General features: G+C 36.2%; 23 protein-coding genes, 2 long non-coding RNA genes, 3 other non-coding genes and 1 pseudogene across 44 annotated transcripts; 13 read left to right on the plus strand and 16 right to left on the minus strand.

The window, feature by feature from the left end:
- Nucleotides 1–653: 653 nt before the first annotated feature.
- LOC126703867 (uncharacterized) lies at nt 654–8,911 on the plus strand (annotated as a pseudogene).
- Nucleotides 8,912–16,175: 7,264 nt separating this feature from the next.
- LOC126715197 (pectinesterase 31) lies at nt 16,176–21,067 on the plus strand. Its single transcript, XM_050415688.1, has 6 exons — nt 16,176–16,505; nt 16,610–16,714; nt 17,467–17,544; nt 18,148–18,335; nt 19,983–20,156; nt 20,534–21,067. Exons 1-6 carry the CDS (start codon nt 16,260–16,262, stop codon nt 20,694–20,696), a joined length of 954 nt encoding a protein of 317 aa, XP_050271645.1. The 5' UTR covers nt 16,176–16,259; the 3' UTR covers nt 20,697–21,067.
- Nucleotides 21,068–38,195: 17,128 nt separating this feature from the next.
- LOC126715198 (uncharacterized) lies at nt 38,196–40,388 on the plus strand. Its single transcript, XM_050415689.1, has 5 exons — nt 38,196–38,759; nt 38,895–38,981; nt 39,411–39,560; nt 39,655–39,849; nt 40,075–40,388. The coding sequence occupies exons 1-5, from the start codon at nt 38,523–38,525 to the stop codon at nt 40,174–40,176; spliced, it is 771 nt and encodes a 256-aa protein (XP_050271646.1). The 5' UTR covers nt 38,196–38,522; the 3' UTR covers nt 40,177–40,388.
- Nucleotides 40,389–40,603: 215 nt separating this feature from the next.
- Nucleotides 40,604–40,676, minus strand: TRNAA-UGC (transfer RNA alanine (anticodon UGC)). Its single transcript has one exon. It is a non-coding gene; the product is annotated as a tRNA-Ala (tRNA).
- Nucleotides 40,677–51,789: 11,113 nt separating this feature from the next.
- Nucleotides 51,790–51,862, minus strand: TRNAA-UGC (transfer RNA alanine (anticodon UGC)). The gene has a single exon. It is a non-coding gene; the product is annotated as a tRNA-Ala (tRNA).
- A 2,068-nt stretch (nt 51,863–53,930) lies between these two features.
- On the plus strand, nt 53,931–59,439 carry LOC126715201 (uncharacterized). Of its 4 annotated transcripts, none has more exons than XM_050415700.1 (5): nt 53,931–54,240; nt 54,359–54,436; nt 58,083–58,232; nt 58,482–58,679; nt 59,149–59,439. In XM_050415700.1, the coding sequence occupies exons 1-5, from the start codon at nt 54,019–54,021 to the stop codon at nt 59,248–59,250; spliced, it is 750 nt and encodes a 249-aa protein (XP_050271657.1). In that variant the 5' UTR covers nt 53,931–54,018; the 3' UTR covers nt 59,251–59,439. The 4 variants fall into 4 exon arrangements, with proteins under 4 accessions (XP_050271657.1, XP_050271658.1, XP_050271655.1 ...); XM_050415701.1 differs by having other exon boundaries at nt 54,362–54,436; XM_050415698.1 differs by having other exon boundaries at nt 53,932–54,240; nt 54,359–54,445.
- Nucleotides 59,440–60,064: 625 nt separating this feature from the next.
- On the plus strand, nt 60,065–61,934 carry LOC126703872 (uncharacterized). Its single transcript, XM_050402935.1, has 3 exons — nt 60,065–60,199; nt 61,480–61,633; nt 61,728–61,934. Exons 1-3 carry the CDS (start codon nt 60,065–60,067, stop codon nt 61,931–61,933), a joined length of 495 nt encoding a protein of 164 aa, XP_050258892.1. The 3' UTR covers nt 61,934.
- Nucleotides 61,935–63,753: 1,819 nt separating this feature from the next.
- Nucleotides 63,754–65,384, minus strand: LOC126703882 (uncharacterized). Its single transcript, XM_050402945.1, has 4 exons — nt 65,169–65,384; nt 65,007–65,105; nt 64,559–64,913; nt 63,754–63,953 (listed from the first exon to the last, which is right to left on the minus strand). Exons 1-4 carry the CDS (start codon nt 65,382–65,384, stop codon nt 63,754–63,756), a joined length of 870 nt encoding a protein of 289 aa, XP_050258902.1.
- Nucleotides 65,385–71,347: 5,963 nt separating this feature from the next.
- On the minus strand, nt 71,348–72,160 carry LOC126703901 (uncharacterized). Its single transcript, XM_050402958.1, has one exon. The coding sequence runs from the start codon at nt 72,158–72,160 to the stop codon at nt 71,348–71,350; it is 813 nt and encodes a 270-aa protein (XP_050258915.1).
- A 1,739-nt stretch (nt 72,161–73,899) lies between these two features.
- TRNAA-UGC (transfer RNA alanine (anticodon UGC)) lies at nt 73,900–73,972 on the minus strand. The gene has a single exon. It is a non-coding gene; the product is annotated as a tRNA-Ala (tRNA).
- A 1,536-nt stretch (nt 73,973–75,508) lies between these two features.
- On the plus strand, nt 75,509–80,726 carry LOC126715200 (uncharacterized). 7 transcript variants are annotated; one of them, XM_050415691.1, is made up of 6 exons: nt 75,509–75,652; nt 75,746–76,007; nt 76,139–76,225; nt 79,304–79,453; nt 79,722–79,919; nt 80,414–80,726. In XM_050415691.1, the coding sequence occupies exons 2-6, from the start codon at nt 75,786–75,788 to the stop codon at nt 80,513–80,515; spliced, it is 759 nt and encodes a 252-aa protein (XP_050271648.1). In that variant the 5' UTR covers nt 75,509–75,652; nt 75,746–75,785; the 3' UTR covers nt 80,516–80,726. The 7 variants fall into 7 exon arrangements, with proteins under 7 accessions (XP_050271648.1, XP_050271653.1, XP_050271650.1 ...); XM_050415696.1 differs by having other exon boundaries at nt 75,746–75,891; nt 76,142–76,225; XM_050415693.1 differs by lacking the exon at nt 75,509–75,652 and having other exon boundaries at nt 75,670–76,007; nt 76,139–76,216.
- A 1,663-nt stretch (nt 80,727–82,389) lies between these two features.
- Nucleotides 82,390–84,708, minus strand: LOC126715202 (pentatricopeptide repeat-containing protein At5g15340, mitochondrial). The gene has a single exon (XM_050415702.1). It carries the CDS (start codon nt 84,459–84,461, stop codon nt 82,572–82,574), a length of 1,890 nt encoding a protein of 629 aa, XP_050271659.1. The 5' UTR covers nt 84,462–84,708; the 3' UTR covers nt 82,390–82,571.
- Nucleotides 84,709–85,951: 1,243 nt separating this feature from the next.
- LOC126715203 (vesicle transport v-SNARE 13) lies at nt 85,952–91,410 on the minus strand. 2 transcript variants are annotated; one of them, XM_050415704.1, is made up of 6 exons: nt 91,254–91,410; nt 90,993–91,108; nt 87,650–87,708; nt 87,372–87,560; nt 86,800–86,970; nt 85,952–86,407 (listed from the first exon to the last, which is right to left on the minus strand). In XM_050415704.1, the coding sequence occupies exons 2-6, from the start codon at nt 91,084–91,086 to the stop codon at nt 86,258–86,260; spliced, it is 663 nt and encodes a 220-aa protein (XP_050271661.1). In that variant the 5' UTR covers nt 91,087–91,108; nt 91,254–91,410; the 3' UTR covers nt 85,952–86,257. The 2 variants fall into 2 exon arrangements, with proteins under 2 accessions (XP_050271661.1, XP_050271660.1); XM_050415703.1 differs by having other exon boundaries at nt 91,224–91,389.
- Nucleotides 91,411–92,571: 1,161 nt separating this feature from the next.
- Nucleotides 92,572–99,019, minus strand: LOC126715205 (ARF guanine-nucleotide exchange factor GNOM-like). Its single transcript, XM_050415705.1, has 3 exons — nt 98,735–99,019; nt 97,011–97,824; nt 92,572–96,681 (listed from the first exon to the last, which is right to left on the minus strand). The coding sequence occupies exons 2-3, from the start codon at nt 97,743–97,745 to the stop codon at nt 93,025–93,027; spliced, it is 4,392 nt and encodes a 1,463-aa protein (XP_050271662.1). The 5' UTR covers nt 97,746–97,824; nt 98,735–99,019; the 3' UTR covers nt 92,572–93,024.
- A 4,982-nt stretch (nt 99,020–104,001) lies between these two features.
- LOC126703914 (uncharacterized mitochondrial protein AtMg00310-like) lies at nt 104,002–104,619 on the plus strand. The gene has a single exon (XM_050402968.1). It carries the CDS (start codon nt 104,002–104,004, stop codon nt 104,617–104,619), a length of 618 nt encoding a protein of 205 aa, XP_050258925.1.
- A 21,309-nt stretch (nt 104,620–125,928) lies between these two features.
- On the minus strand, nt 125,929–130,649 carry LOC126703927 (uncharacterized). The gene is made up of 5 exons (XM_050402980.1): nt 130,523–130,649; nt 128,606–128,899; nt 128,076–128,266; nt 126,240–127,778; nt 125,929–126,018 (listed from the first exon to the last, which is right to left on the minus strand). Exons 1-5 carry the CDS (start codon nt 130,647–130,649, stop codon nt 125,929–125,931), a joined length of 2,241 nt encoding a protein of 746 aa, XP_050258937.1.
- A 1,789-nt stretch (nt 130,650–132,438) lies between these two features.
- LOC126715206 (CSC1-like protein HYP1) lies at nt 132,439–147,169 on the plus strand. 2 transcript variants are annotated; one of them, XM_050415707.1, is made up of 11 exons: nt 132,439–132,639; nt 133,641–133,966; nt 135,639–135,791; nt 136,956–137,019; nt 137,132–137,341; nt 139,182–139,370; nt 141,107–141,405; nt 141,548–141,824; nt 142,772–143,050; nt 144,344–144,577; nt 146,684–147,169. In XM_050415707.1, exons 2-11 carry the CDS (start codon nt 133,686–133,688, stop codon nt 146,834–146,836), a joined length of 2,139 nt encoding a protein of 712 aa, XP_050271664.1. In that variant the 5' UTR covers nt 132,439–132,639; nt 133,641–133,685; the 3' UTR covers nt 146,837–147,169. The 2 variants fall into 2 exon arrangements, with proteins under 2 accessions (XP_050271664.1, XP_050271663.1); XM_050415706.1 differs by having other exon boundaries at nt 132,440–132,639; nt 133,587–133,966.
- Nucleotides 147,170–154,789: 7,620 nt separating this feature from the next.
- Nucleotides 154,790–157,592, minus strand: LOC126703935 (uncharacterized). Its single transcript, XM_050402989.1, has 4 exons — nt 157,390–157,592; nt 156,223–157,327; nt 155,918–156,051; nt 154,790–155,237 (listed from the first exon to the last, which is right to left on the minus strand). The coding sequence occupies exons 1-4, from the start codon at nt 157,590–157,592 to the stop codon at nt 154,790–154,792; spliced, it is 1,890 nt and encodes a 629-aa protein (XP_050258946.1).
- A 4,353-nt stretch (nt 157,593–161,945) lies between these two features.
- On the plus strand, nt 161,946–169,255 carry LOC126715208 (uncharacterized). Its single transcript, XR_007651823.1, has 3 exons — nt 161,946–162,036; nt 162,656–162,717; nt 168,902–169,255. It is a non-coding gene; the product is annotated as an uncharacterized LOC126715208 (long non-coding RNA).
- A 2,849-nt stretch (nt 169,256–172,104) lies between these two features.
- Nucleotides 172,105–173,785, plus strand: LOC126715207 (ethylene-responsive transcription factor ERN1-like). The gene has a single exon (XM_050415709.1). The coding sequence runs from the start codon at nt 172,422–172,424 to the stop codon at nt 173,634–173,636; it is 1,215 nt and encodes a 404-aa protein (XP_050271666.1). The 5' UTR covers nt 172,105–172,421; the 3' UTR covers nt 173,637–173,785.
- A 1,196-nt stretch (nt 173,786–174,981) lies between these two features.
- On the minus strand, nt 174,982–181,685 carry LOC126715209 (SNF1-related protein kinase catalytic subunit alpha KIN10). Of its 2 annotated transcripts, none has more exons than XM_050415711.1 (11): nt 181,561–181,685; nt 179,212–179,404; nt 178,673–178,857; nt 178,405–178,587; nt 178,170–178,301; nt 177,367–177,552; nt 176,957–177,046; nt 176,798–176,881; nt 176,339–176,479; nt 175,675–175,917; nt 174,982–175,464 (listed from the first exon to the last, which is right to left on the minus strand). In XM_050415711.1, exons 2-11 carry the CDS (start codon nt 179,399–179,401, stop codon nt 175,351–175,353), a joined length of 1,548 nt encoding a protein of 515 aa, XP_050271668.1. In that variant the 5' UTR covers nt 179,402–179,404; nt 181,561–181,685; the 3' UTR covers nt 174,982–175,350. The 2 variants fall into 2 exon arrangements, with proteins under 2 accessions (XP_050271668.1, XP_050271667.1); XM_050415710.1 differs by having other exon boundaries at nt 181,452–181,652.
- Nucleotides 181,686–184,302: 2,617 nt separating this feature from the next.
- On the minus strand, nt 184,303–189,678 carry LOC126715211 (uncharacterized). Of its 4 annotated transcripts, none has more exons than XM_050415714.1 (4): nt 189,513–189,632; nt 185,843–185,917; nt 185,418–185,740; nt 184,303–184,537 (listed from the first exon to the last, which is right to left on the minus strand). In XM_050415714.1, exons 3-4 carry the CDS (start codon nt 185,692–185,694, stop codon nt 184,458–184,460), a joined length of 357 nt encoding a protein of 118 aa, XP_050271671.1. In that variant the 5' UTR covers nt 185,695–185,740; nt 185,843–185,917; nt 189,513–189,632; the 3' UTR covers nt 184,303–184,457. The 4 variants fall into 4 exon arrangements, with proteins under 4 accessions (XP_050271671.1, XP_050271672.1, XP_050271670.1 ...); XM_050415715.1 differs by lacking the exon at nt 185,843–185,917 and adding an exon at nt 186,183–186,257; XM_050415713.1 differs by lacking the exon at nt 185,843–185,917 and adding an exon at nt 186,183–186,254 and having other exon boundaries at nt 189,513–189,617.
- Nucleotides 189,679–191,294: 1,616 nt separating this feature from the next.
- Nucleotides 191,295–193,672, plus strand: LOC126715212 (uncharacterized). The gene is made up of 2 exons (XM_050415717.1): nt 191,295–192,222; nt 192,347–193,672. Exons 1-2 carry the CDS (start codon nt 191,295–191,297, stop codon nt 192,382–192,384), a joined length of 966 nt encoding a protein of 321 aa, XP_050271674.1. The 3' UTR covers nt 192,385–193,672.
- A 9,578-nt stretch (nt 193,673–203,250) lies between these two features.
- LOC126715213 (uncharacterized) lies at nt 203,251–211,212 on the plus strand. Its single transcript, XM_050415718.1, has 10 exons — nt 203,251–203,599; nt 205,058–205,453; nt 206,314–206,397; nt 206,831–207,274; nt 207,561–207,696; nt 207,815–207,977; nt 208,143–208,271; nt 209,649–209,843; nt 210,405–210,527; nt 210,807–211,212. The coding sequence occupies exons 2-10, from the start codon at nt 205,171–205,173 to the stop codon at nt 210,918–210,920; spliced, it is 1,671 nt and encodes a 556-aa protein (XP_050271675.1). The 5' UTR covers nt 203,251–203,599; nt 205,058–205,170; the 3' UTR covers nt 210,921–211,212.
- A 914-nt stretch (nt 211,213–212,126) lies between these two features.
- LOC126715214 (FBD-associated F-box protein At5g60610-like) lies at nt 212,127–218,022 on the minus strand. 2 transcript variants are annotated; one of them, XR_007651824.1, is made up of 3 exons: nt 216,776–218,022; nt 214,195–214,281; nt 212,552–212,697 (listed from the first exon to the last, which is right to left on the minus strand). XR_007651824.1 is itself a non-coding variant. In XM_050415719.1 (2 exons), exons 1-2 carry the CDS (start codon nt 217,751–217,753, stop codon nt 212,254–212,256), a joined length of 1,422 nt encoding a protein of 473 aa, XP_050271676.1. In that variant the 5' UTR covers nt 217,754–218,017; the 3' UTR covers nt 212,127–212,253. The 2 variants fall into 2 exon arrangements, 1 of the variants encoding a protein (XP_050271676.1); XM_050415719.1 differs by lacking the exon at nt 214,195–214,281 and having other exon boundaries at nt 212,127–212,697; nt 216,776–218,017.
- A 4,518-nt stretch (nt 218,023–222,540) lies between these two features.
- LOC126715215 (uncharacterized) lies at nt 222,541–225,617 on the plus strand. Its single transcript, XR_007651825.1, has 3 exons — nt 222,541–223,259; nt 225,344–225,458; nt 225,574–225,617. It is a non-coding gene; the product is annotated as an uncharacterized LOC126715215 (long non-coding RNA).
- Nucleotides 225,618–230,927: 5,310 nt separating this feature from the next.
- LOC126715217 (F-box/FBD/LRR-repeat protein At4g26340-like) lies at nt 230,928–244,949 on the minus strand. Its single transcript, XM_050415726.1, has 3 exons — nt 243,694–244,949; nt 242,392–243,595; nt 230,928–230,956 (listed from the first exon to the last, which is right to left on the minus strand). Exons 1-2 carry the CDS (start codon nt 244,807–244,809, stop codon nt 243,113–243,115), a joined length of 1,599 nt encoding a protein of 532 aa, XP_050271683.1. The 5' UTR covers nt 244,810–244,949; the 3' UTR covers nt 230,928–230,956; nt 242,392–243,112.
- On the minus strand, nt 231,246–233,160 carry LOC126715219 (F-box/LRR-repeat protein At4g14103-like). The gene is made up of 2 exons (XM_050415728.1): nt 231,981–233,160; nt 231,246–231,849 (listed from the first exon to the last, which is right to left on the minus strand). The coding sequence occupies exons 1-2, from the start codon at nt 232,293–232,295 to the stop codon at nt 231,541–231,543; spliced, it is 624 nt and encodes a 207-aa protein (XP_050271685.1). The 5' UTR covers nt 232,296–233,160; the 3' UTR covers nt 231,246–231,540.
- Nucleotides 244,950–248,018: 3,069 nt separating the features above from the next.
- LOC126715218 (F-box/FBD/LRR-repeat protein At4g26340-like) lies at nt 248,019–249,860 on the minus strand. The gene is made up of 2 exons (XM_050415727.1): nt 248,750–249,860; nt 248,019–248,614 (listed from the first exon to the last, which is right to left on the minus strand). The coding sequence occupies exons 1-2, from the start codon at nt 249,698–249,700 to the stop codon at nt 248,156–248,158; spliced, it is 1,410 nt and encodes a 469-aa protein (XP_050271684.1). The 5' UTR covers nt 249,701–249,860; the 3' UTR covers nt 248,019–248,155.
- Nucleotides 249,861–264,370: the final 14,510 nt, after the last annotated feature.

Consider the following 264,370-nt stretch of genomic DNA (forward strand, 5'->3'; position numbering starts at 1 on the left):
CTACTCCCTAGCACAATACCAATCATCACTCACAGCCGCAGTTCAGGCTCTCAACCAAAACCAGAGGAACGCTTCCTTTCAAGTTGTTGGTTACTTGGTTGAAGAGCTTCGTGATGAATCAACATATAAAGCCTTCTGTAAAGACCTTGAGGATGCCAATATCTTTATTGGGTCTTTCATTTTTGTAGAGGAGCTTGCTTTGAAGGTTAAGGATGCTGTGGAGAAAGAAAGGGAAAGACTTGATGCAGTGTTGGTGTTTCGTTCAATGCCTGAGGTAATGAGACTCAACAAGCTGGGGTCTTTCAGTATGTCACAGCTGGGACAGTCAAAGAGCCCCTTTTTCCAGCTCTTTAAGAGAAAGAAGCAGTCTGCTGGGTTTGCAGAGAGTATGTTAACTTAGTTTGAAAGGACTTTGCCTAAGGTTTTGAAATATTTGCCTACTGATAAGGCGCAGGATGCTAGGGTTTATATACTTACTTTGCAGTTTTGGCTAGGAGCCTCACCTGATAACCTGCAAACTTTCTTGAAAATGATTTCTGGGTCTTATGTGCCTGCACTGAAGGGGATCAAGATTGAGTATTCGGACCCGGTTTTATATTTGGATAGTGGGGTTTGTCATCCTTTGGCTCCTTGTATGTATGAGGATGTGAAGGAGTATTTGAATTGGTATGATACTAGAAAAGGATGCTAATGAGAAGCTTAAGGGTCCAAATGCACCAATTGTTGGTCTGATTTTGCAGAGGAGTCACATTGTTACTGGGGATGAGAGTCACTATGTGGCTGTGATTATGGAATTGGAGGCAAAAGGGGCTAAAGTGATTCCAATTTTCGCCGGTGGGCTTGACTTTTCAGGGCCTGTGGAGAGGTATTTGATTGATCCAATCACGAAGAAGCCGTTTGTGCATTCAGTGATATCACTTACTGGTTTTGCACTTGTCGGGGGGCCAGCCAGGCAGGATCATCCCAGGGCTGTTGAGGCACTGAGGAAGGTTGATGTGCCTTATATTGTTGCATTGCCTCTGGTATTTCAGACAACTGAGGAATGGTTGAATAGTACCTTGGGGCTTCACCCAATTCAGGTAGCTTTGCAAGTTGCTCTGCCAGAGCTAGATGGAGGCATGGGGCCCATTGTTTTTGCCGGTCGGGATCCTAGAACAGGCAAGTATATCTTCCTTATCAATTATTTCTATTGTTGTTGGAATTTCATTTTATTGTTATTGCTTATATAGTCTGATTATAGTTAAGTCATCACCTTGGAAATGCTCTCAGGAAAAAACCAAAAGCTTCCTCAGCTTTTTAAATCAAGTGCAGTATTTACTTCTGAAAACAAGTACAGATTCACATATACTTAACCATAAATTACATTTTATTTTAAATGGTTTTATTACACGAGCTGAAGTAGTTTTATTGTTGCCTTGTCTTGTTTCCCATCAAATTCAGTATACTCTATCTCAGATGCCCTCTTTCTTAAGGGTTAATTAACGATGTAATGTGATTGCAGGAAAATCACATGCTCTGCACAAGAGGGTGGAGCAACTTTGTACTAGAGCAATCAGATGGGGTGAATTGAAGAGAAAATCAAACGTATATTTGCATTTGTGCTAAATACTTTTGGCCAATAAATAGTGTTTTCCTAGATGGATTATGGTAACTTTATTATTATTTTCCCTTTTACAATATGATTTGCAAATAATAGAAAACCTAAGTCAGCTTGAAAGAGTTCCAGCCCAGAAAAGCTTCTATGTGTAGTAGTGACTAACAAAGAATCGTTTGGGTTTCAAAATTTTGGTATGCTATAAATTCTGAATTTGTAATATTCAAAAGGAAAGTCCTTTTGTGTGCGTCTGTGTATTCCTGAATTACATTTTCTTTTCACTAAGTCCCATTTCTTTTGATCTTGTTCAAGCTTTCGGGACAGAAGGTATGAATACAAAGGACTTCACAAGGTTTGGAAAGGGAAGTTGTCAGAAGCCAAGGCTAGTGGAAATTCTATAAAAATCCAGGAAGCACAAGGTGGTTGTTGTATTCATCAGCTTTTGGAACAATTGGAATATAGTCAATTTGTGATGATGAGTTACATAGTCTCGTATTGTTTTTGCAGGATATGGTAGTGCTTTATGATTCATTACAACTTGCCCATAAGTGTATACTGAATTCCTTCTATGGTTACGTCATGCGCAACTGAGTTTGGTGATTTCCATTTGGTTTAATGTATTAATTGCATGGAGCCTGTTGTTACAGTGGCTTCTGTGTTTGTGTTATCTCTCAAACATTTATTTCTTCCAGGGGTGCAAGATGGTACTCAATGGAAATGGCTGGAGTAGTTACGTATAGAGGAGCAAAAATAATTCAGAATGCTCGCGTATTGGTTGAAAAAATTGGAAAACCACTTGAATTAGATAGAGATGGTATCTGGTGTGTGCTCCCTGGATCTTTTCCGGGGAACTTTACTTTCAAAACCAAGTACGATTCTGCTCTTCATGCTTTATAAAGTGACATATTGGTGTTTGTTTTTTTTATGTCAACTGTCAAAATCCTCATCAATTATCTGACATTTATTTTAATTATACCACTTGCATGTAGCCAAATTTAAATGCATCATCCAAGGTTTTCTTAAGTGAGCGTGCTGTTCCTGTTGCAATATTTGAAACTGATGCTGGTAAAGTTCTGCCATGGTTTTCTTAAATTTCATTTGCTTCTTGTTTATGTACTAAAGAAAGCATGTACACATTTGAATTCACAGAAATAATGGTTTCTTTTTGTGCGGAGATGGTGCAAGTAATACTCAGATGTGGGCATTCGATCCATTATTGACTGGTCTTATTACAAGCAAAGGCTTAGTTCAGCAATTCAGAAAGTTATTACCATTCCTGCAGCAATGCTTCAGGTTTTGTTGCTTGTTCATTGTTATTTTTTTCCTTTGTATATCTCCCTTTTTCTTTTGTGTGATCTGAAGTAAGATGAGTTGATTATAACAGGTTGCGAATCCCGTCCCTAGAGGGTAGTACATCCTGATTGGCTGCATAAGAAGGTTCGTGAGAAGGAGGACAAGTTTCGAGAACGCAAATTACTTGATATCTTCAGCTCGTTGAACAGGGATGAATTTTTGAAAAAGAATAGTGATGTTGCTGGCGCCAATGGTGTGATGAATGAAGAAATTGTTAAAGACTTGGAGGACTTTGGAAACAACAGCAGAAAATCTGTAAGTGGACCTACGATAGTTTGTGATTCACCTTGTTCTTATGACAACTATTCAAGTTCTAGAAATTGTCATTAGAAATTTGACTGTCATTTGTCATATCTCACAGCCTGCAAACTGGGAGGATAGGGAATATATTGATGATCCTAGTGAGGTTAAACCTGAGGTATTAAAACGAAAAATATTTCTTTCTAACTACTGAAGCCAGGCATTAGTATCTGTATAAATTATGTGCTTCCATTAATGTTTATCTTGGTATTGCAGGGATATGATTCAATTCCAAAAGAAATTCCAGACCCAAAAGCTAAAGAGGTTAGTTGATTGCTTAAGAAGCCATGCATACGCAAAGCCATGTATAATCATTAATGCCTGGCTTTAATGATGTTGGACCCAACACTACTACTAATTGTCATTATTTTTCAGTACACTATATTTCAAAAGGCTGCTTTACGTTCCACTTCTCTCCTCATTTCCCATTTTCCAGTTTGATGTTTAATGCTGCTATTTTGTGATATGGTGCCTATAGAAAAGATAAAAGAAAACGAAAAATATGATAGAAGATGAAAAAATCTCATAATTTAGTTTCCCTGATCAGCCTCATAACTGGGATGATCAAGAGAATGGTGCGTGGAAACCCCCAAAGGTACCTAATCCAGCGTATAAAGGACCATGGAAGCCCAAGGTATGCCAATTGAGCTCAAGAGATACACAAAAATGCTTGAAGCTTGATTCTCCTTTGCAGTTTCTCATGAGCTTGCTTTTTTGAGTTGACAGAAAATTAAGAACCCCAATTATAAAGGAAAATGGAAGACTCCTTGGATTGATAATCCAGGTATTGTGAAGCATACCTATATAATTTTTTTCATTGATTATAAAATATAAAATAATTTGGACCGCAGGTACAAAAATTTGAAGTTGACATTAAGTGGTTTCCTTTTTCCTATGTCCAGAGTTTGAAGATGACCCTGATGTTTATGGGCTTAAGCCAATTAAGTATGTAGGAATTGAGGTTTGGCAGGTAGGACATAAGTCTCAATCTACTATGCTAGATAGACTGATTATTATGTTGCTCTTGTTATGAATAAACTATATGATTAATGGGGTCAAATAATGCAGGTAAAGGGTGGGTCAGTTTACGACAATGTTTTGATCTGTGATGACCCAGATTATGCAACAGAAGTTGTGGAAGAAGTATTTGCAAACAGGGAGGTGTGGCCCTTCTCCTTAAACTTTATTGTTAGATTCTAGATCAATAGCAGTTCCTTATTTGCATATCTTTTCTGTAACTTCAGATTGAAAAAGAGGCCTTTGAGGAAGCAGAGAAAGTGAGAAAAGCACGAGAGGAAGAGGTTCTTAACGATACTTACTGCTGATTGCAATTTCTTTAGTCTTACTTGAATTTCATTCCAAGTGATTGTAAATCTTCAAACATCATGCAGGAAGCTCAAAGAGCAAGACAAGAAGGTGAAAGGAGGAGAAGAGAGCGGGGTTATGATCGACAGTACAGGGATAGATATAAGGACAGATACAGAAGGGTTTGTACAATTGGCATCACTCCTTTTAAATTTTTCATGAATTCATCTGGTTATGATTGGTTGTTTGATGATCACCCTTATGATAAAAGTGATAAAGCCTATCATAGGCTTGGGCCAGCCAATCCTTTAATTTTTTAGGAAATTTTGGTCTTCTGTGATTAATTAATTGATTGTGTTGCATTTTCTGTGTATTTAATGGCTGTTCCCCATCAAAGGCTTCTTTACAGACGTGACAAAACACATTTTTCATATCAAGATTTTATTTTTGTGAAGATGTCATAATAATACAATGAATTTCCTCTGTGGTTGTGTCCAACGAAGATTTTCATTGGAAGCTTTTGGCCTTTTTTCTAAATAATGTTGAATGTACTGCCAATCAGTTGATGGAAACAGTTCTTTATTTTAATGGAATTTTATAATAGGAAACTGATGCAGATTGATGATTGTTTTATTTACAAGTTGACCACATTCCATATAGGGAGAGTTTTAGACAGCTTCCCCCCCCTACCTGGCTCTCTAAAACTCTCCCTATTTTTTGGACTCAAAAGACTTGTATGATTGTTTCAAAGTTTGTCCTAAGTTCAAGGTTTAATTTGTTATGCAGGACCGTCGTGATTACATGGATGATTACCATGTCAGCTTCATTCTTTTCTCTACTTATTTTTATTGCCAAATAGAGGTGGTATTCGTCATGACAAGCATATGTTTTTCTTCTACCGCTGACAGTTCCCAGTAATTTGTTCAACATCCCCAAGTATTCTGAATTATTTTTATTTACAAGTTGACCACATTCCACATAGGTCTATTTTTATTTATTTTTTTCCTCCATGAATATTAATCTCTAGGAAATCCTGAATGTAGTAAGTAAATTCTCTTTTTGGAAGCATCTTATAGCAGACTTACAGTCAAACATATTGGAATCTATTTTGTTTATTATTATTATTTTTTGTTTTTTTTTTCCAGAAGAATCTAATTGCTGAAAAACTTTGTTGCTTTAAGAAATTGCAAGCTTGTTAAGCTGCTTCATAGAATTTATATCTTGAGAGGAAATTTGAAAGAATGTTGGTGTGGAGCAGTTGGCATTGGCAATGTATTAGTGATGAGTGATTTGGAACACACCTTTCTTGTTAAAAAAAAAAAAAAATGTTTTGTGTATAGTTGGGATGAAGAATGAGTATGTGAAAACAAATTTATTACAATGGGTCTATTTTGCCTTTGATGTCATGGCCTGTTGTGTGAACACAAATAGAACACTGATACTCAATAATTTCAGCCATAAATTAGGGAAACAATTATTAATTGCAGTTTTTGTATTTTGTGCAGAAATTTCTACTGAACAAACGTGAAATGGAGTTGTTGAAGTTAGAAAACAAGGTTAGGTTTATCCTTGCAGTTGTGAAGGGAGAGATCATTGTAAGTAATAGGAAGAGAGCTGCTCTGTTTGTTGAGCTGCAAACAAAAGGTTTCACTCCTTTTCCAAAGAAAACTAAAGTTGTTGAGGCAGAAGTTGCTGGTGTAACTGATGATACAGAAGAAACAGAAGTGAAATCTCCTGCTGACAGCAGTAGTAATGGGGTACAGATAAGTGATTATGAGTATCTACTGGCCATGGCAATTGGAAGCTTGACCATTGAGAAGGTTCAGGAGTTATGCGCTGAAAGGGATAAGGTCAATAAGGAGGTTGATGATTTGAGAAAGGAAACTCCAAAGTCCTTTTGGAGGACAGATCTTGATGCTTTGGAGGGGCAACTCGATGTATGACTGAAAAATTAACAATTCCTTGTGATGATTTGTTTATTTTTCTGTCTTTCTATTTGTTGACTGTTTTTAGTTTTATGTCATTTAGGAGCTAGAGAGAAGTGATGTGAGTCAGAGGAGTTAAGAAAGAAAATGAGAGGCAAAGCAAGGGGTGAAGCTGCTATGAAGTCTGCTAGACAAGCACCCAAGAACCCACGGAAGAACAATAATAAGAAGGCAAATAATGCAGAATCTGTTGCAGAAGCTGTCTCGTCATCTGTGGCTGCAAGGGAAATTGGTAAGTGTAAAAAAATATTATGTTTATTATATGGGAATATGATTCTTTTGTTTGATTTTTGGTTTACTTCTGCTTCATTTACCAGAGAAAGCTCCTGAGGCAGCAAAACCCAAAGACAGAGCAGGCTCTAGGAAAGCTCCTGGTAAGGTCTGTTTCTGTTCCTATGTTCTATTTTTCCTTGGAAAGGATGAGCTTAAAGAACGACTTGCTGCCTATAACCTCGATGCATCTCCTGATCAATCAGCCGTTAAATATATATTATTATATTTCATTAGGTTGTGTTATTATGATCTTTACACAACTCAGCTGTAATGTAAGAAAAATTACAGTGGATGATATGGGGATATTGTTTGCAAACCAGTTAATATATGATCTTGTGTGAGAAATTGTGTTTCTGACAATATTCTTCATAAAATCAATTATAAGAGAAGAAAATACTGTAATGTACATAGATAAAAATTTTCCATGTTACAAGCACCAACTAAAATTTCCACTTGAGATTCAGCATCACTAATAATTAGTTTCTTGTGAATTTTTCCATGATCTTTTACCGTGATCATTGGGAATGTGTTGGACTGTTTTTTCTGTAAGTATTCCCACAGTAAATTTCTCTTTCTTTTTATGCCTGACAGCCATGGAGACTGAAGTGCCCAAAGTACCAGCCAAGAAGAAAGAACCTAGCAAAAGGGCTGCTGCTGCACAGAAGAAGAAGCCCTTGGCAACTGTTTCGGAGATATCTGATGATGATGATGATGATTAAACTGGCTTTAATGACATTGATGATGATGATGATGAAGATAGTGAGATAGAAGTTGTAGCTACTCCAGAAGCGAGGAAAAAGGGCGGGGAAAACTGGATGCAAATGCTAAGGCAGTTAAGGCCCCTGCAGCGGCAAAGAAGAGAGGTGCAGCGAATAAGCAGCAGCCTCAGACATTGGCCCAGAAGCTTTTAACTGACATGTTAAAGCCTGCTGAAAATTCCAGGATTTCACTGGAGAAGAAAGTGAGAAAGATGAGGGCATCTCCATTCAACAAGAAAAGTGGTTCTGTGTTGGGAAGGGTTGGTAAGGTAAATGAAGTGACTGAAAATGAAGAAAATTCGGGTTCTGCTTCTACTTCTGCCAGTACTGAAGAAACTATTGAAGTTGCACCAGCAAGAGCAAGACCTCAAAGGGTGAACCAAGTTAGAAAACAAGGTATGTGTTGAGTGACTCTGAAAGTGAACATGCCACTGAGGATTCTGAATTTGATGAAGTGAGTGATGAAAGTGAAAACAAGAAAACAAAAACAAAAAACAAAAATAGCATCACCTCTTTTGCTTGCTAAGCTTAACTTCTTTTTGTGCTTTCAGAAAGAGTATGACAGAATATGATCCGCGTCTTGTGGCTCCAACCTGGTTGTACCTGGCATCAAAAGCAGCAGAAAGCACAGTGCAGGTTGGGCTTCTTGTATTTTACCTTAAAAAATTATGTAATTACTTGATACTAGATTGATTGTATGAATTTCCGCTAAATTCAATTGTTGTCATTCTACATTAGTGTGTGAAGTGCTTACAACATACCTTTCTTGTTTTACAGATGCTGATGAAAAGTATGACTCAATTAACTTGGTAAGCGTCCAATCCCAGCATAGTCAATTTGGTGTGGCTGCTGCCAGCACACATCACCATGCTTCTCAAATTATTTGCTTGCTAATTCCTGTGCTTAATGACCATAAGCCTTTATTATGAACATCGCATTTTTTACCATATAATTAATAAATTGCAATAAAATTTTCGGCAATTTTACCATTATGATTTGGTAGCTTGTAACAAGTGCAGATGCTTATTGATAACCTTTTTTTGATGCTGAGTAGAGATGAAAATGAAAATGAATTGATAACATGTTGGATTACTGTTTTGGTGGAGTTGGTTGTACTTTCTTTTCTTTGACTTTTCTTCTGAAATGGATGCTGCTGTCTTTATGAAAGTTTATTCTTAATAGCACACTAAATAAGTATGGAATGCTTCAATTAAAAATGCAGGTGCTATGGGCCAGGTAGTTGCCCATCAAAGAGGGTCGCAAGGGCTAGAGAATTGATAGACGAAGAAGCAGAACAGTTCCTCATGCCTCGTTTCATTGACCCAGATTCAGAAAGACCTTGGCTTGCCCAAAGAATGGCCTTGAGGATACCATATTCTGCGTAAACTTAATGGAAGGAGACCTGCTTATGCTTCCCAGCAACTAATATAAGAGCTGCATAATACGTTTTATTTTTAAGTCTTTGATTGGTCAAGTTATGAGAGAATAGCATGGTGCCTTTTGATGTATGAACTTCCTCTATAGATTGTTTGGCTTATATTTTGTGAACTTGTCCGATCAACTTGTGTTAAGATTCTTTCAAATAGTGTTTGAAAATTTCCAGACTTCATTTTCAGCAATTCGTGACTGATGGTTTTGTACAAGCAAGATGGTTTATCTAAGTGTTTGAAAAACCAGTTTTAATTTTTAGTCACAAGCAGTGAGCATTTTATAGTTGGGCAATAATAGGTCTCATGTTGACCGCCATGAAGATCAAAACTATAAACACATGGGTTATGACTTTATTTACAAGTGCCAACTTTGGCATCAACTTTAGCGCTCGTTTGATCTGGCATATGTATTTCATGCAAGACCTACAAGGGTTATGACTTTATGTTAAGTCCCATTTGGTCCATTTCGGTCTAATTTGGTTCACTTAGGTCCACTTTGGTTAATTCGGTCCAATTCAGTCTATTTGGTCCTTTTGGTCAATTTCGGTCCAATTCGGTCCACTTACGTCCATTCCGTCCATTTAGGTTCATTCGGTTCACTGCAGTCCAATTCGGTCTATTAGGTTCATTCAGTCTATTTTAGTCCACTTCAATCCTATTCACTTGCCTGTTGATTGTGTATGCTTGGGATTTTTTAAAAAAAAAATTCCCCCAGTGGAAGTCGATCATCTTATAGTCGATTTCAACTTGGGTCCATTTCGGTCTAATTTGGTTCACTTACGTCCACTTTGGTTAATTCGGTCCAATTCAGTCTATTTGGTCCTTTTGGTCTATTTTGGTCCAATTCGGTTCACTTAGGTCCATTCCGTCCATTTAGGTTCATTCGGTTCACTGCAGTCCAATTCGGTCTATTAGGTTCATTCAGTCTATTTTAGTCCACTTCAATCCTATTCACTTGCCTGTTGAATTAGTTCCCAACTGGATTAAAAAAAAAAAAAAAAAATCCCCCAGTGGAAGTCGACTATCTTATAGTCGATTTTCATAGGAAATCGACTCTCAGAGAGTCGATTTCTACTGGGGTTTTTTTGTGTTTTTTTTGTTTTTGGCACCTACTCGTGCAGCAGTAAACCATAATTGGTTTCCCTTCCCCTGCAGCAGTAAACTAGATCCAGAACACATAACATGAGCAGCGATAAACAAGTAGATACAAAGCATATGATACTGGTAAATGGCTCGTACATCATATGCAAACAACTGGATTCAAACAGTTACTATTCATACCCATTATAGGTTCCCTATTAACGGACAAAATACATTCAATACTAGCAACAAAATGCTTCAAAGGAGGGCCCTGTGGTTGAATGTGCTTTAAAGTAGTAGCTACTAATGCCAGCCGTAATATAATTGCTGGCATTAGAGGCAAAAGCTGCACAACGCAACTATAGTAACAAGTACAATAGACAGCAAATAGTTCAATTACAACAACATTCAACAATTACCAAAATAACAACTAATAAATACAACATAGTCCCCATATTTGCCTACCACTTGTCCATACTAAACCATACTGATACAACATACTTTACATAGTCACCAAGCACTTCTCCATACTGATACAACAGACTCTACATAGTCACCTAGCACTTGTCCATACAGAAGATAACCACAAGTCCCACGCACAATGTCACTTAGCAAAATCGAGTTTCCGCTTGCCTGCCAAAAATTAAAATACGGTCATTAGTTTCCAAATGCAAAGAACTATAACAAAATGAAATTCTGAATATATTATATAAAAACAGTGAGGGCACTTGCCTAGTTTATAGCAGTACCACTTGTCGATGCCCCACGGGAATTGGGACAACTTCTACGGTTATGCCCCTCTTGATGACACACTCCGCATCGTTGCCTCGGTTGAGTCTCCCTCAAGTCCGGATCTTCCCTCTGGCTTCCCCGTTCTCGCCGTACCCCATCCATTTCATTCCTTATTCTTGACTTCACAGGACGACCTGTGCCCCGCAACAGCAGTGGGTCAGGCACCCATCGTGGTCCGGAAACGTCCCTCCACTCAGACTCTGACTTTGGTACCACAAAATTATGTGAATATGTGAGAATGGCGTTGTTCAAACTGTAACATGGGTCAATATAGTTGGTCGCATTGAGATGCAGATCTTGAAGAACTTTAATTGCATGTGAACAAGGGATCTTCAAGTTTTGCCACTTTCTGCAACCACATGTTCTAGCAAATATGCGCACTTCATGACTGTGGTTTCCCCCTCCACCTCTATGGTCATTGTATGGGGTAACCACCTGATATACACCCTCTGCATGATTAAAATTCCTCACAGTGTGTCCTGCAATTTTCTGCTCATTTCTGCTATAGATCTCCATTGCATAATCACTCCACAGCTTACCTCGAGAGAGATCAGAAGTAATTTGTTTATGTCGATCGTGGAAATATGCAACAAGTTTGCACCAAGTGAAATGAACCATTGCAGCAATGGGCAAACCGCGGGCACCTTTAAGTACCCCATTAAAGCACTCGGAGATATTGGTTGTCATTGCCCCGTAACGTCTTCCACCATCATGTGACTGGGTCCATTTCTCCACATCCTCACTCACTAGATATGTGTACGGCATATAACGTTCAATCCGCGTATCAGTAGGGTCTACACCCCTCAGTAAATTAATCTCGGCCTCCTTAATGGTTTCCATTATGGACTTAAATTTAGCTTCATTACTCGCATATCCAGCTTTCAAGGCCAATGCCTTTAGAATCGGGTTATCAAAGTGTCTGTTGAAGTTGCTAGCAACATGTCGAAGGCAATATCGATGATATACCTGTTCTCTTCCGTCCTCACGTCTAGGCCACTCTCGAATGGCACATTTAATACCTTTATGTCGGTCAGAAATAATACAAATGCCATCGTTAGGTATGACATGCTCTATGGAAATCCTGAGACACTCTAAAAACCACCCCCAACTAGCCCCTGACTCCTTGTCCACAACAGCGAAGGCGAGAGGCAAAACCTTTTGGTTAGCATCGGTTGCCATTGCAATCATCAATACCCCTTTGTATTTACCATACAGATGAGTCCCGTCAATACTAATCACTGGCCTGCAATATTGGAATGCAGCAATGCATGGAGCGAATGCCCAATATACATAGCGTAGTAACGCAGTACCTTCGTGTGGCCTAGGTATGGTGTGATAGCTATACTGGGTACCTGAGTCCTCATCCAAGTATGCCAACAACAACTTTCGCAACTTTTGGTAAGACTCCTCCCAATCCCCAAATATCTTAGCAATTGCCTTTTGTTTTGCGTCCCATACTTTATAGTAAGAAAGCTCATGATTATACTTAGTACGTATGATCTCCCATAGGTCATCAATACGTGTAGTGTGATTTTTTTGCAATTTTCCCACAATTTCTGATGCAACAAAATGCGAATCCATCATTCTACCATCTCTTTTTAGGCCAAAGGGTATACAAGTGTGTGGACCCACATAAGACGTAACCATCCACATACCATTGAATTTAGTCTTCATGTATGCCCCAACATACCACATGCAGTTGTCATCAACACATGCGGCGCACAATTTCGATTTGGTCGACCTCCGGATTATAAAATTTCTATTATCCTTTGCTGCGTATATTATCAATGCATGCTTCACCGCATCTTTATTTGCAAAAGTCAACCCTTTAGAAAAATGCATCCCATCTTCCCAAGTAGAGACAAATGGTATCTGAAGACGTGAAGGATCAACCATATCTTCCCAAGTATTTGAGTAGAATGACTCAGCAGGAGGTCTGTAGCCAGTGGTCGTATTTCTATTATACTGGACACCAATATCATCATTTGCATCACCTTCATCATGGTCCTCCATATTTTCCTCTTCAAAATTGGGAACGACTTCATGTTCATCCACATCGTTCTCAAAGTCGCCTTGCTCAATCCTCTCTTCGTACTCATCCACAACCTCAACATTTTCACCATCATTCGCAACATGATCTTCGTCTTCGTCTTCCTCCTCTAAATGTGTCTCTTCACGATAGAGGGTTTCACTAGTATTAGCAACATGATCTTGAGATGGGAGCGTATAACCTCCCATCGTTGTTTCTTGTGTAGTATACCCTCCCATCGTATACCCTCCCATTGTAGTGCATCCATCATCTAGGGCTGTAAATTGTAAAGCCGTAGTTGTTTCTTGCACCACCTCAGTAGTGTTATCTGCAGGCGCCTCCAAACTTACATACAACTCAGCAGCATTTACTTGGGGCATTTTCTGGATCCTATTAAACATCATCTTTACATGTTTATCTTCTTTGATCGCCATATACCCATAATTTATCCGTTCATGAAGGACTTCTTGTGGGTAACGATAAATAATCTTGATGTCATACCAAGCAGGATTCAATTTCAATTCGCCCATTATTTTCCTCTTCAAATCATTCAACGTCTTCAACTTACGACGTAACATCATGTAGTAGCATTCGATACCCTCCCCTCTAAATGGGAATCCGTCAATCCCTTCAGGATTGTGAAGGGGTCCACCGAAGTATACATTTATATCAATATTCTTCAAAGATTGTGAACCTATTAGAGAGCCAAGCCAAGGAAATTTATGTTAGTGACATATTTTATCTCTTTCATTTATGTTCGAATTAAAAAACCTTTTCTATCTACTCAAAGTACAAAAATTACAAGGGATCTAAAAGTGTAACAATTGCATATACTCACCCCACATCACATACAAACACACTCAATCATTATAATTTCGTACTCAAACAAATAAAAAAACTAAAAACAAAACTCACCCCCATTACAAATTTTAAACTCAGCTCTAACAAAAATATAAATAAAAATATCATCATTCCAGTGCTATGGAAATTAATGGCATACCCTATTACACTACTATTAATGAAATAACATAGAGCAGGGTTCATCAGACAAAAGAAAAAAAAAAAAAAAAACACTAATGTGAATATGATCATGATCAATCAAATTAGACATATCATCTAATTTGAAAATCAAGGCATTAATATACAGTGAAATATACTAGATGTGATATACAAACTCAAATTTTGACTCTAAATCATAAAAATCATACAATAAAAAATCCGTCATGACAGTAAATTTGTTTCGAATCTGCTAATATGTCATCAGCTTTATGTCATCCATAAAATGGAAAAATGCTAGCTGCTTAATTAGGTGCAACTGGACCGGTGACCCAATTATTTTCATAGCTTTTACTGTATTCAATAATGTCTTTCTCATGGTTGGAATTTCATAAAAGTTGGAGGTTGCACAATTCTTTGAACCTGTTTCTTTTTTCTTTCCTTATGTGTCTATTATTTATATATTTATATAAATAAATAAATATTTAAATATATAGTTGTATAAATATATAAATATAAATATATAATTGTATAGATATATAAATATAAATATATAGTTGTATAAATATATAAATATAAATATATAAATATATATAATTATATATATATATAAATATAAATATATGGTTGTATAAATATACACATATATTTATATTTATATAAATATATAAATATAAATATATAAATATATAAATATATAAATATATAAATATAAATATATAATTATATATAAATATATAAATATTTATATATATATATATAAATATAAATATAAATATAAATATAAATCTATATATTTATATAAATATATATTTATATTTATATTTGCATTTAGTTGTATAAATATATAAATATAAATATATTTATATAAATATTTAAACATATAGTTGTATAAATATAAATATATATACACATATTTAAACAACCAACTAATATACATAAGGAGCCCTGCCTGGGCTTCCACGCCAGTTACTCAAAAAAAATATATATATATATTATGAAACAAATATACATATTTAATACAAACAAATATCTTCTCAGGAAACAAATATAAATATTTAATATAAACAAATATCTTATTAGGAAACAAATATAAATATTTAATACAAACACTTTTTAAAGCAAGCAACACTTTTTAATACAATCAAGAAATGGCATGACAAATTCAATGCAAGCAACACTTTTTAAAGCAGCTATATACACTAAACAACCAACTAGAGAGTGAGGAGGAGACCCTTACTTGACATGAGGATGAGCAAATATACTGCTGAGATTGTATGAGAGTGAGAGGAGCAATGTTTTGCTGCTGATGTATGAGAGTTTATGAGACTTGTATGATGTTTTGTGAGAGTTGTTGAGAGAGGTTCTGTGATAGAAGTTGCTGAAGGTGTGAGAGTTGTGTGAGAGTTTTTTTTTTTCTGACCAATCACCCAAAAAACAAAACACGGATATGACCAATGCCAAAACAGTGCTGCTCAAACTTTGCACATTCAAAATAGACATAAAAATGGGCATGACCAATGCATAGCTGGTCAGATATTCTGCACGCCCAAAGACTTTTTCTTAGCTTTTAGACAAACATTGCACATTCCAAATAAACATAAAAATGGGCATGACATGACCAATGCATAGCTGGTCAGATATTCTGCACGCCCAAAGACTTTTTCTTAGCTTTTAGACAAACATTGCACATTCAAAATAAACATAAAAATGGGCATGACATGACCAATGCATAGCTGGTCAGATATTCTTCACGCCCAAAGATTTTTCTTTATAAGCTTTTAGACAAAACATTGCACATTCAAAATAAAACATAAAAGACATGACCAATGCCTGCCTGGTCAGATATTCTCTGCGCCCAACAGACATGACCAATGCCTGGCTGGTCAGATATTCCATGTGCGTCCAAAAGAGACAAACCAAGAGGCGGGGATTCTGAAAGTGTAAAAATCGACTGTCTGAGACTCGGTTTAACCTTTAGGAAACCGAGTCTCATAGACTCGATTTTTGCGTGGATAACACGTAGAAATCGAGTCTCTGAGACTCGATTTCGACGTGGAGTACACGCGGAAATCGAGTCTCAGACACTCGATTTCCTCGTGTACTCCACGTGGAACTTTCGCATGTTAACCCAGGTAAACCGAGGCTTAGAGGGTCGATTTAGAGGCCTAAATCGACCCTCTAAGGCTCGAGATGTTACAACGACAAATTGTTTGCAAACGGGTCCAACTAACTGAATAGTTAGTTTTTTAATGCTAGTTTCCTACATTTCCCAACTTTGGTGTTCCCTTTATTTATTCTCTCTCCACTCCATTCCATTCCATAATTGTCATTCCCATTACAGAGACATAGAGAGAGAAAACAATGGCGGCCTCTGTGATAATAACGGTGGCACAGGACGGCACAGGTAACTATGTAACGGTGCAAGAGGCAATTGATGCTGTGCCACTAGGCAACAATCGTAGGACAGTGATTCGTGTGGCCCCAGGGATTTACAAGCAACCTGTGTACGTGCCAAAAACCAAGAACTTTATTACTCTGGCTGGTCTTAGACCTGAGGACACTGTTCTCACTTGGCACAACACGGCCACCCAGATCGATCACCACCAGGTTTTTTTTTTTTTTTTTTTTTTTTTTTGGCACTTTGCACTGCTATATCATATATATGTGCTAATACCCCATCTGGGTTTAACTTTTATGTTTGGTTTTTGCAGGGAGCTAGGTTGATTGGGACTGGGACTTTTGGGTGTGGAAGTATTATTGTGGAAGGAGAGGAATTTATTGCTGAGAATATCACTTTTGAAAACTCTGCTCCTCAGGTAATCTTTAATTTTTTGTCAATGTTTAGCATTTCCAAGTTTTCAAATTTATTGTTCTTTTCTTGTTAGTTGTTACTTGGTACTCTAGCTTTGATGAATTTAGATAATGGAAGATCAGCTAAATGTGGTAGAAACTGAGTTTTGGGGTTTTTTAGGTGATAGGTAAGTTGGAATTTTTTGATCAAGGTTTTGGATATAGAAAAGATTGCACCTTTTGTGTTGGCTAAATTGTTTTCAGCACCACAATTTGTTTCTTCCAAATCACCCTGTTTTGGGACTCACAATGTGAAAGAAAATGGTGTGGAAGTAATTTTTAGATGTTGGGTATGTTGGCAATGTTTTTAAAGTCTGGGGTGTTGGATATGCTCAAAATTTATCCTTTTGTATTTGTTAAGTGAATATACTGTGGCCTTGTTTATGTAGCACCCTGTTTTTTTAAGGCTTTGGGTGCATAGTGCGTTTGGCGTAGCAATTAAACTAACTGAAATAGTCTGTGGTTTTCTATCTTAAGGTATTGATTATTTCTTGAATTGTAGTTTAAGGTTATCATTATACATACATACATATACATATAAATATATACATACATACATACATATATATATATATATATATAAGAGTAGTTTGAGCTCATTAGTATTTGAGAATGATAGTATTGTTTTACTATTTATCTCCTGTCAATGCTTGTAACAATTTAATTTCATCATAACCGTTAAAGTTAGAACATCGACTAAACTCTTCCTTTTTGGTAGGGTTCAGGCCAAGCTGTGGCAATTAGAGTAACAGCTGATCGATGTGCCTTCTATAATTGCAGATTTCTTGGGTGGCAGGTATATGCAATGTCATTCTCAATTATGTTTTGTGTTAGTGAATTTATGGAGCATCTTTTAAGGATGTTACATTTCTACTTTACAATTCCTGAACACTTCATCTTGGATCAAAGAATTTCATCAAACAACATAACTAGTTGGTAGATGATAGTAAGAACTTGTATGCTTTCTGGCAACAAATACACACTTCCACTGTAAATAATCAAGAATGTTGTTTGTAGCCTGATCGATGAGAATTATTATTATTATTTTTTTTCAAGTGAAGGAAATTAAATGATTTGGGTGGCTAGTGGGCGGTTGCCTATATCTTGAGGTTTACCCTGGCCCCACCAAAGGTGGGCCAGGGGTTTCACTTCGTCAAAAAAGAAAAAGAAAAAGTGAAGGAAATCAAATGAGTTCTTTGTGCTAGGTTTGGATGGTCACTTTGAAGTCAATATCTATTACTTTGTACCCTGAAATCAAGTGAGGCCCTTGGCCAGCAAACCAGATGTTTATGTGCTGTTTGATTGCTGCAATTCTCTTCTTAATTTCAGTACATTTTAGGGAAGTTATCTGAGGCATGGATATATCTGAAGGGTTCTTTCTTTTATGATTCTGATGCAGGATACTTTGTACCTGCATTATGGAAAACAGTATTTGAGAGATTGCTATATTGAAGGAAGCGTGGATTTCATCTTTGGCAATAGTACTGCTCTCTTGGAGCATTGTCATATCCACTGCAAGTCAGCAGGTTATGTTACTGCCCAAAGCAGGAAATCTTCTCAGGAGACAACTGGTTATGTGTTCTTGAGGTATTTAATTGACTAGTTGTCTTACCATTCCATTTTTGGTAGAACATCCCAAATACTTTGAATTGATGCATTATATTTCAGTCACCACAATATTTTCTTCTAACCTCAAGTGGAGATCTTTAATTAGTATTATGCTGTCTCTTTAGAAGTCATAATCTTAAGTCTTAACTAATACCTATATCATGCAATATTTATACAAATGCGCAAATACTTCATGCGATAGATGTTAATTTTGAGATAACCCAAACTGAAACTCCCCCATGATTGGGCCCTACCATTGGAGCACGGCAGCCCAATAACCCAACCCACCCCATCCCCTCAGCTAGCATGTTGCGTGGCCCAGGTGCCACTCTGCAATCCACCACTCATTTGCATTAAATGTAGAATGACAGTTCCATACTTGATCACCTCGAAAAGGGATTCCACCAACCTGTCCCCTTAGTCATATAACTGGATGGATTGGTGTAAGTTCCTTCCACTTCATGGGGAAGTGGTGCAGACTGTTTAGAGTTAGGACCAGCATCTGGAATGGTTTGGCCAAATCTGACTTGAAGGAATTGGGGTTAGTGTCACCAACCTTGTTAGAAGCTTATAAATACCCCTAGCACCTAGGGAGAAAGGTATGTTCTTAATCTAAAAAGAATTCATTAACTTATCTGCCAGAACTGAAATAGAGACCTTAGATTGTGAATCTGACTTAGGCTTCGGAGGTCACCGATTGATCAGAAATCTAGAAAGTAGGATTGTTTCTTGTTTTTGAGGAGGGTAATAGACCCAACTGCTCATAGTTGCTCTTGGACAGGGATTGTGAGAGTGGTTCCATATGACAATCTCCACTTTTATACCCCCCATATTAACTTGTCACATGAAATGGAATATTTGGATCTTATAGACTCCAACTAAGAGTTATTTCTATAACTAGTTTTGAAGAATAGAGTTAAGTTGCAATAGGTTGACATCTGGCATAAGAGCCTTAAAATTATATTTTGACCTTACAAATTTATTTGTATTATGGAGTTAAGAGAGATGGTCCCAGAAGGGACTAAACGGTGAATAAAGATTAAGTTTTGCCGGGTAGGGTTGAAGTATTGAATTAAAAAATACGATTAATTACATGCTCCTTAATTCTTTTGGATGTTTTGAATGCTCCACATTGATTTAAAATTTTACATTTTGGAAGTTTTCAAACCCATGCGTATCCAGAGCTGTTATTGAGTCACATTGCTAAAGAGTGTCTCTCTTTAAACTGGAGCTGTGCTAAGCTGTTGCATGTTGTATGTAATTTCAAGATTGATTATAATTGCAGTTGCATTAATAGTTGATCTGGTTCTGCCCAAATTTTTATATAATTTTATATTATTTTTCTCTCTCTCTTTTCTACTATTCCAGTTATTCGCTTCTGTAAACTATATATCAAACCAATGCATTACACTTCTGATACAGCCAGATAAATTTATGGCTTTCATGCTTATCCTGGTTACAGTAGCAAATGTGTTTTTTAGAGATGTCATTAAATTAATCATGTCTTGCCAATAAGTTGTCTACGTTTTGTAGTTGTTCCTTTTCCCCTGGCCCTTCTAGTTTTTGGGCCAAAACTTCACCTACTACTATGGGTGTCACCTATGAATATTTTTTATGTTGATGCAGATGTGTGATCACTGGCGTTGGAGGAACTTCATATGCATATCTTGGACGACCATGGGGACCTTTTGGAAGGGTCGTCTATGCATACACATATATGGATGCATGCATAAAGCATGTTGGCTGGGATAACTGGGGCAAAACGGAGAACGAAAGAAGTGCTTGCTTTTATGAATACAGGTACATCACGTTTAGTGCTTCCTCTAACTTTATAGAGCCTACATGTAAAACACATATGATATCATTCACCAACTGAAAACTTCTCTTAAATTGTGAACTTAGTTGATCAAATCCAGCTGTCAGGGGCTTGAGTGAGTTTGGATGATACCATGATGTTATATTAATCTACAACAGATTTGAAATGATAACCTTTTTTTGATGCTGAGTAGAGATGAAAATGAAAATGAATTGATAACATGTTGGATTACTGTTTTGGTTGAGTTGGTTGTATTTTCTTTTCTTTGACTTTTCTTGTGAAATGGATGCTGGTGTCTTTATGAAAGTTTATTCTTAATAGCACACTAAATAAGTATGGAATGCTTCAATTAAAAATGCAGGTGCTATGGGCCAGGTAGTTGCCCATCAAAAAGGGTCGCATGGGCTAGAGAATTGGTAGACGAAGAAGCAGAACAGTTCCTCATGCATTGTTTCATTGACCCAGATTCACAAAGACCTTGGCTTGCCCAGAGAATGGCCTTGAGGATACCATATTCTGCGTAAAGTTAATGGAAGGAGACCTGCTTATGCTTCCCAGCAACTAATATAAGATCTGCATAATACGTTTTATTTTTAAGTCTTTGATTGGTCAAGATATGAGAGAATAGCATGGTGCCTTTTGATGTATGAGCTTCCTCTATAGATTGTTTGGCTTATATTTTGTGAAATTGTCCGATCAGATTGTGTTAAGATTCTTTCAAATAGTGTTTCAAAAGGGACAGTATCATTTTGAGCAATTCGTGACTGATGGTTTTGTAGAAGCAAGATGGTTTCTCCATAATAGGTCTCATGTTGACTGCCATGAAGATCAAAACTATAAACACATGGGTTATGACTTTATGTTAAGTGCCAACTTTGGCATCAACTTTAGCTCTCGTTTGATCTGGCATATGTATTTCATGCAAGACCTACAAGGTATAGTCGCAAGGCAAAAACTTGTTTTACATGGTATTTAGAATCACGTTTTCAAGTTGGTAGGGGTTATTTGAACAACAGTTTTCGTTGTTTAAACAATATAATACATATTTTCACAACACTTTTTCAACCACACGTATTTTCAAAAAACTTAGACAATATTACTAGAACTAAATTACCAAATGGGCCATTGTAAAACAAACACCTTTACAACCACCACCTTAATCGCTACGGCTTTGACGCTAATAACATTTGGACCAAGTGGAACATTCCCTATAAGTCTGGGATGGTAGACAAAGTTTGATCTTTGATGTCTTCTGGCAACTTTAGATTAGCTTTTTTTCTTTATTTGTTCATGTTTAAGCTTCCTTTTATCTAGGTACAAATTGTGATTTTGTCAACTTTCAGTAATAATAATTAAAAAAAAAATAATCTAAAAGCACCTGAATCGTTTAGGAACCAAAAAAGAAAAATTATGTAGTGATAGAAAATCACAATGGCTTTGATAGTACGTTACCAAAGAAACTCTTGCTGTCAACAAAACTACTTTAAACTCGACCAACTGTCGTCTACTCTGCATAGTACTACATTCTCTAGTTTTTATTTTCTTCGAACAAGTGTTTGATCCAAAGCCAAATATGAGTCTTAAAATGGATTTGATTCTACTTAAATATATGTGTGTGTTTCCAGTTTATGCCTAAAGACATGATGGTTATGCATGGTCTTTATGTTTTGTTAGGTAAGTCTGCGTGGTCTATTTTTAACGTGATTGTTACATATTGTGGGATAGTCAATGGGGCATGCATCCATTTTAATCCATATATAATATCTAAAACTGAAGTGTGACATTTATTGCTGCTATGCTTCATTTTGAGCCACATCTGCGTAGCATTTTAGTCAACTTCAGTCCTATTTGGTCCATTTCGGTCTAATTCGGTTCACTTAGGTCCACTTTGGTTAATTCGGTCCAATTCAGTCTATTTGGTCCTTTTGGTCTATTTTGGTCCAATTCGGTCCACTTTGGTCCATTCCGTCCATTTAGGTTTATTCGGTTCACTGCAGTCCAATTTGGTCTATTAGGTCCATTCAGTCTATTTTAGTCCACTTCAATCCTATTCGGTCCACTTAGGTCCATTCAGTCCAATTCAGTTTTGGGCTCAAAGTTTTATTTTATTTTTCTTAATTTTTAGGTTGAAAAGCATGAAATTTTATTCTATTTGTGTCAAACTCTTTAGTTTTAGGTTAAAAAATACAAAAAAAAATAGGTATTGGAAATAAAGATATGGGCCCTAGAAAAGCAATAAAAATAATAAATATTCAAAAAATTACTTGAAAATTAAAATTTCAACAATATAGGTATAATGATTATATTTGGAAAGAAAAAAAAATGCTACAATTCTAAAATTATATAATAATTTAAACTTATTGTAATATGTAACATGAATTCCATAGAATGGGGGTGTACAATTTTTTTAAAATCTTCTTGGATATGTTTAAATTAGTCAACTAACTATAATATATTTATAAAAAAATCACTATAATAACATATTCTCCATTTATATAAGAAAATATTATAATAATCTAAGTTCAAATTTATCGTCATCGCTCTTCCGGTGTAGAGTGTGTATCCAACTCACCAACACAACCCAACCTAACCCACCATAAGTCTATTTGGGTGGTGTCATGTGTAGTGCATAGGATGTGACTTCAAGGCTTTAGGTGGCACATAAGGGTCAGTGGAAGCTTGAAATCTTCAATAATGGGTTGATCTATCAATCTGATTGTGGAGAGCTGAATGTTGGGGTCAATTTGGTGAAGAATGGATCAATGATGGATTATAGCTCAATCTCATCGGTGGAATGTGTGAGGATGGTCTCTCTAGGCACGTCAATGTCTTACACCACTAGAGAGACACTTGGAATGCTAAGGGGCGTAGAGACTAGCGAGACTGAGCAAAACGGCACGTAAATTAAGAGCTAAGGCTATCGAAGGCCACAACAATATAACTCTGATACTATGTTAAAATAAACGAGCAGAGAAAGAACCATAATTTTTTTGAATATATAAAATTTCTATATAATTTTTAATTTTTTACACCATGAGATGCTATACAATTGTGTATAAATAAAGGACAAAATTTAACTACAAAATTGATTGTAATCTTAAACTACAATCTTACTCAATATCTTTTTATTGAATGTGAATTTTAACAAATGCACCATTGGATTACATCTTCTTTTTATATTCTCCATGCTTGTAAAATTTCTAGAAAATTAAAGATCAATAGCTAATTTATCAATAAATTGATTAAATTGCAAGTTTTTGTAGTTTAAAATTATGCATAAAATATTAAGTTTATAGATCATATAGTAAATAATATCTGATTGACACAAAAATTGACATGTGTGTTAAGAACGTAAAGAACATAAAATTCAACAGTTAGATTTTCAAAATATGTAATAATGTCTATTTTATTAAGTAAATTTGTAGCCTTAGGTTACAATCAATATTGTAACTAAACTTTGTCTATAAATAAATACAAAGAGTTGATGTATGAAGATCCCTTAATTAGACTTAAATAAAGAAAAATTAATGTTCATTGAATTTAGTCATAATCAAGGGCTAATCAATCAATTAATATATAAACAAAGAGAACATGAGGTTCTAACAAGTGGCTTATTTCTTGGAATTTTCTATATTTGGATTTACATCTCAATAAAGTTTGTATTTACATCGTAGTATTAGTTCATTGAATTAACTAATGAAGTAAATGCATATATTAATTATATATATTATATAAGAAAATATTTTTATTTACAATTATAATAATTGGTTTAAAATATGACATTCTTCCTTATATGAGAAAATATTTTTATTTATAATAATAATAATTGATTTAGAATGTGTAGTCGTTTTGATAACAATTGACACAAAGCCATAAAAAAATTAATATTTGTGAATTCACTAAAATTAATTATAACCATTTAAATTTCTTAACTTTTTTTAGTGATATTCTATATATAACCAACATTGTAGTTGTAGGGATGACAAACCCAGAAATGTATATTGGGCTGTGAGTCCTGTCCGAGGATATTTGATGGTCCGAGGATAGGTAAACGTTAGCATGGAAGTACGAATTAGTGGATGGAGAAAGGGGACTGGTCATGAGGGTTCAAGAAGGTGGTCCGAGGACAAATGCCTCATCGGCTTTAACGGTGCAGAGGTCAGAAGGATTGGCCTGCCATCAAGAGCAATGTTTCGGGCAGTTCTATTGGTAAGGATAAGCATCAAGAAGGAATAAGATAAGGGGAAGATAAGAAATATCTAAGGGAAAGCTACTACCAACGCATTAAATGTTCTGTAGCTAATTCTCTGGCCACATTAATGTGAAGGTGATGCTTGAACAGTGATATTCAGTCTTACAACTACTCTTAAAAGTTTCAAGAAGGTGTTTTTAGGGGACAGGGGTAAAAGCGAGCCATTTAATTTACAAGTGGAGGGTTAAGATGAAGCACAGGAGGGTAATATAAAGAAGAAAAATCTCATTGCAAGGGGCATTGGGAAATTTGTAGTAAAAAAAAAAAAAAAACACTGTAGCATTAAGGACAATAATTGTAATCAAGTCTAAGAGAAATATATTCAAGAACTACTCTCCTCGAACTTTGTCAAGGAAGAATTTCTTCGTAATGAACTTGTTTTTTTCTTGTTTTTCTTTGCTTTCTTACTATCTTTAGTCCATTGTGAATGTTGTCTAATTCATTAAAGCCTAGTTTTTAGCCCACTCTTTGTATTGGACTCTTTGGGCCTGAATCCATTTACTTTTTGGGCTTAGGATCCAAAACCTGCCATTACAGTAGTATTTATTATATATAATTAAAAAGATTATTAATATGATAAATAAATATATTTTTTATATTAATTATTTAAATATAATGAAATTTTGATGTTAGTTTTCTAAGATTATATGAGAAAAAATTGATTAGAAATAGGAAAAAATTTAGCTAGAAAATTGGTTGTAGCCTTAAGTTACAACCTTACTCAATAAAATAAATATTACTATATATTTTGAAAATCTAATTGTTAAATTGCATGTTCTTTACACTCTTAATACACATGTTAAATTTTGTGTCAATCAGATATTATTTATTATATGATCTATAGCTTATATTTTATGCATAATTTTAAATCACAAAAACTTGAAATTTAAACAATTTATTGATGATATAACTATTGATCTTTAATTTTCTAGAAATTTTGCAAGCATGAAGGATTTAAGAAGAAGATGTAATCCAATGGTGGATTTTTCAAAATTTACTTCCAATAAAAAAATATTGAGTAAAGATGTAGTCTTAAGTTACAACTAATTTTGTAACTAAACTTTGTCCTTAGAAATATAGTATTCTTGTGCAAAATTTACTTTGGCAACAATGGAAACAAGATCCAACAAAAGAAAAAAAAAATTAATAGCACACAATCAAGAATGTAAAAAAAAAATTTATATATATATATAGAGAGAGAGAGAGAGAGAGAGAGAGAGAGATGGGTTCAAGTTAGTGAAGTTACACTTGATGTAATTTTATAAAAGTTACACATTTTATCTGCCATAGTTCTCTAAGTAATCTAATGGTTTGAAAAATACTATCTTACTTAATTAATATAGCATGTACGTCGTATGCCCACTTTTTTTTAGAAATAGAAAGCATAAAATTCCAATGCATTTCAAATATGTTCATGGTTTGACTTGTAGTGCACAATGCAAATCAAAAACTGGCTCAGTTTGATGATTTCATCATTTGGGTTCAATTGAACTCCTTGAAAAATGGAAAACATTCTTGAGTACCTAAAAGAAAAGTGTTTTAATAAATCATTAAGGATGACTCAGAGATGAGAAAAGTTGCACAGATCACTAATATCCATAGAAACATCATGCTGAGTTAAATCAACTAAAAGGGACTAGAAATATCACAAAATCAAAAGAGGATCAATTTCAACTAATAGGTGTCTCAATTTTACATTTCTCAGGAGAATGTGAAAGGGACTCCAATAATTCTATTTGTAACATCTTTAATGGATAGACAAACCCCATCTCTTCAGCCTATAAGAAATAAAGAATTTACATGAATTTACAAAATTGCTTCTACTATTTTGTCTTAGTGGTGCCATATCACTAATCATGTAAGCAAGAAGTAAAATCAATGAAGATGTCTTCACTGCAAGGAATTGTGAGACCACCAATTGGATGATCATACCCAAATTCTTCCTCAGCCTTACTTAGCAATTCTAAAAAAGAAGGCTGGTTCAAGAATGATATAGGAAATATGAAGCGCCTTTTTTCACTCTTTCCAACATATACTGCAATGTTTCCTTTGGAACATCTATAGATGTTGAAGCAACTTGCTTTCCAAATGAGTTTGAAACCAAAATACAGGAAAAAAAAACCATAAATAATTCATGAGGCTCCAAAAAAACCCATAAACCCAGAAAAACCCATCAATAATTTGAAATCCAAATTGGGGAAAAGGGAAAATCATGAAAAACAAACCTTTGGATTGTGGCTCACGGCAGTTCCGATATGTTTACAAGCTCCACACACAGCTTCGGCGACCTCTGTGGCAATGAGTTTTGGTGTGTGCTGTGGTGGAGGTTTGGGCAAGCAAAGGATGGAAGAGGAGGAAGTAGAAGTTTGAGGGCTGTGGGGCGTGATAATTAGGGATTTAAGTGATAAGTACAAAAGATGACATGGCAAGGTTCAATTAGCTGGTGTAAAATTAGTGTTTTACGCCATAGTCTGACCTAATGTATTCTCAATCTTTTAACCCTTGGTAAATAAGGTTATTTAATGGTCTTTTGACCCTCAAAATAAGATAGAGCACTTGTTTTGAGGGTCACAAAGGCTGTCAAAAATTTCATTTTCAACGGTATAAGTTTCGAAAGTTATCAAGGGTCGATTAGACTCTTAAAATAATTTTTCTCGAAGTTTTTTAATACATTTTCAAGGATTTTAACCCTTGAAAAAAGTCAGCTTTGTGTGTGTATATTGATAATAGCTTAATTTTACATATTTATATCATTATTAGAAAGTATTATCATACTTATTTTGAGTTAATTCATGCATTTTATAGTTGATTTTGGAATAATGCTGAATAATCAATTTTGTGCTTAATTGAATTTTAATGCGTGAATTTGTCTTTTGGATAATGAAATTAAATAAGTGGATTTGTGCAAAGAAAAAAAGCTAATGGACTTTAATTTTACAAGGGCCATGATGAAGTCAAAGAAACCCAATTAAATTCAAGTCCAAATGGAGTAAGGAATCAAAGGAAATTTGCACCTAATCCAAGTCCAATTCGGATTAGGATTCCAGCCTGTGCACCAGTTAGTATTTGGAGCATAACTTTCGGCTCCGATGTCCAATCGAGATGATTCAAGTTGGGCTGGAAAGATAACTTAAAGAGCTATAACTTTGTAGTTTACCAAAAGTCCAAATTCTGAAGTTAAGTGGGCCAAAAAATTCGGTTAAGTGAAGCCTAAAAACCTGGGATTTCCTCCAAACGGGAATTCAACTTGTAATAGGATTCCTTGACCTATTTAAAGACTCTTTAGGGCAAAATTCAGAGGGTAGCTGCTGTAGAACATAATTTAGGTTTTCTTAAAGTTTCTTTACAGTTTTTAGAGTTTTATTTGTGTTATGGCTTGCTAGAAGCCTTGCTAAGGCAAGGGGTGAAACCCAACCGTTTATTAGTATGTTCTTAACAATTATTATTGGTTTTAATGCTTATGTTTTTATGTTTTTGATTGTTTTACTCATCTAGAAAAGTGTTTAGTTCTGTATAATCCTTTGATTTATCGTAGACTTCGGGCACGTTAAATGCTTAGTATTCCCTGTGAACTAATTCACTAGTTTTGTTTTGCCTAAAATCAATCAATTGCATGAAACTACCTTAAACAATTAATTCTTGAGTTTTTATTATTAAATCATCCGACTAAGATCATCCTTCATATGAATTTTAGTTTAGTTATAAAATAAATATTGTTAAGACTACCAATAGATGTGTTGTGTGTGGATCTCTAAACCTTAGCACCTTAATATATTGTTATTTTCTCTCAATTTAAATTACCTTTACTAAACTATCAAAAATCTCTTCAATTAAACTTTATTATTTTAGTTTTATTGTCTTGTGGTTTGCTAATCAATTCCCTTTTCCCTGTGGATTCGACCTCGGACTTACCGAGTTATTACTTCACAACAATCCTGCACTTGGAAGCATTATTTAAGTCGCAACAAGTTTTTGGTGCCGTTGCCAGGGATTAGGTGATTAGAGAAGTGTTCCACTTTGTTTGGAGAGGTTTTCGGCATTAAATTTCTTCACATATTTGGTAATATCTCTCAAACTCTTTTCTTTTTTAAGTAGTTTAGCTTTCTTTTAGAGCTTTTCTTTTATTTTTACTTCTTTTTATTGTTAAAGGTATTTATTTTCTTTTCTTTTTTCTTTTTCTTTCTTGCTTTACTATTGCATGCGTGTTTGGTGTCATGATAGTGATAATCGCTTGGTTAGAATTGAGTCTAATAATTTGTTTGGCAATTTATCTGATTCTTTCACACATTCTCACACGTTTAATATTATGGCAGACTTAGAGAGTAATCATGGTGATGAGAATAATTTAAATAATGAAAACTTCCATGCTCACCAACCCATTAGAACTCTCAGGGATTATTTGCAACCTACTAGGAGTAGTGCACCATCATGCATCATTTTTCCAACTAATGCAAATAATTTTTAATTTCAAGCCCGGTATGATTTCATTGCTTCCTAAATTTCATGGCTTAGATTTTGAAAATCCTTACCTACACTTTAAGGAATTTGAGGAGGTATGTTCTACCTTCCATGACCAATCATGTAATGAAGAGACCATTAGGTTGAAGTTGTTCCCTTTTTCTCTTAAAGACAAGGCAAAAACTTGGCTCAATTCTTTGAGACCTAGGTCAATTGATACTTGGCAAGAGATGCAAACTCAATTTTTAAAGAAATTTTTTCCAATTCATAGGACTAATGCACTTAAAAGACAAATAATGAATTTTTCACAAAAAGATAATGAGCCATTTTATCAATGTTGGGAAAGATTTAAAGATTTGCTTAATGCTTGTCCACATTCATAGCTATGAAACTTGGCGTATAATTAGTTTTTTTTATGAAAGTTTAACTCCAAAGATGAACCAATTTGTAGAGATGATGTGCAATGGAGAGTTTTTGAATAAAGATCCTAATGAGGCTTTTGATTATTTTGATCTCTTAGCTGAGAATGCTCAATCTTGGGATACCACTGATACCTCTGATAGGTTTAGAGCATCCACCAACCCCTTGAGGGTGGTAAGTACCAACTTAGAGAAGATGATGACCTTAGTGCTAGGGTGGCTAGTCTAACTAGGAAGCTTGAAGCCATGGAATTAAGAAAGGTCAATGAAATCAATACTGTGCCTAAAATTGATGAAGTTTGTAGAATTTGTGAGACCATGGAACACCCTACCAATGAATGCCCTACAATTCTAGCTTTTAAAGAGGTGTTGCATGATCAAGCAAATGCTATGAACATGGTGAAAAAATCACACCCTTCCCCCTATTCAAAGACATACAATTCAAGGTGGAGGAATCACCCAAATTTTAGTTGGAGGAATGATAATGTGGTTGCACCTCCTACACATGGTTCTTCAAATTTTGTTGCTTATAGCCCCCCTCCAAAGAAGAGTCTTAAGGACACTTTGCAACAATTCATGCAAACTCAATCCACCATTAATAATCAAAACTCACAAGCCATAAATGACATTAGGAGCACTCTTACTAAATTGGCCACATCCATGAGCACAATAGAAAAGGGTAAGTTTCCATCTCAATCACAACCAAACCCCCAAGGTCAATTTTGTTTTGATGATTGTAGTTTCTCTGAAAATAAAGTGAGTCAAGTTAAATCTGTAACTACTCTTCGTAGTGGAAAAATCATTGAAAAAGATATTCCTAAAAGCAATACACATGATGAGTCTTCCAAAATAAAGAGTAGTAATGAGGTCCTTGAGTCTAAATCTAATGAAATTGAAAGGTGTCCTATCCCTGCTCCTTTTCCCCAAAGGTTGATTTCCCCTCAAAAATTGAATCAAAATTTTGAAATCCTTGAAGTGCTTAAGCAAGTTAAAGTGAACATTCCTCTTTTGAATGCCATAAACCAAATTCCATCATATGCTAAATTTTTGAAAGATTTGTGTACTGTTAAGCATAAGCTTAATGTACATAAGAAGGCATTTTTGACTTAACAAGTTAGTGTAATCATTCAAAACAATAGACCTCCAAAGTTTAAAGATCCAGGTTGCCCCACTATTTCATGTGTGATTGGTAATTCAAAAATAGAGAAAGCTTTGCTTGATCTTGGGGCAAGTGTGAATCTTTTGCCATATTCAGTGTATGAGCAATTAGGTCTGGGCGAGTTAAAATCCATTTCCATAATTTTACAACTTGCTGATCGATCTGTGATTATTCCAAAGGGTGTTGTTGAGGATGTTTTGGTTCAAGTGGACAAATTTTATTTTCCTGTTGACTTTATTATTTTGGACATGCATATTGTTTCTAATGCTAATTCTCAAATATCTGTGATTTTAGGACGCCTATTTCTTGCAACTTCTAATGCATTGATAAACTGTAGAAGTAGAGTCTTAAAATTATCTTTTGGCAATATGACCCTTGAGCTTAATATTTTTAATGCTTGTAAGCAAACTAGGGATGAAGAGGATGTGCATGAAGTTAACTTGATTGAAACAATTGTTCAAGACCAAACATTAGAAATTTGTTTAGTCAATTCATGTGATTTTAACCTTGACGAGAATTCTGAAATTGCATACATTTATTGTCTCTTGGAATCTGCACAGGAATTGGAAGCGAGCAATTGGAAATTGAAATACAAGGAGTTGTCACCTTGTGAGATAAAGTTGTTTCCATCTAGTGAGCAAGTACCTAAATGGAAGTTGAAACCTTGGCCAAATGATCTCAAGTATGCTTTTCTAGGAACCGATGAGACTTTTCCTATGGTAATATCTTCTGAACTTGATTCCTTGCAAAAATGTAAGTTATTAAATGTTTTGAGTAAACATAAGGGTGCCATAGGGAAGAACATGGCTGTCTATAAAAATATTCTTGGTATGTCTCCCTATAGACTTGTTTATGGTAAAGCTTGTCACTTGCCTGTGGAATTGGAACATAAATCATATTGGGCAATAAAGATGTTTAACTTTAACTTAAACTTAGACAAGGCTAGTTCATTGAGAAAATTGCAATTGAATGAGTTGGAAGAAATTTGGCATGATGCATATGAGAATTCTAGGATTTCTAAAGAAAGAATGAAGGTTTTTCATGACAAACAAATTTTAAGGAAATCTTTTGAACCATCTCAAAAAGTTCTTTTGTATAATTCTAGGTTACATTTGTTCCCCGGAAAATTGAGATCTAGATGGACTAGACCTTTATTGTTAAAAATGTTTTCTCCCATGGTGCCATAAAAATTGAAAATCCTAAGAATGGTAACATATTTAAGGTGAATGGACAATGTCTTAAGCCATTTCTTGAGAATTTTTCACAAGAGGAGGAATATATTAATTTGGAGGATCCCATTTATCAAGACTTGCCTAGCAATTAGCATTAGTATTTGTGTCGTAGTTTAGATTGTGTTTTTTTCTCTCTTTTTTTCTTTTCTTTTTTTTTTTCTTTTTGTTGTTTTGTTTTCTAACCCCTTTTACAGGTGTTAAAGTTTTTTTTTTTTTTTTTTTTTTTTTTTTTTTTTTTTTTTTCGTCTCTTCAAGGTACTCACTGTAATCTCTACTCTTTGTTTTTCCTTATTATCATTGAGGACAATGTAAGTTTTAGGTTGGGGGGAGGAACTTGAGATGATTTGCATTTGGTTTGATTTTATGTTAAATTTTTTTTTTGGGATTGTTTTTAGTGATTTTTGTTTTTGTTTTTAGTCCAATTTTCAAAAAAAAAAAAAAAAAAGTGTTGCTTTAGCAAGAGTTTTAAGTCAAAATTCTTTATGCTACTTCTATCTAAAGAATTCCACTGTTTTTCATGCTCAACTAGTATGCACATGCACTTTAGCCACATGAACATGTTTCTTGGTTGAGAGATAGAGATAACTTTGAAAATCTTGAAAATAAAATGTAGAGACTATAACCCGAGTTCTTGAGCCATTCATTTTTTTAGAGGGTTATTTTCTTTTGACCTCATTTTTCATTTGGAAGAACATAACTTTGTTGTTGCTTAGTCTCATTATTCTTTGATTTGGTCAAATGCTAAGAAATCATCAAATTTTACGCCACACCTAAATATGTTAAAGTCATGGATTTTGAAGAACTGTCCCAATCCTTAAGAGATAATTTTAGGCGATCTTTGTTAATTTTAAGCCTTTATTATTTTCTTTCTTGATACATTACCGCTAGTCACCCATTTGAGCCTATTATTTTAGCCGTTCTTTCTCAAACACTTTCCTAAGGTGTTCCAAGAATGAATGCACTCAAATTGTCTTATTATGATAAATTTGTGGTGAAATAGTTGGAAGAAAAGGAGGACTCACTCAAAAAAAAAAAAAAGAGTCATAAATAGAAAACGAAAAATGTTGAAAAAAAAAAGGGGAATGTAAAAGAGGAAGAAATAGAGAATGAATTTTTTGATGAAATTTTGAAGGAAAAAAAAGTGAAAGTGCGATATTCAAGAAACTTGAGAGAATAAATTAATTATCATATATTCAAAAGAAGTTGTCTCTCTAATTATTCTTGGAAACACTTTTTATTTTTACCTATACATTTTGTTCTAAATTCCTCATTTTTACCCTACATTACGTCCCAATGAAAGCCCTATTTGATCTTAAGGAACGTATAGTTTGGATCTTGACATGACTAATTAATGTGTGTGGTATAATATTCTTAGTGTTTGGTATCCTTTCATGAGACTATAAATATCCTTTATTTTGCTTCATCGTTCTTCATCTTATTTATATGTGAGATATTAGTCTTTGTTCTATATTATTCTGCTCACATATGTTTGAAAGTGTTACACCCTTTTTGGAGTGATTTTATTTGTTGAGTGTTAATAACTGTGAGATTTGAGTTGAAGCATAACTTCGGATAGAAATTCAAGCCATATTTTATCTTAAGACTAAGGTCGTGTTTGTGTTGGCTGAACTATTCACACACTAAGTATTGATGGCATGTGGAATATATATTGTGGTTGTTAGTGTTTTGACCTTTGATTAACTATTTCTACTAAAGTAATAATTTTTTTGTTATTTTGTGTCTTTGTCTTGAGTTGCTTAAATTGCTAGGGACTAGCAATGAGCTGGTTGGAGAGTGTGATAATAGCTTAATTTTGCATATTTATATCATTATTAGAAAGTATTATCATACTTATTTTGAATTAATTCATGCATTTTATAGTTGATTTTAGAATAATGCTGAATAATCAATTTTGTACTTAATTGAATTTTAATGTGTGAATTTGTCTTTTGTAGGATAATGAAATTAAATAAGTGGATTTGTGCAAAGAAAAAAAAGCTAATGGACTTTAATTTTACAAGGGCCATAATGAAGTGAAAGAAGGCCAACCCAATTAAATTCAAGTCCAATTAGAGCAAGGAATCAAAGGAAATTTGCACCTAATCCAAGTCCAATTCGGATTAGGATTGCAGCCTGTGCACCAGTTAGTATTTGAAGCATAACTTTCGGCTCCAATGTCCAATCGAGATGATTCAAGTTGGGCTGAAAAGCTAACTTAAAGGGCTACAACTTTTTAGTTTACCAAAAGTCCGAATTCTGAAGTTAAATGGATCAAAAACGTCGGTTAAGTGAAGCCTAAAAACCTGGGATTTCCTCCAAACGGGAATTCAACTTGTAATAGGATTCCTTGACCTATTTAAAGGCTCTTTAGGGCAAAATTCAGAGGGGGAGCTTCTGTAGAACATAATTTAGGTTTTCTTAAAGTTTCTTTACAGTATTTAGAGTTTTATTTGTGTTATGGCTTGCTAGAAGCCTTGCTAAGGTAAGGGGTGAAACCCAACCGTTTATTGGTATGTTCTTAACAATTATTTATTGGTTTTAATGCTTATGTTTTTATGTTTTTTATTGTTTTTTGCTCATCTAGAAAAGTGTTTAGTTCTGTATAATCCTTTGATTTATCGTAGACTCTGAGCACGTTAATTTCTTAGTATTCCCTGCGAACTAATTCATTAGTTTTGTTTTGCCTAAAATCAATCAATTGCATAAAACTACCTTGGACAATTAATTCTTGAGTTTTTATTGTTAAATCATCCGACTAAGATCATCCTTCGTATGAATTTTAGTTGAGTTATAAAATAAATATTGTTAAGACTACCAATAGATGTGTTGTGAGTGGATCCCTAAACCTTAGTACCTTAATATATTGTTATTTTCTCTCAATTTAAATTACCTTTACTAAACTATCAAAAATCTCTTCAATTAAATTTTATTATTTTAGTTTTATTGTCTTGTGGTTTGCTAATCAATTCCCTTTTCCCTATGAATTCGACCTCGGACTTACCGAGTTATTAATTTGCGACAATCCTACACTTGGGAGCATTATTTAAGCCGCAGCAAGTTTTTGGATTTGACCTCAGACTTACCGAGTTATTACTTCGTGACAATCCTACACTTGGGAGCATTATTTAAGTCGCAGCAAGTTTTTGCCAAAAACTCTGTGACTTAAATAATGCTCCCAAGTGTAGGATTGTCACGAAGTAATAATTCGGAAAGTCCAAGGTCGAATCCACCGGGAAAAGGGAATTGATTAGCAAACCACAAGAGAATAAAACTAAAATAATAAAGTTTAGCTAAAGAGATTTTTGGTAGTTTGGTAAAGGTAATTTAAATTGAGTGAAAATTAAAATATATTAAGGTGCTAAGGTTTAGGGATCCACACACAACACATCTATTGGTAGTCTTAACAATATTTATTTTATAACTCAACTAAAATTCATATGAAGGATGATCTTAGTTGGATGATTTAACAATAAAAACTAAAGAATTAATTGTCTAAGGTAGTTTCATGCAATTGATTGATGTTAGGCAAAACAAAACTAGTGAATTAGTTCACAGGGAATACTAAGCATTTAACGTGCCCGGAGTCTACGATAAATCAAAAGATTATACAGAACTAAACACTTTTCTAAATGAGTAAAACAATCAAAAACATAAAAATATAAGCATTAAAACTAATAAATAATTGTTAAGAACATACCAATAAATGGTTGGGTTTCACCCCTTGTCTTAGCAAGGCTTCTAGCAAGCCATAACACAAATAAAACTCTAAAAACTGTAAAGAAACTTCAAGAAAACCTAAATTATGTTCTACAGAAACTCCCCTCTGAATTTTGCCCTAAAAAGCCTTTAAATAGGTCAAGGAATCCTATTACAAGTTGAATTCCTGTTTGGAGGAAATCCCAGGTTTTTAGGCTTCACTTAACCAACGTTTTTGGCCCATTTAACTTCAGAATTCGGACTTTTGGTAAACTAAAAAGTTGTAGCCCTTTAAGTTAGCTTTCCAGACCAACTTGAATCATCTTGATTGGACATCAGAGCCGAAAGTTACGCTCCAAATACTAACTGGGGCACAGGCTGGAATCCTAATCCGAATTGGACTTGGATTAGGTGCAAATTTCTTTTGATTCCTTGATCCAATTGAACTTGAATTTAATTGGGTTGGCCTTCTTTGACTTCATCATGGCCCTTGTAAAATTAAAGTCCATTAGCTTTTTTTCTTTGCACAAATCCACTTATTTAATTTCATTATAATACAAAAGACAAATTCACGCATTAAAATTCAATTAAGCACAAAATTGATTATTCAGCATTATTCCAAAATCAACTATAAAATGCATGAATTAACTTAAAATAAGTATGATAATACTTTCTAATAATGATATAAATATGCAAAATCAAGCTATTATCATTTATATATATACACACACGAGGAATCAAACCTCGTGACTCTTGCATGCAAATCAAGCACTCTACCATTTGAGCTACATCCCATTCTTGTACCAGGTTGTCAAACATATATATTTATTAGAATTGATGGAGCAAAAAGCCTACATGTTATTTCATTAAATTAATCAGCTTGGAGGAAAGGAGTAAATTTCACATGTATGGATACACTAACAATCTAAAAATTGTAAGCTAAGATTAATTTAGCTTGAAATTAGATTGTCTAAAGAGGAAAGTAATTCATAAATTAAGAAATAATCAAAATAAAGAGAAGGGAATTAGGGCTAACACTTAAAATTCATAAATTGGTTAGATTAAAAAAGAAAATCCCTCTTATGTAATCATATATATGTATATATATTTCTCAAAGAGTGAGATATATATATATATATATATATAGGTAAAATACATTATTTATCTTCAAAATTTAGTCAAAATTCCTTTTTTGTCCTCAATTTCTTCTATTTTTTTTTTATTATAATAGAAAAAAAAAAAAAAAAACAAATTAGTATCTTTACAAGATCAAAACTTCAGCTGTATTAATATTGTCATTCCTTCCATTTATGATGAAATTTTTTTACTGAAATTTCACGTTAAAAATTGATGTGGCCTAAATCAATTCTATGCTTTTTAAATATTTTAAGGATGAAATTCAAATATTTCAAAAACCGGACTTGAACTAAATTTTACCCATAATATAAATATTTTTTCAAGCTGAAACGTAAAAAAATAAAAAAATAAAAAAAAATAAAAAAAAGAGGTAAATTACAAATTACACCTCTAAAGTTTGGAAGTTTTTAGATTTTACATTCTAAAGTTTCAGAATTTGGATTTTGCCCTCTAAAGTTTGAAAGTGTTTGGATTTTTCACCCTGACATTTTAAAATTTGGAATTTACCTCATAAATTTTAAGAGTGTTTGGATTTTACTCTCCAAAGTTTGGAGATGTTTGGAGATGTTTGGACTTTACACTCCGAAGTTTCAGAATTTTGAGGTGTTAAATATAAACACTCCCAAATTTTAGGGGGTAAAATCTAAATTTTGAAACGTTAAGGTGTAAAATTCAAACATTTCAAACTTCAGATGGTAAAATTCAAATTTTGAAATTTTATGGTTTAAAATACAAATACTTCCAAATTTTAGGAGTGTAATTTACAATTTACCAAAAACAAAAAATTCCAGAAAACAAAAACACATGAAAATCCTATAAATTCTTACGCTTGTTCTCCAAAGACTAGGAAGTTAATTGGTGCAAAATTAATGGAATATTGATGGTTCTATGGGAAGTGTCAAATTAAAGGCGAAAACTTTAAAGGGTAGTTTCTATATATGTGAATGTGAGGACACTTGGAAAGGGGGGTTTCCACTTTCCAGTGCGTTCTCCATAGTTAGAGACAAGAAAGTACAAAAGAAAAAAGAGGGTTTCCAATGGAAAAGTCCAAAGCCAAAGAGTGTTTGGTTTGATAATCTATTGCTTCACTTCACGTTAATTTATTTGTATATATCACTCCATCCAAAAATGGAAAGCAAGGGAAGTCCCAAGCAACCTGCTTTTTTTAGCTACCACCTTGCGTTTACGTGCGGGTTTTGTACTATTCATTTTTCGAGGACAGGAACAAGCCATTTGAATTGATTTATGACTATTGAAACTTGAAACAAAGGAGAAATAGGATAGAGTTGTTCGGGTTAGGACGTCTAAGAGTGACATAATTTTCAAATTATTCCTCAATTAAATTTCTATGATGATGTTATTAAGATATTAATCTAATTAATAATTTTTGAAAAGGTAATATCTAAGTATAATTTTAACCTAACTCATGGATATTTAAGTATGCGTTTTGTTAAGAAAACTCCCAACATCATTCAATATAAAAAATTATACACAAAATTTTGTAAGATTTGATTAAAAAAAAAAAAAAAATTTACTCTTCTTCCAAAAGTATTTTTTGACTCCATTCCAATGCTTCAGCTTGCGGTACATGCTAACTAAACTTGTGGGCAAACTTATATTGGTGTTCATTGACATTATTGTTTCACAATTTTTTTTTTTTTAATTAGTGTTTCAGAAACATCTAGTTTGCAATCAACATTACCCCACAGTGATAATGGTATAGAGCTATAGATATGAAACAAAAAATAGACCCCATTATTTATATATGTACCGCTAGCTTGTTATATATTGCATTTGTGTAATATCATTTGAATTAAAACCTTTCAGCTTATGTCGAACCCAAATTAAGCTTTGACACTCTTCACCTTCCAATTCATTCACAACCCTGCATAAATGTTTGTTTCCTCTGCATTTCTTTTTTGGTTTTCTACAGCACTAGTATTATAGTTATTGTCGTGTATTTTAAAATGGTAAACAAATTCTGTATGTGATTATATATGGGTGAGGTTGTAGCAGCAAGGCTTTTCACCCCGTTCCAGCGCCCATTATTTCTCCGTGGAGGAGGCCTAGGTGCACATGGCAAAGAAGAAAGGAAGGGTCACCTGAAGAAGCAAGAGAATTGTAGTCAAAACCATGCAAAGGCACTATTAAAATCATGGCAGCCAAACAATCAAAAGCCTTCAACGTACTCTTCCAGATTCACTACAGATCTTCCTCTCTCTGAGTCTCCTGGGGTATCTATCTATCTCACACAAGCATATATGTACTTTTTCTTAGAACAATTGTTAAGTAATTAAAATTTATCCTTTTCTATCAACTTAAACTTTTTTAATGGAGTGACAGTTCATAATAATTTTTGGTATTTGCAGGCTTCATTTGATCAGTACTTGGAGCATAAGCCAAGAGTTATCAAAGCAATCTTTGCAGGTGGAGAGAAAATCCAACAAGTTAATGAGGTGTTTGGCCTCTTTTTATTTATTGTTAAAAACTGAATTTTTATTTTTTTTATTTATTATTATTTTTTATAGCTTAAGCTCACTTTAATTTGTTATTGTTAACTATGAACTTATATTACTAATTGCTAAATGAGTTATGTTTACTATTACAAATTTTACCTTATTACAAACTAAAGCGTTTGTACCAATCACAAAAAATAATTTAATAATATTTATTTATTATGTTATCGAAATAACATCAATCTCTTTATAATTTTAGCATATTCTTTACTAAATTAACATGCTAGCGTAGTACTGAATGTGTGCATACATATATAGATGGTCAACCTCTTTATTCTCTCAAAAATTTTGTTTTTCTTGATATAGATACATTTATATAGATGTCTCTAACCTCTCTCTTACATATGTTTGAATGGTTAATTTTTCTAGGATGAGTGGAGAATTCAGATGCCACCCTTACAAATCTTGTTCCTAACAGTGTGGCCAATAATGGACATGCGTTTGACATGCAAATCAAATGGGAAGGAATACCCACCAGAAGTTCCTTGTGAGATCACAAAGGTTCTTGAGCTTGAAACAGTAAGCAACAACAAAACTAAGACCATACTAGCTAGAAAAAGTTCTTCTTTCCCCTTCACACCTTGTAACATATATGAAAGACAATCTTTTGCAGACAAGATGGAAGCTTCTAGGGATCGATAATGCTCTTGAATCATCTGGCTTCAATGTCAGTGTTAAAGGAGCCTTATACCTAGATAGACGAGGAACACAAAGCAGGATTAAAAATCAATTCGCGTTGAATTTAAGCTTTATTCTTCCACCTACACTTTTGGTTCATGAAGATGTTAGTCGAGCCATTGCAGTGTCGGTAAGACCATATTAAATTCGGCTTTCTATTCACATTTTTCATTTTTCCTTGTGTCAATGATGGATCATGTGAAAATCAAATAACAACATGTTCCCTTAATAAGTTATGAAAAATATTGTTTGAATCATTCCGTATTCAAGTTCCTTACCTTTATAATTGGTTAAGAAAATTGTCTCTGTTTCCATTTGTTTTAGCCCTTTTACTAGAGATTGTATCCAACAACAGGTGATTCAGAGATTGGTGGATGACATGAAGCAAAAAGCTAATAGTGGAGTGCTTGCAGATTATAGTAAATTCAAAAGGGAGAAGCCCAAGAATCTGGTTTAAGCCTTGTCATTACTTGAATATATGGGGTCAGAAGGCCTAAAGAATTAACCTCTGCACCTCATGGCAGTCTAGCATTTTAAGAGTCATTCTTAGAATTAGTTAAACCATGCTGAGCTTGAATATATTTGGTAAAGGACTATGTACTATGTATGTTGTTGCTTGAAAATTGAAACCACTACAAATATGAATAAAATAGTATCACTTGCCGACAACTTTGGTGTCTAAAAGTTGACATTAAATTCAAAAAGATTGAAGATTTGAATCATTCTTTGATGCGTCTGGGGTGGAAGTGTAATGAAGAATTTCAATTTTGTTACATCTTCTTCCAAAGATAAAAAGTGAAAAAGAAGCAGAAAAAAGGAGGTTTGGAAATGCGCTGATATTGAACGAAAAAAAGGGCACAAAATCTTATTAAGCTTTATACAGATGGAGATGCGGGGGATCGAAACCCGTGCCTCTCGCATGCAAAGCGAGCGCTCTACCATTTGAGCTACATCCCCCTTTGCCTCTTTGTTGTCAAAGATTAATTTAACTATAAAAATTCTGGTGCTATTTCAACAAGTTATTCAGTTTGGAGGAAAAGGGTAGATTTGCAATGTACTCAAAAGAATATCAAAATAAAAACGTTTATAACTCATCAAAATTACCTAAAACTTGAGGAGTGCAATTTAAAATTTATTCAAAGTTTCTATACCTATAGGCTTAGGAAAAATATATTCTTAATGCTTAATTCACCATTTTATTCCAATTAAATCAATTACAATGATTTAATTCACCTTATTCAAGGTCAAGCCTGCGTGCACACCTTGAGGCATAAACCCCATAATCACTCTAATCAAGCCTAACACATGTTTCTAACTTATTTAAAAATTAATTAAATTACAAAAGTCCTAAACTAAATTTACAAACTACTAAAATAAACCTAAATAAAATAAGAATTAATATATATATATATATATATATATATATTTATATAAAAAAGGTTGTCGAATAAGAGAAGTCAAAGCTTGATTCTTGACCATTGCATTTGGCCTATCTATCATACAAACCAAAGAAAAGTTAGTAAACTTTCAAGGGTTGTGTTAACGGACACCGTACGGTGCCTGTTAAGCACACTTTTCTCTAAAAAAAATTGTCTACTTTCTTAATTTATGTTATTTTTTCAGTTTACAGATATAATTTTAGGATTTTTTTACTTTTTTTGACAAATATTTTTTGTTTTTTTCTGCCCTTAACTAGCACCAAGCAGTGCTGGTTAACATTTCCCAACTTTCAAATAGAGGACTGTAACCATGTTTTGAAAAGTGTGCTACCAAGGCATTTCTAATGCAAAAATCATGTGTAAGGTTGTTTTCGTTTTGAAAAGTGTGCCACCAAGTCATTTCTAAGGAAAAAATCGTGTGTAAGGTTGTTTTCAGGTAATATGAGATCCGTTTAATTGGAAAAGTGAAAAAAATGAGAAGATAAAAAATGGGAAGGAGATAAAAAAGTGAAAGGAAAGAGATTTAATTTTCTCTCATTTATGTTTGGTTGAGAAGATGGAAAAGTTGAGAGATGAAAAACTTATTTGTTTGTGTAGGGACACAAAATCTTTAACGGCCCAGTAACGATGTTGGGCTCGCACACGGAAGGTCCCTCACAATAATATTTGTAGAGAGTGGGCTTGAAAAGCCAGCGTTGGATCACAGGGCGACATTTCGGGCCGGACTATAGGTGGACCGATATGAGATAGAGCTTTGGGCTGGATATTCAGGCACATCAATCTCGTATCTAGGAGGATTTGGCTCCTCGGATCATGTCCGAGGAGCGATGGTGCTGTCCCCGGTTACCCGTCGGAGGGTCTTTATGTGGAGTCCGGCGTGTATTATCCAGACATTCTCTTTCATCAAGTCTTTCTCAAGAAGCTAGATGGGAGCCCCCCCTTTTCTTTGGTCACATAACATTCTCTTTTATACTAGCCTACGTTCGTCGTCCTTCGTCCACGTGTAGGGTCGATCTTTCCAGGGCAGATATCTGTCCCATCAGTCTAATCCCTGAATTATGGGAGATGGTCCATAAAGCCTAAAAATCCGGCTCTGTTTGGGGCGGTGTCATGTCAATGAAGGGTATTAAGGACTATTTCCGTGAGATATTTTCTGATCTTTCAAGTTTGCCTGTATCCCATTCTCGTCAATGGGGTTCTGGGCTTTCCGAGGACTGAGCGGTCCTCGGACGTATCCTTGAACCACATCGGGCTCACTATTTTTGGGCTTGGGCCCTGGCCTCCTTTAGTTTGGGGGCCTATGGACTCCCTATAAGCGAGCGAGCCGGGACCATAGACTATTGGGCCCCACAATAGCCCCTCAAAACCCTGCTGTCCAACGTCTTGGTTGGAAAGGTGGGTTTTGGTAATACCGAGCCTTAACTGCGGCTCATTTAATTCGGCCCTTGATCAACGTTGGTGACTCTTCACCTCCACGAGGAATGCGCCGGTCTACGAGCCGTTTTTCCTGGATTTATGTACGTGGCCGTTATGCCGCGTGGTTATCTGCAACGTGCCTTTAATCTCTTACCATTTACGAGACCTTCCAGATGTAACAGTTACTGATGGTGTGGGAGAACGAAGCGGCGCGTTATACTCTGGATATCCCTGGGGATCTGAGTGTGTCACATACCCTATCCTTCGTCCCCTATATAAAGGGAGAAGACAGAGGGTGACCTTTTCATATCCGAATCCCTCACGTTCTTCCCAGAATCCACTTCCTCCATCCAGCTACTCCCTATTCAATAATACTTATCTCACAATAATCCACCATGAACACATCCTTACTTTCCCAGAAACGCCATGTCCCAACAAAACTCGAGATGGCTCGGTCGGGGTAAGGATGGCGGAGGCTTAAGATTTGCCTCCCCATTCTTTTAGCCAAAATCCGAAGCAGGGACTCGTCACACCCCATTTCTGGTGTGACTGAGTCGAAAACCTCCCTTGTCATCTCCATCTGCTCTCTCATGAGCATACCTAATAAGGCTCCACTTCTCCCTCTTTTGCTCCTTTTACTTTCTTTTCATTGCTTCTCTCTTCTTCTCCTCCTTCCCGCTCATGTCCTCCATCTTCTTTTTCCCTTGCATTCTTCAGTGACAAGAGCTTGCTGAAGTGCTTCCATGTCTTCCAATTCTTCTTCCTTCTCCTTCATTATTTTTGTATAAGGATCTTCTCCTGATATGAGCAGTACTGAGGCATAGATTTCAGAAGGACTTTGAAGGCGAATTCAGAAGACACCTGATGGTCTACTTATTTGTATTACGGATATTGTTACTGTTTTAGCAGTTCATTTTTTGTATAGGCTTGTTTAAGCCCTTCCTTGTACGTTGTAACAAATTTTCATATTAATAAAAGTTAGTGTTACTCTATTTCGTATATCTTGTTTATATATTCTAACAAATGTGAAAGCGCCGCTCGGCATAATAGCATAGCATTTGAATCAATAATAACTAAGGCCAAAGTAATCGTTGATAAAAAGATGCCGCGATAACTTTAACAAAATTATTATTCAACATAACAATCCGACCAGTGAGGAATGAGACTTATCTGGAAATTAGCCGTGATGGGTGTTAAATGCTTCGATAAGATGTAAGAAGTAGCTATCCGAGGACGTGTTACCCACCGGATGAATGGCCTCTTTAGGTTGACGATCATTAGGTTGTTCTGCCATTTTCATGATACGCGAGACTTAACCCTTTCCAGTATTTAAGCCGAGAAATTTCTTCATTCGGGCAGTTGATTTCCCAAGCAGCCTGAGTCCGAGGACTTTGCAAAACCTGGGTTTTGTTCTTGACTTTTTCCCTTTAGGCTTGAGTCCGAGACTTGGGTCTTTATCGGTACTGGGTTTTCCCTTTTAGCTAGGGTCCGAGGACCATGCAAGCCTTAGGTTCTGTCCGGGACCAATGTCTGCATTAGTACTGGGTTTTAGCTTTTAGCCTGAGTCCGAGGACCATGCAAGCCTTAGGTTCTGTCCGAGACCAATGTCTGCATCAGTGCTTGGTTTTCCCTTTTAGCCTGAGTCCGAGGACTATGCAAGCCTTAGGTTCTGTCCGAGACCAATGTCTACATCAGTGCTTGGTTTTCCCTTTTAGCCTGAGTCCGAGGACCATGCAAGCCTTAGGTTCTGTCCGAGACCAATGTCTGCATCAGTGCTTGGTTTTCCCTTTTAGCCTGAGTCCGAGGACCATGCAAGCCTTAGGTTCTGTCCTAGACCAATGTCTGCATCAGTGCTTGGTTTTCCCTTTTATTAGGCATTTCCCGAGGTGCCGAACAGGGTGTCCCTGGGCCTCCACGCAAAGCGGGCCTGGGCCGCGAATTCAATGGACCCGCAGATTAAGAGATATTTCTGCAGTCTCTGGCCATGCGGTACTTCACTGACGCCCCAAGGATCGAGGCGCGCCTTTACGAGGCCCCTTGAGTCTCTTTAGTTGCAGTTGACGTTGGAAGTTGAGCCAAGACCACTTTGTCTGTAGTGCTCCTTGGGACGCCGCGTGAGTTGACTGCCATCATCTTGTCTTTTCAAATAAATAGGAGGGAGAAAAGGTTGCTTTATATATACACCCCTCCTTTTAGCTTCCTCTTACATCACGCCTCCCATATCCGGAGTCCTCCTTTCTTGGCATAACATGTTGAAAGCGTGGGTTGGGAAGAAAGAACTTTCTCCGCCGCAGCAGCGCCGTGTCTTCATGAGGTTTGTAACAGTAAGGTATGGGCACAGGAAGCACAAGTTCAGGAGAGTACTCCATCTCCGCCGAGGGGGAACGGTGTCTCTCCCTCTTTTAGTCAAAATCCGAAGCAGGCTCTGTCCATGCCAGCATTTTGGTATGTCAGAAGAAAGATTCTCCGCCATCAGCGCCTCTGCTTAGCAGCAGGCGAATATTTAGAGAAAGCCCCTCAGTTTCCCACTCCCTGCACCTTTTCTTCAACGGTGCCAGGCTCAAGTTGGGTTTCTTTGGCTGCCTGAGTTATGGGCATGCAGGAGCGCGGGGGATGAATAAGGTCTCGGAGCTGTAGCCAACCTTTCCTCCGACATACCTCCGCGGCTTTCTCCCGCTTTCTTGTATTTTTCTTTTTCTTGCTTATGTAGTAAGCTTCGACGTAGGCTGATTCCAGCTTTTCATTGTACGCTGTACCATCTCTTCTTCGTAATAAGAATGGAAATTTCTTTACTTGTTTTGAGCACTGTTTCTTTGACAACACTGTTTCTTGAATGGGTGTGCCCTATGTGTGCGTTTCTTCAAGAATACTTAGAGCCGAATGGCTTGAAGCATAATTCAACTAACTCCTATTTATCAACACTACCAGGCATTACATCGATAACTCATAATAAATCAAACTTAAGAAAACTAACCGAGATATCAGTTGGATACTCTGTGGTAAGCGCGTGAATATCGTCCAAGGCTGATGATTTCTAAGCAATCCATCTGAGCAATCGACTGGGATATAGGGGATTCCAGTGATGCTTTTTTGTATTTGGTTTCCCCATAGGCTTGGGTCCGAGGACCATGCAAGGCCTTGGTTCTGTCCATTACTTTTAGGATGTCTTCTCTGTACTTGGTTTCCCCATAGGCTTGGGTCCGAGGACCATGCAAGGCCTTGGTTCTGTCCACTACTTTTAAGATGTCTTCTCTGTACTTGGTTTCCCCATAGGCTTGGGTCCGAGGACCATGCAAGGCCTTGGTTCTGTCCATTACTTTTAAGATGTCTTCTCTGTACTTGGTTTCCCCATAGGCTTGGGTCCGAGGACCATGCAAGGCCTTGGTTCTGTCCATTACTTTTAGGATGTCCTTTTTGTACTTGGTTTCCCCATAGGCTTGGGTCCGAGGACCATGCAAGGCCTTGGTTCTGTCCATTACTTTTAGGATGTCTTCTCTGTACTTGGTTTCCCCATAGGCTTGGGTCCGAGGACCATGCAAGGCCTTGGTTCTGTCCATTACTTTTAAGATGTCCTTTTTGTACTTGGTTTCCCCATAGGCTTGGGTCCGAGGACCATGCAAGGCCTTGGTTCTGTCCATTACTTTTAGGATGTCTTCTCTGTACTTGGTTTCCCCATAGGCTTGGGTCCGAGGACCATGCAAGGCCTTGGTTCTGTCCATTACTTTTAAGATGTCTTCTCTGTACTTGGTTTCCCCATAGGCTTGGGTCCGAGGACCATGCAAGGCCTTGGTTCTGTCCATTACTTTTAGGATGTCCTTTTTGTACTTGGTTTCCCCATAGGCTTGGGTCCGAGGACCATGCAAGGCCTTGGTTCTGTCCATTACTTTTAGGATGTCTTCTCTGTACTTGGTTTCCCCATAGGCTTGGGTCCGAGGACCATGCAAGGCCTTGGTTCTGTCCATTACTTTTAAGATGTCCTTTTTGTACTTGGTTTCCCCATAGGCTTGGGTCCGAGGACCATGCAAGGCCTTGGTTCTGTCCATTACTTTTAGGATGTCTTCTCTGTACTTGGTTTCCCCATAGACTTGGGTCCGAGGACAATGCAAGGCCTTGGTTCTGTCCATTACTTTTAGGATGTCCTTTTTGTACTTGGTTTCCCCATAGGCTTGGGTCCGAGGACCATGCAAGGCCTTGGTTCTGTCCATTACTTTTAGGATGTCTTCTCTGTACTTGGTTTCCCCATAGGCTTGGGTCCGAGGACCATGCAAGGCCTTGGTTCTGTCCATTACTTTTAAGATGTCTTCTCTGTACTTGGTTTCCCCATAGGCTTGGGTCCAAGGACCATGCAAGGCCTTGGTTCTGTCCATTACTTTTAGGATGTCCTTTTTGTACTTGGTTTCCCTATAGGCTTGGGTCCGAGGACCATGCAAGGCCTTGGTTCTGTCCATTACTTTTAGGATGTCTTCTCTGTACTTGGTTTCCCCATAGGCTTGGGTCCGAGGACCATGCAAGGCCTTGGTTCTGTCCATTACTTTTAGGATGTCCTTTTTGTACTTGGTTTCCCCATAGGCTTGGGTCCGAGGACCATGCAAGGCCTTGGTTCTGTCCATTACTTTTAGGATGTCTTCTCTGTACTTGGTTTCCCCATAGGCTTGGGTCCGAGGACCATGCAAGGCCTTGGTTCTGTCCATTACTTTTAGGATGTCTTCTCTGTACTTGGTTTCCCCATAGGCTTGGGTCCGAGGACCATGCAAGGCCTTGGTTCTGTCCATTACTTTTAAGATGTCCTTTTTGTACTTGGTTTCCCCATAGGCTTGGGTCCGAGGACCATGCAAGGCCTTGGTTCTGTCCATTACTTTTAGGATATCCTTTTTGTACTTGGTTTCCCCATAGGCTTGGGTCCGAGGACCATGCAAGGCCTTGGTTCTGTCCATTACTTTTAAGATGTCCTTTTTGTACTTGGTTTCCCCATAGGCTTGGGTCCGAGGACCATGCAAGGCCTTGGTTCTGTCCATTACTTTTAGGATGTCCTTTTTGTACTTGGTTTCCCCATAGGCTTGGGTCCGAGGACCATGCAAGGTCTTGGTTCTGTCCATTACTTTTAGGATGTCTTCTCTGTACTTGGTTTCCCCATAGGCTTGGGTCCGAGGACCATGCAAGGCCTTGGTTCTGTCCATTACTTTTAGGATGTCTTCTTTGTACTTTTTTCTCTATACTGATTTATTTTTCGAAGGTCAGCCCCTAGGCCAGGGAGGGAGGAGTTGGCTCGAGGCCGCAAGCCCCTAGAGCTGTCCGCTCCGTTGGCCGTGCAAGGCGTAGCCCCTAGACGAAGCCTACGGCGGAGCAACAACTGCACGTCGCCGGAGATGAGGAAAAACTCGTGAATCTCTGTTTGCGAGAGGGCTGACTCAGGTGCCACTCGTGCCAACGCGTAAGCCTTTCCCACAGACGGCGCCAATTGTAGGGACACAAAATCTTTAACGGCCCAGTAACAATGTTGGGCTCGCACACGGAAGGTCCCTCACAATAATATTTGTAGAGAGTGGGCTTGAAAGGCCAGCGTTGGATCACAGGGCGACATTTCGGGCCGGACTATAGGTGGACCGATATGAGATAGAGCTTTGGGCTGGATATTCAGGCACATCAATCTCGTATCTAGGAGGATTTGGCTCCTCGGATCATGTCCGAGGAGCGATGGTGCTGTCCCCGGTTACCCGTCGGAGGGTCTTTATGTGGAGTCCGGCGTGTATTATCCAGACATTCTCTTTCATCAAGTCTTTCTCAAGAAGCTAGATGGGAGCCCCCCCTTTTCTTTGGTCACATAACATTCTCTTTTATACTAGCCTACGTTCGTCGTCCTTCGTCCACGTGTAGGGTCGATCTTTCCAGGGCAGATATCTGTCACATCAGTCTAATCCCTGAATTATGGGAGATGGTCCATAAAGCCTAAAAATCCGGCTCTGTTTGGGGCGGTGTCATGTCAATGAAGGGTATTAAGGACTATTTCCGTGAGATATTTTCTGATCTTTCAAGTTTGCCTGTATCCCATTCTCGTCAATGGGGTTCTGGGCTTTCCGAGGACTGAGCGGTCCTCGGACGTATCCTTGAACCACATCGGGCTCACTATTTTTGGGCTTGGGCCCTGGCCTCCTTTAGTTTGGGGGCCTATGGACTCCCTATAAGCGAGCGAGCCAGGACCATAGACTATTGGGCCCCACAGTTTGGTTGAAGAAAAAAAAAATGAGAGATAAAAAAGAAAAGTTGGTTCAAATTTACAATTATGTCCCCATTAAATAAAACATAAAAGTAACACATTTTTTTAGCATAAAAATTGTGTATGTGCAAGTGGACAGAAAAAAAAAAAAAAAAAAAAAAAAAAAAAAAAAAAAAAAAAAAAAAAAAAAAAAAAAAAGCAAAGCATTTCGTCAGCATAGTTCAACTTCTAGCCCCCGATGATATGAAGCAAAAAGTTAATAGTGGAGTGCTTGCAGATTAATTGAATATATAGGGTCAGAATACCTAAAGAATTAACCTTTGCACCTCATGACAGTCAAGCATTTTAAGAATCATTCTTATAATAAGTTAAACCGTGCCAACTTGTATACATTTGGTAAAGGACGACTCTGTACTATACATGCTTTTTCTTTTTTGGTTACACTACATATTTGGTTTCTAACCTTTATGTTATATGTCAATTTGGTCCCTGACTTTTCAAATGTGTCAATTTGGTCCCTAACTTTTTAGTATTATGTCGAAATAGTCCTTACTGTTAAATGATAAATGAAAAATGTTGAGGTGGCTAGCAGCCAAATAAAAAATCATTTTTATGCCACATCAGATGACATGAGTAATGCCGCATGGAATAAAAAATAAAACTAAAAAAATTTAGTTTTAAGAATCTGCTTTAAAATTTAAAATTAAAAAAAAAAAAAAAAAAAAAAAAAAAAAAAAAAAAAAACAAATTATTTGAATCCCAAACACCCTTCAAACCAAAACCCATGACAACCCTTCTCCTCCGCCGCTTTTCAAACCCCAAGAAAACCATCACTATGCAGTTGAGACTTTGGCATTAAATAAAGATGTACAAATAGCATGGGCGACGGGTGCAAGAAAGTAAGAAATTGTTTGAGGAGATGAGGATGAAGGCTCAAGGTACCCCCATGCCTCTGTCGCGAAACCCACTTACACCATCGCCTTATTTTCACTCCCATATTTTAGTTGTGTAGACCACGTTGTCATTGTCTTTACAGCTTGCATCGTCATTGGGCTTAATATGTTTAATCTGTTGGGATGCTAATTGGATTGAGCGTCAACGCTAGTTAGTAGTTCCCTTGCTTTGTTGCCCAGAACAAAGGATGAAATTGGTCATGAAATTGCATATTTTAAATTTTAGTCATTTTCCTAGTAGATCAACAAGTAAGAATGTTTTTCTTGGTTTTGAAAAGTGGTGCAGGAGATGGGTTGTCGTGGGTCTTGATTTGAAGAATGTTTGGAGTTCAAATGATTTTCTATTTGGATGCTGAGAAAGTGATGAGAATATTCTAAAATGATTTTACTTTATTTTGTATTTTATATTTTAAAATTTTAAAGCATATTGTAATTTAATATAATTGATATTTCAACAAATTCTTAATTTTTTTTTTAATTTCATGTGGCATTACTCATGTTATTTGATGTGGCATAAAAATGAATTTTTATTTGGGCCATTAGCCACATCAGCATATTTCATCCATCATTTAACGACGAGAACTATTTTGACACAATACTAAAAAGTTAGGGACCAAATTGACACATTTAAAAGATCAAGGACCAAATTGACATATGACTTAAAAGTTAGGGACTAAATATATAGTTTACCCTTCTTTTTTTAATAAGAATGTACTATATATGTTCTTGCTTGAAAGTTGAAACCGGATTCTAAAAAAAAAAAAATTTGAAACCGTTACAAAAATGAATAAAGAGTCTGTTTGGATAAACTATTTTAAAATTTGCATTTTTTAAAAATAACATTTTTAAAACATATGATTAGAAAACTTTTGTTATCAAATCACACTTAACCATTTGGTAAAACTTTGAAAAAATGTGGTTTCTATAAACTGAAGATTTAGATAAAATAGGTGTAAAATGTATGTGGTAAGTGTAATTTACCAAAATGGACATGACTTTGTTGTGAAGGCTCCTTTGTCATTTTGTAACTTGTAAGGCATATAATAATAGCATATTTTTTTATATAGGGTAATGACTTGTTATAAAACAAGAAAAAGTTTTCTTAAAAATTGAAAAACGAAAAAAAAAAAAAAAAGGACAAGAAAATATAAATTTTTTTTTTTTTGCAAAAGAATCAATCTCCTAGACTCCTACCACAATTTTAGCCCATGTGTATCTTCCACGGGCCTACCACCACATCACTAATTTTCTACTTGCTTTCCTCCCTTATCTCAGCCCTACGGCGCCGCCCATTAGTATTCTTTAGCTCCAATTTTCACCCTGCCCATAAGATTCTAATCAAGCAAAACGGTGAGGACAACTAGTCCTTGCAAAGGCAACAAAGCAACAAGCTAAGAGAGACAAGGGAACAAAAAGTGAACAACTGGAGGCAGACAGGAGATAGACAGAGGCAACTGGGCAGAAGCACAGAGGAGATACATGGTGTCAAGGCAATAAACTTTTCTTAAGTATTTTGGTCAATATGCTATTTTGTGAGGATATTTTGAGAATTTCACACTTTTTTACACAACTTTGATAGTAAACTCGTATTTGCGTTTTTGAAAAAGCTTGAGTTTATTGTGTTTTGAAAACTCTGAGTCGGGCTTGAGTAATATTGTTTGTATTTTTTTGAAGCATGTATGAATAAAAAAGTATGTGAAAATACGTGTGATGTTATTTAAAAACTAAAAACATATGTTAAAATGTTCTACCAAACTGGCCCTCAATTTTTGGCAATTTTGAAAACGTGATTTCTTTATAAACAGAGTACCAAACGTTTCACTTCTATCATTTTCATACATAAATGCACGTTTTGATTATCAAAACGCTTATCCAAATAATATCACTTCAGAAAACTTTGGATTCTAAAAGTGGACATTAAATTCAGAAAGTTTGAAGATTTGAGTCATTAATTCTTTGATGCGTCTGGGGTGGAAGTGTAATGAAGAATTTCAGTTTTGTTGCATATAAAAAGATAAAAAGTAAAAATCTTAAGAAGCTTACGCAGATGGAGATGCGGGGGATCGAACCCCGTGCCTCTCGCATGCAAAGCGAGCGCTCTACGATTTGAGCTACATCCCCATTTGCCGCCTACTTTGTTGTTCAAATATCATTTTAACTATGAAAATCATGGGGCTATTTCAACGTTATTTAAGTTTGAAGGAAAAGAGCAGATTTGCAGTGTACTAAAAGAATATCAAAATAAAAACATGTTTTGAAAAGTGTGTTACCACGGCATTTCTATAATGCAAAAAGAGTAATTCTTGTGCCATATTAAAAGGTAATATTGACACAACTCACCTCTTCTTTAACTACAACTCGTCATATAAACGTGATTAATATTGTGCCTTTTGGTGTGATAGGAATTTTTCATGCAAAAATCGTGTGTAAGGTTGTTTTCATGGAATTTGAGATCAGCCTTGTCATAAATTTTTGAGAGAAAATTTCCACATGAAGCTCAGTTTAGCTCACCAACTTTAGCCTAGGTAGTGTAGTATAGGTACACAATTATCAAAACTTGCGTGCGGAAGGTTAAGTTAGTCAAAGGATTTTTAACTTTTTGAAAATCAAGACAAAAAAAAAAGGTTCATATTTTTGTTGCTTAGCCTAAATCTCTTTAATAAAGCCCCTTAAGATTCGTTATTAAGAAACGTAATTAAAGTTATAAGGAATACAAAATGAGATTTCTAGGCACTAATCACATTATTGAATTCAATGATGTAATGATCAAAATTTGAGAATATATATACCATACATCGAATCATTCAAAATTTCATTTACCGTATAACCACGCACAATTAATGCAAATATATTGTGTTGTTTTTGTGTGGTGCGCAGACAAATTATACTGTTGAGACTGAGTAAACTAGCTAGGGGCCATCTTGTTTGCATTGGCAAACGTAGCCACGTCAATAACGTTGTTAAGACTTAAGACTGATTGAATTATATCTCTTAAAAAAAAAAAAAAAAAAAAGATTGTGTTAATGGGCACCTAAACACACTTTTTCTTGACATAATTTATGTCTTTTTTTTATTATTATTTAATTTATGTCACTTTTTCAATTTTGTAGGTAGATTTTTTTTTTTTTTTTTTTTCTGACAAATTTGTTTTGTCTTTTCTGTCCTTAACATTCTCCAAAAAAATTTACTTTTGATAGTCGACTGACTACCAACATGTGGGTTGCATCCACATCAGTTGTCTGAATCTCAATGCCAAAAATATGGAATCATGCAATGAATACGTATTTCGGTATGTGTCACTTATCAAAAAAATAGAATAGGTATGTCCGTATGTGTCAATTGTCATAGATCAAAGAAAATTACTGCCGCCCATGTTTGAACGGTAGCAGACAGGGGAGGGGTTGGTGAAGTATTTTGAAAATAGGAAAATATTAATGGGTATTCTTATAGTGCTAATTAATAATCTATATAAAAAATATTTTTATAGAAAATAAAAAAAGTAATTAATATTTTGATAATTTTTTTCTTTTCTATAAAAGTGATATTAAAACTTTTCTAAAGTGGATTATTAATGAGTTTTCTAAGGACACTTGTTAGCAAAACCCTTAGAAATAATATAGGTAAAAATGTGTTGTGAAAAAAAAAAAATATATATATATATATATATATTGTGTTGTTTAAACAATAAAAATTATTATTCAAACAATGTTACCAAACAGACCTTAAATAATTATTAATTTCTAACTAATATCAATAAACAAAAAACTAAATTTATCAAATTTTCGGCCATAATTCAAGTAATCATATAATTCTAGAATCAAGTCAAAAAAAAATTAAATGAAAAATTACAAAATAACATAGAATGAATGAGGCTCTGACACCACATGTTGAAAATCTAAAACAGCAAAAGAAAAAACCATTGTTGATAGTGGTTTTTGGTAAAACCCAACTAACTAAACTTGTGGCCAAATGTATGTACACATATATAATTATTGCACTCCATTAATGAATGTTTACATAAATCTGCAGTAATTTGCAGAGTTTCATAGTCGACATTTTAATGGACACAAACCATCCCCGTCGTGTCTATATGTCCTTCACTCCTTAACCAGCTACATATATAGTGCAGTAGAGTACGTACTATATATATCACTAATTTTTGCAGTAGGTAATTTTAATTTGCACTATTATTAAGGTTATTTTTTGTAATTTTTTTTTTTTTTGGTTGCTTGCTAGTATTAACATCTTTGAAAAGGTGAACAAATTCTCTGCAACTGATGATGGGTGAGGTTGCCCTTGCAAGTCTTTCCTCTACATTCAAGTCTCCATTATTGCTCCATGGATCAAGAACCCGATGTGCACTTGGCAAAGAAGAGAGGAAGGGTAAGCAGAAGAACCGTAGCTACCATGAAAAGGCATCATGGAAGCCAATCAATCAAAAGCCTATAAAATACTCTTCTAGATTCACTTCAGATCTTCCTCTCTCTGAGTCACCTTGGGTATCTATTTTTTTTTTTTTTGTGTTAGAATAATAATTAAATAATTAAAATTCATCGTCTTCTATCAACTTAAAATTTTGAGGTATATGATACTTTTTATACTAGTTTTTGGTTTTAGCAGGCTTCATTTGATCAGTATTTGGAGGACGAGTCCAGAATTCTCAAAGCAACCTTTACAGATGGAGAAAAAATGCAAGTTAGTGAGGTGTTTGACTGCCCTACTTCCACTTTCTATAATTTTTTTTTTTTTACCATAAAAATATTGTTCAAACTGAGATTTTCTTGGTAGAGTTTGTTATGTTAGAATTACGTGGGCCATGTACTATCTTGTGATGCATCTATTATCAAAAATAATTTGTTCAAAAATAATTTTGTGAAATTATAAACAATATTTTTATGCTGAAAAAATATTGGTAGATCTAATTTTTTTTTTTTTTATAATACTAAATATTTTTAACACACATTAGAAGAGGAGAGAATGTCTTAAAGAAACTGACAGTGATATATATCCAAAAGGGTTTAACTCTTTGATACACCGCACAGGGTTTAAACATCTTTAACTCATACTCATTTTTCAATATGGGAATAACCCACTGATTTAGTAGACTACTTTGATTCAATAGACTAAGGGTCTGTTTGGATAGAACTTATTTTACTGAAACTGAAAACTGAAAACTAAAAACACTGTAGTAAAATAATTTTTAAATATGTGAATAGAGCTGTGGGACCCATTTTTAATGAAAAAATTGATAAAAAAAAATGAAATTTGTGGGTCCATGAATAGTGCACGGTGTGCACTGTTCACGGAAGATCGGTCAAAAGTTGTGGCTACTGTTCATGTACCGTACATGAATAGTACCGCTTGTTGGAGAAAAGGCGTAAAAAAAAAAAAAAAAAAAAAAAAAAAAACGCAGCAAACTTAAAACGCAGCAAACGCAACGTGGATCCAAACTGAGCCTAAGGTTATGAATGAAAGAAATCATTGTAATCCTTAACTTCACCATATCCATCAATGATATAGTCTATCATAATAGGTGCATTAAGGGATAGAGTCACGTTGTCAAATATTTTGATTCTAATTTCTAACAATCAATTCTCAGCCCAAAAAAAAAAAAACATTCAAAAGATTTCAACATTTAAGAAATCAAAAGTGACCACCGCACACCATTGGTGCGATGGTCATTCCACAAGTATAAGTGCTTGTGGGGTGTGGGGGGCAAGGGTCGGGGTTCAAGTTTCCAGGAAGGAGCTTCACACACATATATACTTAGATTAGGCTAGAGTAGAATTCTATCTTGTATCCAAAAAAAAAAAAAAAAATCAAAAGTGATATTTCATAAATGAGAATAAAACTATAAGTATATCATATTAGAGAAAATATAAATCTATCATTTTTTTATTTAGTAAAAAAAGTGAAATTTTTTTAAAATTGTCAACTTTTTTTTGAGAAGATTAAAATTTTCAACTTTTTATGGCAATTTTGTATTGAAATTTATTTATATGATTTTTTTTTATAGAAGAATGATATCTAATTAAAGCTAAAAATTCTAAAAACTTAGTTTTTAAAAAAAAAAATTAATAAGTTAAAAGTGATATTGAATCAATAATCTTCATATGATATCAGTTTATTATTTTCCTAGAAAATATGATTTTTTTTCCCTAACATTCAAGCAAACACAGATGTATACATTTGTGCATATATGTGTTGGGAAAAGATTTCTCTCTCCAAATTAGTTTGGAAAGAAATCCTTCAAACTTCCATTATTTTTTTTTATTAGACATGTATTTTGAAAATCTAATCGTTAGATTGCATGTTCTTATTACATTCTTCATGTTTGCAAAATTTCAAGGAGATTAAAGATCAATAGTTATGCCATCAATGACATGTTTAAGTTTCAAGTTTTTGTGGTAAAATATTTTGCACAAAAAATAAGTTTATTGATCAAATAGCAAATAAAATCTTATTTAAACAAAATTTAACATTCATGTTAAAAATATAAAGAACATGTAATCCAATGGTTATATTTTCAAAATTCATATTTAATAAAAAGATATATGACAAGTTTAAAGGGTTTCTCTCCAAACTAGTTTGGAGAGAAACCTTGTCCTATCTCTCTCTCTCTCTCTCAAACAATAAATCTAAATATTGTTAGACCATGATGGAAAGGAAGTGCTAGACAGAAATAGCTCAGATTATGAAAGATAATATAAGGGTTTGTCTTTTGATGGCTAGTTTGTAACAATCTTAACAATCATTTCATAATGAGACTCATGCACATTGAGTGTGGCATCATTAACCTTACTATGTCATTACGAATAACTTAATAATAATAATAATAAAAGTGTATGCATAATTACAATCTATCATTTTTAATAACATTTTTCATTCTTGTTATCTTTTTAAAAAAAAAAAATATATATATATATATATATATATATAATGTAAAAGGAATTGTAAACTTTGACATCTTAGAGGATTGTCAAGGTTAAATAATTTTTAGGTATAATTGTTCTGGAAAATTTTACAATATTCTGATAGTACAATAATGTTGTACTTTCTCCCTTTAACATGAACAATGGGTCCCATATGAATATAATTAATAGATACTTAACTATGTGGGAAGGGAGAGTATGAAAGTATTTTCTAATTAGAATATGATTTAATTTTCCCTTAAAAAATATGATTTAATTACCTGAATTTTATAGAACAACCAAATATTGGTAAGGAACTACCGCCCACCGTTAGTGGGATGGTCACTTCACAAGCACTTATACTTGTAGAGTGTGATGGGCAAGAATCGTGGTTTAAGTTTCCGAGAGAGAGATTCATACACATATACCTTTATATTAGACTAGAGTAGAATTTTTATCTTGTATAAAAAATAAAAATAAAAAGTATTAATTAGGAGTTTCATGAACTAAATAAATCTTAAATAATATTATTAATTAATGAATCTAACATAAATTTTATTACATAAAATAGTCAACAAGATTTTAGAGAGGATATTATGGTTGGTCATGTCCTCTCTAGAAATAGTAAATTACATGACAAAGGCCACACAAGCAAGGGCATAGAAGAGAAATGGCTTCTTAATTATAATTAGCTTGGGAGAGCTTCCTAATTACTTGTAAGGTTCTTGAATAGCATAAACTTGTAAGAAACTTCTCACATTTTGAAGTTGATTTTTGTTATATTTATTCCTGATATAATTGTTTATTCATAAATGTTTTATATTTGTTTCTCTTGAGTTAACTTCTAAGTAAAATTCCATCATATTATTGTTAACTATCAACAATCCATGAATCTAATTTTTTTTATTGATTAAAGAGTGATGCTAAAAACATTACAAGACTATAAATTTATATGTTACCAAAAACCATCCATTTAAAAAATAAGTGTTACCTTCGCAACATTTTTACAATAGACCTTAGGTGGTAAGTTGTTATTGGTTCTAATTTAAATTTGTCATTATTTTATTTTATTTTTTTTTTTTTGCCACACAAGACTTATTATGAAAATATTGTGAATGTAGCATTTTTCTTCAAAAAAAATACAGAAAAAAATAATTCAAACATTTATTATGTTCTTAAAGTGGCTTCAATCACATTTATTGTCAAATCAATTTGTAAACTTTTTGTAATAAAATTGATAATAACTTTAGCATTTTACTTATAGTACGCTTTAAAGTGATAGTAGACCGGCGGGGAGGGGGGGGGGGGGGGGGTGGGGGAGATAGTCGACCTCTTTAGTTGCTCTAAAGAAAATGCTATTTTTCTTATTAAGAACATATATGACTCTAACCTCTTTCTCATATATATGTTTTTATGCTTAATTTTTGTAGGACGAATGGAGAATTCAGCTGCCACCCTTACAATTCTTGTTCCTAACAGTGCAGCCAATAATTGACATGCGGTTGAGATGCAAATCAAAAGGGAAGGATTACCCTTCAGCAGTTCCTTGTGAGATCACAAAGGTTCTTGAGCTTGAAATGGTAAGCTACAATAAAAACAAACTAAGAGCACATACAAAAATAAACGTGACCGGCCCTAATAAGTTTATTGAGTATCCATGATTGGTCCTAAAATTTTAGGACAAGACTTGATTGTTGTTATTATTATTGTTGTTGTTTTTCTTTGGATAAATCATAAATAGCATACTAGAAAATTTGATATATGAATTTAAATATATATTTTTGCTGCTTCACCTTTCAACATAAATATGAAAAGCTAATCTTTTACAGACAAAATGGGAGCTCCTAGGGCTTGATGATGTTCGTGAGTCATTAGGCTTCAGTGCCAATGCTAAAGGAGCCATATACCCTGATAGACGGGCAACACAAAGCTGGATTAAAACTCAATTCGAGCTTAACATAAGCTTTGTTCTTCCACCTTCACTTGCTTTGGTTCCTAAAGATGTTATTCAAGACATTGGATTGTCAGTAAGTCCATCAAATCTAATTGCTATTTACATCTCTCTTTGTTTTCACTATTCAATTTCTTGAAGTATATCATATATACTATTTGTAAGTAATAATACACAGTTGATAAACTACTTCAGATATACGTGAGGACGGAGTAATGCTAAGAATCACAAAATTTTCACAATTTTTTTTTGCAATTATTGATATGCATGGTAAGTTGTGATTGAACCAACATCACTTTCGCATGGTCCCATCACTAATAGTTTAACTCAAATTTTTTAAAACATTAATTACATGTCAACTCATCTATTACAAAAAAAATTGTTTTCTTGAACTTGACTATAGTTCACCAGGCCTAATGCAAGTCTGCAACAACTACTACCACATCATTATCAGTTCAAGTTCCTTATTAGTTTGTCCAGAAAATTACTATTAATTTCCATTGTTTTTAGCCATAAATTTACTAGGAGATTGTGTCCAACAACAGGTGATCCAAAGATTGGTGGATGACAAGAAGCAAAAAGCTAATGATGGAGTGCTTGTAGATTATGATAAATTCAAAAGGGAGAAACTCAAGAATCTGGTTTAAGCCTAGTGATTACTTGAATATGAGGTCAGAAGGCCAAAATAAGTTAATTCATGGTAGCTTACATTATTCAGCAAAGGAAGGCTTTGGCGACTGAAAGTTGATGTTAAATTTAATAAGATAAAAGTGGATTTGCATCATTCTTTGATACATTTGGGGTTGAAGTGTAATGAAAATTTCAGTTTAGTTTCATCTTCTTGCAAATATTGAACAAATAAGTCATTAGTGAAGCTAACAGATGGAAATTCAGGGGATCTGACCCTAAATTATTCGAATGCAAAACTACCAGAGAATTTTTTTTTGTTGTTGTGGTTCCTCTTTGATGTGCTTGTTCTTTATAAAAACCATGATCAACGAGGAACCACAACTAAGATTGTAAAATGTTAAACTGAATCTAAGTGAAGCAATAGTATCACAAATAGGATCTTGTAGCCCGTAGTTGATTCCAAACCAAATCTTTTCTAAGGAATACATAATGAAATTCCTTCTAGAATATAATGGAATAGAAATCTGATTGATGATTTGATAAATTATACTCTGCATTGTATTTAATCATAGGAAGCACGATTCTATACATGTCAAAAGTTAAAATGTAGAGCACATTATACATTCAACAATGAACAAAGCAAATCAACATGTTGCTGTTACTGAACAGCTAAACATCTTTATGATTGCACTCAATTGCAAGCTCCCAGTAAAACCAAGCACAATATAAAAAGAAAGAAAAAAATGTGTACCTCAGAGACAACCACAAGCCCAACAAGGAAAATATACTGACTAATTAAAAATTTTGAAGTACAAGATCAAGACAATAGCAATGGCAAGAACTGCAATTATGGGGCCAATAATCCACTTGTTCATGCTCATTCTTTTTGACATATTAGTCATAATTCTCTTGCACTTTCCTGTGTTATCATCCACTCCATGCAGCAGAAATATAAGGAATCATCAGGTAAATACAGTGGCATGTATTTCAAAACTACTACTGTGGTGTGAAAATCATAGAATTTTGGAAGACAGCACAATAGTCATACCTATTACAGCTTAAACCTGAAGATAAAATAATGGACAAAGATCATAACAGTTCAATGCTAAGCACTAATGCTGAGACTGAAAATAAAAACAAACAAAAAGGGAAAACACACACACACACATACACACGCACATACCCTCCCAAAAAAAAATGTAAATGATATTCAAGAATGGCATGTAAATGTTTCAAAGTGAAGAACATCAGAGCATAATCAAATTACAGTTCCAAATATTACTCAAAGGAATAGTAATAGAAGGACTTTCCTTAATTCTGTCACCAGATTTGCCCAGTCTCTCCGTTGTCATCCCTAGTCTTGCTCTCTGATCAGCCAATGCCTATTGCATATGCATCAATTATTTGTGCCAAATGAAAATTCATGAACTCAAGGAAAAAGAATGTTGACAATATTCACCAGTTATCAGTCCTCCAAATAAGAGACTAAAAGTTCACCACAATTGGGAAGCAGAACAGAGTACGAATTTAAATAATAATAATATATAAAAATAAAGAATTAGACAGCGTGTCTCCCTGGACCCAATAACTTAGACTGCCATCATTCAAATGACAAAGTGAACTCCAATGGTAAATACAATGGCAATACAAGAAAATAGAAAATGGTGAGACAACCATTAGTTGCAGGACTGGGTACTGCCATACATCATTTTAGACCATAAGGGAGCATAAATCATACGCTACAGAGGGGATGAGATTGAGAAGCTTCCATGGGAGAACGGGAGTGATTGTCAAACTAAATAAAATGGGATGGCTTGAACTGCAACAACAACAGTCTTAGCCCCAAAACTATTGGGGCTGGCAAAACTTTAAGATGACTTGAAATGGAAGGACCAGGAAATCTGTCACAATAAAGTTTGATTCCAACAGGACATAAGCTTATACATATAACTCTACAAGACAAGCTTTATTGTTTTATGATCAACTGACAATCAGAAGATTCAAACAGATACATAGTTAATGGATCAATACCTATACTGTTATCGAAATAACATCAATCTCTTTATAATTTTAGCATATTCTTTACTAAATTAACATGCTAGCGTAGTACTGAATGTGTGCATACATATATAGATGGTCAACCTCTTTAGTTTCTCTCAAAAAAAAATTTTTTCTTGATATAGATACATTTATATAGATGTCTCTAACCTCTCTCTTACATATGTTTGAATGGTTAATTTTTCTAGGATGGGTGGAGAATTCAGATGCCACCCTTACAAATCTTGTTCCTAACAGTGTGGCCAATAATGGACATGCGTTTGACATGCAAATCAAATGGGAAGGAATACCCACCAGAAGTTCCTTGTGAGATCACAAAGGTTCTTGAGCTTGAAACAGTAAGCAACAACAAAACTAAGTCCATACTAGCTAGAAAAAGTTCTTCTTTCCCCTTCACACCTTGTAACATATATGAAAGACAATCTTTTGCAGACAGGATGGAAGCTTCTAGGGATCGAAAATGCTCTTGAATCATCTGGCTTCAATGTCAGTGTTAAAGGAGCCTTATACCCAGATAGACGAGGAACACAAAGCAGGATTAAAAATCAATTCGCGTTGAATTTAAGCTTTATTCTTCCACCTACACTTTTGGTTCATGAAGATGTTAGTCGAGCCATTGCAATGTCGGTAAGACCATATTAAAAGTGTGCCACCAAGGCATTTCTAATGCAAAAATTGTGTGTAAGGTTGTTTTCGTTTTGAAAAGTGTGCCACCAAGTCATTTCTAATGAAAAAATCGTGTGTAAGGTTGTTTTCAAGTAATATGAGATCCGTTTGATTGGAAAAGTGAAAAAATGAGAAGATAAAAAATGGGAAGGAGATAAAAAAAGTGAGAGGAAAGAGATTTAATTTTCTCTCATTTGTGTTTGGTTGAGAAGATGAAAAAGTTGAGAGATGAAAAACTTATTTGTTTGGTTGAGAAAAAAAATGAGAGATAAAAAAGAAAAGTTGGTTCAAATTTACAATTATGTCCCTATTAAATAAAACATAAAAGTAACACATTTTTTTAGCATAAAAATTGTGTATGTGCAAGTGGACAGAGAAAAAAAAAAAAGAAAAAAAAAAAAGCATGTAGAACGAAAACATTTTCGTCAGCATAGTTCAACTTCTAGCCCCCGATGATATGAAGCAAAAAGTTAATAGTGGAGTGCTTGCAGATTAATTGAATATATGGGGTCAGAATACCTAAAGAATTAACCTTTGCACCTCATGACAGTTAAGCATTTTAAGAATCATTCTTATAATAAGTTAAACCGTGCTAGCTTGTATACATTTGGTAAAGGACGACTATGTACTATATATGCTTTTTCTTTTTTTAATAGGAATGTACTATATATGTTGTTGCTTGAAAGTTGAAATCGGATTCTAAAATAAAAAATTAAAATTAAAAAAAGAAAAAAAGTTGAAACCGTTACAAAAATGAATAAAGAGTCTGTTTGGATAAACTATTTTAAAAATTGTATTTTTTAAAAATAACGTTTTTAAAACATATGTTTTGAAAACACTTGTTATCAAATCACACTTAACCGTTTGGTAAAACTTTGAAAAAATGTGGTTTCTATAAACTGAAGATTTAGATAAAATAGGTGTAAAATGTATGTGGTAGGTGTAATTGTTTGTGAGAATACAAGCTTTCTTAGAAAGAACTACTTACAAGACAAGATTTCGCACCAAATTGATGGGCTCTGCCACTGCCTAAACTAATAGGACTTCAAAAGTACAAAATATTCAACTAAGAAAAATAAGGGAACAAGCAATGTGATCACAATATGTAGATATCTTAATTCAAGTTCATACAAATAAGAAAGATTCAAATCACACAAACTCCTAAGTTAAATTACAAAAACTATAATTAGATAATTCATGCGAGGCAAACGCACTTACAAACATGAAGTTATCCTTCCATTGACTGGGAATGTGAATCAAGTTTTCAAATTTTTCTTCCTCCCTGTGATAATACATTTAATCTTTATTTATAGTAGACAAAACAATTACTGCACTTCTCCTTATTTTTTGGTAACTTCTATTGCACTCTGACTTAGTGGATAACTGACTGATATTCTCTTGTTATAACAGGTCTTGCAAGTTTTGTTTTTTGGGCCAGGCTTACACAGATCAAGATTTGGGCCACTGATCCAGATTTGGGCCATGTGAACAATGTTTATTTTTTTTATTTTATTTTTAGCCTAACACATGCCCCCTGTGCGTGATGGGCCTAAATTTAGGCCAATTGCGCATAAGTTAAAACGAAAGGGTAAAAGGAAAATAAAATTGGGGCTTTTAAGTCAAATCAATTTGCAGAACTAGGTTATCCTTCCTATCTAACTCCATTCATTCATCTTAGAACGCCTCCACCACTTTTTTTTTTTTTTTTTTTGCCTCTCTGCAAATTTCGATTTCTAGTTCTCCACTCAATCTGTTTTATCAAGATCAATTTGCAAACCCCTGATCTAAAGAGTCCTTCAAAACTCAGGTGGATGCCGGCGAAGATTGTCCATGATTTTGAAATTATTCGACTCGATCGAAGCTTGAACAACGTCGTGACTGTAATTCCGCATGATGCCGAGAGTTGGTGCGTACAAAATGAAGACATCTTCAAGTTCATCATTGATCCTAAGAAGACCAATTGGCTGGTTGAGAAATGAAGCTAGGAAACTCCATCCTAAACAGGGAGCTTTGGGTTTCATTCAAGTAGTTCAGGTAGCCACTGAAAAGGTCAAACTCTTCAAATTTAGAAAGAGCCTCGTTCTTGTTCAGCTGGTATTAACCCTTGAGAAGCAGCAGCTAAATCTTTCAAAACATGCACACCAAGATCATTGCCATGCTCCAGAGCATTTAGTTTCGGAACAACTTCGAACCAGGTACACTTGCCCGAACACCAATGTAGTAGACTAATTTCAATTTTGAAATCATATCTGCACTTCCGTCACATGCAAACCTTCCTTATTTTGAATTTTCTTCTATATATATTTATTGCATTGTGATCTATTATTTTAATCACTAATGCCCACTTTAGCCATTCATTTGGCCCTTGGAAACGTGCATACATGCATATCTATATCTGCACTTCCGTCAAATGCAATCCTTCCTTATTTTGAATTTTCTTTTAGATATATTTATTGCATTGTGATCTATTATTTTAATCACTAATGCCCACTTTAGCCATTCATTTGGCCCTTGGAAACGTGCATACATGCATATCTCAAAAAAATTTATGTGAGTAAGCCAATTCGTTCATACTTGGCTTATATAATTTTAGAAACTTGCCGTTAATGGATCTTGCATGTTCATTGCCACTAATATCCATCAACTTGTAAGCGTTTTTATCAAAGACCTCGCTGATTAAGAAAGGTCCATCCCAATTAGCAGACCATTTACCCAAATATGGATCTTTAACTCCTATAGGCAAAATAACTTTCCAAACTAAATCCCCAATGGCAAATGACTTTGCCTTAATTCTCTTGTTATATATCTCAGATATTTTTTGTTTTTGTACAACAATAGAATTTAAAGCTGCCATACGAGCCTCATCTATTTCATCAAGTTCTGCAAACATTGCATCTTGATAATCCAAATGAGTCAATTCATTTTGCCTTGTAATCCTCATTGATCTCACTGTAATCTACATGGGTAAAACTGCATCATGGCCAAAAACTAAAGAATATGGGGTAGTATTTATGCTCATTCTTTTTGAAGTTCTATATGCCCACAATACTTCAGACAACAAATCGTCCCAACTTGTAGGATTTCCAGCCACTATTTTCCTCAAATTATTCTTGATAATCTTATTAGTGGCCTCTGCCTGACCATTTGCCTATGCATAATATGGTGTGGAATTCAAAATTCGAATACCATATTCTTGTGTGAAGGCCTTTACCCTGGTTCCATTAAAGATGGTTCCATTGTCCACTGTTATAGATTGAGGAATTCCAAACCTGTGGACTATCATTTCTTTTATAAATTGAATAACATCAAACTCTCTCACTTCCTTATAAGGTTTTGCTTCAACCCACTTTGTAAAGTAGTCTGTTGCAACGATTATGAAGCAGTTTTTCTTTCTTGAGATTGGTCTGATTTTTCCAATTAAATCCATTGCCCATCCTCTAAAGGGCCATGGTTTTATTATCGCATGAAAATCTGAAGCAGGAATCCTAGGAATTGGACCATGTTTTTGGCATTCTACACAACCTTGTGCATATTTAATGCAATCTTTCAATACAGTTGGCCAATAGTAACCATATCTGTGTATCAACCATTTCATTTTTATGCCTGATTGGTGTGGACCACATATGCCTTCATGGACTTCTGCTAAGACTTGCTTTGATTCATCATCACTAATGCATTTCAATAGGATGCCATCAACACCTCTTTTGAATAAAATTTCGTCTTGGTCTCCCATTAAAACAAATTTTCTAGCTTTAAGTTTTAAAGCATTATTTGTACAACCACTTGGGTTTTTTAAGTAATCAATGATTGGGTTTCTCCAATCATTAACTTGGGTATCAAGATGAAAAACCTGGGTCCCTAATTCCCTATCAATAACTGATGGGAGTATCCTTTTACTTAAACATGGGGGACTTTGTGCAACCTGATTGGTCTCTTCATGTCCAGAAGCACTCTATGCCATGCGATTGGCTTCCTCATTCTTACTTCTAGGGACATGGTTTAACTTAGCATTGCTAAACTGTTCTAGCAGTTGTCTTGCAGCCACAAAGTATGGTGCAATGGACGGGCTGCAACATTTATAATCACCAGTGAGTTGTCTAATTACTAACTGTGAATCCCCATAAACCTCTACACTTTTTATTCCCATTTCCAATAGTATCTCTAACCCAATGATCAAAGCCTCATACTCAATTTGATTGTTAGAATAATTCCCCTCTTAACTTAAAGGCCATTTGGGTTTTAATCCCCATTGGAGATTCTAAAATCACACCAACACCTGCCCCATATGTGGTACGTGAACCATCAAAATTTAATTTCCAAGGGGCTAAAGCTACAAACATGGTTTCATTTATATCTGTAACTTCATCGCATGGATGATCTGCCAAAAAATCAGCTAAGGCTTGACCTTTTATTGCTTTTTGTGGTACATAAACTAAATGAAATTCCACTAAAGCTAAACTCCATTTACCCATTCTACCACGCAAAATAGGTCTAGATAGCATATATTTCACTACATCAGTTTGTGCGATAATATAAGTTACATGAGAAAGCATATAATGTCTTAGCTTAGTAGCAGTAAAATACAAAACCAAACATAGTTTTTCTATCATTGAATAATTTAATTCTGCTTTATTTAATAATCTACTTAAATAAAAAACAGCCTGTTCAAGGCCCTTATCATTGTCTTGAGCCAGCAAACTTCCAATAGAATCTTGGGTTGCAGATATATATAACTTTAAAGGTTTCCCACTTCTTGGAGGAATCAACACTGGTGGTGTGGACAAATATCTCTTAATTGTATCAAAGACCAATTGATGCTCTTCATTCCAAGTAAAATCTTCATGGTCTTTCAACCTTAATAAAGGGGAAAACACTTTGGTTTTACCTGCAACATTAGAAATAAACCTTCTTAAAAAATTAACTTGGCCTAAGAACCTTTGTAACTCTTTTTTATTAGAAGGAGGTTTAGCCTGCATGATTGCCTTGGCCTTGTTTTGGTCTATCTCAATTCCTCTATTATGCACTAGAAAACCCAGAAAATTTCCTGCTTGCACCCCAAAGGCACATTTAAGAGGATTCATTTTTAATTGATGTTTCCTCATCCTCAAAAAGGCTTTCTCTAGGTTTTTTAGATGGGTATTAAAGTCTTGAGATTTAACCACCACATCATCTATATAAACTTCCATAAACTTTCCAATCATATCATGGAAAATTAAATTCATGGCTCGCTGATAAGTCGCACCAGCGTTTTTTAAGCCAAATGGCATTACTACCCATTCAAATGTTCCAATAGAACCTGGACATCTGAAGGTAGTTTTGTGGACATCCTCTTCTGCAATGAAGATTTGGTTGTAACCTGAATATCCATCCATAAAAGACAACAGTTTGTGTCCTGCCACTCCATCTACCAATACATCTGCAATTGGCATAGGATACTCATCTTTGGGTGATGCTGTATTTAAGTTCCTAAAATCTATGCATACATGTAATTTGCCATTTTTCTTAAGAACTGGAACTATATTTGAAAGCCATTCTACATACCTAGCTGGCCTTATGAATCCTGCTTGCAATAGTCTTTTGATTTCTTCTTTCACTTTCAAAATAACCTCATTCGCCATCCTGCGAGGTGGTTGTTGGAGTGGAATGTGCTCCTTCTTGATTGGAAGTTTATGCTCTACTAGTGTTCTGTCCAAACCTGGCAATTCAGTGTAATCTCATGCAAAACAATCCTTAAACCTCTTCAACACAGCCAGCACTTCATTGAATTGTTCCTGTGTAAGGTGACTACTAATATATGTCACTCTCCTTTCTTCTTCAGTTCCAAGATTCACTTCTATCAAAGGATCTTGAACTTCTGCTTTCAAGTCATCCATTTGGATGGGAGCTTTACTTAGAGAATTTAAACCAATTTTAACTTGGTTTCCAATGTCTCTTTCTTCTTCCAATACACGTTCTGCCAAGAACATACTTTGTTCTATTTTATTTTCAAGAATGTAACTTATTACTTTGTCTTCAGCCAGTTTAATGGCCCTTAATTTCCTTGGAGTAAGTGAACTACTCATCACTAACAGGTTCCTCAATTATATTTGGCATTTGTGGCTCTACAATGTTGTCGTTAAACCATTCCTTGCCAATTTCTTGGTCAGTAACATCTTCTCCAGTAGAATATGGTTGTTCTCCAACCATTTCTACCATTGTTGGCTTGCCATTGTAACCAAATCCTGTCAGTTTCAAAATTCCAACATTTTTGTTATATAATTGAGCATCAATTGTATTATTACATGCTTCGAATGGCCTATTATCAGCCTTCACCAATTCAACAGAATTATCTTCATTCCAAAACATTAGAGATTGATGTAGGGAGGAAGGTATCACCCAATTTGAATGTATCCATTCCCTTCCTAGCAAAGCATTATAAGCTGCCTTAGTATGAACAACAAAAAAGGCAACATTTGTAATCTTATTCCCTACCTTTAATTCTACAGGTATAATACCTCTAGTTTTAGTAGATTCACCAGCAAAACCACTGACTAAAACATCTGACCGAATTAAATCTGCCTCTATTTTATTGATTTTTTTCAACATTCCCCAAGGCAAAATATTAACTGCAGCACCATTATCTACTAAAACTCTATTAATAGGTATTCCATCCATGTGAACTTTAATGAATAAAGGCTTTAAATGCTGTGACATTATTTTAGATGGTTTCTCAAAGATAATTTTACCTGGTGGAAATTCTAGCTTTGCCTCTGCTTTAGGTTCTAAATTCTCCATCTCTTCATCTGTTAATAGGATATGACATGCCCCTTGAGCATTTGAGCCTTTAGAACTATGCTCTTCATCTTCAATAATGTTCTGATTTGCCATAAACTCTATTGGCAATGTGATCACATTACATTCCATATTACTGGAATTTTCTTTTTTTAGTTCCAATTCGAGTTCCTCTCCAAAGTCATTGAATGCTTCCAAATCATCCCAGCCTTCAATATCTTCAAGGCCTTCCATCATATTTGCATCTCCAAGTTCTTTCACAAACTCGTTTCCTTCAAACTCCTCAAATGGAATGATCGAATTGATTGTACCTTTGCTTTTTTCTTCAGTTTCTGATTCAGCCAATCTCTCCTCTTGCATCTCTTTTTCTTTCGATATTTCTTTTCCTTTTATTTCATTTTTTGGCCTTCTTGCAATGTATACAGTGACTGTGTTATCATCCATTTGATTAGACCCCAAATCACTTGTATATCTCTCTAATTTTTTGTGATCTTGTCGCACTAGTTCTTGGTTCTCTTCTTTAGGTAAATCTTGAACCATTTCACTTTGTGCGAGTTGCTTTGATTCAAACATTCTTTGCTGCATATTATTGTCACTTTTGGCTTTTTGCATACTCGTTTCATTGCCTATCAACCGAATAGCACTTGGTGACGTCTTCACATATTTAGAAGTTAATGTGCCTCCTTTTTGCGGTATTTCAACTTTAATTGCTTTCGCCTTGTTAAGTGGTGCATCATTAGAATTTTCAGGAGTTTGTCTTGGCTCTTGTGACTTATACATTTGCTGTCTAAGCCAGCGTCTCCTTTGTGTTCTTGTCATTTGTGGGAAATATGGGTTATATCCATATTTAAAATGACGCTTTTGTGGTGGTTTAACACTGACAGATTCCATGGAGTACCATTTATTTGGCTCCCCTATTGGAGGTTTGAAGGTGCGAAGTTGTTTTGGCTTTTCTACTCTTGAAAACACTGATTCAGCTTTTTTAGGTTCAACAATTGGCTCAAAACCAGTATCACTTTGAGGAGATTTTATCCCAACAGCCACTTTTCCAAAAACTCGCGCCATTATGCGACTACACCGCTCACATAAGCAATCATCTTCATCAGAATCAAAAACCTAATCATCTGAAAAAGAATTATGCTTTTGTAATGCTTCTTTATAAGTTGTAGGCCTTGGTTGTTCTACCATTTTAGCCTTTCCCTTATTTGTTTGGGCATTCTTGCCCTGAAAAAAGTTTTCTTTACCATGCAAGCCATATTTATTTACTCGCATAGAAGATCCTTCATTAATTTTTAGTCTCTTTATCCCTTGGGTGAGGTGCAATGATTGTTTACCCTGCACACTAACACATTGATATACATTACATTTTGAGTTCTCATTATTTTTGAAGCTACTAATCAAAGATTCAAAATCAGCTGAAATCATATTTAAATCATGCAAAGGTGGAAAGGGATCAATATCTGCTTTCATTTGCTCTTTAGGCTTTTCAAGGAATTTCAAGATTCCTCTTTCAATTTTATCTTGAATAACATTCCTAAAGGTTACACAATCTTTTGTTTGATGTGTAAATGCATTATGCCATTTACAATAATCCCTACCATGTGTTTCTGCCTTTGCTGGTATTTTGTGTCTACCTACCAACTTTACCAACTTGGCTTCTAACAACCAATCAAAGATTTCACCAGACTTCTCTATGTCAAATGAGTAATCTCTTATAGGTGCTGAAAGTTTATATGCTGACTTAGCCTTAATGTTTTTCTTATCTAGTACATCACATACTTGGGGATTATGACCTATAAATTCTGCAATGTCTACTTCATAGTTAGGGTCATGAAAATAAGTCCCATATGTAGAATTATTCTTGTTTCTCTCTTCTTTAATGAGACTTTCATACCTAGAAGCCCTATCAGACAATTCGTACAGATCAAAGAATGTCACCCCTTCGAATTTTTTTCTAAATTCGAAATCTAAACCATCTACAGCAAACTTGACATATTCTCTCTCTAGGAGAACAATTTGACAACGCATGCAAGCTCTTTTAAACTGCATAATGAACTGCTCTACAGTTTCATCTGGCCTTTGTCTTAATCTTGCCAAATCAGCAATTGACACTCTCAAACATGTGCGAGAGAAATGTGTTTGGAATTTGTCCTCTAATTCAGCCCATGAATTTAGAGAATTAGGAGGTAGAGATGAATACCAAGCAAATGCTTGTTCAGTCAAAGAGCTTGGGAATAATTTCATCTTACAATTTTCATTGTTTGAGACCTCTCCGCACTGTATTGTGAATCTGGACATATGTTCCAATACAGTCTTGTCATCTTCTCCAGAAAATGTAGTAAATTCTGGGATTCTAAATCCTCTTGGATATGGTTCTCTATCAATCCACTCTAGATATGGCTTCCTATAAATTGGCCTACGTCTTCGAAATGTTGGACCATGTGTGTGTTCCATGATTTCTAAGATTTGGTCCATTCTATTGTGGACTTCATCATTATGACCATTATAATTATGTGCCTCTACTTGATTTCGTTCTAAATTATTTTGTTCGATTTCAAATCGACCATTATGATGATTATTTCTTTCCAAGGCCATTCTATTGTTTTCAGCCCTCTGCCTTCACTGTGCAAATCTAGGATTTGCTCTATTTCTAGTAGCATTATCCCTTCTTGGATATTGCTGAAATTGAGCCATTTCATGCCCAAGTTCATTCTCTTGACCATTGTCAAACCCATTATCCATAAATAATTCTGGGTTTCCATCATTCCTAGGGAAATCAATGTCATCTAAAGGGATTTCTACTCCTGAGTTATTATTATTCCTTTGAGGAACTCCATTGTGATGATTGTTTCTCATGCGATGGTTATTTCCTCGAAGAACATTTTCTGTTCTTATTGGAACATTCATAGTCACATGATCATTATTCTCATTTCTGTGATAATTTTCAATATGAGGAACATTTTCTGTTCTTGGTGGGTTAATCAAATGAAGGATGTTTTCCATTCTTGGGGAATTCTCAGTAAAAGGGACGTTTACTAATCCTAAAGGAACTTCCATATTTTGGAAATTCTCAAATAAAGGATTACTATTCACTCCTGAACCCACTCCACCGACAAAGTCATTATTTGCTCCTACGTTTGGCTGATTTAAGTGTCTATCTTTACCATTTGCAACAATGACTCGATGAACCAGATTTTGGTTTTCTTTAAGTTGTTTCATCTCATCACTCATGTAGTCAAAACGTGCAACTACATCATCTTTCATTTGATTAAATTGTCTCAGAATTACCTCTAAAAAATTTGGATTTAAATCTGAGTGTAATCCATTATGTCCAGATTCACCATGCTCTGTAATAGGCCGTGAAACTGGATTTGGTTCTGTAGAATTAGAAGAACCAGAATTATTCTCATTGCTATTGCTATTATTCCTCATTTTTCTTGTAAGGACTGGCATGTACTCCCACTGTGGTCGCCAATTTGTTTGTGAGAATACAAACTTTCTTAGAAAGAACTAACAAGACAAGATTTCGCACCAAATTGATGGGCTCTGCCACTACCTAAACTAATAGGACTTCAAAAGTACAAAATATTCAACTAAGAAAAATAAGGGAACAAGCAATGTAATCACAATATGTAGATATCTTAATTCAAGTTCATACAAATAAGAAAGATTCAAATCACACAAACTCCTAAGTTAAATTACAAAAACTATAATTAGATAATTCATGTGAGGCAAACGCACTTATAAACATGAAGTTATCATTCCATTGACTGGGAATGTGAATCAAGTTTTCAGATTTTTCTTCCTCCCTGTGATAATACCTTTAATCTTTATTTATAGTAGACAAAACAGTTACTGCACTTCTCCTTATTTTTTGGTAACTTCTATTGCACTCTGACTTAGTGGATAACTAACTGATATTCTCTTGTTATAACAGGTATTGCAAGTTTTGTTTTTTGGGCCAGGCTTACACTGATCAAGATTTGGGCCACTGATCCAGATTTGGGCCATGTGAACAATGTTTATTTTTTTTATTTTATTTTTAGCCTAACAGTAATTTACCAAAATGGACATGACTTTGTTGTTAAGGCTCCTTTGTCATCTTGTAACTTGTAAGGCATATAATAATAGCATATTTTTTTATATAGGGTAATGACTTGTTATAAAATAAGAAAAAGTTTTCTTAAAAAAAAAAATAAAAAAAAAAAAAAAAAGAGAGAGGAAAAGAAGGACACCCACTTTAATGTTTTATATTTACTTGTATTTTTTCTTTTTTGCAAAAGAATCAATCTCCTAGACTCCTACCACAATTTTAGCCCATGTATATCTTCCACGGGCCTACCACCACATCACTACTTTTCTACTTGCTTGTCTCCCTGATCTCATCCCTACGGCGCCGCCCATTAATATTCTTTAGCTCCAATTTTCACCCTGCCCATAAGATTCTAATCAAGCAAAACGGTGAGGACAACTAGTCCTTGCAAAGGCAACAAAGCAACAAGCTAAGAGAGACAAGGGAACAAAAAGTGAACAACTGGAGGCAGACAGGAGATAGACAGAGGCAACTGGGCAGAAGCACAGAGGAGATACATGGTGTCAAGGCAATAAACTTTTCTTAAGTATTTTGGTCAATATGCTATTTTGTGAGGATATTTTGAGAATTTCACACTTTTTTACACAACTTTGATAGTAAACTCGTATTTGCGTTTTTGAAAAAACTTGAGTTTATTGTGTTTTGAAAACTCCGAGTCGGGCTTGAGTAATATTGTTTGTATTTTTTTGAAGCATGTGTGAATAAAAAAGTATGTGAAAATACGTGTGATATTATTTAAAAACTAAAGACATGTTAAAATGTTCTACCAAACTAGCCCTCAATTTTTGGCAATTTTGAAAACGTGATTTCTTTATAAACAGAGTACCAAACGTTTCACTTCTATCATTTTCATACATAAATGCACGTTTTGATTATCAAAACGCTTATCCAAATAATATCACTTCAGAAAACTTTGGATTCTAAAAGTGGACATTAAATTCAGAAAGTTTGAAGATTTGAATCATTAATTCTTTGATGCGTCTGGGGTGGAAGTGTAATGAAGAATTTCAGTTTTGTTGCATCTTATTCAAAAGATATAAAAAGATAAAAAGTAAAAATCTTAAGAAGCTTACGCAGATGGAGATGCGGGGGATCGAACCCCGTGCCTCTCGCATGCAAAGCGAGCGCTCTACCATTTGAGCTACATCCCCATTTGCCTATTTTGTTGTCAAAGATCGTTTTAACTGTGAAAGTCCAGGGGCTATTTCAACGAGTTATTTAAGTTTGGAGGAAAATAGCAGATTTGCAGTGTACTAAAAGAATATCAAAATAAAAACATGTTTTGAAAAGTGTGTCACCAAGGCATTTCTATAATGCAAAAAGAGTAATTCTTGTGCCATTGCCTTTTGGTGTGACAAGAATTTTTTATGCAAAAATCGTGTGTAAGGTTGTTTCTGGGGAATATGAGATCAGCCTTGGCATAAATTTTTGAGAGAAAATTTCCACGTGAAGCTCACCAACTTTAGCCTAGGTAGTGTAGTATATGTACACAATTATCAAAACTTGCGTGCGCAAGGTTAAGTTAGTCAAAGGGTTTTTAACTTTTTGAAAATCAAGAAAAAAAAAAGGTTCATATTTTTCTTGCTTAGCCTAAATCTCTTTAATAAAACCCCTTAAAGATTCGTTATTAAGAAACGTAATTAAAGTTATAAGGAATACAAAATGAGCTTTCTAGGCACTTAATCACATTATTAAATTCAATGATCTAATGATCAAAATTTGAGAATATATATACCATACATCGAATCATTCAAATTTTCATTTACCGTATAACCACGCACAATTAATGCAAATATATTGTGTTGTTTTTTGTTTAGTGTGCAGGCAAATTATACTGTTGAGACTGAGTAAACTAGCTAGGGGCAATCTTGTTTGCATTGGCAAACGTAGCCACGTCAATAACGTTGTAAAGACTGATTGAGTTATATCTCTTAAAAAAAAAAAAAGTTGTGTTAACGGGCACCGTGTGGTGCCCGTTAAGCACACTTTTTCCTGACATAATTTATGTCTTTTTTTCAATTTATATTACTTTTTCAGTTTTGTATGTACTATTTAAGATTTTTTTTGACTTTTTCTGACAAATTTTTGGTGCTGGTTAACGTTGTCCAAAAAACAATTTACTTTTGATAGTCGACTGACGACCAACATGTGGGTTGCATCCACATCAGTTGTCTGAATCTCAATGCCAAAAATATGGAATCATGCAATGAATAAGTATGTCGCTATGTGTCACTTATCAAAAAAAATAGAATACGGATGTCGGTATGTGTCAATTGTCATAGATCAATGAAAATTACTGAGAGGGGAGGGGTTGGTAAAGTGATGTAAAAATATGTACTGAGTAAAAAAGTGTTGTAAAAATATATGTTGTATTGTTTAAATAATAAAAATTGTTATTCAAACAATATTATCAAATTAGCCTTAAATAATTATTAATTTCTAACTAATCTCAATAAACAAAAAACTAAATTCATCAAATTTCCGGCCATAATTAAAGTAATCATATAATTATAGAATCGTGTCAAAAAAAATTAAATGAAAAATTACAAAATAACATAGAATGAATGAGGCTCTGACACCACATGTTGAAAATTTAAAACAGCAAAAGAAACAATCATTGTTGTTAGTGGTTTTTGGTACAACCCAACTAACTGAACTTGTGGCCAAATGTATGTACACATATATAATTATTGCACTCCATTAATGAATGTTTACATAAATCTGCAGTAATTTGCAAAGTTTCATAGTCGACATTTTAAGGGACACAAACCATCCCCGTCGTGTCTATATGTCCTTCACTCCTTAACCAGCTACATATATAGTGCAGTAGAGTACGTACTATATATATATCACTCATTTTTGCAGTAGGTAATTTTAATTTGCATTATTATTATAATAATTATTATTTTTTTGTTGCTTGCTAGTATTAACATCTTTGAAAGGTGAACAAATTCTCTGCAACTGATGATGGGTGAGGTTGCCCTTGCAAGTCTTTCCTCTACATTCAAGTCTCCATTATTGCTCCATGGATCAAGAACCCGATGTGCACTTGGCAAAGAAGAGAGAAAGGGTAAGCAGAAGAACCGTAGCTACCATGAAAAGGCACCATGGAAGCCATTTAATCAAAAGCCTATAAAATACTCTTCTAGATTCACTTCAGATCTTCCTCTCTCTGAGTCACCTTGGGTATCTCTCTCTTTTTTTTTTTTTTTTTCTTTTTTGTTTGAATAATAATTAAATAATTAAAATTCATCGTTTTTTATCGGCTTAAAATTTTGAGGTGTGTGATACTTTGTTATACTAGTTTTTGGTTTTAGCAGGCTTCTTTTGATCAGTATTTGGAGAACGAGTCCAGAATTCTCAAAGCAACCTTTACAGATGGAGAAAAAATGCAAGTTAGTGAGGTGTTTGACTGCCCTACTTCCACTTTCTATGATTTTTTTTTTTTTTTTTTATACCATAAAAATATTGTTCAAACTGAGATTTTCTTGGCAGAGTTTGTTATGTTAGAATTATGTGGGCCATGAACTATCTTATGATGCATCTATTATCAGAAAAAAAAAATTTTGTGAAATTATAAACAGTATTTTTATGTTGAAATAATATTAGTATATCTAATTTTTTTTTTTAGAATACTAAATATTTTTAATACACACGGAAAGATAAGAAGAGGTCTTAAAGAAACTGACAGTGATATAACCCACTAATTTAATAGACTACTTTGATTCAATAGACTATGGTTATGAATGAAATCATTGTAATTCTTAACTTAACCGTATCCATCAATGATATAGTCTATCATAATAGGTGCATTAGGGGATAGAGTCACGTTATCAAAATAAAAGATATTCTTGGTCCCACCCCCCCCCACAAAAAAAGTGTCAAATGTTTTGATTTTAATTTCTAACATTCAATTCTCAGCCCAAAAAAAAAAAAAAACATTCAAAAGATTTCACCGTTTAAGAAATCAAAAGTGATATTTCATAAATGAGAATAAAACTATAAGTATATCCTATTAGAAAAAATATAAATCTATCATTTTTATTTAGTAAAAAAAGTGAAAAAATTTTAAAATTCTCAACTTTTTTTTTTGAGAAGATTAAAATTTTCAACTTTGTATGGCAATTAGGTATTGAAATTTATTTATATGATATTTTTTAGAAGAATGATATCTAATTAAAACTAAAAATTCTAAATTTTTTTTTTTAAATTAATAAGTTAAAAGAGAAATTGAATCAATAATCTTCATATGATATCAGTTTATTATTTTCCTAGAAAATATGATATTCTTTCGCTAACATTCAAGCAAACACAGATGTATTACATTATATTTTTTTTATTAGATATGTATTTTGAAAATCTAATCGTTAGATTGCATGTTCTTATTACATTCTTCATGTTTGCAAAATTTCAGGGAGATTAAAGATCAATAGTTATGTTATCAATGATATATTTAAATTTCAAGTTTTTATGGTAAAATATTTTGCACAAAAAATAGGTTTATTGAACGAATAGCAAATAAAATCTTATTTAAACAAAATTTAACATTCATGTTAAAAAATAAATAAATAAATAAATAAAAACCTATAATCCAATTGTTAGATTTTCAAAATTCGCATTCAATAAAAAGATATACGACAAGTTTAGAGGGTTTCACTCCAAACTAGTCTGGAGAAAAATCTTGTCCTATGTGTCTTTATTTATTTATTTCTCTCTCTTTCTCTCTCTCTCAAACAATAAATCTAAATATTGTTGGACCATGATGGAAAGGAAGTGCAAGTCAAAAATAGGTCTGATTATGAAAAATAATATAAGAGTTTGTCTTTTGATGGCTAGTTTGTAACATTCTTAACAATCCTTTCATAATGAGACTCATGCACATTGAGTGTGGCATCATTACCCTCACTACGTCATTATGAATAACTTAATAATAATAATAATAAGAAAAGTGTATGCATAATTATAATCTATCATTTTTAATAACATTTTTCATTCTTGTTATCTTTTTTTAAATATAAAATGTAAAAGGAATTGTAAACTTTGACATCTTAGAGGAATTGTCAAGGTTAAATAATTTTTGGTATAATTGTTCTAGAAAATTTTACAATCTTCGATAGTACAATAATGTTGCACTTCCTCCCTTTAACATGAACAATAGGTCCCATATGAATTTAATTAATAGATACTTAACTATGTGAGAAGGGAGAGTATGAAAGTATTTTACCATTAGAATATGATTTAATTTTCCCTTAAATAAATATGATTTAATTACTTGAACTTTATAGAACAACCAAGTATTGGTAAGGAACTACCGCACACTCTTGGTGCGATGATCACTCCACAAGTATAAGTGCTTGTGGAGTGTGGGGGACAAGGGTTGTAGTTTAAGTCTTCAGGAGGAAGATTTACACACATATACACTTATATTAGGATAGAGTAGAATTTCTATCTTGTATTAAAAAAAAAAAAAAAAAAGTATTGGTTAGGAGTTACATGAACTAGATGAATCTTAAATAATATTATTAATTAATGAATCTAACATAAATTTTATTACATAAAATAGTCATAAAGTTTTTAGGGAGGATATTATGGTTGGTCATGTCCTCTCTAGAAATAATAAATTACATGTCAAAGGCCACACATGCAAGGGCGTAGAAGAGAAATGGCTTCTTGATTATAATTAGCTAGGGAGAGCTTCCTAATTACTTGTAATGTTCTTGAATAGTATAAACTTGTAAGAAACTTCTCACATTTTGAAGTTGATTTTTGTTATATTTATTCCTGATATAATTGTTTATTCATAAATGTTTAATATTTGTTTCTCTTGAGTTAACTTCTAAGTAAAATTCCATCATATTATTGTTAACTATCAACGACCTATGAATCTAATTTTTTTTATTGATTAAAGAGTGATGCTAAAAACATTACAGGACTATAAATTAATTTATATGTTACCAAAAACCATCAATTTAAAAAAATAAGTGTTACTTTCGCCACATTTTTATAACAGACCTTAGGTGGTAAATTGTTATTAGTTCTAAATTAAATTTACCATTGATTTTTTTTTTTTTTTTGCCACTTAAGATTTGTTGTGAAACGTTGTGAAAATGTTGTGAATGTAGCATTTCTCTTCGAAAAAAATAATTCAAACATTTATTTATTATGTTCTTAAAGTGACTTCAATCACATTTATTGTCAAATCAATTTGTAAACTTTTTGTAATAAAATTGATAATAACTTTAGCATTTTACTTGTAGTATGCTTTAATGGGATAGTCGACCTCTTTTTTTTTTTTTTTTTTTTTTTTTGGGGGGGGGGGGGGGGGTGGGGTGGGGTGGGTGGTGGTGGTGGTGATGGTGTGCGGGAGATAGTCGACCTCTTTAGTTGCTCTAAAGAAAATGCTATTTTTCTTATTAGGAACATATGAGTATATGACTCTAACCTCTTTCTCATACATATGTTTTTATGCTTAATTTTTGTAGGACGAATGGAGAATTCAGCTGCCACCCTTACAATTCTTGTTCTTAACAGTGCAGCCAATAATTGACATGCGGTTGAGATGCAAATCAAAAGGGAAGGATTACCCTTCAGCAGTTCCTTGTGAGATCACAAAGGTTCTTGAGCTTGAAATGGTAAGCTACAATAAAAAGTTAAAAACAAACTAAGAGCGCATACAAAAATAAACGTGACCGGCCCTAATTAGTTTATTGAGTATCCATGATTGGTCCTAAAATTTTAGGACAAAGACTTGATTGTTGTTATTATTATTGTTATTATTATTGTTGTTGTTTTTCTTTGGATAAATCATAAATAGCATACTAGAAAAGTTGATATATGAATTTAAATATATATTTGCTGCTTCACCTTCCCACATAAATATGAAAAGCTAATCTTTTACAGACAAAATGGGAGCTCCTAGGGCTTGATGATGTTCGTGAGTCATTAGGCTTCAGTGCCAATGCTAAAGGAGCCATATACCCTGATAGACGGGCAACACAAAGCTGGATTAAAACTCAATTCGAGCTTAACATAAGCTTTGTTCTTCCACCTTCACTTGCTTTGGTTCCTAAAGATGTTATTCAAGACATTGGAGTGTCAGTAAGTCCATCAAATCTAAGTGCTATTTACATCTCTCTTTGTTTTCACTATTACAATTTCTTGAAGTATATCATATATACTATTTGTAAGTAATAATACACAATTGATAAACTACTTCAGATATACGTGAGGACTGAGTAATGCTAAGAATCACAAAATTTTCACAATTTTTTTTTGCAACTATTGATATGCATAGTAAGTTGTGATTAAACCAACATCACTTTCACACAGTCCCATCACTATTAGTTTAACTCAATTTTTATTAAAACATTAATTACATGTCAACTCATCAATTATGAAAAAAATTGTTTAAAAAAAAAAATTGTTTTCTTGAACTTGAGTATAGTTCACCAGGCCTTATGAGGCTGCAAGTCTGCAACAACTACTACCACATCATTATCAATTCAAGTTCCTTGTTAGTTTGTCCAGAAAATTACTATTAATTTCCATTGTTTTTAGCCATAAATTTACTAGGAGATTGTATCCAACAACAGGTGATCCAAAGATTGGTGGATGACAAGAAGCAAAAAGCTAATGATGGAGTGCTTGTAGATTATGATAAATTCAAAAGGGAGAAACTCAAGAATCTGGTTTAAGCCTAGTGATTCTTGAATATGAGGTCAGAAGGCCAAAATAAGTTAATTCATAGTAGCTTACATTATTCAGCAAAGGAAAGCTTTGGCGACTGAAAGTTGAAGTTAAATTTAATAAGATAGAAGTGGATTTGCATCATTCTTTGATACATTTGGGGTTGAAGTGTAACGAAAATTTCAGTTTAGTTTCATCTTCTTGCAAATATTGAACAAATAAGTCATTAGTGAAGCTAACATATGGAAATGCAGGGGATCTAACCCTAAATAATCCGAATGCAAAACTACCAGAGAATTTTTTTGTTGTTGTTGTGGTTCCTCGTTGATGTGCTTGTTCTTTATAAAAATCGTGATCAATGAGGAACTGCAACTAAGATTGTAAAATGTTAAACTGAATCTAAGTGAAGCAATAATATCACAAATAGGATATTGTAGCCCGTAGTTGATTCCAAACCAAATCTTTTCTCTAAGGAAAACATAATGAAATTTCTTCTAGAATATAATGGAATAGAAATCTGATTGATGATTTGATAAATTATACTCTGCATTGTATTTAATCATAGGAAGCACGATTCTGTACATGTCAAAAGTTAAAATGTAGAACACATTATACATTCAACAATGAACAAAGCAAATCAACATGTTGCTGTTACTGTACAGCTAAACATCTTTATGATTGCACTCAATTGCAAGCTCCCAGTAAAACCAAGCACAATATAAAAAGAAAAAGAAAAAAATGTGTACCTCAGAGACAACCACAAGCCCAACAAGGAAAATATACCGACTATTCAAAAAATTTGAAGTACAAGATCAAGACAATAGCAATAGCAAGAACTGCAATTATGGGGCCAATAATCCACTTGTTCATGCTCATTCTTTTTGACATATTAGTCATAATTCCCTTGCACTTTCCTGTGTTATCATCCACTCCATGCAGCAGAAATATAAGGAATCATCAGGTAAATACAGTGGCATGTATTTCAAAACTACTACTGTGGTGTGAAAATCATAGAATTTTGGTAGACAGCACAATAGTCATACCTATTACAGCTTAAACCTGAAGATAAAATAACGGACAAAGATCATAACAGTTCAATGCTAAGCACTAATGCTGAGACTGAAAATAAAAACAAACAAAAAGGGAAAACACACACACACATACACACGCACATACCCTCCCAAAAAAAATGTAAATGATATTCAAGAATGGCATGTAATTGTTTCAAAGTGAAGAACATCAGAGCAGAATCAAATTACAGTTTCAAATATTACTCAAAGGAAAAGTAATAGAAGGACTTTCCTTAATTCTGTCACCAGATTTGCCCAGTCTCTCCGTTGTCATCCCTAGTCTTGCTCTCTGATCAGCCAATGCCTATTGCATATGCATCAATTATTTGTGCCAAATGACAATTCATGAACTCAAGGAAAAAGAATGTTGTCAATATTCACCAGTTATCAGTCCTCCAAATAAGAGACTAAAAGTTCACCACAATTGGGAAGCAGAACAGAGTACGAATTTAAATAATAATAATATATAAAAATAAAGAATTAGACAGCGTGTCTCCCTGGACCCAAGAACTTAGACTGCCATCATTCAAATGACAAAGTGAACTCCAATAGTAAATACAATGGCAATACAAGAAAATAGAAAATGGTGAGACAACCATTAGTTGCAGGACTGGGTACTGCCATACATCATTTTAGACCATAAGGGAGCATAAATCATACGCGACAGAGGGGATGAGATTGAGAAGCTCCCATGGGAGAACGGGAGTGATTGTCAAACTAAATAAAATGGGATGGCTTGAACTGCAACAACAACAGTCTTAGCCCCAAAACTATAGGGGTTGGCAAAACTTTAAGATGACTTGAAATGGAAGGACCAGGAAATCTGTCACAATAAAGTTTGATTCCAACAGGACATAAGCTTATACATATAACTCTACAAGACAAGCTTTATTGTTTTATGATCAACTGACAATCAGAAGATACAAACAGATACATAGTTAATGGATCAATACCTAAACTGTTTCTGTACAATTATCAGCATATTGTGTTATCATCACCAATAATCAAAGCAAGAACAAGAACCATGCTTGAAACAATGAAAACGATTGCGGTCTCTGACAACAATTTCTCTATTGTATATATCAGAAACCATCTTAATAACAGAATGACAGTCTTGGCATATACGCAGATTCTTGAAAATATAAAGAGGTGAACCAGCTCTTGTGCTTATAAGCCCAAAACAGACTGCCAGCTTCTCACTATGTGAGAACAATGCCTGTTCTATCTCCTCCAATTCATCCACATTACCCACCTGACTGTCACAACCAGAGAAAACTTGGGAAGCGGCATTTGGGACATAACCAGCCACTCTCAATCTTCGAATCATCTCATCCAACATGATGTAAATATCCGTGATTTGCGGATGTGACTTATCCCCTGCACAGAACTGGTGAACTTGGCCATGAACATGAATTGAACTCGTTCCAGGCATCTTTCTAATACCCCTTTTCTTTAGAATCTGCCTAAGGGAATCAGCCTTGTCTCTCTTTCCCACCAAGGCATACATGTTTGAAAGCAGGATATGATATTCCGTGTTCTGGGGATCCATCTGAACCAGCTCTTGCAGAACTCGCTCACCCAGCTCTAGCTTTCCATGGACACTACATGAACCCAAAAGGGATCCGAGAACCACCTCATTCGGAGGCATTGGCATCTTTTTTATTAAGATTTCAGCTTCTTCTAAATGACCAGCCCGACCAAGAAGATCGACCACACAAGCATAATGTTCTATTGTAGGTGTTATGCCATGCACAGCTTCAAGTTCATGGAAGTATTGGCAACCCTCATCAACTAGACCTGAGTGGCTGCAGGAACTTAACACAGCCATAAAAGTTAATTCGTCTGGCTTGGCATCTTCCACCATACGAGGAAATATATCCAAAACAACTTTACCCCGTCCGTGCATTGCTAACCCACTAAGCATAGCATTCCATGCCACCACATTCCTTCGTGGCATGTGCTCAAAAACTCTATATGCAGCATTAACCCTACCACATTTCGCGTACATATCCACCAAAGCCGTGCCCACCATGATATCCATCTCATTTTCCATTGTCTTCAAAGCATACACTTGAACCCACCTACCCATCACCACATCTCCTGACTGTGCACATGCCGATAAAAACGAACAAAGTGTAACATAATTCAACCCAAAGCCACAACCAAAAATCATCTCACCAAGAAGTTTAAACCCTTCCTTGATAAACCCCCTCTCCACATAACCCACAATCATTATTGTCCACGCGACCTCATTCCTCTCCAGCATCATATCAAACACCACCCTCCCACTCCCCACACCTTCACATCTAACCACTCCATCCAGAATCACTGTCCACGACACAACACTCCGTTCCTCCATCTCTTCAAACACCTGCCTCGCCTCACCCAACATCCCACACTTCACATACATATCCATAACCGCATTGCAGGCCTTCACACTATCACTCAATCCCATCTTCACCAAACACCCATGTCCTTGCACTCCAAACTCAACATCCCCCAACCGCGCACACACATTGAACATGCAAACCATGGCCACATCATCGACTCCAACACCCTCTCTCCCCATTTCAACAAACAAAAACAGTGCATCTCTAGGTACCCAATGGCGGGCATAGCAGCCCATTAAAGTGGTCCAGTCTATGCTGTCTTTGTGTGAGTGGGGAATTTTATCGAACAGTTTGCGTGCATAAGTTGGGTTGCCACAGGCAGAGTAGAGATGAAGTAAGGCGTTGTGGAGGAAGGAGTTTGGGGAGTTGGCGAGGCCAGTGGTGATGATAGTGGCGTGGATTTTTTTGCCTGTGTTGAGAGAGGAGTGTCGAGCACAGGCTCGAAGAAGGGAACGGAAGTGTTGAGTGAGGGTAGAGTGGGTTGGCCATATCATATGAAAGAAAGCTGAAACTTTAAAAGAGAATGATTTTATTGTATGAGGTATCAATCAATGACTCTATATGAGTGAGGAGAAAGAGAGAGAGCATTGCAGAGGCGAGGAGTCCAAAAGCTTCGTATAGAGCTCTTCATCACTATTTCAAAGGGAGCAAGTTTTGGAACACCATTTCTCATTGCCTTGACAACATTCTATAGCCGTTGAAAAGACAAGTTGTACATTATAGTGTGTATTAGCTAAAAGCTTTTTGCTTTTTTGAGAGTTTTGTCTTCATTTTATTTCAAATTATAATTTTATTATGGAAAATGCTAACTAATGCACTTGTATCATTGGTTAATAATTTATTTAAAGAAAATTTTTATAAAAAGAAAAATAATTAATATTTTGACAATTTTTTTTATTTTTTATAAAAGTGATATCAAAACTTTTCTAAAATGGATTGTTAACTAATACCCTCAAAGCAATCGTTAACAAGATCTTTTTTTTTATTAGTTTTGGAAATATGTTAGCTTTTAGCCTTATTTATGTCAAATAACTTACTAAAAATAAACAATCATTACATATGATTGAACTTATCTTTATTCATTTATTTTGTTTATTAACGGAGCATTTTAACATCTCTCTTTGTAGTTTTTTGTCTTTTTTGTAGTTTTATATAAACTGTTAGGCCAGCTTCATAGAGAGAAAAAATATATTAAAATAATCTATAAAACTAGTTTTATGTATTTTTTCTTCTATTTTTCTAATTTTTTTTAATTAAATGGGACTTATATTAGTCCAATCTTAAGAAGGCGAACACGATACTTATTAACATTTGCCTTTGTTTATTATTAACATTTGTCTTTATTTATTATGTACGTTGTATCTTTTAAAAAGAAATGGCATTTTTTGCTAATATATGATATTTTAAAAAATTACTCTTTTTAGGTTGATTTTTTTTTTATGTATACAATTCAATAATTACAGTAATTAGGAAACTAATTTGAACTTGTATATTCCAACACCAATTAGTGCCAGTTGAAAATTAGTTCATCCCAACAAAGTCATATTTACTGCCATTTTGAGGCAAAAACCCAAGAACAAGAAGAGAAAGCACCATATTTTCAACCGTTTGGTGGTCAGTTTCCAGTTTATCTACTTTGCATGGTTATTCTCACTTTTGCCATTCTTCACATTTTTGCTTAATCAATAACAATGAAACGGCAGATCTGCTCGTCTCTTTTATGAATCAGGAACCCTTTTTTTCCCCTTCTCTTGGTAGCATTACATTGGGATTTAATCATGTGTACCTGCAAATCATAAGCAATGATGTACTTGTTCTGTACATGAATCATAATCAAGAAGGAATCACAACTAATATTGAAAGATTATAAATTGGATCTATAAGCGAAGCAATAACATCGCATTTAGGATCTTGTGTAGTTGAATCCAAAACTAAATATCTTCTAAGAAAAGGCATACGCACTGAATAATGGACACGATGAAAATTTCTTCAAAAATATTGGCATAGAAATTTGATTTGATGATTTGAAAATTATACTCCGCATTGTATTTACTCATCATAGAGGAACCACGATTCCACACATAACAAAAGTTACAATGCAGAACACATTATACATTCAATGATGAACATAGCAAATCACCATGTCGCTGTTACTGAACAGCTAAATATCTTTATGTTATCACTCATTGCACGCTCCCAGAAAAACCAAGCCAAGCACAATATAAGAAGAAATTAAAAAATCGGTGTGCCACAGAGACACCCACAAGCCCAACAAGAGAACATGTCCTGACTATTTAAGTTTGAAGTACAAGATCAAGGCAATAGCAATGACAAGAACTGCAATTATGGAGCCAATCATCCACTTGTTCCTGCTCATTCTCCTTGACATGTTTGTCAAAAGTTTCTTGCTCCTTCCTACGTTATCATCCACTCCGTGCAGCTGAAATATAAGAAAATCATCAGGTAGATACAGTGGCATATATTTTCAAAACTACTGCTGCGGTTTGAAGATCCTAGACCTTCGGTAGATGGCAAAATCTCATACTTTACAGCTAAAACTTGAAGTAAACATAATGGTCAAAGATAATAGAAGTTCAATGCTAAGCACTACTGTTGAGACCAAAAAAACAATAAATAAATAAAACACAGAGACATACCCCAAAAAAAAAGTGTAAATGATGCCAAGAGTGGCATGCAAATGTTCCGAAGTGAAGCACACCAATTACTGTTTCAAATATTACTTAAAAAAAATTGAAACTAAAAAGCAATCTTCTTATTGTAGAGATTTTAGTTGAACACTAAATTAAGTTTGAAGTATTTGAAATTAGTTACCGTGTTATTAGCATGCAGGAGAGACTGTCGCTGAGAATGCAAATCTTGAAGAATTGAAACACCAAGCTCCTCTGTTTCCAGCATGGTTCTTCTACTTTCCTTAATTCTGTCACCAGATTTGCCTAATCTCTCCGTTGTTGTCACCAGTCTTGTTCTCTGATCAGCTGATGCCTATTGAATATGTATCAATTATTTGTGTCAAATGAAAATCCATGTATACAAAGAAAAAGGAATGTTATCAATATTCACCGGATATCAGTCCTCCAAATAAGAGACTAAAAATTCAATTTACTACAATTGGGAAGCAAAACAGAGTAAGAATTTTTTAAAAGTAAAAGACTTCGTACTGCCCTAGATTGCCTGTTTCCCTGGACGCATTAACTTAAGACTGCCATCATTCCAATGACAAAGTGAACCGCAATAGTAAATAAAAATGGCACTAAAGAAGATAGAAACCTGGATATCTCTTTCCAATAAGTTACCAAATCAATCATAAAACCACTAACAGATAATGAATCACAATAGCATATCACAGCAATAAGCATAAGGAAATTATGCAATTTTAGACATACCGTGAGTGTATCTGCCATGCCTGATTCCAACAACTCATCTCGGGCTGCAGCATTTAAGTTGCCTGATACAATTCTCTTGACTTCGGTTTTCAGATTGTTCAGATCTGATTTATATTCCCTCAACTTAGCAAGAAGCACAGCCTTGACATTAGGTTGCAAACTTCTCGCCTCGAGATCCATTTTCCGAATCTGAAACATTTATGAGAAACATCTCTATTACTACTGCAGATACAAAATTTTGAAAATAACCCTAGGAAGAGAAAGAGTAAAGTGGGTACCAAAGCTTCTGCTTCATCAATTCCAGCCTTTATCTCAGAAACCTTTTGTTTCTTTTGCTCTACAGATCAATAAGACATTATAAGTGGCTTCTGGTAGGCCTTGACAAATCATTGCCCATAGCACTTAAATAAAAGAGGGGAAAGCGGGGGGGGGGGGGGGGGGGGGGGGGGGGGGCGGGGGGGGCGCATCAGGATGGGGATGGGGATCTATTAATCCACACAATTTAAGCATGTGTAAAGAACCAAAGTACAAGTCAACTATTATTAGTCTAAGAATTTCGAATATACGGCCGGCCTACATAAGAAAGTGATGGGATGGTTGTAATATGTTATAAGGTGATTGGAGATTGACAGAACAGGGTTGCGATATGCAATGCCTAGCAAAGCGGCTTATCAAAAAACATTACCATCAAGTTAATGCTTACTGCATATGGGGAGTTAGGAGAAAGATAATGATTACGATGGTGATGGTGATGAGAGAGAAAGGGGACAAAACAGAAGAACTAGGCGATTAATTCCCTTAACAAACATAATACTCAACATTCCACAACTTAAGTCTTACTTTAAAAGGCAGAACTAGGCAATTAATTCCCTTAACAAACTAAATACTCATCATTCCACAGCTGGTCTTACTTTGTATGAGCAAATCATATCTTCATCAGGAATTCCCTGAGAATATCTAATTGTACAAAGACTTTTTTTTGGGATAAATCTAATTGCACAAATACTTGTGCAGAAAATATGCACATACCTCTCACAGGGTGGAACTCATTACCCATTTCAATTCCACCCTTGTGAGAGATTTGTGCACAGCTTGTAAGCAAACCTTTGTGCAAATAGCGCAACTCAAATAAGCAACTCTTTACTTAGAAGCTATCAAATAAGCTCCCACCCTTGTGAGCTTTCTGTGCACAGCTTGTAAGCAAACCTTTGAGCAAATAGCACAACTCAAATATGCAACTCTTTACTTAGAAGCTATCAAATAAGCTCCCACAATCTAATTTAAAACTCAAGAAAAATTCATAAGAACTTTTATAACTACTGAAAAAGGATCCAGTGGTTGATGCCGACGACGGTTGCCTCTCTTCTTTTAGGATGGAGGAATTGGTTGGGGAAACATTTTTCAAATGTTTGGAATATGGTTCCAGCTTGTCTTATGTGGTTAATCTGGTGGGAACATAATACTCGTACTTTTGAAGATACTGAGAGACATGTAGATCTTTTGAAGTATATGCTAGTTGGGACTTTGTTTCAATGGTCTAGGATTTGGGATTTGCAATGTATTTTCATTTATGATTTTCTTCTTTCTGTCTGTATCTCTTCTCGAGTTACTTGTATTTGTTTTAAGCACAGAGTGTTCATCATCATGAACACAATGTACTTTTCATGCAATAAAACTTTGATTACCTATCAAAAAAAACTACTGATAAATCAAGAACCAAAAAGTTTAACTATGAAACTTTTTACAGTGCCGAATTTGTAAACCAAGGGAAAAATAAGCTTTGGCCAAGTGAGCAACACTAAAAAATTAATAACCAACCAAAGGCCAACACTCAGTCAGTCCACAAACAAATAGTACTCCCACAAGGCAACAACCAAGACATTAAAAAAGCAACACAACAATTCCAAACCAACATGCCAACATGTTGTCATCACATGCATAGGAAACAATAGCCTAACATGTAACCATGGCAAACAAAACCTTCAACATGCCATGAACAGGCTAAAGCAATTGCACAACACGACATTTGCACAAAAAGGAGAATCAGCACATACCAGAGTCAAGCATATCAACAGCACATAACAGGGACAAGTGAATCAAGGTTCACTGGTCCCAACAGGAAAGATTATTGGTCATACAGTGATTAGACCATACAAGGACAGATCGGTGTGGCAAGAAGTAATTCCAGTGGTTTAACTATCTTCCACTTGGTTGTCAGAGGTTGTGAGGGCCTCAGAGATGTTTCTCGGTGTAGCAGTAGCCACAATGAAGGCTTACTGCAGGTTTACAAACCAAGAACATTGTCGCCTACATCAGACAATGTGGTTCGTGGTTGTGGGTGGTGACAGGGTTTGTCATTGGTGCAGATCGGGGTCAAGTTTATAAGTTTCTAGGCATTTTTTTAGGTTTAAATAATGTATGTAATGTGGCCACCAGAGCTAATGAAAAAAAAAAAAAAAAAACTGACAATGGCAGTAGGGGTGAATTTCTTTTACAGCTCTGATACCATGTTCTCAGGATGTGTGTTTAGAGTTTATTAATTACCGTAATATACATGTAAATTATTTATATATGTTGGTACTTACACGAATATCACAATATGACAATTTTACCCCTATCACACACATATATGTAAAAAATCTTATCAAAGACTTTGTCACAGTTAACTCTCCTACTGCCAAGAGCATTGTAACTTGATGGCATTGACTGGTTTTCTCTAGTAGAACCAGGATTCAAATCCTCCTCCCCCACTCGAAACAATTTATCCAAAAAATATTATCCTACTATGATTATGCTATTGTATTATGATGATACATAAAACATACAACAAAATGGCTCTCATTGAGAGTACATTGTAGCTCTACACCCCAGAAATGCTAAGAAAATTATCAGAAAAGTGGAACAAGAACAATGCAATACTGGATTATCCAATATCATTCAGAACCTTTAGAATTCAGATTCTTCTCCTATTCATGTCAATATCATCAAATGTTAAGAATTTCAATAGACAAATTGCACCCATAAATCTTGAATGTAACAGTGTAGTCGCCATTTGACTACAAATGCCAATTCACAAAAGGATTCCATCTAAAAATCTAACTCATTCCAAGAAATGAATCGTGTAACTAATCGTAGAATAAGCTCACATTCGTACTGATCATTACAAAAATATCAGATAAGATCACTCACCCTCAATATGCATGATCTTTGGAGCTAGTGTGAAAGTAGTGGGCAAATTTTTTCGGATTCATACCAGCCAATCCAATCCAACAAAAATCCCTCTCTTCAAAAAATAATCAAATTCTAAAAATCTACAAACGATAAACTTAATTTTCTTGCGTAATTCACACAAGCCAAAAATTACATCGGGGAATCAATGTATCAACTAATTAAATCTTTGCCACCTTCAAAAGCAAATAAAAAAACCAACTATGTAGCACAAATTTTCAATTCCCTTAAAAAATCCAAAATTTATCAACATATATGCATCAAAATTCAAAATTTCAAAGGGCAAAACATACACACACAGAGAGAGACAATAAATCAACATGAATTTAGACTAAAAACAAAAAGTTTCCATCAAATTCAATTGAGAATTTGAAAGAGGAGTTTTTGAATTACCGCCATTAAGAGCACCAGTTGCCGTACACTTCCTGGAGAGATTCGCCGAGAGCTCGCAATATTGGCGCTCGTATCCTTCGAATACCTCACTCATCGTCCCTAACCTTGTACTCTTCCTGTTCAATCACCGATCAACACATATCCAGCTCCATCAATCATCAAAATCAAAAACAGCTTAGAAACCCTAAATAGAAACGAAATGAAGAGAATCGGTGATGGAAAATAAGATACCAAATGAAGATCGGGTTGAATTGGTCGGACCTGAGATGACCGTAGATCGGAGAGCTCGCCGGAGAAGTCGCCGGTGCGAGTTTTTGGTGTTTTTCTTTTCGAAATGACGAGAGTGATAAAGTGCGTGGCACGACACGAGCGTGGGTTGTAACTTGTAAATATAAAAAAGTGGATGTTATGCACGCGCTAAAATGCGCGTGAGAGAGAGTTGTGGGACTATGACACGTGGAAAATTCTGGAGGTGGATATCTTGTTTTTGGTTTCGAGCCACTTTCGGGGCCTTGACCTTGAGCAGCAGCATCATTTTTCTCGCCTCTCAGACCCTCTCAAATCTCACGTGGGTGCAACTGGGTAAAGAAATGTTTACCAAAAAAAAAACTGGGTAAAGAAATAATAATTAGTTGGATTGTTGAGGATTAGAATAACCATGGTAAATGTTTTTTTTTTAATATTAACCAAAAAAAAAATGTTTGTTTTAATAACAATCTTATTTTATTTGATTTTTTTTAATAAAAAAACATATTAAATTCATTATTTTGTATAATACTAATGGTATATATACAAACATAATTCCGAAATCTCGAAGCATAAGTCAAAATATGTCGGTATCAAAATATTCTATTCCAATTGGCAAAGTAAAATGAATTCCAAAACAGAATTCATTATGTTGGTCTTGGTCTTGACCTTTTCACAAATCCAAGGGGAGCTTATTTGTGTCATTGTCGAATTATGGTTTGACATTATTGATTTTTTTTTTCGTTCTTTCTTATTGAGAAACGGCATCATTAGTTGACCAAATGATGCACCAAGTTATTGTTTATATTTCCTTTTCTTTTTAGAAGTACTTTTTTTATTACATTCCTTAAATTTTTTTTTCCCCAATTAACTTATGGCATACACATGCAGAATGTACAAATAGTAGTGCTAGACACAATGAAAACATTAACTCTCCATTGATATTTATTACATAAAATTTTTAATTCATGTTCAAAATTTTCTCATAGAAATATATGGGTAGTTAGAGATGATTGACAGTACTGGGGACGATGTTAAGGAAGTAAAGTGGCAATAGGATATATATAGTCCAAACAATTCACAATGGAAGTACATGAAACTGGTTACTGCTCCAATCATGAATTTGGTTGCCATTCAAATGTCAAAACCAAGAATTATTTCCTAAAATTCATATACTTTTGTCTTTCTCAAACAATTAATAGAGTGTGCATGGCAAATTTGCACAGTTAGAACTGATAAAATTGTCTCCTATGAAAGCAACATATGGTCTACCCAAAGTAAAAAGATTATAAAAATAAAAAATTATATATCAGACCCCATAAAAATTGAGTGATGCTTTGAAAAAATCACAGCTGAACTAATCCATTGTATTATCATAGTATAATGACACTAGGTATACAGAGGACATGGTGCAATGTGATAATCTTGGTACAGAAACTAATAAAGCCAAATACAAAATTTAAGCGAGGGATCTTCTTAGAGCCCCTGGTATTATAGCAGGGAATGGCACTCCCCTAACACTCTAAATGAGTCCCCTGGAGTGGAGCAAAGTGTCAAAGTAGGAAGGTTCCCAAGTTTGCTTCCCTTATTCGGTTAAGCATTTCCTCCAAGAATGTCTTTAAATTGATGAACTCTAAACTCTCAATTCTATAACTATCAACATCCAACCGCAGAAAACTGCCTTTCGCAGCTGGTACAACTTTGGCAAACCAGTAAGGAACATTTTAGGCCATTCAAATTTCCCAAGACACATCACAATCAACAACCCCCTTTATGAAAATTATCCTTAAACCGTGGTCTCACTGGACTGAACAAGCACAGCCCCATCAGGAGCAGGAATTCCTGCTTCCTTTAATTGCTTGGCCTGCAGCTGCTCCAATTCCTGAGGAGGGAACACTTCTGATTGCAAAGAAGGGGTTATATTCTTCACATGCAACCATGTCAACTGCCAAAAACTATCCCCACCTATGGCATCACTAGGCACAAGTAATCCTGTCGTCTTCATCACAAATAAGGTGTTCTTGAGAAGCTCAGGAATCAATTCATGAATCTTCTCACTACGCCTTCCCCTGAATTTTGCGTTCATGTATCTCTCCATACGATTAAGAACTCCTAGCCATAGTTTGCAGAAGGAGGGTAGCTGCCAGAGATCCAATAGTAACTGTAAGAACACTTTTGACATGAGTTTCATGGCTAGAACAAGCGTTCCCTCCATATTCCGGTAGTCCTTTGGAGAGTTCCCCACCGTAATTTCTAGTAAATCATCAAGCAATGTGAAGATCACCTGATCGAAACACTGCAACCACAAGGCATTTGAAAGGTGAATCCCATCCACTCCTGCCAAAGACCTCTGTAGCATTAAAATAGAATGGTTCCTCACTTCTTCTCTCTGATCTAAACATACTTTCCTTAATCCTTGCACCAGCCTCAGCCACATCTCGCCAATATCTTGATTCACTTTCTTAGCAGCCTCCTCACCAACAGAATTCATCTCACAAGACCAGCTGACAAGACAAACAACAGAACCTGCCATCAAATCTAGGGCAGATACAGAACGATCAACCTCCCCAACCCGAGACTCAGCAAACTGCCTTGCCGCATCCACACAAAGAACATAATTGGATGGCAACAGGTGTGTCCCATCAGACATGATAAATGCTAGAGCCTCAAACCCAACATCAGATGCTTCTGGATGCCGAGCTGTAATAGACAGCAAGGAAATAATTGTGCGCCAACCTGCATTGGATCGGATATGAGCTGAATTTGCCTTTACAAGGCGCAAAACTTCTTGCGTTATGTGTTCACAATAAGCATCAGCAACCCGGGCATCAAGTTTTAAAACCAGGTGAAGAGACCTGAGAAGTTCATCAGTCAGGTTTTCCTTGTACGGAAGCAGTCGCTGGCATATCTTCAGGAGCCCAAAGACAGCCTTTTCCACCAGAGTGCAAGGCATAATAGTCGACTGAACAATATCAGATATGTGCTCGTAAACACCTTGCCAGATAAGCAGTATCCTGTCTCGGTTATTCAGTGTAATGGCAATCAGCAACTCCAGGCAGAAGACTGCAGTGTTTTCATCCTCAAAGTAGCTAGTTCCCTTTCGGAGTTGGCCTGCAGCCAAGATAAGGGCCTTCACAAGCTGCAATAAAGACTCAGCTTGGAGAAACTTACTCTCCGTAAAAATGCTATCAATGTGGAAAGTCTGTATAGTCTCACGAGTGCGTTGCTGAGCAGCAAGTTCTTCCTCTGTTGGTTGTGACCTTGGCTCCTCCACATCAAATGATAAGAGCTGGCTGAACCGGCCCATAAGGCCAGATGATTTACGAGTAGTGATAGATGGCATATTTGGTGTTGCCAAGGATGTAGTAGCAGGTTTCCCCCGGTCTGAGTCAGATGGGGGCTCTATATCATCAACCGCATCACTAGCCAACCGAGCAGGTAGAAGGCCAAGCTTGTGCAAGCTTAAGACACATTCCAGTATGTTCTTCCAGCTAGAACGGATATAATCACCATACCTATTTGCTATGGTGAACACTGTTGTGGTTGCCATCCTGGCTTTAATGTCATCTCCAAGAGCAAAAAAAGCTTCTTCAACGGATAAGGGAGTCAAGAGGGTTGTGAATTTACAGAGAGACACGACCAAATCATCCAATACATCATCAAGGTGATAGCTTGCTGCAATTTTGGCAACAGCCAAGAACCCATCAACACATGTTTGTAAAACATCCTCCTGTTCTGCCTGATCAAAAACCACCGACATAGCAGCGATTGTTGGACCTGACAGGATAGCAAACATATCATGGTTGAGGAGGTCTCTTGAATCACAGATGATAAATGGGGAGGATTTTTGGGATTTGTGAATCACATTAATCCAACAGCTTGATGTCATCATTGGAGACCCAGTACTTTGGTCCGGGACCATCTGGATTTCATTCTCACAGATTGAGTGATACAGCTCAGATAGGACCTCACGAGGAAGATCTTTCCCACCATTGATTTTCCTATTGTTACGGATAAAGTCTTCTTCAGTCATCTTTTTCTTTACCTGAGAATTGTGTTGATCTGTGTTGAGCAATATAAGTGAATATGACAACAAGAGAGCGGCATCTTTGTTGATCAATATATGCGGTGACTGCTCATAATATCTTTCTGCAAATGCCTCAAGCACCCTCTGTATTTTTTGTGATTCTCCAGGCAATCTGAAAGTTCCCACGAAAAGACGCAATGCAATATCTAAATTCATGTCTTGGAAATCAAAAGTCCTGGCAAATTCATGAAGCACTTGTATGCAGAATTCATCATGATTTCCCAGATAATCCCCAATAAGATTCTTATCTAACCCAGTTGTGTATCTGAAAACGTGTGCCACACTCTGAGGGTCAAGTTTCTCAGGCAACAAATTCATTCCTTGAAGAAATTCTAGACCTTTCTTAGGATCCCTATTAAAGTGATCTGCTCCAACCATCAACCTTTTCTTGATGTACTTCATCTTACGGACAAATGGAACCCAACAATTAGGGTCACTATAGCTCTCACATTCCATTCTCCAAAACGGTGTATATCCCTCATCATCTACCGCAGGCTCTGAAGTAAATGGTTCGTTCCCTACGCTCTCAGCCATGCCCTGAACCATGGAAATTAAGCCATCCAGGGCAACAATGTGCATTGCAGATAAAGGTCCATTCACAGGAAATGCGCTTTTTGATAACAGGTTAACAAGCTCTTCAAACACATTACTACTGGTTACATCACAATCAAAATTTGCAAACATCTCTGCCATAAATGTCTGCTGTCTGCAGAAGTCAACTAGAGCCTCCATAGCAACCTCCTGCTGTTGGTATGACAAACCATGTTTACTTTGGGAAAGCCTTAAAAGCACACATGACAAGAAAGCTTCAAGCTGTACTTTGAGCTCAGTTCGTAAATGATGATACAGATTAAGAACAATGCTGCATACTGTTGAGAGAATCAGTGGACTCATGGACAAACCAAACTGCATAAGATTAAGAAACAATCCATCTTGAACAATAGCCAATAACTGGGGGTGTTTACTGATTGAGGGCCCAGCCAATTCAATAGCTGAGTTAATTAACCCCAGTGCAAATAAGGGAACATCTTCATCATATGCTATAGGATTCGATCTGGGGCCAAACTCAATGTGCTCACTGACATTCAACAAAGAACACAAGAAATGAAATATCTCGACCATGCATGGAACCCCAAAGGGTTCCATCAGAAGGCTTTCATCATTTTTAGAAGCCTCCACTCCATTACTAACCTCAGTTATTTTCTCACTCATCCCACTATCATTCATCCCACCATCCGAAGTACCCATGTGATCCTTTGAAGCATATGTGGATGATTGACCATCAGATTCAATGCCAACATTGCCATTTTCTAGCTGCTTACTTTCAGATGTATGATCCCCATCTGCTAATCCCACCTGTACAAGAAAGATGAGCTTTAGGAATTGACATGGGAAAAATAGATGTGCTGGTCCAAATATCCAAGAACTTAAGGATGCAAAGTTCTCTTTACAGCACCACTCTAATAAAAAAATCAGACAGTTTTTCATTCAAGGGTTCAACTACAAACCATTCAGAACTCCTAACCACTAAGTGGTCACAAACACTGAGTACTAGATTCTCCTAAAGACTTTTAACCAAATTACATTGAACCACACCCCCACTTACTAGAGTGCTGGAAGAATCATGTATTTTAATCTAGAGGGAATATTGCATCAAAGAGAAAGAACGCATCAAGAATCATTACCTCTTCACGGACATATGACCTGCTTCCATTAGTCAATGCATGTTCCGTGGTGTCGATATCAGGCAGGTGAGAAAAAATACACCTAACTAATTCATGCATAGTATGGCGTGCTATCCGCTGCAACAATTCACCTTTAGAGCTAGCCTGATGAACTACACGAAAGCACGTATTTACAATATTGCACACATGCTGGTTGTTCAGCCTAACTGATGCTTTACTCTTCATGCAAGCTAGAAGAACCTGAAGTATCTTCATTAGCACCACTTCTTCAGAGCCAGGATCAGTTACCTCAAACCGGCAGCTTGTAACAGCATCAACTATCAAATGCATAGCATCTCCTACATTCACGGTATCAAGATCAAGTATGTCAAGGCTCAATATCTTGTAAACAGATGACAATGCAACTCCAGTGATTGGTGCACCGGTTTCATCAGATCGTATGACATCCAAAAATGGCCGCAAGTACACAGCTGGGTCAATATATTGCCACTGATGTTGCCAAGAAAAAATTTGCTTCCGTAATTCTTTCAAGGAATGGATGAGTGAGTGCTCTAGCTGATCATCATCTGCCACATAACGAACTCCCCACCGTACATTTCTTCGCATCACAGCCAAAACAGCACCTATTTCGAAATTAATCATACATGCCAAAGCACCTCTGGAAGGCTTAATGGGAGATTCCTCCCTTAGACCATTAGATGAATTGGTTCCAAACTGTGGATTTAGGTGCCCCATATTTATTCCAGTTTCTTGATACAATTCAATTTATGTCTGAACCATGCATCCAGAAATAATAAACACAAGATCCCAAAACCTGGCCAAATCATTCCATTCACTTAATTAACACAGGTAGTCGAGCCAACTAATTCAAATATAAATTTATGTAAGATCTTACTGTTGAATGACAAATAGATCTTAAAAAAAATGTATTGAATTTCAAGTTATATACTAAAGAAGTTACAAGTCCATGAAACATGAAGATAACAAGAAAACATTTAATTTACTTAGCAGCATAGAACTTTTCTCTATTCACGCACCTACATAACCAATGAGAGGAAAACAAACAAAATAAAAATTCCTCAACACTAAACTAGTGAAGCCAGGTGATTAAGCTCTAAAGGTACAAAAAGAACAATACTGTATTAATTTAACAATTTTTTGTGGTAGCTTCCACAGTCCTCTCCTCTTACTATCAAAATATATTGATATTCTTCTTGTTTGTCAGAATACAAGGAAGTCTATCTACCACTCAGAACTAAACAAAGAGACCCTTCTAATAAATTATTGCTCTAAGCCAAAGCCATTGAATACTTTTTTTTTCAATAAAAAAATGTTCATCCAAGACACAAACTTCAAACCCAATTTGGCTTTCAAGCTCACATTGCATAATTCAATTACTACATATTTGCTAGAACTAAATCATTTACTCTATAACTCAATCAAAGTAAACAACAAAAACCCAATTGGGGCATTAATGCAATAGAGCCACTGACTACAAAGACAAATCAAAAAAGGTCCCAATTACCAGATCTAACACAATTCAAGAACTTAAACTAAATTCCCACATAAACATCAATACAAGCAAAATTCAAGCTTTATCACAATGACCCATCAAATCTAAGTCAATCAGAATGACACAAAAGCAACAAATTTCAGATTTAACAAACGGATCCAAACAGAACCAATTGCAAAAAAAACAAAAGATAGACATAGAATTAGCGTACCTTAAAGGGAACCCAGGTGGAGAATTTGGTTGAGGGAGCTCAGAGAAATGGGATCACGTGAGAAATGAGGGACAGTTTTGTTTTTGTCACATGGAATCTGAAAATGGGTCTTTGGGCCTTTTCGCATTTGACACGAGAAGACGAAGAAGAAGATCTTTGAGTTTGAGTTTGAGGCCGCGCGTTTCTTTATGGGTTTTTTGTAAACGTTTCGGACTCTGGTGGCAAGTAATAATCGGCGAAACGAGGATTGTTGGAATGTTAATCAACTATTAAAAATTCACGTACATCACCCCAAAAATTGAATTCATTATCGTCTACTCTAATCAAGCATCTCTTTTTAAATTTGATTCTCAAAAAAAATAAATAAATAAATAAATAAAATTAATAAAAATAAAAATCCCTTTTTAAATTTTCATTTTTAATTTTATGTTTTATTTCTTTATTATTTTAGTTTTCCTTTAGAATAACTTATTTTTATTGGTTTAAACTTATAAAATAAGTCAAATAAAAATAAGTCCAAAAAAAATATAACTATAGATTTTTTATTTTTTGATAGTCAATAATAATAATTTTGTAATATGGGTAGAAGAAAATTTATCGCTAATTGAGTTAGCTATTGTTCATGATGTATTGAATTATTTTCTTCTTAATAAAATTATAAGTTTCTTATTAAAAACATTTAAAAAAACTATTATTTATTATTCATTATCATCTATAATATAAGCCAATAAACATTTCTTTCTTTCTTTTTTTCTTAAAATTTTTTTTTTAATGTTTTATGCTTTTATTTTTATTAGTTCCAAATGGTCTATGTTTTTCTACAGCTGTAAGTGAACGTGAACGTCATTCGGTACCATGAGAGAATGGAATGAATGCCAAACACACGCACCTTTTGGTCCAAATTTTCATTCATATTTTTTGAAGCACATTAATTTCTTTTTTCTACTAGAAATATTGTGGTAATAAAAAAAAGATGTTAGACAACTCCAGTCCTCGCCTTTATTATATGACCTCACTGGTCTCAGATGTAATAAATTATGATTCTCAAAAAAAAAAAAAAAAAAAAAAGATGTAATAAATTATGCACTGATACTGGCCCTTGGGTTATGTAGTTTCTACATCTGTTATACATTCCTTATTACCAAAAAAAAAAAAATTTAAAAATGAAAATATAGAATTAATCCCTAAAATTTTATCATGCTTTATATTTTTTTTTTTTTGATTCCTAAATTTTAAAAAATTTCTTATTGCTCAAAAAAAAAAAACTTATAAACATACCAAATGAGCCATTCCGTAATCTTGTTGTTACAACGAAGTGTTAATCATCAAGTGACTGCGTCGAATTTTACCACATAAACAAGAATTATTTTGCCAAGGCTACGGAGAGCAAGGTTATAGAAGAACTTATTTGGTATGTTTACAAACTTTTTAAGACTAAAATGGAACTTGTCAGGTTTTCTCTGGAAACCCTAGAGGTGAAAAAAGGGGCTAGAATAGCAATAGGGCTGCCGTCAGGAAATCTTTCTCTCCGTGCAAATGGTAGAAACGTTTTCAAAAGAGAAACATGGAGGAGATTACAGATAGGTGTGCAAAGTTGAAGCTATCGTTGAAAGAAGATGTTGAAGTAGCAATCCATGCTCCAATGCCAGAGGAGGGTTTTGTCCTTCTTGGTAAATTTTGTACTAAGTGAAAAATCAATTTGGAGTCGGTGGCCAGAGTTTTGAGATCAGTTTGGAGAGCGGAACACAATTTCGAGGTCAGCGATCTGGGGGAAAATAAGGTAATGTTTCTTTTTCAATCGAAGGATGATATGGATAGGGTTTTATTGCTCAACCCGTGGTCTTTCGATAAATATTTGTTGATCCTTCATAAGATGGTGCGTGGTGAGGTGGTTAAGGATATAAAGTTTAATAGGTCACCATTTTGGATTCAAATACACGGGTTGCCCACAATGTGTCAGACTAAAGAAGTTGGAATGAGTATCGAAGCAACCTTAGGGGAGGTGGTGAAGGTGGATGCCAACGGGGAAGGTTTTTGCTTGGGGAACTGTCTACGCATAAGGGTTATTCTGGATGTTTCTATGCCATTATGTTGGGGTCAGAAGGTGCGTTTAGGGGAATATGGTTTAAAATGGGTGGACTTTAGATACGAGAGGCTTCCTATATTTTGCTATCTGTGTGGGAAGATTGACCATGATGAAAGGGACTGCTTGCAGTGGATACAAAGCAGTGATACTCTAAAGCCAGACGAGAAGCAATTCGGTCCATGGCAACGCGCGTTGCAAGAAAAAACCCAGAAGCCTCAGCTCGTTATAGCAGGAAAACAAGGAGAAAACAGGCCCAGTGACGCCGGAAAGGAGGTCCAGGAACAGGAATTGGCTGGAGTAATGGTTTCACAGCCGAAGACGGTGACGGAGCATGAGAAGTTGTTAACGGAGAAGCTGACGGCCTCCAGGGCTGACGTGGAAAAATCAGCAACAAATCCAGCTCACGGGTGTATCCTAACACTGGATATTCCGCGTGTCTTGAATCTTGAACAGCAGCTCAAGGAAATTGATGACGCTATTAACGGAAATGTTTTTGTTGTAAATTCCGTACAAAACCAGGAATCTCTCTTAGGGAAGGAGACCAAAATGCAGGCCATGCACGTGACCATGCTGAACTTGGAAGAAAGAGAGCAAGCAAGTGGGCCGAATGTCATTAACCAAGCCCAACCATTTATGTATGGGCCGCAGGACACTTTACACAAGCCCAGGCGGGAAAATAAGGAGAATGTGGGCTTTTTCATGCTGGGGCAAACTTTAAGTTAGGGCTGGCCTCTCCCAAACAATACACGGCCCAGGGAGTAAAAAATATTAGAGTTGGTAGCCAAAAGAAGAATAAAGAAAACAGAGGAGTGTCTGGGCAGGAGAATAAGTCGGGTAGTGAGGCAATACAACTCCAGGGAGAAAAAACCACAGAAACAACGACCATGGAGTTTGACATGGTTGATATAGGACTCAAAAGAAGAACAAGGGTACCATTGACTGAGCTGGAAGATAAGGAAGATAATGGGAAACGCATCAAAAGGGAAGGGGAGGTTAAGGAGCTTGGCCAACTTTTAGCATAGCACTTGGGATCGGCGAAGGCTGCGGTGCAGCCCCCCCGGGCACAATGAGTGCCATCAGTTGGAACTGTAGGGGGCTTGGGAACCCCCTAACAATTAATGCTCTCCAAAAGGTGATGTTGGAGAAAGATCCCACCTTAGTCTTTCTAATGGAGACTAAGTTTGACGTTACGGAGATGGACGGTATTAAACGGAAAATAGAAAGGCAGCAAGGTCTGGTAGTATCAAGCATACGAAGGGCTGGAGGTCTAGCTCTCTTATGGAGAAACTCATTACAGGTTGATATAATGTCATACTCACCTGGACATATTGATGCAATCGTATCCGAAGAACAGGGCAGGAAAAAATGGAGGTTCACCGGATTTTACGGCCACCCGGAAACCAGTAAAAGAGGGGATTCATGGTTGCTGCTGGAAGATCTTAGTCGTTGTAGTAGTTTGCCATGGGTATGCATGGGGGACTTTAATGAAATAATGCATGCTAAGGAGAAAGTTGGTGGTGGGGTTAGGCCGGAAGGTCAGATGAGGAAATTTCGTGAGACAATCAACAGATGCAGATTGAGAGACATGGGGTATGTGGGATCAGATTATACCTGGAGTAGAAGACTTGGTAGCAGAGGATGGGTGAGAGAAAGACTTGACAGAGCATTGGTATCCACGGATTGGATAGGAGTTTTTCCAAGAGTAAAGCTCCACCATTTGTCAAACTCGGTCTCTGATCACAGTATTTTGGTGCTTAAAGAAACTAGTCCACTGAGACAGCAAAGGCGGCAAACAAAGTTGTTCCGGTTTGAATCTATGTGGCTGGAAGATGAAGGATGCAAAAAAGTGGTAGAGGAGGCATGGGAAAGGGGGCGGTCCAGCTGCTCACTATGGCCTTTAGAAGCTTGTTTGGAGGAATGCCAACAATCTTTGAAGTCCTGGAATGTTCATACCTTTGGTCATGTAGGAAAGCAAGTGGCTACAATACAAAAAAAGCTCCAAATACTTGAAGCAATGAAGGGTAATGGGATGGACCTGGAGGAAATCCATGCAACAAAATTGGAGCTTAATAGGTGGCTGGGAATTGAAGAGGAAATGTGGCATCAAAGAAGCAGGAACAATTGGTTAAAGGCAGGAGATAGAAATACCACCTTCTTCCATACTAAGGCCACAAACAGGTACCAGAGGAATACTATTAGCAAGATTATGGATGCAAATCACAATTGGCTGGAGGATGTAGACCAAATTGGGCAGACTTTTGTGCATTATTTTGAGGAGCTCTTTACCACTTCAAAGCCGAAGGTGGAGCAAGAAATGCTTGATGCAATCCATCCCAAAGTCACTGCTAGAATGAACTCTATTCTTACGCGGGAATTTCAAGCAATGGAGGTGGAGAAAGCTCTAAAACAAATGCACCCGCTAACAGCTCTTGGCCTAGACGGTATGCCACCTTTATTTTATCATCAATTTTGGCCTACTGTTAAATCTATTGTCATCCATACTGCACTTGATTTTCTTAACCATGGTGTATCCCCTCCTAAATTTCATGATACTCATATTGTGCTTATTCCCAAAACGAAAAATCCGGAAAAAGTAACGGATTATAGGCCAATCTCTTTATGTAATGTTGCTTACAAATTAGCTTCAAAAGTTGTGGCAAACAGGATCAAACCGGTGCTGCAGGAAAGCATAGGGGAGAACCAAAGTGCCTTTGTGGTGGAACACCTTATCACTGACAACGTCTTGGTGGCTCACGAAATGATGACTCATATCAGCAAGAAGAGAAAAGGAAAATGTGGCGAAATGGCTATAAAACTGGACATGAGCAAGGCGTACGATCGGGTTGAGTGGGAATGTCTGAAGCAGATTATGATGAAGCTTGGATTTCATATGAATTGGATTAGCACGGTGATGAGATGTGTATCTTCGGTGAAATATGCAGTTCGAATTAATGGGTAACCATATGACTTGAATAAGCCATCACGAGGATTGAGACAAGGCGATCCATTGTCTTCGTATCTTTTCCTGATATGCGCTGAGGGTCTTTCAGCATTGTTACATCAGGCGGCATACAGGAAAACCATTAAAGGGGTGGCTGCTTCTGTGCATGGTCCTAGAATATCCCATTTATTTTTTGCCGATGATAGCTTGGTGTTTGGACGAGCAACAGTGAGTGAAGCCATGGAAATTCTACGGATCCTTAAAGTCTACGAAGTCTCCTCTGGTCAACAGCTTAATTGTCACAAAACCTCCTTATTTTTCAGCCCAAACTCAGACAACGGAACCAAAGAAAGGGTGAAAATGATGTTTGGAGCTCAGGTTATTAAACCTCATGAAGCATACCTAAGTCTGCCATCACTTGTGGGAAGATCCAAGAATAATACTTTTGCCCAACTTAAACAGAGAGTGGCTAATAAGGTCTCGGGTTGGAAGGAAAAGATTTTGACGCCTGCTAGGAAGGAAGTTCTGATTAAGTCCGTAGCTCAAGCCGTCCCCTCATATACAATGAGTTGTTTCCTGCTGCCTAAGAATCTATGTGATGAACTGACTAGGGTGATTAGACAATTCTGGTGGGGACAGATTGGGAATGAGAAGAAAATAGCATGGCTGATCTGGGATTTGATGTGCAAGCCTAAAGACACAGGAGGTTTGGGATTTCGGGAGCTAAGAAGTTTCAATTTGGCGCTCTTGGCCAAACAGGGATGGAGGCTTCAAACAAACTCCAATTCCCTATTTAGCCAAGTGTACAAGGCCAAATACTTCCCACATTGCAGCTTTGCAGAGGCAAAAATAGGTTGAAACCCGTCCTATGCATGGAGAAGTTTAATGGCGGCGCAAAACATAATCCAGAGAGGCATGCGGTGGCAGGTAGGGGACGGAAAGAAGATACGAGTGTGGCATGATAAATGGGTTCCTAGACCTTCAACTTACAAGTTGATTACAGTAGAAAAACCACAGTCAACAAATGCTCTGGTTTCGGAGCTCATAAACAGAGCAACAAAGGAGTGGAATAAAGACAAGCTAGAGAGCTGGTTCATTCCCGAAGACAGAGAAGCCATTCTAAAAATCCCTTTGAGCTCAAGTTGCACACAGGACAGATTAATTTGGGCTAAAAATAGAAGTGGGAAATTTACAGTTAAAAGCACTTACGCACTGGAGTTGGAAGAGAAACTTCACGATACTAATGCAGATTGCTCAGACGATTCAGTTAGGAGGAAGATTTGGAAGACCATATGGCAGATGAAGACCCCACAGAAAATAAAACACTTTGCTTGGAAGACAGGCCGTGGAATCCTTGCCACAAAATCCAGCTTAGCTCAACGAAAAATTATTCAAGATAGCACGTGTGACCTCTGTGGACAGGAGGAAGAAACGATATGCCACTTACTATGGACTTGTGAACACGCTAAAGAGGTTTGGAAGAATAGTAAATTCGCTTTACCATTTACTATTTCATCGCACTGGTGTTTTTTGGACGTAGTCGCGAATTTACAGAGGAATGAACACTTGCGGCCTGGACAGTTGGAGCAGTTCATCACGATCTGTTGGGGTATATGGAAGAACCGGAATGATCTTCGAATGGGAGGTAAGGGATGGGCAGGCAGAATAGTGTTGCGGACTGCCATGCACCTGGTAAAAGAGTTCCGAGCTGCAAATGATGGTAAAACAGAGCATCAGGCCAAACCGGAACTTCCGATTCCTTGGCAACCACCAAGCCAAGGATACTATAAAGTAAACTTGGACGGTGCAGTCTTCTCAAAGAGGAACCAGGTAGGGGCCGGAGTAATAATCAGGGACAGCGTCGGTGAGGTGATCGATGCTTTAAGCAAGAAATGGAAGTGTCCGTTCGGAGCGATAGAAGCAAAAGCTAAAGCTTTGGAAGCTGGAGTTGAGTTCGCCAAAGATGTTGGAATTAGAGAGGCAGAGTTTGAGAGTGACTCTCTGTTAGTTTGCAATGCTCTACAAGGACTGGGTTCACCGCCTTCCTCAGTGGTGAATGTGCTTGCCGGGGTGATGAACCAAATGTCATATTTTAGACAATGGAAAGTTACTCACACTAAACGACAGGGAAATGTCCCTGCTCACTTACTAGCTCAACACGCCAAATACGTTGAGGATTATATTGCATGGCTAGAGGAATGTCCTAGCCTGATTGAACATGCTTGTGCGCATGACAGGAATGTAATTTGCTGATTTGGTTTCAATAAAGTGACGCATTTCTCATCAAAAAAAAAAAAAAAAAATGGAACTTGTCAAACTTGCATTTAAATTAGGAAGCAAACTAAGCAAATGCCTCGTATTCAGTTTTATTGAGCCAAATAAAATTGTTTATGGCTCTTAGAAGAACGTCTTAGTGAATTACCATGCATATGAAGATATCAGATTAAAACACTGGTTCAGCCGATAGATTTCAATTTTACAATGCTTGCTAATTACATAAAATATGATACGACCTCAGCTTTTTTTTTTTTTTTGGAGAGTTTCACAACTTATGACATCGACTCCTGATAATAGCTTTTTATCATTAGACTAAGATACTAATCCATTTTTTGTGTAAACGGAAATTGAACCTCAAATTTCTTATTCAATCATCAGAGACTTTACCAGTTGAGCTAACTGAAACCCACAATAGGACCTCAGCTTTTGGACTGTTTAGCAATCAGAATACACTTATGTAGAGGTATTGGGCCCAGGAACTTATTGTCAATGTTTATATAGGGCCTGAGGCCCAAGCCGAGATAAGGGGTTGTCTGAGGAGGGGTAAACATTGTCAAAAGAGCCCGTGCTAGTAAATGAAGAAGTTAGTTTTGATCATAATGGCCTAGGAGGTTGGGATGAGGATGAATGCCTCCTCGGCAAACCAAAGCCGAGGTCAATAGAGGTGGTCTACCATCCGAGGGAATGTCCTGGGAAGTTCTGTTGGCACGGATAAGCATTGCAGAAATAAAGGATAGAGGGGAGTCCTAAAATATCTAAGGAAAAAGTTGCTACCACCGCATTAAATGCTCTACAACTAACTCTCTGGCCACATTAATGTGGAAGTAATACTTGAACAATGGTTTTCAGCCTTACAGCTACTACCTAAAGACTTCAGGAAGGTGCTAATGGGACAAGTATTAGGCACCAACCATCTGGCCTGCATGTGGAGGGTAAGGATGAAAGAGGAAGAGAGTATAAAAGGAGAAGGCGACAGTGAGAGAGGGGGATCGAAATCAAGAGAAAAACACCATAGCAATCAAGAAACAAAATTGTAATCAAACCTAAGAGAAATATAAAAGAACTGATCTTCTCGGACTGTGCTGATGATGATTTTCTTCAGTTGAATCAATCTGTCTTTTTGTTCTTGTCATTGGAACTCACTTTATTTGTCATCCAACTCATTTAAGCCCAGTTCTCCAACTCACTCTCTACAAATTCATTGTTTTGTGTTTTTTGGGCTTGAGTCCATCTATCATTTGGGCTAAGAACTAGATCAAGTCCTTACAACTTAAATTCAAGAAAATATTTGCTGGTGTAGACTTACATTATTAGTACATTGTAGAAATGGTGAAGTGGGAATTCTAGAGGTATCTGAATGAATTTTTTGACTTACATTATTAGTACATTATAGAAAACTATTTTGCATTATGCTATCACCTGTATATATAATTAGAATAGAAATCTTGATGTCAAATTTTCATTATTTTCAAAACTACCCTTATTGTTTATTCAAAAATAATTCTCCCAAAAATACAAATTAAGGACAAAAAAATAATTTGCAAATGATTAAAACTATCCCAATGTTTTCCCCATATTTATATTATAACTACTAAGAGCATTCTCATTGGGAATGCCAAATGGGAAATGTTGGGATGATTTAGGATTAAAGCCCAAAAATCACCAACAGCCGGTTGTTGGGGTACATTTTTTTACACCTAATATTATTTAAAAAAACACCTATTTATTTCTTTTCAAATGCCACAAACAAATTATTGGGCATGCCTAAATATTTTTTGACTATTACTATGCTAGCCCACAACCGTTTTCCTTTCTATCACAAAATTGGGCTATGAATGCAAAACACTATAGGACCTAATATCTTTTCATAAAGCCCAAATTATTTATTAAGCGAGATAAAATCTAATTCTTTCTAAAGCCCAAGAATTTTATACTTAGCAATATTTGAAAAAAAACCCATGATTCAAATTCATGACAATACTATTTTATCAATGGGATTCAACCCTGTAATCAAAGCCCATGATTCAAACACGTGGCAAATTATTCATCAAAAAGCCCAGTTCCCACTGGCAATATAAAATTAAAAAAAAAAAACAGTTTTCACTGGCAATATCAAAAGCCCAATTTTCATTAGCAATATCAAAAATCTAATTCTCACTGGCAATATCAAAAGCTCAATTTTCATTGGCAATGTCAAAAACTAGTCCCCATTGGCAATATCAAAAACCCAATTTTTATTGGTAATATCAAAAGCCCAGTTCTCGCTGGCAATATCAAAATCCCAATTTACGTTGGCACTATTTTATCAAAAAGCCCAAGATTATTAATGCTTGGCAAAGAAAAATATCATGGTATAATTATTTCTTAAATGTTACTATGGCAAAAACCATGGCAATCATCTTATAAAAGCTTATAGGAAGTTATCTTGAAGATTATGTTCTCATATTATAAACCCATGAAACACATGGTCATCATTTGCATCACAACATTTGTAATATACATCTTCAACGCTCATAGTAAATATTCAATCCCACAAGCTTATCATTTAAATTATGATATGATTATTAGAAACTATGAACATTACTTACGATATGGAATTCATCATAGTAAATGTTATTTACGAAGGTATTTTGAAACTTATCCTACTGTTTCAAACATTACAACTAATTACCTAAAGGCCCATTGCAAGTATCTATGAAAACCCAAAAAATATTTACTAATAAAAGTCCATGAGGAATGAAAACCCATGGCAACGTGTGTTGTTGATATTTATTTTGTAGGATGCACACAACTCAACCCAAAGGAACCAACCCATGTGAGCAAGCCCAATCCAAAAAACCCCAGCAAGAGGTAGAGGATTGAAAGTGGACAACCAGTACTTGTTCATCCCTGACTAAGGTACAATTGGAGGCCCCTATAAGAGAACCAAGTCTTTGAGGATGAACTAGGGGCTATCCCATCAGCTTACTGTCACCCTCTACCTGACGTGAATAGTGCCCGAGGGTTGTGATATTAGCTGAAGTCTAAAGGGTGATGGAACTCCATCATCTATCTTCCTCAAGACTGTATCTCTAGTGGAAGGGGGGCTAAAACCAAGTTATCCAAATTTCAACAGATTGATGTTATAAATGTCAAAAACGTTCAAAATGTGATTCATGTGCCAAGCTCATGAATCTTAAAGGGGAAAAATTGGGAACATGTGATATGGAGGGCATAAAGGGATCTCAAGCGGAACCCCCTGAAGTGGATTTAAAGTTTGACACCTGGCTTAGGGTGTTGAATCCTACTTCTTGGGGTTGGAACCTCAGTTGCAGCACTAGGATTCATTCTTGATACTTGCCTTAATCCCATTGGTTAAACTCAACTCCAGAGATCTTGACATTTAATGTAGAACACCCCAAAAACCCACCGTGTGGCATATTACCCAAAGAAGTAAGGCAACCCCAAAACTAAATCTCCTACTTCTAGCCAAATCCTAGGTTGATTAAACCTGATTCCTTGCCTCTGATCAGTCCTACTTTTTTTGGATTCTTGTTAATTAATGCTTCTCTAAACTCCATTATAAAAACATAAGTACCTCAGCTCATAAAGACACAACTACTCCCTTTGAAACTTTCTGATTTGTTGGCCATTTTGCTCGCAATTCATCTCTCCCCAAGCTTACAACCCATTCCCCTTAGCCCACACTCACCTAACCTCATACATTCTTTTCCTCCTTTACACAATCACAACTCATAAATGTCTCCCAATTAGTCACAAACAGCCCACTACTCACTAAAACCTTAACCTCAATATTAATTTCATTTCACTCACTCAAAATAGCCCACATTACCTCATTCATGCCTTATGCACACATACTCACCAAAATCTTAGTTTAATATTTGCTGCACTGAGCTGAGATCTCTCTCTCCCTTCACACCATGCCAATTAATCCTTTTTTTCTTCTCATGGAACCTTTAATTTTTACTTTTTGTTTTACTGTTGAAGAATATAATGTATTTGTAACAATCGAATTCTTCCCTCACATTGATGTAATGATGGCCGAAAGTACAATAAATTCCCTTGACCAAGACATGCATGGACCCCCAGGAGTGAACACCTTCCTAAATTTATTTAATCATTGACTGCTAGACCCTTAAGTGTAATTTCACCTTTATCACCGGAGGATTTACTTTTTTGGACTCTAAGTGTAATTTCACTTTTACCGCTGGAGAATTTACTTTTTCTAGACCCTTAAGTGTAATTTCACCTTTACCGTTGGAGGATTTACTTTTCTGGACTCTAAGTGTAATTTCACTTTTACTGCTGGAGAATTTATTTTTTCTGGACTCTAAGTGTAATTTCACCTTTACTGCTAGAGAATTTATTTTCCTTGTATAATTAGGGTAGGACCACTAACGTATTAATTAAGTATTGTAAAGTGTTTTTCTATTGGGCTTTTGTTGCTGTTTTGTCAAGTGCATCCTTTATGTCTTGCTTGGATAGACTTGTCACCACACCGAAAGCTTTTGGGCACCATCTTAAAAGCCCATAATTGAGTTTCGGCTTGGCTTCTCAATATTTTATTTAGAGGCATTAATTTCTCCCTTAACACCGGTCTTGCAAATACTAAGTATTGCAAAAAATTTTGCAATTATGCTATAGTGTGATTCTAAATTAAGAATCGCACTGTAGCTCAATGGTAAAACAAAATACTAATATTTTATTCATTTTCACTGTTTTTTTTTTTATCAACTCCCCTCTCTCTCTCTCATTAGTCACTCTCATCTCCTCTCTCTCTTTTTTCTTTTTCTTCTTTTTCAATTCTGATTCTTTCATTCAATCCCTCCCCCTCTCTCATCCCTCTCTTCCCTTTTTTTTTTTTTTTTCTTTTTTTTCTTTCTCTCTATTTTCCCTTGAATCAAGGGTTTGATGTGGTGGCAGATGGGTTTGATGTGGGTTTGATGTGGGCTTGATGTGGTGGTAGAGGTGTTGATGTGGTGGCAGATACGGTGGTGTGTTCATGGGTTTCTGGCATGATTTTGCAGCGGCAAGATCAGCATGGGTATGGTGATGGATTTGGTTATGAGTTTCTCTATATTTTTTGTTCGTGGTGGTGGAGGAGGGTTTCCATGGTGGTGGGGATGGGTGATTGATGGTGGTGGTGGCTGATGTGGGTTTGTGGTGCTGTGGTGGTGGTGGGCAGAGGGCAGTGGGCATGGTGGTGGCTGATGTAAGTTTGTTTGATTATTTTTTAATGGGTTTGTAGCTAGGTTTGTAGGTGTTTTTTGGTTGGTTTGTGCCTGTCGAGGACTATTTTTTCGCTCCACGTGGTACTACTTCATTGGCAACCCATGCCACATCAACATATTATTGATTTTTTTGGTAAATCTATTTAAAGCCCAAAATAAGCTCATATCTCATTCAATTACATGGATTGGGTTCACATGGTCCGTGAGATCTTTACTTCAAGAGGTGGATTCATGGTCCACATTTCATTTTCATCAATTGGGATCTAACCCATGATATCATCAACATCAACATATGGATCGGGCTTAAGCAATGAGTCAAAACTCATGGCCCATATTACCTCTCTTACACTCATGGCAAGCGGCTTTTTCAACAAGAGCCCATATTTACACAAAATGACAACAAAACCTGAGATACATCATCTCATCTTCAGCTTATGATCCAAGCTCATAAGTCTCTTTGGGAAAATTTTGAGAGTTGTGGTTTGGAGGGCCAAAAGGTATGTTCAATAAAGCTCTAGCGGTTTAAAGTTGATAAAAGAAGGCATCTCTTATCACATAGCACTTTAGATGATAAAATTCCCCATTGCTCTTTTCCTAAAACTTAATATTCATCATATGACAAATGCTCAATATCTCCAGCCATCTAACTGTTAAGAAAATAATTGTTCATTCAATTCCCAACTGTTGCTATACAAATTTAGAAACTTCATTATTTTATTCTACATAAACTACATTACTGCTTTCAGCTAAAATCCAACTCAAACACATGGCCTAATCTGATTGGCTATCTTTAATCTCCAACTATATACAAAATATTCATGATATCTCTAATACCCAGCTGCTGTCTACCACAATCAAACCATATATTTCTTTGCCAGCTGCAGAGCAGAGCATTAAATACTCTTCTTGCTCACCAAGATTAAGTCACAACACAATGAGACTTTAACTAGATCTCTAAAGCTTCATTAACTTTTAACCAATCCTTCTATTACTTACTAAAAACGTGTTGTAATAGAACCTTGAACCAAAGATACAAACACCCAAAAAATGAAACATTTTCAGCTGAACCCCAGCAGTGTATTAAGCACTTAACACCTGGCTGGAAGTGATATCATCAACCATTTAATGTTGAAATCCCAGCAACCAGCTGCTATACCCAAAACAGCAAGATACCCTTCAAAGAGATCTTACCATTTTCAGCCAAATCCATGAAATAAATGCTGAATGTCCTCTCCAGCAGTTTGAAATCACCCAACTGACCTCATCTGCTTCTGCCTAAAGCAACGGCTGTCTTATGATAGCTGTGACAGCTTTTTTAGAACAGATGTAACAGCTGACCTAGTAGCCTTAACATTACTGATTTTCCACATTTAACTAAAACCAAAACCAACTAAAGTAATTATCTTTTTCTTACCAAAAAACCTTCCTTTTCTGCTACTCTTTCCCCAGCAGCTCTTACTCAAAACAACAAGAATACTTTAAAACTAGACATACCATTTTTGGCCAAATCTTAAGATGGATTCTCTAAAGATTCATTGCTATTTGGGACAGATTTTAGCTAATATTTTTTGATAAAATACCCCCTTAAACTCAACTCTAAAGAGAACCCCCCACCAATACCTCAAGGGGGGACATCAATGGAGAGGAAGAACTCCCTCATAAACTTCTCCCTCCCTCGAATGATCTTGAAAAGCTCTTAATCAAGTTCCAAGCTTCTGAGTTTTTTAGTTCCCAAATTAGAAACAAAACTCTCCAACCTTTAACCCATAAATGCCCTTCATAAGCCCTCATACATCCTACAGCAGAAAATCCAAGCAGTAAATCCCAGTAACATTGCTAAACACACTACTTCACTATTACCTCTTTTATACTCATTCTCTCACTCTCCATATCCAAAAAATATGTCTATCTTACTGCTCTTATCTCCAAATACCTAACCACATCTCCATACTTTTCTTTTACAAAATCTCTCATCTTGAAAAGCAATCTCTACAACTTCTCCAGCAGTTATAATCTCATATTTTTACTATCTTTAACCACCATATTTATCATACTTTCATATATCATACATACTACATCCCACAACACATTTATATCTTTTACCATCTCCACACTTCTCAAGAGATATCAAACACTCATACTAAAAGCCCTTCTCATGAAAGACAAGCTTTTAATACTAAAGTCCTTCTTTTAGAAGGCACAAGTACTCCATACAAAAGCTCTTCTCATGGAAGGCAACACTATTCATAACTTCACAACAACTAAAAAAGCATTGTCAAGGGGAAAACTCATTTAAGTGCATGATAAGAGGGGCAAGCTTAACCAGCACCTACACACAGTTGGGCATACTCTTTCTCCCTCCAGTTGCACCCATTTTTCCCCCTTAATCTTGAAGTTATCATGACAAACTGCCTCTCTACCGTTGGGGTCACTCTATTGGGATATTATCAACTCACAGAAGCTGTACAGCTGGGGTTACAAACCATCAAAGATAAGTGACTCTGCTTCCATATCTTTAAATTTACATAATTGAGTACATGATTACTTCGCATTTAAATACATATTACTTTATTCCAACTACTATTACAACTATTAACCAAGGCTTAAACTCATTTAAATGCATGATAAGAGAGGAAAACTTAACTAGCCTCTACTGCTGGCATTCTGCTAGAATCCTATCAGCTCACTGATGCTGCACAACTTGAGCTATAAACCATACAAAGATAAGTGACTTTGCTTCCATATCTTTAAATTTATATCATTAAGTACATGATTACTTTACTTCTAAATAAATATTACTTTATTTCAACTGTTATTACAAATACTAATCAAAGTTATCATATCAAACACATATTACATATTTATTCAACCATTATCATGATTCTTAGATTTTGGCTTTAATGGTTTTGTAGGCTTAAATGTATGCCGGTAGTCGTTGGACCATGTGGCCCAATGTTGAGTTCCGGATGCAACTCCCCAAACAGAACTCGGGCCTAGTAAGGTCATCCCTCCAACAGATCACACATGGCTGGGCAACCGAAAAAGGCTCCCGAATAGTGCCTGGATATTTGGTGGGTTTTTGGTCATGGTGGTTGTTATGTGGTGGTGACTGGGTTTTTTGATAATTTTTTAATGGGTTGTGGCTGGGTTTGTGGTTGGTTTGGGGGTTGGTATTTGCTGGGATTGTGGTGGGTTTGGGGTCACAGTGGTTGGTGTGTGGAGGTGGTGTGGATGAGAGGGTAGTTGTTGTGTAGAGGTGTGGCTGATAGAGTGACAGAGATAGAAATTAGAAATAAGTGGTAGATAATTTTATATTATTTTGTTGTATAATTTATATTATTTTAGTGTGTACTATTGTAGAAATAAAAGTTGGGATGTTGGAAGTATTGTAAAATGGTATGGTATAACTGATAAAGTAGCTTTTTGAAATGGTAAAATAGGATATAATAGGATTTTGTGATGGGGATGCTCTAAAGCTTTTAAAATTCTTTCACACCTAGACAATTTCTCATCTAAACAAAAAGACTATTATACAATGGGATTTTAATATATATAAATATATATATATATATATATATATATATATATTTAAGCATGCCAATTGAGAATGAAAGAGACTAGTATTAACTATTGAAAAAAATTTATCTCCAAATAAGTAAGTATAAGTTTAACATTGTATAAGTCGCAACTTAGAATAACTGCGGTATGCTAAAGTATTCTAGATGAAAGGAAATTATTGATGGTTCATTTTACTATATTATCAAATAAATCTACCTCTTTGTCCCAATTATATATCTTGGTTTGAAAATATATGTTTAGTAATGAAAAATTTTACAAATCTTCTCAAATTAAATTGTCATAATATCTCGTTCAAAAAAAAAAAAAAAATGTCATAATACCATTTAAGTTATATTAGCACGATTTTTAATAATTCTTTTGAGATAAGGATATTATGATAAGTTCAAGGAATGAAAACTTCAATTTTCAGGAAGTAGATATGTATTTTGAGCCTAAAAAGGAAAACCTTATATAATGTTTAGAGATAAAAGACTCTTCATTCGAAAATTAGAGATGATCTTTCAAAATAAAAAAAGAGATGAATGATATATTGTAGCCTGTTTTTATTACTCAAATTCTAATATTTATCTTTTTGGTTTTTTATAAAAGAGATTTTATTAAAGAGATTACGATATAAAAGTTCCTATACATAAATATCACATTTTTATCGTTTAATAATATGGGATATGTCATAGTTTATCCATTCTTTCTAGTGTGTGTTTGTTTCTTAAAAAAAGGGAGGAATCCGGAGTAATTGTCACACATTACTTAAGACTTTTTTTTTTGAGAATGCATTACTTAAAACTTAAGAGTGGGTTATGTGTAATATACTTGTCTCACAGTCTCACCCTCCATTAAAAATTATAATGGTTTTTTTAGTAGAGTTTATAGTGTGTTTTAGTATTAAAAACTTAATATGCATTATCTTATGTCATCAAGCATGTGACAACAACCACATACTTGTAAACCTTTCTCTCACAAATATGCGAGGCTTCACTAAAACAAAATCATTTACTATTCTCCCAAAGGCAATTTCATAAAGACTACGGTAAAATATTAATAGTTGTTCTCCATGGGATAATTTATTATAACCAATAGAAAATTTACAAATTATAAGAAAAAAGACACGAAAAAGATTAATATGTCTGACATTTAATTTTATAATAATGAAATTCTTCCCACTTATCATTTCAACAAGAATCCGATATGGTTGTTATTCCTCATGATCTAGAATAAATATTGTAGGGGTATTAGGCCTGGGATTTCACTATTTATTTATATATTGGGCTTGTGGCCCAAGCCGAGGACGAGAGATTGTCCGAGGAAGATAATTCTTTGACAGAAGAGATCGTGTTAGTAAACAAAAATGTTAGTTTTGGTCATAATGGCTCAAGAGGGTGAGCTAAGGATAAATACCTTCTCGGCTAGCCAAAGCTGAGGTCCGAAGAGGTGGTTTGTCACCCAAAGTAACGTTCCAGGAAGTTTCGTTGATACGGATAAGCATTACAGAGATATCAGACAGGAAAAAGTCCCAAAATATCTTAAGGGAAAGCTGCTGCCACCGCATTAAATGCACTGCAGCTAACTCTTTGGCCGCATTAATGTGAAGGTGATACCTAAACAGTGGCAAGCAGCCTTACAGCTACTACACAAGAATTAGGGAAGGTGCTAATGGAACAAGTATCAACACCAGCCATCTGGCATGCACGTGGTGGACAAGGATGAGAAGAGAAGGAAGTATAAAAGGAAGAAGAGGTAACAGGAAAAGGGGATCGGAAAAGAGAGAGAAAATTACTGTAGCATCAAGAACTGACTTTGTAATCAAACCTGAAAGAAATACATAAGAACGAATCTCCTCGGACTTTGCCGAGGACGATTTTCTTCATTATAAACCTGTTTATTTACATTTTCTTGTCATTTAAACCTATTTTCGTGTTAGTCTAATTCATTAAAACCCAGTTTTCCAACCCATTCTCTACAAATTCATTGTTTTGGGCTTTTTGGGCCTCAGTCTTTCCATCTGTTGGGCTAGGGATTCAAATTTGGTTTTTATAAATATAGAAAAACAATGAGCTTGACTTTTTAGTCGCTTTGTTTATTTTGATTTTAATATTTTCTAGAAAATGACTTATCTTATAAAAATTATTTTCTAAAAAAGTATTTAATTTTTCTATATTTAGTAGCAACATTAAATAAGTTGGAAAATAATCTTTTAATTTCTCTTATTTAACTTTTCTTGAGATAAAGTTGTTTTCAAAAAAAAATTTAACTTACCTTGAGATAAAGTTTTTTTATAAAAAAAAAAAAAGTAAAAAACAATATCTAAAAAATAAGTCATACTAGTTTTCATTTGACTCATTATTTATGATACTACCAAATACTAGAAAACGCAAAAAATTATTTTCATACAAAAAGTTTTGATCGAAATAAATGGATGAAAACATTAAACATGTTTTTTTTGCTTGATCCAATGTTAAAAGGATGTAACTTTTTGTTGATGGCCATTTCGAAAGCCCAAGTGGAAGGGAGAAGCCCAGCAACATGGACAAAAAGGAGTTGGCAAATGAATAGAAAACTCACTAAACCCAAGCGGCAGGAATAATGGATCACAGGCCCATGAGATAAACAAATAGGTCTTGAAGAAGTAAATGAGCTTAAAGGAGCCCGAAAAGAGAGAAAAAGCAAATCATGGGCAGTATATGATGTGGAAAAGTGAGAATGGGCCGCGGCAGACCCAAAGTAATGAAAGCAAAGAAAGTAAGGAGTTGATGGCAAGCCCATGAACCCCAAGGATGAGAAATAACGTAATTGGGCTGGAGAAGCCCAAAGAATTCAGTAAAAGCCCATGATAATGCGAAGTTAGGAAAATGGCCGAGAAAGCTCAAGGAAAGCAAACGGGCCTAGGACACCTAGGGAAAACAAATGGGACACAGGAGCCTGCTAGTAATGTAATACAAGAACCAATGGTCTTGCTAGGCCATTAGGGGAAGAATAAACGGCAGGCCCAAAGGGACCCAGCCAGATTGAAACAAAACAATTTCGCAGCAGGAATGATAGAGTGGTATGGTAGGATATAGTAGCAGGAAGAAGAGTGGGCTAAGGAAAAAGCAAAGTCCACCATCAAGCAAGGCCCAGCCTCGAATAGGGCAAACCATAAAGGAAAGGGAAACCAGAAAATGGTCAAGAACGGACGGTAGACTGTGCAGACCAATCACGGTAGACGCATGAGCAGCAGACATATTTTGGACATACATGGAAGAGAGGCACGCGCAAGGCCCAAACCCCACCAGCCTGTACCCAGCCAATATAGGACACGGTGAGGTCATGAGTTAGAGGTAAGAGGGCATGGTTTGGTGGTGGAGAGAGGGGAAAACCTATTTTGAGGTTCCTGCTAGGACTCTTTTGGGGGAAGTGTTCTGTTGGGATAACATACCACCCAAACGGGCAAAGCTGAGTTGGAACCACTAAGTGCATGCCATGAGGGATAGAGAAAGAGAAGACACCCACATCGTAGTAGGAAAGGGTGTCACAGCAGACAAACAAACAAAATAGCTTTCTTTTGTCTGGCGATGGGGAGTGGCTCACAATCAGACCAGTGGTGGTTGGCAAGTACACCCAAACTAGACAAAGGTGGTTAAGGGCTAAAATAGTAAAATCCGATCATGGCAGGCACTATAAAGAGGCCCTTGTCGTGTACAAGAACAAGAAGAACGGTAAGCACTACGGAATTGAAAACTTGAAAGCCAGGAAATAGAAACAAGGATTAAGAAAAGAAAAAAAGATAAGAAAAAGGGGAATATTAGAAAAGAAAGAGAGTGAGAACGGCAGACATGCACCAATAGGTTAATTCCCTCTCTCCCTCTCTCAAAATCATGCTCTCTACCGGAAACGAAAGGTATTCTTGGGTACCAACCATTCAGGTCCACTTCCCTCAAAGTGATTAATTTCTACGGCAAGATCCCTTTGAGAGATTATTCACTTTGAGAAGGTGTGTTCTTCCCTCTCTGGTTTTGGTTCCACGGATCAGACTTGATCTAATTTATTTACTTTCTCAATCAGCTCACATACTATCCACTTGTCCTCTTTCACTTTTCTAATAAAATGATTGTTGTTAAAATTGTGGTTATCTTTTTTTTTCTTAAGTAAGATTTATCTGTTCATCTTAATAAAGATCTCAAAGTATTTGATTTTATTATTATCATTATGTCTGCCTGTTGCAACTCACTTGAAACAGTTCTGCCCGCCGTAAGCGTGTTCTTGACAGACAAGGCATAGTTTGTGCACAAGCCGGACCAAGTTCAGTTGCAGTTGGACTGGTCTCAACTCCTATACCCAGAACACTCGGGCCCAATACCGCAGGAGGCAGCCCAGCCCACTTTAACCAAAAAAGGCCCCCCTACACTTTTTATAAATAGAATTAATTTAACCAAAAACTCTATCATTTTCATGAATAATGAAACTATGAAGTTTATTTTAATCGAACATGTTCTAAATAATTCAAAACAATAGATTTCATAGCGAGAAATAAATTACTATTTTCATTAAATTAAGCAATATGTATTAAGTAAAAATACCAATATACTTGAGTACTAGCTAAGAGAATAGGCTATTTGCCTCCAATAGGCAGACAAAAATGAAAAATCACAAAAATCGCAATATTATAATACTTGAAGATCAGCCTATGATTTCGCAATTAATCCAATTTATGCATATTTCAGATGATTTAAGCTTCTCCCTTCAAAGCACCTCAATTGAGAGAGTACATTTTCTAGAACTATGATAAGATTTAACTTAAATTATGTATTAATTAAAATTTTTTGTTAGTCTCTAAATAATAATAATAGAACCACTAAATGGCACGTGACATTTTGTGATTAACCTTTTGAATGTAATTTGTGGTCTTGATGCCATGATGTGACACAATTGACTTAGATCATCCTACTTATGAAAATTCTTCAAAATCCAAAATGCTATATTATGTTTTTGGAGCATTGTCACCATCCCTGGGTACCTTCGTAGTATATTTCCTTTCTTGTTAATTTGGGAGTAAAAAAAAACAAAGGAAGAAATAAGGTCATTCAAAGAAGGTTAAGCTGCATGAATGACAACATATGCTGAATTCAAAGAGCAAACATATAAATATCGAATTCAAATTTAGAAACCCAAGGGGTTGGCCGAGTTGGTTGGGCTCTCGATCTCAGGGTGCTTATATTGGGCTCGACTGGGTGTGCTCCTCAGTTCGAGTCCTGCTACTTGCACTTTGAAAAGAATTTTTGGGCCAACGCTTTACCCTTTCATGGGTCCACCCGACGCGAACAGTGATTAATCTCTAGTTAAAAAGCTTGAGGATACACTGTGCGAGAGCAAAAAAAAAAAAAAAAAAAAAAAGAATTCAAATTTAGAGAAAAGCATTGCGCATTGATTCTATTTCTTATTCATAACCTTAAAAATTAGGAATGTTTGAAATGATTTCTTGCATTAAGGGACAACCATTTTCCATAGAATCTCAAATATATTTTTATTGTTCGAACTTATTCTAATATATATATATATATATATATATTATTTCATTGTATGTGATAAAAAATAGTAGTAACATAGTACAATTCGAAGAATGATTCTGATAACAAGAACTTAAATTTATATTCTGCATGTCATAGTGATGTCTTTTAAAAAAGAAAATTATTAAAAAAAAAAAGAAAGAAAGAAAGGAAAATAGCTATTCAAATTTCAAAGGAAAACAGTAAAAAGGTTATTACTTTATTAGAAAGAAAATTCCTCGTAGTTTCCAAAGGAAAACTGTAAAAAGGTTTTCTCTTACTTATTAATCGCTATTCATTCAGCCAAAAAAAAATCGCTATTCAATATTCATTGTTCCCAAAGATCCAAACAAAGTCTAACCATTGTTTATCCTGGAAGACTAAAACAAAGGAAAAGCCACATGTTTATCCGGAAATAAAGCATATCTGATGATTCTGATCTACTATTATTGTCGTCTCCTATCCAAGCCCTTATTTGCTTAATTCACACAACTTTTCCTTATCTTTTTTGTTTTCACGACTTGATGAAAGGATAAATTATGAATGATGAATTATTATTTTACAAATTGATTGATATATTAATATGATATTTTAAGATAAGTGTTACTTTCACAACATTTTTATAATACTTTTACAATAAATCATGAATGGTAATTTGTTATTAATTCTAATTTTAATTCATAATTTAAATTATTTTTTTATCTACTTATAACAGCTAATAATAACTTACCATTTATAATTTTTTTGTGAAAGTGTTGTGAAAATATTGTAGATATAACATTTTTCTATTTTTAAACACAAAAGAAATTTTAAAAAAAAATCAAAAATTGAGTATATAGTTCATGTCAATGTGACACTAATTATATTTACTATAACATTAATTTGTAAGTGTTTTTATAACAAAATTTAAAATAATTTTGTCATATTCCCACTTTTATTATCCCAATAAATCTAATATAACTCATTTTTCTAACTATGCAAAGATGATGAGATATGATTGTTGCACAATAAAATTGATGTTGATATGGACCCATGTAAGAATGGTATGTACTAGTCACAAATATTTTTCTCAATGGTAATCACAATTTACTAAATTAACAATTTAACATGTTGTCAAAAAGATTTCCACCGCTCATAACTTATAACTTTAACAAGTCTTTAAAAAAAAAAAAGTGTAATTGGTGATGATTCCTTGGTTATCAGTGGGTTGATAAGACTTGAACGTTGATCTTCGGGCTATCTCCTGTAATACCAAAGACACAGAATCAGAAGGGACCGGTGATGACCGGCCAAAAATCCTCCGATGATCAAGTTAGTTACTTGAAACTCTCTGTAACGAAGAAGTATTCTCTTAAAAGTAAGAAAATGTCTGAATACCTTTTTCCTTCATCGAAGAAGCCTTATATAGTGTGTGGAACGGTTATCTATTTGGTAACCGTTCCCAGTGTCGAGGAGTCCGGAGAATTGGGAGTAACCGCTGTGGAAGTTACTAAGGTCGGACGAGCCAAGGAACTCGTCCATCCATAGCGAGAATGGACGAGACCTTCATGAGGAGCTCGTCCACTTTTAGTCCATCCTTAGCAAGGATGGACGAGACCTCCAGGATGATCTCGTCCACTTTTAGTGAAAGACGGACGAGATCATCTAGGAAGGCTTGTCGTTCATAAATGACAAGTAGATCTTAGAGATATTAAGCTCGTCCATATACGGACGAGGGTTGCTGGCACGCTTGCTGTTGCTTCTGTCGTTGGACGATACATATGGACGAATCATAGACTTGGGATTATTCGTGACACCATCAGTTGCCCCCTCGTCCATGTGAGTCGTCCAAAAGGTTGAAACGTTCTTGGACACAATTGGTTAATAATTACTGTGCCACGTGTCCTTTTCTTATTAGAGACTGATTCCGTCGATTTATTTTTCCAAGGTAGATGCCACGTGTTGCTTCTGTATTGGTTGGGTCGTTTCGATTACCCAGGTCAGCATCCTATAAATAGTGGAATGCCTCCCTTGACCCTCCTCATTCCAGAAATTTTCTTCCTTGACATCCATCGTCTAGAGCCTCGTCTAGGAGTTCTCTGCGTCTAGAGTCTTCTTCCGTCTAGAGCCAGGTACTCTTCTTTTTCTCGTCTTTAGGTTTAAGTTTCTTGTTAGGGATGTCTGTTGCTTCCTCGTCTACAGATAGCCTTAATAAGGTTATAGACGAGTATTGTGATGATACTAGTGATAGGTCTAGCTCTAGCAGTGCTAGTGATGAGAGTGGAGGAAGCACGGACGAGAACTACTCTTCTGGGGCCCCTGGGCTCCCTATTGAAGTCGTCCAAGAACAGCTTAGGAGAGCTTCTGGCTCTCAAGCTGGTTCTCCGTCCAATCCTACGGACGAAGTAGAGACCGTCTTCAGTTGCGCTGTAGGCGTCCATTCTAAGACGGACGAACAAAGGTTAGGTAACCTTAGGTCCTGGTATCAAATCCCAGACGAGTTTAACCCTAGGCTACCCGTCCATGGAGAGTGGTGTTGTGAGCCCCGTTTTGGAATAGGCGTCTATGAATCTTACTTCTTAGGTGGCCTTAGGTTTCCTTTAAATGCCTTTGCTAGGGAGTTACTAGTCAACTTAGGTCTAGGTGTTTGTCAATTCAATCCCAACGCATGGAGATTAATTATCTCCATGCAAATTTTGTGGAGGGAAGTTTTTGGTAGGGACCGTCCTCTTACAGTGGACGAGTTCCTTTATTGTTATAAACCTTCTGCCATAAGTCAGTCCGAAGGTTTTTACCAATTTACTGCTAGAGGGAATGATTGTAGGTTGATCAAGTCCCTAGCTTCGTCTGATAGGAAGTGAAAGACGGAGTTTATTTTTATTTCAGGCTTCTGGGCAGGGAACCCTGTGGACGTTGGCAGGGATCCCTTTCCTCCTTACACTGGGGACCTGGGGAACCTTCGTCCAGAAGGTACGTCCCTTCCCCTCGTCTACTTTTATTCTTCTATTTAGTACATTTACAATTTCTAACCTTTGTTTGTTCATTGTTTTGTAGCTGCCAAACGTCCGTCCTTGAGCAAATTTCACCGTGACCGCGTCCATAGGGCCCGTCTACACGCAGACAGGAGCTTCCATTCCCTTGTCACGCTTAGGCGTCTGGCCAAGTGGGGTTTAGGTCCCGAGCCTTCAGACGAAGCTATAGCCCACGAAGTCACTGTGCGAAAAAAGTAAGTTTTTAACTTAACCTTCCTTTCTTTTTCTTTTTTATGTATACATTCCTCATTTGTTCATCTCGTCCTAGGAATGTCAACAATGAAAGAGAACCGAGGAAAAGAGATCGCAGGAGAGGGGAAACGTCCTGAGGGTCAAGCCCAGGATCGTCCAACGGCTGGGGACAAAAGAAAGTTCTTGCCTAAGAACATTGACCTGGAAGGGCTCCCCAGTCGAAGAGATAAAAGGGTTAAACAAGGCTCGTCCAAGGTTGTCAAGTCCAAACCACCCTCGTCTCAGCCTGCCGTCCAAATAGTTGACGTGGACTCGTCCACTCCAGTTGAGTCCACCCCGTCCAAGACTCCTCCCAGAACTCCTGTGGCCAGATCTACCACGCCTGGCTCGTCCCAGCCTTCTATGAATATTATTGCAAATGAAGACCTGGCTTGGGAACGGTTCCAGATGGCCGTCAAGGACGAGGATATAAACATGTGCTATAACATGGGCTTGAAGGAATTTGAGCATTCAGGCGTCCATGACATTTTCAAGGTATGCCAGTATCCCTCGTCCTTGTTTAGTTATTAAATTTTCCTCATTTAATCATTCTATGTTGTTCTCTGTTCACAGGCCATGTCGAAGTTTATAGCAGCGTCTAGACAGGCGACGGAGCTGGACAAGACGAGAGTCTTGTTGGAGACGAGGATTCTGGAGGTGAACGCTGACTGTAAGAAATGGGCTGGGTTTGCTGAAAAAGCTAAGGACGAGGTCACAAAGCGTAACAAATTGATTGAGGAGCTAAGGACGGATGCATTGGAGAAAGAGACGCGCATTGATCACTTACAACAGATGAACAATGAGTTGAATGCTCGTCTTTCCAAGGCAAGAGAGGACGCTGTGGCTGAGTTCAAGTCGTCCAAAGAGTATACAGACACTTTGGATCGCAATTATGTAGCTGGTTTTGAAGATTTCAGAATGGACGCTGTAGAAAACTTTCCTGAAGTTGACTTCAGCACAATCAAGCTTAACCTTGCTGCTGCCACAAGCTCTCTCCTCCAGACTGGCTCTGATGACGTCAACGTGGAAGACGACGCCAGTACTCAGCCTCCTCAGGACGAGCCTGCTGTGAATGCTCCCCCTTCTTAGGACGAGACTTTAACCTTTGTAACTTTTTTTTTTTTTTTTTTTTTGTAACTTTTGTGTTTGGTCCTTTGTTTTTGGACTTTTATTTATGTAACAAGAATACATTATACTCGTCCATGGTTTTAGGACGAGTTTGTTAAGTATACTATTTCTGCTTTTCGAACTAATCAAGGGTTTTTGGACGTAGGATGTCCACCCTTTGAATGAAGTTTTATTTTATTTGCATGGATAAATGATTTCATTTTCTTTGCATGGACGAGTGATTTCATTTTCTTTGCATGGACGGGTGCTGCTAAGCTATTTTACTCCTAGCTTGTCCATGTCGAGAATACATATTTTTCATGTAGTCTGACTCGTCTTAGCAGGTAGTATTTTTAATTAGCTTGATTCGTCTTACGACTTGCAAACTAATTTTTACATACCATCTACCTATTTTGCCAACTTTTTGTCTCGTCCAGAATTTGGATTGTTTTAGTTGGCTTTACCTCATCCATGAGTTGGACGAGTATGGATGTGGTTTCTTTTATTCAAGAAAATTTAGACGTTACATCTCTGCGTCCAGAGATTTTGTTCGTCTTGGATCTTTCAACCCTCTTGAGGATTGAATTGGACGACAATATCATGGAGAATTCACACAACATTTTGTACATAACATAAATATTGTTTACAGACAAGGCACATACACACTGATGCCTTTTTATTTAATAAATACATACTTCATGACTTCGTCCATAACCACAACACAACTATAAAAAGTAAATCATAGTTTCAAACTTCACACACAAACAATACCAAACATAGTAGTATCAAACAGCATCACTTATAGTAGTACGCTAGTAGACAGACAAGACCCAATCTCGTCCATAGGTTCATTCTTACTGGTAGTACCTCCTCAGGTGCTCCACATTCCAAGGATGTTCCAACTTTCTCCCGTCCAGGGCCTCCAGGTAGTAGGATCCTTGCCTTTTACAGTTAATTACTCTATAGGGTCCTTCCCAGTTTGGGCCCAACTTCCCATGTGTTGGGTTCTTGGTTGACAAAGAGACCTTTCTCAGGACGAGATCTCCTATATTGAAACGCCTAGGCTTCACCATCGCATCATACTGCTTAGCCATGAGGTTCTTATACTTTGCTGCCCTGTATTCTGCGTTTGCCCTTACCTCGTCAATTAGATCGAGGTTTAGACGAAGCTGGTCCTCATTATCCTTGTCTTGATACGTCATCACCCTGTGATTAGCCATATGCACTTCTGCAGGTATGACTGCATCGCTTCCATAGGCCAACTTGAAAGGGGTCTCCCCTGTAGGGGTCCTCACAGTGGTCCTGTATGCCCATAAAACTCCTGGTAATTCATCTGGCCATATTCCCTTTGCCCCCTCAAGCCGAGTCTTGATGATTTTCAACAAGGATCGGTTTGCTACTTCAGCTTGGCCGTTGGCTTGGGGGTGTGCAGGCGAGGAGTAATGGTTCTGAATTCCAAAGTGTAAGCAAAAGTCCTTGAAGAGTGCATTGTCAAACTGCCGTCCGTTGTCAGACACCAATACCTTCGGCACTCCAAATCTGCAAACAATGTTCTTCCACACGAAGTTCTTAACGTTCTGTTGTGTGATATGTGCCAACGGTTCTGCCTCCACCCATTTGGTGAAGTAATCGATGCCCACAACTAAAAACTTCATCTGTCTTACTCCCAAAGGGAAGGGACCCAAAATGTCCAATCCCCATTGTGCAAAGGGCCACGGTGCTACCATTGGGGTGAGGTATTCCGACGGTTGCCTGGGGACATTGCTAAATCGCTGGCACTGGTCGCAGACTTTAACGTATGCTTTTGCATCAGCTTGCATGTTCGGCCAGTAATATCCTGCACGGACGACCTTGTGGACAAGTGATCTGGCTCCCGAGTGATTGCCACATGCCCCTTCGTGAACTTCTCTCAGCACGTAGTTCGCTTCGTCCGGAGCAAGGCACCTAAGGTAAGGTTGAGAGAAGCCTCTCTTGTATAGCACTTCATTCATAAGGACGTATCTAGCTGATCTCACCCTCACCTTTCTGGCCTCGTCCTTTTCTTCTGGTAGTCGTCCGTCTTTCAAATATGATATAATGGGAGTCATCCAACTTTCTCTGTCATCCACCTGCTGTACTTCCTGGGCATCTATACTCGGCATATACTGAACTTCATCTGACTTCTCTAATGATTCATCTGCTGAGGCCTCTTTTGCTATAGTATCAGCTTCCACGTTCTCCTCCCTGGGGATTTGAACGAAGTCAGCTTTTTCGAACCTTTTCACAAGGCGCATCACCCTACTAAGGTATTTCTTCATTCGTCCTTCCCTCGCCTCATACATCCCATTCACTTGCCCCATGATCAGTTGGGAATCTCCCATAACACGTATGGACTTGGCTTCCACGGACTTCGCCAATTCTAGCCCTTTGAGGAGGGCTTCATATTCAACTTCATTGTTTGTCGCTTGATACTGTAGACGGACTTTATGTTTCAGTTTGTCTCCCTCTGGGGACTGCAGGACCACACCAATTCCTCCTGCATGCCGTGTAGACGAACCATCCACATGGACGATCCATCTCTCGCTCTCCTCTGCCTCATTATGACTCGGGGTAAACTCTGCGATAAAATCTGCTAAGGCTTGAGCTTTTATGGCATGCCTTGGTTGATATCTGATATCGAACTCACTTAGCTCCACAGCCCACTGGATTAATCGTCCTGCAGCTTCCAGTCTATTCATTGCTTTTTTGAGAGGATGATCTGTCATAACATTAATGACATGTGCTTGGAAATAATGCCTCAGCTTCCTTGAAGCTGTGATCAGTGCGAAGGCCAACTTCTCCATTTGTGGATATCGTCCTTCCGCTCCTTTCAATGCCTTGCTTGTATAATACACAGGTCTTTGGACTTTATCTTCCTCTCTTATCAATGCTGAGCTCACAGCATACGGGGTTACCGCTAGGTACAAATACAGTTCCTCTCCTTCCACTGATGGACTTAGCAACGGTGCCCTGGTAAGGTATACCTTCAAATCTTCGAAAGCTCTCTGACACTCGTCGGTCCATTCGAATGCTTTTTTGAGAACCTTAAAAAACGGCAAACATTTATCAGTAGCTTTAGAGACAAACCTGTTAAGCGCAGCGACTCGTCCAGTGAGGGATTGGATTTCCTTAGTATTTTGCGGTGGCTTCATGTCCAGTATTGCTTGAATTTTATCTGGATTTGCTTCAATTCCCCTGTGGGATACCATAAAGCCAAGGAATTCCCCTGATGATACTCCAAAAGCACATTTGCTTGGATTCAGCTTCATGTGATACCGCCTCAATGTCTCAAATGTCTCCCGCAGGTCGTCTAGATGTCTTCCTTCGTCTTGACTTTTCACCAGCATGTCATCTACAAAGACTTCCACATTCCGCCCAATTTGCGGACGGAACATGTGGTTGACCAACCTCTGATATGTCGCCCCTGCATTCTTTAAACCAAACGGCATCACCTTATAGCAGAATAAACCTTGACTGGTGACAAAAGATGTCTTCTCTTGATCAGCCTCGTCCATTCTTATCTGATTGTATCCTGAAAAGGCATCCATGAAGCTAAGCAATTTGTGGCCTGCAGTTGAGTCTACTAACTGGTCAATGCGCGGTAACGGATAGCTGTCCTTGGGGCAAGACTTATTCAGATCAGTGAAGTCAACGCACATTCTCCACTTTCCATTTGCTTTTTTGACCATTACTACATTGGCCAACCAATCCGGGTAGTACACTTCCCGAATGAACTTTGCTACCATCAGCTTTTGGACCTCGTCCTTGATTGCACTATCTCTTTCTGGGGCAAACACCCTCTTCTTTTGCCGCACAGGCTTGGAGGAAGGACATACATTCAAACGGTGGGTAATGACACTAGGGTCTATACCCGGCATATCATCATGACTCCACGCAAACACGTCGATGTTGTTCTTCAAAAATTGGACGAGGTCCGTCTTAATCTTCTCTTCTAAATCTGCTCCAACCCTGGTCCACCTCTCAGGGTTATTTTCATCCAAGGGAATATCTTCCAATGCTTCAGTAGGTTCTGCCACAACCCTCTTTTCTTCAATGTTCATTGCTTGAACTTGTTCATCCATGGCCAGCATGGCCAAGTAACACTCTCTTGCTGCCAGTTGGTCACCTTGTACCTGTCCTACCCCGTGTTCTGTTGGAAACTTGACTGATAAGTGGTAAGTAGAGGTAACAGCTTTCCAACTATTCAAAGTGGGCCTCCCAATGATGGCATTGTAAGAGGATGGACAGTCTACCACAAGGAAGTTCACATCCTTGGTAATCTGTCGTGGATATGCCCCCACTATCACGGATAAGGAAATGGTACCCACTGGTTGCACCTTCATCCCACCAAAGCCTACTAGGGGGGAGTTCACTGGACGGAGCTGGTCTCGTCCTAATCTCATCTGCTGAAAAGCTGGATAATATAAAATGTCTGCTGAGCTTCCATTGTCCACAAGCACTCTTCTGGTTGTGTAGTTTGCAATTAGTAAGGAGATGACGAGGGCATCATCATGAGGGTGATGAATTCTGTCAGCGTCCTCGTCCGTGAAAGTAATTGCCCGCTCGTCCGTGGATCTTGCTACTGGTGACCGTCCAGAAAGCTGGACGCTTTGTACTACCTTTAAGTAAGCTTTCTTAGATTTGGACGACTGGACAGTTGTACTTCCCCCAATGATGACTCTTATCTCCCCGAGTGGTGGTCGCGATGAATCTTCCATCTTTCCCTTCTGTTTCTCGTCCCTCTGGTCTCGTCCAAGGAAACCCCTTAACTTCCCTTGCCTTATGAGATTTTCAATTTGCTGCTTCAAGTCAAAACACTCGTCCGTGTCATGACCATGATCCCTATGGAAGCGACAATACTTGTTCCTGTTGCGCTTGTTGGGATCACCCTTCATCTTCTCTGGCCACTTCAGGGAAGGATCATCCTTGATTTGCATAAGGACTTGCTCAAGTGGGGCGTTTAAAGGGGTATACTGCTGGTTCCGTACTGGAGGGCCTGGCTTCTTACTTTCTCGATCTCTCCTTTCCTCCATCCGTCCCTTCTTTGGACGAGTACCTTGCTCATGCTGACGACTGGGATTTGCGTCCATTCTCTCGGACCTCTTCCTCTTCTTAGCAATGATTGCATCTTCTGCATTCATAAAATTCTGAGCCGAATGGACGAGTTCGGCCATGGACTGGGGTTCTTTTTCATAGAGCTTGTGTATGAACAGATCTGAATTCACCCCATTGTGGAAGGCTGCCAGTAGAAGCTTATCATCTGCTTCGTCCACACTGAGAGCTTCTCTGTTAAAACGGGTGATAAATGACCGAAGGCTCTCGTTCTCTCCCTGCTCTATTGTCAACAAACTGGACGAGGAACGCTTGTGCCTTTGTCCTCCAATGAAATTGTTAACAAATAACTTACTCAACTCTTCAAAAGAACTCACCGAATTCGGAGGTAGTTTGCTAAACCAAACTCGCGCCGAACCCTTAAGGGTGGTTGGGAAGGCCCTACACATTATTTCATCAGGCACTCCTTGAAGATGCATGGTGGTCTTGAAAGTGGCTATGTGATCAAACGGGTCACGTGTTCCATCATATGAATCCAGAGAAGGCAACTTGAACTTTGATGGTAGTGGGTGACTGTTGATGGAAGCCGTAAAGGGAGAATCTGTCCTGTGAACCAAGTCTTCTATCGGATTCGCCTTTTTCATATTCTCCTTCATTTCCTCCATAACTCTCTTCATTTGGTCCATTTCTTCCTTCAAGTATGGTACCGTTCGTGAAGTGGTGCCTCTGAACTGACTTCCAACTTCGGTGTTCTCTCTTCCACCGTGACTATCTGTTTGTCTTCCTTCACGTTCTTCTTGTGTTTGCCTCCTCATATTAATCTCCATTCGCAATTCTTGGTTTTGGCGAGTCAACTCCGCCATAGCGTCTGCCATAGATTGTGCTTGTTGGTGGGCAGATGACTGCATGACCGGCGCAGACTGGCGGTCGCGATGCGGGTTGCTGCTACCCTGACGGCCTGGGCTAGTAGCCCGTGATCTAGTCCGAACCATCAACCCTTTGTCACGAAGAAACAAACTGTGAAACAATCGTTCCCCACAGACGGCGCCAACTGATGATTCCTTGGTTATCAGTGGGTTGATAAGACTTGAACGTTGATCTTCGGGCTATCTCCTGTAATACCAAAGACACAGAATCAGAAGGGACCGGTGATGACCGGCCAAAAATCCTCCGATGATCAAGTTAGTTACTTGAAACTCTCTGTAACGAAGAAGTATTCTCTTAAAAGTAAGAAAATGTCTGAATACCTTTTTCCTTCATCGAAGAAGCCTTATATAGTGTGTGGAACGGTTATCTATTTGGTAACCGTTCCCAGTGTCGAGGAGTCCGGAGAATTGGGAGTAACCGCTGTGGAAGTTACTAAGGTCGGACGAGCCAAGGAACTCGTCCATCCATAGCGAGAATGGACGAGACCTTCATGAGGAGCTCGTCCACTTTTAGTCCATCCTTAGCAAGGATGGACGAGACCTCCAGGATGATCTCGTCCACTTTTAGTGAAAGACGGACGAGATCATCTAGGAAGGCTTGTCGTTCATAAATGACAAGTAGATCTTAGAGATATTAAGCTCGTCCATATACGGACGAGGGTTGCTGGCACGCTTGCTGTTGCTTCTGTCGTTGGACGATACATATGGACGAATCATAGACTTGGGATTATTCGTGACACCATCAATTGGATTTCCTTGAGTTTGCATAAAATAACCCTTCAAGTTGGAAAAGATATTTTCGTGCTTCAAGTATATGCATCTTTACCTCTCAATATGTGAACACCCGCATATTATGAGAGAGAAAATACATACGATAAGAAACTTTGGTTCAGACTCAGCTTATACTAAAAGAAAAAAAAAAAAAACTCATTAATGTTTTTAACTATTGATAATGTGCCAAAAAGAAAATGACATGGATATCCTAATTAAAAATTAATAAATAAAGTAAAATATGTGGTATCTATCTAATATCTATTTTAGGACTGAGACATGAGGGCAGTGTCGGCAATTTGGCATATACAACTATGGGTTTGGTTGGAATTCGCTTATTTTGCTGAAATTGAAAATTTTTTGCTAAAAATACTATAGATAAAGGTAAAAATTAGCTGAAATAGTACAGTGAAACCCATATTATGTGAACACCCGCATATTATGAGAGAGTAAATACATACTATAAGAAACTTTGGTTCAAAAATCAGCTTATACTAAAAAAAAACTCATTAATGTTTTTTTTTTTTCTTTTTGGTAATAAACTTATTAATGTTTTTTGTTTTAATAAGTATTATTATTTACTAAAAAAACACATTAATGTTAACTGTTGATAATGTGCCAAAAAAAATGACATGGATATCCTAATTAAAAATTAATAAATAAAGTAAAATATGTGGTCTCTATCTAATATCTATTTTAGGATTGAGACATGAGGGCAGTGTCGGCAATTGGGCATATACAATTATGGGTCTGTTTATTTTGTTGAAATTAAATTTTTTTTATTGAAAGTACTATAGATAAAGGTAAAAGTTAGCTGAAATAGTACAGTGGGACATATGAATAGTATTAAAAAAATACAGTGAGGTCCATAAATAATAGCAAAAAGAAACTTAATAGTAAAATAAACTGAATATTTAATTGGAGCCAAACACACCCTACAAGTCCGTTTACGTTGTGGATCACATTCCTTTCTTCCTCGTTTGTAACTAAAAGCAACCTGACCGCCTTTTTTGGCTTGTTCTACTCCTTGGTTTGTTCACTTTCACACTGTTTAATAAGTCTTTTTGCCAGCTTTGATGTCTGTCTCACTCTTTTTAATGCCATACCCAGTTGAAAACAAAGCGTCATTGATATTGTCTGTTCTTTGCTAGATCAGGTACGACGTTTGTATTTGATGTGATATATTATTGTGTGCAAGTCTGATATTTGTGTTTTATTTCATTGTTTTTTTTTTTTTTTTTTTTTTTTTTTTATAAATTATCTGGGGTGTCCATGAAAATTGAGTTGGTACACTGTGTTTTACTCAAAGATTGTAGTTTTGTAAGGGGAAATGGCTGTTATTGCTTGTGGGAATGGAAATTAATGAGGTCAAGTTTTGGAAGCTGAAAATTCCTTTGTATTCGGAGTAATTTATGTTGATGGTCTAATTTTTATTACACTGTTTGTTGTTTTTATGGTCTTGGGTTACCTGGTTGTCCTATGAAAACTGAGTTGATGGCTGTTATTGCTTGTGGGTAATGGAAAATTAATGAGGTCAAATTTAGTCTTGGACTGATTTATGTTGATGGTTTAAGTCAGTGCTTGCAAAAAATTTCAAGTGCCATGATATGCTGACTTTGTTTGCTTTCTTCTGTAAGTTTAGCTTGTTACGGGTTGTTGATTAAAATGGGTTTGAAGTGAAGTTATCCATACCCACAATTGTATGACCCCAAATGGTCAGAATTCTGTAAATGATGATACACAAAGCTGACAAAACTGATGAAGTAAACAATTTAAAGGAGTATATATTTATTTTAATTGATTTTGTATAAAGATTTGGCAACTTGTTAATTTTATTTTACTTATCAAAAAAGATTTGGGAACTTGTTTCCCTTAATGTTTTACCAATGCTCTGAAGCACTAAGCACTAGTGTGAACCTTGAATTTATTCTTCTTCTCAATTAATTTGTAGGCTGTATTTCATTGTACCCTCCAAGTGCTTGGTTTTTTTTTTGGTAGTCAAAACAACACTTGAAGCCCAGAGCAAACAAGAAAATTTATATGCAACTATGCAAGTTGTCACTCTTTATAATGTTCTAATGCAATCTGCTTAATCTTTTGCAGTTTTTGGTCTTAGGGGATTCTAATTGGGTGCCCTTGCATGCTGTTTAACAACAGGGTTTGAGGAGTTGATATAGAAATTTCAGGGTCACTTTTGGAGGAATGATTCTTTCGGCTCTTTTAACTTCTGTTGGAATCAATCTTGCCCTTTGTTTTTTGTTTTTCACTCTGTACTCTATATTGAGGAAGCAACCGGGTAACATCAATGTCTACGCACCGCGTTTGGTTGCCAAAGAAAAAGCACAACAAAGAGGTCGTTTCAACTTGGAAAGTCTGTTACCAACTGTTAGTTGGGTCAAAAAGGCGTGGCAGCCCTCTGAAGATGAACTCTTGTCAATAGTGGGCTTTGATGCTGTGGTGTTTATGCGCATTTTGACCTTCAGGTAACTGAGATATTTTTTATTCTACCAACTTGAAAGATGCCATTTTATTGCATACTAGGGGTTGGCATTTAAAAGGTAATGAAGTCTCTTAGATGAGATTGAGCTGTTTTGTCAATGCATGCATGCATATTTGCACAATATTATTAAATTCCTACAGACTTAAAAGCCTTGGAGCAGAAAAATTACCAGTCTTGTCATTTAGATTTAGCTGGACTCATTGATCTTAGATGGTATTAATTAGGATTTCCGTTTTTGTTGACTCTGACATTTTCACCCTCTCAATCGGTACCAAACCATTTCCACCTTGACCTCCACCATGCTGCCTTTGCTCCTAATACTACCAATGTTGCCAACACAAACTTAATGACTGCAGCCTTGTTATGTTCATATTGCCATTCTCCTTCCCAATTCCCTTTGGTGTTGTTAGAATAATGGTTAAATGATTAAATTCACTATTTCCTATTAGCTTGGAATTTTGGGAATAGAGGTATTTCGTCATGGTATCAAAGTAGGTGATCTTGAGTTCAAACTCTATCTCCACTCTACCTCCCATTTAAAATTTAAATATTCCACATTTTGGCCCCACTTATTGGGGGAAATTTAGGTCCATGTGTGAGGGTATGTGTTAGAATGATGACTATTAGTTTAAGCTTTTGGGATAAGTGATAGTTTATGGCTGATTCTTGTGCCAATTCCTCATTTTAAAGTGTACTTATTAAAGTGCTAAGTAGAATAGAAGTGTGAACATCTTATCATGCACTTATTAAGATAAGATGGAAAATATTATTACAATGATAGTCAGCTGTGACCCTCACTATGAGGCATATATGGCTGTGGCTGATTATGACACGATTGCAGCACCTGCAGGCCTAAGGCGAGCCCTTGTTTACTTTCTCTTTCATCTTTTGCAAAATTTTACAGAAATTGATAATAGGATAATGGGCAAATATTATTAGGGCCAGTTCTCTGCTATTAGATTTTACATTGTCTGTTTGAATCCCTGTCAGGTGACTTGATTGGAAAGGTTGAGTAAGTTGTTGCTTGTCCTGCCAATAAATGAGTGTGTAAATTTTACAACTTAGTCATAAACCTGTGGTTGTCCTAAATTGCATAGTCAAAGAACTCATTGGCTTCACCTGACTAGAAATATGCCTGGTGCATTACTCAATGGTGACCTTCCTAGTATCTTTTTGATGATAGGACTTGAATGCCTTGGGCTAAGTTTGGAAGGGGAAGGGAAATCCTTAATTGTGTTTCCTAATATTGACTTAAAAGAAAAAAAAAAACCTATTACAAATCACAAAAAAGGGATAATTCATTATGCTATTGTACTCTCATTTCAACATCCAATTTAGGTCTTAGTTATTGGGTTTCTCTTCTGATGTTGATGAACTATTAGCTTCTTCTTAACAAATATTGTACTCTATTCATCTTGCTTAGGGGTGGATTTTTCTACCATCCTTCTTTTCTTCCATTTTTTGATAACATGATACTATGTTAATTTTAATTTTGTTGTGTCAGACACCTTGGTTCTAATGCAGTCATTTGCTCCCCTATTACATGCATCCCGTTCAATTATTTTTACCAGCACAGTGGTTAGCCATGTGACTTGTTATTACAGATCTTCATCTAGATTATCTTCAACTGATCAATATCTTTTTGTTTCATGTAGTTTGAAAGTTTTTTCTGTTGCTGGAGTTCTTGGGGTCTTCATTCTTCTTCCAATTAATTTTGTCGGAACTCAGCTAAATGAAGATTCTACTGATTTGCCAAACAAGTCTTTGGACTCTTTCAGTATTTCAAATGTCAATGATGGCTCAAACAGGTGACTATCAGCTGGCCTGATGAAAATAATGTATTTCTTGATAGTGAAGATAAAGATTGTGGTAACTAAGGAGAAATATGACATTAGCTGGTGAAAGAATATATTGTCTGGTTGTTACTCATTTTTCCTGTTTCTAATGATGTCATGTATATCACTGCATCATATTTCTCAATATTATTCTGGATGTGCTGTTTTCCTCTTTAGATGCTTTCAATTCTATCTGCTCCAGAATTTTTACACCAGTGTAGATATGTAAAAGTCAAGAACGTAGAGATAAGAGTGTTCCAGATATCTTTTTTTTATTACCATTCATAACAACAATAGGGTTGATGGTTTTCTCCCTCTGTTTGTGCTTACTTATAGTCAAGGAGGTGGTGTTTAAGCTAGGATAAAAGTGAACAGCTGGGAAATATATTATATCTCCCTTTCCTGAGCTACTGAAATTCAATCTAAACTGTGCTTGTGAGAGAGAAAAAGTTTATGCCTCAAGTATAATAAATTGAATGTCTTTGTATCATTGTGAATGTGTATAACTGATTTTGTGAGTAATTTGCACACTACGAAGGTAATTCACTAGTCATTTCAGTTCATTCCTGTTCCTTGATTCTGAGTAGAAAACAGTATCGCTAGGAAAATATTTCTAACCTAAATAAATTATGCAAGTAAGCATTACCTATCATAATAAATACATAAACAATGCAAGCAAGAAAATGGGATAATTTGTTTGGGTTGGAACCCTGCTAGTCTGTTATAGATGTACTGCCTAATACTGAATCCAACTTGAATATAGTGGTACTGCTGATAGAATTTTCAGTCATATGGTTTGAACTTTGTTGTTGTTGTTGTAGTAGTAGTAGTTGTATGGTTTGAACTTTGTTGGAGGTCCACATTTCTTTTGTTGGTGACTATTAATTAATTGAATATATGGCTTGTATTCTTAGTGGCGAAAACTCTTAGTTTCTTCACTGGCTTCTCTTCTTTATGAACTTTCCATTTGGTACTTTCCTATTTCAGTTTTGTAATCGTTTGTAGAAATGTCTAGTCATAAAGTTTGTATTGGAAGTAATTGCTTCCAAGTTTATGTGAATTTATTATATTTTTAAGTAAGCATTTAGCAAAACTATGGTGAGGAAATCCTGATTACTAGTTTTGGCCTTTCTCTAGGTTATGGATTCACTTTTGTGCTGCATATGTTTTCACTGGAGTTGTCTGCTATCTTCTTTATTATGTAAGTGATATTTAATTTGAATTTGCTTGGCTATGCCATTATATCTCCTGGTTCATTTAAAAATTAAAAAAAGAATTGAGAAATCTCAACTTGATGACTTTATGATCTGCAGGAGTACAATTATATTTCATCAAAAAGAATTGCTTACTTTTACTCATCCAGACCTCAGCCACATCAGTTTACAATATTAGTACGTGCTATTCCTATCCCATCTGGGAGTACCTGCAGTGAAACTGTTGAGAGCTTCTTTATAGAGAATCACCCTTCTACTTATCTTTCGCATTCTGTGGTTCGGCGAACCAGTAAACTTCAAGGTCTTATTGTAAGCATTCACGTGAAGTTCTGATTGACTTTCTTTGTTTGCCTTTACAATGGTTCAAATTTATTAGGGGAACTTTTCTGAGTATATCTTGTACTATGGTATTTATTTCTTACTTACTATTTATAGGTTAATCTTTTGACATGTCTATGTTTGAATGACATCTGCTCCCCCTCTATAGCAATGCCTAAACAAGTTTCCATTTGTAATGTGTTGAATGGTTATCTTGTATTGGTGCAATTTTTTTGTTGTATTTTGACTTGTTAGCTCTTCAGAATGAAGTCATTTCAAGATCAACCTGCATTAGTACTTGCTTTATTAGAAGTGAAGAAAGGTAATGTTAAGAAGTATAGTTTTGGGTTATTAATGATGATTAGCTCTAAAGTGATTGATGAGGTGAGACAAGGCATGGCATGTCAAGAAGTTGAATTTAATTTTAGTAATAGGTGTGATAGTGTCATCCTATGAAGATATTTAAATTCTTCAATTCTTGCCTTCTCCAATGACACTCGATGATTTTCTGACTTAGTATTGAGATGCAGGAGGAATGCTCTTATAAATCTTGTAAATAATGTAAGATTTATGATCTCTATGTCTCTTTTCTTTTTGTAAATTCAGAGGTATATAAATATATATTTAGATGTGTGTGTGTACAAATATTTAAAGATGGTATAGAAAGACTGTTCTCTTTATCAATTATTACACTTGATAGGCGATAATTGAACTATTATTCTTTTTTGTTTGGGTTTAGATGTGTGACAAAATTTAGGCATGTATGTCAATGTATTTGAGTTTGGGTTAGCATAGAATTTGTTGTGATGCTGATTGAAGAAGAAATTCAAGCTCTGGAAATTTTGCTCGAGTGAAACATGTCTCGCTCAAGCAAAACCAAAATTTCTTGAGCAAAACATTAAAGACAAAATTTTCCAGTATTTCACTTGATGTTTGCTTGAGTAAAATCTTCAGGTCTGCGATTCTGATTTTTGCTAGAAAATGGATTCCTGCTCAACTTTTACTCTATTTTGGGAACCATATAAGCCACTTGTTGCATAAGTTTTTAATCGAAGAAAGACTACCATACCAAAGCTAAAACCTTCAGATCTTGAAACCTTCTTCCTAAGCCTAAATAGAGAAAAATACTCCTTGTGCTTAGAAAAATAACAAAGTGTGTGTTCTTGATAATACCTTGTGCCTTAAACCTTTCTTTGAAACCACACAGATTCTTTCCAGTCAGTTAACTGTAGCAAATCTTTGAGGTGTTCCTTGGAATGCCAAAGGTTATGGTTCATGTGGACAGGGTTTTTTCATGGAGATGATCACCATAGAAGGACTCTAGAGATTCTGGGATTACTACAACAGGAAGGTAGGTGGGGCATTTGTTGAGGTTACATTGAGTCTAGGACTGCAAAGGTTTTGTGAGTGTAGACTATTGTAACTGTTCCTTTATAGTGGATTTTCTGTGGGATTAGATTCCCGAAGTGGTTTTTTCATTGAAGAAGTTCATCATTGGTTTTCCACTTTGTTACCAAATTTTTGTGTGCTCTTTTATTTTATTTTTAAATATATTTATTGCTTTAGATTTGGTTTTTGGTATTTGTGGTTAATATATTTTCTTGTGCTAGAATCCATAATCAAGTTGTGTATTCAATCAACAATTCTGCTGCTTAGTTAACGAGGGGCCTAAACTAGGTTTTTTCAATTGGTATTTGAGCTGTCAAAAGACATAGGGGTTAAAACAGATTTTTCAGCTGTGGGGGGTTTACCATTCTTGTTTAATCTTCTTTTTCATTTTAATATAAAAAAAGTTTCTGGTTTCTAACAGCCGTACATTTATTCTTTGCAGAGTGATGCAGAGAAGTTGTACAGAAGGCTTGCCCAATTGAAACTGAAAAATCATACTTCACAGAGGTTTGGGCGTCATGGGTTTTTGGGAATATTTGGACACAAAGTTGATCTTTTAGATCATTATGAAAAGAAATTGGAAGATGTAGAACATAACGTGAGATTGGAACAAGCTTCATTGGCTGGAAAGGTATGCTATTCATCTTTTGTGTGTGTGCGTGTGTATTCATAATCCAAGTAGACGATTTGATAATGAAGAAAATAATATGTCATGAACAGTGTTTTCCATATGGAAGCTACTTAGTGGTTCTTTTTGGCCATTATCTAATTGTAGGCACCGAAATATAAGTAAGATTAAACTTAAGAATTTCAAAACTAGGAACTCACAATACCAAACAGCACCTACCCTGTAAAGTCCTGTTTTGTTTTGTTTTACTTTATTTTATTTATTTATAATATTTCCGTTTTGGGTAATTGGCCAGTATCCTTTCTAGTTGCCTGCAATGTAGTTGTTTAAAATGGTTGCGAATCTGTGGACTATTTTTCAAGTGATTTCGCCCACCTGACTGTCCCGAACACCGACAACCAGTTTGACCCAATTCATAGCAATTTATCCAAGTTTATATGCTTAAAATATTATTGTGCATATGGTAGCATGTATAGAGCCTCCAAAATAATTAGCACCAAAGTATCCAAAGTTTTGTTTTTTATTCTTGGAAGATTTGATTTGATTTATTTTTGTTGTTGTGGGGGGGGGGGGGGGGGGGGGCGTGGAAGAGGGATGGGTTGGCTTATAATATGAACCACATATATATGCCCCAATGTATATTTTCTCTTCTTCCAAAAGCAACAATATCATAAATGATATAATCCAAAGAGTTCTATGTTGCTCAGTGGGAAACGTTGCATGATGTGCTTGCTTGTGACAGGCATAATTGCATAAGCTAAGCAATGTAATGAGAACACAGATATTGGCACTGGCGTCAAACTTTGACAGGACAATGTGCAAGTGGATGGACTATACATTATACATATGCCAGTGTCTGTTGTGGATAAAGAGAAACCTCCAATTGCAGAAAAGGGTAATATAGGGGTGTCATAAATTATCAACATGCAAACACACTTAGAAACTGACTTAAAGATTTCTTTATAAATAGATGGTGATGAAAGTGCATGCAATCATATATAACTCTTATCTCTTGATTTTCTGTGAGGTTCTATGGCATAGAATTAGGTGAAAGCAAGCTTAGCTGAAAAGTTTTTCGGTTGTTGTACTGAGGACCTAGGATTTCGCCTTCATCAGGGATTTTGAGGAAGAAGGACCTGGACATGGGTCCAAGTGGCCTTTCCATTGGGTTGACAAGAAAAGATTACTGCCCCTGTTGCATTTTGCTGATCATCTTTTCCTTTTTTGGATGTCACATTATAGATTCCCATTTTGAATACTTGATATCAAAAGGGTTGATAAATTTACTAAATAGCCCTTCCAGATGTTAAAGAGTATCAAAAGGAAATATAATGATGAATTCAGAAAAATCGAAGTTCTAGAGAGTAATCATGATGATTCTAAAAAAAGCTGGAATTCTTGTAAAATGACCAACAATTTTTGAAATGGAAAAGTATATAATATTAGTTGCCCTCAATGTGTGAATGAATTCCATATTTTATATAATAGGCATGTGATTGTCAACATATTTATCAATATAGTATCAATGCAGTGGATAGAATAATATATTAGGACATATACAAGCTCTCATATATGTTGTTACCGCTGTTCACTACATGTTAACATTGGGAATTTGTGCATTGACATGCGCACTTTCTATCCTTTAAAAGATGACTTCTATATTAATTGGTTTTAAACATTAATATGAAGATGATATCTGATGCAGTTAATTTTTCCATCATGCTTTTCAACTGTAATAGGAAGTCTCTGCTGCCTTTGTGTCATTCAAGTCACGGCTTGGTGCTGCCGTGGCCTTGCATATCCAACAAGGCATAAATCCCACAGAGTGGATCACTGAACGAGCTCCTGAACCTCATGATGTTCACTGGCCTTTCTTCTCTTCTTCTTACCTAAAAAGATGGATATGCACTCTCTTGGTGTTTGCTGCATGTGCTGCTCTTACAATTCTATTTCTTATTCCAGTCGTAATCGTGCAAAGTCTTACAAATCTTGAGCAGTTGGAGACCTGGTTCCCTTTCCTGGAAGGCATACTAAGTTTGTATGTGGAAATCTTACTTCATAATTTATTGAATCTCATTCTTCCCAAAGTTCAAGCATGCCATAGATTTTTTTCTTCTTCACAAAATTATGCATTTTGTTAATATTAATGACACAGGAATGTGCAATATGTTGGTTTGCAGAACCGTTGTCAGTCAAGTGATAACAGGATATCTTCCCAGTCTCATTCTTTCAATGTTCCTATCATTTGTGCCACCTATCATGATAATTTTTTCCTCCATGCAAGGATATATCTCTCACAGTCGGATAGAAAAAAGTGCATGTATCAAGGTATTGTGGTTTACTATATGGAATATTTTCTTTGCAAATGTACTATCAGGAACAGCTCTCTACCAAGTCAGTGTCTTCCTTGAGCCCCAAAAGATTCCCAGTGTACTAGCTGAAGCTGTTCCAGCACAGGTGAGTACATATTTCCATCAATAGTTTGGAGTTCTTTGGAATATTTTTATGAAGATATATAAACTTTTCTGTCAATAAATAAAAGGCTAAACTCCGTATATAGAGGTGACCTCTGCATTGCAGTATCATTATTAATGGTGTTAACTGCTCAAAGTTGTGTCATAAATGCCTAATTATGCAATAATAAGGGATTATTGTCTGGTGCAAAGGCAGTATCTTTAAGAATTTCAAGCGCACATATTCAGGTTTGAGTGGTAAGAGCTGTCACTTTGTGCCAAAAGGGTTAGGACTGTAACTTGCTGACTCCTTCTCACCTGGCAGGTCCAGCATAGGACAATGGTTGGGCCTTTTCCAAATGTGTAACTCATCCTTAATAGTAATGAAAATGGTACTTAGGATTGGAAGGGAACATGATGCCTACATAGGAATTTGCATTGGGCCAAGTTCAGTAATGCCTGTATTTAAGAGATTCGCAGGACCTAACTCATTATATTACCTCCATGATACTAGAAAATCCTGAGTTCCTTGGGTAAAATTTTGCTGTGCAGAGTTTAGATGTCTTTTTGCATGATTGTGTAATCAAGGTTGTTGATTCTTATTAATTTCTAGAATACACAAATGTGGGGTTTTCTGTGAATCAAATGTTAGTCTGGGTGTACAGATTTTGGATTAGCTTTACTCTCAAGACTAATCTATCAAGATGCTGAATGCAATTGATTTATCTTTCTTCTTTTTTATTTTTTGGTGACAAATGGCTCTTTCATTATTATTTTCCAAGTGAAAAATGATGAACATCAAAATAATCTATCATTAGTTAGCACTTAGGAATATTTGTATTATTTTGTAGGAAACTAGATTTGTGGCTTTAAATGTTGGCGTAAACTATTGAAACTATTTCTTAATACTATGATTGACAATATGATATGGGTTCTTTTCTTTGGATGTAGGCATCATTCTTCATTGCATATGTTGTGACATCTGGATGGACAAGTCTGTCCTCCTCAGAACTCTTTCGATCAATTCCCCTTCTGCGCAATTTTTTCAAAAGAGTATTTTCAGGAAAAGATGATGATGAATTTGAGGTTCCATCAATTCCTTACCACAGTGATATTCCCAAGATTATTTTCTTTGGACTTCTTGGCATAACATACTTCTTCCTCTCTCCACTGATTCTGCCATTTCTCTTGGTTTACTATTGTATGGGATACATAATCTACCGCAACCAGGTTAGTGGAATGCCTTCCTTTGTATTTCTGCAACTCATTTTTCTACTTATGAGCATCATTCACTCATCTCTTTCTCCTAGTTACTAAAGCAAAAAACTGTGTGACAAACAAGGCTCAATTTCTCAACAAAAAAAAAAAAAAAAATATATATATATATATATATATATATATGCAAAGAAACAGGAAAAGAAAATTTTAGATGTACCTCTCAAGACACTAACCCACTTGGTTTATCAATGCTCTTAAAGGTGTAAACAAATATGAGACTGTAATCAAGTTATTCAAGTCACAAATCAACTGTGGATGAATGGTCTAACCAAATGTGCAAGCTAAAAACACTTGGATTCTCTTTTTTCAGTATATTGGATGAAATGTGAACTTGATTATATTAATTTTTAATTTTAATTAAGTTGTTTGACTTCAAATATCTAGAACTAATCAATTTTAGCTTAAGTCTATTGTAAAACTTGAAAGCAAATGATGAGACTATGAGCATATGTAACTTGAGGTGTCTTGATCTTTCATTTTGGATTGTGCATGTCCTTTGGTTTGTCATATGATGTTTCTTCATTAACAAAATAAATGGATACTTTCTTATTAAAAAATAAATAATGTTCATATTCAAGAGAAAAGCTGATATTGGAGAGAAGTTGAACAAAGGACTCAAAATAATATTGGTTTTGAAGGGTTTTTTTATTTTTTTATTTTATTATTATTATTTTTTTAAGTAACAACAAATTTATTAACAAGAAAAAAAACCAAGTACACTGGGGTGTACTCAGTGAGAAGTAAAATCAATATCGGTTTCAAAAAGTTATTCCATGAAACATATTTTGGTCTATCTGGAAAATACGATAAGAAAATTGTGTCAGATAAAAAAAAATCCTTATTATAAACTGTAGGAAAGGGTTAATCACTTTTTGGTTTCAGAAAACAATTCATAGTTTTGTATATGGGTTTTTCCTCAATTCACATGTATTTTTAGCTAGTACATGAGCCAAAAATACTGTGACTTTGATGGTTGGTGGCCTTTGTTGGATTTTTCTTATCTATGGGGACATGAACTATTGGAATTAGCTATTGAGATTTGTATGGGACCCATATGGGACTGTTATCATCCGTACAAAACTTTATCTCAAAGCAGGACTCTTTGATAGTGTTTGAAACTTCAAACCACTGTTTGGGCTACTAGTTATATCAATTAAAATTTTAAATTTGGTTCAGGGAGAAATATTATTATTTTCCAATGTTTGGTACCTGCTTTTAACTGTTTATAATGACATTTTTGCACAGCTATTGAATGTATATGCACCCAAGTATGAAGCTGGTGGAAGGTTTTGGCCTATAGTGCACGATTCAACAATATTTTCTCTGGTGCTGATGCATATTATTGCCATTGGAATATTTGGGCTTAAGAAGCTTCCCTTAGCTTCCAGTTTAATTATTCCTCTTCCAATTCTCACACTTCTTTTCCATGAGTACTGCCAGAAACGGTTTCTACCCATGTTCAAAGCTTATCCTAATGAGGTACTTGGTGTGCCAATAATATTAATTTTCCTGATTTCTCAGTTTTATTGTTCTACACAATATTCCAATTTCTATATCCTTCCTTTATTTTATTTTATTTTCTCTTATACCCCCTGTTATCAGTACCTCTTTATAGCATGTCTCATCTGATGGTTGGGAAATTCTTATGTTCCTCTATGTCCATTAATGTTTCTTATGATTTGGTGGAATTATTATTGTTATTTATGGTGTCCTGTGTCTTTCTTAGCAACTAAGGATGTCATGTCAAAAAATATCTTGAGCCTACAATTCATCCTTGTCCAATGTAAAACGGCACCCATTTACTTAATAAAATAGAATTATACAGTTCACTCGGCAAATATTTTTTTTCTTTAGTTTTGGTGTGCAAGCTAAAGTCAAAAGTTAATTGACAAGCTGAGAAATAACACATCAAACATGTACTAATCCAAGTAGCATATGTTACATAATTCCAGTTTTCCTTTTTCATCTCTCCAATGGGATGCTGCATAATTACAGCAAGTTTATGGCAAATGAGAATCAGCTTCACTTGTCTTGAAAATACTATGAGACTCACTTGGGAGCTTGACTAGGTCTGAAGTTCAATGTATTTGGTCTAATAATGCATAATTGCTATTTGCTAAACTTGGGCTGGAAATGTTTTAATTACATTTTATTGTGCAACAGTAATTTTATAGTATTGGATAGTAGTTTTTTTTTAGGGGGTGGGGGGTGTGCATACTGATCCATTTGCATGGTATGGGATTAACACTTAGTAATTTAATACAATCTATGAGGGGTAGGCATTCTATTATGATCCTAGGACGGAATGTCAATGTTCTACAAATAGATTTCATGAGGGGAGTTTAATAAAGATCCAAATGAAGTAACAAATCTCACATATAGTTTCAACATCATCAAGAAATACAAAACAAAGGAAGCATGTATTCTCTATGAATTTTTTCAATGCAATGGAGAGATCTCATGAAACTTGGGGATTTATGAATTAATAAATGACCAAATTGATTAGGTATCATAACCAGAGTGCTGACAATAGAGAGATACTAAAATTTTCTTTCTGGCACTATCCATGATCGCTGGAAAGGATTACTAAAGGTTTCAGGTTTTAGTGACCAATGATCGACAGAAATTAGCTCATAGTTTTTTTATATCAATCCCCATGATCCAACAAAATGTAAGCCATATCGTAGTGTCAATCATGACTTTACCCAATATCCAGAAATTGATCTCTTTCCCAACTTTAATAGATTTGTCTAGTGTAAATAACACTTGATATCTGAGGATCTGATTAACGGAAAATGGGTTCAGTCTGATAATTTGTGGCACATGTATAGACAGCCTCTGTGAACCAGCTGATTGGTTGGGATTTGTAAGGCTCTTTTGGTGTTTATCCTGTTTTTATTATAAATTATGTATAATACTTTTCAGTTGTTATATATGGTCCATTTACATTACCGTCATCTGGACATGCTCCCTCTTGTTAGCCTTGACCACCATCTTGAATGTTTATTTCTTTCTTTATATCCCCAGATCTTCACTTTTACAGGGTTCTGAGTTCTTTAATGCTGGTTAAATTGCCTCCTATTTATTAATCATCACCCCTGTTCAAATCTCGAGCACTTCTGCAGGCTCAATATCATATAGAACATATAACAAGAGGCTACCTTTTAATTATCCTTTTTGGCTGTTTCTGACACTAGCATCCCTCTCTTGTACATTACTGTTTTGGATTCTAGTTTCAAAGCAGTCACCTTCACAAAAATAATATGGCTTAAAATATGGTTAGTAAAGCAGGCAGAACTGGAGCTTGGGATTGACCTTACAACCTTCACATTCTGTAGAATGATGAAATTTTCTTGATAAAAAGTTAAAACAGGAGCATTTGTACACAAGTATATTATCAAGTCAATGTTGCTATATAGCAACATTCATCCTTATTATTCTCAACTTTTTTTTAAGGATAAAATTTAGGTACAATTCCTAAGTTTCGCTATTTCTTTAACATTTTGTTGTTTTCTTGTACAAAATTTTTGTCGTTCATTCTTTCCATGCCCCACCAGCACTAACCTGAAATGTTGTCTTATGCAGTGTTTGGTAAAGAAAGATAAAGAGGATCTGAATGATCCTACCATAACTGAATTTTATGAGAAGTTAGCCATAGCATATAGAGATCCTGCCCTGTCAATGCAGTATCCCAGAAGCACTGATGGGCACAACTCTCCACTTCTTCATTCTGCTTAAATCTGAAGTAGACAGATTGTCTTCTAGCATCAAGCTCATGCATCAAAATGAAGATTGCTTGATTGTGTTGTATTTGCCACCATCTTCTGCATCACATTGGTTCTGAGGAGACCATTGTTTTGGTCCGTTCTCAGTACCATGACTTTGTTAAAAAAATTATCCCAGATCTTTCAATCATGTCTGTATATTTTTTTTTCGTTGAAAGACTGTGTACCTAATTTCTTTTCTTTTGGGAATTATCATAGGGGACCCAGGGATGTGAATAAAAAAATTAGGATAAAGTATATATTTTGTCTTTGAAATGTAGTCCAATTTAAGTTCCATTTTCGTGTGCGTTTGGCTCTAAATTAAAAAGTTAGTTTATTTGATTATTTAACTTCTTTTTGCTACTATTCATGAGTCTTATTGTACTTTTTGGTATTATTTATAGATCTCACTATACTATTTCAACTAACTTTTACCTTTATCTACAGTACCTTTAGCAAAAAAATTTCAATTTCAACAAATTAAAAAGATCTCAAACAAACCCTTCATTTCCTAAGAGATAATACAATTGGATGGGGATCACGTTTCATACTGCGAAGTTCAGTAATTCAAACCTCCCTTCACCCTCATCTTAGGGCCAAAAAGTACTAATGCAAAGTTTTTTTTTTTTTCAGAAAAAATATTAATTTTGTTCTTTAGTCCATTTACAATTAAATTTATCTAATATCTCAGCCTTCTATTCTGTTTGTGATTTCTTAATAGTATATAGACTGAAGTATGAAAGATAGTTTTGAAATTTTTAGATGATTTGAAAGATGATAATCCAACTTAAACCGAATTTTAGGGACAAAAATATATGTTTTCAATGAAAAAATTACTGGTGATTCAAACTTCTTATTGTGTTATATGTAAAGAAAGGACTTTGACACTGTTTTGATTGGGTTCCTCTCCTATCTTCTCTCTCCTCCAATCGTTGATTTCTCTATATTCCAAATGAGTAAATTCAAATTATGTTGAGAGCATTGTGGCTCACTAACACTGTCCGTTCTCCTTAATGGGTTGAACTCAAGTTCAAGTCCTCCCTCCCTCCCTTAATCTCTAATTTCCCTATGTTCCAATATGAGTAAATTTGCACTACGTTAAGACTTAATAGCATTTATGGGTCAGTAACATTGTCCAGCCTTTAGTTATGGGTAGGACTCGAGTTTGGATTCCCTCCCCTGCCTTGTTTGGAAAGAGAGAGGGGGGAGGAAAATTCACTTTGTTAAATCTACTTTTTCAAAATGAATTCTTTTATTTGACGACAAAATATTTTATCAATTGAGTTAGCGGGAACTCAAATATTATGTTGAAATTATTGATGTGTCTTTATAGTGGCAGGTTGTGAAGGATATAAGTCCTTATAGTTTTTCTAGTACAACTGAAAGAAGTGAGTTCAATGGGCAAGCTTTGCCATACAAGGCCAATCAAACAAAAAATTATCTTATAGAACCACCATATAAAATACCTCCTCCAGTGAAACTGATAATTGGGCTAGGCTTAGCTTAGGGTTCTTATAAAAAAATAAAAAATAAAAAACTTTGTTTTATTAAAAGAAAAATTACCTATGTGTTGGGAAAAGAAAAGATAATGAAAAAACAAAAAAGAAAGATGACCTACTTTGTTCACATAAAACAAGTGGTAGTTTCATGACAAACTTATTTGTTGATTGATCAAAATGCTCTCTCAAGCAACTTTCATTTAAAGCACAACACAACTTATCAAATTAGTTTCAAAAGTTACATTTTCTCCCACTTAAACTTCCAAATAAATGAATAATCTTTATATTTCCTTTATTAAGACTTCAAAACAAGAGAACAGAAAGAATATTTCAAAATAAGTTATTTTATTTCATTCATTTCCATTTATTTTCTTCCTCCCAAACAAAATGTTAATATTACTTTATTACTCTATTTACTTTAACATTTTATGAGTCTCACCACATCTCTACTTGAGTTGAGGAAAAAAAAAAGTTTAAGCTACATTTATAATTTTTTTTGGTTGATAATTTGATAGTCATAATAGATTGGTGATTTGAACTTCAACATCTCCAATGAAAAAATCAGTGTGTAAAGCTCTTCGCTACACTTATGACTCATTAAAAGTCATTCTTTTATCAGTGGCTTATTCGGTCTTATGCAGTATGTCCATTGATTGGTAACTTAATTAATTTAAAGAGTCAAAGAATCACCAAACGGCATGTACCTGACCTTGCATATGGAATTATACAGTAGACTAGTGTCGATCACATCATCAACTGTTTATTGATTTTGACATTGTATTTTGTATATTATTCGAAATGGAGACATTAGCTATGTGTGTTTGGACATCCACGTGGAGAAGCATGAACTTTGGATTGACATTTTCCTAGGGTGACATGTTCAGGTGCCCTCAGAGGCTTAGCTTAGCAGCATCTCCATTTGTCTAACCAAGCTATGTAGCTAACACTAGATTTTCGTTTTAACTTTTCCCTTCAATATTATTTTGAAGAACGAAGGCTATACAAGTGGCAATCCAAGCTAGAATATAGTCTAGTTTTTTCAAATATTAATTCCTTCCTTGCTTGACTTTCTAATGACACGTTTATTTTGAAGAAAAACAACTCATTACCATGAAGAAAGAGGTTTTTTTTTATTTTTTTTAACCCCTCAATTGAATTGGTATTTCATACCAACAACGTGTCTTCCTTGATGCCATGACTTAGCTAATATGTCATCACTCGTCACCTTGTATTTTCTCTTGATTTTGTGATCTAATATCGTAGGTCATGTATTTGTATCAAGTATTGTCAAGAGTCTTATAATTCAATTAAAATTTTTTTTGTATTTCTTACAGAAACATTCGGAATTCAAATTTCTTCTCTCTCAATGTTGTAAGTATCGAATTATTAGAAAATAATATTTGTATTATGTATTTTATTTTTATTGGTATGAAATATTACATCAATTGTATTTTGGAAGTTCCAAGTACTTACTTGGAAAGGGGGATTCAAACGTAGACTCTTCATATTGAGATAATTAGATAATACTTGTGTGTTGGTGGCATAACAATTTTCTCAAATAATAACTCCTTTCATGCTTGACTTTCTAATAACATGGTTACTGATGATGCCGAAAAAATCACCAGTAAGCCACACAGTCCTTGCATACTCGAAATAGCACCTGCACAACAAAAATAGAAGACCTAACAGAGAGTACCGGTGTGATGCCAGCCAAATACCTTCCGAAGGTTAAGTTAGAACTATTCTCACAACTCTAGAGTGCTAGAGAGGGTAAATTATGCGTACCTTGGTTTGTGAGAGTACTTGGGCTTTTATAGTAGTAGAGGGTTGACCTCTTTTCCTTAGACTAGAAGTCTTTTCCTTATAGGAGTCTTCTTGGGCATATTTTGCGGAATCCTTTCCATATAGGAATCCCTTTGGGTATCACTAAACGTGGAGAGCAAGACATTTCCTAATATACGCAATCGTGGATGGCAAGCAATCCTTTACTAAGGTCGTCAGCTTACCCTACGCCTTCAGCCTTAACCCCATCAGCTTTATGATGCCATTAGCCTTTGGGTATGCCTTGCGGGGCCTCTTCCTAAATATCCCTTTCGTCGATACTTGTAAATGAAGGCTGACGGGTTTAATTGTATCCATCGGCTTGTACCTTATTGTGAGTAATCTCTATTTTTATCCACATCAGTTGCCCCCTACTCCATATTCTCGTCACTTTTTAGACTGACGGGTTATGGAGTTAAGTTTTTATTGACTGATTATTATTATATTTTATTTTTTAGAGGAGCGGGAAAATCATTTACGGGGAACTCCTCGAGCCGCCGTACATTTAAGGCTCTGGACAACTGGCGCGTTTTCATTGGCTTCGCTTCTGACGAAGGCGTCGCTTCGTCTTCCGTGCACTTTTACTCTATATATAAATGGCACCTCCTCCTCATTCTCTCTATTTCATCCTTGCGGATCTTTGAGAGAGAAAGCCCGTCGCCTTTAATTTCGTTAACTCATCCCTTACTTCCATCAGCTTGTCCGTCATTATCCTTAAGGCCGTTCTTCTTCAGAAAGCTAACTTACCAGTAAGTTCCATTTCCTCTTCTTCTTCATTTTTTTTTTTTAATTTTAATTTTTTGCTTATGGTTGAATAATTCCTTAGTGAGGATGTTAACTTAGGTACTTAGATTGGATCTGTCACTTGTAGGTAGTCAGATGTCAAGTGACGCGTCGTGTGAGGAGTCGTCAGTCCGCAAAGGAGCGGGCTATGACGAGGCCTTTGGTTCAGGTGATGAGTCAGAGGACTTCTCACCTTCATCAGAGAGAGAGACGTCGGCCCAATCTCCCGACGGCGATGTTGAGAGTTATGCTGAAGGGGGTGAGGAGGCAGAAGACGAAGAGGAGGATGAAGTAGAAGAGGGAAAAAAGAGAAGTGGAAGTGACTGGGATGATGTTGATGGTGACGAGGATGATGATGATGGTGACGAGGAATCTAGTGAAGGGACCTCAGAGGGTCCTGGGGATAACCGTCCTTTCATTCTTCCTAAGGATTGGGTCATTAACAAGTTTTTACCTATGATGAGTGATAAGGTTTTTAAGGAGTTGCGTACTCGTTATCAGATTCCAGACCATATCCCAATCCGTCTCCCTAGGGAGAACGAGAGATGTTATTTGGGGAGAACCGCTGACGTTGGCATGTACGATGCCATGTTTGCTGTGGGGCTTAGATTGCCGCTGACAGCCTTGCATCGTCAGCTCGCTGATTTTCTGGGTCTGTCCGTTAGTCAAATTGCTCCGAATGCCTGGAGAATCTTTATAAGTGCTAAAATCCTATATGGTCGTCTGAGTGGAGGAAACTGTTAGCTTACCTTGGACGAGTTCTTTTATTGCTACAGACCCCATCACATCGCATTTTCTAAAGGGACGTACCATTTTAATACCCGGGAGAAAGGTTTGAGGCTAGTATCGGATATGCCGGATTCCAATAGGAACTGGAAAAGTAGGTATTTCTTTGTTGAGGGGACGGATTGGGTGTGTCGTCAGGAGAAATGGGAGACAATGCCTCATGGTTACTTTGACAATACTTGGGATTTTGTCAGGGATTTAGGTTAATCTCGTTAACTATTTTTCCCTTGTTTTGTGGTGACGCTTCTAACACTCTTTCCCTTAATTTCAGCTAATACCCGTCCCCACATAACTGACGAACAGGAGGAGTTCATCCGTCGAGTTCTTGACATTCCATTCGAGCAGCGAAAATGCAGGGACTTAATCACCCTTGACACCCTCCATTTATACTGCGGGGGCTCGGAACTGATGCCTGATGCTCGAAGATTGGACGAGTACTCTTGTCGTCGTAAGTAGATCTTCCACCATCTTCGTCAGGTTTTCTCTTACCGTCTGTTTTTCTAACGAACGTTTACTATCTTTCACAGAAATGGATATTGCTAAGCAAAGGGTGAGGGCAACTACCGCCCGTAATAAGGAAGAAGCAAAAAAGGCTAAGGGTCAAGAGGGGACGTCTTCGTCAGTCCCCAAGGCCGTCTCTAAGGGTTCGACCAAAAGGAAGACTGACGGGGAGAACGACCGTCCACCTAAAAAGGTAGCCGTCAACTCTGGGGATGTGCACTCCAAGAAGCCTTCTCCCAAGCCAAGTCGTGGTGCAGGTAAGGGGTTGATGACCTCAACGGGTCCCGTCACTGAAGGCCCCCGTTGCCTTCTTACCCACAAGGACTATCCTGTCCAGGAAGTGCAGTCCCTTATAAAGTTGACAGATATGGATCCTTGTGCTGAGTTAGGCACGGAGGAGCTGGGGTGTCAACCCTTTTTGACCTTACCCGGGTAAACCCATTTCCCTGGTTAACTTTATCTTTCTTCCCCCCTTTTTTTCTTAAACTGACGACTGCACCCTTTTTCAGGCCTTGGTGCATGTTAAGGCACTTCAGGATCGGTGTGTCGCCAAGGAGGGGGTCGTCACTCAGGTTAGGAAACATAACACAAATTTGATGAATGAGCAGGGGCAATACAAGGAGGCTATCCGTACGCTAAATAGTGAGCTGAAGGAAGTCAAGGGGAAGCTGGAGGAGGTTGACTGTCAGAGGGAAAAGCTGCAGTAGGAGGTGACAAATCTACATGAAAAGGTGGGGACGGCCGGGGTTGACGCTATCCGGGAATCTAAGGCGTTGCAATCATTCATTGACTCTTGTGCTGAGTATTATGGCACTGGGTTTGATGATTGCCTTAAACAGGTTGCGTCAGTTTTCCCCGAGTTGGACTTATCTGGGATTACGGTGGATGATGAAGGTGACGGCTCCCCTGAGTCCCATCCTCCTTCCAATGACGACAGCGTCGTTGTTCTTGCCCAACCTGCTGCCAATCCTCCTCATACTCCTGCTTCCAACCCTCCAATTGTGCTTGTAGATGTTGACAATCCGGAGCCTTAGAGAGATGACGGGAATCCTGCTGACACTCCTGCTACTTAATTTTTTTTCATGTGTAATTTCAATTATTTTGCAAACAATTGTTTAATGTGTATTTCAATTATTTTGCAAACAATTGTTTAAGTGCCCTTTTAGTCTTTTGGGCTTTTATTTGTATACAGTTTATTTTGTTATGCGGCATGTTATTCCCGTCATTTTTTACTTTTTAATTAGTGATTGTGTTAGACGAATTCGTCGGCCCGTAATCGTGTTTGTTTTGGGAAACCCGTCAGCTTTTTAAGGGTGGACTTGTTCAAAAAATCTGTTGATATGGGCTTCGTGTAACTTATAATCCCGTCCACTTCATTGATAAGCTTGTTGGTTTTATGAGCTTTACCTCTGGGCACTTGATTGCGTCGCTGACCTCATGACCTCGTCCATTTTGTAAGAGACGTTATTTTTTTAGGCCCGTCAGCTTTGTAGCTTTTATCCATGTTAAGTGCTTAATGATTCCATTGTTTTTAATAGTCTGTTGGCTTCAGGGCCTCGTCCATCAATCAACCTTATTATTTTCATAATCTCACTTACTTTAATGAGACCATTGGCTTTTCTAACTTCTAGCCGTTTTATGGACCTAATGACCTTGCCATTTTGTAAGCCCGTCGGTTTTATAACCTTGTTTAGGTGAGTCTCATCCATTTGGTGAGACCGTCAGCTTTTTAGCTTTTGTCCATACTATGGACTAAATGACCTTGTCATTTTATAAGCCCGTCGGTTTTATGTTATGATGGTCTCATTCATTTGGTGGGACTATCAGCTTTTTTAGCTTCCGTCCATGCTATGACCTTTTATTCTTGTAGGCCCGTTGGTTTTATGTTATGATGGTCTCATCCATTTGGTGAAACCGTCGGCTTTTTAGCTTCCGTCCATATTATGGACTTCATTTTATTGTCTCATTCATTTGGTAAGACTGTCAGCTTTATAGCCTTGTCCACTATAAGGACTTGACGAACCTGTCACTTTTATGATTTCCTCTTTTTGAGGGACTTTAACAGTGTTTTATCCTTTTTGGGGTGGGTTCGTCCACCTTATGGACTTAGAATCATTCACTTTTTGTGAACTTAAGGTCTTCCATTTTATGGACTTAGAACCGTCCACTTTGTGTGAACTTAAGGTTGTCCACTTTATGGATTTAGGATCTGCCACTTTGTGTGAACTTAAGGTCATCCATTTTATGGACTTAGAACTGTCCACTTTGTGTGAACTTAAGGTCGTCCATTTTATGGACTTAGAATCGTTCACTTTTTGTGGACTATAAACTTGTAGAAAGAAACTTCAGTCAATTCTGAATAAACTCCTTTTATGCATTCATAGAAAAAGTAGCTCTTAAAAAATAAAAAAGGTCCTGCCCTTTGGGCTTAAAAAAGATATTGTAGCAAAAACTAAAGTAAATAATAGAATTGAGGAGTATAAAAATTAACTACGGTGAACTGTAAAAAGAAAGGGTTGGTCTTCATGTCGTCATCTCTATTGGTAATACTTCTGCAAGTGCTTGGTGTTCCATGGATGCGGCAGCTTCTGTCCGTCTAACGTCTCCAGATGGTAAGTGCCTTTCCTCTGCCATAACGTGATCCGGTAAGGTCCTTCCCAATTGGGGTCGAGCTTCCCTTGGGTGGGGTCTTTAGCAGTGCCCATGACTCTCCTTAGAACGAGATCTCCAACTTGGAAGTCTCTGCGTCGGACTTGTGAGTTGTAGTGCTTAGCCATGCGGTCCTGGTATCGTGCTAGCCTTTGTTCTGCCGCCACCCTGACTTCATCTACTAGGTCAAGTTGTAGATGCATGGCCTCGTCATTTTTGCTGTCATCGTAGTTATGCACCTTGTAGCTTGTGAGTCTGACTTCGGCTGGTATGACTGCTTCGCTCCCGAACGTTTGTCGGAATGGTGTCTCTCCTGTGGGCGTCCTCGCCGTCGTCCTGTATGCCCATAGTATGCTTGGCAACTCTTCAGGCCATATACCCTTTGCCCCCTCGAGCCGAGTCTTGATAATCTTGAGTAAGGATCGGTTCGTGACTTCAACCTGGCCGTTAGCCTGAGGGTAGATGGGTGGGGGAGGAGTAGTGGTTCTTTATCCCTAACTGCGAGCAAAAATCCTGGAAGGAGTCGTTATCGAATTGCTTCCCGTTTTTCGAGACAAAGACTCTAGGAATGCCAAACTTGCATATGATGCATCTCTAGAAAAAACTCTGTACGTTCTTCTCCGTAATGGTGGCCAAAGCTTCAGCTTCCACCCACTTTGTAAAGTAGTCAATGCCTACTACCAGGAACTTCAGCTTTCGTACTGCTGTAGGGAATGATCCTATAATATCTAATCCCCACTGAACGAACGGCCATGGGGCCGTCATTGGGGTCAACTCTTCGGTTGGTTGTCTAATAATATTGCTGAACCTTTGGCATTTGTCACAGGTCTTAACATAAGCCTCGGCATCCTTCTGCATGGTGGGCCAATAGTACCCTGCTTGCACAAGCTTGTGCACTAATGACCTTGACCCCGAATGGTTTCCGCAAATCCCCTCGTGTACCTCTCTCATAACGTAGTCCGCTTCTTCCATACCCAAGCATCTCAGATATGGACGGGAGAAACCTTTTTTTATACAGGATATCTTTTATCAAGACGAATCTTGCTGCCTGGACCTTCAGCTTTCTTGCGGCTTCCTTCCTGTCTAGCAAGACGCCATTCTTTAAGTATGAAACCAACGGTGTGGTCCAGTTACTCTCAAAGCCAATCTCCTGTACATTGCCGGGATCTATTAATGGATAAAATTGAACAAAAGAGAGTACGTTACCAGGAGTGATCATATGTTCTCCTGAAGTAGCTTTGGCAAGACGGTCGGCTTACTCATTTTCTCCTCTGGGGATCTGGATGACTTTGGCTTTCAAGTCGCCTATTCTTTTTCTTACTTGATCCAGATACCTCTTCATCCTCTCGTTCTTGCACTCATAGTCTCCATTCACTTGATTAGTAATGACCTGAGAGTTGCAATAAATGATTACACTTACGACCCCTGCTGCTTTGACAAGATCGAAACCCGCCATTAGTGCTTTGTATTCCGCTTCATTGTTGGTAGTGGGGAAGTCGAGACGGACCATACACTCAACCATGTCCCCCTCGGGTGATAGTAGTACGACGCCAACCCCCCTAGCCTGTCTGTTGGATGACCCGTCTGTATGTATGCTCCACTGAGGAAATTCTTTTGCCCCCTTGCCCTCGTCGCTGGTAAATTCTACTATAAAATCCGAGACGATCTGTCCCTTGATAGCGGTTCGTGGTCGATACTGGATGTCAAACTCACTCAACTCTATGGCCCATAGTGCCAATCGACCAGCGGCTTCAGGATTACTCATCGCCTGCCTTAAGGGCTTGTCAGTCAGGATGATCATCGTGTGGGTTTGAAAGTATGGTTTAAGCTTGCGGGCTGCCATAACTAATGCGAAAGCGAGTTTTTCCATGGGTGGGTATCTTTCTTCGGCACCGCGAAGCTCCTGGCTGGCGTAGTATACGGGCTTCTGCACTCTTTCCTCTTCTCTGATCAAGGCGGTACTGACAGCAGCAGGGGAGACAGCCAGGTAGAGAAAAAGCTCTTCACCTAGCTGCGAGGGACTTAGCAGCGGTGGGGAAGATAGATAAGCTTTTAACTCCTCGAATGCTTGCTGACAGTCGGCAGTCCACTCGAAAGATTTCTTCAATGTGCGAAAAAAGGGTAAACACTTGTCTGTTGCTCTTAAGACGAATCTATTTAATGCTGCTATTTTGCCGTTGAGGTTTTGTACCTCCTTCACATTTCTTGGGGGCGCCATCTCCATTATGGCCCGAATCTTGTCCGGGTTGGCCTCGATGCCCTTTTGAGACACCATAAATCCTAGGAATTTTCCCGTCGTCACTCCGAAGGCGCACTTTCCCGGATTGAGCTTCATGTTGTAGGATCGAAGGGTGTTGAATGTTCTTGGACGTTTCTCCCGATTTGCTACACGAACATCTTGTTCATAAGCCTCTGATACATCGCGTCTGCATTTTTTAGGCCGAATGGCATCACTTTATAACAGAAGAGGCCTTGGCTAGTTACGAACGAAGTCTTCTCCTGATCATCTTTGTGTATTTGGATTTGGTTGTAACCTGAGAAAGCGTCCATAAAGCTTAACAGTTGATGCTGAGCCGTAGAGTCCACTACAACGTCGACCCGCAGGAGAGGATAGCTGTCTTTGGGGCAGGCTCTATTCAGGTCAGTGAAATCCACGCACATCCTCCACTTCCTACTAGCTCTCTTAACCATCACTATGTTTGCCAACCAATCGGGGTAATAAACCTCCTTAATGAAGCTCACCTCCTGTAATTTGCGGACTTCTTCCGCTATGGCCTGATATCGCTCTAGGGCGAACACTCACTTTTTCTATCGGACGGGTGGAAAGGAGGGCGATACATTCAGCCTATGTACCATGACCGAAGGGTCTATTCCTAGCATGTCTTTATGGCTCCAGGCGAATACGTCCCGATTACTCCTGAGAAAAGTTATGAGCTCTTGGCGGATCGCGGGATTAGCGAGGGTTCCAATTTGGTCGTTCAGTCAGGATTGGAGTTGTTAAGGAGTGTCTCTTCAAGTTTCTCTATCGGCTCTGTCATCATCCGGTGCTCTTCTATATTCATGGCTTGGACCTGATCCTCCATTTCCATCATGGCCACGTAGCATTCACGTGCGGCCACCTGACTTTCGCGCAGCTCTCCCACTCCATAGTCGGTAGGTAACTTAATCATTAGGTGGTAGGTTGAAGTTACAGCCTTCCACGAATTAAGCATGGGTTGTCCGAGAATAACGTTGTAGGCAGACGAGCAATCGACCATTAGGAATGTTACGTCCTTAATAATTTGCTGGGGGTAATCACCTACCATTACAGGCAATGTGACTGTGCCCAGAGGGAATACCCAGCTCCCTACAAAACCAATGAGCGGGGCGTTCGTCGGAATCAATTGTTCCTTGTCGATCCTCATCTGCTGGAACGCCGGGTAGTATAGGATATCTGCCGAGCTGCCATTGTCGACCAACACCCGATGCATGCTGTAGTCTCCTACTCGTATGTTGATGACAAACGCATCGTCATGCGGGTGGTGAAGACGTTGCGCATCTTCTTCTGAGAACCCGATAATGGGGCTTTCTTTCCATGTTATCTTTGGCACGGCTCCCGTCAGTTGAACATTTTGTACCATCCTAAGGTAGGTTTTGCGGGCCTTTTTGGACGACCCAGCGGCCACCGTTCCTCCCACGATTATCCTTATGTCCCCTATGAGGGGTCTCGGTCGCTCATTATCCCGCCGGGGGTATTGGTCTTGAGGGGGTGGATCTATTCTCTCCTTACTGACGAACTTCTACAGTTTTCCTTATCTGATAAGGGCCTCAATCTGCTACTTTAGGTCATAGTAATCGGCTGTGTCATGACCATGGTCACGATGGAAGCAGCAAAATTTATCCCTAGATCGTTTGTTGGGATTGCCCTTCAGCTTTCCAGGGAATGTCAGAGCCCCCTCGTCCTTGATTTGCATTAGGACTTGATCTATCGGGGCAGTCAATGGAGTGAAGCTTGTGAATCTTCCTCCTAGGGGCTTAGGGCGCCTTTCTTCCCTTCGGTCTCCTGTACTTGCCTTCTTTCGGCCTTGGTCTTGCCATATGTCTTCTTGCCTCTACCTTTTCTTGGGTTTTTTCTCTCGAGCCAACAGCGCATCTTCAGCGTTCATGTATTTGGTGGCCCTGTAAAGCACTTTTGACATGGTTTTCGGGTTGTTCTTGTACAGGGAGAACAAAAACTTACCCTTCCTCAGCCCATTAGTGAATGCCGCTACAAATATCTTGTCGTCGGCTTTGTCGATCGGGAGTGCCTTCTTATTGAAACGGGATATGTAGGACCTCAACGTATCCTCCTCTCGCTGCTTGATGCTCATCAAGCAAGCCATAGACTTCTTGTACCTATGTCCCCCGATGAAGTGCGCAGTAAATTGAGCATTTAGCTCCTTGAAGGTGCTGGTGGAGTTGGGCGTGTTCGTTTTTAGACCCCTTAAACAATTGATTAAACCTAGGTAATTAGCCAAGTTGTTACTTAGTCCAATTAAACAAGTCTAGATTATCACAATCAAACAATCATTTCATGCATAGCAGCGGAAAATAAATAAGACAATGATATGATCACCCAGGAAAACCAAACCGGTAAAAAACCTAGGGAGGATTTAACCTAGTTATCCTCAAGGTAAAAAGTAAATCCACTAGAAAGAATCGAAGTTCATACAAAAGGACTTACAAGCACCCCCGCTTGACTTCCTAATGCTACCAACCAGTAGAACTTACTGACACGACCACGTGCAAGCTCCGAATCCACGGACTCCTTCTTTCTTTGGCCTTTGCAAAACACAAACACCCCCGTTTGTGACTTTGAGATCCCACTCAAAGGTTTAGCAATACAAACACTCCTGTTTGTGACTCCAAGACCACCCTTGAAGGTTTAGATCATCAACACCTTTGATGACAAGAGAAGGTAGCAACTTCTACAATAACGGATCTTGAGATTCTTCAAGGAATAGCACCGGTAGAAGACATAAGAGAGCTTTTTAGGAACAAAACCCTAAATACAAAAGAGGCACACTCTTTTCTCTCTGAAAAGCCACACAAAAACGTGCTTAGGGTTTCCTTTATATACTGGGAGAAGTAGATTAGAAACCCTAATCCTAAATGGGCTTGAACTGCTGTTTGGGCTTAATTAAAATTCTGCAAATACGACTTTCGATCGGTCGAGCCTGTCTTTCGATCGGTCGAGCCAGACAGATTATGAAATCTTCTTCCTGTAGCTTGTATGTTCTTGAATCTTGACTTGAATCACCTTGAGCATTGTCTAATAAAACCTATAGACTCTAAGATCTATATCTAGACAAGTTTATGTTCACGATTTGCCAATTGTTCTAAACATTTAGAACCTAACAGGGCGTCAATCAGCTGAACCAAATTCTTGCCGCACCCTTCAGCGTTGTAAGGAAGGCCCTACACATGATCTCATCTGCTACTCCTTGAAGGTGCATTAAGGTCTTAAAGGTCTCTAGGTGATCTAGAGGGTTCTTGACCCCGTCGTAACTATCTATCTGTGGCATGCGGAACTTATTCCGCAGGGGGAAGGAGTTGACGGAGGTAGTGAAGGGCGAGTCAGTTCGGTTAACAAGGTCGTCAAGATCGCTGGACACTCGTCCCTTGAGAGCATTCATCATAACTTCCACCTGTTCCTTCATTGCCTACATCTCTACGATAATAGGTGGTGGAGCCGTTTCCATGAGGGAGGAGAGGCTCACGTTTTGTCGCTCCGGTCTGCTTGGGGCGTTACTGGCCTGTGGTCCTTCTTAATTCCTTCTTTCAGTGTTTGTTCCTTCTTGATATGCTCCTTGGTTATCTGGTGTTGCATCTTTCTGGTGCAGCTGCTCTTCCAAGTCGCGATTTTGTTTGGTGAGGCGTTCCACGGCAACGGCGAGAGTTTTAACCTGTCACTCAAGGGCGGTCGTGGGTGGTTCTTCTTCTTGAACGTCGTTAGTGGTTGCCATTGAGCGAGTGAGCACCATGCAACTCTTTTGTCCGAGAAGCGATAATATGGCTTACAATCCGCAAAACGCTCCCCATAGACGGCGCCAATTAATGATGCCGAAAAAATCACCAGTAAGCCACACAGTCCTCGCACACTCGAAATAGCACTTGCACAACAAAAAAAGAAGATCTAATAGAGAGCATCAGTGTGGTGCCGGCCAAATACCCTCCGAAAGTCAAGTTAGAACTATTCTCACAACTCTAGAGTGCTAGAGAGGGTAAATTATGCGTACCTTGGTTTGTGAGGGTACTTAGGCTTTTATAGTAGTAGAGGGTTGACCTCTTTTCCTTGGACTAGAAGTCTTTTCCTTATAGGAGTCTTTTCCTTATAGGAGTCTTCTTGGGCGTATTTTGTGGAATCCTTTCCATATAGGAATCCCTTTGGGTATCACTAAACGTGGAGAGCAAGACATTTCCTTATATACGCAATCATGGATGGCAAGCAATCCTTTACTAAGGTCGTCAGCTTACCCTACGCCTTCAGCCTTAACCCCGTCAGCTTTATGATGCTGTCAGCCCTTGGGTATGCCTTGCGGGTGCCTCTTCCTAAATATCCCTTTAGACGATACGTGTAAACGAAGGCTGACGGGTTTAATTGTATTCGTTTGCTTTTAACCGTCGGCTTGTACCTTATTATGAGTAATCTCTATTTTTATCCACATCAATTGCTACCGAAAAAATCACCAATAAGCCACACAGTCCTCGCACACTTGAAATAGCACCTGCACAACAAAAAGAGAAGACCTAACAGAGAGCACCGGTGTGGTGCCGGCCAAATACCCTCTGAAGGTCAAGTTAGAACTATTCTCACAACTCTAGAATGCTAAAGGGGGTATATTATGCGTATCTTAGTTTGTGAGGGTACTTGGGCGTTTATAGTAGTAAAGGTGTAATACCCCGAAAAATAAATAAATAAATAGAAGGAAGGTTATTTAAGTAAATTTGTTTATGGGGACAATTTTATAATTAATAATTATAAGGGAGTTTTTTAGAAAATAAGGTTGAAACCCTAGCTATATAAGCTTATTAAATCAACGTATATGGAGAGATATTTTGAGAGAGGAGACTACCCAAAGGACTGAAGTAAAGAAGGATTGATTACACCTTTGAGGTAAGAGCCTAAGAATCTCTTTTTATCAAATCTAAGCTTTATTTAGAATTAGAGTATTCTTTTATATGAGTTTTTGGCCAATAGTGAGACTATTTATATATGAGATTAACAATGTAAACAAAGAAGGATTTGATTTATTTTTCTCTGTGCTTGTGTTGCGTTAAGTGTAAAAGAAGGCTCTTGGGTCCGGTTCTGCACAGGTTTAGAGATTTGGGGTTTTGGCGAATAGCAAAAGGTTATGGTGACCGTGTAGGCTTGATTTTGTATGACATTGAATATAGTACCTTTTTCCTAGTTTTGTCCGGATTTCAAAGAGAACTAGGGGTGAATGGAAAAAAAAAAAAAAAATGATCACATGTATAGAAGATTAGGTTGTGTACTTTTGACTCTACATGGCTACACGTATGGTGTATCTATAGGCTTTGTCCCTTGGTACTATTAATGGTAGAAAGTGGAGGAAATATATATATATATTATGAATATGGTGGTTTTTTAACTAAGACAATAGTTGAAAATTATTAGACAATTTTAGCAGTTTCTCTTCTGGCCGGGTATTCATATAAGTTTTATTTAAAAATATTAGATTATTGAGTAAATGATATTTGAAAAAATTGTTTAGGTGATATCTAAGTTTTTAAAGGAAGCGTCAGGGAGAAGTTCCTTTTGATATGGCTTTTTGAGGTAAGTAATCTTATCCTAATTGGTTTTATTTTTGCGTATTTTAACTACTGAAAATTGTTTATAGTTGTTACAATTTATTTCTATTGTATTACTAATTTCAAGTAAAGAATTATCATAAATATATCTGATTACTGAATATATGACGTATTGTATTTAATTGTTTTTAGCTATACTGATTTAAAGTAAAGAATAAAGAATTTCCACCAATAAATATGAGCATTGATTATAAGATTTTTTTTATTTAATTGTTTTTTTTTAGCTATATTGATTTAAAGTAAGAATATAGAAATATCACAAATATATTTGAATATTGAATATATGATTATATATATATATATATATATATATACGTATTTGAATAAGATATATTTTTGTTAGAAACTATGATTTCATATATATGATTATGGACAATTTGACTATGAGTTGATTCTGATATCCAAACCAATGAGGGTTATTCATTGGTACTTTGATACCCAAACCAATGGGGGTTATTCATTGGTACTTTGATACCCAGCTAATGAGGATTATTCATTGGTATTCTGATACCCACACCAATGGGGGTTGTTCATTGGTATTCTGATACCCAAACCAATGGGGGTTGTTCGTTGGTACTTTGATACCCAGCCAATGGGGGTTATTCATTGGTACTCTGATGTCCAGTTACGGGGATATAACGTGACCATAGTTTAAGATTGTTAAGAATATGAATTACGTTTGAATATTTGACTATTTTGAGTCCTTAAAACTACATTTGTGATTTTGGAAATGTTTGAGTATTTGAACTATTTTGAGTCACTAAAATTGCTTATGTGTTTTTGGAACCTATTGTAAGTTATAGCTTTTGATATATGGAAAACTAACTATTTTCTAAACCATCAATGATATATGTGTAAGATTAAAGTATGTGACCTATGTGCAACTTATTATTTTAAGATTATGAAACTTTTTCAGTTATTTTGAAAACACATAGTATATTATAACTTTTGAAAACGCATATTACATCTTATACTTTACAGATCTATTGCTTGATAGAATTTATTAGGACTTAGGTTACTTATTGAGTTGTCAACTCACCCCCTTTTTCCCCTCCAGTTTCAGATCATGAAGAATACCAAGTTTTGGGTGTTTTGATGTTGTGTTGTGAGTAGGAAAAGAAGCTTAGTGATTTTGGGATTGGATGGTCTTCTAATAGTTTTATATTTATTGGCCAATTGGCATTATGTACATGAGGTTTGGATTTTGTTCCTATTAAAGTATTGGAGATCTATTCATAAAGAAATTGTTGAGTTATTTGGATTTATTTGATTTTAATTTGAGGATAAATTTTAGTTGCTAAGAAGGTCTTGCACACTTGTAGGGTGCTTACTTTATAAGCGTGCAGCGGTTGTCACGTGCCTATCTTTGTAGTTGGGTTCAGGGCGTGACAATTATAATGGTATCAGAGCTTAGGTTATGATCTTGTAGACTTTATGCTAGGTTTTGATTTAGAATGAAATCTGCGCCCTAGGTATTACAATTCCAGTTATTGTTTGTGAAGGTTATTAGGTCATAGATAGTGTTTTTTTGATGACTTGATGAGAAGTGGAAGTGAGGTTCCATCATATGATGATTTGTTAGGTCATATTTGAAGGATTTGATATTTATGTCTATGTGGTTATGCATACGTGACTTATAAATACAAAAGGGAGGATTTTAATTGATATACTTCTATGATCTTATACTAGTATTGAGTGTATTTTATTCTTGAAAATTTTGTAATTGATCATATTGGTTATTAAAACTTTTTCTTCTCATTAAAAGGAAAAGAGAGTGAGAAAAGATGAAGCAAAGGAAATCTTCATGTTATTTTGTGACTGATCTTTTGAAAACTCGTTTGATAGTTTTGCCTAATATAGTCGATCGCTACCTAAGGTTAGTTTGATCTGTAGGAGATTCTCAAAGGTTTAATTATTGAATGATAGTTTACTATATGCCCTATTCAGAATTTGGAGTGCTTGATCATTATTAGGGAACTGACTATTGCAGAACTTTATTTAGGGGTTAAGGTTTGATGTTAGAGCTATGATTCCTTGATTTTAGTTTATATGGAGTAAGGAAATTAACGGAAAGTTCGTAGTGTGAAGGAAAAATTAATTTGTGGTTATTGTAGTTCACATTATATTATATGTTATTATATAAATTCTAAGGGTGTTTAGAGAATTTAGTAATATATCGGTGACTTCTTTGGATTCTAATGTTAAGGACCGACTTTTTGGGATCATTGTTCTTGTTAGGGTTGACCTACATGGATTACCATAACCTAATTTATGTGTGAGGTAGTCCCTAAATGTTTTTGAGACATGTTTTGTTACTTAGAAGTTTGAGGTCCGCAATTTCTTTTCTATGGACTTGGAGGATTGTTTAATATCCCGGGGAATAAGTTTTGATGCCAGAAATGTAATTCTTTGAACTTAACTGATAAAATTTAATGGATTGGCTCAATAGAAAATGAAGTGGATAGAACACAAGTATGTGGTAGTATAGAATTGGACTGTTGAACCATATTTTTGATTGGATATTGAAGGAGTTGGGATGGCAAGAGAGTTTATTTTGAAAGACTATTACAATTTGAATTATAGTCATTTGTTGTACCTTTTGTTTTATATTGGCAGATGGTTAGTGATTATAAATTGCAGTGTACTCTTAAGTTCTAGATTGCTGGGACTATTATTTGCAAAGTATATTTAAAAAAAAAAAAAAAAGGTTGAGATACTTCATGGATTGTTCCCTTCTAGCCGATGTATACTTATAGATTTGTTTTCATAATAGGCCATGTAATTATAAGGAACCTAGCTCTTCAATGAGTTCCAGCCCAAGAATCATTTAGAGATTAAAGGTGAATAAATGTTGCTTATTTGAGAAGATAATTTATGGTTAAGATAGAGGTTCTATGAAAAACCTTATATCAATGCTCAATTGATTATTTATGGAGATTTTGGAATTTCTTTTTCTTACAAAACTTGAGGAAGAAAAGATATAGTGATACACGCATATGTTGTAAATTAGTTATGAACTTAGGAAGGATTGGAACCTTGGATGCACTACTTAATTTTGAGGTATAGAATTAAACGGATGCTAGCATTCAATGGTCTATGGTGAATCTCAAAATTGTGGATTTCCCTTATTGTAATTTTTGGAGACTACTTGGGCCATGGAATTTTGTTGAAATTAATAATTGATGGAAAATCAGTTATTGGGGTTAATCTAAACGAATGGGCCTTGGAACTTTTATTCAAATTAAAAGGAACTTAGAGATCTATTTAGACTAGAGATATGTATATCTTAAAAGAATCATATAATTTTCATAATATGGTTGTTCTTAAACTATGGGTAATTGAGTAAGAGATTTTATAGTGGTATTGTATTATGCAGCGGAAACATCATGGCTCCATTTGCTTTGGAAATTTTTATCTTACAAATCTTGGGAAGGAAAAGTCTATGCATATGTTGTGAAATAGTTTTGAACTATGGTGATGAGTGATAAATTTGTGTAGATCGATACAATTGTGGCTTTAGAGTAGCGCAGTGGAAGCGTGATAATTCATTCAGCTTGTGATGAATTCAAAGGACTGAATTCTTATAAGTGGGGGAGATTGTAATACCCCGAAAAAAAATAAAATAAAAGGAAGGTTATTTAAGTAAATTTGTTTATGAGGACAATTTTATAATTAATAATTATAAGGGAGTTTTTTAGAAAATAAGGTAGAAACCCTAGCTATATAAGCTTTTTTTTTTTTTTTTAATTAATTAATTTATTTTTTTTATACAAGATAGAATTCTACTCTAGCCTAATCTAAGTGTATATGTGTGTGAAGCTCCCTCCTGGAGACTTGAACCCCGGCCCTTGCCCCCCACACTCCACAAGCACTTATACTTGTGGAGTGACCATCGCACCAAGGGAGTGCGGGGGTAGCTATATAAGCTTATTAAATCAACGTATATGGAGAGATATTTTGAGAGAGGAGACTACCCAAAAGACTGAAGTAAAGAAGGATTGATTACACCTTTAAGGTAAGAGCCTAAAAATCTCTTTTTATCAAATCTAAGCTTTATTTAGAATTAGAGTATTCTTTTATATGAGTATTTTGGCTAATAGTGAGACTGTTTATATATGAGATTAATGATGTAAACAAAGAAGGATTTTATTTATTTTTCTCTGTGCCTGTGTTGCGTTAAGTGTAAAAGAAGGCTCTTGGGTCCGGTTCTGCACAGGTTTAGAGATTTGGGGTTTTGGCAAATAGCAAAAGGTTATGGTGACCGTGTAGGCTTGATTTTGTATGACATTGAATATGGTACCTTTTTCCTAGTTTTGTCCTGATCTCAAAGAGAACTAGGCGTGAAAAAAAAAAAAAAAAAAAAAAAAAAAAGCACACGTATAGAAGATTAGGTGGTGTACTTTTGACCCTACATGGCTACACGTATGGTGTATCTATAGGCTTTGTCCTTTGGTACTATTAATGGTAGAAAGTGGAGGAAATATATATATATATATATATATTATGAATATGGTGGATTTTTAACTAAGACAATAGTTGAAAATTATTAGATATTTTTAGCAGTTTCTCTTCTGGCTGGGTATTCATATAAGTTTTATTTAAAAATATTAGATTATTGAGTAAATGATATTTGAAAAAATTGTTTAGGTGATATCTAAGTTTTTAAAGGAAGCGTCAGGGAGAAGTTCCTTTTGATATGACTTTTTGAGGTAAGTAACCTTATCCTAATTGGTTTTATTTTTGCGTATTTTAACTACTGAAAATTGTTTACAGTTGTTACAATTTATTTATATTGTATTACTAATTTCAAGTAAAGAATTATCACAAATATATCTGATGTATTGTATTTAATTATTTTTAGCTATACTGATTTAAAGTAAAGAATAAAGAATTTCCACAGATAAATATGAGCATTGAATGTAAGATTTGTTTTATTTAATTGTTTTTTTTTTAGCTATATTGATTTAAAGTAAGAATATAGAAATATCACAAATATATTTGAATATTGAATATATGATTATATATATTTATATATATTAATTTGAATAAGATATATTTTTGTTAAAAACTATGATTTCATATATATGATTATGGACAATTTGACTATGAGTTGATTCTGATACCAAAACCAATGAGGGTTATTCATTGGTACTTTGATACCCAAGCCAATGGGGGTTATTCATTGGTACTCTGATACCCAGCTAATGGGGGTTATTCATTGGTATTCTGATACCCAGACCAATGGGGATTGTTCATTGGTACTCTGATACCCACACCAATGGGGGTTGTTCATTGGTATTCGGATACCCAAACCAATGGAGGTTATTCATTGGTACTTTGATGTCCAGTCACGGGGATATAACGTGACCATAGTCATAAGATTGTTAAGAATATGAATTACGTTTGAATATTTGACTATTTTGAGTCCTTAAAACTATATTTGTGATTTTGGAAATGTTTGAGTATTTGAACTATTTTGAGTCACTAAAATTGCTTATGTGTTTTTGGAACCTATTGTAAGTTATAGCTTTTGATATATGGAAAACTAACTATTTTCTAAACCATCAATGATATATGTGTAAGATTAAAGTATGTGACCTATGTGCAACTTATTATTTTAAGATTATGAAACTTTTTCAGATATTTTGAAAACACATAGTATATTATAACTTTTGAAAACGCATATTACATCTTATACTTTACAGATCTATTGCTTGATAGAATTTATTAGGACTTAGGTTACTTATTGAGTTGTCAACTCACCCCCCTTTTTCCCCTCCAGTTTCAGATCGTGAAGAATACCAAGTTTTGGGAGTTTTGATGTTGTGTTGTGAGTAGGAAAAGAAGCTTAGTGATTTTGGGATTGGATGGTCTTCTAATAGTTTTATATTTATTGGCCAATTGGCATTATGTACATGAGGTTTGGATTTTGTTCCTATTAAATTATTGGAGATCTATTCATAAAGAAATTGTTGAGTTATTTGGATTTATTTGATTTTAATTTTTGAGGATAAATTTTAGTTGCTAAGAAGGTCATGCACACTTGTAGGGTGCTTACTTTATAAGCGTGCAGCGGTTATCACGTGCCTATCTTTGTAGTTGGGTTCGGGGCGTGACAAAAGGGTTGACATTTTTTCCTTGGACTACAGGTCTTTTCCTTATAGGAGTCTTCTTGGGCATATTTCGCGGAATCCTTTCCATATAGGAATCCCTTTGGATATCACTAAACGTGGAGAGCAAGACATTTCCTTATATACACAATCGTGGATGGCAAGCAATCCTTTACTAAGGTCGTCAGCTTACCCTACGCCTTCAGCCTTAACCCCGTCAGCTTTATGATGCCATTAGCCCTTGGGTATGCCTTGTGGGTGCCTCTTCCTAAATATCCATTTTGTCAATACGTGTAAATGAAGGCTGGCGGGTTTAATTGTATCCATCCTCTTTTAACTGTCAGCTTGTACCTTATTGTGAGTAATCTCTATTTTTATCCACATCAGTTACTATGAAGAAATAAAAAATCATTACTATGAAGAAAGAATGTGTTTTCCCCTCAATTGAATTGGTATTTCTTTCATACTAATAAAAAACAAGTCACTAAATCCAAAAATGAACTTTTCATTTGACTTTGTAACTCGACTAACACTTCTTAATGTTTTTACAAAGTATCGCATCAATTGTACTTTGGAAGTTCCTAATAGTTACTAGGGAAAGAAGGTATTGTTGCAAGATTATTGATTATTAAGAAGAAATATATATATATATATATATATATATTAATTAATTAATTAAAAAAAAATTTTGGGTAATATAAGTTATATATTCTTCGACATAATAGTCTTGCCCATATGTTTATTTTGCTAGATGTTAGCAAAGGTGGACTATTTTTTGTTTTTGGTCAAAATGAACTACTTAGTCTTTGTTGTTGGTTATGTTCAAGGAGATCCATTAAAGAAAATAAGTCATTTGCTCGTTGGTCAAACTTGAAGGGGACAAAAAACCGACATAGCTAACCAGAGGGAAAGAGAAAGATTGTCGGCATTTTGAATTCTTCGTCTCTCATTTTTGTTTATACGGCCCTAGAGTCGTAGGCTCTCCATAAAGATTTGCTGGGTCCTTCCTCTTCGTTTTCTCTTGTCTCCAACTACATGTCGGTTACGTGTCTTCCTTGATGCCATGACTTAGCTAACATATCATCACTCATCACCTTGTATTTTCTCTTTACAAAAGCCACTCAAATTTACAAATAAAAATACACGTTTTTTTAATAATTAAATTGATTCAAAGCTTTTTCTCCTTATAAAGAAGACAAGGCTATTTTACTGAGTAACAAATCTCTGGGTTACAAATAAACGTACACACAAAAACATCACAAAAAATTGGGTTATTTTTCTTCTCGAAGTGAGTTGATCTTCGGAGCTTCCTTGACCAACTCCATCAGTTGTTCTACGGAGTAATGAGTAGGTTTCAATTTCTTTCTTAACAGATGCTTGATCGGATGAATTGGGAGCAGCCAAGCATAACCTTAGCTGGAGTCTTTATTGTAATTCAATAAAATATAATTTTCCCCTCCTACACAACTGTGTCACAAAATAGATTTACATACATAATATTCAGTGAAGAATTTTTTTTTTTTTTTTGGTAGTAAAAAATATTATTCTCTTCACAGTTTACAATATGATTGCAAAAAGAATCTATAAATTCGGCGAGCTAACCAAAGGTCAATTTTTAACTTTTTATGTACTTGTTGCTTAGTAAATAACCAATTTCACTCTTTAACAAGCAGGTAGAAAATTGGAGCTAGTCCAGAAATGTCACCATCACAGCTTGTGAGTGACGAAAAGGCTGTCTAGATTAACAGATTACAAAGCATACGATAGCATAATTTGATCGATGAAAAAAAAAAAAATCAGAATAATAATATTAAAAATAAGTTTTGAGGCAGTATTATACTACTAATTACTATGTAATTAAATATTTCTTATTGCCTGTTCTATTAAGTTTGAGGTATTATACAATTAATATTGCTTAAATTTGTCTTATTATTAGGCATTGCTGGGACAAGGTGTCGTAGGACTTTGAAGAAGTCGCTTTGATTATTACTGACAAAAAGCAAAACGATCAGGGTATTTCCTTTGCATGATTAATTATCCAAAGAAATATGATTGACCTTATTTGGGCATGAAAATGAACGGGAATAAACTTCTTTCACGTTACAATGGGTGCTTTGTTGTTTCATTGACGCGTTTTTACAATATAATTTTTAATTTTGATAGGTATAATATGATTTCAAACTTATTATATATGTCTGTTTCATGATGATTGTTTTTTTATTTTTTTTTATCATCAAACTAGAATAACGTAATATAAAGTAAGATGTGAATTCATTATTCATCGGATGCATATTCAAAATCCATAATTTTAAATGTAAGGTTATTAGAGAAATTGGACCCATCTCACTAGATCATGTTATACCATTAAGACAACTGTTGTTGATTGCTTCATGGCTACCTTTTTTTGTAATAGTCTAATTGAAGACATAGAATGTGTGAATGAGACCACATGTTACATGCAATAATCTGGAAATTCAAAGGCCATTTCAATATCCAAATGCATTGTTAAAACCACTACATGGTCAAATGGATCATTTTATATTTGCGTGTCACGCTTTTATGTTTGATAAAGTACCAAAGACTGTTTAATAAACCACCAATGAAACCAAAAAATAGAAAAAGCTCTTTATATTCTTTTAACAGCAAAGTGAAAATAGGCTATTGTTAAATTATGAAAGGCCTTCACCAAAGTGCAATTATGTACTAACAGATTTTCAATTTGAGATGGGAAAAAAATTGTACTACAATTTAAGGCAGCATGCAATCTGCAGCTACAGATATTTTATGGTTATGCAGCACTTGTATGGCTCATATGTTGTGTAGTTAGGGTTCTATTGGTCTTACTGTTTTATAATGCATTTATGTTTCCATGTGATACCATATATTAAAAGGTTCCTTTGCTCCTATTGTAGTCTCTTTCTGTAGACTGAGGACTTTTATGCTAGTGTCTCCTTCACGATAAAGGATAGGTTAATGATACGTACATATAGATTCTTTCAATTGCATAATCATAAAAATATAATCAATTAAACTAAGAAGAGTAGTGTAATGAGTAATGACCCATTCTGGCTTATATTTCCGTACTAAAAAAATGATACATTCTTAATATAATATCATAGAAGAAAACTCTAGGTACCTTGGGCTTGGTCAAAGCAAAATTCACTAGAGTTGCACTAATAAAATGGGCTATTTTTACACCCCCCCCCCCCCCCCCCCCCCCCCCTCTTTCTTGTCACAGAGAAGCCTTCATATGGTTGGATAAGAAGCCAAAATTAAACAAGGAACAAAGAAACAAGAACAAGCAGTAAGACCCTTTCAGCTCTCCACTCTTGTTTGTCAGGATCTTCCAATCCCTTCATATAAATGCATCAGACTCGCACATACTGAAACATAGCAACCAAACCTTCACTAGCAACAAGAAAAATACCCCACAAGTAGTTTACCAAGCCTAGAGAAAAGAGAGATATAGTAGAGAACTACACTCCACAAAGTTTACCAAACCTAGAGAAAAGGGAGATAATAGTAGAGAAGAGCTACTACACAGGAAAAGTAAGTACATATGGCTAGGAAGAGAAGGGCTAGTGAAGTAGTGAGAGACAAAAATTCTAGTGAGGGAAGCATGGCTTGGGATGAGATGGTGAAGGAAGCTGCCGCAGCAGAAGCTCTACGTGGGGCAAGGAGAGCCCGAAAGAGATTTGTTGGTGTCCGGCAAAGGCCATCCGGTAGATGGGTGGCTGAGATTAAGGACACCATACAAAAGATAAGGGTGTGGTTAGGCACTTTTGATACAGCTGAGGAAGCAGCCAGGGCCTATGATGAGGCTGCTTGCTTGCTTCGTGGTGCCAACACTCGGACAAACTTCTGGCCTTGTCCCTCATCGTCATCTTCATCCCCAGCTCTCCCCTCAAAGATTACTAACCTCCTCCTCCAAAGGCTGAAAGCAAGAAATAACTCTTGCACTGCTTTGTCTAATTCTTCCTTGCCCATCAGCCTGCAAGAAAAGCAACAAACAGAAGTATATAGAGAAGAGGCTGCAGAGTTCCCAAATGCATCATTCACGGATAACCTTAACAATCCTGAAGATTATTACACCAACTGCAACAACTTAGTAAAAAGTAATAATGCAAATGCTAGCCATGATTATATGACCACAAATTTTGAAGCCTCTTTTACTGAAAAAGAAGACTGGGCGCAGAGAGAAATGGACTTCGACTCTAATAGGAGTTCCAATGTATCACAGACTTGTGGCGGTGATTATAATTTTGGAGGGGAAGGAGAGGAAGATGAAGAAGAAGCAGGCAGTGAGACTGGAAAGCTGGATTTTCAATTTGTTGATACTGTTGGAACCTGCAGTTTCTATTCTCCCTTTGAGTTTGCTGAAGAGATTGAAGAACCGGTTGAACCAGAGAACTGCATGGATGAGCCATCAATGTTTAGTGCTGCCATGAAGAGGATGAAATATGAAAGAAAGGTCTCAGCTTCACTCTATGCCTTTAATGGGATATCAGAATGCTTAAAGTTAAAGCTAACGTCAGGAAATGTGTTAGGAAGAGAAATGTCTGACCAATTAACCAACCTACAAAAGGCGTGTAACAAGAACAAAGAGGCAAAAAATGAAGATGATCAAGAATATGTGGAAGTGATGAAGAGGAGGGAGGATGAAAATCCTGGAAGTTCAACTGAAATGGGGTCTTCTTCCTCTTCTTTGAGCAATGATGGTGAATTGTTGCTTTGGAGCTCACTTGATCTTCAACCCATATGCTTTGTTAATTGATTGATACGTTCTTCATTTTATAAGATTTTCATGGTCTAATTAGCGAGTGAACTATAATTTATGTTTAGCTTATGCGAGGCTGATCTCCTAATGTATCTTTGAAGAAAAAATGAAATGTAATGTAATTTTCGAGCCTATACAATGAGTCAATATACCACTTCTTTTCTAGTCGTGTTTATGATTGAATGATTGTAAAGAATGCAGTTGAGTTCTTATGCACGTGCAAGTCACGTGACTTGGATTGCTTATTAGAGCTACATACGCATTTTTTATTTATTTCGAATACTGGTTCTTGATCTGACCTTACATAGACCGTTATGTTTTTTAATGAGAGATTTTCTAAGGCTTAGTCCATGCCCCAGAGAAAAAATTTTGGCCCATTTTATAGCCCATTGTGAATCCTATGCACAAGATAGAAAAACTATTGTTTTAAAGGTTAGGATTTTGTGTGTTGTTTTTTAGTGAGAAAAATTGTACTATCGCATCTTGTATTTTCTCTGAGAATAGTGAAATCTTTGCAACTCCGTGGACGTAGACAAATTACCAAACCATGTAAATATTGTCTTGTGTGATTATTTTCTTTGGCGCATATTTTTTCTTTTATTTTTTGCATATCACATATTTGGGAATTTTGTGCTTTTATTCCTTTCAGAAGGTTGTTCTCCCAATGCTTCAAGAGAAAGCTTTACAATTGGTATTTGTTTGATGGTTGCAACTACGTAATAAATTGGAGGAAATATACAATGTAAGTGGTTTGGTTGATTCTATTTCAGTTGATGAATATTACACTATGAAAAGTGCACATTGATTTATAGTAGTTTAGATTGTAACATGTTAAAGAGTCTTATGTAGGCATGCACAAATATGAGGAACCTGTCGAGGTGTTCTAATGATTGATTGTAGGCATTCAGAGTAAAGTTGAAAGTTAACAGGCAATTACAGGAGCAGTCACAAGCCCACAACATAACATGGTTTGGCACGAAAATATATGGGATTTAAATCCTTCCCTCTAGGCTTCAAAGAAGATTATGTTTTTTATTTGCTGAATAATTATGTTAATGAATACTGAAACGGTATTGTTAAATCTTGAAATAACAACTCTTTTACCCATAAATGAAGTGTTTGTTTATTCACTGGGTGAGAGATTAATACAATATAATATACAAGTGGAAATTTTGTATCACATACGAGGATCACAAGACCAAGGATGTTAAACATGAAACATCAGGAATTGATTGGCAAATCTTGATGGCTCTATCTACTGTAAAGAGCATTAGCAAAAAAGTGTAATGCGAAATGACAAAATCATCCCAACTAAAAGAAGAGGTAGAATGAAGATACCATATACAGTACAACTACAAACGTAACTTCCATAAACCATTTTGATTCGAAAAATATCAAAGGCAACATTTACATATTAACATCCTCCAGTGGAAGAAGAGGTAAATTGCCAAATGTTAAATTCATAAAAACACCATTCAGGGTGGGTTCGTAACATTAGCTAAACATCCAGGGAAAAGGCAGACAGCCAAAACCCAGATTTATGAACCAATTCCACTATTAACCATTAATTGGCTCAACCCAAGCATTACCTGATAAAAAGACCAGGAAGAATACTAAAGTGAAAAACCGGTTATATACACATTAATTTCTAATTCACAAGCATCACGAGATTCACTTGTAAAGGTCTACTTATGAGGCTAGCCTTCATGCTTCATAGGACACGGAGCTGTGCTAGGAAAGCAGCACAAAGATCCAAGAAGAGAAACTGTGGGCCATGGACCCTTTGGAGATCAAGCAGATACTTTTCCTCACGAGTTTTGTAAAGCTGTAAAGAACGTAGCAGAAAATATGCATTAGCACTATGTTCAGGGGAACTGGCTCCATGATTTGGCATACATCTAAATCATGCTCAAGATACAAGTAGAAAAGGATATTAAGAAAAGGACCTCTCATATGCTAATGCATATCCTATCATCACACATATACAAGCACAAAGAACTCATGATTCAGGGAGGAACAAGGAATGGCAAAATACCTGCACTTCAAACTTGACAACATTTGGTGATTTGGTCACGCCATCATTCTCAATGATGGTAGATTCATCCCCAAAGTAGTTATTACCGTGCACAGGATTGTTAATCATGCCTTCATGATGACCGGGGACACCCGGAATCCACCTACACTTCATGTTGTAGTGCCCGATCTTCTTCCAACAGACATTCAGTTCTTGCAAAGCTTTAAGAACTTCTGTCATTATTTCACGAGGATGAGCCCGCGACTGCCAAAATAAAGACAACAAATACATCAACAATAGTAACAAGCAAGCAAAACAAACATTTTAATATTCATTTCAGAGAAATCATTCAACCTGGCTACGACCATCCAGTTGTAGCTCGGATAATTTTCTAGACCTTTCAGACCAGTAATTGGTTCAACCAGATAACAAAATCACTGAAAAATATCACTGCCTCTCAAATAGATTGCAAGGAATGCCTGAGATGGAAGCATTGACCATTTCAAAAGGCCAAGCCATCAACTTATACTTATCCAACTAATTATATCAAAGATATTACCCAAAAGGAAACTAGAAGAAAGCAAAAGAGAAAAGATATCACAGCGCTGGAACAATACACAAGCACATACATCATAGCAACTTGGCAATTTAAGTCCTTCCGGGTCAAAATAGCTTAAAAACTAACCTGAAGTCCAAGAGCCCATTTTCTCTCAACAGGAAATTGTGGTTTTACACTCATTCCTTGATAATCCATATATCCTGGAGGGCGGTGCCCAAGAGCTGTAGGTGTAGCCTCATTTTGATGCATATGATTGAAACCACGTTCCTAGGCAAGTAACATCAATAGAGCTTCTAATTATAAGGAATGAGTATAACAAAAAGAAATAATTAAATTAAATAGATGATACAACTTCTTAAAACAATGCAGTACATCCAATGAACAACCAAATCCATACCAATAAGAAAACTAGTTAACACAGTATAGAATTACAAAATTTATGTCTATCAATTTCCTGTGGTAGTTCAGAAAAGGCTATCTACAAGATTGGATCAAATGGGGGCTCCAAATGACTTTCTCAAACCAAAAAAAATTTCTAATTAAAAATTTAACAGCACAAAATAACTTATCAGAGAATAGACGCACCATAGTCTCTTGGAACTCAGCTCCAAGATAGCCGCTAGAAGGACGAAACCGGTTGTCCAATAACAAATAGTAAGCAACAGTAGCCTGAAAAATGATTCAAGAAATAAGTCGTACAATTTGAAAATTTGTAGGGAAAAAATAGTCTGAAAAGGTCTAAACCTTATTTTGTAGCCTGTTCCGAAGAGATTCAATCAATTGGTTCCTGTCGAATCCCATCTTAATCACTTCCTGTAGAATGTCCTCGTCAATCTGCAAGAAAGCATGTTAATAGCAGAATTAAACACTAGTGAGGATCATAATAAAAACAAATACCACACTACATAATATAACAAGTATGTTACTCAATTCTCATGTAATTTTACAACTACAAAGGATCAGTAAGGTAACCAAATTTCCCATATCCATACAAACAAAGAGACACTTACCAATAAACGGGCTTTTGATGAAAAACAAACAATACATATTTTTATCTTTTTTTATCTTTTTTTTTTTTTTTTTTCAAGGTAACAGTGCAGTTATCATAACAAAGGCAATTAAGAGAGAGAGAGAGAGAGAGAGAGTCCACATACCTTCTTTGCTTGTTGAAGGGTGTCAGGTGGGGGCACGGCTAAATAACGTGGTAGATGTGCCTGAAACCATGGGTGCTGACGAATCTCAGGAATAGTCATCCGCTTCATTGGGTCCACTACAAGCATCCTTGGTATCAAGTCTCTTGCACCAGGCGATAAATGACTCGGAAGAGTGTATATCCCTCCCTAAAAAGCAGCAAAATTGTGTCGGTTCACAATATTGTCTATCTCTTCCCAATAACATGACTCTATTAAACTCAGATATAACGTAAAGCAAGCAAAAAGAATCATCAAATAAACATAACCAAAGCACACAGATTCTAGACTTACCATTTAACTTGTGACATTAGTAATAAATCTCAGCATTAAACCAAATAAAAATAAAAATACTAGATGATGCCAGATCTGTAGAAATTCAATGTTGAAAGGTGAATTGAATGAGAAACAAAGAAGACAAACCCTACAATTCATGATTGTACTAAATAGAGAAGGTACCTCCCATACACAGTGTCTACAAAAATTTACAACCTACGGTTCAAATTAAAAATTTAATAGCTGTACTTGAAACGATTAGTGTCATTATAAGTCCGTTGAGAACATGATTTTGACCTACCATGATCTTTAAGACTCTAACCATTTGAATCTAAATTGATTAAATCTATTTTATCACTTATGATTTCTAGGATGAACACATCCCTAGAGCAAGTTGCTCAGAATTCAAGAGACAACGTCTAATTGTTAAACAAGCAAGATTGAAAATAACTGAGTAATGGGTTTCCAAAAAAGAAAAAAAATAGCAGTACCTTTATCTTCTTAAAAAGGTTAGGAATGTTTTCATCATCAAACGGAAGGGTGCCACACAGTAGAGCATATAAGATGACACCACAGCTCCAAACATCTACTTCAGGCCCAGCATACAATTTTCCAGAAATAACCTAAAGAAATTGATATAGATAGTAACCCATGAGATTGAGATCATGAAAACGAAAAAGCATTATTTGCCTATATTCTTATGCAAAAAATGACGCAAATCCATACCTCTGGAGCAGCATAGTTTGGACTTCCACAACTTGTCTTCAGAAAATGACCATCACGCATTATATTGCTTAAACCAAAATCAGCAATCTTCACATTGCATTTGGAATCCAAAAGCAAATTCTCAGGCTTAAGGTCTCTATGCACCACCATATTCCTATGACAATACTCCACACCAGAGATTATCTGCCTCAAGAATCAGGGATTAGCATACTTTGTTATCATAGTAACAAAAAGTAGAAGAAAACTGAAAAATATTAGCCGATCCCACCTGCTGAAAAAAATTACGAGCTTCATCCTCCTGCAACCTACCCTTCTCCACAATGTAATCAAAGAGCTCTCCAGACTTGACATACTCCATCACAACATAAATGTCTGCTGGCGTGTCTACAACCTCATAGAGTCTAATTATATGAGGATGCATAAACAATCTCAGTATTTTGATTTCTCTTCTCACTGCACCAATTTAAAGGGGAAAAAAAATAAACAAATGAAAATTTTAAGGTAACTGAAAAGAATGCGCAAACCTTTTATAGCTACATGCAAGATTAGAAGTAACTATGAGCATGGAGAACAACAATCAGAAAATCTATAATGTTTGCTTTTCAAATTTCAGACATACTCTCTAAAACCAGTAAGTTAATTATAAATTGAAAGCATAGAGGAAAATATAAGTATGATTGTTATTAAATACAATGAACACCCAAGATTATAGACATAGATATTTCAAGAATAGATGATCCAGTCCAATTGTGGTTTCATTCAGAGAGACTACATAATAACTCAAGACTCTAAAGAAATACTACAAACCTTTTTCCTCCATTTCCATGTTCTTTATCTTCCGACGGTTAAGGATCTTTACGGCAACCTTATGTCCAGTCAGAATATGTTCTGCAATTTTCACCTTGCCAAAGGAACCGATGCCAAGAGTCTTTCCAAGCTTATAATTTTGTAAAAATATATCCAGTCCATTGCCACTGAGGCCAGCTGAACCATCCATTTCCTATATAATAAACATGGTTAAATAATAAGACAACATGAAAGAGATCGTGAACAAACACACAGTATAAATAAGGGCTGACATCACAAATAACAATATTTTCAAGAAAAAGACATCCCAAGGAAAGGACGCCAGTAGGTAGACACTTCCCACTATGCACAATGATGTATATTTACAGAAAAACATTATAAGGCAATATCCAGAATTCAGAAGAATTTACCCAACCACAAGAGCAGAATTCAGAAGAATTACCCAACCAAAAAATATGAAATTTCTAGTAGCACCGTTAGCCTCTATTAGTCTGAAGCACTTTATGAAAAGTTTTCCTTTCACTTAATTTGTTGCTTCAATCAAGACTTAGATTAAGACACGTGTATAGCAAAAACAAAATATCTAGGACAAAGATGGTAATATGCAAAAAAAATTGATAACAAGGAGATTTTATGTTGTGGAAAGGCTTATCAGTTGTGGAGTTTGGTGTTTAGGTCTTTTGGGTTTTCTTGGGTCTTGCCAAGATCGGTTGCGGATACCCTATTCGGTTGGTGGAATTGGCCTGTGGAAAGCATTTGTCTAGCATTTGGAATTTAGCTCCATTATGCTTGATGTGGTGTCTTTGGAGGGAGCGACATAGGAGGACGTTTGAGGACATGGATAGTTCGGATGACCAGCTTTTAGCCTCTTTCAGTGGCACTTTGTTTGATTGGTCTAGGGCTTGGAGACTCACCTCCAGTGATTCTCTCCCTATGTTCCTTAGCTCTCTCCTATGTACTTAGTTTCTTTTCCTTTCTTTCCCTTTTACACTCTTTCTTCTCCCTTTGTATTTTTCTCTCTGCCTTATGTTTTTCTGCATAAGGTGGTGTTCTTTAATATAGATCTTTATTGCCTATCAAAAATTATAGCAATCCAACAGATTCAATTAAAAAAAAGAAAGATGATAACTATTTATATGGAGCAAATTTTGTATAGTTTTTTATTATTTTATTATTTTATTATTTTTATTTTTTTTTTATACAGAAAATTTTGTATAGATAGCTGCTCTGTAAATGGGTTATGTATAATTCCAACATATATTCTGCAACAACATATTTCACTTACAATCATAGCTTAAAAAAAAAAAATGCTTGGCAATGAAGGAAGCACTGCTGCAATAGTTGTCAAACAACACCAAGCAAACAGAATCCAGTGTTTCAACATTTATTATCCCAAGCCAAAGGACGCCAAATGTTTCAACCATATGCTCCTAGATCCTTAAACTAATATTCCAAGATTTCAAAATCTTTCAGAAACAGCCCCAAACAAAATATATTTGGAAAAAGTAGATTCATTAACTAGATTTTATAACTTATCAATCAATTCATTCAGCTATCCAGGCACAAATTATTATACCATCACAATTTCAGATACAACCAACTTGCACTTAAAACAGTGATACACTTATGTCAAACTATTTGATTAACAAAGCTGCATGCAAACATCCCTTAGTAAAATTAAAATCACCAAAAATAGAAAATCATTCTTGGTGGACAAATCACAGAAAGATAAATACATTAGAGGGGAAAAATAAAGTCAAACTAACTTATCTGCAATACAACCCACTATGAAATTCCACTTAAAACATCTATAAACATATGCCTAACCAGTTAATTAACAAAACTATAAGATCAAACAGGTAAAAACAATTAGAATCATCCAAAAAAATAAAACTTTTTTTCTTTAAAAATCATATGCAAACCAATCAAAATCAAACAAACCCCTCTGCAAATCACAATTTCGGGTACAAGCCACTATAAAATTCCACTTAAAACAACCATACATACAGTTGATTAACATAAACACATACAAAAATCACTTAGTGTAAGTCAAAACAATTGAAATCATCCAAAAGAATAAAACTTTTTATTGATAGAAAATAAAAATTAAGAGGGTCAATCAAAATCAAACAAACCCATACGCAAATTCAACCAAAAACAAAGAAAACCCACTTCCCAAAACTGAAATTTAAGAAAGAATTAACCATAAACTTAACGCAAGAACAACAGCAAAAATTTACCTTTTAGACAATCTTAAAAAACACAAAGTGAAACAGATCTGAGAATCCACAAACCAAATTAAAAAGAAACCAAAATTAAAATTATTTAAGGATTCTAAAGAATCGTCACCTGCTTTTCCTACGCTATAATGTTATTCCTCTCACTCTCGGTGTCTCTGTCTCTTTTTCTCTCTCTCTCGCGCTCGCTGGCTATAGATGGTGACGACAATGAGATTGGTTTTTTTTTTTGTTTAAATATATTTTGATTAGGCTTTTTGTGAAATTACGATATTAACCTTATACTTATGTCGGCTTTTTTCCCAATAAAAACTAAAAAAAGTTACGTCAGTGAGGCTAAATTAGGAATTGTGCCTTTGTGAGAATTTTTTATATTTTTTATTGTGTGCCTGTGCAACTAGTTGTATGATTTTTTTTTGGGTTAAATTTGTTGTATGATATCAACTTGTATGCAACATCCCCTCAAAAAAAAAAAAAAAAAAAAAAAAAAAAAAAAAACCTTGTATGCAACAAACCTTTTTTTTTTCTTTAACCAAAAAAAACTTTTTTTTTCTTTTTATTTGTTTTAAGAAACATTACTTATTTTTAGATTTTTTTTTTTTTTTTTGCTAAACTTATTTTTAGAGTTAAATAAAAAAAAAAAAAAAAAAAAAACTGATATCCTATTCCTTATTGAATTGGATTGGACCATTGAAACTGTGGCTCGAAGTAACCCATACAAAGATAAAAAAAATTTTTCCTAAGATGTCTAGGATTTCATTAATTAATGATAAATTATAAGATCCTATATGGTTATAAGTTTTTTTTTTTTGGGAATAATATGGTTATAAGTTAGTAATACGGGATATGAAATTTATTATAATTTAATTGAAATCTTTTAATATTTTAAAATTTCAAGGATCATATTTATGATTCAAATTTTTCTTATAAATGATGTCACATCAACAATTTCTTAGTTACCTTTTTGTTATAACAGATTGCACCTAAAATTAATAAACATTGCTTATTTGCAATCACCTTCCATACTAGTCACCTCTTCTTCTTTTCTTTTTTTTAATAATTTTTTTTAGAGAGTTTCAACCTATGACATCCACTCTTGATGATAGTTCTTTGTCATTAGACTAAAACACCGATCAGTTTTTAGTGTAAGCAGGGATTGAACTTCAGATCTCTTATACAACCATTAGAGACTTTACCAAATGAATTAATTGGAACCCACTACTGGTCACCTTATTGATTTCTTCCCATCACTCAAAAAAAAAAAAATTTTATATAACTAATTTCTTAGGATTTTTTATTTTATTTTATTTTTGATTTGGTAAGAACTAACTTCTTCTACCGGATATAATTTCTCAAAATTCAACTAGTCATAAGAAATTTAAGTTCTAAAATAGAAAAAAGTCTTAAGAATCATATGTGCCCTAAAACTTCCCCCATTTTTCTTCTCTCAAAATCAGACTAGACTAAACTATCAACTTTCGTCCTAAACAAGTGAGAAACTCTGGATCCTTTATTTTCAATCTTCTTCTATAAACTCTCCAACATGCCTAAAACCATAGTTGTCAAATCATGAATTGTATCGTGAATAATTTTTTATTTTTTTGTATCGTGTATCATAAGATATACAAACACCTAATAAAATTACAAAATAATTATAAATACACATATATAAAAGGTATAATCATTATAAATTCAAAATATATTCAACTAATGACCAATTTAATCATTACTTATGTAATAAAAAATCAAATTAACTTATGTTTATAACATGCACATTCAAATTGATTAAATTCAGAAGTAATACATGATATATGAACCAAAATAATAATATATTTTCATCATCTTGGTTAATCAACTCTATCTAAGTCAAGAGGTTTTGATTCTTAAAAAAAAAAACTCTATCTAAGTCAATGTTATCATAATATTCAGTATCTTGCAAAATTATTTTTTCATAGACATTTTCTTTATTATTATCGACATTCACTTCTTCTTCTTTTGGTTTTTTTATTCTAATAATTTTTTCTTTATATGTTTTCTTGGCATTCTAGCTTTTTAGACTCAAAATAATAATAACAAAATAAAAAATAATTATATTTTCATTTAATACATTATTAATAGCATAGAAAATAAATTTGCACATATGAAAGTGAGTATTTTGAATATAGTCTAAATTTTGTAGGAGAAAGAGAAAGGAGGAAAAAAACTCATGGACTTGCTATTTCATTAAATTCAATTAAGTTTCACAATAATTTTGTGTTAACATAGTCTAACAACTTGTTTAAATCAAATAAAATCACAAATTTTAACAACAATACTCATTTTAAACTTATATGTTTATGTATCGTATGATATATACGATTCGTCGATATGATACGATTTATACAATACGCACCTATGTATCGGATGATTTATAAACACTTAAAATATGCCCTTACGATACGAAATTTTTTGTACACGATACAATACAATATGTATTACGTATCGTACAATATTGACAACTATGCCTAAAACACACATATCCCATTCCACTCTTTTATGATCTATCTCATCCATTTTATTCTATTCTTTTATAACCTCACAAACACCATTAGGCTACAATATCATTAGTAGAAGAATTAGAGGGGGAAAATAAGAAATTGACCAGAGAACCTTTTAATATGATTTATCTGATAACATATTTTGTCGACAAAAAAGAGAATTATTAATCTTGAAAAGGTTATGCGGTTCCCTCAATATCACAAGCTCTCCTTAATTTAACCACATTCTTGCATAGGCCTCATGACAGGCATAGATTCATACTTGCAGAAAGAAACTAATATGACCTCTGACGAGGGGGAATTGAAAAGAATAAGCATGTTTAAACCATGTTTTTTCCTTCTTTTTTTGAAACAACAAACAAATTACAGATACACGTGGTTCTATACAAGTGGTTTATGTCAGTGTCAAACAATACACTCGGAACAAAAGTCGATGCATACATAGATAGAGGAAATATTTCCAAGACATGTATTAATAATCAGGAATTGAAGCGAATCGATATCCTTTGACACCCCTCCATGCATAATATGCTATTCGAGTCTCATAAAAGCCTGCATCCACAAGTTGGAGATCAACATAAAGATTGTCAATTGACTATGCTATTGAGAAATGTAGACTTTTCAGCAGATCCATAAGGGGAAAGTAACTCAGCAGAATCAAAAACATAAATTATGCACAGTATCATAAGCCATTTGATAGATGCAGTTTAACAATCCCTCAAAGTAGAGAATTACTAATTCATAAAATCTTTCTTTACTTAACGCTTTTATGAAATCTTTATCTGCTGCTACCAATACTCAAAACAACACTCGATTAAAAAAACACTCAAGGCAATTACTTCTACAAGTATTAGCTCACATATGGTAATGAGATTGGAAACTCAATGAACATCTCAACACTTGCTTTTATCCTTTTGAAGGATTATGTACGATAATATGGACATTCATGCTTTTTGGAGCAGCATATATGTAAAATTTGTGACAGAATCACGCTTATGTATGAAAATAATGACTCACATTGTCATGCTTTGAAGATAAAATAACACCTATGCATGAAAATAATGACTCATATTGTCATGCTTTGAACATATAATATGTAATACTCATCCATACTGTATAGTAAGCCAGGCAACTTGAATTAGAGCACTACAGATAAGGTCCTAACCTTAAAATTTTATTGATAATAGTGCAATATAAAAGTCAAAATCTGAATAATTTGGCCTCCCTTGTGATCCACTCACCTTTAATTTTTCTCTAGGTTCTTAGTTTGTATGAAAGGGGATGTCATGTATCAATTAAACAACTTCAGATTTTTTTTTTTTTTGGGGGGGGGGGGGGGGGTGTAGTTGAATGACTGACTCCAGTTTCAATAAAGCTGAATAAATTACAAATCATTTGTCACCAAAAAGGGAAAAAAAAAAAGTTGACATACCTGGGAGGAAGGAGAGAATTCCTAGTGCCAAAAGGCCATAGGCCTGGGATCGGTCGCCTCCCATGTGACCAGTCATTATGAAATATGAAAGAAAAAGAAGCACTAAGCCGAGAGAAAGCAGGAAGAGTGCTAGGGCAATGGATTTCCATGGGATTTTATCAAATGCTTTGGGTGAATAGTCAAATCGAGGATCATATTGTCTTTTCCCAGAACTGCCATAATCATTATCTTCATCAGTAGGAAGAGGGCTGTATTGAACATTTCTTCTAGATGCCATATCAATCAAACACAACTCTTAATCCTGGGTATGTGTAAACAAACACCTGAAACATTCAAGTTCAACAATCAAATTAAGCGCACTTAAACATATAGTGAAGTAATACAACAACATAAAATAGGGGCAAAACGCTTTAGCACAAACTAACACTTTCTTCCTCCCACAACTGCATAAAGGTCAAAATCAGGGCCCCACCCATTGGCACCAGAAAGCAAAATACATCCTAAAACAGAATTTAAAAAGATCCATATTTCAAATTCAATAAAAATCTCCCCAGATAAACATACACTGCAACTTATGTCGGCTAGATAAAAAATAAAAAAATAAAAAAAGGGGGGGGGGGGGTAATTACTGCATTTCACACTATGCATCAAACTTAGCTATATGGATGAGTTCCTTGTCACAAGGTAGAGAAAATTTTGGTAAATTGACCAGACTAAAGAAAAGATAAAAGGAAAATCCACTTTCAAACTTTTTCCAAAACTTACACTAAGTTCATCTCCTTCATTCCACATAGCTTAAACATAAACTTCATGTCAGTAGAAACCACACGCATTGCTCTACTATACATAAGACGTCAAAACCCAGTCAGCGCCTAAAGAAAATGAATCTAACCTGTATATATATTTGTTTAATTTGAGACCATCCATAGCATAATAAAATAAAATTTAACCATCAATATGAAATTTCTGTCTTAAATGTCAGAGCTCTTATCCCATTAATAAAATAAAACATTTCCAACCACAACAATAATAAAACCTTCCAACCAAAAGGATGTTCCAACAAAAATAATCCATTTCTATAGAGTCCAAATTTCTCAAGCACTTTTATTACATCATTTATTCTCCAAAATGAAAGATCCTCAACAAAGACAAAGTTACAATTTCTCAAACACATAATCAAAGCTCAACAGTAAGGTTCAAATCTAAACTCAATAGCAACCACCTTTACCCGGGGACTCTCTAATCCACAATTGCCTCAAGAATCTAAAAGGTCAGATGCTTAGAAAGAAGGATTTGCTAATCTAGGGCATGGGAACAGGCCATTTTACATGTACCTCATGGCCTATCAAGCATTCTTGGCAATCCTATGCATTCACATTACCGCTAATTTAAAATTAGGCCACAACGTGTTTATGAAAGGCAAGACAAGGTGTTTCCTGTGGCTATCTGTAGCATCTAATTCATATATAGACTTGCCAAGGATCATTCGTGCTTATTGTATGCAAAGAAAATTTAGAAATAAGAATTGCTAGTGGGCCTAGGTGATCAGCCACTTATCTCTACTTGGTCCCTTGCTTCTTTTCAAGGATTTTCTCGAGCTTCCTGCTACCTGCTGACTTAGAGGAAGATTTCTGTTTGGTTTTGGGCTATGAGAGAAAATGGCTGGGGAGGTGTACAGCAAAGATTTATGTAAGTTAGTTTAGGTTTCGGGTCTATTTACTAATTTGCCCCTCAAGCCTACTTTTATTTATTTTTTGAAGTGGCCATCTAATTCACCTTTATTTTTTTATTTTTTGAGAATCAAGTCAGCATGTTTTTATTCAATAGCTAAAGAATCAGATATAAGAACATCCATAGAGTTCATAGTTCAATGGAAACAACCATGCCTACTTTCTTATACTACAAATATATACAGTTCTAGGTTCTCTCATCATTTGGTCTTACAGTCTAGGTTCATGTAAAGAAATGACACTTGGCTTGGAACAAAATCTACATTTGACGAGATAATAATATAAAACAATTTCATACAAGGGGCATATTGATAACTTAAAAAACTGTTCTAGTCTTAGCCTTACTCATAGGCATCAACATATTCGTGTCATGCATTTCAAATAAACAACATATATTGATCCATGCCCCCACAGTCCAAAGAACAAAGAATTCAAGCTCTCAGTTTAGTCTTAGTCTTCCATCACATTTTTTTCCCCAATTTTAATAAAAGAGAGAAAATTTAAAATTATACAAAGTTCAAAATAAGGGTCAAAATCTAAATGCTTCAATTTTTGATTAAGAGCACTCAAAAGAATCCCATAGAACTAAATTCTGCCTTGTTAGGTAAATGGTTGTGGAGATATGGCACGGAGACTGATGCTTTATGGAGGAGGGTTATAGAGGCAAAATATGGGAACATTTGGGGTGGTTGGTGTACGAAAAAGGTGACAAGTCCTTATGGGGTTAGCTTGTGGAGATACATTAGAAGTGGCTGGTTGAAGTTCTCTAAACTCCTTGTTTATGATGTGGGGGATGGTACTAGAGTGAAATTTTGGAAGCATGCGTGGTGTGGGGATTGTACTCTCCAAGAGGCCTTTCCGGAGCTTTATTGTCTTAGTAGGTCAAAGGATTCCTCGGTGGCTGAAGTTATGGATTGGTCTACTGAGAGGTTTCACTGGAATGTGCAATTTCGTCATCCACCACAAGATTGGGAAGAAGAAGCCTTTGACCGGTTTATGGGGTTGGTCTATTCTTCGTCAGTGCGGGGGTTTGGCTCAGATAAGGTCTGCTGGAAGCTTGCAAGGAATAGAGGTTTTGAGGTTAGAGGTTATTATAGTTCATTCTACCCTCCTAATCTTGTTCCCTTTCCATGGAAAATGATATGACAATCGAAGGTTCCTCCAAGGGTAGCTTTCTTTTCTTGGTCTGCTTCCTTAGGTAAGATCTTAACTACAGACAACCTTCGTAAAAGACGAGTGATAGTGCTTGACTGGTGCTATATGTGTAAGAGGTGTGGGGAGTCGGTGGATCATCTTCTCCTTCATTGCTCCATAGCTTGGGAGTTGTGGTCTTTGGTTTTTTGCTTGTTTGGTATTCAATGGGTTATGTCTCATACTGTTATTGAGTTGTTTGAGGCTTGGCAAGGAAAGTTTGCGCGACATCGTCACATTGATGTTTGGAAATTGGTGCCTCACTGCTTGATTTGGTGCATTTGGCGTGAAAGGAATGCTAGAAGCTTTGAGGGTTGTGAACGCTCGTTGTTGGAGATTAAGTCTTTTTTCTTACACACTCTCTTTGATTGGAGTGTGATTTTTTCTCATTTTTCTTGTTCTTCCTTTTCTATTTTTCTTGATCGCTGTTCTTTTGTTTCTTGATTTGTGCCCCCATAGTACATCCCCAATGTACTCGGCTTGGCAATCTTTTTATTATTAATAATATTCTTACGTTATTTATCAAAAAAAAAAAAAAAGAATTAAATTTCACCTTCACAAAAAAATTATCTCCACTAAACCAATGACATGATTAGCATAAATCAAAGATTGTCAAACTCAATGATCTCACACTCACCACCACACTGCTCTCAATCCTGAAATTACTAAATTGGGAAATATCCCTCAAATTTTCATACCCAAAAATTTATACTTAAAAATCCTAAGACCTTCCAACATGGGTTTACTCATTCAACTTAAATCTCTTCACAAAAACTCTAACTTACGAACTTCATGGATCAAAATTTAGACCACAGTTATGCAAACAAAGTTGGCAAAACCAATTCATTACAGACAGGCACTTCACCCCCACCATTATCTTCAAACAAGTCATGCTAAAGACACAACCTTTAGAGTTATACATACACCCATATATATGCATATATTCATCAAAACCAGAAATTTAAAAGATTTTCAGGGCGTAAGAAAACATAATACTATGATAAAAAAATAAGCAAAACCCATTAACCAAAATCATCAAAAACAAACAAAACAAAACTGAAAATTCCTTAAAAGTCATTCAATTCTTGCATAGTATAAGTACAAAAGATTTGGACTTTGTAAAAGGAAAATGGAAAAGACAGTAGAGGGAGTGATTGAGTACGAGAAGGCTCACCTGAACACTAAGGTTGCAGAGGATGAGCTTTTGCGGTGGTGGAGGAGGATGGGATCGGATCGGAGCGGAGTTCCTATTAAAATCCAAAACCGTAAGATTTTTGCCTTGTAGTGTATATTGAGTATTGACAAGTCGTCTGTGACTGTGAATTGGTCACAGCATTAATCTCAGCCGTTAGATTCAATGGGTCAAGGAAAGACGGCTAATATTTTTCTTTATTGGTCATATTTAGAAAATTGTGGTTAACTAATTTAATTTAATTTTTTCCTTCTTATTATTACTCCTTTTATTCATCTCATTTTATTTTTCATATCTAAAAAATTGTGGTTAACTAAGTTAAAATAGCTCATTCTTTTCTACTAAAAACCTTTCTTATTTTGAATATCTTTTCGGTTATTTAATTGTTGCTAATAAATACTTTTCACTTTCAAGTTCGGAAATCTTATATTTTCAAAAATAAAATGGAATTTTGTATAATAAAAAGTATGAACTTTTATTTAGTTCTTTGTTAGTACCACTTCCTTTTTTTTTTTTTTTTTTTTTTTTTAAATTTCTTATAATACTAGATCGAGTTATTGCTTTTATAATCAAATATTTATCATACTATAAATTATATGGTATAAATTTTCTTTTGTTTTGTTGAAATATTGCACAATATCGTTCCAAACTTATCAGGTGTCCCCGATAATATTTTTAGAAAGACTTATAGTGCTGCTTCATTGTGACCAAAACATAGTATTTGCAATTAACACCTAATAAAGCCTTATCTAACTCCTTTTTCTTTCCCAAGGGAAAAGGTACAATCATCCTCCGTTAAAGCCTCATCTAAAGTATTTTTTCTAATAATAATAAAACAACAAAACATACTATTTTTATGACAAAAATTCTAAGATTACGATAAAATATCACAATTTTCATTACAATTGTTCACGTGACAGATTGTGAGTAGTAGAGAAAAAATGATAGGTTCATGTGAAAGTGACTTACAGTCAATTATAGTATACTACGTAAGATAGTTCTGAAAAAAGTTGTAGAGTTTTACGTGGTACTAAAATTAGTCTTATTATGCTATGATGTGTTCGAATGCTTAGATTTGGAGAACCAAATGCTTAGTTAATGAGAACTCAAATAAAACAAGATCTAAAAGCATCAATTTCCATTAGACTAGGAAAAGGCCACAAAGGAAAGGGATTTGCACTTAAACATAGATTTTTCTTTCTTTGTATTGATAAGCCTTCTTGAAGCGTTGTAACCACTTCTAGTGCTACTTAATTGTCACACTATTACAGCATTAATGTCCTTCAACGGAAATATGATAATTTCACCATAAGTTTGAAAAGTTAATCCTAATCTTCGTGCAAGCTACGTATCACCCACTAATGCTTAACATATTGATAATATAAAGACAAGATGAGGCATGCCCAACAGTCCAAAAGCAATATAAAACTAAGTCACTTTTGGCAACAGTATTCAGGACCAGTTATTATGGTCTCTGAGGCTTTTAATCTCATCTAAAGCATGTAATTTATTAAAGATTCCGTGCCATGATGAGAAACTAAGAGCTTAGGCAAAGACCAGGCCATATTAGCCATAATGACCTCAAAGAATGACCTCTTCCTTCGCCGTTTTGTGTTTGTTTGTGGTGGTTGAAAGTATAAGGAAAATAAGAACCTAATTCATTATATAATTCTTGAAAACAAGGTGATGAATCAAAAATCTACACGTGTCTCTCTTTATATCCCAATTCACTTATGGTACAAAACCATTTTCATGTCTAACTTAATGGAAGAAGCACCATCTGTTCTCATGGAGAGAACAGGAAAGATCATCAGGCTATCAATCTTTACCTTTCTAAAAGATTTTCAGTACTTCACCACCACCCCTGTTCTTCTTATGTTACCTTTCTCAGTATCAGTTCTCCTATCACAAGCTGTTTTCCCAACTTCGCCGCCTTCTTTGATCGTTCATGCTCACTTTAAGTCCCTCTTCCATGCTGCAGGATTTTCTTCCCCTTCATTATTGGATTCTCTTATCAATCTGAACCTTTCTCAAACCATGTTTAAATATATTCTTAGTCTCCCATTTATACTCACCTCCCTTGTCATCTCAAAAGCGTCTATAATTCAGGCTCTAAATGACCATCAAACATCTCTTCCACCTCCCTTTCCCTCTTTCATATTGCTTTACAAGCCTCTTCTAATAACCCACCTATGGAATTTGATCATCAACATCACCATTAATATGGCTGCCTTTAATGCCATTAAAGCTTTTGGGTTCTTATCCAACGATCCTATTTTTTCACTAGTAACAAGAATAGTTCTCTATACCATACTCACTAACATAGTTGTTGTATGCAACTTAGCTTTGGTTGTGACTGGGATGGGGAAGTGCACAGGCTACTTGGCCATTCATAAGGCTTTTTTGCTTAGAAGGGGTACAAATTCAATGGCTCTTTTGTTGGCTATCCCTCTCAGTTTTGGTCTAGCTGCTATTGAGGCCTTGTTCCGCTTCCGGATTGTAAGAGCTTATCAGCTTTATGGAAGGCCTAGTGTGTCACTGGCCTTGGAGGGGTTATTCATTGCTTGCTTGTATTCACTACTTATTATCCTTGACACAATTGCTTGTTGCTTGCTTTTCAAGAGCTGCAGATCAGATTTTTCGATGGATGAAGCAGATGAATACAACCATATTGAGTTTCAAAAACAAGAAGGCAAGCACTCTCCTCCGATGTTGAGAAATTTAGAAGAACTTTTATGAATTGCTTTTGCACTATCAATTAGACCAGCCTAAACTTGTACATACAAATGAATACAGATTTCTGTGAATTAAAACAGATCTAGTTGAACGTGGAACCTTCAAGAGTTACAGATGAACACAAATCAATTACTCAATTAGTTAAACAAGGAGAGAATGAGCAAGTATGCCACTATTTCAATCTTCCTTTGGTTTTCACTTTATTGTAAGATATATCATGTAAGATGAACTTATAATGAATGAATGCAAATGCCAATTGCCATCTTTTGGATAACAACCATCAAAAAAAGGCAACCCACTTTTTAACCTTTTTTTAAATCAATTCCAAAGTCACTGGTTTGGTGGCTCTTTGGTACGCTTAGGTTCCTCATGAAGAGTTTGCTTGATTTTGAGTTTTCTTCACTCTCTGCCTCTCTGGTGGCTATTTCAAGGGACTTATCCTTGTAAATATCCAGCATGTAAAAGAAAGTTCCTGAATTAGCACAAACTGCTAAAATCTTGGTGTGAGCCTATTGTTGGCTGGTTGTAGCTTGTTTGGGATAACTTTGTAAGGTTGCAACAAGGGATCACACTGCCTACTGTTGATATGTTGTGTATGTTCTACAGAGCAAGTCTGGAATCTCTGGATCATTTTTACTTTGGATATTCTCACATGAGGAGTGTTAAGAAAAAGAGAAAAGAGCTGAAGGAAATTCTATATATTTGTGTATATAAACTGTATAGGTAGAATCCTCTATCTATAGCCTCACATACTGTGAGTGATCTACAAGTAATAGGAGTACTGCACAAGTAATGCTAATGGACCTTGGCGTTTGGATGGAAGTGATGTGAAGATGTTTGGTCTAGAGGCAGATTAGAAACTGGCAGGATGAGTTGGATTGGGCCAGTAAAAAATTGAAGGGTGAGACTTTTTGGAAAGATTTGTAGATTGGCCTGAGCAGCCACATTTTATTGCATTTGGATGGATACAAATGCTAGAATCCATAATGGCAAAATTAGAAGTGGAACTGAGCTGCTAAATAAAATTTTCTTTGCTGTCTAGAGCAGGATTTCTACTTGCAGGAACTTACAGAACACAATTCAGAACAAGGTCCTTCCCAGCTTATGTAGGATACCTTCATACCTTTGTCTGTACTTGAAACCCATTAGTTGCAGCTACTGTATTAGACTATTAGTAATTTTAGTCAGCTTGCTGTTGTTGTTAAGGGTTGAGTCTCCTTTGTCTTGCTGCCAGTTGATATGTATCTAAGTTATACTCCTCTTACATGGTTTGTTGTAGTTGGTTGAGTCTTCTTTGTTTACTGATGTAGAGGTAGTCTGGTGTGCAGCAGTTATTGCTTCTAGTAGATGTGTGTTTTGTTTTTCTCCCAGTGGAAATGTATAAGTTATAATGCCTTTTTTTTTTTTTTTTTTTTTTTTTAATAAGTGATGCTAGAGATACTATAAATAATTTTAAATATTACCACATAACCTTTACAAACTGATGTGTTATCAATTACAAAAAAGTAATCTAGATGTTCATTTAATTATGCTTTTAAAATCTATCAAATCACATTTATTGTCTTATCAATTTGTAAATCTAATGAATAAAATTTGTAATATCTTTAGCATTTCCCTACGGTCACAATAGCTCATATGAGTTTTGAAAAAGAGTTATACCTCTATACTTATTGATTTGGTAGAGCAAACCAATGGCGGCTCTACTTGTAAGTGAGGGTGGTCGGACCACCCTCACTTGTTAAAAAAAAATTATACATGCAAAAAAAAAAATTTATATAAATAATTATTTTAAACTAATATAATTTGTGACCACCCTGACTTGAAAAAAAAATGTATATATATATATACACTTTAAAAAAAATATTATATGCTAAATTAACTTATTTTGACCATTCTGATAAAAATGTTGAACACATTTACTTGAGAATTATAAGAATTTGAATTCAATAAATATAAGATTAATGCTACATTCATAATATTTTCACAATACTTTCACAGTAAATCTTATGTGGTAAGATGTTACTAATTTTAATTCGGGTTCAATATTGACATGTTTTACCCACCAATAACAGGCTAGCAACTTGCTGCATAAAATTTGTTATAAAATTTTTGTAATCATTTTATTATTCTCATACTAGCATTTTCAATTTGTACTACATCTTTTATTGGTCTTTTTTTTCTCTCTTATTCTCTTTATTAGTATAAAAAAATAGTCATATTTCATGTATTTGCATTTTATTTTATTTATTTATTTTTTACGTTTATATACTCAAATTGTTTCTTTATTAAATTTTGTTTTGTAACCAACCTAAAGCCACCCTAAAAAAATTTTCTAGACCCGCCAGAGCAGTCAATGGAGCAGACTATATTGATTACCAATACTGACAGGTCCATTAAGGCATTAGTGTTACTAGTGCCAAAGGGCAAGCCACCTCCACATGGCAGATTTAGCTTCTGTGATCCACCAAGGAGCTTGGTTTGCCTTGGGTATCACTGTTAGTACGATATAAAACAGTCAAATTCAGCAGCACCAAGCAATGTGCCACGGCCATCACAACCATCATGATTTGAACTGCAGGCACAGATCAGTTAATTCATTGTATTTGTGGGTGGCTGATTATGTAGTTGGATTTGGATACTGCATGCTAAATCGAAGAAATAGTGGCCCAGTTTCGAATTGGGCTTGTGGGCTGACCATGTGAGCCTCTTTTATTATTTTTCCCCTTCTTAGGTACATCAGCACTTTTCCTTACATTGCAAACCGAGTCATGGGTTTTGGGTAAAGGAAAAGGCTGAATCCACCAACCCTGAGTTAGGGCTGGGCCCTAATATGGCTCTTGGCCTTAAAAAGTTTGTTGAAATTCAACGATGGACTGATAAAAATTTAGTTATTACAATATAGTACTCTCAAAAGTCTAATGAATTAACAAAAATCTTCTCAAAAAAATAAAAAAAATAATAATGAATAAACAAAAAGGAAAAAGGATTAAAATGTATTGCATTTTATCATGATTTTTTTTGTCTCTTCATTTTTGCCTTTTGGATGAATATATTTTCTATTATTGTTAGTCCAAAAATGTTTCACACACCAGAGTACCTAGTTTGAAAAGTTACATAAGTCATCAGAAAATTACAACATGAACATGAATTTTCAGTAGTGCTGTATGCTATTGGCCATCCAATTGCCACGTAGCTCTTCTAACTCTAAATTTTTGCACCATTTAAGGGGAAATAAACCACATACCATGTCTTTTTCTTTTGGGAGACTACAGAAAATTCAAGATACTATATCAAAACAATGGTGGTGAACCCAATCAAGTTAGGTTGAACTTTCACTCTATTTGGTGGAAGGTTTTAAGTCAAGCTCTTAATGATGTGCTAATTAGTAGTACCAGCTAGACAGATTAATTTTCCTCTAAATTAAAACAGTGAAAACGCTTATAAAAAAAAAAAAAAAAAAAAGTGAAAACAAATTAAAAAATATACACATAATTTGGCAACCCACAAGAAATTTCTTCTCAATTTTTTAAAGAAGCTTGAAGCTTCCTTCCCAGTAGCCACATAAAAGAAAAAGGTCAAGATTATTTGTTTTATCCTCAATTATTCATTTTCACTAAAAAGCTTCTATCCTGCACATGCGCAAATGTGAAAGCCATCTTAAGTTTTTCAAAACACCAAATTAGCTACAATCCTTAAACAAAACATATTGTTTATTGGGGTTGTTTAGATCATATCAACAAAAAGGAATTGCATAATATAAAAGATATATATTATAGGGTACAGAATTTCACGTGTAGGTCATTCCAATAAGCTATATAAAATTGTATAGAGGATCTCTGACTTTATAGTTCAAACTTGTCCTAGTTAAGTGCATATATATATATATAAAAGATTACACTAATTGCACCTCCACTAATGTTTGTCAGGGATGCAATCATTTTGCTATATGAGTTTTATATGTGCACCCACGTGTTTGTGTGTGTATTTCCATGTGAACAGTTCGATTATCACTAATCTCATTTATATTGCTCTTCTTCTACTAATTTCATTGTTAATTTCTTCTGCTAGCTGGTACTTCTAATTAGCACATCATTAAGAACTTGATTCAGAACATGCACGAAAGTAGAGACTCATTAATATTAGTCCCACTACTCTTGCTTTTTCTAAACGCTTTCATGTTCAATGTTCTTAATCAACTTTGTTTTTGCTACATATTTCAACAATGATACAGTGTATTTAGATTGTCACACAACTCCTTTTTTTTTTTTTAAATGAAGGATTCTTGCAGTCAAGAATAAATAATTGTCCGTAAGCTAGTTCAATGTTCAAGCACATCATAATGTTGTTCTTTAGGAAGACAAAAAAGCAAGTTAATGGGTCGGTCCCAACATCAAGTTCTCACTGCATGTTTTGTTTTTTAGCGGTAATCGGGGACAATTTTTTTTTTTGAGAAATAAAAAAAGGGGACTCGCGTGTGGCAGTCATTGTCCCACGCCCCACCGTACAGTTGGGTAAGCCCATGAGTACCACCAGCTCGAACTGGAGCTCGGAAGCTCCGAACCCACACAAACCCCAGGCTCTATTAGTTTCTGGGACTTCCAGAAATTGCAATTACAGTCCTCGTGAGAATTCGAACCTGGGATGTGGTGAAGCCTCAGCAGCCACCTACCAGTTGTACCACACCTGCTGGTGGTGGGGACAAAAATTAAATGTACGGGAAAATATGGTGAAAGCACTGTTATCAATAGCCAAAAATATTGCTAGTATAAATGGCAGAGTTACCAATGAAATTTATTTGTCATCATGTAAAATGACCCCGTGTGCTTCCATACTGTAGAGCTTTAGATTTTCTTTTTAAAAAAATTTAAATTTAAAATTTTTTAAAAATTCTAGAAGTATAACTTACATTAGAAACATATATAGACAATTTCAATGACTACAGACTAAAATAGAGTATTCTTCAAATCAAGAAGTTAGAATTAATAATCAATATAAAAATAATTTCCCACCTAAACTTTCTTCTGACCCAAAAAAAAAAAAACAAATTTAATTTCTTCCCATACAATTTTCCTTCTAAGGGTTTTTTTTTTTTAAAGAGAGCTTCAACCTACTGAGGTGAATCTTCATTTTAGTATTTTTTTTTTAATTTTATTTATTTATAATAGAAAAGCGGTACAAATATCTCAATGACTCCTTTTTTTAGAATTGCTTTGGTCGATCTAGTTCCTACAGTCCTAGCCACTCATAGTTGAGACACAACCTACTTCAACTAAAACACTATTTTTGATGTAAAAGCCTAACCTTTTAATTAATTATAAACAAGGTGCACATCCCCTTTCACCACAAAAACCTTTACTTGTGCCGCAAAAAATTAGTGTTTTTCTTTTACAATGCCACAAAGAAGGAAGTGGTATCTTATACACGTAATCATTCTCTAACAGGATATGAGTTTCATAAGTGTGTGGACCTACAGTAAGTAAGAAAACGATTAAATACAATGGCTTTGTAAGATATTTTTGTAATAAAAAAGAAATAATTTTGTACCTTACAGATGAAATGACATCCCTTATGTTAATAAATGCTTGAGAGAATCTAATCTAATTATCTAAAGAAAACATTTTTGTTTTATATGAGATGGTGGAGCTAATACTTTTCTACATTTTCCAACTATCATCATTAGAAAAAACTTGAAGCCCACTCACTATCCTTGGTTCATATTAGGAGTTTTTGATACATCGATAATTTTTTTTATACAACGATAATTGAGAATTGGTGAATTTAAATATTGTATGTCTTCATTAAAAACTTTATAAGTTGTTGAGCATTAAACTTGAATTACAAAAAAAAAAAGACACTTAACTCATAAAGCTATGACTTTTGTTTTAGTTTTCTTGATTTTCCTTATCATACCTCAAATATAGTAATATCACCCAAAAAAAAAACAAAACAAAAACAAACACAAACGAAGGCAGAGTCATGGTTTCCGGCCAAGGAACGCACTCGAAGATTTTCAGCAAAACCAAGGATTATTTTTTGTAGTTTAATTTGTTGGCCTTTCATTTGACGTGAAATGCACCCTTTTTTTTTGAGGAAAATGTGAAAAGCACTTTAATATTGCATACACCAGCATACGCAACTAAACTAGTTATTTATGCCAACAAATTTATTAACATTATTGCTTTCCTATATTTGGTGCCTGCATGTAGACATTTTTTTTGGGTTATAGTGCTCATTGATAGTTTATTTTCATTGATTTTTTTAATAAGAGTTTATTTTCATTTTTTTTATTAAGAGTTTTATTTTTTTTTTGAGAAGATAATAAGAGTTTATTTTCATTGATTATTGCACAATAAAATCTTACTAAGATTTTCACAAAGAGTTAACACATCTGTTATCATTGAAAAAATATTGTGAAATTTTGTTATTTTTTATAAACTTTATTAAAAAAAATTAGATTGAGTAAAATAAGTTGCTATCTTTTTTTTTTTTTTTTTTTTTTTTTTTTTTTTTTTTTTTGAGATAGTTTCAACAATCATAAATTTTACCACTGAAACTCAACAATCACAATTACTACCTATATCTAAACAAAATAATTAAAAAATTCTGCATGAATTATATTTTAATAATAAGTTATAATAAACTGAAAAAAAAGGGGGACAAACAAAGGAGCCCTCATGAGATACAGCCTAACAAATAAGCTATTGATGTGCAAATAAAAGTGTGGACAAAACACTCGCCTTTACAACCAATCACAAAAGCCAAAATGGGACCATGAAATAAAACCATATGTGACAAGAGAAGAGAAACATTTTACACTTTCCAAACGAGTACAAAAACCTGCATCTATCTTTTGGAATGTCTCACTCATCATCAAACATGAGGAACTTTTTTTTTTTTTTGAGAATGAAACATGAGGAACCTAAACTCACTAAGTACAATGAAAAATAATTCAAGCATAAAACAAATAATTAAATTGAAATATGTGTTACATATGGGTTTATTAGCTCAATTGATAAAATTATGTTATATTATTTATTTTATACTACATTTTGTTAAAATATTGTTATTTTTATTAATTTTTTTTATTCTATCAAATCATCTCTTTCTCTACATATGAGTTAAAAAGTATTAAAAAAAAAAAAATTATATGTGAACAGTAATCGTATATATTTACACAATTACTATAGCAAGAATTTAAATTTATACAACTTACATTGATGTAAATGATTTTTGGAGTTGAATGTACAAAATTTACCTCTTATGCAGTTATACATTAACTAATATAAGTGTTTCTAGGACGAGCTAAGTTTATTCTATTTGATATAACACATTCTTTTTTACTGCAGAAGATAATTGAATAGGTAAATTAATATGTTTACATACGGTTAATATTCCTCGGCCCTATACTTGGGCCCCTTCATCATGATTGATATGAAAGCACGAACGTGGAAAAAAAAACTAGACAGCTTTAAACATTTAACTGTTGATGTGCACGCATTCGTACGTGAAATTGAAGAATAATGCATGCCAAGCATATAGCGTTTGAATCTTTTGCTTTTTTGGCTAAAGTTCTTTGACAATCTTTTATTTGTTCTTGTTCATTTCGTCCTTATGTCCCAATTTTTTTGTGTTCAAGTTGATCATAAAGGAGATTAACAGAGAAACAAATGCAGCTGTATTCAGCTGTACTTGGCTAACCTTGGTTCTGGTTAGGCCATGTCTAGTGATTTATTATGAAGTATTGGCAAGGTCTTGTAGCTCATATAACATTATAGATTACATTTCTCGCATAATTGCTGATATGATTTGTTGATATGATTTGTTGTTACTAAAGTAATACTGCTTTTATAGTTTTATCTTGGTCAATCATTTATAGTTCTATTTCAGTTTTATTGTACATCAATTACAGCTGGCTATATGGACTTGTGACAACTATTTATGACTCTATGTTTGTTGGACATAAAGTAATGACCCCAGGAATAAGAATTCAATATACTTATTTTCCCATTTTTGTTGAAAAGAAAAAAAAGGACAGATAACTACTTTTTTTCATGTTTTCATATCTGTTCAGAACTGTTTTGTTTCCAAATCAATCACATTAGCTTAAATGAAAAAAAAAAACCACCAGTATTGGTTTTGAATACTTCAAAGTTCAAACAAGATCCACATGAACAAGCTAAATAATATCTTGGCAAATTACTAAGCTGTACTCTTCAGTGGGAGGACAATTTCTGAAAACTGCATTCAATATAATGGTCCCTTCGATGAAGGAACGATTTGACCGGGATAAACAGCTAGATTATTGAATCCTAATAATCTTTTTCTTTTGGAGGGTTGGGAATTGGAATAAAAAATTGAAATGAAAGAGTTGGGATCATCCAATTATTCAAATCTCAATAAATGGCTGACTCCATGGCAATTAATAGGGAACAAGAACAACTAACCTTATCAGTTGTCTCACCACTTTTAACTACTAAAAAAATACAGGAGTTGTAAGTTATCTTGATGCTCTACCGTACCAAAGAAAAGAAGATCAAAGAGTTATGTATCTATCTATATATATATATATATATATATGTGGTGCCAGAGAACTTATGGTCCGGTCCACTTCTCATTAGAACCCAGGGCTCGTGCCGAGGAGTGTAGTTGCCGAGGACAAGTGTTGAAAGACCAAATGGCTTAGAGATGCAGCCAAGGACGACTCTGTCCTCAGCATCCCAAGACTTCAAAGGGAAGAGCGGCATGTCGTCAAGGGCGGCCTCTAAAGCGCCCCTAGAAGATAAGGCGAGTAGAATGGGACCTACATGGGGGTACGGAGTGGGAGTGGTTCAAGGAAAAGATGTCACCTCCGCATTGAATGCGCCCACAAATGTCCTGGCCATATTGATGGGAAAAGACCCCTGAACAGTGCGGTTTCGGTTATTGCAACTAACATAAAGTAGGGGGAAGCGGCTGATGGGACAGGTACTCGAATAGATACCTGCCTGATCAACAGATAGAGGGTTAGGATCAATCGAGAAAGACTATATAATATAAAGGCTTATGCGCCAAAAGTGGGGGGGGGGGACTGGGAAAAAAGGCCAAGAACCAGAGCCTCCCAGACCACGCCGAGGAGAAAGACTTCTCGAGCGAACACGATTTATTTCTGTATGAGTACCATGACTCATCACCATCTAGTGATCAAGGCCTAGCCTTTCAAGCCCACGCTTTACAAATTATATTGTTTGAGCCCTTAACGTGCGAACCTAATATCATTTTGGGGTCGTTACAAATTGAGTCCTTATAATATATATATTTCTTTTTCTAATGAAAATATTTAGGATATAAATTTTCTGATTTTCTTATTTTAATAGTAATTATTAAATTATAAAAAAAGATATAAAAAAAAAAGAAAGCAAGGATTTGAACTCAATTTCTATTTCATAGAAAAATCGATAATATTAATGAGGCACAAAACTTTTGATGACCTAAGACTTTGCTTCCTATTCCCAATTGTAATTTTTGGTTTTTCTCATTTTTGTTGTTAGTGGAGTGGTGTGTGGGGGTAAGCTTATCGGTTTCTTGTGGCTTACCTTTGAAATGACAATGAGTCAGTTCCTCATATATAAAGTAGTTTTTAAAATAGTAAAATGAAATATTTTTTAGAAATCAGAAGCTAATGATCTTACATTGAGGCACCAAAAATATTGCATAATTTCTAGGGTATTTCTAGGACATTTCTTTTAACTTTTCTTCTTCTCTCTTCCCTTTTTAGTGTCCTCTAATGTGTCCTATTGCATACCATAATAATTGTTGTTACCAAACAAAGGATGAATAATTGTAAAATGATGATTCCTTTCATTCTTAGGACATCCTTAATAAGCAAAATAATTACCTATTGTTTTAAACTTTGTTATAAATTATGAGGAAATTATTGGTCACTAAAAAAATTGTGATGACATATTTTTGGTGGTTTAAAGTTTAAACTAATTTTCTATTTCATCCTCTCATATTGTTGTGGGCTCATCTTTTGAAAAAATAAATTAAAAACAAAGTCCGCCTTATAGGATAATAGACATAGCCTTACCAACAAACTAACCCTTGTGTGTGTGTTTTGTTTTGATAAACACCAAAAAACTACCTAGTGACATTGATTAACTATTTTTAATAGCACTAGATGCAACTAAGCTAAAGCACCTCTACCTGTAATCTTCATATACTCGATCGGTCATATTTTCTTAAAATAATATTAAAACATCAAGACTATGAAAAAGAAAAACTAGAAAATATGACTTACCCCTAAATCAATTTTAAGAAACACAACAACCATCCGTACATTAATTCTAAAAGAGATTCTACTTGTTTGAATCCTTCTCTTTGGCCATGTCCTATTCATTTGAGTCATTTATGCGGTCTATCTTCTTCTTCAAATGAGCATGTATCTTACACCCACTAATGTAATCAACAAATACGATAGAAAACACAGTATTGCAAAACTCGCATTTTTTTTTCTTTTTTATTTATAAAGTTAATTTTTAACTATAATAACCCTAGTAATATATAAAAAAAAAAGGTTGACAAGTGATATGTTTTTAGAAATTTATATAGGATAACAAAACTAATTTGTTTAAATAGTTTTTTCTATCTCTCATAAAAATAGTATTAGAATTTTATTAAAATAGTTTATTAACAAATATTTAAAAGTATCCCTTAACTAGACCCTATAATTAAAGTGATCTCGATTATGGATGTATATATATTAATGAGAAATTGATGTTATATCAATCATTTATTTTTTTAATTAAAATTAATTTTAATGACAATTAAATTTAGTGATACAAAAGAGTTGAAGTGGCATATTGTAATTAACACCAGTGGTGGTGAAAATATATGGATCATCCAAGTTACTGAAAAGTCTGTAAATACGGATTATGTGAATTATGAAACGTAGACGTGCAACTTATGACCAACAACATCAACAACACCAACCGCTCTTTGTTGTTTGTGTTTGTCTCTCTCTCTCTCTCTCTCTCTCTCAGTTTGCGCCAGCAAAATCTTTGACAAGGAAAGCTAAACTCACATACATTACTTGTGTTAAAACACAACATCTATAACATATATTGTGATATAAATAGAAAAAACCATCGTGATCCTCATTTATTATCTTCTCCTTCTTTGTTTAGATTCTCATTTATAAAGAGAAGCAAGCAAAGGAGGGGGAGTTTCTTTTCTCACTTGCTTCTTATTGGATACCACATTGTCGGACCCACCCATCTAAATCTATTTCTCTTTCTGTATTGGGTTGCAGAGAGAGAGATATAGCTGTACCATCTTCTTGAAGATCTGCCACCAAGGTATGGCCTTTCTTGATTATTCATTGAGTTAACTTTTCTGGGTTTTGCTCCAAACATTGTTGTGTGTTAGTTTCATATATAATGGCATCTATATTTCTGAGTTTTGCTCCAAATTTTCATACCTGTAAGTTTGATTTATGAGGTTTCTTTCTTTTTTGTTTTTTTGGGGTCTATTTGTTGTGTTGTTTCTTTCATATTCTTATATTCTGCAAGGCCATTTGTTTGTCAAGAAGTTCTTTATCACATTGTCAAAATTGTTTCTTGCATGTTTTTGACGAGGACAAACTTCTGGTCTTTCTTTTAAGTTTATTTATGTTTGAATGGTTAATTGTCATTATTCTCAAATTTATTCGTTTTGTTTAGTATAATGATTGTGGTCCTTTTGCCGTGTATTTTCTTCAGCTTCTCTCCCTTTACTTATTTCTCCTTTGAAAATGAAAACAGAAGCTTCTTAAACTGATAGAGGACCTCTCACTCCTACGGGATGGAAAATTTAGAGAGAAATGTTGAAATTTGAATGCTTCAGGATGTGAAATTCTGCACTTTTTGGAAGATTATTGTCATTTATTTTCGTTAAAATCACAGCAGAGCTGTTGAAATTTGCGTGCTATTGCTTTGTAGTTAGCAGGGATATTCTCTTGAGAATTTTGGGTTGCTTTGTTTTCTGAACTTAAGTTGTGATCTATTGTTTAGTCTCTGAATCTTAAGTGCGCAACACTTGAATTAAAATTACATAGTAGGATCCTATTTTTGAGTTAATTCATAGCGTCACTCTCCCTGTAGTGACTTTTTATTTTATTTTTTGGGTCTCAATTCTTGTCTGAATCCTCAGAATTTTTTGACAGAGTGCTGTGCTACATGATCATTTTTATCTGAGAATTTCAATAACTAAAATTACGATGATTAACAAAATCATACTATCAATAGAACCTCATATATCTGTAATGTAGGTTGTTAATTAGAATAGACTTAGGAAAATCTTTTCTTTCCTATATTACTGAGGTTTCACAAGGTCAAGAATTTTAGTGTAGTAGCTGTCTTTTCTAGAAAGCTTGTCTTTATATCTGTTAGAGCAACGTGTAAGAGCGATGAGTATTAGCATAGTAGTATTGTTTAAGAAAGCTTTTACTCGTCTTTCTCCAGGGTGAAATTAATGTCATGCATGTTTCTCTTTGTTGCAAGTGAATAAGGATTAATGGTTTTTGGCTTTCAACTAGAAGACATCTATTTTGCCAGAATTGTCTGGGATTCTTCTTTTAGATGATTCCTCTATAAAGTACCAATTAGATAAAATATTATGTACACCAGATTTTAACCTATTGGTTAATGTCATGTTCTTTGGGGCATTTAATGATCTTTGAAACTTGGTTTGAACTGTGTTCATAATATGCATTTTTTATTAATGAAAACTGTCTCATTTTAACATTGTTAATTCCTTTTTGAAATGCTATGTTGCAGATACATTTTTGTGGAGGCACATTGGCTTCTTGCAAGTCCTTTCTGCTAGGTAGCTGATTCTTTTGACAAGAATACTTTTGGTGATCAGAAAGTTCAACAGTGAACAGGTTATAATGGGTGCTTGTGTATCCACGCCATCTAAAAATATTAAATCACGAAAGAAACACCATCACCGGTTCAGGAAACGGCATGGAAAATTTTCTAAGAAATTCCCCGATGGCACCAAGAAAAGGAAGAGTGATGCAGGAAATCGGTTAACAGATTATGCTTTAAGTGAGTTTGTTCACATGGACTTTGAGAAGGGTGCAACAACTACTTGCAGAAGGTCAGAGGTTTCCAATTCAACATTCCATCTCACTCAGCTGCAATGGCACCACAGTCAATATGACACAAATGGTATGTCCTTCCACACTTTTTCCAGAGGATGTACAGAGGAATCCCTATTTCCATGGATCTTAATCTCTGACTGCACAGTTGGATGCTCATAAGTAAGGCGTTATGGAATATAGATTTATTGATGTGTGTGTTTGTGTGTGTATGAGTACACAAATTAAAGCTCCATAATTAGATTAGAGTTTTGTCTTAGTGTACATCAAGTATTGAAAGTAAGGAGCAATTGCCCATATATTGTTCTATTAACATATGGAAGTATCATACTTTATCTTACTATTTTGTTGTTCTTTTCTTATACTTTTGTATTGTCCCAATCTATCTGTAAGTTTTTCATGTATGTACCTTGTCTAAATCAAAATCTGATTGCTTAGAGTCGGTGGTTGCCAATAAAACATTCTTGTGAAATATATTGCACAATAAAAAATTTGAAATCATTTTCTTAATTGTCATCATTATGATTTTATTGTGGATTCTGAGTTTGTGGCATTTGATTTTTCATATGTTATTCATTGAGTGTCTTTAATTGTATATGTGCTTAACAAAGTAGGCTATGTTTATAATACATTTAAGAATTTATTCTTAAAAGAATGAACTTTTTATTTTTATTTTTTTGAGTGTTATAATGTTTCTTCATGTATCGTAGCCAGATGATGTATGAAATAGGTCCAAAGACTAATTATTGTCACTGTATTTCTAAACATCAGTTCCTTTATCTATTTTCCTTGTGACTTTTTCCTGTTGATTTCAATGTTTTACAATTTTTTTTAGTCCTGTCAAGTTGAAGATATTCTGTTTTTATTTTATACCATTATATAAAACAATTAGCTTAAGGACTAAACATGACTTTATACTTGCATTTGCAGTAATTTGCCAAGAGGATGCTTGGTTTGACTCAGTCAGTATTCTGGATTCTGATTCGGATGATGACTTCATCAGTGTACATGAAGGTAAGGAACATCAACCTGCGTTTACAGAATGAAATTTACCTTCTATACAAAATAAAACCAATGTCCTACTGAAATGACTGGCGGCATGATATGGGACATAACATTTTGCCATCTTCTGTCAATTTAAACTCAATAGAAATAATGAGCTAATGCGTTGGTGATATTTAACCTAATATGTTCTGTATCAACTGAATTGTCAGAACCCTAGGGCCACTAAATCAAATTACTTATGATCACCAAGATTTTCAGAATAGATGAATTCTTGATGGGTTTATTAAATTTTGGACTTGACCACCCTGACCATTTTATATTACTGACTAAGCTTTTCACTGCCTAGTTATATAGCTTCTAATTCTTATGGAATATATATAGTATATTATTTTTTGTAAGTTGACTACATAATTTTGCTTTCTTCTATTTTTCAAATTTTCAGATGGTTTTCAATTGGTAGGCAGTGCAATTGGGAATATTTCAAGTGGCCAAGTGCTTCAGTATGAAAGATCAGCATGCCTTATGGATAGCATGTGCAAGTATGAAGAATACCATGAAAGATATCTGAAAATTGATGGAGGTAAATCAGAGAAATTTACTACCCAGGGTTATGAGCTTTCTTGCTTAGGAAAGGCTGATGAAGTTTGCAGCAAGAGGGAGAAAATGATAGATCATTCTTATGGAAGCTTTAAAGGTCTAAAAGAGGATAGACGTGATTCTAAAGAGAAAATTCAAGGCTTGCCTAAGCTGTTTTCTTCTTACAGTTTCAATGACAAGGTTCTAAACCCACCAAGTATGGGTCCCCAGGCTCAGAGAAAGCAATCAGCAGTTTTCAGGCTTTCTTTCAAGAGGAAATCCTGTGATGGAGAAGAAGCCATCAAACATTGTAGGTGTTGAAATCATTTAATTTTTATTAAGTATATGGAAAATAAAGCATCAAGTAAATTATTTATAATCTACTATTTCCAAGGCCTGTTTGCATTTCAGTTTAAATAATGGTCACTTAAGCATATTTTGTGACAGGTTACAGTTTTGGTTAATGGCTTAATTTGCTTCAAATATAAAACATTTTATTTCGTAGTTTTGTATTTTTCTTTTAATTATAAAATAATATTTTAATTCTATTATTGCATCACACAAGAATAACAAACACAAGGACGATGTGTATGCAGGTCAATCAAAAAGATACTTGTACTGTCCAAGAGCCGGACATGTAATTCCACGTTGTACAGGAGAGAAGTTGACCCCAGGATGTTGGTCTGAGATTCCACCCTCAACTTTTAAACTGCGCGGTGAAAGTTATTTCAAGTATGCCGTTGGCCTTAACTGCATGTGTAGACACTTGCAACATGCCAACAAGTAGTTTTTCTTTTATGTTTGTTTTTTCATCAATAGGAATATAACCTTTTGATGATCTACCATGCAGAGATAAGCGGAAGTCAACCGCTCCAAATAACAGTCCATACACTCCAATAGGTGTTGATTTATTTGTCTGCCCGAAGAAGATAGATCACATTGCCCAACACATTGAGCTTCCTAATGTGAAAGCGAATGACAAAGTGCCCTCACTCCTTATTGTAAATATCCAGGTACCTTTTTTATATATTTACTTTGAATTTTGTAAATTTTGTATTAATGGTGGGTTGTAAGGCCGGAATACCAATATCAAACTCCTTCAATCTTAATGGTAAATAGTGGCTTCTGAACAGTCTTTCATGCTGTATCTTATTATTTTGTCATGCACCTTTTGACAGTTGCCTACTTATCCTGCTGCAATGTTCCTTGGTGATAGTGATGGGGAAGGGATGAGTCTTGTACTATACTTCAAAGTTTCTGAGAATGTAGACAAAGAAATCTCTCCCCAATTTCAGGAAAGCATCAAGGTAACTTCATTTTCGGTTGTGATTTTCCATATGACCTAAAACTTTCTTATGTTTAATATTATTTTATTGGGCTCATAATGCATTTTTGAAAATTGTTGCAAGGGTCTGAAGAAGCTAATTGTTTAGGTTTCTATTTTTTCTTTTGGTTGCTTATCTTATAGACGGCTATGAAGTTTAAGTTAATTTTTGTAGCTTCTGTTATCCACATTTCTTTTGGAAGGTTCCACTTTTGTTCTTTCTCTTATGCTTTGCACATTGCTTACACACTTGATTAGACTTCTTCTTTTATTAAGTTAGGCCATTTTCTTCCATAAATATGCATTCCTGATCCTGAATGAGACATCATAGCTAAACATCTTCCTATGCTTTCAATCAATATATTTGTTGCCTTTTATTGTAGCTATGCTGTACCAGTAGCTTTGTATGAGGATGTTGCAATTAGGAATTAGAAAAAAATTACAGTTGAAAGTTCAGATGCATCCAACTAATGGTACATGTTGCGAATATAAGTGGTGATTTATAACATTTATTTTGCTTTCCACTCTTATAGACAGTTCTTTAAATATTTCCATTTTGGTACTGCAATTCCAAAGATGATAAGCTGATGTTAGAGATATTCAAACTCACTGGCTGGGTTAAACAGATTAAATTCAAAAGCAGTTCTTAATCTTGGTAGGGAAGACTGGTTTGGAGTATGATTAGACTGGCTAGAATTAATGATGGAGATACATTGACCATTCAACAATTACAAGTCAGGAAGGCCCTCAAGGCACTGTGAGAATAAGATATCAACGTTTTTATGAAATTTAGTAGTTTAAAGAGAGTAGGAATTATTTACTTGATATTTTTTATTATTATATAAAATGTATATTTTACATATATCATGTGTTTGTTCCCCCAAAAAACTTATTACCGTTTGAATGGAGCCTATTATAAGTACTGTGGCATTATATATATGTACATTGTATATATAGTTAATAGATGCAGCTCCTCTCTCTCTTTTCTCTATGTGGGGTAGGCTTTCATGGCGAAGGAAATATCTTCTTCTTCTTCTTCTTCTTTCATTTGTGGAGGGTTGGGGAGTTGTTGTTTCAGGGGTAACTTATGTTATTCTCTCTCATTCTGGATTAGTTTGAAGCTTGCCATTTTGTACATATTGTGTGTTGCCACTCCATTTAAATGAAAAGCAACTGAGTTATTGCAAAGTAATGTGTCAATGACCTCTACTGCCAAAAACATTTAAATTGAAAATTCAATGGCATTATGCTTTGATAATTTTTAATGTTAGATGGGGTTCTAGTTATTGAATATAATATTTCACCCTTATGGTTTTCTTGGTAGCACAGCTCAGTTCAACATTTTCTGTTTATCTTACAGAAATTGGTTGAGGATGATATGGAGAAGATTAAAGGATTTGCAAAAGATTCCACTGTTCCTTTTAGAGAAAGGCTAAAGATCATGGCTGGGGTCGTTAATCCTGAGGATCTTCACTTGAGTTCTACTGAAAGGAAGCTTGTTCAGGCTTATAATGAAAAGCCAGTACTTTCACGGCCTCAGCACAATTTTTATAAAGTAATGTATAAATTTCTTGTTTTTTTATTTCAACATTCCTGGTGTTAAGCTAAAGTTAGATTATAAGTAGGTCAATAAGCAATTATCATGATAGGTAGATTTTCATTTCACCCATATTCTGAACAGCACATATATTTTACATTGCTAATGATCTTATCATTCCACAGTAGTTAATATGGGACATAAACTGATAAACACCCGGTGGCACCCCAAAAATTGAAGAGGATGTGAATAGGATATCATTTGTCTTGTTGACCATCTCTAAAATTTAAAAAAAAAAAAAAAAGTTCCTTACATATGCAGTTATATGTTCCTTCTGCTAAAGCTAGTGGCCAGCAGGTTTTCATTTCATGCAAAGATCTAAAAGACAATAGAATTCTCAAAATATTTGACTCAACATTATTGTTTCGTTAATCTTTATGTTGCTTCCTCCACAGTCAATTATATACCACACTTGAATTAAAGATGGTTTATGGTGCTAGAATTCTTGTTGCTTAAACTTTTATGTTGCCTGTAGAGTAGGATCTGGTTCTGACTTTGCCTATTCTGGCTCTGATGCAGGGTCCTAACTATTTTGAAATTGATCTGGACATTCATCGCTTCAGCTACATATCAAGGAAGGGACTTGAATCATTCCGAGAACGTCTGAAAAATGGAATGCTTGATCTGGGTTTAACAATCCAGGTAACTCAATAATCTTGTTACGTAGACAAGCATTCTGGGTTATAATTTTTTGGTGTCCATTGACCTCTAAAAGAATTTGATTCATATATGACAACAAAGTTTATGTCAAAACTCTTCTAACTTTGTAGCAGGTGTTTTAAGAAGTTAGGAACTCGGCAGATTCATATTTTTATGCGTTTGTTTTTGTTCAATTGGCATGATAACACTTGACTTCCTGGCATACTTACTTAAGCTTTGAACTTATTCTAACATTAACGCTCTTCACATTACTTTTAATAGGCACAAAAACAGGAAGAACTGCCAGAGCAAGTACTGTGCTGTTTGAGAATGAACAGGATTGATTTTGTTGATAATGGTCAAATACCAACACTCATGACCCTGGATGAAGATTGATACAGATGATTAGATGCAGGGTAGCATATAAAACATACGGACACTCGACAGCATTATGTACACATTGAACTCTCTGCATTTCTGCCATATGTAGAAGTAAAGAAAAATCCAAAATAATATATATATGAGGTGTTCTTTTGTTTTGAATATATAATCTTGTCCACATCTATATGCTTGTGCTACTATGCGTATGTTATATATGGACCTGGGCCATAATTTGTATTGGTACAAAGCGGTCAACAGTAACACAAAAGATGAACTAGTAATACTAACTTGTAAGTTCATGTAGTAATAGCCCTATGCATCAACTTTTGATTACTAAAGACTAGCTATCATTCGAAAAAAATGAATGCGATTAATATCTATTGCTAGAGCTTCTTTGTTTCCTTTAATGTTTCAAATACATAAAAGATGAGCAGCTTATAAGAAGCATATCATAAATAATATGCCATACGAGGAGAAAAATTCTAAATTGAAAACATGCTTACCAAAAATAAGCATGATTGAAGGAGACGAAAAATACAAAATAAATCTTTAAACATTTTGCTCCTGTAGCATAGGAATAAACTCCAACATAAAAAAGACAGAAAAAGAATTACACAAGCATGGACCTAATTACACATGCATATGCCCCCCACCAGAAGACATTAAAATCAAAGCGAGTGACATGCAATATCCAGAGGAAGGAACCAAATGCCACATCGCTCAAATTGTATAAATGAGAAACTTGAAATGATTCTTGAACGAAGTTCCCATATCAGTTGAAGAAACACAATTTGCAACTAAGATTATAGTGATAAAATTTATAGAGAAGCCAGAGCACCAAGTCTCTAGACACAAGTGAAGTAAGACATTATAAGGGTAAATATTTCAAACAAAATAACAAATAGAAGCCAACAATAGAATCTTCCTCAAAAGCCAACAAAAGTTTGACCATCAAAGACAAGCATGCGCGTGGCATATATGCCATGCGCTTGGGAAGCTAAATTAAAATTTCCAACCAAATCCCTCAAACTAAAAACAGATAAAGAAATAAAGATTGAAATCATAACCAAAGAAGTTCCTTCTACCACCCTCAACAGCCCTCAGAGCAAATTCAGTCCCCACAAAGACAACTAAACTCACTTCAGCATGAACAAAGTTTAGAACTTTTAATAACATGTTAGTGGATGTAGCGATCACTATATATTCGATGCATTTTATAAAACAAGTATTTCTAATTTTGAATCCATTAAAGTTTCAAATGAAAGATGCAAAAAATAATGGGCATTCCCATAAAACTATTGCTTGTCACTAATTTAGTAAGAGAATTTATAAATATAAACGTTCTTAGTCAAATGCAATGCATTTGACAAATCTGAGAGCTCCTTGGGAACTCCCTTAATTCCTTGTAAACACGATCCTTCTCCTCTGAGCTTAGACTATTGTCAACAACAATAATCATTGTCTTTAACACTCTTGCCGCCTTCAAGATTTGTCTAACAAGTTCCATCTCATCCTTATGCCCTAAAAATCCTTTATAATGACAAGTTGTAAGGTGTGATGATAGAGATTCAGGAATATCCAAAGGCTGCTCTGAGCGACAACTAGTTGCAAAATAACTACAATGACGATGTTTTTTCATTTCAAAGGCAAATGTTTGTAGTTTTGGAGCCCGACAAAACAAGAGTCGTACCACATGCCACGTATACCAATCATGGCAATTCAAACCATACAACTTCAAGGATGACAAATTATGAAACATGGGAACATCATCATTAGAAGCACGATAGAGTGTCTGCAAGACAACATAATAATAATTAAAATTGGATTTTGCTATTGTGTGTCTAAGGGCACACAATAATTAATCATTTTTGAAAAAAAATTTCTCGAAAATTAAAAAAGTATTGACAACTTTTTTAATTTCCAAAAAAATAATTCAAAAAATGGATGGTTTAATGTATGCTTTTAAGGCACATATTAACCAGATCCATTAAAATTTTACAAAAGTCACTACTTGCTCTCACAACAATATTATTTGATAGTATTTAGCAATTTAATTAATGAGTAATTGTGGTTAATTTGGTCCAAAATCACTTTGTTTATTTGTGATTAAAAAAATGTCACTTTACTCTCTATTTGTCTTCTGTAACCCTCCTCCATTAAAAAATATAGATAAGTCAGAATTTTTGCTTATCTTTTACGTCGCTCTCCTTCCCAAAAAAAAAAAAAAAAAAAACAACGTACAAAACCAAGTGAAAACAAGATAAAAAAAGGGTAGGTTTTGTATGTGTTTGGTTAAGTCGTAACTACTTTATCTTTAACAATAAATATATCACTCTGTCCCAGCTTCGCAAAACAGGGATACACCATGCCACTGAATTCTTCTATTTAAGCATGCATCCTAAACTTCAACACCAGACCATCAATACTACATTTATTGGGTGGAAGCCAACTCCTTTCCCCTTCCTCACTCTTAATACTGATGGTAGCACAAAAGGAAATACGGGCCATCCTGGAGCGGGCGGAATTCTACGAAATCATTGGGGTAAATGGATAGGAGGCTTCTCAATTAACATAGTTATCACTCATGGCATGATGGCAGAACTGTGGGCAATTAGAGAAGGTTTAAAATATGCTTGGAATAAAGGGTACAAATATATACACCTACAGGTGGATTCCAAATTGGCACACAATTGGATAACAAACTTGAACTCTTTTTTTTTCCATTGGAATATTCTAACTTGATCCATGATTGCAGGTCTCTCCTGGAGCGACCTTGGGTGGTCAAAACTAATCACATTTGGAGGGAAGCCAATGGGTGTGCTGACCTGTTGGCTAAGAAAGGAGCAGATCAAACTGACCTGTATCATACAGGTCCTGCGTTTTTGACGCATTTCTATTTTTGGGACTCACTGGGATTCACCTCGCAGTGGGTGGTATATACCAAGGATGCTAAAATCTGGCTATCGGAAGTCTGTGTGTGTTATGTCTTATCTTGTTGTTGTGTTTTGTCTTGTTACTGTGTCATGGTCGTTGTGGTGTTATCGTATGGTTTGATGTGTCTGTAGTTGTGGTTGTCAAGTTATGGTATCTGTAGTTATATAAGCATTAAAATCCCTTTTAACGCCAAAAAAAAAAGGGGGGGGGGGGGGGGGGTGGGGGGTTAGGTTTTGCGAAAATGAATGTAACAAAACTCCCATGTTCAAAATTCCTATGTTCAAAAATCCTGACAACAAGTACAAGAATGTAACAAAATCAAACAAAAAAACCAAGCACTTAGCAATGGCACTACCGTGAAATTGAATCAAACCCAAACCAAGAAATTGAACCTTCAAATTTCCGTGACCCCTTCCAAGAAATCAAACCTTCATCTGTATTTCTGTTGGACAATGTTTAAACAGGATCACAGTTGAACATAAGATAAAAGATAAGAAATTAAGAATGGATGAAGGGGGAAAACTTGAAAGATAAAAAAGGGGTAGAAGATAAAATTTTAAAGAAATCAATAGCTACAGATATATCATATATAATGAAATATCAACTCCATTCTGCTTGTATTCAACCAAAGAAAAAAACTATATTCTCGACTTTTTTTTTTCTTCTTTTCCAAATTTAATTCGCACTAGTCCAAATGCTTTTACCATCTGTATGTTAGCAAGTCTATATAGCAATTGTTGATATAATCAGGAAACAAAAGATGATCTTTGACTGAACCACCAACACCTTGAGCGAGTAGCAGCTCAGACAAAGAGGGCTCAAGATATATGGATCTGGGGTTTGAGTGAAGAGAAGAGAGCCACCAACAGCAGCACCAATGACCCACCACAGTCACGACGACACCGTCACCAAACCTCAACCAACGCAACAATCAGATCGACCACAACGTAAACCCAAATCGCTAAGCAGCCGTGCGCCTCCACAAACCAAAACCCAAACCATACAACCACCTCGTCCTCCTCAAAACCCAGACCCAAAGTAGTTGTGCTCCTCCACAAATCAAAACCCAAACCCATACAGCCACCACATGCTCTCCACTATCACCACCGAAGCCACCGTGACCCAGAGCAACCGCCGATCTAACTGGAGTGTGAGAGATGAGAGAGACATATATGGACAGAGAAGGAAGTAAGTTAATGGGTGTGGAAAGCAAATTTTGCCTATTGTGTTATTTTCATAGAGCATCCACAACAGTGAGCTAAATTTTTAGCAATTTAGCTCCATTAAAAGTTACTTTATTTATTTTACCTACACACATGCTGCAGTAGTGAATTTATTTTAGCTTTCAACACAATAAAATAATATAAACATCACAATAAAATAATATAACTACTACAATAAAATAATATATCTCACTGCCCAAAATAATATATCTAAATTTTTTTATTATTCATTTCTCTATTTGTTATTCTCTTTCTCTCTGGATTCTTCTTCTCTTTTGTCTGAAGCAAACCCACAGCACAGCCCACCTCCACAATCCCAAATCCACAACCACACCTCCATAATCCCAGCCCCACAGCCCCACCTCCACAAACCCACGCTATGACCACCACGAATTCACAACGGTCGTCGCCCCACCATAAACCACAACACTGTCGCCCCACCATAAACCACATCACAATAAAATAATATAACTACTACAATAAAATAATATATCTCACTGTCCAAAATAATATATCTAAATTTTTTTATTATTCATTTCTCTATTTGTTATTCTCTTTCTCTCTGGATTCTTCTTCTCTTTTGTCTGAAGCAAACCCACAGCACAGCCCACCTCCACAATCCCAAATCCACAACCACACCTCCATAATCCCAGCCCCACAGCCCCACCTCCACAAACCCACGCTATGACCACCACGAATTCACAACGGTCGTCGCCCCACCATAAACCACAACACTGTCGCCCTACCAGCCTACAAATCCGATCTCACAACCACGAAACTCACCGGAGCACAACCACAAAAACCCATCGGAGCACAACCACGAAATCCACTGGAGTACAACCACAAAAACCCATCGGAGCACAACCATGAAACAATCAAACCCCATCAATCCGATCTCACAATCAAACCCAATCAACAGAGGAGTGAGAGACGAGAGAGAGAGAGCGTGACGGTGAGAGAGGAGCGACGGTGAGTGATTTGGGGCCTTGGGACGGCTGGGTCGAGAGGATGAGAGCTTGATGATGGGTGATTTGGGAGAGGAGGAGTGATTTGGGAGAGAAAGAGAGGCACAGACTGAGAGTGATTTGGGAGAGTGAATGAGAGCTGAGTGATTTGGAAGAGAGACAGAGGCACGGAGTGAGAGAGAGAAAGAAATGATTTTTTAATCGGTGGGATGAATAAAATATATATATATATATATATATTTTTTTTTTTTTTTTGCTTTCATGAACAGTGCACATCTACACTGTAACAGTGGAGCTAAAATTTTTAGATTTAGCTCCACTGCTGTAGCAAGGTTTTTATGTTTATAGAGCTAAATTTTAGCATTATACCTATATAGCACCACTGCTGTGAATGCTCTTATGTGCTTGTTACAAAGGCATTTTGTGATCTATGGAGTTCTTGAGCCAAGTTTCTAAATTTACAAAACCCTTCTTCTTCTTTTTTTAATCTTATTTTCTCTTCGTTTTGTATGTGTTTTTTTTTTTTTTGATTTTGGGAGAACAGAGACATAAAAGATAAGCAAAAATATTTATTTATCCATGTTTTTAACGAAAATGGGTTATGAAAGACAAACCGAATTTGCCCCAAATAGGTAAAATGACATTTTTTAAACTATGGTTAGGCAAATCGCAGATGAGTTTATTGTAATTACCACTATAATTAATGATAGAGAGTTAGAGAATGATCAAAAACATAATTTGCCCTTACCTCTGCGTTTACTATGCGCAATTCCATGGAGTTAACATTATAGAGCCGTCCCAAGAAGTCCCATCCCCTCTTCAAATAATCTGTAAAACTTATACCTTTGAGACTCTCAGGTCCTATCTCAATATGAAGGACTGATTTAACCAAGTTGGGAAGGTTTTCCAACACAACCTCGTCCAAATTACCTTTGAAATGAAAGTACTCGAGTACCGGGGCGTTAATATGGAGTTTATATGATGAACACAGAACACGTAGATGTAAGTTTTTCAGCGTAGGTATGAGTACAACAATATTGAACTTGCCAGCATTTTTGTCCAAATTTGTCACATCTTTATCATGCACTTTGAGGAAGAAATCTTGGAGGACCGGGCAGGAAGCAAGGAGTTTGAGGAGAGAGTTGCGGTTGGCAAATCTAACACATTCAAGTTTCAGAATCCTGAGACTTGAGAGCCCTTGAATTTCAGGAGGAGGATTGAGAAGAAATTCACCTTTCAATTTGAGAACCACTAATGATGTACAAAAGAAGAGACTATGTGGCAGCTGCAAAAGTCGATTCGAAATATGTATGGTGAGATCAAGCTCTTGCACACCATGCCAAAAAGTGGCGCAGATCCATGTGTCGACATGGAGTGGAAGACAATTTTTGAGCCAATAGATCCGCAACTTGTGTATGGGAGTAGGATTGAGAACAGTATTGCGAAGAATCAAGATCCTGGACACTATTTCCGCGTAACTAAAAGGCTGATCAGGTGTTCTACAAAGTTCTCTCTGGTCCAAGTGAAGAACTGGGACGAGAGTCCAGAGAGGCCTCCACCTGCTGGACAAAACGCTTGTTGCCACAGAGTCCCGGGTTGGAAGAAAGGAGAGGATATGGCCAAGGAGAGAGTTTGGTAGACTGCTGATAATGTCAAAGGACAGGGAACACTGCCTCTTCATGCTGCCCCCAGTTTCAATAGCTTCCGATTCCAAGCTCTGATTCATTATGGTTGCTTCACTTTGTGGAGTTCTTTTTTGTGTGTTAATAAAAACAAAGAGATAAGAGCTAAGAACTTCGGCATATAATTAATGAAAGTGTTAGGGAGTAAATCTTTTCTATAGCTTAGGACTTAAGGTAAAGAAAATGAATGTTGGGGAGTGAATAACTTGTGAAGAAGTAATGAAAATGTTGGGGAGTGAATAACTGAGGAGATGAGCAGCATGGGACATGCTGACTGACTTTGCTCAAACGTTGGAGATATAGAACAGTTCCAGAGATAACACAAACACGCCCACAACCAAGACAGTTAGTTGGGGAGTGAATAACTGAGGAGATGAGCGGCATGGGGCATGGGACATGCTGACTGACTATAATATTTTTTTTTTATTACACTAACATGCCCGCAACTAAGGTTGCGTTTGGATTGGGATGAAAAGTCTGCGTCTGCGTTTACCTTCTTTTTTTTTTTTTTTTTTTTTTTTTCACGCGTTTTTGAGCGTTTTGAGGGGTGCGACTACTGTTCATGCACTGTTCAATGAACAGTAGCCGCAAACTTTGACTTTTCAAATATTTTTGGACCAATCACAACACATTGTGTACTGTTTACGGACCCACAAATTTCACTTTTCAGCAACTTTTTCATTAAAAATGGGTCCCACGATACTATTCACACATTTAAAAATTATTTCGCTACAGTGTTTTTCAGTTTTCAGTTTCAGTTTTCAGTTTTCAGCTGTATCCAAACGGACCCTAAGACAGTTAGTTGCGTGGAGTTCCAAAATTGGTTGTAATTTTAAACTACAACCTTACTTAATATTTTTATAAAATGTGAATTTTGACAAGATGCCAATAACGATAAATTGAGATTCGGTGCAATTGCACCATGCGATTAATCCCATTTTCTTCACAAAAAAGTTTACATTCTATATTGCAATTGCACCATGTGATTAATCCCATTTTCTTCACAAAAAGTTTACATTCTCAAAACCTATGTCGTCCGCTCCTAATGATAACTCTTTATCATTAGAATAAGACACCAATCAGTTTTTGGTGGAGGCGGGGATTAAACCTCAGATCTCTTATATAATTATCAGAGACTTTATTAATTGAGCTAACTGAAATTACAAAACTTTTATGGTAATTTGTAACCATTAGGAATTAGGATCTATGTATATTTACTTTATTTTAATTAATGGAGCATTCAATAAATTGGACTTTGTTTTATTGTTTTCTAAAACAAGTTGTAGGAATTTCCTTCTCAACAAAAAAAAAAAAAAAAAAAAAAAGGTTTGTATGAGTTTATTTATTTATTTTTTTAATATGGTGTGATTACGTATTATTGCTTGTCTTTTGGTATTAATGTATTATGTTGTTACATTGAAACTTTGTATAAATTACTGAGAGTCTGGGACAAGCACGCCTTTTAAAGCTGATTTAAAAAAAAAAAAAAAGAAAAAAGAAAAAAAGAAAAAAAGTAACCCAGTTGCTATTGTAAATAACATGGCAATCCGGATTGGGCGTATTACTAGGCATAAGATAAAAGTTGTCCATGTAATTACTTAGCATTCAGTTTAGCTATGTGTTTGATACAGTGACTTTTGGGCTCAAATATTTTATCTATTGGAAAGACGCATGCTTGATACTATGGTTCAGAATGTAAATTATTATTTTTTTTTTCATTTAACATTAGATTGCTAAGAATTTTGTTATTTGTTGCCTAGTTTCAAAACAAAGTGGAAAAGTAGCATCTCGAGTTCCGGGTAGAAATTGAGTTTTTAATACACGAGATCCTGAGCTACAAACATCTAACGTGGACTTTTATCCACGTGGAGCCACGTTGAAATCGAGTATCTAATACTCTATTTGTGATCATATTTCAAGCACAAAACACAGACTCAACTTTTATACTTCTCACTCTCACTCTCCTTCACACCCAAACATACAAACCCCAAACCCTCACTCTACAGGAGACAAGCGCATCTCATCAGCAACAGAAAACCCATCAGAGACAAGCGCATCTCATCAGCAGCAGAAAACTCTCGTCTCCTCTCATTGGCGACCTCTCACTCAAAACCTCATTCAGCTCTTTCACTATCTTGCACTGAGGTCAGTAGTAAAATACAGCCACTCTCCTTCTATATTTACTCACAAACATTTGGCAGTTCTCCTATCTTTTATCACTACTCCCATTTATTCATTATCAAACCACATCAATCCACTAGGAATTTTGTTTTTCCCTCATTTCCACATAACCCCAAACTAGATACATAAAACACAGATTCTTATTCCGGTAGAAATTGAGTCTTGCAGACTTGAGATTAGTGGCATTTCCCGAAGAAAATCAAGTCTTAAAGACTCGATTTTGCTTTGTAGAACTCAAGTCTTTAAGACTGAATATCTATGTGGCATAATAGTGTCCAACTCAGCAAGTAGGAAGCGAATTTTTAAGTCTCGAGTTTTATATGGAACTTGAGTTTTTAAAACTCGAGATGCTGGTTTGCAATTATCTTTCTAACACATGTTAACTTATTATATTCTATCTCCGTTCATAATGGCATCTGATTAGGAAAGCATTTCCTCCAAATTTCTCCTTTATTACAAAGGAGTTCGCTTTTCTTTAACAGTGTTTTATGGAAGTCAGGAAATTTTCCTCATGCACAGCGAGTTATTGTAAAAGTAAAACATGTTTGAATTCAATGCTTTGGTTAGACCTTTATCATATAGAACATTGAATCTTGTGTTTATACAAAGCTATTCATCTGCGTCATATTTATAGAACCTTTCTTGACACATATGGAACATTTTAATAGTGACTAAACTAAACTTCAAGTCCAAAATTCTTTGTTTTAGAAGGCAATTATATATCAAATTGCATGCTACTTCACCTAATTGATATGTTTTTGGAGATTTAGTATCATAAGCTGTAACCTATCCCTTTTTTCTTAGGTTTTTTATTTTTTTATTTTTTTTATAAATTTTTTAATTTATATAATATGAAATCTATTTCAACTTTGATATTCTTGGTGCTAAGCTAATCTATATATATCTAAAAGCTGAAGTGTAGTGTTTATTATTGTTGTACTCCTATTGAGTTACATCATCAATCTATTTTCAATATTTTCTCTCTCCTTTTTATTTTATTTTTCTCTTTATTAGTTTTCTATTTTATAATTATACATTCTCCAACATTTACTTACTTTTACCTTTTTATCTCCCAACTACTCTAGAGCTTAACCTTACAATTTTTCCATCCCTTTATCTTCCTTTTATTTTGACTCTTCTTCTCCCTTTTCTTTACTATAAAAATTTGTTATTTTCTCTTCCTTTCAATCCATATTTTGCTCACACAAAAAGGTAAATACTCTCTCTCTCTCTCTCTCTCTCTCTCTCTCTCTCTCTATATATATATATATATTCTTTCTTTTGGTGGATGTTTAATTCTTTAGATTGATAAATTTTTATGTTTAACTCTAATTTAGGTTGATATGATTTGGATATATTTAATATTTTATCTTTTTAATTTTATTTTCTTTGTTTGTTAAATGTTATTCTATGAAATTATAGAATAATATTCTATTACATTGCATGACTTGGATAATTTGGTATTTACAACTATACATTTTCTTTTGAATATTCTTTTGCTCATCTTCTTTTATATAATTTTGTTATTAGGATAATTCTCTCTCTCTCTCCCTCTCTCTCTCTCTCTCTCTCTCTCTCTCTATTATTAATTCTTTGGTGGTGTGTTTTTTGAGTTATTTATCACATGCACTCTCTATCCCTCTTATAGTTTTGATTTGAGTTAATTTTTAGATATTTTAGAAGTGAAATGATTATGTATTTGAATGTCTCTATAAATTATTTGAGTAATATCAATTGTAAATTTGTGATGAGGTTTGGTTATCATGATAATATTCTTAAGAGAATGAGAAATTCAAATAATTAATTTTGAACTTAAAAATTTTAGTTGAAGAAAAAAAAACATAACACACTATACAAAAGTTTGAATAATATACATCACTTGAAAAAAGAATAGTTTTTCTATCTTTTATCTCAATAATATCAATCAAATGCACCTAAGTTTTTTTCAAAAAAAAAAAAAAAAAAACTCAAAATAATAGAATGATATATTTGTAGAGAAAGGGAGATGAAAGATAATTTCAAAAATAAATTATATATTATACCACATTACAAAATAGTTGTATATTCCCACACGTAGCGTAGGTTTGTGACTAGTGTTATATTAATTGTAGGTCAATGCACAATTATCATGATCGGTAGATTTTCATTTCACACAGATGTCCTAGCACTGTTTGTGACTAGTGTTTGGATACCGCTTATTTTGTTGAAAACTGAAAACAATAAAAAAAAGGCGTAAAACCCATTTTCGTTCCTACATTTTCACGTGATTCCCACTTTGGTCCCTAACTTTTTTTTTTCACCACTTTTAGTCCCTAAAATAAAAAAAGCGATCTCGTTTTTGTCCCTACCGTCAGTGCCCTAACAGCAAAGTCCTAGGTGGCAGATGGAACACCCTATTAATTGACGTGGCGCTAATGTGGCACTGATGTGGCAATTAAAATATTATTAAAAAATATTATTTGGCATTTTTATATGCCACATCAGCATTTTAATTTTTTTATAAAAAAGCCATGTCAGAAAATTTAAACCAAAAAAGAAAATAAATTAAAAAACAAAACTTAAATTAAAAACACAAACCCAAACAGATCTAACACAAACCCAGAAATAAAGAAAATTAAAAACAAACATTAAAACCTAAATAAAATATATAAAACCGAATTTTCATTTTCTTATCTCTATCTCCCTCTCGGGTCAAACTCCTCTCTCTCCCTCTTGGCTTTCTCTTATTTCTTTTTCTCTTTAAGTTCAAGTTGCAGTTTTTGGGATATGGCTTTGATCTGGGTTTAGAGAAAGAGAGGCTGAGATGTGGTGGTTTGGATTGGGTAGAGAGAGAGGGGCTGAGATTGGCGGTGGTTTGGATTTGGGTTTAGAGAGAGGGGCTAAGAATGGCGGTGATTTGGAGTAGATCAAGGGGAAGGAACCTTTGAACCGGCCCTTTCGCTTTTCGAGTTTTTCCTCGACCAACGCCGAGTAGAGCAAGGGGCGTTTTCTATGGGTATCCGACCCGATCTTCATCAACAATGCGCAGAGGAAGGACTAACGGAAAGTTGCCTATTTGGGTTTGAGAATATTGGGGGTTTTGGTTTGTTTTTCCTGTGGGTATCTGACTCGATATTCATCAACAATTCATTTTCTCTCTCACACAATTCAACCGGTCTGGATTTTTTGTGTTTGTTTCCCAAGAAAATTTACTGGTTTGAAGGTTAAGGTTTACTTTGTTGATCAGTTTGGTTGTTGGGTTTATTGGTTTTCTGGGTTTGGTTGTTTTGCTAGAGATTTGGGTTTGATTCTTTGTTGGAGATTGATTTTGCAGGAGATCTGGGTTTAAGAGTTGTAGCTGCAACTGTAATTGCAACCTCACCCATCTAGGTTTGAAACATTTTGCGGGGGATCAATTTTTCTTTGCTTTGCTATGTGTATTTGCAAGTTTGTTTACTAAGAAAATGAAAGAAAAGAAAAAAGAAATCTTAAATATTTTAATTTTTTGGGCAAGAAACATGTTTGGGGAAGAACATGAAGAATGAACAATCATGTTCTTCCGAAAAACTAATGAAATTTTTTATATATATTTTGTAGGGACACGTCGAGCAACCTAAGCCCAAGGTGTATGGGATCTTGGATCAGTGAGCCCAGTACAATAAATTTGTAGAGAGTGGGTCAAAGAGCTAGGTTTTAGTGCATGGATAACAGTTAATATGGTGTTCATGACAATCAAACAGAGATGAACTGAGTTTACCAAAGAAAGTTTGTTCTTGGCCCAATCCGAGGAGTTTTGTTCTAGTAAATATTGAATGAGAATGGTTCCAGGAGTTCTTGAGATTGCTACAGTGCTTTCTCTTCTCCCTTTCTCCTTTATCTCTAGGGTCTCTACTCTTATTTATACTACCTATTTTCCTTCATCTCTACCCTACACATGGATAGATGATGGTTTCTCCCGATACTTGTCCCATCAGCCCCCTCTAGAAGTCTTCTGGGGTGGTTGTAAGGCTGCCATAATACTGTGTAGTGGTCACTTCTTCATTAATGCGACCAAGGAGCTAGCTGGGGTGCATTCAATGCGGTGACAGCAGCTTTTCCCAAGATATTTTGGGATTCTTCTCTGTCTTTTGTTCCTACAAGACTTATCCATATTTCTAGAATTTCATGGATCGCACCTCTAGATGGCAGGCATCATTTACGGACCTCGGCCTTGACTAGCCGAGGACAAATTCATCCTCGGCACAAACTCCTAGGCCATTATATTCAATATTGTCTTCCTTATCCACTAGCATGGGTTTCCTTGACTATACTTACCCATCCTCGGACGGCCCCTTATCCTCGGCTAGAACCCTTGGTCCAAAGCCCAATTGTATGATCTGGGCCCATGACCCCACATATTTTATTTAGGTTTTAATGTTTGTTTTTAATTTTCTTTATTTTTGGGTTTGTGTTAGATCTGTCTGGGTTTGTGTTTTTAATTTAAGTTTTGTTTTTTAATTTATTTTCTTTTTTGGTTTAAATTTTCTGACATGGCTTTTTATAAAAAATTAAAATGCTGACGTGGCATATAAAAATGCCAAATAATATTTTTTTAATAATATTTTAATTGCCACATCAGTGCCACATCAGCGCCACGTCAGTTAATAGGGTGTCCCGTCTGCCACCTAAGACTTTACCGTTAAGGCACTGACGGTAAGGACAAAAATGAGATCGCTTTTTTGATTTTAGGGACTAAAAGCGGTGAAAAAAAAAAGTTAGGGACCAAAGTAAGAATCGTGTGAAAATGTAGAGACGAAAATGAGTTTTACGCCTAAACAAAAATAAAAAAGTTATTGTTCACGCTTAATGGAGGGAAGCGCTAGCTATCCAAACGCTATCTATTCTACTTTTTCTATAATGGACCTTTGTCAACCCTGTCCCCATCCCAGGGAAGCGCCCAGTAGCAACCTGGCAATCTTACCAAGTGGAAAATATAAGAAAATGGTTGAAATACTTATTGCTCATGTAACCTCAGCAATATTGTTGTTTTACAGCTGAATCCAGTCTCCAATAAGCACACGTCTCCTCACTTATCCCTCCCTCAACCGGTTCTCCTTTATTATTGGTTTTATCATTCCATAGTTGTTAGTACGCACCCCAAAAAAATGAAGAGAACCACAATAGAATTTCGTTTTAGTCTTGTTGACCATCTCTACTCGATAAAAATTGCTGTTCCTAATCCTAATGTATGCAATCAAACGTTCCTTCTACTAATGCTAGTAGCCAGTAGTTTTTCATTTCACGTGAAGTTCTAAAAGACAATAGATTTCACCAAATATTTTACACAACCTTATTGTTTTGTTAATCTTTATGTTGTTTCATCCACATTCAATTTTATACCACAATTGAATAAAATATGGTTCATGATGCTAGAATTCCTGTTGCTCTGTAGAATATGATTGGTTCTGACTTTGCCTATTCTGGCTTTAATGCAGGGTCCTAACCATTTTGAAATTGATCTGGACATTCTTCGATTCAGCTACATAAGGAAGGGACTTGAAGCCTTCCAATAACGTCTATAAAATGAAATACTTGGGTTTAACAATCCAGGTAACTCATAAATCTCGTTACATAGACAAGCATTCTGGGTTATAATTGTTTGTTGTCCATTAACCACAAAAAGAACTGGATTCATGATTTGACAACCACATTTATGTCAAAACAGGAAGAACTGCCAGAGCAAGTACTGTGCTATTGGAGAACGAACAAGATCTTACTGTGCTATTGGAGAATGAACAAGATTGATTTGTTGATCATGGTCAAATAACGACACTTGTGACCTTGGATGAAGATTGATATGGATGGTGAGATGAGGGGTGCCATGTAAAAGATATGGAACTCGACACCTTTCTGTACACATTGAACTCCCTGCTAATTGCCATATGTAGAAGTAAAGAAAATACAAAATAACTTATAAATGTTCTGTTCTTTTGTATTCAATAAAAAATCTTGACGACATCAAGATGCTTGTACAACCATACGTGTGTTATATGTGGCGAAACTGACCTTGGGCCTTAGTTTGTCTTGGTTACATCTATGAAAATTTATAACCTGTTTTTTCATTTCTCACCTCAAAAAGGATACAATTAAATTTTATCAATCAAATACCCAGGGAGATAAAAGGAAGAAGAAAAAGCTCAAGGAGAAAAAGAATATACGATATCAGGGGAAAAAAAAAATCCCAAATTGAAAACATGCTTACTAGAAACTAGCATAGTTGAAGGAGATGGAAATTACAAATTAGATCTTCAAGCGCATTTTGATCCTGAAGCCTAGGAATAAACTCCAACATAGCAAAGACAGGATTTGAAATACTCAAACAAGGACCTAATCACATATGCATATGGCCTCAACATAAGATATTAAATCAAAGCAGGTGACGTGCAACATCTAGGAGGAAGGAACCAAATGCCACACCACCCAAAATGTATCATTGAGTATCTTGAAATGATTCGTGAACAAGTTCCCATATTATTTGAAGAAACATAATCAACAACAAAGATTATACTTCCAGACACAAGTGAACCAATATCTATCCAAAAATTTAAAGACAGAGCACTGAGTTTCCAGACACAAGTAAACTAATTCACTAACAAGGTTAAACTTGTGAACAAAAAATAACAATAGGAGCCATCAGGAGAATCATCCTCAAAAGCCAATAAAAGTTGCTCCACCTTTCACACCATAAGAAACAAAAATTTTACAATCGAAGAGAAGCATAAGCCATGGGCTTGGGAAGCTAAAAATTGGAAATCTTAAAGAAGTTGAGTCCATAATGTGACAGCTAGACTCACTTCCGCATGAACAACCTTAGTCAAATGCAATTTTACAAATTTGAGAGCTCTTTGGGAACTCCCTTAATCTCTTCAAATCATGATGCTTCTCCTTTGTGCCTAGATGACTGTCAACAACGATAGTCAATGTCTTTAACACACTTGCTGCCTTCAAGATTTGTTTAACAAGTTTAGCTCTTCATTAAGCCCCCGAAATCCTTCATAATGACAGGTGGTAAAGTATGGTGATTTATATTCAAGAAGATGCAATGCCTCCACCAAGTAACCTATAGGTGTATAATAATTACAGTGTTTAAATTCAAAGGAAAGTATTTGTAGCTTTGGAGCCTGACAAAGCAAGAGTTGTACCACATGCCATGTATACCGCTTAGGCAAATGCAAACTGTACAACTTCAAGGAAGACAAATTATGAAACATTGGAACATCATCATTAGAAGCATGGTAGAGGATCTACACAACAACATAACAATCACAAGTTTCACAAAGTTAGAACTCACAACAATATTATTAAGTAGTAGTATTTAACAATTTAATTAATGATAGTGAGTTAGAATGATAAAAAACAAAACGTGCCCTTACCTCTGCTGTTTCTATGCTCAATTCCATGGATATAGCATTATAGAGCTATCCCATGAAGTCCCATATCCTCTTTGCATAATCTTTAGCAGTCAATACTTGATGTTTCTCAACTTGAAGGAACGATTTAACCAAGTTGGGGAGGCTTTCCAACACAAAACTCTCGTCCAATACACCTTTGAAATGAAAGTACTCGAGAGCGGGGGTGTTTATTAGGAGTTTGTACCACGAATGTTTATGGTGAATCTTTTCAGGGTAGGTACGAGTACAATGATATTGAATTTACCTGCATTCTTGTTCGTACGTTTGAAAACATCACGATACACAGTGAGGGTCAAATCTTGGAGGACAGGGCAGGCAGCGAGGAGTGTGGGGAGAGTCGTTGTTTGCATATCTAACCCATTTAAGTAGCAGAATCCTAAGACTTGGGAACCTAAAAGCAGACGCAGGAGGATTGAGAAGAAGCTTATGACCATCCAATTTGAGAACCACTAATGTTGAACAAAAGAAGAGACTAGGAGGCAACTCCATAGGTTGGCCATGAGAAAATATGTGGACATCGAGTTCTTGCTGGCGGCCATGCAGAATGGCATGTTGGACCCATTTGTGGACGTAGAATGGTTCACACTTTCTGCACCAATTGATGCGCAACTTGAGTAAGGGAATGGCTTTACTGGTGTGAAGAGTGAAGATGTTGGACACTGTATCCACAAAGCTAAAAGTTTTTTCATTGTTAAAAAGTTGTCTGTGGTCCAAATCAAGGATAGGTACGAGAGTCCAGAGACTCCTCTACCTGCTGGATAGAATGGTTGTGGCAATAGCGTCTCGGGTTGGGACTAAAGAGAGTACGTGGGTGAGGAGACAGTCTGGTAGACTGCTGATTATGTCAGAATCAGAAGGAGGAGAAGAAGATAGGAAACTTCTCTCTGCTCTTTCAATTATTCTCACCCTCCTTTTCATTTCCCCTTCTTCCGATTCTGTTTCTATCCTCATCTGTCTCTCCCTTTCCCCTTCCTTCTCTATCGTTTCTCTCCTTTGCTCCTTCATATGCTTTCAATCGATTCTGTTTCCTCGTTTTTCATAATGATAAAGTAACCAAAAAAAAAAAAAAAAAAAAAAAAAAAAAAGCTAGTTTGTATTGGACAAAGTTTAGCTACAATTAGTTGTAACTTAAAGTTACAATCTTACTTAATAAAATAAGCATCACTATATATTTTGAAAATTTAACCACTGAATTGCATGTTCTTTACAATCTTAATATATATATCAAATTTTGTGTCAATCAGATATTATTTATTATATGATTTATAAGTTTATATTTTATACATAATTTTAAACTATAAAAACTTGCAATTTAAAAAATTTATTGATAATATAACTATTGATCTTCAATTTTCTAGAAATTTTGCAAGCATGGAGCATATAAGAAGAAGATGTAATCCAATGGTGGATTTGTCAAAATTCACTTCTAATAAATTTAAAAAATTTATTGATGATATAACTGTTGATCTTCAATTTTCTAGAAATTTTGCAGTATGGAGTATATAAGAAGAAGATGTAATCTAATGAAGAATTTGTCAAAATTCACCTTTAATAAAAAGATATTGAGTATATGTTTGGATTCAGTTGATTGCGTTTGTGCGTTTCACGTTTGACGTTTCCTCTTTTTTTTTTTTTTTTTTTTTTTTTGATACACGCTTTTTAGGAGACAGAGCACTTTTCAGCGGATCTCGTGCAGGACCCGCAAGTACTTTATTCAAAAAAAAAAAAATTAAAAATGGGTCCTACAGCACTATTCACATATTTAAAATTTATTTTGGTACAGTATTTTCAATTTTCAGCAAAATAAGCTATATCCAAACGGACCTTGAGTAAGGTTGTAGCCTTAAGTTACAACCAATTTTATAGCTAAACTTTGTCCATATGTATTAATGTAAACTTAAAAAAACCTAATCTAATTTATGTTCTTATGTTTTGAGAATCATGGTACACATATTTCCATGAGAGCTGATAGATTAATTTTAACAAAAAAAAAAAAAAAAAAATCTCATTTGTATTAATAGTCTCGTCTCAGCAAGAATACAAAAGATTTTATTGATTGGATATTTGGGGAAGAAAAAGAAATCAGCAAGCACATTCTACTCAGGAGAAAAAATAATAAATTGAAAACATGCTAACTAAAAACTAGCAAAATTATATTGAAGGAGATGGTAGATAAAAATTAAATCTTAAAGCATTTTGCCCCTGAAGCATAGGAATAAATTCCAATATAGCAAAGACAGAAAATGAAATGCACAAACATGGACCTAATTACATATTCATATGGCCTCACCACAAGATATTAAATCAAAGTAGGTGACATGCAATATTCAAGAGGAATGAAGTAATTGTCACATCATCTGAATCGTATAATTGAGAAAGATGAAATGATTCGTGAAGAAGTTCCACATATCATTTGAAGAAACATAATCTACAACAAAGACATGAATAAGCGAACTAAGACATGAATAAGGTAAAAACTGAAAACAAGATCATAATAGAAGCCATCAGTAAAAGCATCCTCAAAAACCCACAAAATATGCTCCACCTTTGACACCACTTTTAACATCAAAGGGAAGCATATGCCATGGGCTTAGAAAGCTAATTTTTCCCACCAAATCACTCAAACTGAAACCAATTAAAGAAATAAAGATTGAAATATTGACAAAAGAATCCCCCTCTACCACCCTCAACAACCCTCAGAGCAAAATTGAGTCTGCACCATGACAATTTTACAAGCAAGAAATTTCATTATGGTGGATTAGCTTTAGTAACTCTCTGGTTTTTCAGTGCTTAAAACCCAGTCTTCTGAGCAAGTACATTCAGTTACAATTTTACTTAATTCTGTATTGCAGAGCGGATCCACCTTCTTGGTGTCACCCCATAGACTTTACTTTGAAATTTCTCAGGCCACAACTGCCAAAATTGTAGAGTAAACATGAATGACATGGGCTTATTTTATAATTCTGTAGACACCAACTGAATAGCCACACCCCCTTTTTTTTGTGCAGAATCATTAAACTTTATTTCATTGTGAGGAAAAGAAAGTGGGAAAAAAAATACTATAAGCTATCAACATATTTACCTTAAAAAATGCACTAAATTCACCATGTATATCAGCAACACCATTTAATGTGTGATCATTAACCACACATTACACAGAGATTAGCCATACAATCCCTCTTTAGATATTCTGGTACTGGTTCTAGCAAAATTATTTTCGTTTTCTTATTAGATTTATCTTCTTCAACAGCAGGTTCAAGTTAATTCTTCTGAATTTTCAAGTTCATCACCAGCAACAACAAGGCTTTCCATTGGTTTTACAAGTAAATCTGCAAAGGCAATAGGCAAATCAACATTTTCTAATACTCTCATACCATCATTTTCTAGAAATCTGCTGTACCATAATCCAATACATCACTAAGCTAGAATATATAAAATGATTCAAGAAGTTCTCCATACCACTCAAAGAAACATAATCTGCAACACAGATTGAAATGATAAAATTAAGAGAGAAGCTAGGGACCAAGTCTCTAGACACAAGAGAACTAATACATGAATGGGGTAAAAACTGTAAACAAGATAACAATAGAAGCCATCAGTAGAAGCATCTTCAAAAACCCAAAAAATTTGCTCCACCTTTGACACCACTTTTACAATCAAAGAGAAGCATATGCGATGGGATTAGGAAGCTAATTCCTCCCACTAAATATCGCTCAAGCTGAAACCAACTAAAGAAATAAAGATTGATATCTTAACAAAACAAGCTCCCTCTACCACCTTTAACAACCCTCAGAGCAAAATTGAGTCTGCACCATGACGGCTGGACTCACTTCTATAAGCTGCACGGGGCCTCCATGTTACATAACATGTTTGTGGATATAGCAAGCACTATATATTTATGCTTTTTTTCCTTTTTCAAAAGAAAGATACAAGTACAGAGAATTTAAACATTAAACAAATATTCTAATCTTGAATCCATTGAAGTTTCAAATGAAAGATGCAAAGACCAATGGTCATTCCCATAAAGCTATTGCTTCTCACAAATTAAGAAAGAAAACTTAAAAATCAGCTTGTCCTTCGTCAAATTCAAATTGACAAGTAGGATACCTCCTTTGAAGCTTTCTTAATTTCTTGCGAGCACAAAGCTTAATCTCTGAGTCTAGAGGACTTTCAAAAGTGATTTTCATTGTCTTTAATATACATGCTTCCTTCAAGACTTGTCAAACAAGTTCCATCTCAACCTCATGCCCTGAAAATCCTTTATAATAACAGGCGGTAAGATGTGATGACAAACAATCAGGAACATAAAGCCACTTCCCCAAGCAATATTCCAAGCGATTGTCAGGTGAGGAATCATTATAGACATTTAGTGTCAATTCAAAGACAAGTGTTTGTAGCTTTGGAGCCTGACAAAGCAAGAGTTGTACTGCGGGCCACATATAAGAACAAGTCTTAATACAACCACCAATCGTCAAGGAAGTCAAATTATTAAACACGGGAAGATCATCTATAGAACCATAGCAGAGGATCTGCATGACCACATAAAAATCACAAGTTGCACAAAGTCACAACCCACTCACAACGATATTATTAAGTAGCATTGAGCAATTTAATTAATGATAAAGAGAGCTAGAGCACGAAAAACGTAACATGTCCTTACCTCCGCGGTTTCTATGCTGAATTCCATGGATTCAACGTTATAAAGTGATCCCATGAAATCCCATATCCTCTTTGCATAATCTCGAGTACTCACATCATTTTCTATCTCCTCAAATTCAAGACCTGATTTAACCAAGTTGGGGAGGTTTTCCACCGTAACGTCCTTGGCCAAAAGACCACTGAAATAAAACTGCTCAAGAGCCGGGGTGTTTAATTGGAGTATGTAATAGTGGAGGAATGTGTAGCACCAATCATCGAGAAACCAATATAAATATAATTTTTTCAGCGTAGGTATGAGGACAAAGATTTTGAGCATGCCTGTATTTGCTTCCAAACAACAGAAATTTGAATCAGACACTGTGAGGTTCAACTCTTGGAGGAGCGGGCAGGCAGCAAGGAGAGTGGGGAGAGAGTCGCAGTTTTCATATGTAATTACCGGAGAGCTGGGAAACTGGAATCAGAAGGAGGATTGAGATGAATGAAACCTTCCAATTTGAGAACCACTAATGTTGTTGAAAAGAAGAGACCAGGATGCAACTTCAAATGTGGATTAGGATCACTATATATGCAGAGATGGAGCTCTTGGAGCACGCGGCCATGCAGAACGGTGTGTTGGATCAATGTGTCGACATAGGATGAGTCGCAATCGGAGGTCCAATGGAGGTGAAACTTGCGTAAGGGAATGGCGGCGTTACGAAGAGTCCAGATGCTGGACACTGTATCTAGAAAGTTTAAATTTCTAGAAATTCTGAACTGGTCCAAGTCAAGAACTGGGACGAGTGTCCAGAGAGTCCTCCACCTGCTCGATAAAATGCTTGTGAGGACGGCGTCTCGGGTTGGGAGAAAGGAGAGGATGTGGGTGAGGAGACAGTCAGTAGACTGCTGATAAAGTCAATTCTCTGCCTCCTTTTTGCTCTCACGTTTCTCTGCTGCTGCTGCTGCCTCCTCAGAAGATCTCTCTTTTCAGCTCTCTCTGCTCTCTCAATTCTCTGCCTCTCTCTCCTCTCCTCTTCTTCCTTCGACTCCATGTCTCTCCTCTTCTTCTGCCGCTTCATGCTACCACCTCCAATCTGCTTCCGATTCCGATTCAAACCCCCTTTATTGTTATTACTCAGTGAGCTGGTGAGACTGTGTTTCTTTCAATTTTGGGGATTTGCCAATTTGGTTAAATTAATACAACAAACAAACAAACAAGGAAATGCGAAGCTGAGCAATGGCATTAAAAAATAAAAATAAAAAACGACGTATATATATTTTTTTAATATCTGTTATTTTCAAACTGTAATGTGTGTATATATATATATATATATATATATATATATATTTTTTTTTTTTTTAAATTTATGTAAATCTTATTTTATTTTATCTTTTTATGTAAAAGCTTCTTTATTAGTTATTATTAGGCGTAAATGGTTTTTTCGTCTCTACATTTTAGGATCATTTCTATTTTAGTCTCGTCATTTCTATTGTATCATTTTTAGTCCTAATCCAATTAACGCTTGTTATTTTAGTTCTTTCTGTCACTCAACTAATAGAAAAAGTTGATGTGGCAAACAGAGTGCATTGTTGACACAGTAAATGTTGACATGACGAATAAAATAATAATAAAAAATTATTTATTATTTAATAAACGCCAAGTTAGCATAAAATAATAATAATAAAAGATTTTTTTCATTTTTTTTTTCTAAATTCTTTTAAAATAAAATAAGATAATTAAAATAAAAAAAATTATTTCTTTCATTATTTTTTTCTGAAGAACATGTTCATGCTCCTTGGGTTCATCCCCAGAAATTTTCTTGAGAAGCAAACACACAAAGAAACCCAAAAAATTTAGCTCAAAAAAGAAATCATAAGCTCAAAAAAGAAATTCAGTCCTCATTTTCAATCCCAGCAAAATCATTGTAAAGGGGTGGGCTGTGCTAGTGGTGTTGGGCTGCTTCCTGCTGCATTAGGCCCAAGTTTTCTGGATAAAGGAGTTGGAATCGGTCCAGCTGCAACTTAATTTGGTCCGGCTTGTGCGCAAACTATGCTTGGTTTACCAGGAACGTGCTTGCGGCAAGTAGAGTTGTTTCAAACAAGTTGTGGCAGATAGACATAATAATAATAAAAACAAAATATCTTGCTACTTAGTAGAAAATGACCAAATGATCCCCAAACACAATCACAATAATAATAATCACTTTTACAGAAAGAAAAAGAACAGAACAAAGGAGAACAAATAGTAATATGTATGGGTTAATCAGAAAATGGAGAAATCAACTTAAATCTAGTTCGCAGGACCAAAACCAGAGAGGAAAGAACGTTCCCTCTCAACACAATTAACCTCTCAGGAAAAGTTTTATCGCGGAGATCAACTACCCTGAAGGAAACTAACCTAAATGGTTGATGCACAGAGGCCCCTTTTTGGTTTTAACAGAGAGCAGGATTTCATGAGGGAGATAGAGAATCAATCTACCAGTGCATGACTGCCGTTCTAATTCTCACTTTGTTTTCTTTCTTTCCCTCCCACTCATTTCTTTTCTATTTTTTGGTCTATCTTTTCGAATTCCTATTTCTTAGTTATGGTTCCCCTTGTTGCTCTGTTTTTTGTTCACGGCAAGGTTCTCTTTTTATAGTGCCTGCCGTGACCGGATTTTACTGTTTTAGCCCTTAACCTCTTTTATCTGGTTTGGGTGTACTGGCCGACCACCACTAGTTTGTCTATGTGCCACCCCCTCATCACTAAACAAAGAAGGGTATTTTGTTTATTTGTCTGCCGTGGCACCCTTTCCTGCTACGGTCTGGGTTCTTTCTCTCTTCTTATCCCTCATGGCATACACCTAGTGGTTCCAACTCAGCTTGCTTCTTTTGGGTAGTAAGTCATCCTAGCAGGACACTTCCCCAAAAGAACCTGAGCCGGAACCTCAAAAATAGATTTTTCCCCTCTCCCCACCACTAAATCATACCCTCTGAATCTCTGACCCACGACCTCACCATACCCTGTATTGGCTGGGTACAGGCTAGTGGTGCCTGGGCCTTAAACAAATCATTGCTGTTGGTGACCTCTTTACCATTCACATATTCTATGATGTCACCTCGAATGCTGGCATGACGATCGGCTTTTCATAGGCCTTGCTGCATAGAGATTGATCAACAGTCACTGAATGAAAGCAGAAAACCATCAAACTTAAAGAAGCTGAAGTCAGCAAAAGGATGATCAAAACAAAGCATCTTGCCTAATAACCAAGAAACTAATTTCAATGATATTCATAACTCTCAAAGAAAAATGAGCATGACACTTAGCAGGCAGGAAATTCATTTCAAGAAAGCGTACATACCGCTTTAGCAGCTAGCCCATCCACAGCAACATCTATTACAAGCAGCTAATCTGATTCACCCAACAACTGAACAAATGACAACGTAATCCGATTCACATACCCGCACGTTGCGCGTGATAATTTTTTTAGAATGGTCTCATTAAATATTTTATTAATACTATAATTTTAGCTATTAACCATTGTTCTTTCTTTAGTTTTTAAGTTAATAAAAACCTTAAATATACATTTTTTTTACCTTTATACACACATACAGTGAATCTTTACACATATTTTTAAGAAAACTCTATATATTCCACTTTTTTAGATGCGTAAAATTATAGACTACTACTCCATAATGATAGTGGCTAATTAATTATATATATATTTTTTAGTGATCTCATTTGTAGTGCCTTTTACCATTATTATATATTTACTAACTGATGAATTGCATAACAAAGATGATAAATGAGAGGTAGCATTCACTACAAGAAAAAATGTTTATTGTAACGAAAAAAACCATTACAATAACATTAGAGTCATTGCAATAGTTGATACAAGATGTTGCGATAAAATTTGAGGTAATAGGTTTATGCAATAAAAATTTTTGTTGCAATAAACTCCAAATATTTTAATAATAACTTTGATGCAATGATATAAATATATATATATATATATATATATATTCGTAATAAAAAATTTACTATTTCGAATATCTTGTAAGTATAGGCTATTACTTCACGAAACTTGTTGTAATAGAACAAAATAAGTCGGATTAAATTACTGCAATGATATCTTCATTGTAATAGATAATTAATTCATTTTATCACTACGATTGACTATGAAATAATTGATACAAAGTTATTGCAACGATATATTCATTGTAGTTACATGTTTGTCATTGCAATAAATTGTAAAAAAATTAATATCAAATTATTACAATGCTAACTTCGATGCAATAGCTATTAATTCAAAATTTTCATTGCAATAGATTGCAAAAACAATTGATATCAATTTATTGTAACGATTCTTTCATTTTAAGTTATTGCAATAATTTTTCCTAATATATTAAAGTTTCTGTTGTAGCTAAAAATTATAAGTTATTGCAACTTATTATTGTTGATGCAATAATTTAACACTTTTAAGTTACTATTGCAACCATTTTAACTTGTAGATGCGATATTTTGTCTAAAACTACTATATAAATATTTTGTTGTATTTACGCTTGATGTAGTAGACATTTTTTGTTGTAGTGATTGTTCATTATATTTTCGAAAGTAATAGTGTATGAAAATTATATATATATATATATATATATATTATAAATCAAAAAATGGATTTTTAAATTTTCTAACTTTATTTCTTATGTAATTTCTACTACTATCAAAGAACATCTCTTTTTTAGTTATGATTTATTTGGTTTCCATAGTTAGAGTTTGATTAGTTTTAAATTTAAATTTAGTACTATGATTGTATTTAATTTTTTAAGTGAATTTAACGATTTATGTTACTACACTGTAAAGTTTTTAATGTTCTCCACATGGTAATCTCTTTTTTACTTTTTACTTCTCCTTACAACCTCTTTGTTTTCCAATCAACGATTACTAATTGACGTTTGGTTTTTTTTCTTCTTCTTTATCTATACTTTATTACTTTGTATTGATTTTTTTTCTATACCATCTCTCTCTTTCCTTTGGCAACCTATCGTTTTCCAAAATTTGACGATGATTCTATGACATTAAATATGCATTATTAGTTTTTTTTTTTTTTTTTTTTTAATTTAGTGTTTCTAACTTGATTTGTTTTGTATTTCATTCTTCCTTTGATGCATTGGGTGTGAGAATGAGTGTTTCCCTAGCATTACTCCACTTAATGTGGACAATTTTATTTATTTAATTTAAGCAAAATATTATATTTAAAATTTTTTAAAATAAAAAAGGAGTGGAAATATAAATAATTTAATGATATATATGGGGGATGTGGCTGAATTTAAATGTTAAATAAAATTATATGAAAAAAAATAAAAATAAAAAACATAACAATAAACACTTACTTATCCAAACAATTCTATGTAATATAATAATAGTACATTCTTATATACCATTTTTAATTATTTATAATGCAATATGATAATATTTAACAATCAAAGTAATAAATAAAAAATAAAAAGTTTAAACACAAAACTAAATCCCATCAACCAAACTAGAGTTCTAAAGAATACAAAACCTTATCAAGCTAAAATAGAGGTGCAAGAAAATAAAAATAAAAATCTACCAAAAAATTGAGGGAGAAAGAGTGGGAAATAACCACTTTTTTGTGAGAGAAAATTATGTAAAGAATGGAAGAGTGAATGAAAAATTTATACTAAGAGGATGATAATAAAAAGAAACAAAATAAAGAAAGATAAAAGGAAAGAGGAAGAGTGATATCAAGGTAGAATGTTTGGAGAAATGAAAAAGTAAAGAGAAGGAGAAAGGTTGGAGAAAGTATAAATGTTAAAAAAAATGAGTACAATTTGATGAGCACAATTTTCTTTTATTTGAATTTAAGTAAAATATTACATTTTTTATTTTTTAAAACAAAAGGAGAGAGAAAATATAAATAATTTAATGATAAGAAGGATGTGGTTGAATTTCAATATTGATTAAAATAAAAGAGAAGAAAAAAAATAAGAAAAATTTAAAAATATAGCAATAAACACTAAATTATCCAAATTATGCTATGTAATGGAATACTATTTTATTTTTATCTACTATCTTTAATTTTTTATAGTGTAATTGGATAAAATTTAACAATTAAAGAGCAAAATAATAATAATAACAACTTAAAACACAAAACTAAATCATATGAACCTAAATTAGAGTTCTTAAAAATACAAAAATTTATCAACCTAAAGCGGAGATGCAATAAAGAATAAAAATCCACCAAAACATTGAGAGAGAGAGAGAGAGAGAACTTTTTTGTGAGAGAAAACTATGCAAAGAATAGAAAATAGTAACAAATTTATAGTAAGAGGGAAGGGATAAGAATAGACAAATAAAGGAAGATGAAGGGAAAGATGAATAGCAATATTAAAGTAAAAGGTAATGGGGAGATGAAAATGTAAGGGAAGAAGAAAGATTGAAAAAAAAATGTAAATATTTAAAAAATAAGTGAAAGTAAAAAAAATTATAGGAAAATTGGAAATAAAAAAGAAATATATATAGATGTTAAAACCGACAAAGATGAATATGTAAAGTCAATAATCTATTTATATATATATATATATATATTTGTAAAAAAATTGAAAAAAATAAATAATAATAATTATGTGGCGAATGACGTGACGATGAGGTGGCACAACAGGAGTTCAACAGTAATAAATGTCACGCTTCAGCTTTTAGTAATATATATAGATAAAAAAATTATAGGAAAATTGGAAATAAAAAAGAAATATATATATATAGATGTTAAAACCGGCAAAGATGAATATGTAAAATCAATAATCTATATATATATATATATATATTTGTAAAAAAATAGAAAAAAAATAATAAATAATAATTATGTGGCGAATGACGTGACGATGAGGTGACGCAACAGGAACTTAACAGTAATAAATGCCACGCTTCAGCTTTTAGTAATTAGATATAGATTATGTTAGTACATTACAGAAATAGGAAGTTTGAAACAAATAGATTCAGATCTTTTAGAGTTCTTAGAGTACTCTCCCAAATAGAGTTCTTTTAATCTTGACCTCTCATTTAAAATCCAATGATTCAGATTATACCGTGTCATTCATTCGTAAACAAGACCTTAAAAATAGATTCCACATCAGTTATTAAAATAGACATGTCACATTTTGAATTTATTTTTAGTTAAAAAAAAATTTAAAATTCAACTCCGAATCCTAATCTCACTGCCGTGCCAACACCCAAAGGCACCAAACTGATCTCCGACGAGATCTCAGCACCACAATGAATAGAGAACTTGGTGGCAATGTTCAACGCCAAAAAAATAGTTGCTTTGGTAGAACCATTTTTAACATAACTCTCTGCAAATTATATTTATCCGATTGTCCCATTTTTCAACTAGTAGACTTGCTCTTTATGCGTAATGGCCTGGGATAGTCTTTGTACCAATTTTTTTCTAAGTTAGTTTCTGTACCCAATTGAAATCATTATTAAATCATTTTGAGGGCGTTTGGATTCAACTTAATCCTACGTCTACGTTTTGCAACACGTTTTCAACACGTTTTCAGTGTAGGTACGAGTACTCGAGAGCTGGGGTGTTTATTCGGAGTTTGTACCACGAATAACTTGACAACGTTGTGTTTATGGTGAATTTTTTCAGGGTAGGTACGAGTACAATGATATTGAATTTACCTGCATTCTTGTTTGTACGTTTGAAAACATCACGACACACAGTGAGGGTCAAATCTTGGAGGACAGGACAGGCAGCGAGGAGTGTGGGGAGAGAGTCGTTGTTTGCATAGCTAACCCATTTAAGTAGCAGAATCCTAAGACTTGGGAACCTAAAAGCAGACGCAGGAGGATTGAGAAGAAGCTTATGACCATCCAATTTGAGAACCACTAATGTTGAACAAAAGAAGAGACTAGGAGGCAACTCCATAGGTTGGCCATGAGAAAACATGTGGACATCGAGTTCTTGCAGGCGGCCATGCAGAGTGGCATGTTCGACCCATTTGTGGACGTAGAATGGTTCACACTTTCTGCACCAATTGATGCGCGACTTGAGTATGGGAATTGCTTTACCGGTATGAAGAGTGAAGATGTTGGACACTGTATCCACAAAGCTAAAAGTTTTTTCATTGTCAAAAATTTGTCTGTGGTCCAAATCAAGGATAGGTACGAGAGTCCAGAGACGACTCCACCTGCTGGATTGGACTCTCCACCTGCTGGATAGAATGGTTGTGGCGATAGCGTCTCGGCTTGGGTGTAATTAGAGTATGTGGGTGAGGAGACAGTCTGGTAGACTGCTGATTATGTCAATATCAGAAGGAGAAGGAGAAGATAGGAAACTTCTCTCTGCTCTTTCAATTATTCTCACCATCCTTTTTCTTTCCTCTTTCTCCGTTTCTGTTTCTCTCCTCATATGTCTCACCCTCTCCCCTTCTCTATCGTTTCTTCCTTTGCTCCTCCATATGCTTTCAATCTAGGTCTGAACCATGATTCAATGTGCGTTTGCTTCGTGGAGTTTATGCTTATTTGAGGAGGTAAATCTATTTTTTTTTTAAGATAAAAACAATAAGTGTTTGTTCTTATCAATTTATTAGGATAAACTAATTACAATAAATACTGTTCATATCAACTTCTTCTTCTTCTTTTAGCCTACGTTTGTATTTTTTTTTTTTTTGGGGGGGGGGGGGGGGGGGGTGGGGAAGATAAACATGCATCCTACACAGCTATTCTATCTTTTCCATAATGATAAAGTAACCCAAAAAAGAAAGCTAATATGTATTAACGTAAACTAAAAAAAACCTAATCTAATTTATGTGCTTATGGAATACAAAAGATTTTATTGATTGGATATTTGGGGAGGAAAAAAAGAAGAAAAAAAAGAAGAAGAAGCTCCTGGAGAACAAGAAATCAGCAAGCACATTCTATATCAGGAGAAGAAATAATAAATTGAAAACATGCTAACTAAAAACTCGCAAAATTATATTGAAGGAGATGGTAGATACAAATTAAATCTTAAAGCATTTTGCCCCTGAAGCATAGGAATAAATTCCAATATAGCAAAGACAAAATGAAATGCACAAACATGGACCTAATTATATATTCATATGGCCTCACCACAAGATATTAAATCAAAGCAGGAGACATGCAATATTCAAGAGGAATGAAGTAATTGCCACATCATCTAAATCGTATAATTGAGAATGTTGAAATGATTCATGAGAAAGTTCCCCATATCATTTGAAGAAACATAATCTACAACAAAGATTGTAGTAATAAAATGTATGGAGAAGCCAGAGCACCAAGTCTCCAGACATAAGTGAACTAAGACATGAATAAGGTAAAAACTGAAAACAAGATAACAATAGAAGCCATCAGTAAAAGCATCCTCAAAAGTCACAAAATATGCTCCACCTTTGACACCACTTTTACAATCAAAGAGAAGCATATGCCGTGGGCTTAGAAAGCTAATTTTTCCCACCAAATCACTCAAACTAAAACCAATTAAAGAAATAAAGATTGAAATATTAACAAAAGAATCCCCCTCTACCACCCTCAATAACCCTCAGAGCAAGTTTTTCAGTGCTTAAAAACCCAGTCTTCTGAGCAAGTACATTCAGTTACAATTTTACTTAATTCTGGATTGCAAAGCGGGTCCACCTTCTTGGTGTCACCCCATAGGCTTTACTTTGAAATTTCTCAGGCCACAACTGCCAAAATTGTAGAGTAAACATGAATGACATGAGCATATTTTATAATTCTGTAGACACCAACTGAATAGCCACACCCCCTTTTTTTTTGTGCAGAATCTTTAAACTTTATTTCATTGTGAGAAGAAGAAAGTGGAACAAAATACTATGAAGTTTAAAGAAGAAAGTGCACTAAATTCACCATGTATATCAGCAACACCATTTAATGTGTGATCAATGATTATTGACCGCCCACTACACAGAGATTAGCCATACAATCCCTCTTTAGGAATTCTGGTACTGGTTCTACCAAAATTGTTTTTGTTTTCTAAGTGCCTTTCTTATTAGATTTATCTTCTTCATCAGCAGGTTCAAGTTAATTATTCTGAATTTTCAAGTTCATCACTAGCAACAACAAGGCTTTCCATTGGTTTAACAAGTAAATCTGCAAAGGCAATAGGCAAATCAACATTTTCTAATACTCTCATACCATCATTTTCTAGAAATCTGCTGTACCATAATCCAATACATCACTAAGCTAGAAAATATGAAATGATTCAAGAAGTTCTCCATACCACTCAAAGAAAAATAATCTGCAACAAAAATTGAAGTGATAAAATTAACAGAGAAGCCAGGGACCAAGTCTCTAGACACAAGTGAACTAATACATGAACGGGGTAAAAACTATAAACAAGATAACAATAGAAGCCATCAGTAGAAGCATCTTCAAAAGCCCAAAAAATTTGCTCCACCTTTGACACCACTTTTACAATCAAAGAGAAGCATATGCGATGGGATTAGGAAGCTAATTCTTCCCACTAAATATCGCTCAAGCTGAAACTAACTAAAGAAATAAAGATTGATATCTTAACAAAACAAGCTCCCTCTACCACCTTTAACAACCATCAGAGCAAAATTGAGTCTGCACCATGATGGCTGGACTTACTTCTATAAGCTGCACGGGGCCTCCATATTACATAACATGTTTGTGGATATAGCAAGCACTATATATTTATGCTTTTTTTTCCTTTTTCAAAAGAAAGATACGAGTACAGAGAATTTAAACATTAAAAAAATATTCTAATCTTGAATCCATTGAAGTTTCAAATGAAAGATGCAAAGACCAATGGTCATTCCCATAAAGCTATTGCTTCTCACAGATTAAGAAAGAGAACTTAAAAATCAACTTGTCCTTCGTCAAATTCAAATTGACAAGTAGGATACCTCCTTTGAAGCTTTCTTAATTTCTTGCGAGCACAAAGCTTTATCTCTGAGTCTCGAGGACTTTCAAAAGTGATTTTCATTGTCTTTAATTTATTTGCTTGCTTCCAGACTTGTTGAACAAGTTCCATCTCAACTTCATGCCCTGAAAATCCTTTATAATAACAGGTGGTAAGATGTGATGACAAACAATCAGGAACATAAAGTCGCTTCTCCAAGCGATATTCCAAGCGATTCTCAGGTGTGTAACCATCATAGACTCATCATATACAAATCAAGATGTCCTTCGTCAAATTCAATTTGACAAGTACGAGAGCTCCTTCGAAAATTCATTAATTTCTTGTGAATACAATGCTTCGCCTTTGAACCTAGATTACTTTCAACAATGATTTTCATTGTCTTTAATACTTTTGCTTCCTTCAAGACATATCTAACAAGTTCCATCTCAATCCCATGCCCTGAAAAGCCTTCATAGTAAAAGGTTGTAAGGTGTGATGACAGACATTCAGGAACATAAAATTCCTCCTTCAAGTGGTAGTGACGTTTGAAATCAGAATGGTAAGATTGATCCTCGAGTGTCAATTTAAGGGCAAGTATTTGTAGCTTTGGAGCCTGACAAAGCATGAGTTGTACTACATCCCATGCACACCAATCAGGACGATGTTCACCATAAAACATCAAGGAAGACAAATTATGAAACATGGGAATACCATACTTATAAGGATTGCAGAAGATCTGCACAGCAACATAACAATCACAAGTTTTCACCAAGTATCTAGCAATTTAATTAATGATAGAGGTTTAGAACATGTTAAATTGTAACGTGCCATTACCTCTGCGTCTTCTATACTCAATTTCAAGGATTGAACGTTAAGGAGTGGTCTTGAGAAGTCGAAAACCCTCTTTGCATAATCTACAGAATTTGAATCATCATCATCAAGTTCAATGACTGCTTCAACTAGGTTGGGGAGGTTTTCCAACACAACATCCTCACCCAAACCACCTTCGAAACGAAACCACTCAAGAGCCGGGGTGTTTATCTGGAGTTTGTAAAGCCAACAGTCATCAGCAGACCATTGTACATACAATGTTTTCAGCGTGGGTATCAGTACAATGACATTGACCTTGCCTGCACTCTCACCCAAACCATAAAAATTGGAAGTTTCCACTGAGAGGCTCAAATCTTGTAGGACAGGGCAGGCGGCGAGGAGTGTGGAGATAGAGTTATGCTTTGCATATCGAACACCTCCAATTACAAGAATCCTTAGACTTGGGAAAGTTGAAGCAGAAGCAGAAGCAGGAGGAGGATTGAGAAGAATGTCACCTGTCAATCTGAGGGAGACTAATGTTGAACTAAAGAAGAGAGTGGTAGGCATCTCCAAAGGTGGATTAGGACCATTAATAAATATGTAGAGATTGAGCTCTTGCAGGCTGCCACGTAGAAGGGTATCTTGGACCCATGTTTCGACAAGAAATGAGTCACAATTGGAAGTCCAATGAAGGCGCAACTTGCTTAAGGGAATGGCATTGCGAAGAGTCCAGATGTTGGACGCTGCATCCAGAAAGCTGAAATTTGAGTTTGTCGTTGTTGGGCCTGGGTACTCTGTGTCTGATTGACTAAAAAGCGTGCGCTGGTCCAAGTCGAGAACTGGGACGAGTTTCCAAAGAGACCTCCACCTGCTCGATAAAATGCTTGTGGCGACTGAGGCTCGTGTTGGGAGAAAGGAGAGGATATGGATGAGGAGACAGTCCGGTAGACTGCTAATTACGTCTTTGTAGTCATCAGCAGAAGAAGAAGAGAGGGAATTGGATGAAGTCCCACCGCAACCGCAAGGCCTCGCCCTCAGAACACCTCTTCTTTCTGCCCTCTCTGCTCTCTCTATTCTCTGCCTCTCTGATCTCCTCTCCTCTTCTTCTTCCTCCATGGATTCTCTCCTCTGGCCCTTCATGCTAGCTTCCGATTCCGGTTCTTATTTACTGTGTCTGTGTGAAGGGTTTGTTTCAATTTTGGGGATTTGGTAGCTAAAGGGTTAATCTTGGATTCATACAACACAACAACAACAACAACGAATGTCAGTCAATGAGTTATGAAACGAGACAGACAGACAAACATTTATTAATTGTTTCCCAAAAAAAAAAAAACATTTATTAATTAATTAGGCAAATGGCATACAAGAAACGACGTCGTTAGTACGTATTATAATATTATCTCTTATTTTCAAACTATATTTTTTTTTTTAATTTAAAAAAAAAAAAAAAACTATACTAAACAGACATGCACTTATAACTCATCTTTTGATCTGAAGATGCCTCATCAACATTCTGCTGAGCATTCTATCAACTTCTTGATTTTTAATGTATTAGTTTTTTTTTTTTTTTTTTACCCTGCAGGTATGTATTTGACTTCTTTTTTTAATTAAATTAATGGGATTTGTGTATAGGTTGCCTTTTGTTTAAGTTGTTTTTCTTAACTCTGATCTAATTTATGTGTTTATGGTTAAGAATTATATATCTTCCATGAGAACTGATAGGTTAATTTTAACAAATTTTTTTTAACTCCTTTGTATCAATGGTCTCATCTTAGCAAGAATGCAAAAAGATTTTATTGATCGAATATTTGGGGAGGAAAAAAGAAGAAGAAGAAGCTCCTGGAGAACAAGAAATCAGCAAGCACATTCTATATCAGGAGAAAAAATAATAAAATGAAAACATGCTAACTAAAAACTAGCAAAATTGAAGGAGATGGTAGATACAAATTAAATCTTAAAGCATTTTGCCCCTGAAGCATAGGAATCAACTCCAAAATAGTAAATATAGAAAATGAAATGCACAAACATGGACCTAATTACATATGCATATGGCCTCACCACGAGATATTAAAACTTCGTTTGGATAGGAATGTTTGCATCAGCATCTGGAGTAAAGTCATGTTTTTTTTTTTTTTTTTAAATCAGCGTGTTATGCACTGTTCACTGGCCATGTACAGTGTATTGAAGCCAATGAACAGTGCTAAATAGTAATAAACAGTAAAAAAATTATTTTTTTTATCGTTTTCAGTTTTCAGCAAAATAAGCCGTATCCAAACACACACTAAATCAAAGCAGGTAACATGCAATATTCAAGAGGAATGAAGTAATTGCCACATTATCTGAATCGTATAATTGAGAGTGCTGAATGATTCGTGAAGAAGTTCCCCGTATCATTTGAAGAAACATAATCTACAACAAAGATTGTAGTTATAAAATGTATAGAGAAGCCGGAGCACCAAGTCTCCATTCATAAGTGAACTAAGACATGAATAAGGTAAAAACTGTAAACAAGATAACAATAGAAGCCATCAGTGAAAGCATTCCACCTTTGAAAGCTAATTTTTCCCACCAAATCACTCAAACTGAAACCATTTAAAGAAATGGAGATTGAAATATTAACAAAAGAATCCCCTTTTTACCACCTTCAACAACCCTCAGAGCAAAATTGATTCGGCACCATGACAATACAAGCAAGAAATTTTGTTATGGTGGATTAGCTTTTGTAACTCTGCCATTTTTTTCAGTACTTAAACCCCAGTCTTTTGAACAAGTACATTCAATTACAATTTTACTTAATTCTGGATTGCAAAGCTGATCCGCCTTCTTGGTGTCACCCCATAGGCTTTATTTTGAAATTTCTCAGGCCACAACTGCCATAATTGTAAAGTAAAGATGAATGACATGAGCAAATTTTATAATTCTGTAGACACCAACCGAATAGCCACGCCTTTTTTATTTTTTTTGTGCAGAATCATTAAACTTTATTTCATTGTGAAAAAAAAAAAAAAAAAAAAAAAAACTATAAGCTGTCAACATATTTACCTTAACAAATGCACTAAATTGCAATACCATTTAATATGTGATCATTGACCACCCACTACACAGAGATTAGCCATACAATCCCTCTTTAGGAATTCTGGTACTGGTTCTAGCAAAACTATTTTTGTTTTCTAAGTGCCTTTCTTTTTAGATTTATCTTTTTCATCAGCAGGTTCAAGATAATTCTTCCGAATTTTCAAGTTCATCACTAGCAAGAACAAGGCTTTCCATTGGTTTTACAAGTAAATCTGCAAAGGCATTAGGCAAAACAATATTTTCTAATACTCTCATACCATCATGTTCGAAAACAAAGTAAAAATATTCTTTTTTAAAAAATAAAAAATTTCAAATACAGAAAAGATATACTCAGCTCATGAGAAGCATATCATAAATACTCGAACACCACCTAAAATAGTTATAACCTATTTTCACATTCCTCATCTCAGCAAGGATGCAATAAAATTATTCAGGCAGAAATAAAAAAGAAGAAAAGAAAAAAAAAAATGAATAAAGAAGGAGCTCATGGAGAGTAAGAAATCAGCAAGTACATGTTATATCAAGGGGGAAAAAATCCCAAATTGAAAGCATGCTTAAGAATATGGCAAAAGCAAATTAATTCTTCAAGCATTTTGCCTCTGTAGCATAGAGATATACTCCAACATAACAGAAACAAAAAATGAATTACATAGACATGGACCTAATCACATATGCATATAGCCACACAACAAGATATTACATCAAAGAAGGTGACATGCAATATTCAAGAAGAACAAACTAAATTCCATATCATATGATTCGTGAATTAGTACCCCATATTATTTGACAAAAGACAATCTGCAAAAAGGATTGTAGTGATAAAATGCATAGAGAAGCCAAAGCACCAAGCCCCCAAACACAATTGAAGTAAGACATGAATAGGGTAAAATCCGTAAATAAGATAACAAAAGAAGTCATCAGTAGGAGCATCCCAAAATGCCAAAAAAATATGCTCCACCTTTGACAACACGTATACAACTAAAGAAAAGCATATGCCATGGGCTTAAAAAGGTAAATTTTCCCACCAAATCGCTCAAACTGAAACAAACAAAAGAAATAGAGATTGAAATCGTAACAAAACAAGCTCCCTCTATCACCTTCAACAAACCTTAGAGCAAATAGAGTCCATACCATGACAGCTGGACTTGCATCAGTGATGACAAAGGTTAGAACTACAAGCTGCATGGGGCATCCATATTATATAACATGTTAGTGGATATAGAAAGCACTATATATTCTGTGCTTTTTTTTTCTCCCCAAAAGAAAAATAAAGGTAGTGAAAGTGAAACAGAATTTCAACATTAAACAAATATTCTAATCTTAAATACATTAAACTTTCAAATGAAAGATGGAAGAGTAATGGGCATTCCCATAAAACAATTGCTTCTTGCAAATTAAGAAAGACAACTTTTTAATAGAAATGTGCTTCATCAAATTCAATTTGACAAGTACAAGATCTCTTTTTAAGCTTCCTTACTTTCTTGTGAATCCAAAGCTTCATCTTTGGGTCAAGATGACTTTCAACAGTAATTTTCATTGTCTTTAAAACCGTAGCTTTTTTCAGGACTTGTCTAACAAGTTCCATCTCAACCTCATGACCTGAAAATCCTTTATAATAACAGGTCTCAAGGTGTGATGACAGACATTCAGGAACATTAAGTGGCTTCTTCATGCAACTTTCAGATGGGTAATCATCCAATTCACCAGTGAATGACATTTCGAAGGCAAGTGTTTGTAGCTTTGGAGCTTGACAAAGCAAGAGTTGTACTGCAGGCCACACATAATAGTCACCCGAAAGGTCACCATTAAAGGTCAAGGAAGTCAAATTATTAAACACGGGAAGATTATAGTTAGGAGAATTGCAGAGGATCTGCACAACCACATAACAATCACAAGTCTCACAAAGTCACAACTCACTCACAACAATAGTAGTACTTAGCAATTTAATTAGTGATAAGAGAGTTAGAGAATTAAAAATAAATAACAACGTGCCCAACAGCCTTACCTGTGCGGTTTCTATGCAGAATTCCATGGATACAACGTTATAGAGTGGTCTCATGAAGTCCCATATCCTCTTTGCATAATCTCCAGTACTCGAATCATCCTCTGTCTTTTTGAATTGAAAGCCTGATTTAACCAAGTTGGGGAGGCTTTCTAACACAACATCGTTGCTCAAAAGACCATGGAAATAAAAGTGCTCAAGAGCAGGGGCATTTAATCGGAGCATGTAAAAGTGGAGGAGGAATGGTTGGTAAAACTCTTCGAAATCGAAAAACCAAGATAAATATAATATTTTCAGCGTAGGTATGAGCACAATGATTTTGAGCATGCTTGTATTTTCGAAATTACAATCAGACACTGTGAGAGCCAACTCTTGGAGGAGCGGGCAGGCAGCAAGGAGCGTGGGGAGAGAGTCGCAGTTTGCATAACTAATTCCAGATTCAAGATACAGAATGTGGAGACTTGGGAAGATGGAATCAAGAGGAGGATTGAGAAGAATCACACCTCCCAATTTGAGAACCACTAATGTTGTAGAAAAGAAGAGACTAGGATGCAACTCCAAAGGTGGATTAGGAATAGGGTGAGTATATATGTCGAGATCGAGCTCTTGCAACATGCGGCCACGCAGAATGGTGTCTTGGAGCATCGTGTCGACATAGGCCGTGTTACAATCGGAGGTCCAGTGGAGGTGAAACTTGCGTAAGGGAATGGCGGCGTTGCGATTATTCCAAATGTTGGACACTGTATCTTGGTTGCGCAACCGTTCCAAGTGAAGAACTGGGACGAGTTTCCACAGAGGGCTCCACCTGCTCGACAAAATACTTGTTCGAACAGAGTCTCGGGTTGGGAGTAAAGAGAGGATGTGGGTAAGGACACAGTCCGGTAGACTGCTAATAAAGTCAGTAGTATCGTTTTTCTGGCTTTCTGTCCTTCCGTCTTCTTCCTCCGACTCCATTTCTCTCCTCTTCTGCCGCTTCAGTGTCTGTGTTTTGTGTGTTTTTTTTGCTTTGAGTGAGTGAAGGCTTTCTTTTCTGGTTCGATTTTGGGAATTTGCCTATTCACTAGTGAAATTAATACAACAATGAAAACGACGTCGTTCGCAGAGGATTCATGCACTGGAAAAAGCTCTGACCCGCCCCAGACCCAAGTGTATGGAATTGGTATCTTATATGTTATTTTCAAACTTGTCATTTAAAAAAATCATTTTTTATTTGGGTTGTCAACCTCAAATATACTTATTTATGTGTCATTATTATGATTTTTTTATAATTACAAAATGACTATTGTGAACAATATAAATTTTCTATATTCACTTTATTTTAATGGATTGTTTGATACATTAGGACTCTGTCTTATATGATTATGTATTATTGCTCGGTAAAAACCTTGACATGTGTTGTTATATATTATTAGTACATTAAAACTTTGTATTATTTTATTGTTAAAAGTTTTATTGGAATTCCATAAAAATTCCATTAAAGAATAGGAAATTCAAAACAAATATTGATATTGGAAATTTAAATCAACATGAGAATGTACTCTTTTTTTTTGCATTTTAAGTTTCTTTGGAGTTGTGCTTGAACCAAGAATCAATAGTTTTTAATTTAACTATTTTGAAAAGAAAAAGAAAGAATAAACTACAATTTAAACCTATCTTTCATTTTAAGGAGATAGCAAATTAAACTTTATAGTTTCTAAAGTAATAAATTCAACCAAGAACGTTTCACCAAAAAAAAAAAAAAATTAAACCTTATAGTTGAAAAAATGAAACCCTTAATTTATTTATTTTTAAAGGAGAACTGTGATTCAATTTAATTACCAGAAATTAGCAAAAATTGGATACATCTTTTAACACCCACCTCTGAATAACACTTGAACATTCTTCATGCCATACATCAAAATCACTACGAGCGTGTCGGGCCAGAAAATGAGCAACTTGATTGCTCTCTCGCCTGACATGACTAATTGAGTGGGATCTCAAAGTTTGCAGCAGATATCTCAGCTTCTTGGATCAATGAACAATTGCTCCAACAAGTTTTTACAATCACCCTTCATTTTATGTGCAAACCGAAGGGCCTATAATGCTGCAGTAAGTTCAGATTCCTCTGTAGATCACTAGGCTTACCCCGCAACAACACAAGGCCTTTTTCAACAGAGCACCAAACCAAATCCTGACCATTGGGGTATCTATAACTATAAATAGAGCTCCTTCAGAATTGATTTTGTAGATTACCTGTTGCCGTGTACTCCATTGTGCTATCCAGGAGGATCTAGCCACCTCTGACCGTTCCTGAACTCTTTTGAACTCCTGCAGCAGTGCCTTTGCATTTGAAAATTGGACTCTTGGGGCATCTTCAAAATTAAAACACATTCCTAGAACAACAGATTGACCAAGCCACCATTAGAAATAGCTCAAACTCCTGCCCACTGTCATAGTCCATGCATTGGATTGTTGAAAAGAGAAAGTTAATGGGGACTTCTCTAACATGCTGAAGCAACTGTGGAAAATTGTTCTAAACCTCCTTGCATCATTCATAGCTTGGATCATTCTCTAACCACAAAGTGTGTCAAACCCTTTCCAGATTCTCATTGCATCATTCATAGTTTGGATCGACCTGAACATGTCTTCTTGCTAAAATTGTTTCCAGCAATCTCTCCACCCGAAATCCTTAAAATTGTTAGGAATTTTTGTTCAGCAAAGATGATTCTAGAAACTTTGTCATCATTGATTATCTGAGCTTTCGCCTTCACTTTGGCTCTTCATTATGAGTTTATGCTCTGTTCTTGTAGTACTCAAGTGATTTTCCTTAAAGGTTTGCGAGTCAACCAGCCACAAAAATCTTCCGACTGGCTTCATGGTTCCATTCATGGTGTATCAATAAGGTTCCTACTCATTATTACAAGTTTTTTTTTTTTGAGAAGTAGTAAGCTCTTTGCACCTATGATTACTATTGACTAGCTATTGTTTGAAAACAAAGTATAAAGATTTATATACACAGCTAGAGTTTTTTCTTCTTTAAAAAAAAAAAAAAAAAAAAAAATTCAAATACGTAAAAGTCAAGCAGCTTATGAGAAGCATAGCAAATGAAAATTTATAACCTATTTTCACATTTATCATCTAAGCAAGGATACTGTGCGCGCCTAAAATGAGACTGTCGGGCTCGAACTCACTTGGGCTCACAATTTATTTATAGAGTGGGTTTCAGGATTTCCTACTTTAAGTCGTTCTCGGTACAGAGACTCAAAGTAATGGTCCTCCTCTCTTCCTTAATGACTGTTTTTTCTCTCATTTTTTCTGAACCCCTTCATCTTCCCCAACTTCTTCTATTTATAGCTTAGGTTAGTGAGGAGATCATGATTACTACCATCGCTAGTGCAATTGAAGGTCCAATATTATCTGTTTTAAGTGGGTGTTTAGGTGAGAGTGGGATGTAACAATTATGGCCTTGGAACTTGGTTCCAGTTCAGGCGAATTTGCTTGATAATGATGTTCACCGAGCATCCCATGATTTGCCCGGACAGGGTTTATCTGATTGTTCGGGAAGTTTTATGCCGAGCACAGTTTAGGATCCGAGGCCCAAAACTCGTTCTTTATGAAGGCAGTTTCAAGAAGGGCTTAGGTAGGGATGGCAATTTTTCCCCGCCCCGCTTGACCCGCCCCTCCCCGCTTCGCCCCGTGCGGGTTTCCCCCGCCCCGCAAAGGTGGTGGGGCGGGGATGGGCCGAGATTTTAGACCTGCACCACAGGGCGGGGCGGGGATGGGTTTACACTTTTTAGACCCACCCCGCCCCATCCCCGCCCCGCCCCGCTCCGCCCCGCATTAATAAAGGTTAAATTGCAATTTTATCGTACCCTAAAACCCTACTATTTGATTGAATTTATTTTATCTTTTTTTAGGTTCTTCATCTACCATAGATGGAATTGAAGATAAATTCCAAAATATCTTGGATGATTATGATGATGAAGAAGAAAGTGGTGTCACAATGATGGAAGAAAGTGGAGATTCTTTTTGAAGAACTAGACAATTTTTATTTTGTTATGTATTAGGAGTTTGGATTATTTTATTGTGTCATACTATGAGATTTTTGTTGTGATATTGTCTTGTTAAACATTTAGATAATATTATTTAGTTTTTGTTAAAAATTAGTTTGATTTGATAGGATAAATTTATTTATAATTTCAAGTATATTTTTATTATTGAAACATGTCATTTTATTTGAAAAAATGGTAATAGTTGTAGGGAAAATTAACAATAAATAAAGTTTTACGGTGTAAGGCGGGGCTTCGCGGGGCCTTAAGGGGCGGGGATAGGGTAAGAAATTTTCCCCGTCATGCGGGGCGGGGCGGGGATGGGGCAAGAAAAATCCAAGCGAGGCGGGGGCGAAGATCTCATCCTTCGGCCCCGCTCCGCCCCATTGCCATCCCTAGGCTTAGGGCGATGGGGCCGTACCATTGGGCCTGAGCCCAGGGCCCATATGGGTCTTGGGATCTTGGTGCCGTACATTAGCCCTCTCTTGATTCATACCCGGTTGCCGGGAAGAATCAAGGAGCCAGCCGAGCCTTTTGGTCTCGGAAGTCCTATGGCCTGGGACTCATGCGGTTATGGTTTCTCATTAATGCTCATCTCAAAAGACGCGCTGTTCCGCGACACCAGGTTCAGTTGTCATTATTGCCTGACGGTTTGCGAACCGAAGTGGTGCGCGTGTCGGTTATCTTTGGCATTCGCAGGGTCATTCGTGAATCGCGCCCATTTATTGCTTGATTAAACGTTCCCATGCCCTTTTCTGATCCTATACATAGCTTTCCTCAGAACATTCTTTCATTTTTTTCACCTCTGATCTTTTGAGCTTACTCTCTGCCAACCAATTCTTTGTGCGCTTACTCACCTGTCCAGAGTTCTTTTCTCTCTTAGAACCCAAAGTAAGTTCTTTTCCCCTTCCTATTCTTTCAGCTTATTTCTTCAAGTTCCCTTTCATAGCATTAAGCGTCATAGATGGGTTACTCTTATCTCCTGGAGACCCCGGCTATCTTGGCCACTTTTAAGCGCAAGTTTAATATTCCCGATGACGTGGAAGTGACTTACTGCCACGAGAGTGAAATTGCTCTCCACCGAGGATAAGGCACAACCTTTTTTCCTTTAATGTCAATTCTGGAGGGTGGGGTTAGGTTCCCCGTGGATCCCCTTTTGACTGATACACTTAGGTACTACGGGCTGTGTCCCAACCAGCTTCCCCCTAACTTTTACCGGGTAGTTAGCTGCATCAGTAGGTTGAATCACACCTTTAATTTACAATTAGATTACCATGATATTAACCATATGTATAACCTCTGTGGGAACAAAGCTACCAACTATTACCTAAAAACTAGAGATAATCGGGTACGGCTGATATCATGCCTACCTGATTCGAATAGGAACTCCGTCGGGGAGTTTGTTCGGGTGCGCGGCAATTGGTTTATCGGGGAAGTCCCCTGCCCTCTTTCACGACGTGAAGTGGGTTTGTACCAATCTCTTGATCTAACTGTTCTCCCCCCCCCCCCTTTTCCTTTTCTTTCCTCTTTATTGAAGTAGATCTTTATTATCGGATATTGATATAACACTTGTTCTTTTGCAGACGGCAAAGTGTTCGTTTTGGACATCAGAACCGTCCACGTAAAAGACCTGAACTTCATCCTCCATTCTGAGATATTCGTGCACTGGGACGGACAGCTCCGGGCATCGCACCTAATCCTTGGAGTAGAGCCAGTTTACTCTACCTGGCAGTCCTTCAAGCAGGCACTATTAGTTGATAGTCCCCTGTTGTCATATATTGACGTTCGGTATGCGAACTTCTTGCCCCCGAAGCTTACAACCAGGGAGGCGAGGGAGTTCGGAAGGCGCTACATTTGCTTAGACGAGCTAGCTCCTTTGTGGGACGAGTCTGCGGAATGCGTATCTCGGCGTCTTAGAGAGTTAGCTCACGAGGCTATTCAATAAGAGGACCCTGTTCAAGAGCAAGCGCAGCCCGAGAACCCTGTTGCGAAGCCTGAGCATCTAGCGATTAAAGCGACCGGCTTGTCGGTTGCAAATACCCAACTTGGCGAAAACATGGTGTCAAGGAGGGTTATGACTATTAATCGCTTCGTGCCTGGTGCACGGCAACCCACCCAGCCCCCACCTTCTCAAGGTCGGAGCCAGGTGCCTCACCCTCCACCCTCTTCTCAAGCTGGATGAGCCTGTAAGAAATAGAGGGTTGTCGATCAACCATCTACGGGTCCGGGAGACGCTGCCGTCCAGACTCTTCCCCAGCCAACAGAGGGCATCGTTATCCATGAGCCGCAGACCCAGGTCGGTCTGGGGGTTGCGTCCTCCTCCCAAGCTGCTCCAGCGTGGAAGCCTAAGTTTTTGCTGGACGGCAAGCCTTTGCCTTCAACCGCCTGTGTACGGATGTGGGAGAAAGGCGAGGGTGGTCGTATTGCCTAAACCCTGGCCGAGGGTCTTCTTCTTCCCGACGACGTGCATGCCTTCGAGGAAGGGTCTGAGGAGTCCGTGGGGCACCGGTTAGAGTGGCACACTATTGCGGTAACTCCTTATTTGTCTATTACTTTCCATACATTTACTTTTACTTCCGTACTAACTTTTATGATTGCCAGGCTGCTCAACTAGCTCACATATTGGCTGGCCATGCATGGGATCTTGTCGAGGAGGTCGACCGTGAGAAGGGGGCGCGGGAGTCAGCTGCCAAAACAGCAAAGGAAAAACTAAAGGCAGCTGAGTCCGCCGAGGAGAGGGTCGCTGCCGCGGAGAAGAATAGAGCACTGGCAGAGAAGAGATGTGCTAAACTTCTGGCTAAGCAGAACGAAACAGACGTGAAGTTAGCTGAAGCCATTAGCCTCAACACCTCTCAAGCTGAGGAGCTAACCAACCTGAGGGCAGCCTTGGAGGCCTGCGAGCAGAAGTGGTACAACGAGGGATTCGCCGATGCCGAGTAATCTGCGGAACCGGTGGTGGCCCAAGCTTGGAAGCTGGGTTTTGAGGCCGGGTGGTTTGCCGCTCTTCAAGCTCTGAGAGTTCCCGAGGATTCCCCCTTGAGAGACCCTTGCCAAATTCCCTTCCCGAGCCCCGTTACTGCTGTGCAGGATCCATCGTTGGCCGCTGAGGAGGAAGAAACAGCAAGCATGAGGGAGCTGGTGTAACAGATCGATGCTCATGCCTAGCCAGATGAGATGGAGGCCACCAACATCCCAACTGTACAGGACCTTCTCAGTGAAGACTCGCATTACCCCTTGACCGACTGACAAGAAGTGACAGATCCAACCCGGTCCTCCAGCTGATTATCTGCAGTCCAGTTTTTTCATGCATTTACTTATCTTTATAGCATTTTTACTTTATTTTCTTAATGGTATATTTGCCTATGTCACCGGGTTGTGGTGACTGAACAATTTCCTCATTTCACGGGGATGACCTGTAAACAGTTGCCGAGTTTTGGTGACGTGATATTAACTCTGCCTTTTAACTTTGCCTTTAACTTGTTGAATGACTTTCTGTTTATTTGTGTGTTTGCTTAGACTATATTAGTGGTTTCTTATACTGTAGTAAGTCGGGCCGAGAGCTACCCGTTCAGTTAAATCATGCCTTAGTATATCACGTTCATACAATGGGGTTTAGTTTTTCCCGACCGTAAACGGTATAATAGCCCAAAACCTGTTGCGCGGTGCTTTGGATAATCCGAGAATGAAATTGCAATTAATGTTTGTAAGGGGGTTAAAGTTTTCACCTGCTCGGCGATTTTGATCGAACCGAGGATGAGGTTTTTGTCCTTAGAGTCTTTATTCCTTTGTGACGATAAGATTTCCACCTGCTCGGCGATTTTAATCAAACCAAGGACGAGGTTTCTGTCCTTAGAGTTTTTATTCTTTTGCAGCGATAAGGTTCCTTAGAGTTTTTATTCTTTTGCAGCGATAAGGTTTCCACCTGCTCGGTGATTTTAATCGAACCGAGGATGAGGTTTCTATCCTTAGAGTTTTTATTTTTTGTAACGATAAGGTTTCCACCTGCTAGGCGATTTTAATCGAACCGAGGATGAGGTTTCTGTCCTTAGAGTTTTTACATGCAATTCTCTTGATGCACAATAACGGGATCGAAAACAGCATAGACAAGTAACTCCATCATTATCTTGACTTTAGCAAAGTACAAGTTTTGGCTTACACTTCAGTACACGGATGGTCACGGGTAAAACTTCTTTAAGTTGCGGGCATTCCATGGTCGGGGGAGCAGCCTCTCGTCGAGATCTTCCAGGTAGTAAGCCCCTGCACCGGCGATGGCAGTAATTCTATACGGTCCTTCCCATGTTTAAGCAAACTTCCCTGCAGCTACGTCTCGCATGTTTCCCACGATCTTCCTTAGCACCAATTCCTCGGTGCTAAATTCCCTCCCCTTTACATCTTGGTTGTATCTTTGGGCTAGTTTCTGCTGATACTCGGCGAGCCGTATGGTTGCGGCCTCCCTGCATTCTTCTAACCAATCCAAGCGCTCCATCATCAGGTCGGCGTTCTGGGCGAGGTCAAACCCTGCGACCCGTGCACTGCACAAGCTCACCTCGGTTGGTATTACGGCCTCCGCCCCGTATGTCAAAGAGAAAGGGGTCTCACCCGTGGATCTTCTGGGAGTCATATGGTAAACCCATAATACGTTAGGTAGCTCTTCAACCCATCTCCCCTTTGCCCCGTCCAGCCTCCTCTTAAGCCCGTTCAAAATCGTCTTGTTCACTGCCTCAGCTTAGCCGTTGCTTTGTGGATATGCCGGGGTTGAATACTTGTTCTTAATGCCGAGATCGCTGCAGAAGGCCCGGAAAGCTTTGCTATCGAACTGTAGCCCATTGTCTGATACTAGTGAATTCAGTACCCCAAACCTTGTGACTATGTTTTTCCATACAAACTTTTTCACGTCAGTATCCCGGATGTTGGCCAAGGCCTTGGCTTCCGCCCATTTTGTGAAGTAATCTACAGCCACCAATACAAAATGGCGGTTACCTGTTGCTCGGGGGAATGGGCCGAGGATGTCTAGCCCCCATTGTGCGAATGGCCATGGGCTGCTGACGGGGTTTAGACGACCTACTGGCTGGTGGATTAGAGGGGCGTGCTTTTGGCATTGTTCGCACCTCCGGACATATTCTGTGGCATCCTTTTGCATTTGTGGCCACCAAAACCCCTGGGTCATCACTCTATGCGCTAAAGACCATCCCCAGACATGGCCACCACACACTCCGTCATGTAGCTCGGTTAGAAGTTCGTTCACTTTCTCGGGATGTAGGCATAAAAGGTAAGGGCCTGCGAAAGACCTTCGGTAAAGTTTGCGATCTGAAGACAGCCAGTACCAGGGAGCCACCTGACGAATCTTTTTGGCCTCGTTTTCATCATCCGGAACTTTATTCTCGGTAAGGAAATCTATGATCGGGTTCATCCAGCACGGATTGGCCACCGTCACCTTGGCAACCTCCACCCTGTCCTGGTCATAATCACTCTTTACACTGATGCTTGGCTCCCTTATAAGTTCTATTTTGACTAGCTGCGGTGTATCCTCGGTAGCGGATTAGGCCAACGTGGCAAGCGAGTCGGCATGTCTGTTTTGCGCCCGACCTACCTGGGCCACCTTCACTGTCCCGAATTGGCCAATAATCTGCTTAGCTGCACTTAGATAGGCTTTCATCTGAGAGTCCCGAGTTTCGAAGCTTCCTACGATTTAATAAACGACCAGCTGAGAGTCTAAATAAATCTCAACATCCTTTGCACCCAGATGCAATACGGCCCTCAACCCAGCCAGAAGGGCCTCGTACTCGGCTTCATTGTTTGAGGTTTAGATCCCAATCTGAAGGAATGTTCTAGTCGTATGCCCTTCGGGGTGATTATGACAATACCAGCTCCGGCCCCCATAGCATTCAAAGCGTCGTCTACAAATACTTTCCACGGATGACTTTCTGCATTACAGATTATCTTCCCGTCGTTCTTAGGGGTGAATTCTGCGATGAAATCAGCAAGAACCTATCCCTTCACCGAGCTTCACGGTTGGTACCTTATGTCGAACGAACCAACCGAGTCCCTCATTTGGCAATTCGGCCCGTGAAGTCCGCTCTTTTTAACAACGACTGTAGGGGATATTCGGTGAGGACGAACACCGTATGAGTCTGAAAGTAATGTGGCAACTTCCTAGTGGCGTGTACCAGTGCTAAAACTAACTTCTCCAGGGGTAGGTACCTCGTCTCGGCATCTACTAAGGTTTTGCTTATGTAATACACTGGCATCTGTACTCCTTGGTTCCTTAGTAACACAGCACTTACGGCATGGTCGGTCACCGAGAGGTACATAAACAAATCCTCCCCGAGTTCCGGGGCCATTAACATGGGCGCTTTTGCCAAGTATTCCTTCAGCTCTCGAAAAGCCTCATCACATCCCTTGTCCCAATAAAACCCCTTCCACTTCTTCAGAAGTTGATAAAACGGTCTGCAGCGATCGGCGAATTTGGAGATGAATCGGTTTAGGGTGGTTAACATCCCGGTTAGCACTTGCACTTCCTTGGGATTGCTTGGCGGTTTGAGGCGATTCACGGCCTCTATCTGGTAGGGATTGGCCTCTATCCCCCGAGTAGAAATCAGATAACCTAAGAACTTGCCAGCCCCCACACTGAAAGTACACTTCTCGACGTTCAGGCGCAACTTATGCCGCCGGAGTATCTCAAATACTCCCCGGAGGTCTTCCATTTGTTGTGACTCCTTTCTACTTTTTACCACCATGTCGTCAATGTATACTTCAACTGTGGACCCAATTTTTTCTCGGAACATCCTCATCATCATCCGCTGGTATGTGGCTCCGGCGTTCTTCAATCCAAACGGCATGACCTCGTAGTGATAGTTTGCACTCGGGGAGATAAATGCTGTCTTTTCTCGATCCTAGGGCACCAAGGCAATCTGGTGGTATCCCTGGAAAGCATCCAAGAAGCTCATCCTCGGGTGCCCATACGTGGCGTCTACTAGTTAGTCAATCTTGGGCATTGGGACCGGATCTTTGGGACACGCCTTGTTCAAGTCTGTGAAATCCACACAAACTCTCCATTTATCGTTCTTTTTCTTCACTACCACTGTATTCGCTAACCATCTCGGGAAGAATATTTCTCTTATCACTCCTACTTCCTTCAACCTCTGGACTTCCAAGTTCACCGCGTCAACATGCTTCTTCGATACTCTTCTTGGTTTTTGCTTTTTCGGGGGGAATGATGGGTCCACGTTAAGCTTGTGGACAATGAACTCGGGATCTATGCCGGGTACTTCATACGGGCTCCAGGCAAAAACATCTATTTTCTGCAAAAGCAACAACAACATCTCTACCTTTTCTCGGTCATTTATGCTTGTACCTATCTAGAAATACCTGTTAGTATCTGGAAAAATTCTAACCTTCAAAACCTCCTCAGCAACGTTCGCCCTCGTTTCCCCTCGGGGCTTCTGTAATTGCTATAAAGTTTCTCTTTCGGTTTGTTCTGCTTGTCCGAGCTATTCACTTTTCCACCTGGCCGCGGCGACAAGACACTGCCTAGCCACTCGTTGGTTCCCTCTCACCACAGCGACTCCATACTCGGTGGGAAATTTTACTTTCACGTGCAGGGTGGACGAAACGGCCTTCATTGCGTGAATCCACGGCCTTCCCAGGATTGCAGTGTACGGTGAGAATGATCGGACTACTATGAAGGTCACTATTACCTCCTTGCCTTCCATGTCCACCTAGAGAGAGATCTGACCTTTGGGAATCACGACTCTCCCATCAAATGAGACCAGCAGCGTGTCATACTTCGCCAAATCCTAACTCTACAATCCGAGCCCTTCGAACAGGTTCGGGTACATTACGTCGGCCCCGCTTCCTTGGTCTATCATCACTATTTTCACCAAGAACCCGCTTATCCGAGCTGTTATTACCAACGCATCATCACAAGGTTGGATCATCCCTTCCAAATTCTCTTCACTAAACGAGATGGTTAGCTGATCAACTTTCATCCTCTTCTCGGGTGAATCTCTTTCCGTGCAAGCCACTGTCAATACCCTTTTAGCTGCTTCCGTACCTCTCGGGGCAACGTGGATAACTTCGATCACTCCTAGCGGTGGTGGGAGGGGATTCCTTTTCTGTTGAATACCCTGGCCGGCTTCTTGGTCAGCGAAGTCCACTACAAACTCTTTCAGAAACCCTACTTTTACTAGCTGCCTGAGATGATCTTTTAGTACCTAACATTGCTCGGTGGTGTGCCCTTTGTCCCTATGGTATGTGCAATACAGGTTTTGGTTCTTCCGAGATTGGTCACCCCCATTTTGTTTTGCCACCTAAAGAACGATTCGTTCTTAATCCGATCTAGGATTTTGTGCACAGGCTCTTTGAACGCCACATTAACTCCTTCAATTTGCACCTTTGGTTCTTACATCCTGAAGTCTTTTTTTGGTCTTGCCGGCATAATGCCCTGCCGAGATCTCCCGAGTAACGGTACTTTCCCCTTATTCTGCAGCCGATCATCTTCCAGTCATTTGTACTCCTTAATGCGTCTCATAAGTTGCCTTATATCCTCGGGAGGTCTTTTCGTCAATGACTCCCGTAATTCAGAGTCTTCGAGGAGCCCCATCCTGAAGGTGCTTGCCGCAATCTTCTCATTTCCTCCACCAATCTCGTTGTAGAGTTTCCAGTACCGGCTGGCATAACTCCAAAGGGTTTCTCTGACCCTCATCTTTATGGAAAGTAGCGCATCGACCGGTTGCGACACTCGGCTACATGTCACGAATCTACTGCCGAACTCTTGGATTAGCTCGGCAAAGCTACGAATGGAGCTTTTTCGTAACCCATTGAACCATCTCAGGGCTGTGGAGCCGAGACTAGAGGGGAATACCTTACACATCAACGCATCATTGTGTGTATGCAAGGACATCATGTGGATATAATGACTGACATGCTTCACAGGGTTCGTCTTCCCATCGTAGGAATTGAATGGCGGTCATGTAAATCTACTCGGCATAGGGGTCCGTTCAATCTCTTCGGAGAATGGTGACCGAGCAACCCTTCGTAGGGCTCGGCTCATGGTGTCCATGGCAGCATTGTAGGGTTGCTGTTCCTCCGGCGAATCCGATCCTTAGTCATCGTATCCATGCGACCGTGAACGGTTCCGGTGATGACGTGTCTCTCGGGAGCGTGAGTGATTCTTACGCCGGCGTGATTCTTGAGAGGGTGATCGGTTTTGGAATCGTTGTGTACCAGATTGGCTAAAGCCCTCCTCGGCCTAATTTCTCGTGCTATCATTTCTCCTTTGCCGGCGGTTGCAGTCCCTTTCTTGGCATCGACCCCTTGCTTCCAGCTCCAGATCCATTACCAGTCTTCGCAACCGCTCCAACTCTTGGTCTCTATCATCATACTGCCCATGTGCCGAGACACCCGACACCGTTCGGCGGGTCTGATCCGACCCTTCTCCCAAGCCAAACCTTTCCTCTCCTCGGAGGCGCTCCCTAGCCTTGCGCCTTTTCTGCCTTCCCTCCCGCCAAGTCGATCCCCGAGAAGATCCTACGGAACCGCTCGGGGCACGCCTTCCCGAACGCCCCTCGGACATTTCCCTTGTTTGAGTCTTAGTCGAACCACAGCATTGTAGGAGAGCCCTATAGTGGGCGCCTGTTGAGGTCTAAAAAGGATCACAGTAAGGGAGGCCCAAAAAAGTGACCCAGGCCCAAAAGGAAAAGAACAAGCTAAGTCCAAAGAAGCAGGTGCAAAGGGACCACGAAGGAACAAAGAGGCCTAAGAGGCTTGAAGCCCAGATGAAGAAGCGTCAAGAAGAAAAAAGAAACCCACGGCATGAGGTTAAGTAGTCAGGATCCTCAGCAACCATCAAGAGGCACGGATCCTTCCAGGCACACAGTCAAAAGAAGACTAGGACAGCTCGAAAGAAAATGATAGAAAAAGAAAATAAGAAATAAAGCAAAAGAACACAAGCGCCAAAAGACCTAGCGACCTCTCATGGCACAAGCAGAAAGAGTCTCGGGGAACCAGAACAGAGAAACACGAAAAAGAGAATGGTAACAGGTGACTTTCAAGTTGGCAGAATAGGATTCCGCCCAGATGGGAAAAAAAAGAGAAAAGTGGAACTGTTGAACGGTGAGGCCGAGAAGGACATACCTCAGCACATCCCGAAGAAGGTAACCAACCAGGGACTTTCAAAAGAATCAAAGCTGAAAGAAGGAAAGAATGAGAAAAACGGGAAATAGGACCTGTCGAGTGATAGGCACGGAACAGGCTCTGTTCACAAGAAGGCAAAACAAGAGAACCAATGGTTCCCTTGGAAGGCCAGAACTGCATTATAAAAGGAAGGGGTAGGTTACGAAGATAGGGGCAGTGAAAAAGAGAGAGAAAAAAGAGATTTTTTTAGAAAAAAGAACGATCAGTGTGGTGAAAAGAAAGAAAACACTAAGGAAAAAATCAATATTGCTTCCCGGCATCCTGTAAAAACCATTGTAGGGACTCAATTCGTGACGACCCCAAGATGATATTGGGCTCGTACATAAAGAGGGCCCAAACAATATCATTTGTAGAGCATGGGTTTGAAAGGCTAGACTGTGATCACCGGACGGTGGTTTGGGATGGCTCCGGTCAGTATATTTCGTCTGAGGAGTCTCGGGAGCTTAGTGCTCTTGTCCTCCTCCTTTTTTCTAAGACACCATGGTTTGGGAGACTGGTTGTCCCCCCTCCCCCCCTCTCTCATACTGCCTCTCTTAACCTTTTATACTAGTATGTGTAAGCTCAATTTTCTAGGGCTTAAGACTTGTCCTGTCAGCCCATACCTAGAGTGGTTGGGGGTGGTTGCAAAAGCTGAAGAGTATGGTCCTGTCAGGTGCAGAATGATTTATTGCAGTATTGGCAGCCTTTTATTTGGGCTGTTTCTGCACTATGCTCACTCTTCCTTTTAGGGGCATTATGGGATGCCGAGCACAAGTTCGTCCTTGGCCATTTCCATAGGTCGTCTTGGACTTCCATGGTGCGTCCTCGGCATTATCTATCCTCGGCATAGGCCTTGGGCCTTAACATGAAATGGGCCGGGGTCGTAAATTCTCTGACCCCACAATAGCCCCTTAAAATCCTTCTGTCCGACTTCTTGGTCGGAGAGGAGGGTTTTGGTGATGCCAAGTCTTTATTACGGTCTGCTTAGCTTTGCCCTTCATCAATGTGGGTGTCTCTTCATCTGCCTAGGAAGCGCGTCGGATTACGAGACATTCTTCTGGATTCACTCACGATGCGCTCCTGCCGTTTCAGTGTTCGAGACGCGTCTTTAATGATTTCCCTTTACGAGACTACTCAAATTCGACGGTTATTGATGGCGTTGGGAAGTGGAGTGGGTATATTCTCGTTTGCAGCTTTTCTTGGAAATTTGTACAGATTAAATACCATCCAATTTGCCTTCCATATAAGAAGCAAGGCAAGAGGTTATTTCCTTCACTCAGAGACCCCTTAATCCCTCTAAAGTCTCAAACCTCTAGCTTCGCCCAGAGTTTCCCTTATCCGCTCACTCACACCTTGGATTGTGATATGTCTGAGGTAGGAGCGGGGATGAAGAGACCATATCCTTCCCAGAAGCATCATGCCC

This window comes from Quercus robur, chromosome 2 (assembly GCF_932294415.1).
Source record: "Quercus robur chromosome 2, dhQueRobu3.1, whole genome shotgun sequence".
Classification (NCBI taxonomy): domain Eukaryota; kingdom Viridiplantae; phylum Streptophyta; class Magnoliopsida; order Fagales; family Fagaceae; genus Quercus; species Quercus robur.

What these genes read in the sequence shown, in the direction of transcription:
- LOC126703927 (XM_050402980.1), bottom strand. Translation starts at nt 130,649, where the DNA reads ATGGCGGAGTTGACTCGCCAAAACCAAGAATTGCGAATGGAGATTAAT. An exon ending in TCTTTGTAGATGACATGCTG is followed by an intron (nt 127,779 to 128,075) that starts GTGAAAAGTCAA and finishes CCGTTTTTTAAG; the next exon opens with GTTCTCAAAAAAGCATTCGA. An exon ending in GCAGATTTGGAGTGCCGAAG is followed by an intron (nt 126,019 to 126,239) that starts GTATTGGTGTCT and finishes ATGGGCATACAG; the next exon opens with GACCACTGTGAGGACCCCTA.
- LOC126715209 (XM_050415711.1), bottom strand. Translation starts at nt 179,401, where the DNA reads ATGGATGGTTCAGCTGGCCTCAGTGGCAATGGACTGGATATATTTTTA. An exon ending in CTCGTAATTTTTTTCAGCAG is followed by an intron (nt 178,588 to 178,672) that starts GTGGGATCGGCT and finishes TTCTTGAGGCAG; the next exon opens with ATAATCTCTGGTGTGGAGTA. An exon ending in ACCTTTTTAAGAAGATAAAG is followed by an intron (nt 177,553 to 178,169) that starts GTACTGCTATTT and finishes GCTGCTTTTTAG; the next exon opens with GGAGGGATATACACTCTTCC.
- LOC126715198 (XM_050415689.1), top strand. Translation starts at nt 38,523, where the DNA reads ATGGGTGAGGTTGTAGCAGCAAGGCTTTTCACCCCGTTCCAGCGCCCA. An exon ending in CTCTCTCTGAGTCTCCTGGG is followed by an intron (nt 38,760 to 38,894) that starts GTATCTATCTAT and finishes TGGTATTTGCAG; the next exon opens with GCTTCATTTGATCAGTACTT. An exon ending in AGGTTCTTGAGCTTGAAACA is followed by an intron (nt 39,561 to 39,654) that starts GTAAGCAACAAC and finishes AATCTTTTGCAG; the next exon opens with ACAAGATGGAAGCTTCTAGG.
- LOC126715217 (XM_050415726.1), bottom strand. Translation starts at nt 244,809, where the DNA reads ATGAAGGGCCAGAGGAGAGAATCCATGGAGGAAGAAGAAGAGGAGAGG. An exon ending in TGAGTATAGAAGACGCAGAG is followed by an intron (nt 243,596 to 243,693) that starts GTAATGGCACGT and finishes GTTGCTGTGCAG; the next exon opens with ATCTTCTGCAATCCTTATAA.
- LOC126715200 (XM_050415691.1), top strand. Translation starts at nt 75,786, where the DNA reads ATGATGGGTGAGGTTGCCCTTGCAAGTCTTTCCTCTACATTCAAGTCT. An exon ending in AAAAAATGCAAGTTAGTGAG is followed by an intron (nt 76,226 to 79,303) that starts GTGTTTGACTGC and finishes TAATTTTTGTAG; the next exon opens with GACGAATGGAGAATTCAGCT. An exon ending in TTCAAGACATTGGAGTGTCA is followed by an intron (nt 79,920 to 80,413) that starts GTAAGTCCATCA and finishes ATCCAACAACAG; the next exon opens with GTGATCCAAAGATTGGTGGA.
- LOC126715212 (XM_050415717.1), top strand. Translation starts at nt 191,295, where the DNA reads ATGGAAGAAGCACCATCTGTTCTCATGGAGAGAACAGGAAAGATCATC. An exon ending in TGAGTTTCAAAAACAAGAAG is followed by an intron (nt 192,223 to 192,346) that starts GCAAGCACTCTC and finishes GAATTAAAACAG; the next exon opens with ATCTAGTTGAACGTGGAACC.
- LOC126703914 (XM_050402968.1), top strand. Translation starts at nt 104,002, where the DNA reads ATGGAAATTCTACGGATCCTTAAAGTCTACGAAGTCTCCTCTGGTCAA.
- LOC126703901 (XM_050402958.1), bottom strand. Translation starts at nt 72,160, where the DNA reads ATGAGGAATAATAGCAATAGCAATGAGAATAATTCTGGTTCTTCTAAT.
- LOC126715213 (XM_050415718.1), top strand. Translation starts at nt 205,171, where the DNA reads ATGGGTGCTTGTGTATCCACGCCATCTAAAAATATTAAATCACGAAAG. An exon ending in CTTCATCAGTGTACATGAAG is followed by an intron (nt 206,398 to 206,830) that starts GTAAGGAACATC and finishes TCAAATTTTCAG; the next exon opens with ATGGTTTTCAATTGGTAGGC. An exon ending in ATCTGGGTTTAACAATCCAG is followed by an intron (nt 210,528 to 210,806) that starts GTAACTCAATAA and finishes TACTTTTAATAG; the next exon opens with GCACAAAAACAGGAAGAACT.
- LOC126715211 (XM_050415712.1), bottom strand. Translation starts at nt 185,694, where the DNA reads ATGGCATCTAGAAGAAATGTTCAATACAGCCCTCTTCCTACTGATGAA. An exon ending in AATTCTCTCCTTCCTCCCAG is followed by an intron (nt 184,538 to 185,417) that starts GTATGTCAACTT and finishes TTGTGGATGCAG; the next exon opens with GCTTTTATGAGACTCGAATA.
- LOC126715218 (XM_050415727.1), bottom strand. Translation starts at nt 249,700, where the DNA reads ATGGAGTCGGAGGAAGAAGACGGAAGGACAGAAAGCCAGAAAAACGAT. An exon ending in TCTGCATAGAAACCGCACAG is followed by an intron (nt 248,615 to 248,749) that starts GTAAGGCTGTTG and finishes GTGGTTGTGCAG; the next exon opens with ATCCTCTGCAATTCTCCTAA.
- LOC126715207 (XM_050415709.1), top strand. Translation starts at nt 172,422, where the DNA reads ATGGCTAGGAAGAGAAGGGCTAGTGAAGTAGTGAGAGACAAAAATTCT.
- LOC126703882 (XM_050402945.1), bottom strand. Translation starts at nt 65,384, where the DNA reads ATGGATTTAATTGGAAAAATCAGACCAATCTCAAGAAAGAAAAACTGC. An exon ending in CCATCTTTAATGGAACCAGG is followed by an intron (nt 65,106 to 65,168) that starts GTAAAGGCCTTC and finishes TATTATGCATAG; the next exon opens with GCAAATGGTCAGGCAGAGGC. An exon ending in GGGACGATTTGTTGTCTGAA is followed by an intron (nt 64,914 to 65,006) that starts GTATTGTGGGCA and finishes TTACCCATGTAG; the next exon opens with ATTACAGTGAGATCAATGAG.
- LOC126715202 (XM_050415702.1), bottom strand. Translation starts at nt 84,461, where the DNA reads ATGATATGGCCAACCCACTCTACCCTCACTCAACACTTCCGTTCCCTT.
- LOC126715197 (XM_050415688.1), top strand. Translation starts at nt 16,260, where the DNA reads ATGGCGGCCTCTGTGATAATAACGGTGGCACAGGACGGCACAGGTAAC. An exon ending in CCCAGATCGATCACCACCAG is followed by an intron (nt 16,506 to 16,609) that starts GTTTTTTTTTTT and finishes TGGTTTTTGCAG; the next exon opens with GGAGCTAGGTTGATTGGGAC. An exon ending in ACTGGTTATGTGTTCTTGAG is followed by an intron (nt 18,336 to 19,982) that starts GTATTTAATTGA and finishes ATGTTGATGCAG; the next exon opens with ATGTGTGATCACTGGCGTTG.
- LOC126703935 (XM_050402989.1), bottom strand. Translation starts at nt 157,592, where the DNA reads ATGGTTAAGAGAGCTAGTAGGAAGTGGAGGATGTGCGTGGATTTCACT. An exon ending in TGAAGAGGTATCTGGATCAA is followed by an intron (nt 156,052 to 156,222) that starts GTAAGAAAAAGA and finishes GGCAATGTACAG; the next exon opens with GAGATTGGCTTTGAGAGTAA. An exon ending in GTCTTGATAAAAGATATCCT is followed by an intron (nt 155,238 to 155,917) that starts GTATAAAAAAAG and finishes ATGGGCATACAG; the next exon opens with GACGACGGCGAGGACGCCCA.
- LOC126715214 (XM_050415719.1), bottom strand. Translation starts at nt 217,753, where the DNA reads ATGAATCAGAGCTTGGAATCGGAAGCTATTGAAACTGGGGGCAGCATG. An exon ending in TGCGCATAGTAAACGCAGAG is followed by an intron (nt 212,698 to 216,775) that starts GTAAGGGCAAAT and finishes GTTGTCTTGCAG; the next exon opens with ACACTCTATCGTGCTTCTAA.
- LOC126715203 (XM_050415704.1), bottom strand. Translation starts at nt 91,086, where the DNA reads ATGAGTGAGGTATTCGAAGGATACGAGCGCCAATATTGCGAGCTCTCG. An exon ending in AACTGGTGCTCTTAATGGCG is followed by an intron (nt 87,709 to 90,992) that starts GTAATTCAAAAA and finishes ATTGATCTGTAG; the next exon opens with AGCAAAAGAAACAAAAGGTT. An exon ending in TCCTGCATGCTAATAACACG is followed by an intron (nt 86,408 to 86,799) that starts GTAACTAATTTC and finishes CTTATATTTCAG; the next exon opens with CTGCACGGAGTGGATGATAA.
- LOC126715206 (XM_050415707.1), top strand. Translation starts at nt 133,686, where the DNA reads ATGATTCTTTCGGCTCTTTTAACTTCTGTTGGAATCAATCTTGCCCTT. An exon ending in CTGAAGCTGTTCCAGCACAG is followed by an intron (nt 141,825 to 142,771) that starts GTGAGTACATAT and finishes CTTTGGATGTAG; the next exon opens with GCATCATTCTTCATTGCATA. An exon ending in ACATAATCTACCGCAACCAG is followed by an intron (nt 143,051 to 144,343) that starts GTTAGTGGAATG and finishes ATTTTTGCACAG; the next exon opens with CTATTGAATGTATATGCACC.
- LOC126703872 (XM_050402935.1), top strand. Translation starts at nt 60,065, where the DNA reads ATGGCAAGAACTGCAATTATGGGGCCAATAATCCACTTGTTCATGCTC. An exon ending in GAAATATAAGGAATCATCAG is followed by an intron (nt 60,200 to 61,479) that starts GTAAATACAGTG and finishes TAATTTTTCTAG; the next exon opens with GATGGGTGGAGAATTCAGAT. An exon ending in TCTTGAGCTTGAAACAGTAA is followed by an intron (nt 61,634 to 61,727) that starts GCAACAACAAAA and finishes TTTTGCAGACAG; the next exon opens with GATGGAAGCTTCTAGGGATC.
- LOC126715201 (XM_050415698.1), top strand. Translation starts at nt 54,019, where the DNA reads ATGATGGGTGAGGTTGCCCTTGCAAGTCTTTCCTCTACATTCAAGTCT. An exon ending in CTCTCTCTGAGTCACCTTGG is followed by an intron (nt 54,241 to 54,358) that starts GTATCTATTTTT and finishes TTTTGGTTTTAG; the next exon opens with CAGGCTTCATTTGATCAGTA. An exon ending in TTCAAGACATTGGATTGTCA is followed by an intron (nt 58,680 to 59,148) that starts GTAAGTCCATCA and finishes GTCCAACAACAG; the next exon opens with GTGATCCAAAGATTGGTGGA.
- LOC126715219 (XM_050415728.1), bottom strand. Translation starts at nt 232,295, where the DNA reads ATGCTCAAAATCTTTGTCCTCATACCTACGCTGAAAAAATTATATTTA. An exon ending in TCAGCATAGAAACCGCGGAG is followed by an intron (nt 231,850 to 231,980) that starts GTAAGGACATGT and finishes GTGGTCATGCAG; the next exon opens with ATCCTCTGCTATGGTTCTAT.
- LOC126715205 (XM_050415705.1), bottom strand. Translation starts at nt 97,745, where the DNA reads ATGGGGCACCTAAATCCACAGTTTGGAACCAATTCATCTAATGGTCTA. An exon ending in GGTCATATGTCCGTGAAGAG is followed by an intron (nt 96,682 to 97,010) that starts GTAATGATTCTT and finishes TTTCTTGTACAG; the next exon opens with GTGGGATTAGCAGATGGGGA.